This window comes from Artemia franciscana, chromosome 8, assembly GCF_032884065.1.
Source record: "Artemia franciscana chromosome 8, ASM3288406v1, whole genome shotgun sequence".
In the NCBI taxonomy this organism is placed as follows: Eukaryota; Metazoa; Arthropoda; class Branchiopoda; order Anostraca; family Artemiidae; genus Artemia; species Artemia franciscana.
In genome coordinates, this window is record NC_088870.1 from 27,841,504 (window position 1) to 28,129,861 (window position 288,358).

At 35.3% G+C, this 288,358-nt stretch overlaps 3 protein-coding genes and 1 long non-coding RNA gene across 7 annotated transcripts in view; 3 read left to right on the forward strand and 1 right to left on the reverse strand.

Moving 5' to 3' along the window:
• Window positions 1-1,849: 1,849 nt before the first annotated feature.
• LOC136029821 (uncharacterized) lies at window positions 1,850-13,710 on the forward strand. The gene is made up of 3 exons (XR_010618120.1): window positions 1,850-1,976; window positions 9,818-9,977; window positions 13,392-13,710. It is a non-coding gene; the product is annotated as an uncharacterized LOC136029821 (long non-coding RNA).
• Window positions 13,711-47,111: 33,401 nt separating this feature from the next.
• On the forward strand, window positions 47,112-74,112 carry LOC136030239 (U-scoloptoxin(11)-Sm5a-like). Of its 2 annotated transcripts, none has more exons than XM_065709064.1 (4): window positions 47,112-47,227; window positions 63,818-64,151; window positions 71,181-71,399; window positions 73,667-74,112. In XM_065709064.1, the coding sequence occupies exons 2-4, from the start codon at window positions 63,822-63,824 to the stop codon at window positions 73,835-73,837; spliced, it is 720 nt and encodes a 239-aa protein (XP_065565136.1). In that variant the 5' UTR covers window positions 47,112-47,227; window positions 63,818-63,821; the 3' UTR covers window positions 73,838-74,112. The 2 variants fall into 2 exon arrangements, with proteins under 2 accessions (XP_065565136.1, XP_065565137.1); XM_065709065.1 differs by having other exon boundaries at window positions 47,136-47,227; window positions 63,821-64,151.
• Window positions 68,778-164,270, reverse strand: LOC136030237 (dnaJ homolog subfamily C member 16-like). Of its 3 annotated transcripts, none has more exons than XM_065709062.1 (13): window positions 164,066-164,270; window positions 145,356-145,422; window positions 139,212-139,420; window positions 135,815-136,101; window positions 132,003-132,183; window positions 129,644-129,845; window positions 125,123-125,333; window positions 122,938-123,173; window positions 108,288-108,460; window positions 100,564-100,809; window positions 92,134-92,368; window positions 81,953-82,099; window positions 68,778-68,979 (listed from the first exon to the last, which is right to left on the reverse strand). In XM_065709062.1, exons 1-13 carry the CDS (start codon window positions 164,212-164,214, stop codon window positions 68,896-68,898), a joined length of 2,427 nt encoding a protein of 808 aa, XP_065565134.1. In that variant the 5' UTR covers window positions 164,215-164,270; the 3' UTR covers window positions 68,778-68,895. The 3 variants fall into 3 exon arrangements, with proteins under 3 accessions (XP_065565134.1, XP_065565135.1, XP_065565133.1); XM_065709063.1 differs by lacking the exon at window positions 68,778-68,979 and adding an exon at window positions 73,715-73,833; XM_065709061.1 differs by lacking the exon at window positions 68,778-68,979 and adding an exon at window positions 78,501-79,265.
• Window positions 164,271-186,335: 22,065 nt separating this feature from the next.
• Window positions 186,336-288,358, forward strand: part of LOC136030240 (uncharacterized) — a 113,824-nt gene continuing 11,801 nt past the window's right edge. The window contains exons 1-13 of the mRNA XM_065709067.1: window positions 186,336-186,391; window positions 193,409-194,931; window positions 207,811-208,009; window positions 223,208-223,395; window positions 243,593-243,814; window positions 251,806-251,966; window positions 259,492-259,702; window positions 263,834-264,056; window positions 274,454-275,060; window positions 278,389-278,593; window positions 281,730-281,921; window positions 282,936-283,107; window positions 286,836-287,040. Of these exons, the coding sequence (XP_065565139.1) occupies window positions 193,425-194,931; window positions 207,811-208,009; window positions 223,208-223,395; window positions 243,593-243,814; window positions 251,806-251,966; window positions 259,492-259,702; window positions 263,834-264,056; window positions 274,454-275,060; window positions 278,389-278,593; window positions 281,730-281,921; window positions 282,936-283,107; window positions 286,836-287,040 (4,092 nt within the window). The 5' untranslated portion in view covers window positions 186,336-186,391; window positions 193,409-193,424. The remainder of the gene's footprint in view (window positions 186,392-193,408; window positions 194,932-207,810; window positions 208,010-223,207; window positions 223,396-243,592; window positions 243,815-251,805; window positions 251,967-259,491; window positions 259,703-263,833; window positions 264,057-274,453; window positions 275,061-278,388; window positions 278,594-281,729; window positions 281,922-282,935; window positions 283,108-286,835; window positions 287,041-288,358) is intronic.

Sequence of the window (288,358 nt, forward strand, 5' to 3'; positions counted from 1 at the left end):
GGTACGCTGAATATGATGGCGTGAATTTTGTTAAGATTCCTTGAATTTTAGGGGGTGTTTTCATCTATTTCAAAAATCAGGCAGGTTTTCTCAAAACTCGTAACTTTTGATGGGCAAATACTTAACTTGATTAATCCTAAATATTTGGGATCAGCATAATAAGCTGATTCTTTTGATGTATCTACGCATATTAAATTCCGTTTTTTTAGAGATTCGGTTACTATTTAGCCGAGTCGCTCCTTGCTTACAGTTCGTTACCACGAACTGAGCAAGCGTTTGATACTGTTGATAGAAGAGCTTTAGCTAAGATTTTATCCTTATATGGTATACCAGACAAATACATTAAAGTGATTAGTGCAATATACGAGAATAACACAGCCGTGGTTGAGGCAGGAAATGAGGTTAGTACCTGGTTTCTTATTGAATCAGGAGTTAAGCAGAATTGTATTCTATCCCCCTTTATATGGATCATTTTGATGAACATTGTCTTAAGGAGCAAAGGAAAGACAATGGGAAAAGACAGAATCCGAAGGTTAAAAAAAACTTTCATGGGCTCAGATCATGCTGATGATTTAAGCATCCTAGATGAAAGTGTGGGCAAAATGATAAAACTTTTAGAGATTTTGCGATTTCATGGTCCTAGCATAGGTTTGAAAATTAATGCTGAGAAGACTATGTCGCTGAAGCTAGGAATAACTGAAGATGAAAAGGTGACGTTGGGTAACGGGATGATTGATCACGTGGACAGCTTCACTTACCTTGGTATCATTATTAGAAAAGACTGTGGGAGCAGTAAAGATGTTAAAAGTAGAATAGCCAAGGTCCAGGGTGTTTTTTCACAGTTGAAAAAAAGTTTGAAAAAAAAGGAAGATAAGTGAATCTTATATATAAGTGAAGATAAGTGAGAAGATAATGTGCCGAAACCCTATAGGCAAGTGTGTATCCTCCTGATGAGCCCTTGTGTTGGGTTGTTGCCTCTGAATTATTTGTCTTTACTGTTTTTATTGTTTGGTAAATGACGACTTATACTTATTGATGACATGACTGCCTGTCCATGGATTAATCTTTATAGTTGATTGTGTATGTCTATGCTGTTTGACCTATGTGATTGTATGGATGAGTAGGGTTACGGCCTCATTCAAGTGCTGGTCTATATTAATCACTAATTTAGGAAAACAGTCTTCCTTTTCTCCTTCTGTCTTCCTTTTTTTTTTCTTTTTTTTTAATGTGTTTGGGCTGTTACATTGGTGATTTCTCTTTTCGTTATATATATATATATATATATATATATATATATATATATATATATATATATATATATATATATATATATATATATATATATCTATATATAGATATATATATATATATATATATATATATATATATATATATTTATATGTACGAAACTCTTTTCCCTTACTATTTTATGTTTCTTGTATTTAATTTATTGGGTGACAAGGCTGTGTCTTACTACAGTTTTTTTTTTCAATAAATAAATAATTTAATTGCCTAATGTTTATAGTAACAGTTTTTATTTTAATACCTTTCAACAGATTATTTAATATTAATGAAATTTATATATTTGGAATCATCAAAGTGAGCATATTTAATAGTGTAATTCTTGTGAAAATTACCTTTTTTAGAGTTTTCATTTCTATAGACAATGTCCCACATTATTTACCGTTAATTATCATGAATGCTTCCAAAACAAATTTATCAGGTTTATGAATTTGTCAACCAGCCGTAAGTAGGCAGTGGGTCATACAAAACTAGATTCATGTTTCCTGGACTGTAATAATGTGTTCTTTTGAGAAAAGGAAACAAACCTTAATCTGACAGTAACCTTCAACTCTTTATCTATAAACTGTTTTTCTGCTAGTGTACTGCAGAAGTATACTTTACTCCTAGTGTACTTACTCCTAGTGTATCTTCTAAATAATATTTAAGGCATTAAGCTGTTTTGAATTTACAAGGTAAGGTGTACTATTCCTCCCAAGACTGTTTTTTTGTTCAGTAGATTACTTCGCGTAGACTTTACAAAGAAATAATAAGATTATCAAGCCTAAAACAAAATGTACAGAACTTGCGACATAACTACAACTTGCAAGATAGCTATAAAATAGATTTTCAACAATTCTGTGAACTAAGAAATCCATTGAATAAGTTTAATCATTGACAAGATATGTTCTAAATCAATTTGATGTGAAACGATCTTATTGTGTCTCGACTATTTAGTAAAATCATAAGTTTAACAATGCACACGCTCAAGCCTTGCGCTAGCCAATTTATCAGAATAAAATATCAGCAGTAAAATTTGGCCAACGTTTTCTAACCAAGATTCACAAACCTATGGTAACAGATTCACCCTGAATACTCAAATGAAAAAAAAACAAGTTTGTTTTTCAATTGCAAGTAAGGAGGACATAAAACTTTAAAACGAACATAAATTATTACGTATATGAGGGAGGGGGTTTTCTCCTCCGCAATACCTCGCTCTTTACGCTTAAATTTGACTTTTTGTTCCAATCATTTAAGAATGACTCATGAAACAAAAGGCCCATTTAAATAGAATGAAAAGCTGTTTTAAGAGATCTAGAAAAATTTAGCATAAAAAGCGAGGTGTTGAGAAGGGAGTAACCCCTTCATATACGCAGAAATTTCTGTCTGCCTTAAGTTCTAATGTCTGTCCTTACTTGCAGTTGAATAAACTGTTGGTTTTATTTAATTTCAGATCTTTTATTTAACTATGCCGGGGAATCTGGCTTCCCCTCCTTGAAAAATTCCCTTACCAAACGTAAAATTCCTCCAAGGAAAGATCCTATTGCATACTCCCTTCGTCCAAAAAAGTCTCCCCAAAAAATCAATGCTAACTTCGCAATAACGAATACTGTATGTAAACAATGGGTAAAGTTCATAGCTTGGAGCCCTTCCCCCGGAGACTCTGGGGGTCAGGTTATCCTCAAAGACATAGTTTAGAGATTTTTTGAATATGCTAAACAAAAGGCTAATTCCAAATCTTGATCGGTCAACTTTGGGGAAAAAGGGACATGGGAAGAGGGCTAGCTGCCCTAATACGTTTTTTTCTGCTTGAAAGAGCGCTAGAACTTTTAAGTTCCGGTCTAATGAGCCTTTTTCCGATATCCTAGGACGATTGCTCTGATGTAATCCCCCTGGTAATAACAAACAGGCAAAAGTTTTGAATAAATGGGGCATAGTTAGTTCTCCTTACTGTGATATTTGTAATTAGTATGACGATGTTAGACATATCCTAATGAAGTGTAGGAAATACGATATACAAAGAAATGTATTTAGAAGTTTAATTTTAAAATATATTGGTGCATTTACAGTGGGAGCAATCCTTGGTCATGCACAGTCTTTTTTCAGTTTATCTTAATTGAGTCATGCAATAATTTTTTTCTATTTTCTTTTTGTTTTCTTGTTTCCTCTTGTTTCTTTTTTTCTTTCTTTTCATTTTTAAGCTGTGTTTTAAAATTTTATATACTTCTAGACATGTTATTTGACCATAGCAAATTGTTATATGTGCAATTATGTAATTTAAGTAAGAACACTATGTACAAGGTCTTAGTACAAGCCCATGATATTTTAAGTGTTGACCTGGCCTGATCCAAATGAGTATCTGTGTCGTATTCAAAGTGACGTGGCCCCTACTAGAGCCCAAGATATAGTAGAGGATCGCACGTATATGAGCGGTTGATTCGCTCAAACGTTTACTAAACAACAACAACAAACACTAAAAAACATTTGTTTAATGAGCAAGGTGTTGAGAAGGGGGTAGTTCCCCTTATATATTGAGTAATTTCAATTTTGTTTAAATTTCAAACTTGCTCCTTACTTTAGTGAAAAACCGCCTCTATTTCTTTAATTATATTTCCTGAAACTGTTAAGTTTTATGAATACAATACTTATGGTTACACAGAAAAAAGATTAATATTTCAATGGTCTCTGTTTGGATCTTGATGGGTAATCTAACAACTTGTGGTAAAGAACTGTAAGTAAGGGGTGACCCGGCTCAGTAATAACCAAAACTATAAAAAACAAAATTTTGATGCCAAGAGATATATTAAAACAATTGACTTATTATGCAAATTCCAAATATATAAGTTTCATTGAGTCTAATCTTATCCATCAAAAGCTAAAAGCCTGAAAGAATGTATTTGATTTTCAAAAAAAGGAGGGACGAACCCCCTAAAAGTCATAGAATTCTAATAATCAGATTCAGCGTATCAAAGAACCCTACTGTAGAGGTTTCAAACTCATATCTGAAAAAATGTGGAGTTTCATAATTTTTGCCAGAAGAAGGATCACGGATGCGTGTTTATTTATTCATTTTTTCCCCAGGGATGATTTTATCAACCCAGTGGACCTAGAACGTCGGGAGATGGCTCATTCTATTAGAAATAAAACGTTCTAGTGCCTTTTTCAAGTGACCAAAAAGTTTATTAGCAACTAGGTCCCCTTCCACGCCAATCTTTTCCAAAAATCGCCAATCCAAATTTTTAGATAGCTATTTTGTTTCGCATAGCTGAAAGGCCCACACTATGTCTTCGGAGAAACAATCTAACCCCTACAATACTTAGGAAAAGGTTTTTAAGTTGTGCCCACTGTTTGCATAGAATTGCTTACAAAGACTTCATAAAAATCCCAATCTATACGTTGAAAACTGGAATAATTCATAGAAATCATAAGCAATTTTTAGGGCCAACCCTACAAATCCAGACCAAACCGTAGAAATCATAGTCTTAATCTCTAATCTCTAAAAGAATAAAACCAATACATAGAAACCCCGACTAACTCATAAAATCAAGACCAAACTGTAGAAATTCAGGCCTTCCTCTTAAAATCTGGACAAATCAAAAATGGGGGAGGCCAAAAAGCCAGTTGAGAGGCATTGGGGCCCTTCAGGGGGAATCGGGGCCTTGAAGGGGGACCTAGGGTCCTGGAGGGGGACTCGCGGCCCTGGATGGGAATATGGGGACTCAAACTCATACGCAAGTCCAGGTAATAGAAATTCAAAGTGCTCAGGACCATTACACTACAAAAATGATACCTCTCCGGTTGTGATAATTACAATTTTTGGATTTCGAAACAAGTTTCATTAACCATCATTAGAATATGCCTATCCAGTAAGCATATCAAATCACCGTGGTAAGAATATTCTTGGAATGATGCCAAAACAGGTGCCCAGAAATAGATCACTGATAACACTTACCAAAAATCCAATTGAAAATTTAATTGTGAAAATAACTTGTAATGATATTGTGACACTAAACATCGGTTGGCCAGCGTCTCAGAAATAATACATTGATTGCCTAGAATGTACTCCTAAGGAAACAATATCATCAACGACTTGTTGGCTCAGTCGAGTGACGTGTTGTTATTTTACTATACGAAATCATGGGTCACAGGTTTGATACATACATCAGACATAAATTTCATAAGATCAATGGAAAAAGCTGCTTGGAAGCTGAAAAAAGTGTGTCGTTAGAAAAAAAAATGTCACCTTCTACATCAGTAGTTAATAATAATGCCATCTATGACTTTGGTTGTGCAGATTGCAGCATTGGTGGAATCGCCGTTACACCTTGTTGTTAATCTTAAACCACTACAGAAGAAATGAGTTGGGGATAAGGCCGTATTGGGACAGATAGTATTCGGAAGTGATAATACTGCTTATTAGACGTAATAAAAAACAAAAACAATAACGAACTTAAAATGTACCCAAAATAAAATTGACATTCTAATCAAACTTAAAACGAACAGAAATTACTCGACATATCAAGTGGGAAATTTCCCCCCTTGCAATCCAATCAGCTCGATTGTAATTCACTCTTTACTAAAAGCAATATAAATTTTAAGCGATTTGAAAGCGAGAGAGAAAAAAGGATTTTTGCCAAATAAAAACTCAAGGCCGTATACAGAGTAAAGTGGTTGTTGGCTGGCTCCAGCTCATCCCACCACCTCATCCCTCAAAGGTTAAATTCTATTAGTAAAAGGCTACAAAATGCAAAAAAACTAATGTTGATGCATTTTGCTAAGTATTTTTTGCAAGCCCCCTTGAATGAAACACCCAAAACAATGCATCCGGAATGGTGAGTGCTATTATGGTTCTGCCCCCTCCCCATCCCCTAACTCAAAGGTTTAATTTTACTCAAAAAACAAAATAGCTACAAAAATGCATATAAATAAGTTTTGACAAGTTCTTTATAGTTTTATAAACACCCCCTCAAAATATCATAGCTTCCCCCTTAGAAATAATCCTAAATAATAGCCATACAAAACTAAACTGTTCATAGTGCATATTCTTTTCAATTAAATACCGTTTAGATTTTTTTTTGAAAGAAAGCGAAGCTAAAGAAAGCACCATTTCTTGTAAAAATTTTTTTGTTCTAGGATTTCATTTTTCTTTGTTGCGTTGTGGTTAATGTTAGAACAAATGAAAACTAAATTTAGCCTATGTTTATCTTCTATTCTTAATTAAATATATAATAATTAAGAACTGAAATTCCAAAAGAAATCAAGACCACATAAAAAAAATCAAGTTAAAAGAAATGGTTTTATGTCAATATTCCTCTTTAAGTTTATCCCTTTTACAAATATAGAGTAATGGTGCCTCAAGTACCTTTAGAAAATGAATAGTTTAATTTTTATAAGAAGCCCATTTATTCTTTGAAGAGAAGATTTCAATAAAAAATCTATTCGGTTCTTTTAAGTATTTTAAATAAATATATTTGGAATGAAGAAATATTATTGGAACTTTAGTGCATATCAGTCTGAGGGAACTAAATTGATATTAGAAAATGTAATCGCAAAAAGTTTTGGAACTTCCGCCACTCGACTTATTTTTCAAGCTTATAATAATAAATTGCTTAAAATATTTATAGCTTTCAGTAAAGTGCGAATAACAATCGCGCTGATTGAAGTGCAAGGGGAAAATTTTCCCACTTCATATATCTAGTAATTTCTGTTCGTTTTGAATTTGATCAGAATCTCAATTTTATTTTGGGTACATTCTAAGCTCATTTTTTTTTTTTTTTTACGTCTAATATCCTTTTCTTTTAGCAGTTTTATCTTGTATATTATTTTGACTGTTTTTACACTAATAATAAATGTTTTTAGAGAATTATAATTGGACTACAGGACAGACATCTTCCTCGTTCAATTGTTTAGTAATTTCTGTTCGTTTTGAGTTTCAATTGAATATTAATTTTATTTTTTGTAACTTACAAGTTCATTTTGGTTTCATTTTTATTAAGTTGTTTCCTTTAACTTTTAGTTGATAATTATTTATTATAATGTCAATTTTTTGTTTTTAATCTGCTGAAGACAAATTTTGCTCTTTACGTTTGATAAGAAAAACTTCTTTTTTTTATAATATACCGTGTTAAGGTGGACCAGCAACTAAGAAAAATTCAACTGGTAGACTTTAATTATAAGAATTACATTAAACTGAACTGTTGCCACTGGAGTTATCCAATTTTGCCGTAAATCGAGTTCTATATAAAGCAAAAGAAGCAGTTTTCTTTCTTTCAGAAGTGATAAATGGCAACTTGACTTCTTAGTATTTTATAGTGCCTGTAAGAAAATTTTTCGTTCGACGGAAGCCGAACTTTAAACAATAAATCATCTTCAAATGCAAAGAGATTCAGAATAAAATACATTCACGAAGCGAAGTTTAATATTATGCTTCCTAGGGCAAAGTGAGAGCCAAACTTCCTATCAGATAAGACCTTTTGATTCAAATCATTATTGTTGTAAGTCGAAGGCGATGTTGCCAGGCAACATAATTTTTCTATAATGGTACGAGCTGCTGCCGTTATTGCAAAAGAAATATAATCAAGGAGAATTAATGCAAATCGGAAGATAGAAAGCTTTGCTTTCTTTTACATTTTTGAATGCAGGGGAAATTCCGATGAAATGATCAATAATCTCTAAAAGATGCTCTACTGAGCATCTTTTTAACTTCTCGTTGAAAAACGCTCTAAAATGCTCTGAATCCAAGGATCTGAAAATTACTGATAATCTAATAATTATTACCGCCTTTCTTACAAAAAGTGGGATGCTGCCAATCAATTTACATGTACAATTGAACAGCACAAATCGGGGGCTATTAGGCTGGTAGGCAAGGCCATATCCAGGACTCTTTTCGAAGGGGGGATGTGTAACAAATAAAACCTTGAAAATACATCAAAATTTTGTTTATACTCATCTTTGTTACTTCTTTTACGTCGGAGAAACATTTCAGGGGGATTCAAACCCCTTACCCCCCCCCCCTCTGGGTACAGCCTTGTCGGTAGCCCATATCATATCTTGGTTACGCCTGGGCACGATATCAAAACGATCAGAAAATAAACTAAAAGTATTTTTTTTTAGCTCAAGGTGAGGACAATTCCTAGAACTTAAAAAAAGGAAATCATAACGTTAACAAGAAGGACTACCCTTCTTGACCCCTTGCATTTTCCTCTAAATTTTGAATTTTTGTACCAACTCTCTCTGTAGTCATTCTGAATTTTAGAACAACTACAAAACAAGGGTCATTGAATTGGAATAATAACCTTTTTTAAAGAATTAAAAAGTTAAGCGTAATATTACGCATTTTATCGAAAGATATATTTATTTTGAAAACTGTGCTTTAATTTTCAGAATACAGACGAAAAATACAGAATAAATCATTATACTAATAAAGAAAAATCTGTCTAATAGAACTAATTAAGAACTAATGAAAATAAACTGAATATTTGATATACTCTGATAGTGCTTCCTTAGGTTCTCAACTACTCATGATTTTATTTAACTTCGTTTTTTCAATATTATGAAATATGATTATGAAAAAATTTTGTTTTCAGTTAAGTACTAATGACAAAATAGGCTTTATAACTCTTGCAGTTAGGGGAGGGAGAGGAGGCAGTAGCCAAGTTCCAGTTTGTAGTATTTTTTTTTTCTTTTCAAGTTTGCAATGAATATTCACTCTAATTTTACTCCTTTAAGAATTTTTATTCAGCAATATTTGTAACTTTATAATAACACGATTATTTCTTTTAATTTCTAGTCGTTTTGGGTTTCATTTGATGGTAATTTCTGATCTTTTTAAGCCTGAATTATAATGAGACCTCATTTCTACTCTGGTCTAATTTTTCCTTGAACAGATTTTTTCCAGAATGTATTTTAAAATTAATTTTTGTTCATTTTTCTTCACCTCAGTTTTATTATTCATTAACATTGTGATTACTCAACCAGTTGTCCAGGTTTTCGCTTTAAGATTAAAAATCTTCGATTTTGATTTAAATGCTTAAGTCGCATAAGGTGATCTGAACGCTGGCTTTGACTGCATTCCATGTAATTATTGGGTATATTTTGCTCAAATTAAATCAAGGTTTGGAACATCTCTCGAACTAATATTTTGATTCAACAATTCGAAAAAATGCTCCTGGGAAGAATGTTTTAAACATTTCCGTGAACCAAAGTAGTCTAGAAGAAGGACAAAATGGTATAGAATGAACAAGAATGAATAGAGATATCACTCAGATCTCTCTATTTCTAAATCTTAAAAAAAATTTGTTTGTGACTTTTGAGTAAGTATTAGCTAGGTGTGGTGTTAAAAAAATATTATTCATACCAGCAAGAAGAAAACAAGCATATGGTTAGCTAAGTTTAAATAAATGTGAAGCAATCTGTTTATACTCATATCGTCCCGGACTATAATTATAATAAATGTTATGATGAATGAGAAAACTTATTAGCGATTTTAACCCAAGATGTGGCTTTAAATATGAAATTAGTGAAACTTTTGTTTTAGATGGAACAAATAAATTTGACTTCAAAAGGAGGAAGAACGTTTGAACCTTTGGAACCACCAACTCTGCATCCAGTAGTTATGATTGATCCAATAGAAGCACTGAACATTCTGCTAACAGCTGCTTTTGTTGCTTTGGTAATTGCTTGGACAATAATCTACAGTAAGTTTTTCATACTTGTGATTTCTGACGTGATTGTGATTTCTGATGGCATGGATAAATTTAGAGAAAAAGTTTTTTTTTATGATTAGTCGTTCAGGAATAAGGTTGAAATTGTCCCACCATGTTCACCGTGGAATTGCTTAAGAATCATAAAACAGCAGTAGTGAGAGGGTTTCAGATCCTATGAGCGCACCCGGGTACCAGCAGCAAACTGGCTGCTAGCTTCCCTAAGGGCCTTCTCAAAAACGCGGGTGCTATTTTTTACTTTTTACGCATATGTGGTTGATACGTTAAAGTTTAGCAGATGTTATTGTTTACTTGTGCAAATTTAAATGAAGATGACGTCAGTTTTATGCAAATTTAAATGTTTAAAATCCTGTGAGCCATGTAGGGAGAACTTTCAAGGCATTTCCCTGGATGCTAGTAAAGTGGGTAGCCCCCACATGTAAAAAATTATCTTAGTACCCTCTCAAGAACTAAGTCTAATGTTTACTTGTGTAAATTTAAATGTGAATGAAGTATTTCTGAGTATATATTTTTAGTATTGAATATGAGTGTTTCTACTCTGCTGGATGTTGAAGGTACTAAGTAAAATGAAACCAAGAGTGCCCAACGCTGCAATAGAACAGTCAGGTTTCAGCAAAAGTGAATGTAATGCATGTACATAGACTATATGATGGATTAAATTCATTGGGGAAATACATTGAAGACAATGATCTGATATCTAGCGGAACCAATAGGCGACGAGAGGGTATTTGAAGTAGAAATAACCTTCATTCTTTGGGTTTGCTGGTTAGTCTGTAATCAGCAGTGAGAGTGTCAGGACTAAAATATGAACGGATTTCAGAAGCAAAAAGTATTCGAAACCTTGTGACTTTGGAAAAATGTTGGAATCTAAATAATCAGTTTCAAAAGTTATCAGTACAAAAGAAAATATTCTCTCAAAGAATGCCTGACGATATCATGAAAGATGAGTCTCTACCTGTGGATTACAATTGCCTTGGCAATTGTAGATTACCTTGCTGGCAAAGCGCACTTTCTCAATTTATTGACAAACTAATCGAAACAAAAAAATTACATCGTCGATTTTCTTTTGAACACTACCTAAAGATTCATTTTTTAAAAGATGATTTAAGACTCTATTCAAACGATTTTTCAGTCTCTGTGTTTCGTAGCAACAACAAATAGATCGACAATCAAAAAGGTTTTTTTTATTTTTTTGAGAGGTGATTTCGAAGTGTGACGTCACTCGGTTACTCCTCCTCTCTCTCTCTCTCTCTCTGCACTATTGCTGATGACTATGACAAAAAGTGTAAAATGTTTCCCTGTAAATTGCATAGAGGATATGCATTGCAAATTAAAGACTTTAATTTCTGTCTTGAAGAGGTTTGTCACTCTCCCACTAGAGATTTTTTATGCTCCAACTGTCACTATAATAAATGTAATCAATGGGAATATATTTCCCCTGGTATAATTTGAAAAAAAACTACACGTGACTTCAGTTTATTTCTAAGAGACTGATATCATCGTGGAATAAATTGTTTTAGTACTAACAACCCGGTCTATGCTTTTATTTTTGGAAAAATAAGAGAGTATGGTTTATCCGTCATTGCTGTGAAGACAATGACTACTATGATTAGAAGCCAACTGATTTTTGTTTGGCTGTTACAGAAAGCGATTCTTCAAACAGTTGAATTTTATAATATGAATCAAAGTAGTATCACTTACTTTACATAGAGCTAAAATAAAAGTGAAGTTACTTTACATTATAGCAAATGTGACACTGACAGTAATAGTTGTCCCAATGATATACCATCACTAATTGCCATTAATGAACACCTAAACGTAGAATAAGAAATCTAAACGACGAAGACAAAGACTTTTATTTTACATACATTTTCATTAATAAGCAAATATACAAATATTATTACTTTATCTTAAAGCGGTTTATCTTCTCCTAAATACCTCGCTCTTTATACTAAATTGTTTTTAGAACCCCTCATATGCGTGATAATCTCTGTTCGTTTTAAGTTTTAATGCTACTCCTTACTTTCAATTGGAAAAACTTTTTCATGTTTATTTTTCCATTGTTTTTATATTAATCTAGAAAGTCTCGCACCCTCTTCATTGTTCTTCTCCTAAATACCTCGCTCTTTATACTAAATTGTTTTTAGAACCCCTCATATGCGTGATAATCTCTGTTCGTTTTAGGTTTTAATGCTAATCCTTACTTTCAATTGAAAAAACTTTCTCATGTTTATTTTTTCATTGTTTTTTATATTAATGTAGAAAATCTCGCACCCTCTTCATTGAATTTCTCTTCCCCCATGACATATTCCTCCAAGGAAAGATCCTCCCACATAACCCCCTCCCCTTAACCCCACCCCCAAACTAAAAAAAATCCCCTGAAAATGTCTTTACGCTTCCAAATAACCATTACTGTATGTAAACACTGGTCAATGTTTGTAACTTGCAGACCCTCCCCCAGGGTCTGTGGGGGAGTAAGTCATCCCCAAACACATAGTTATTATGGTTTTCGACTATGCAGAACAAAACGGTCATCTCAAAATTTTGATCCGTTGACTTTGGGTAAAAAAGAGCGCGGGAGGGGGCCTAGGTGCCTTCCAGTTTTGTTGGTCACTTCAAAAGGGCACTAGAACTTTTCATTTCCGTCAGAATGAGCCCTCTTGCGACATTCTAGGACTACTTGGTCGGTACGATGACCCCTGGAAAAAAAACAAAAAACAAAAAAACAAATAAACACGCACACGTGATTTTTTTATGACTTTTAGGGGGTGTTTCCCCTATTTTCCACAATGAGGCAAATTTTCTCAGGCTCGTAACTTTTGATGACAAAGACTTATATATTTAAAATCAGCATGAAAATCTGATTCTTTTGATGTATCTTTTAGCATCAAAATGCTGTTTTTTAGTTTCGTTTACTATTGAGCCGGGTCGCTTCTTATTACAGTTCGTTACCAAGACCTGTTTGATAATGTGTTTGCGGCTAGGCAAGTTTACTTGGTAGTAAATTTGTGATAAAAGAAGTCAGTATAAGAAATAAAATTCAAAGCCTTCGTCATTTGTAGAAATAAGAGGACAAAAGAACGGATTTGTTTGGACAGCCCTCTACTATATTTTCTTTGCGTCGGAACTTTTGCTTTTTGATTTTATTTTCCTGTTCATAATTCTGTCCAACCCCATTACGGACTAGGGACCAGTGCTTCAAAAAGACATTGCTTACATTCTCTGCCTTTTCCGTATGATGAATGCTTTACGATTTCAAGATATAAACAAGACAAATTAGAGCTTAAACCATCAGTTTTGTTGAATTAAACTTTTGTTAGTTACAGGACGAGAAGAAAAAGAAAATATTTACATGTTGTCACAAATATCTGGATGTTCTGATTTCAGATCTTGGGAAGGAAAAAACAGAAATAATGGAAGACTATGATGACTTCGATGTGACAGAAATAGCTAGCACCGCTACAACAAGTTCTCCCTTGCAATATGGGTCATATTCAAGAGGTTACCCACTCCATTCAAAACCAAGAGAAAAAAAGTTAATAGAATTGGCTTCACGTGTGCATAGATCGTTAGCGGAAGTGCCCTCTAAAACATAAATTGGTCTTTTTTCTTGTTTGAGGATACTAAACTATATTTTATTACAATGTTATTAATCTCTATTTTGCTTATTCAAAGATTGTCTTACAAAAAATAGCCTTTCTTGCAGAGCAAACATAATGCTAAACTTGGAATGGACGACACATATGACACATTCAGGAGGGTTTTTTAGTAGTGAGGCATAGGTGGGTCTTGAGGGAACCCTGACCATTTGAATCCCCGTCTCGACAATTTTTTAAAGTTTCTGCAAGATACAGGTTCTTGTTACGTAATCTCGCGAACAAGTTGTTTTGTTTTCAATAGGGCCTTTATAATCCCATAACAACAATGGTTTTTGTCTGGTGTAGGAATCGAACGTGATACCGATTATTCATTAGAATTATAAAGTCCTTTGTTTTTAATTGATTGACGCAAGTTAGACAAGGACAGGTTATGCTAGGTATTGAAGTGAGTGAAGTGTTGCGTAGCCATTATTGTCCAAATGATTTCACTAGGCAGTTAGACAACAAAGTTATTTGTCCTGTGTGCAGGTGCTGTTGATTATTAATTGGTACGTCTATCGAGCTATTATATAGGCTGTGATCGAAGGAGATAAAAGCAGTTTTCTTTCGCTTTGCACGTATAAAAATATACTTAAGAAAAAGACATTTCTTAGGTTTCAAAAAATTCTGTTTTGAGTGGTACATATATTGAACTATTATATAGGCTGTGATCAAAACAAACAAAAGTAGTTTGATTCCACCTTGCACGTAAGAAAATATACTTCACTATGGAGTATTTCTCAAGTTTCAAGCAATCATGTTTTAAGCGGTACGTATATTGAACTTTTATAAAGGCTGTGATCAAAAGAAATAGAACTGGTTTGCTTCCACCTTGCACACAAGAAAATAAACTGTAGAAAGAGAAATTTCTCTGGTTTCAAGTAATTATATTTAAATTGGTACGTATATTGATTTTTATACAGACTGTGATCGACCTAATGACAAAATATGTATGTAAGCTACAAGATGTCTTAAATGCATCATTGAAATATATTGAAGATTCATCATTACAGAAGAAATATAAAAGATAAAGACACAGACTTTCATTGTACATATAAGTTTTATTAATAAGCAAATTCCCAAATATTACGAATATTCATTACAATATTATTCATTACGTTAATAACACTTCATTTTTAGTGCACTGAAATCAATACTATACAGCTAGGAAAGAGTATTTTTCCACTATGAACTCATTAACTCGAGGACTTTCTGCATAAATACTGAGAAATTCCCCGTGAGTATACCTACGATATCAAATGTATAACACTGCATGAAAACACCAGCATTTTATCTATATATATAGATCCGTTGAGGGAGGGTGAGTTTTTAGATGTAAATTCAAGGGGACATAAGATATTTGACTTAGCTACATATTTGATTATTTTATTTGTGGGTATTATTTTCTAGAGATTTTCGACCAATGCCACTCTATGACTGCCTCGTTGCACTTTCTAGCAACCTTCTTTATCTCAAAAGCATTTTCAGACATTTTCTTAATGAAAATAATGTTTTAACTCATTGGATTGTGGATGCAGTGATGTTGCATATTTTATTCTTTTTTCAAGCATCAACATACTTCATGCCCTACTGTGGCAAAGTTTGGCTGCCGTGTGGCACCCTGTGGCACAAATTATTAGTCCTAAAATATTTTTAACCATTTTTCTACAAATATAACCCTTCAATCTCAGATTGATCATTTTTTTATTTGAACAGTGGATCTACCATTTCATTGTTAGATCGTGCTACGCCATTGCTATTCACGCCATCCTGGCACTCTTAGGCGGGACCGTGCAAACCTATGGTACACATTATCAATCCTAAATTTTTTTCAGACATTTTCTTACAAAAAAAAACTATAGACTGCATAAACTAAATCAACCGTTTAAACTTAAAGGAATATTCCCAGGGTTCCACCGACCCCAGTCCCAGTTTTGACACGGTTTCCGTGACTTTTGCCACCGGTTCCACAGCTAAGGTTCCGTCAGTTCCGGATACCCCACTTCTACCCCCTATTCTAGAGTTTTAACTCCAGAAATTCCACTCCAACTTCCTCCGGTTCCAGGATTTTATGCTGCTGCCCCCGTGGTAATATATGGCTTATCATAGACATTGGCTAGTTTATTGTCCGCTTTTCAACAGTATTATGTGTACATTGGAAGGATAAACACAAAAATATTGTTATAAAAGGCGGAGAAGAAATATTTCAAGGAATTGTGTGTACATGATAAAGTTATCGGAGCAATGAGTGTTGACGAAGAGAAATACTTGAACTGCGAGCCAAGCATTTATCTGGATCTTATTGAAAATGTATGACAGGGAAGGGTTAAAGTCCTTTGGAATGCCAAAGAATTTTCGTTATCGAAATGGTGGATATGCGAGAGTAACATTTCAATAGATGATAGTGCAATCTACGTCAAAATCATGCCGCAATAGACGTTGAAACTGCAAGTAAAATAAAAAAGGTATTTACAGACATTATCACCAACGAATATACAGAGGAATTTATGAAAAACAAAGCACCGGTAAGCCTTACTAGTACCATCGATAGATGAATCCAATAACATCAATGGTGAAATATATGATGAAGCTGCTAAAAGTTGTGTATGACCCGAAAATGGAATAAGTACCATGTCAAGAGAGAACATAATGAAGTATTTATGGAAAAGATTCAAAGCATTCATTGTCATATGATGATATTCTACATGCCATTACTTAAATAATAATGTTTCATCTCAGTACTTCGTTATTTTCATTATTGGTACGCTAACAAGTCCAACGCTTAGAATGTTCATAAAACACACAAAAAGTCAGAGACAAAGGCACACAGAGATCAGACACGCAGCCAGAGAGAGAAACAAAAATACACAAACACGCTAAGTAAGACAGATGCAATCAAACAGACACAGAAGGTAAACAGACGCTCAGACACACAGGCACAGAGAGATACAATAACACACATAAAAACACATAGTTAGACAAACAGGAATGCAAACAGACTCTGGGACAAGCAAAAAGACGCTCAGACACATAGCGACAGAGAGAGAAAAAACACACAGAGTCAGTCACACGAACACACAGACACACAGACAGACACACAGACAGGCAAACAGACGCTCAGACACACAGGCACAGAGAGAGAAAGAGAGAGAAAAAAACACACAGAGTAACTCACACAGGCATTCAAAAAGACACAGAAATAGGCAACAAGGCACAGAGAGGCGTACAAAAACATCCACACACAATCACACACAGAATCAGACACACGCAGAGAGAAAGAGACAAACACAGCGAGCATAGAGAAACAGTCAAAACACACACAAACACACAGAGTCAGTCACAATCACACGAACACATAAAGACAGACACAGAGACAAAAACACACAGATTTCGACACAAAGGCACAGAGCAAGTGAGAAAGACAAAAACACGGACAAACAAACAAGAGTCAGAAATATGAACACCCAGAGATAAGACACAGAGTCAAAAACACACAAAAACACACATGTCCAGACACACGAGCAGACACAGACAGACACAGAGATAGACACAGAGACAAAAACACATAGAATCAAACACGCAGGTACAGAGAGAGACAAAAATACACACAAACACACAGAGTCAGACACACAAACACACAGAGTCAGACACACAAACACACAAAGACAGAGACAGAGACAGGGTAACACACAGTCAAACAGACAGGCACAAAGGGAGACAAAAAACACTCACGCTAACACACAGAGTCACAAACAAGCACAAAAAGACAGACACAGAGACAGGAAAACACACAATCAAACACACTGTCACAGACAATGAAATGAGACTTGAATCGATATAACCAATAAATGTACCATCAACAGAGGCAATGATATCACTACATGAGTCAACTTGACCAGTAAAAGTACCACCTGCAACCAACCTATAATTAATTCTGGGTCCCTGTACCCAACCTACAGCAACACACCCAGGTACCCACAGCAAAACTACCACACTTTAGGCACCCGCATCCAACCTGCAGCTTCCCTGGGTACGTACATAGTTGCTCTCAAGCTAGGTTACACTTAGCTTAGCGAGCTATGCTGATAGAAACTTATCAAGATAGCCTTCTTTCAAGCTAGGTTTATTTAGGTTTACTTGTTTCACATTCGTCTGACTTTGTGTGATTGTGTGTGTGTTTTTGTCTCCCCCCTCTCTCTCTTTCTCTTTCTCTGTGACTGTGTGTCTGACCGTCTGTTAGGCTGTCTCTGTGTGTCTTTGTGTCTGAGTATCTCTCGCTCTCTCTCGCTCGCTCTCTCTCTCTCTCTCTCTCTGTGTGTGTTCACGTTGGTCTGACAGTCTGTTTGCCTGTCTTTGTGTTTAGACTCCGGATAAAATCCTGCCCATCTCTCTTAGACTTTGGTAAAAACCCAGTTAAACTATCTCGGACTCCATTCAAATTCATTCCATTTTGGGGTCATATATAACTTTTAACAACCTCGCCATACATTTTATCATAAATATTATTGGTTTCACTTACTGTATCTATTGATAAACTATCGATGCTGCTAGTGACATTTACCAGTGCTTTTTGTTTTACCTTCATTACCTTCATATTCATTGGTGATATTGTCTGTCACTGCCCTTTTTATTTTACTTCTTTTGAATGCTAACACCAGAAAGATGGCAATAGGATCAATAAACGGGTAATGTGCTACAAGTAGCACAAGCCAGAAGTTGGGCTTCGTAATCAACCAAAAGTTTTATTTTGCCTTCTTTTTGAGCACTATCATTTCCAGAAATGTTACTCTCGCATATCCATCATTTTGATAATAGAAATTCTTGGGCACTACAAAGAAATTCAAACCCTCACTGTCATGACAACGCACGCATACAGTTCCAATAAGAACCCCATGAATGCTTACTTCATTGTTCAAATATTTCTCTTTGTCAGATTTCAAGGCTATTATAACTTTATCACGTACAGAAAAACTTAAACTAAATGCAAGTGTTTATCCTTCCAATGTACAAATTAAACTGAAACCAGGGCCTGTGGAGCCGTGGGGATTTTCCTTTAAGTTTAAATGGTCGACTTTAGTTTATACAGTATACAGGAATATATTTTCTAGAAAATGTCTAAATATACCTAAGAAAAAATAATGTGTGCAAGAGCGTGCCAGAGCCAGCCAGAGAGTAACAGGGTGGTGTGAACTGATATGATATACCACGATCTAACAATCAAATCGTAAGTCTCGTAATTCATATAAAAACAATGATCAACAGTGTTATTTTTGCAGAAAAAGGGTTGAAAAATGCTTTAGGAATGATACTATGTGTCAAAAGGTTTCACAGGACACTCGCACACTGCCACGCTTGGCTGTGAAGTGTGTTGATGCTTCAAAATCGAAGAACATATGCAAAATCAACGCATCCAAAAAGCAATCGAGTTAAAATATTATTTTTATCAAGAGAATGCCTGACAATGCTTTAGAAATCATTAGGGGTGCCAGAAGGTTTCACAGCACACCAACACACTGCCATGGTGGGCTTTGATTTGTGTTGATGCTTGAAAATCGTAGAAACAATGTAAAATCAACGCATCCAAAAAGCAATCAAGTTAAAATATTATTTGCATCTGGAGAATTTCTGAAAATGCTTTAGAAATGATTAGAGGTGCCAGAAGGTACCTCGGGCAGCCATAGAGTGGCAGAGGTTGGGAACTACCAGAAAATAATACCAGCAAAGAATGAACTAAATATGGAATTAAGCCCCATGTCTTGTGTCCCCTCGAATATTCGTCTGATAGCTCAACTCCCCTCTCAACGGGTTTAGATTTATCGGTTAAAAGCTATTTCATACAGTATTATATTTTTGATGTCGTGGGAATACTTACGGCAAATTTTTCAGCATTTATATAGACAATCCTCGATTGAATGAGTTTACAGTGGAAAATACGCTTTCTTAGTTGTTTATTTTTGATTTTAGTGCCCTATAATACAGTATATTCATACATGTTGTAAATTTCTTTATTAATAAAACTTATATGTACAATAAAATTCTTTGTCTTCATCTTCTAATTTCTTCTTCCACGATGAATCTTAAATATGTTTCACTGGCGCATTTAATATCTGCAGTTATTAGGTCAACCCCAGCCTAAATAAAAGTTCAAAATACGTACCACTTAAAACAGAATTATTTGAAACCGTAAAAATTTCCTATTTTACAGTATATTTTCTAACATGCAAAGTGGAAGCAAGCCGTTTTAAATTCATTCGGTCATAGTCTGTATCAAAGTTACAAAGTTATTTGAGCCCTGAGAAATGCCCCTTTCTACAGTATATTTTCTTACGTACAAAGTGGAAGCGGACCGATTTTATTTGTTACAATCACAGCCTATATAAAAGTTCAATATATGTACCTACCTCTTAAAACAGAATTATTGGAAACCTGTGAAATGTCCTTTTCCAAAATATATTTTCTTTTAGAGCAAAGTCGAAGCAAACCGCTTTTATTTTTTCGATCAAATGTTGTATAAGAATGCAATATATGTACCAATTAATAATCAATAACACCTGCACACGGGATATCTTTGCTGTCTAACTGCCTGGTGAAATTGTTTGCAGAATGATGTCTACGTAACACTTTACTGACTTCAATACCTAACCTATTTATTAACAAATCAGTTTATAACAAGGGACTTTAGAATGCCGATCAATAATCAATATCACATTTGATTCCTACGCCACACGGATTATAATGGCCCCCTCGGGACAAAAAGAAGTCACGCAAGACTACATAACAAGCACCTGAATCTTATAGAAACTTGACAAAAAGTTTTGGACCGGGATTGGAAGGGATAGCTACAGATCAGGACCCATCATTGCCACCCTACTCATGCTGGGTTAAATATCTGTATTTTACAATATTTTACGATATGTTATGGTATGAGAAGCTGAAATGCTGCACTATTTTACGATATCATATGACAATGTATAACTTAACATTCGTTCGCATTATTGTTTATTATTACAAACAATTTATTATGCATTATTATTAGTAGCATGGATATAATGGTAACTAGCTCAACCGTCATGTGATGCTGTAATTTTAAAGAAGTAAAGTCCCCCCCCCCGGAAAAAGGAAAGAATTCCCTGCAGAAGATTCCTCCAGAAAATTTTACCTCACAGAAAATCTTCCCTCCCTCTGTAAAATTCGCCATATATTAATAACAGACGTACTTTTAATCACAAAAATTGTCTGATAATTTTTCCCTAGAAAACATTCTTCTCCCACGAACCATTCTCCTCTCAGAAAATCTAGCCATGAAAAATGTTCACTGGAAAAGTACGAATTATGCTCTGGCTTCTAAAATGTATGTGAGTATTATAATTTTTGTGATAACCCTGCTTGTTTTGAGTGTAACTTTGCTTTTATTCTAATTCCTGTTCCTTGTGTTCGATTTATTTATTGATGGTGAGTTATGGTAGTTTTACGCTGGAAAATGTATTGAAAAATATTTTTGCTCATCTTTGGGTCAATGTAGCTCTTTACTTTTGTTTGAAAACCTCCTTTTGTGGAAAAAATTCTTAAATTTAATTTCGCTTCGTTTTTATTTGACGTAGTCTTTTTTCATGGGTTAAGAAAGGAATATTTTAAATCATTTCAGCTTTCTCTTTAAAAATCTATATTTTGGCTTACCATTTGTCAGTGGCGTAATTTCGTCAAACTCTGGCAGGCAGGTGAAAAAGAGACAATTGTCCCCAATCAAGTGAAAATGATTGTAAAAACTGAAAAACGAGCCATTTAGTACCATAAAGGTATTATACAGTACTATAAAAGTACTATAAAGGCGCATTATAATACTATGTAGGTAGATATAAACTAAAGAAAATTGATCCATTTCCGTTGATGCTTGAGTTATGCAGGCTTATCTTAGTTTTGACAAGATTTTTGATGAAAATAAATTTCATCTATGGGGCAAACTGGAGTCTGGGGGGATACACCGAGGTCTGGAAGGGGCAATTGCCCCCCTGATCCATGGCAAATTACACCCCTGCTGTTGGTATGCTTAAAAATTTCTATAACTTTTAATAATGAATACCCTTAAAGAAATCGGGATACATATAGTATAGCAAAAGTCATAGCATACTGCATTTATTGTGTGCTTTGATTTAGTTTTCTACTCCCCTAAACATTCTCTGTAAATTTCATATTGATACCCTTAATCTTATTATTATTATTAATAGTAGTAGTAGTTTGCAAGGTGTGTCTTTTGGCTATTTCAACACACCCCCCCCCATAACATGCCTTGAAAGTTACAACTTATTACGCTAAGCCGTGCCTATGATATTACTGATTGACAACCGGTATGCATATAGTGTGTTTTGATTCAGTTCAGCCTCTCCCCCAATTTTTTTAATTTTCACCTTAGTTGCCTCAGTCTTAGTAGCAGTCATAATATAAGTTGAAGCTGAAGTACCAGTAGTAGTAGTTTGGGTCGTAGTAGTATGTGGTGATAGTACTACTACTAATACTACTACTAAGCAGTTATAATAGTAGCATTACTAGCAGTAGGCTAGCAGTAGTAGTAGTGGTGGTAGTAATAGTAATAGAGGTAGTAGTAGTGTTAGCGTGCACATCTTGCCTTTGGTCAATGGGTCATTCTCCTCATTATCCCTTAAAAGTTCCAACTCATTACCCTAAGACTTACGGTATTGAGTAATTCTTGAGATACGCCCTTTTAATAGCCTACAAACACACAGCGTATTTGATTTAGTTCGACACTACCCCTCAAAATTCCCTGAAAACTCAATCTGAATGGCCTTGACCTTTTTCATAGGCAGCGCAATAGTGCTACCTAAATAAAGAGCGATTTGGGCAGAATATATACTTTCTTCTGAATAAGCTACTTCCTCTAGAGGGGGTTGTCGTAGAAATTTCAAAAAGGAGCTCATTCGATTGGAAATCAGAAGTTTTAATGCCGTTTTAGGAGTCAAAAGTAATCGGGAGGCAACTAGCTCCCTCCCACAAGCCTTCTTTTCCCCAAGTAAAATCCGATCGAAATTTTGAAACAACCATTTTGTTCTAATAGTCCAAAGATAACATAGCAGTGCCTCGACGGTTGACAAAAAACCCCAGAGCCTGGAGGCAAGGGTTGTAAGTTATGCCCCAGGGGCGCATAAGGCTTGTATGGAAGAACTATAAACTTTGAAGTAGGCTCACTTCGTAGAAACTTGAAATTTCTAGTTTTCTTTTTAAGAGTTGAAATTGATTAAAGGGCAGCTAGCGCCCCCCAACGCCTTATATTCCCTTAATGTATCCGACAGAAATGTTGAAATGGTCAATTTATTCAAAATAGTCAAAAGTTCATATAGCAATGCTCCCAGAGTGAACGCAGCCCTCTAGGGCATGAGGACAAGGGTTGTAACTTGTAACCCCCCCTCATCCCCCCAACACAAGCTCCCTTTTCCCAAAATGCATCGGATAAAAATTTCAAGATAGCCATTTTATTCTAAAAAGACCAAAGATCATACAGTAACGCCTCCAGGGTCCACAAAAACCCCAAGAGACTAGGGACAAGGGTTGTAAGTTATGACCCGGGGCATATAAGGTTTTTTCTTATTGAAATTGCAAACTCTTTATAAGATTCAAAAAGTGCCCTTTATAAGATTCAAAATTGATTGGAAGACAACCATCCCCCCCCCTTCCACCCATCATTTCCCAAAACATATCCGATCAAAATTTTTAGACAAATATTGTCTTCAGCATAGTTGAAAATTCCAGTAATAATGTCTTTGGGGATGCCAATCCTTCCCCCTACACCTAGCAGGCAGGGGCTAAAATTTTGTGGGCATTTTTCTCTTTTACTTTCCAAAATGACGAAGGGAATACAAGTGAACCTTTCAGAGAGTTTTGAAAGGAGTATTGAACTAAATTAAAGCACGTGATGTGTATATGGGTTGTCAAAAGGGCGTAACTCAGGAGTGATTGAGTATATTGATTTTGAACTTTCAGGGAATGATAAGGGGGATAGACCTAAGGAAACTATGTTAATAGAAAATGAACAAAAATGAATTTAGAAGACTTTTTCCGCAAAAAATAATGTTTTGAAAGAAAAAGTAAAGTTCTCGATTAAACCAGAAATGAGCACAAATAAAGTAAAATAGAATTTCAAGCGTAAAACTACAACAATTAACCATCAATAAATAAATGAAACCCAAAAGAACACATATTACAATAAATAACCGAGGCAAACTCAAAATGAGCCGGAAATAACATGAGTTCGGCTGACAACCACCATACCTTCTGAACACCAGGACATAATTGGCACTTTACTGAAAAGAAATTTTGATTGATAATTCAATCTACATATGCCATTATTTATTCTTTAAAGTCTTAATAATTTTTTATTTATTAAAGTTAAAAAATTTAAAATATTTAATATGTATTTTGTTTGAATAAAATATTTATTCTATATAAATTTCGAAATAGACTCGACTTTCCTCCATGTTTAACTCTTATTTCTCTCGATTAATTTCACTCATGCTTCATTTCCAGAGTAAATAACTGGTGAGGTTAAATTACAATCGTAAAATTGTGCTAAAACCATGTGCTACAATGTATGCAACAAAACTTCTGCTACGATTGCAAAATTTATGCTTAAAATTGACTTCAGTATTTCACAAGGTTTTGAACATCTTTTGGTAAGGCTTATCCCTTTTTCACATAAAAAGGGCACACCTCCTCAGTAGTTTACTAAGAAATCCATTGCACTTTTTCGTTGGAAACATTTCAGAGAGCCGACTCGCGGTAGCTGTCGCGGTGCTTCAGCTGCACTGTCACAGTAGGCCGTCAACAATAACAGACACAGAACTGGCAAATAATTCAATATATTGTTCACTTTTATTTACACCTCAATATATTCCAAACTCAAAAAATCTTATATCCTGACATTTTTCATCTAGATTTAATGAGAAAGCGGCATATTTCCAAACATTAAGTTACGATTAAAATATTTAACATAAAATACTAAGAAACATAAGAAAATTATAAGGTTTATTACAGTGAAATATTCAAAATGTGAAGATATGTAAATAAAATTTAATACCCTAGTTTTGACTCTTCTAGATTTCAACTTTCAAGTATTTTCTAATATTCTTCTAGTCTAGTATATTAAATACTAATTGATAGCATTTTTGGAACTTTATCCTTTAGGTAGATCCCGCCGTACCGAAGGGATGCCACAAAAGGAAACTGAGGATGGGCACTTGAGGGAATTATTTTCCCTTAAAACTTCAAATTAAAAACATCCCTGAATGTCACTTAATTTGTAAAAATTGACTATGTATGTCTAGTACATTGACCTTAAAATGTATAGTACATTGGACTATGACATACATTGACTAGGACATTGAACTATATAGGCTATGCATTGGGCTTAAAAGCTTAACATACAAGTTTAGAATTAAAAACATCTCTAGGAGTATCTCAATTTAAAAAATCATGTATGTTGAGGACAAAATCATGTCGAGCATTGAAATCTGAAGTTCAATATATGCCATATATTTCCCAGAGAACAAGATCTTTACTGTCCCATCGATAGCACCTAAGAGGGATATCAAACAAAATCGCATAACAAGGGTTATTCCTTCGGAATAATTTTTCTAAACGTGTTAGATTTTACAAATAAGGGTTTTAACCGAGAAAGCTTTAAATGACGTTGTCTAGGTAGGGTCCGACTTATTCTCCCCTGAAAAATTCACCAACAAAGATAAATTATCCACTTCATTCAAGAGATTAATGACATTTATGATATATCTGAAAATTTTTGGAATGTCATGAATGGGACTGTGTAAATTCTTGGTCTCTTATACTGATTTTCTACATTACTCTCGAAAAGGTATGAACTATCCTCCTATGGGTAAATTTCTTTCCTCAGCCTCTTGTCTTGATCTGTCTATCTTTTTCTATTATATTGCACATTATGTACGTTGATTGTCATCGAAAAATGTGAACTTTTGTACAATAGCTTTGCCATCTATTCTGCCTTGAGTTTCTTGTAGTGATTATCCTTCTCTTCTATGGCGTAAGTTTTAGAGTTTCAGCTCATTCTGTAAGAACCATATTTTTTTCTATGCATTTTCTGGAGATTATATTCCAGTCTTTGAATTTCTTATATCCTTATGAAGCTTCAGTTCGTCTTGATGGTGCTCGTCTATTTTTGTTTTGTCAATTCTTAAATCCAGTATATTTAAGTTCTAGGAATATGTAAAATTACAGTAATAACGATTCAAAATATCATACTCACAGTTAAAGGGTATATCGAATTCAGTGCTTTGCTCACTGTTAACCTCCGTTTTATTTTTGTAATAGCAATTACTTTACAATTATGTTCTCATTCAATTATGTTCTCATTCAGAAATCTCCAACTTTTTCAAACAGTTCGTGGAAACAAGCTGTGGCGACCCGGCTCAATAGTAACCGAAACTCTAAAACACAGAGTTCATATACCAATAGTAAATACGTTCTGAGACCATACTGGCTATGCATGATGTATGAAAACAAAGAAAGGGAATAAAAAATGAAAATAGAAAAAATAAATAGGTGAAAAAACGAGGATTTTATCAGCCAGTAGCTAAATATGAAAAGCAAGCAAATATTTCGACAAGGACCTCCGCCAAGTCGTCCTCAGTGCTAAAAAAAAAGAAAAAAAGAAGAAAACAACAGCAAAATCTAACCTTTATAAGTGAACTACACGAGAGGAAGAAAGACATTTTTTTTTTTTTTTTTTTTTTTTTTTTTTTTTTTTTTTTTTTTTTTTTAATAAGATTTGCGTGTTTTTTAACACAATTTAAAAAATCTAAAACAATATTGGTCAAATGCTCCCCGTAAGCTTGACGTAAATACGTTCTGAGACCATACTGGCTATGCATGACGTATGAAAACAAAGAAAGGGAATAAAAAATGAAATAGAAAAAACAAATAGGTGAAAAAACGAGGATTTTATCAGCCAGTAGCTAAATATGAAAAACAAGCAAATATTTCGACAAGGACCTCCGCCAAGTCGTCCTCAGTGCTAAAAAAAAAAAAGAAAACAAAGAAGAAAACAACAGCAAAATCTAACCTTTATAAGTGAACTACACGAGAGGAAGAAAGACACTTTTTTTTAAAAATAAGATTTGCGTGTTTTTTAACACAATTTAAAAAATCTAAAACAATATTGGTCAAATGCTCCCCGTAAGCTTGACGTAAATACGTTCTGAGACCATACTGGCTATGCATGACGTATGAAAACAAAGAAAGGGAATAAAAAATGAAAATAGAAAAAACAAATAGGTGAAAAAACGGGGATTTTACATGAATAAGGTCATCAACGCCTACCATACCTTTGTTAAAAAAACAAAGATTCGGCGAATGCATATCACAATGACGATATACAAGCCAGGGTAAAACGAACTAATCAAATTGAAAATTATAGCGATTATTATTAGGTTTCAGATTTTGACATGGATAAGGCCATCAATGCCTACGATACGTTTGACAATCAAAAACCTGGACTAAAAAAATCTTAGGAAGAAAAATTAGTTTTTGTCCCATCACCAGAAGAATAAAAAGAAACAAAGGATTGGCAAAGGATTGTCGTTCTTAGAGCTTGTGAGCAAGTCAAAATGAAAAGCAAAGACACGCGCGGTAAGAAAACCTGTGACACCAGACATGTGAGCGAGTCAAATAAAATGAACCTTTACGGCGAGAATCAAAACGTGTTAAAATTGTCCCCTCCAAACCGCCTCGCTCTTTACGCTTAAGTTTTTATTGTTTTAAAAAGTAGAGTTGTGAGAAATAGTCAAACTTTAGCGTCAAAATCGAGGCGTTGAGAAAGGGACAACCCCTTTAATATACAGAATAATATCTGTTCGTTTTAAGTTTTAATATCGCTCCTTACTTGCAGTTGATAAAAACTTTTTTTATTTAATAAGATAAAGAAGCTATACAAGTATAGTGTACATAGAAAATGGTGTAATCAGGTTTAAAATTTGAATGCAAATGAAAGAATCAAACAGTTCATGGTAACGAACTGTAGTAAGGAGCGACCCGGCTCAATAGTAACCAATTTACTTTTGATACCAATATTGATACCAATACCTACATCAAAAGAATCGCATTTTAATGCTGATTTTAAATATATAAGTTTCATCAAGTTTAGTCTTACCCATCAAAAGTTACGAGCCTGAGAAAATTTGCGTTATTTTAGACAATAGGGGGAAACGCCCCCTAGAAGTCATAGAATCTTAACGAAAATCACACCATCAGATTCAGCGTATCAGAGAACCCTACTGTAGAAGTTTCAAGCTCTTATCTACAGAAATGTGGAATTTTGTTTTTTTTGCCAGAAGGCAGATCACGGATGCGTGTTTATTTGTTTTTTTGTTTGTTTTTTTTTCCCAGGGGTGATCGTATCGACCCAGTTGTCCTAGAATGTTGCAAGAGGGCTCATTCTAACGGAAATGAAAATTTCTAGTGCCCTTTTTAAGTGACCAAAAAAATTGGAGGGCACCTAGGCCCCCTCCCACGCTAATTATTTTACCAAAGTCAACGGATCAAAATTCTGAGATAGCCATTTTATTCAGCGTAGTCGAAAAACCTTATAACTATGTCTTTGGGGACGACTTACTCCCCCACAGTCCCCATGGGAGGGGCAACAAGTTACAAACTTCGACCAATGCTTACATATAGTAATGGTTATTGGGAAGTGTACAGGCGTTTTCAGGAGGATTTTTTTGGTTGGGGGAGGGGTTGAGAAGAAGGGGATATGCTGGGGGAGCTTTCCATCGATAATTTGTCATGGGGGAAGAAAATCTCCATGAAGGGAGCGCAGGATTTACTAGCATTATTTAAAAACACAATGAAAAAATAAATATGAAAAAGTTCTTTCAGCTGGAAGTAAGGAACAGCATTAAAACTTAAAACAAACAGAAATTATTACCCATTTGAGGGGCTCACCTCCTCCTAATACCTCGCTCTTTACGTTAAAGTATTTTAAGTAATTTCAACTATTTATTCTACGGCTTTTGTGATTCTGGGGTCATTCTTAATGAATTGGGACAAAATTTCAGCTTTAGTGTAAAGAGCGAGGATCTGACAAGGGGGCGAACCCCCTCATATATGTAAAAAAAATATGAGAATACAGAAGTTCTTTACGTAAGCTAATTTATAAGTTACGTAAATCTTTTACTAATAAAAATATTCGTAAAAAATTAAAAGTTCTAGTTGCCTTTTTAATTGACCAAAAAATCGGAGGGCAACTAGGCTTCCTCCCCCGCTCTTTTTTTCTCAAAATCATTCGATCAAAATTATGAGAAAGCCATTTAGCCAAAAAAAAAAATACAAATTTCGTTTTAATTATTCCTCTGCGGAGAGCCAAAATCAAAACATGCATTGATTCAAAAACGTTCAGAAATTAAATAAAAAAAACAAGTTTTTTAACTGAAAGTAAGGAGCGACATTAAAACTTAAAACGAACAGAAATTACTTTGTATATGAAAGAGGCTGCTTCCTCATCAACGCCCCGCTCTTTACGCTAAAGTTTTTTACTGTTTTAAAAAGAAGAATTGAGAGATAGAGTCAAATGTTAGCGTAAGGAGCGGGGCGGTGATGAGGAAGCAGCCTCTTTCATATACGAAGTAATTTCTGTTCGTTTTAAGTTTTAATGTCGCTCCTTACTTTCAGTTAAAAAAACTTGTTTTTTTATTTAATCCACACAAAGGAACAGCCTTATGAGTGTGATGTATCTAAAAAAATGTTAACTCGTAATGCAACTTTGAATACTCAACGGAAAATTCACACGAAAGAGAAGCTATACAAGTGATGTATGTCAAAAAAAGGTAACAAAACTAATAAAGTTGTATATATTTTAAGCAATGATATGACAGCCCTATGAAAGAAATGATACAAGCTCAAACGTCGTGAACTGGTCCTACCTACATAAGATATATTTTTAAATGTAGGATGCCGTTTGAGACATCAAGGTACATTTTTCTGAAAACTGAAACCTAAGCTTCCTAAGACTTTTTGATGAAATTAAAAAAGTCAAATAAGTTTTAAGCAATGTTACGGTGGTACTATGAGGAAAATGATCCAAGTCCAATTTTTTTTTTAACAGATTCAAAAGTGTATAATTCATCCAAAAGATGAAATTTGCAAAGTCTTATACATTTTAGGTTTTGGTACGACAGCCCTATGAGGGGAATAATAAAAGCTTAAATTTTGTTAACCATTTTTCCGTAAGTTTTTAAAACTGTCCCAGTTTCCTTACTTCAGCGAAGTTCAATCAGGACTGATAAATAAAGCGAGGTAAAACAAGGTGATTCATTGAAATGGAAGAAGAATAATTGAAAACGCGTTTCTATTGCTAATTTTGCCTTTTCGGCAGCTAACCTCTAAGGTCTTTTTGTAACTGGCTCTGTGTTTATGTCTACTGGCTTTTTATAATATTTCATAAGATCATTTCTCATTGAATTTGTGTATTGGGCAAAAGCAGAATCAAAAGAGACATTGGCAATATTAGAATTTATAGTTTTGTTGATATTACCTTTATACTGTTGTAGGCGTGTCTCTAAATTGTGTTGAGTTCTACCCACTTAACATATGCAATAAACACATGGTATTTGATAGACCCCTCTTTGGCCAGCAACTGGGGTTTTGTCCTTACCAGAATTAAGGAAATTTATGATTTTGAAATTATCTAATATTAGTTGAACTGAAATTATATTTGAAATATTTAGGCAAAAAACACGCTAATATTATTAACCAACAAACATTCTTGCAATCTTACAGAATTGAAAAGCTTAATCCCAAATATTTAATATTCAGATCACACTTAAATACCGGGAAAGAAGAGCATTTTGGTTATACGTTATAATTAGAAACATCAATGCATATTACTAAAGACAAAAAACAAAAAAGATACACTATTTACTCTGAAAGAAAATCTTTCGAAAAACTTTGATTTGAAAATCCATTTTCTGTTGATTTTAGCCAGGTTGCTAGATAGGAAAGACATTTTCTTAGTCATGATTTTGACTTATAAAGGGAACGCCTTATTAAAAAATTGAAAAACATACGATATGAATCTTCGATGAATGGCCCTGTTTAGAATCCAAGATTCACTCTTAGACCAGCTGTTGTTTACCTATCCCCTAGAACACTTGAGGCAAAGAAATTCAAACTCTTAAAAAAGATAGAAAATGCTCTTTTTTCCAAAACAAGTTCCTGTGCCAGATTCTATTTCACAAATTTTTTTGCACAAATTTCAGACATCTTTTTCCAACCTAAATGAAGTTATGACTCGTCTTATTGATACCCATTCCAACAACTAAAAAAAGATTAATTCTCCGGCCAATATAAAACCAGATAATTTGTATGACCTAAAAACTATCTAATTTCTGCAAAGGCCCGTCCATTATTATTACTAATGCAGATAAAAGAAATTCTCTTGTTGTGATAGATGCAATAAATTACGATGAAAAATTTATTGACGTCTAAATGACAGATACACCCCAACACCTAGTTGGTGGGGGCGCTTCGCGACCCCCCCCCCCAATCCCCCCACACGCGTAAGTCGTTACGCGCCATTGTAATTGTGTCCCTGTGTCCCACCTGTGAATATAGATAGATATAAATGTTTTTAAGTACGTAAAACTTGCGATTATACAACATTCTTCGTTGTCCCATTGTCTGTGCGTATAAATAGATTGTCAGGTTTACCGACTCTTGAACATGCAACATATTATTGTCCATGGGAAAAACAATGAAAGTTCTTAAGCCGAACTGGCCAGACATGACAATAAACAATCGAGAGAGATAAAACTACAAAAAGAAAACTTCAAACGAGACGACGGCCAGTAGAATTAAAAGACTAAAACAACGCGGATATTTCGCCTGTATAAAACAAGGCGTCTTCAGCACAAGATAGAAAATTAAAAGAAAACTAATCTAAAAACAAATAAAAACCACCACCAAATATAATAAATACAATTGTCGCTACTTATCCACGTAGGGAAAAGCAGCTATGCGAGTTACTTCAATGAGAATCAAAGAGCAACTGAGAAAAATTTAGGAAAATTGAAACTTAGTTAATTATTCTATTTCGCAACAGAATAATTAACTAAGTTTCAGTTTTCATAAATACATATATATATATATATATATATATATATATATATATATATATATATATATATATATATATATATATATATATATATATATATATATATATATATATATATATATATATATATATATATATATATATATATATATAGCTATATATATAAAAATAAGTTGTCTGTGTGTGTGTGTCTGTCGAGTGACGTCATGTTTGTGTGTCGACTGACGTCATGTTTTCGACTGACGAAATTACAGACCGGGACATCGGGACACAAATGACGACCGGGACACCGGCACATAGGGAATATAAATGACGACCGGGACACTCAAAGAGAAAGCGACCGGGACACAAGGAATGTTCGATTAGCAATCACCATCAACAAAGCACCGGGACACAGGGAGTATAAATGACGACCAGGACATAAGTAAAAAAAAACTAAAAAAACTAAAAAAAAGGTAAAAACTACAAAAAAAAACTAAAAAAAAACAACTAAAAACTAATAAAAAAACTAAAAAAGCTAAAAAACTAAAAAACTAAAAAATAAAAAAAGGAAAAATAGTGAAAAATAAAGGAGAAAAACAAAACTAAAAAAATAAAATAAAAAAACTAAAAAGAAAAAAAACTAAAAAAACTAAAAAAAAGTAAAAAAAAAAAAAAAAATGGGGAAAAATACAAAAATTTATTTCCTCATATACCATTTCAAAAACGAATTTATATACAGACCGGGACACCGGGATACAAATGATGACCGGGACACAGGGAATATAAATGACGACCGGGACACAGGGACACAACTACAACGGGGACGCCGGGGGCACAGGGGGATATATAAATGACGACGGGGACACAGGGAATGTTCGATTAGAAATCACCATCAACAAAGCTCAAAGGCAATCATTAGAATCATGAGGTATAACTTAAAAAAAAGGTAAAAAACTAAAACCTAAAAAAAGACCAATTCAAAAACGAATGTATATACAGACCGGGACACCAGAACACAAATTACGACCGGGACACAAGGAATATAAATGACGCCCGGGACCCTCAAAGAGAAATCACAGACTGGGACACCGGGACACAAATGACGACCGGTTGTATATTCGCAAGTTTTACGTAGTTAAAAACATATATATATATATATATATATATATATATATATATATATATATATATATATATATATATATATATATATATATATATATATATATATATATATATATATATATATATATATATATATATATATATATATATATGTTTTTAACTACGTAAAACTTGCGAATATACAACATTCTTTGCTGTCCCATTGTCTGTGCATATAAATAGATTGTCAGGTTTACCGACTCTTGAACATGCAACATATAATGGTCCATGGGAAAACAATCCGTATTCAGATCTATACCTCATAATTCTAATGATTGCCCTTGAGCTTTGTTGATGGTGATTGCTAATCGACCATTCCCTGAGTCGCCATCGTCATTTATATATCCCCCTGTGCACCCCGGCGTCCCCTTTGTAGTTATGTCCCTGTGTCCCGGTCGTCGTCATTTATACTCCCTGTGTCCCGGTGCTTTGTTGATTGCTAATCGAACATTCCTTTTATCCCGGTCGCTTTCTCTTTGAGTGTCGTCATTTATTTAGATTGTCAGGTTTACCGACTCTTGAACATGCAACATATAATTGTCCATGGGAAAAACAATCCATATTCAGATCTATACCTCATGATTCTAATGATTGCCCTTGAGCTTTGTTGATGGTGATTGCTAATTGAACATTCCCTGTGTCCCGGTCGTCATTTATATTCTCAGTATCCCGGTCGTCATTTGTGTCCCAGTGTTCCCCTTTTATTTCTTTTTTATTGGTTTTGACCTTTTTTTAGGTTTTTTAGTTTTTTTCTTTTAGTTTTTTTTAAGTTTTTATCTTTTTAGTTTTTTATTTTTATTTATATTTTTTTAGTTTTCTTTTTCTCCTTTATTTTTCAGTTTTTTTCCTTTTTTTAGTTTTTTTTTCTTTTTTAGTTCTTTTAGTTTTTACCTTTTTTAGTTTTTTTTAGTTTTTTAGATGAAAATTTTTTTTAGTTTTTTTCCTTTTTTTCTTTTTAGTTTTTTATTGGTTTTTACCTTTTTTTTAGCTTTTTTAGTTTTTTTTTGTTTTTTCTTTTTACTTTTTTTTTAGTTTTTATCTTTTTTATTTTTTTTATTTTTATTCTTAATTTTATTAGTTTTCTTTTTCTCTTCTATTTTTCAGTTTTTTCCTTTTTTTTAATTTTTTTTTAGTTGACGTCACCTGATCCACAGATCCACAGATCCACAGATCCACAGACAACTTATTTTTATATATATAGATATATATATATCTATATATATAAAAATAAGTTGTCTGTGTGTGGATCTGTGGATCAGGTGACGTCATGTTTGTCCGCATATGACGTCTGAATTATTTCACACTAATACAAAAGAAGAAAAAAACTAAAAAAGGTAAAAACTACAAAAAAAACTAAAAAGAAAAAAAACTAAAAAAGCTAAAAAACTAAAAAAACTAAAAAAAGGTAAAAATCTAATAACTAAAAAAAAACTGAAAAAAATAAAAAAAGGCAAAAACTACAAAAAAAATAAAAACTAATAAAAAAACTAAAAAAGCTAAAAAACTAAAAAAACTAAAAAAAACTAAAAAAAGGTAAAAAACTAAAAAAAACTAAAAACTAAAAAAGAAAAAAACTAAAAAAAAGGAAAAAACTGAAAAATAAAAGAGAAAAAGAAAACTAAAAAAATATGAATAAATATATATAAAAATAAGTTGTTTGTGGGTTATGTCTGTCTGTCTGTCTGTCGAGTGACGTCGTGTTTGTCCGCATATGACGTCTGAATTATTTCACACTAATACAAAAGAAGAAGAAAAACTAAAAAAGGTAAAAACTACAAAAAAAAACTAAAAAGAAAAAAAACTAAAAAAGCTAAAAAACTAAAAAAAACTAAAAAAAAGGTAAAAAACTAAAAACTAAAAAAAACTGAAAAAACTAAAAAAAGGCAAAAACTAAAAAAAAACTAAAAACTAATAAAAAAACTAAAAAAGCTAAAAAACTAAAAAAACTAAAAAAACTAAAAAAAGGTAAAAAACAAAAAAAAAAAACTAAAAACTAAAAAAGAAAAAACTAAAAAAAAGGAAAAAACTGAAAAATAAGAGAAAAAGAAAACTAAAAAAATATTAATAAATATAAAAAATATAAATATAAATTAGCAATCAACAAAGCACCGAGACACAAATGACGACCGGGACACAGGGAGTATAAATGACGACCAGGACATAAGTAAAAAAAAAAACTAAAAAAAACTAAAAAAATGGTAAAAACTACAAAAAAACTACAAAAAAAACTAAAAAGAAAAAAAAACTAAAAAAGCTAAAAAACTAAAAAAAACTAAAAAAAGGTAAAAATCTAATAACTAAAAAAAAAACTGAAAAAAATAAAAAAAGGCAAAAACTACAAAAAAAATAAAAACTAATAAAAAAACTAAAAAAGCTAAAAAACTAAAAAAACTAAAAAAAACTAAAAAAAGGTAAAAAACTAAAAAAAACTAAAAAAAGGTAAAAAACTAAAAAAAACTAAAAACTAAAAAAGAAAAAAACTAAAAAAAAGGAAAAAACTGAAAAATAAAAGAGAAAAAGAAAACTAAAAAAATATGAATAAATATATATAAAAATAAGTTGTTTGTGGGTTATGTCTGTCTGTCTGTCTGTCGAGTGACGTCGTGTTTGTCCGCATATGACGTCTGAATTATTTCACACTAATACAAAAGAAGAAGAAAAACTAAAAAAGGTAAAAACTACAAAAAAAACTAAAAAGAAAAAAAACTAAAAAAGCTAAAAAACTAAAAAAAACTAAAAAAAGGTAAAAAACTAAAAACTAAAAAAAACTGAAAAAACTAAAAAAAGGCAAAAACTAAAAAAAAAACTAATAAAAAAACTAAAAAAGCTAAAAAACTAAAAAAACTAAAAAAACTAAAAAAAGGTAAAAAACAAAATAAAACTAAAACCTAAAAAAGAAAAAACTAAAAAAAAGGAAAAAACTGAAAAATAAGAGAAAAAGAAAACTAAAAAAATATTAATAAATATAAAAAATATAAATATAAATATAATATAAATTAGCAATCAACAAAGCACCGAGACACAAATGACGACCGGGACACAGGGAGTATAAATGACGACCAGGACATAAGTAAAAAAAAAAAACTAAAAAAACTAAAAAAATGGTAAAAACTACAAAAAAACTAAAAACTAATAAAAAAACTAAAAAATCTAAAAATCTAAATAAACTAAAAAAGAAAAAAAAGAAAAAAGGAAAAAATAAAGGAGAAAAACAAAACTAAAAAACGAATGTATATACAGACCGGGACACCGGGATACAAATGACGACCGGGACACAGGGAATATAAATGACGACCGGGACACAGGGACACAACTACAATGGGGACGCCGGGGGGCACAGGGGGATATAAATGACGACCGGGACACCGGGACACAAGGAATATAAATGACGCCCGGGACACTCAAAGAGAAATCACAGACTGGAACACCGGGACACAAATGACGACCGGGACACAGGGAATATAAATGACGACCGGGACACAGGGACATAACAACAAAGGGGACGCCGGGGTGCACAGGGGGATATATAAATGACGATGGCGACTCAGGGAATGGTCGATTAGCAATCACCATCAACAAAGCTCAAGGGCAATCATTAGAATCATGAGGTATAGATCTGAATACGGATTATTTTCCCATGGACCATTATATGTTGCATGTTCAAGAGTCGGTAAACCTGACAATCTATTTATATGCACAGACAATGGGACAGCAAAGAATGTTGTATATTCGCAAGTTTTACGTAGTTAAAAACATATATATATATATATATATATATATATATATATATATATATATATATATATATATATATATATATATATATATATATATATATATATATATATATATATATATATATATATATATATATATATATATATATATATATATATATATATATATATATATATATATATATATATATATATATATATATATATATATATATATATATCTATATTCACAGGTGGGACATAGGGACACAACTACAATGGCGCGTAACTAATATGGCGCGTAACGACTTACGCGCGCGGGGGGGCTTGGGGGGGGCGCGAACCGCCCCCACCAACTAGGTGTTGGGGTGGCGCGAAGCGCCACCCCAACAGCTAGTATATATAATTATACTAGCTGTTGGGGTGGCGCTTCGCGCCACCCCAACACCTAGTTGGTGGGGGCGCTTCGCGCCCCCCCCAAGCCCCCCCGCGCGCGTAAGTCGTTACGCGCCATAATAGTTACGCGCCATTGTAGTTGTGTCCCTATGTCCCACCTGTGAATATAGATATATATATATATATATATGGTTTTAACTACGTAAAACTTGCGAATATACAACATTCTTTGCTGTCCCATTGTCTTTGCATATAAATAGATTGTCAGGTTATCCCCCTGTTTCCCCCGGTGTCCCCGTTGTAGTTGTGTCCCTGTGTCCCGGTCGTCATTTATATTCCCTGTGTCCCGCGTCCCGGTCATCATTTGTATCCCGGTGTCCCGGTCTGTATATACATTCGTTTTTTAGTTTTGTTTTTCTCCTTTATTTTTTTCCTTTTTTTTTCTTTTTTAGCTTATTTAGATTTTTAGATTTTTTAGTTTTTTTTATTAGTTTTTAGTTTTTATTTCTTTTTAGTTTTTTTGTCCCGGTCGTCATTTATATCCCCCTGTTTCCCCCGGTGTCCCCGTTGTAGTTGTGTCCCTGTGTCCCGGTCGTTATTTATATTCCCTGTGTCCCGGTCGTCATTTGTATCCCGGTGTACCGGTCTGTATATACATTCGTTTTTTAGTTTTGTTTTTCTCCTTTATTTTTTTCCTTTTTTTTCTTTTTTAGTTTATTTAGATTTTTAGATTTTTTAGTTTTTTTATTAGTTTTTAGTTTTTTTTTCTTTTTAGTTTTTTTGTAGTTTTTACCTTCTTTTTAGTTTTGTTAATTTTTTTTTTTACTTGTGTCCTGGTCGTCATTTATACTCCCTGTGTCCCGGTGCTTTGTTGATTGCTAATCGAACATTCCTTTTGTCCTGGTCGCTTTCTCTTTGAGTGTCGTCATTTATTTTTTTCTTTTTTAGTTCTTTTAGTTTTTACCTTTTTTAGTTTTTTTTTAGTTTTTAGTTTTTTTAGTTTTTTACCTTTTTTTAGTTTTTTTAGTTTTTTAGCTTTTTTATTTTTTTTATTAGTTTTTAGTTTTTTTGTAGTTTTTGCCTTTTTTTTTAGTTTTTTGTCCTGGTCGCTTTCTCTTTGAGTGTCGTCATTTATTAGTTTTTTCCTTTTTTTTTTAGTTTTTTATTGGTTTTTACCTTTATTTTAGCTTATTTTTCAGTTTTTTCCTTTTTTTTAGTTTTTTTTTATTTTTTATTTTTTTTAGTTTTTTACCTTTTTTTAGTTTTTTTAGTTTTTTTAGTTTTTTAGCTTTTTTACTTTTTTTATTAGTTTTTAGTTTTTTTTGTAGTTTTTGCCTTTTTTTAGTTTTTTCAGTTTTTTTTTTAGTTTTTTATTGGTTTTTACCTTTATAGTTTTTTTAGTTTTTTAGCTTTTTTATTTTTTTTATTAGTTTTTAGTTTTTTTTTGTAGTTTTTGCCTTTTTTTAGTTTTTTCAGTTTTGACGTCACCTAATCCAGTTTTTTCAGGTGACGTCACCTGACACATCCATCCACACATCCATCCACACATCCACAGACAGACAACTTATTTTTATATATATAGATATATATATATATATATATATATATATATATATATATATATATATATATATATATATATATATATATATATATATATTCACAGGTGGGAAACAGGGACACAACTACAATGGTACGTAACTAATATGGCGCGTAACGACTTGCACGTGCTGCGGGGGGGGCTTGAGGGGGCGCGAAGCTCCCCACCAACTAGGTTATGGGGTGGCGCAAAGCGCCACCCCAAAAGCTAGTATATCTATATATATATAAATAAGTTGTCTGTCTGTCTGTGGATGGATCAGGTGACGTCACCTGAAAAAACTGGATCAGGTGACGTCAAAACTGAAAAAACTAAAAAAAGGCAAAAACTACAAAAAAAACTAAAAACTAATAAAAAAAATAAAAAAGCTAAAAAACTAAAAAAACTAAAAAAAGGCAAAAACTACAAAAAAAACTGAAAACTAATAAAAAAGCTAAAAAACTAAAAAAACTAAAAAAAGGCAAAAACTACAAAAAAAACTAAAAACTAATAAAAAAAATAAAAAAGCTAAAAAACTAAAAAAACTAAAAAAACTAAAAAAAGGTAAAAAACTAAAAAAACTAAAAACTAAAAAAACTAAAAAAAAAGGAAAAAACTGAAAAATAAGCTAAAATAAAGGTAAAAACCAATAAAAAACTAAAAAAAAAACTGAAAAAACTGAAAAAAGGCAAAAACTACAAAAAAAAACTAAAAACTAATAAAAAAAGTAAAAAAGCTAAAAAACTAAAAAAACTAAAAAAACTAAAAAAAGGTAAAAAACTAAAAAAAATAAAAAATAAAAAAAAACTAAAAAAAGGAAAAAACTGAAAAATAAGCTAAAATAAAGGTAAAAACCAATAAAAAACTAAAAAGAAAAAAAGGAAAAAACTAAAAAAAATTTTCATCTAAAAAACTAAAAAAAACTAAAAAAGGTAAAAACTAAAAGAACTAAAAAAGAAAAAAATAAATGACGAAACTCAAAGAGAAAGCGACCAGGACAAAAGGAATGTTCGATTAGCAATCAACAAAGCACCGGGACACAGGGAGTATAAATGACGACCAGGACATAAGTAAAAAAAAAACTATCTATATATATAAAAATAAGTTGTCTGTGGATCTGTGGATCGTGGATCAGGTGACGTCACCTGAAAAAACTGGATCAGGTGACGTCAAAACTGAAAAAACTAAAAAAAGGCAAAAACTACAAAAAAAAACTAAAAACTAATAAAAAAAATAAAAAAGCTAAAAAACTAAAAAAACTAAAAAAAGGCAAAAACTACAAAAAAAACTAAAAACTAATAAAAAAGCTAAAAAACTAAAAAAACTAAAAAAAAGGCAAAAACTACAAAAAAAAACTAAAAACTAATAAAAAAAATTAAAAAGCTAAAAAACTAAAAAAACTAAAAAAACTAAAAAAAGGTAAAAAACTAAAAAAACTAAAAACTAAAAAAAACTAAAAAAAAGGAAAAAACTGAAAAATAAGCTAAAATAAAGGTAAAAACCAATAAAAAACTAAAAAAAAAAACTGAAAAAACTAAAAAAAGGCAAAAACTACAAAAAAACTAAAAACTAATAAAAAAAGTAAAAAAGCTAAAAAACTAAAAAAACTAAAAAAAACTAAAAAAACTAAAAAAAGGTAAAAAACTAAAAAAAATAAAAAATAAAAAAAAATAAAAAAAAAGGAAAAAACTGAAAAATAAGCTAACATAAAGGTAAAAACCAATAAAAAACTAAAAAGAAAAAAAGGAAAAAACTAAAAAAAAATTTCATCTAAAAAACTAAAAAAAACTAAAAAAGGTAAAAACTAAAAGAACTAAAAAAGAAAAAAATAAATGACGACACTCAAAGAGAAAGCGACCAGGACAAAAGGAATGTTCGATTAGCAATCAACAAAGCACCGGGACACAGGGAGTATAAATGACGACCAGGACATAAGTAAAAAAAAAAATTAACAAAACTAAAAAGAAGGTAAAAACTACAAAAAAACTAAAAAGAAAAAAAACTAAAAACTAATAAAAAAACTAAAAAATCTAAAAATCTAAATAAACTAAAAAAGAAAAAAAAAGGAAAAAAATAAAGGAGAAAAACAAAACTAAAAAACGAATGTATATACAGACCGGTACACCGGGATACAAATGACGACCGGGACACAGGGAATATAAATGACGACCGGGACACAGGGACACAACTACAACGGGGACACCGGGGGAAACAGGATATATATATGGGGTGGCGATTTGCGCCACCCCATAACCTAGTTGGTGGGGAGATTCGCGCCCCCTAAGCCCCCCTGCGCGCGCAAGTCGTTACGCGCCATATTAGTTACGCACCATTTTTAGTTGTGTCCCTGTTTCCCACATATATCCTGTTATATATATATATATATATATATATATATATATATATATATATATATATATATATATATATATATATATATATATATATATATATATATATATATATATATTATATTTATATAAATATATATATATATATATATATATGTATATATATATATATACTAGCTGTTGGGGTGGCGCCTCGCGCCACCCCAACACCTAGTTGGTGGGGCGCTTCGCGCCCCCCAAGCCCCCCCGCACGCGTAAGTCGTTACGCGCCATATTAGTTACGCGCCATTGTAGTTGTGTCCCTGTGTCCCACCTGTGAATTGATATATATATATATATATATATATATATATATATATATATATATATATATATATATATATATATATATATATGTTTTTAACTACGTAAAACATGCGAATATACAACATTCTTCGCTGTCCCATTCTCTGTGCATATAAATAGATTGTCAGGTTTACTGACTCTTGAACATGCAACATATAATTGTCCATGGGAAAAACAATCCGTATTCAGATCTATACCTCATTATTCTAATGATGTGTCCCTGTGTCCCGGTCGTCATTTATATTCCCTGTGTCCCGGTCGTCATTTGTGTCCCGGTATCCCAGATTGTTATTTCTCTTTGAGTGTCCCGGTCGTCATTTATATTCCCTGTGTCCCGTTGTCCCGGTCGTCATTTGTGTCCCGGTCTGTAATTTCTATTCGAACAATCCCTGTGTCCCGGTCGTCATTTATATATCCCGCCTGTGCTCCCGGCGTCCCCGTTGTAGTTGTGTCCCTATATCCCGGTCGTCATTTATATTCCCTGTGTCCCGGTCGTAATTTGTGTCCGGGTGTCCCAGTCTGTAATTTCTCTTTGAGGTTCCCGGTCGTCATTTATATTCCCTGTGTCCCGGTCGTCATTTGTGTCCCGGTATGTAATTTCATCAGTTGACAAACATGACGTCAGTCGACAAACAACTTCATGACGCATACAGCTCAATCCTTATAATGACGTCAGTCGACACACAAACATGACGTCACTCGACACACACACACACAGACAACTTATTTTTATATATATAGATATATTTGTGTCCCGGTGTCCCGGTCTGTAATTTCGTCAGTCGACAAACAACTTCATGACGGAATAATCCTCAATCCTTATAATGACGTCAGTCGACAAACATGACATCAGTCGACACACAAACATGACGTCAGTCCACACACACACACAAACAACTTATCTATATATATAAAAATAAGTTGTCTGTGGATGGATGGATGGATGTGTCAGGTGACGTCACCTGAAAAAACTGGATCAGGTGACGTCAAAACTGAAAAAACTAAAAAAAGGCAAAAACTACAAAAAAAAACTAAAAACTAATAAAAAAAATAAAAAAGCTAAAAAACTAAAAAAACTATAAAGGTAAAAACCAATAAAAAACTAAAAAAAAAACTGAAAAAACTAAAAAAAGGCAAAAACTACAAAAAAAACTAAAAACTAATAAAAAAAGTAAAAAAGCTAAAAAACTAAAAAAACTAAAAAAAAACTAAAAAAAGGTAAAAATTAAAAAAAATAAAAAATAAAAAAAAACTAAAAAAAAGGAAAAAACTGAAAAATAAGCTAAAATAAAGGTAAAAACCAATAAAAAACTAAAAAAAAAAAAGGAAAAAACTAATAAATGACGACACTCAAAGAGAAAGCGACCAGGACAAAAGGAATGTTCGATTAGCAATCAACAAAGCACAGGGACACAGGGAGTATAAATGACGACCAGGACATAAGTAAAAAAAAAAACTATCTATATATATAAAAATAAGTTGTCAAACTAAAAAAAGGCAAAAACTACAAAAAAAACTAAAAACTAATAAAAAAGCTAAAAAACTAAAAAAACTAAAAAAAAGGCAAAAACTACAAAAAAAACTAAAAACTAATAAAAAAAATAAAAAAGCTAAAAAACTAAAAAAACTAAAAAAACTAAAAAAAGGTAAAAAACTAAAAAAACTAAAAACTAAAAAAAACTAAAAAAAAGGAAAAAACTGAAAAATAAGCTAAAATAAAGGTAAAAACCAATAAAAAACTAAAAAAAAAACTGAAAAAACTAAAAAAAGGCAAAAACTACAAAAAAACTAAAAACTAATAAAAAAAGTAAAAAAGCTAAAAAACTAAAAAAACTAAAAAAACTAAAAAAACTAAAAAAAGGTAAAAAACTAAAAAAAATAAAAAATAAAAAAAAACTAAAAAAAAAGGAAAAAACTGAAAAATAAGCTAACATAAAGGTAAAAACCAATAAAAACTAAAAAGAAAAAAAGGAAAAAACTAAAAAAAATTTTCATCTAAAAAACTAAAAAAAACTAAAAAAGGTAAAAACTAAAAGAACTAAAAAAGAAAAAAATAAATGACGACACTCAAAGAGAAAGCGACCAGGACAAAAGGAATGTTCGATTAGCAATCAACAAAGCACCGGGACATAGGGAGCATAAATGACGACCAGGACATAAGTAAAAAAAAAATTAACAAAACTAAAAAGAAGGTAAAAACTACAAAAAAACTAAAAAGAAAAAAAAACTAAAAACTAATAAAAAAACTAAAAAATCTAAAAATCTAAATAAACTAAAAAAGAAAAAAAAAGGAAAAAAATAAAGGAGAAAAACAAAACTAAAAAACGAATGTATATACAGACCGGTACACCGGGATACAAATGACGACCGGGACACAGGGAATATAAATGACGACCGGGACACAGGGACACAACTACAACGGGGACACCGGGGGAAACAGGGGGATATAAATGACGACCGGGACAAAAAAACTAAAAAGAAAAAAAAACTAAAAACTAATAAAAAAACTAAAAAATCTAAAAATCTAAATAAGCTAAAAAAGAAAAAAAAAGGAAAAAAATAAAGGAGAAAAACAAAACTAAAAAACGAATGTATATACAGACCGGGACACCGGGATACAAATGACGACCGGGACACAGGGAATATAAATGACGACCGGGACACAGGGACACAACTACAACGGGGACACCGGAGGAAACAGGGGGATGTAAATGACGACCGGGACACCGGGACAGGGAATGGTCGATTAGCAATCACTATCAACAAAGCTCAAGGGCAATCATTAGAATCATGAGGTATAGATCTGAATACAGATTGTTTTCCCATGGACCATTATATGTTGCATGTTCAAGAGTCGGTAAACCTGACAATCTATTTATATGCAAAGACAATGGGACAGCAAAGAATGTTGTATATTCGCAAGTTTTACGTAGTTAAAACCATATATATATATATCTATCTATATTCACAGGTGGGACATAGGGACACAACTACAATGGCGCGTAACTATTATGGCGCGTAACGACTTACGCGCGCGGGGGGGCTTGGGGGGGGGCGCGAAGCGCCCCCACCAACTAGGTGTTGGGGTGGCGCGAAGCGCCACCCCAACAGCTAGTTTTTATATATATATATAGATATAGATTATTGATGCACCAGTATCTGAGCAATTATTAGAAAATAAAATCAATGAAAATTACAATTCAATAGAAGTTTCAACAACAAGAATAGATTGCGATGTCATAGTTAAACTCTGGAGTTGAACTTAGTCTTAGTTAAAATTGCCGAAGGGAACGCCCCTCTCTGAGTTACTGGCTAATATTTATGTAGAACATATTGAAAATTGGGAGTTAAATTTGCATTTCTTGAAACATATCTTTTTGGGAAGTATTGTGGATGAAGTAATTTCAATTTGGAATTACGGGGAAAATGAACTCAGGATCTTTCTTAGATGACCTCAATTCATGTGATAAAAATTTACAATTTACCTAAGGAATTGAAATTGCAAATAAAATTTCATTCCTTGATGTGTTAATTATTCGTAGCATAGATAAACTCAATTTTACTTTTTACAGAAAATAAACACAAAACAATAGATATTTGCACTTTAAATCAAACCACCCACCACAAGTTTAAAGAACTATCGTAATCTCTCTTGTCGATCGTGCCCTAATCATTCATTCTGATTCCCACATCACAGCTGAAATAAACTTTATCAGGTACATACATTTTGGAAATGGGTACCCTATCTGATTTATCAATAATACATTTAAACCGTAGACTGAAAAGACACTCCCGTAAAATCAATGGTAGTATACCATGCGAAAATCTTAATAAGCCCTCGAAGATAATTCACCTCCCATACATCCCAAAAATCACTACAAATCTTAAAAATTTTTCACATAAGATAATATGTATGTAGTTTTTACCGATAATTTAAAAATCACAAATTTCCTACATTCTGGTCAAGATAAAAACACAGTTACTCGCAAAAAGGGGTCTATCAATTACCATGCGACTGTGGCAAATACTATGTAAGTAGAACTCCCCAAAATTCAGAGAAACCCCTGCAACAGCACAGAGATGATATCAACAAAGCTCTAAATTCTAATACTGCTAATGTTTATTTTTATTCGGCTTTAAGCAGATATGTTTTTAAAAATCCTAGCCACAAAATACTTTTTGAAGAACCTGCGCCTATTAGCAATGACCTGGGCATAGAGCAGGTAGTTCGAGAAGCAATTGAATCAGGCTTAAGATTAATAATCATATTTCCTTATATAGGGACTTAGGGAATTATTCAATAAATGCTCTTTACTCAAATTTAATTAAAATTGATCTTACAAAATATAGAAAAAAAAACAGTAGACATTAACACACAACCATTTGCAAAAAGACCTTTGAGGTTAGCTGCCTAAAAGGCGAGATTAGCAATAAAAATGTGTTTTTAATTGTTCTTCTTCTTTTTCAATGAGTTGCCTAGTTTCACCTCCCTTTTTTGATCAGTCCAGGTTGAACTTTCGCAGAAGTAAGGATACAGGGACTGTTTTAAAAACCTTCTATTTTAGTTTTATTGGTTGTATGTTGTTGTAAGTCTTTTTTATTTTATATATTCATGTTTTGCTGAGGACAGCCCTTGGACATAGAGCCGAAATATTCATTCAAATTAGAATTTCAATGTCTTACGGAAAGTATTGCCCATTGTTCATCTTGTTTTTGATGTTTTTAATGGAAAGGCAGTGTGATCTTCGTCACTATTTAAGCATAGCATACCTGATGTGAGGCAGCGCAACACTGTTGTAAAAACTGGCAATGTCAAAACAGTTGAAATGTCGTTTCTCCTGGGAGAGTGGAGCAGATTTGGCAAATATTTGTTGAGAAATCTCGAAGACCAGAAGAGTGCGAGAGTAGCAAATTGATGTGCCGACAAAGAGGCCTCAGTATGAGATACAGTTAAGTGTCTTACTAACGGAGATGCCGAGAAATGTAATCTCTGATGGGACACCAAGGTATGTAGTTGTTGATCATCAGAGTTAAAAAAAAAGAATAGACTTAGACTTTTGAATGAAATTCGAGGCCAAGATCACGGCATTCATCAGATAGAAGGAAAAACATTCTTGAAACACACTCGAAGATTGACTTAAGTTGTAATCTGAAAAAAAATCTTTACTCTATTTACGAGACCTTATTTACGAGAGTCCAATGACTAAAATGATATAACATTCGCGGTTGCAGGTTTCAAACCAATTAAGTGTTTCGGGCTATTTTGGACCCCATAAACAAACTGATGAAGAGAAGGAATAAGTGGATTAAATACAAAGAGCAAATCGCTTTTTGCTATGTCAACACTAGCACATATAATTTAAAACTGCTTGAACTTAAACACTATTAATAAATTTTTGATACCATCCCATATACAGTAATCTCTCTGATGGAATGAAAAATTATCCGTGACGTAGAGAAAAACATAACGTCCACTACAATTATTAACCTGGAAACTTGCTGTACTTATAATTTACTCTCGAATCAAAGCCAGGGATCTATGAAAAGAAAACAAATATGCAGGCTACTGTCTCGAATGAAAGGCTACTTCTAAATAAGAAAAAAGGTCTCAACGGGGCGACTTTTATAGAAAATTACCCGAAACATTTTCCTCCCAGTTTCCTGTCAATTCCAGGGGAAGTTTCCACCACCTACAAAATGATTTTTGATTGGACGAAACGGTGTTAGAATGCCACTTATCACAAAATCCAAGAAAATGTCTACGCATTGAGACAAAAAACCATAAGCTCTCGTATAGAAGGATACAGTTTTATCGTAGGTCACTTCTTTCCTGCAAGTGGTAGAGAGACAAGATGCTAGATTCGGATGTATAGAGTGAAACAAGTGTGAAATCCATATCAGGAAGTAAGTGTTTTATTCCAGGGGAAAGTTCTGTGAAAAGCTAGCTGGTCAGTAAAGAGTCTAGAAGCCTTTAGACCTAAGAAAGCCTGAAAAGGTTTTATATTAGCTTTAATTTGGTGTTTATAAGTTTATATCCGCTGTTGCACCAAAAGCTTTACCCGTAAAAAATGATTTGCATACCTATGTGTAGCAGGATACAAAATAAAAAGCTAGCTGTGTAGTAAAGTCTTAAAGCCGCTAGCTCTATGGAGGTTAGAAAAAGTTTTAATTAGCTTTAAGTTGTTGTTTAAAATTAAACAAGTTTATATCCACCGCTTCACCAAAAGCTTTATCCATAAATAATCATTTTCATCTCTATATGTAGTAGCACACACGCTTTGACAAATTTGTCAGAGAGCATCTATCTTGGGTCAGGAAGGGAAGGGGGTCTCTGCAGCTGCTGCAATTCTTATCCTCTTCCAATTTGGAGAAAACCAGGTAATGGCTCCAGATAGGTCTTGGTCGTTGTTAGTAAGGTTGCGTTAGCCAACAGAAAACCTCTTCCAACAAAGAATTGGTAGGCAGGTTGATTATTTCTTCGTTTGGCATCCGTCGGGTCCTAAGCAGTCAGGTCCGAATTTTGTAATGTCTGATGTCGTATTTTTGGAAGCCTAGGTTTCTGACTTACAAATGGTACCATAAAAACCAAATTTTATCCCATATATTTTTCGATGTGAAAGTAAAAATGTTTGAGAACTATAATTTATTCAAGAAATAGTCAACGAGTATGAGAAAACAAAAGAAATTTGAATCTCCATTTTATCTCCCCCCTCCCCATTTTTCAATGTTATATGCTACTTGGTATTTGTACATATCACCCAAATAACATTCTGTGTAGAAAAATTTCCTTTGTATGTAAAATAATTTAAATAAAGAAGTTAGATCTCAAACTCAACGTACTTTTTGCGATATAAGGAGAACACAACTCTCAATATACGCTTTTCTAATAATATTTATATCCGCAGTTTCGTGGGGTATGATTATCTGCTCCCTTTGATTTGCACCAGCATTGGCAGCTGAAGTATGATAGCCTGTCATCAATTTTCATATTTTTCCATGAATTTTCCACTTTTATATGCGTAGTGAAGCATCCGAAGACAGTTCCGTTATGAAACCCAAGGGCAGGAGAGGCAAGAGAGGTCGATGAGGAGAGTGACTTTTTTAAAATTTATTACAGAATAATTTTAAAAATTTCACAAGAAGTGCAAACCCATGTGATATTTTGCAGAAATACAGGCTTTTCGGACAAGAAAGTATTTTTTTTTTTCACCTCTGACTCTCCCTCCCAATCCGACAATATTTGCAAGCGTGGCTATCCTCCACCCTAAAAAAAAAATGCTTTCAAGGGGCATCTTTGGTACAACCTGAATGGTTTAAAACCAATTAAAGCTAGAGGCCAAGTTTGGAATGTACTCACGTGTGTAAATTCAATAGCTTTTTGGCCACAAGAAGTGGTAAGAACTTTTAGATAACTTTACATAAAAGCCTATCGAAGGTTTTGAATTGAAGATGGCAGTGAAGGACAAAACACGGTAGCTTCAAAGCAGGTATCTGATTTTACGCATTAAATATTTCATCCTTTGGTAAACCGGAAAAAAATTGTCATTGGTTTTTATTAATTCTATCATACCGTTATATACACTTCTCTATCAATTATTGAACAATAAACTTGAAGATAATACACAGGGGCATATCTCCAGCATTTTCATTGGGGGGGGGGAGGAGTGTCTCCACCCGAAGAGTCAAGGGGCATGGGGTTTATACTATTTTTTCTCAAGCTTATTGAGGCAAACTACTCCCCCCCCTGGCCTCCACCCCAAAATGATGACACTGATAATATATTCATTTAAATATAACGTTTACCGAACCATAGTTAGCTGTGTACATATATTTGATATGAAACACAAATTTGAACGAAAAATCAATCAACAAACTAAACTTAGGGAATTCCGATTTTGAACTCGACGTGAAAGACATAATTCTTAAGCAAAAATATTGAGGATTAAGAATAACCTGGCTAAAAAAAATTGAATCAACGTAGTCATGCAACCTTATGTGGTAGTGAGCGGTGAGGAGAGAGTGACTTTTATCAAAAATAAATAAAGCACTAAAGATAGGAATTTAAGGAATAAAATAAAAATAAAAATAATTTGTTTTTGATGCTAATTCAAATATGTGAAGTCCGTTAAGTTGGAAATTGTTCAGAAAAAGCGATAGCATAGTAAAATTCAGACAAGTCATTCATTTATCAACATTTTGGCATATTATCACAACAGCCATTAAGAGGGATATCAGTGAATATTTCTCTGAGGGAGGACCTGAAGCCATTTGCAACTAAGATAGCGAAAACTTTTATATAATACAGGAGAATTGAAGTGGATGCATTTTTGGATCCCACTGTGATATATATGTAGCCTTACAGACCCGAGCAAGTTTTTTTTTCTATATTGAGCATTAAAAGAAAAGGATTTGCGAAGGTTGAAATTAAAAGCTGTTTTTAAAAACAGTTTTCTGACATTTACATACAAATTTTATGACGATTTCACTCCAAAGAAGATATAATGTTTAGTTATTCATTGAGGACTAAATCTCACTTCAAGGGTTTGTGATTATGGCAACTAAAAGCTTTATAATGACATTTCTCTTTCGTGTGCTTCTTCCCTCCTCAATGCTAACATATTTTCCATAGAACAAACTTTTCCTGAAAAAAACTAAATCAAATTAAGTGAATATTGAACATAGTTAAAAACAATTTTAGTAGATCCCCTTTGTTACAAAACCTATCAATGAGAAAGCTCTTTGGGAGAGCTTTGGGGAAACAACAAATTTTTTTCAACTGAAACTAAGGTGTAACATGAAAACTTAAAACGAACAGAAATTATTACGTATATGAGGGGGTTGTTTTTAAAGACTAATTAAAGTTGCTTTTAGAAACCTCTATTTAAACAAACATAGGGTTTCAGGTGTTGCTCTTAGAGTATTGGGGCAGGACTCAAACTTTAGCGTAAAGAGCGAGGTGTTGAGGAGGAGAAGCCCTCTCATGTAAGTAATAATTTCTGATCGCTTTAATGTTGCTCCTTACTTTCAGCTGAAAAAACTTGTTTTTTTACTTAATTTTTGATCGTTTTTAAATAATTGTAGAAAATTCGGCTACATCTCCACGAAAAGATCCCTCCTCCCCACGAATTATTCTCTAGACAATTCGATCCTGGTGAAAATTTAACCCGAACACCCTTAACATCTCCCGCATTTCGTATAGAAATTCTGGCAAATTCCCCACTGTAGAACTTCTCTGAGTATTCACCCATGAAAACTTCCGTCCCAATGGAAAATTATCCCCGTGGAAAAATTCACTAGCAGAAAATTCCCACCCCCCAAAAGTGTATGGATACCTCCCAATAACAAATGTTGTACGTGAACAATGGACAAATTTTGTAACTTAACGACCCTTACCCAGGGTCTGTGGGGGTCATAATATCTCCAAAGGAATAGTTATTCGGCCTTTGAGCTATGCTGAACGAAGCCTCTATCTCAAAATTTTTATCGAACGATTTTGATAAAAAAAAAGGGTGTGGGAGGGGGCCTCCAATTTTTTGGCTACTTAAAAGGGCACTAGAACTTTTTAATTTCTGTTCAAATGAGCCTTCTCCCAATATTCTAGGACCACTGGGTCGATGCTCATCATCATCCTTGGGAAAAAAGGAAAAACAACACAAAAACAAACAAACACTCATCCGTGATCTTTCTTCGGGCAAAAAATACAAAATTCCATATTTTTGCAGATAGGAGTTTGAGACCTTTATAATCAGGTTTCCTGATACACTAAATCGGAAGGTGTGATTTTCATTAAGGTTCTATGACTTTTAGGGGGTGTTTTCCCCTTTTTTGAAAATCACGCAAGTTCTCTCGTTTGATGGAACTGATTGAAACTTATATATTTTAAATCAGCATAAAAGGCCGATTCCGATTATATATCTATTGGTATCAAAATTCTGTTTTTAGAGTTTCGATGACTATTGAGCCGTGTCGCTCCTTGCACTCTTTGTGTGTATTCCAGAGCTAGAGAAATTCCATAACTTCAAAGCTTACTTCACTGGATTCTAACATGATATTCCTGGACTTAGCCTTGTTGCATTTTTTAGAAAACTAAACTTAGAATTAGATAACATAGACCTCTAAGACGAAGCAATAGTCTTTGAATATGCTTTGTCTATAAGGCCTGTAAGTGTAAGCCAATCAAGGAAAGCAGAATTTATTGGTCGAGCTTCAAGTGTCACGTCTTCAGAATACACATCTACAAAATACAGCAAATCTTCAAAATGCTTTTGCTTCTATTAAGCTGTATCTGTCCTTGTCTGCATGCCCTATTCGGTACAGCCTTATCAGAAAAAACATTATGTCACATATTCCGGCATCACTAACCGATGCAGCTCAAAATTAGTTTCTAATTTAATGGGTCACCTCACCAAGATACTTATGAACAGCATTTCACAGCTGATTGGAGGAAGGAAATATAAGCAGGATCGAAAAGTCATAATTTACGCGCCAAGATTCTCTCTTCATCAATACATAAATGAAGTCCCTATTGTCTCCTCCTCCCAAACACTCCGAAAGTCTTAGCTCGATTTCGATTTCGCGTTCCTAAGATGTTGAACACATATCATTTTATTTTCATTGATACATAATTTATTTCAGTTTAACGACTTCTCTACCCCTATCCCCTAGTCGAAATTCACTGTTGACATGGTCACCTAGCATCTTGCTAGTACTCTCCACTCATCTAGAACTGTCTATTTCACCTTCCAATGACCCATTTCCGTTCTCACAATAATGCAGGTGCAGTATTTTGATAACACAGATGGACATAAATTCGTCTGATATAGCTTTATCTTTTCTCTCTAAACATAATTTGACATCCGCTTGCCATGCACTGAACATTTTCTGAAAGTTTTCACTTAATAAACTAAGGGATTTCTTAAATATTAAAGCTAGCTATTTTTACAACCTGGAAGCAAATAGTGTCTCTTCGCCTATCTCACTACATAACCACGCCTAAATTGTAAGTCCCGCTGAAGCTTACAGTGCAAAAAAGGTTACTTTGATCTAGCGTGAAGACAAAACTGTTTAACCCCTCCTTGCTTCTCTAGCGCTTTGTTTAAATTCCCAACGCTCACGCCAACCCTCTCCTTTTTCTTTTCTAACAGTATCCAAAAGCTTCAACTCCATCACCAAAACCACTCGCAAGATATTGCAGACATACTATGTCGATGACCCAGATGCATATAGCACCTTTCGATTTACCTCTGCCACCAAGTAGAAAATTGAAAATACACCCCCTCCCAATACCCCCTTAAAGTTTCAGCTCAATCCAATGGTGGACTTTGACGGCAGTCCATTGTGGTGGATTTGCCTAAAAAGTTTGGTTTGTTGATTTAATGGAGAATCGGTGAGACCATTGACTGACTTTGAGGACTTGGACTAGCTCTGTAGTGGGGGCTCTCAGAGGAGTGGGAGCATGCAAAGCTTGTGAAGGTAGCCAAGTCAATGGAATTACTTTGACGTCCCTGTTGAGACAAACCCAACACTGAGGTTTCTTCCTTTTCTATTATTAACTTATAGGTATACAACAAAGTACTTCTTACGGTAATAAAGAGCCAAGTTGATGCTTGAAACGAGCACAAAGCATTGCCTCAAAGATTAAGGAAAATAGTTCTGCAAAGTAGATCAAATAAACTGATTCGGGGTATTTGCCAATATATACAGAATTCTAAACAAAACTAGCTGTGTACTGGAAACACAAAACTTTTTACCGAAAACATTAAATGCTACTTCATAAGGATCTATACAGACCATTAAATCGGCCACCTTTAGTACCTTTCTAGAAAAAAAATTAACAAGCTCAGTTTTCAGTAAAGCGCTAGTTTTAAACTTCTACAGATATTGGAAGATATCGCGAGCCAGTGAGCTAGTTTTTTAGATAAATCTTATATAATCTACAAAGCAAAAACTTTGTTCGATTTAAATTCTAACATAGCATTTTACTTCTGTAAGAAAAACTTCGCTTTTTTTCATTATTTTTTATTCGTTTTTTTTTTTGTTAAATCTGCACAATAAACTAACTTTGTTTAACTTAGGTCATAAAACTAAATAAGTCAACATTATTTTTTCAAAGGAAATTAAATATTGGATTTACTTCGTATACATCTCTTACAAATTCTTGCACAAGATGAGTGTAAGTTTTACTATATAAGTAAAGAGTTTGAGGGATAAGCTGTCATCGGTATCTTTGAGAATTACCACGTAAGAAATCCAATTCTTTCATAAGAAAATACAAACTTCTTCAAAGTACGTTTTTTTTCACTTCCTAAGGGAGGTAGGAAAGAGAGAATTCGAAAGAAAGATTTTAAACTTTCAACCTAAGATATTCGACCACGGAGATTACATCAGTATCTTTGTTTTGCTTCCCAGCCTTCCCACTTTAAAAAGGACGGCAAAAACAGGTCCTATGGTACCTAACGAAGGAGATATTAAAACGAATTCAAAAGAGGCAGAACCTTTTAACTGAGTAGTTAAACATCTCTCTACGATCTTGCGGTAGCCTGCTAGCCCTAGGAAAAAAAAACAATCAAATTGAACTAACTATATAATTCTAAAAAAATAAAGCAACCGTTTTTATATACAGTTTATTACCACGATCAGTTTGTCGGTCTTTATCAGAATTACAGGTGTTTCAAGAAAAGGCGCGAAAATTCTTTTTTAGAGTTTTAGATCATAAAAATGGGTTGATTATCTTAAAATTTCCTTTCTCTGGCATTTTAACCCTCTCAGGCCAAGAAATGATATTTTGCGGCACAAAATGGCAGGAAATGCCACTTTGCTCTGGCATGATGTCTTTTTTTAATTAACAAGGGCGCTAGATATTCCGATTTCTTTTCAACGATTTCTTTCTCAACATTCTACGACCACTAGTTCAGAACGATTTCCCTTGGGATGGAAAAAATGGGAAAGAGGGAGATATACAAGAGCTTTCAATGTGAATAAGTAATTTTTCTTGTTTTTCAATATGGAGGACTGCAGTTTTCCTTTTTATAGTTGTTTGGCACGGGATTTCCAAGGGTGCACTTTTTATTTCGCTTCGACAGCATTTCAAGGTGTTTCATTTTTCAAGTTCTGCTTTCGAAATTTCCAAAAAATTGCACTCGAAACTTTCACTATTAAGATTAATCGAAATTTTGATTACCATATTTGAATCAGCTTCTAATGGAAAAATCTCTACCTAGATAGTTTGTTTTCTTCAACCCGTTTTTTAACAGTTGGTTTCTATTAGCCGTGGTTCGCTCTTTACTAGGTTGTGGCCAACACCGCAACCATAAAAAATTGGAAATTGCAGAATTTTTCACCCATACCTCAGCTGATGTGAGGTTTCATGTCAGCCATGGAGGCATATTTATTGAGCATTTCAACTATTTTAAACTAAATATCGATCTCAAACTTTAAGGCAAATGTTTTAGGGGGATGGTAGCAAAAATGGTACTCTAGAGGGGCTGGTTTTCCTCCAATAAAGCTTAACTCTTAAAAAGTCACTAGAAGTTTCAATTTTCAATCGAATGAGGCCCTCCTGAGATTCGACGACCACTCCTCACACCAAGTAGCCGAAAAAAAAAAACAAGCAAAAAAACAAAAGTGAAGGTAGATGAAAGTCCCTTCGCTCTTCACTTAGGCAGCATTGCTGTACTATCTGCATTTTACAAAAAAATTTCAACTAAAATGTTATTTAAGGTTATAATTTCTTACCCTCGTCAGAGCACTATAAAGAGTTTCCAGCAGTAAATTTGAGAGAATACCACAAGTTTTGTACTAAATCAATGATTTCTTTTACATATTTCTCGTTCAACCTTGCCTTTATTCTGCTTATTTGTATTTCTAAAGAACGCTTTAGAGCAAATGTTTCACCATTATATCTTTCTAAAAAGGAGCCTAATAGGTATTCCTAGGGCAACAATATTCCCTAATGAACAGCCCTGCTGAGCAATTGTGGAACCATTAATCTTATTACGTGTTATAAAGATATAATGGAACTTACTGCTGCAATAAGCACTATTTGTAGTCAGGTGAAAAAGATTAATTAGCTTCTTACGTTAAGAGTGAAAAATCAGAAATGACCTAAACGACCTATGTTTTTAAATGATGAGCCCTGGAAAAAAAAAGAGAAGATACGACAGTTATGCTACCCACGCTACAATGCCTTATTCTGAGGTTTTCTGGATGGGGAATATTAAACCGGTAGTAAAAACAAAGAGAGAAAAGATCTCAAGGTGAAGAACAAAACTAACGACACTAAGGCAAGTAGAAAGAAAAAACAAACTAAACAACGTGGAAAAAATGTCAACAAGGGCGCTAGATATTCCAATTTCTTTTCAACTCTTATTTCTTTTCAACGATTTTTTTGTTCAACAGTTTCAACTGTATAAAACAAGGCGTCTTCAGCACCAAATGTAGAAGAAACTAAATGAAAGAAATAAAGATAAAATCAAAAATAATTTATAAAACCTAAAATTAAAATAAATAAAATGTAAAACTAAGAAAAAATATCTTTTTGATGATAGAAACGTGAGATAAAAATCACAAGCGTTTTTTTTTGTTTTTTTTTTTAGAGCACATTACTTAGGTTTCCTTGGCAGTGTCCAGAAGTTTTGCATCCAAGCAATTATATTTGATCCGAGTATAAGTTTTAAATACAGTTTTAAAATACAATTTAATTTCTTCTATTATCCATAGTGTTAATAAAGCCTAAAATGCCATTAGCTTATATAAAACCATCGGCAATGTAAAAAATCATTTGAATAATTTTTTAAACAAATAAAATTAAGTTTTTAAATATAATTGTTTTTTTAAACAAACTACCGTACTTACAATGAAGTTGTGTTAATAACACAGCTTTTTCGTTTTCTAGCTTTAGAATTAAAAATAAAATCAATTTTTTTCTGTTGACACAAGTAAGATCTTGTGGAATTTATAATCTAAAGATGAAATGGATAGTATTTAAAAGGCATTACCAGTCAATAGATTAATTTCCCTTAAAAACACCCTTTAATATTATATCCCTGAATCCTCATTTACCATTCATGAATGTCTTTTCATACTGGAGCTCCTTTTTAATACTAGGAGCTAATAGCCCAAAGTTAAGCAGAAATTATTGGCTATAGAATAATAAATATTTATTTTGGGGGCTAGACGTATTCCCCCGGAACATTCCCCAACGGAAAATTCTTCCCGTGCGAAATTCCGCCCGAATAATCTCCCCAAGGGCATTTCCATTCCGCTTACATGCAAGGCTTAGTGGCCAAAGGGAAAACACGACAAAAACATCACGTTTTTTTTAATATTCTATCTATATTCTAAAATATGGGCAGGATATATGATTTAGAATATCCTATGGTGTTCATTTAGACGTTTTTCTTTTAATTCTTTTTTTCCTATTTTTTAGGGGGGGGGGCATTATAGCAGGGTAAGATAAAGGTTAAAAACGATGACTTAAAAATATGAAATTAGCGGGAACTATAAAGGTGTTGCCCTATGATGAGGTGCACCGAGATAACAGGCTGCGGGCGAAGAAATGCAAGTAATTACTTCACTTGGACTTGGTCCGGTACCAACAATTATAGTGCATGATAATAGTTCACCCTTTGCGACCGTGAACGCCTCCGTTGGGCATGCATCTGATGGTTTTCCTGTTTTCATGGATAGCTTCATTTGATTTCCAAACTTTTAGTGGAATTGTCTCAAATTTTAATTTGATCAACTTTTTGGTAAAAATATCTAACTGTAAGGATGGCAATATTTAGGAATAAGAAAGTCGAAAGGGGCTAAAATAAAGTTCAAAGGACTTTATAAAGTTGGAAGGAAATAAGAAAGTAAGTAAGGAAGCAAGTGCTTTAAAGGGCAAATTTTCTTTTTTTAACTTTAATTTATTTTAAATTATGCGTATTCAAACTCCAAATCAGAACCAAGCAAATTCAAAATTGACAAAGTCCTTGACAAACCATCGAAAACGAAATTCCTGGTAGCACTTTCCGATCCCCCCCCCCCATGAAACTTCCTGGTGAGGCTCATGATTCCTCACTCACAGAAAGCCTCAAAACCTAGAAAAACTATCCATCAGTCAGAATCCAGTGCAAAAGCTGTGTCGTTTACCAGGATATAATTTCCTCGAGGGGTGTCACTCATCATAGTCACCCTGAAGTGCTATTTGCAGTCACGGTTCCGGTTAGGTAAACTCATGAAAGGTCCACCCTGACGCCACTACGAAGCCAGGTAAGCAGGATCTTCTTTTCAGGATAGGGACGGAGGAAAGAGCTTATGACAGAGTAGAGACCCCAACTCATCTCACTGCACTACAACAGCTCCAAACTCTTACACTCAGCCTATCCTCATCATATATATATATATATATATATATATATATATATATATATATATATATATATATATATATATATATATATATATATATGATGAGGATAGGCTGAGTGTAAGAGTTTGGAGCTGTTGTAGTGCAGTGAGATGAGTTGGGGTCTCTGCCCCCCAACTAATCATATATATATATATATATATATATATATATATATATATATATATATATATATATATATATATATATATATATATATATATATATATATATATATATACATATATATATAAATTTTTTAAGCGAATAGCTGTGTAGGTGAGGAAATTGGGAGAAATTAGTACCCTGGGATCTTATGGTCTAAAAAACGAACTAGATAGGTCACAAGTCTTAGAAAATTCGTTTAGACCCTTATTTTTGAGAGAAGATATTCATGTGAGTGACTTCACATTTATACGTTTTATAATTTATATCATTTTACCCTCGGAGTGGTGCGTACCGTTTTTATTATCTATAAAGTATGCAAAATTAAGCAAGATAACAAATGAATCTGAACAGCTATAGAAAAAGGCATGGAACAAGACATAGCGACACTCCCATTGAATACTAGAAAAAACGTTGCACAACGAAATTTGTTGTTAGATGACAAAACAAAATTATAATAGAGTGAAGGAATTTATTATTTTAGCATGAGTGAGTCTGTAAGGGATAAATAAGAAGGAGAAAATTGAATTTGCCCCAGAATAACTTAATTCAATTGGAATTTCTGATTTTCCACCTTAGAATGAAGAAACATATTATATTAGCGTATGCAATGATACAGAGGAAAAGGGAAATGAATTCACTCATGATTTTCCTAACCACGCTGGAATGGAATGAAGTTATTTTAGTGTCTGTAAAGGGTAAACAGGAATAAAAACTGAATTCATGCCAGAAGAAAAAATCTGAATTACTTCACATTTGTGCACGTTCAAAGAGCAAAAATTACATCATTTTTTCTCCATGGGTGGTCGTTTCGTCATTAGTATTGTATCTATCACACATTCAAAATTACAAAAGATGAAAAAAACTCTGAACAGCTAAAGAAAAGGGCATGGAACAAGAAACAATAAAAATCACATTGCATTGAAAATGAAAATATCGTTCAACGAAATCTACAGTTAGAAGATAAAGTAAAATTTCAATGAAATAAAGGAACGTGTTAGTTTAGAGTGTATGGGTCTGTGAAGGCTATACAGGAAGAAGGGTCGTATTCCCCCTAGAGTGGTCATGTCGTTTTTAGTGCTTATGGTACTTACAAAATTCCACACGATGAAAAATGAAACTATACAGCTAAAGAAAAGGGTATGGAACAAGAAACTGCAAAAATTACAATGAATTACAAACGAAAATGTAACTTTTAAAGACTGACACGATAATCATGCTATTAACCAGTTTAGATATTTCAGAAATTACAGTGGAATAAGGAATGTGTACTTCTAGCGTGTCTTTAAAGGATAAACAGGAAGAAGAAATTTAAATTTATGCCAAAATTTCTTAATTCAACTGAAAATGCTCATTTGTCGCCCCGTGACTTAAAACTAAATAATTTAACGATAATTATGCATATGCGTAATTTAGATACTTCAGAGGGTATAGGCATTAGAATATTCCTTCTTGTTACTGAGTTATGCAACAGCACTATAAAACAGAAATATAGCGATTGGGGAAAAGCTGGGTTTTAAGATGACTTAAAACTAATAATAACGTGATGATTATGCTAATGCATTTATGATAATCAAATATATACAGGCCTTCTGCGTGCCAAGTGACGGGGCCCGTGCGAAGCCCCTGAAATTCCAAATATCGACAATCCTTTACTAAGAGAATTATGGATGACTCATAATACGTGTGTGGAGAAATATTCGTACCTTCTCGTTTCGGATTTTTCCTTTTACGTCCCATTGTACATTAAAATTGTACTAATATCCAAATATTAATACGTATTACTAAATATCCAACAGTTCTTGAAATAATGTTTTGAGCATTGAATGAGTATCCAAAAGTTCATGAAATAATATTTTCACATAAATCCACACAGAGGTCTTAAATGCGTCTTACTCTGACGAGAGCATTGAATGAACTGATATCCTGTATGTCTTGTACCATCCAGAATAACTGATACGTCATATTCACTAATTGATAATATTTTTTCACCTGAAAGTGCTGTTAGTACATATGTCATTCCTGATGATTCATTAATCTGTTTACTGCATATTTATGGCTGATTTTTTGCGATATTTCCCGTATAATGAAAAGAAGTCAACAAAGCGAAGAGTCTTTGGGGAAAAATTTTTGTTAAAATTAAAAGAAGCACTCGGTGATGTAGGGTGGAGTTCAGTAACTGATGAAATGGATCCGGATCAATCCTTAGATAAATTTTATAATATACTGACTGAGAAGCTTGCTAAATTTTGCCCGTAGAGAAATCTGAAAGGAAAGAGGCATACACCAAGAAAACCATGGGTAAATGCATCACTTTTGAGGTATATTAATGAAGAAAATCGCTTATATAAGATTAAAATGAAGTATCCCACTGAAATAAATATAATACGTTTTAAAAACTATAAGAATCTGTTAGTAAGGATTCTTAGAGAAAATGAAAGAGTGTATTGTGAAAATTCATTTAAAAATTCTGATTCTCCTCGAAAAACTTGGAATTTAATTAAGGATAAAATTGGAAAAAATAAAAAGTTATCACATCCTGAGATATTAATTAATATAAATGGTATAGAAGTTAGAGAACCGCAAGATGTTGCTAATATGTTTAGGGATTATTTTGCTGGTGTTGGTCAAGCAATTGTTTCAGCAGGCATAGATTTGTCCCCTTACAGGTCGCATAAAGAATACTTACCCCCCAATGAATGTACGAGCATATTCCTGGTCCCTGTTAGTTTTGATGAATTCCATAAGATTATCAAAATATAAAAAACGGTAATTCAGTGGAACATGATGAATTATCAGCAAATTTGTTAAAGAGTATTGCCGGAGTTATTTTTCAACCACTTATCCACATTTTCAATTTGAGTATCAATTCAGGTATATTTCCTAGTAGATGGAAAATTGCCCGAGTAATTCCGTTGTATAAACAAGGCGATAAATCTGATGTAAGTAATTATCGTCCAATTGCAATTTTATCGCCATTATCTGAAGTGTTTGAAAAAATTTTTAAAGAAAAGATTTCTAGCTATTTAGATAAAATAAATTTCTTTACCAAATATCAATTTGGATTTAGGGCAAACCGTTCGACAGAGCAAGTAGTTGCAGCTCTTTTTTTAGAAATAAATGATTGTCTGGATGATGATTTCCATGTGGCTACTGTTTTCTATGATATAAAAAAAGCATTTGACACTTTAAATCATGAAATTCTTCTTGACAAATTGATAAATTCCGGCATAAGAGGGACAGGATTGCAAATTATTAAATCATACCTATGCGGACGCAAAATCACAGTAAATATCGGTGGAAAAATGACTAATTTAAAAAGTCTTATTGATATTGGTGTCCCCCAAGGCTCAGTATTAGGTCCACTTTTATTTTTGATCTATATTAATGATCTTCCCCGAGGTTTGCATGAGAATATTAGCCATGCAGTTCTATTTGCAGATGATACAGCTATTACATTTAAAGCTAGGGATTCATCGACATTGATCGAAAATCTGATTGTAAGTGTTACCTCAGTTAATCGATGGTTTGTTTCTAATAATCTAGTACCGAATTTTAAGAAAACTAATTTTATGGTTTTTGGTCGTTCAAAACGTTCCACTCGAGAGATTTCTTGTCAGGAGCTACAGGTTGGTGATAAAAAAATTTTTAGGGTCCAATCATATCGTTATTTAGGAGTTTTTCTCGATCCCCTATTGTCATTTCATAATCATATTGAGTATTTAAGATTAAAACTTGCTCAAAATATTCGGTCGATGTACCGTTTGAAGAATGTTTTTCTTTTTACCGTTTTAAAAATAATTTACCACTCTCTAATTACTTCTTATTTGAATTACTGCTCACTTGTATATCTTAATACATTTTGGAAGCATATAAAACCCCTACAGGTACTACAAATAGGGCAATAAGAATGCTTGAAAATTTCTTACATCGACCTTCAAAACTTGAAAATGTGTCGGAAACTAAAACATTATTCCTGTTCTTAAATTTGTTGGATTTAAATGATATACAAATATTAAATACTTCCATATGGCATTTTCTAATCCAAAATTCTAAAAATCATTTCTATGACAAATCTCTGTTAATTTTACTTCCTCGTTCGGATTGTCGGAGGTCTAGGATGTACCGAATTCCTTTTGTAAGTTCTGAAAAGTCAAGGTTTTCGATTAGGTACCAAATACCCTTCATTGCTAATAATTATAAGCTGAATGATAAAATTCTGTTTGATCCATCCCAAAAATCTCAGTTAAATTTAAAAAGGCAAATAGTAAAGATTGTTTGCTAAAATTTTGATTATTCACCGTTGATGATGGAAAATTAAACATTTGATCTTCTTATTTGTATGTTTTGTTTTTGTGTCCCTGTGTCTGGGATGGCCTCCCACGCCCCTCCTGCCCGATATTTATTTATTTACTTATCTTTTATGAGTTTTTTTTCTATTTTGTTTATCTTTTACCGTATTATATTTTGAAATCATTATTACGATGAGATGTTGATGTTTTTTCTTATGTTTTTGCACTCTTCCAGTCTTACAAGCTCTGCTCTCTGTTGGGGCATAATATTGTTTGTGTATTTTTTGAGTTGAATAAAGAAAAAGTTGAGTTGAGTTAAATCCAAATGCGAGCTGCATGATCAACAAAAATGGAAAATTGCAGTGCCACTTCGGTTTTCCAATACAATACAATTCAGCTACATCTCTAGCGGATGGTGAAAAACCAATTAGCGTCGTTATGATCCTAGTTTACAACCTGGGAGGATGTAAAGAAGGAGGCTTTGAATAGATTGGGATGGGGAAGGAGCATGTGTAGCTGTGTTGGTCTAGGGCGGCTTGGTGCTGCGGTAGTTGTTATTAATAGTAGTAATACAAGTATATATTTAAAATTGGGTATGTGCATGTCTTTGTGTTTAATGTACACCTAAACTAATGGACCAAGCACTATGAATGCTATGCATACACTATATCTACATACACATATATGTATCATATCATGTAAATGTATCATATACTATAGTTAATAATATAAAAGGATACAGGCTGATCAGTTTTCACAAACAAAGTAGTCACACTAAGTTTCAAAATCTTGAAATTATGGCTGTAATTTTATAAGCTTAGCAAAATAACCGTCACCATTCTTTCCTAGACCTTACGGAACAAAAGCAAGCAGTAGGCAAAGCTAAGTTTATGATTTTAAAATTAGAGAATTCAGCATGAATTCGAGTTCCCAGCAAATTTAAGCCTAATCTTTTTTTTTCTTTTTTTTTTCATCTCAACGGCAGCACCCCTATCTATATCCATGGTTAAAATCATCTCAAAAGTGACACTTCTTGAGTTTTTCATAACATCAAAAGACACTTTTTGTCCGAGTGACATTGTTGACATAAAACTTTTGGAGAATATTATATACCCTGCTGCAAAGTCGATTCGTGCTGAGTAACTGAAAAATTTCATGCTAAAGGGTATGTGTTTACTCGTATTTAATTGTTCTGCCTTGTTTTCAGGATTTCTTGTTATACAACTTTAAATGAACATAAATTTTTACGAAAGCTTAGCGTATTCAGTTTTTTAAGCTCCTGTATATATTAGTGAGACTTGTAATAGCAAAAGACGTTAGCAAATTTAGTAGTGATTATATATAGGGTACCTTGCTTTTGGGAAACCAATTTACTTATTTGCAGAAAACGTAGTTGCAGAGATCCGCCAAGTACATTTTCGGTACTCTTATTTCCGAGACATTTGTAATAAAAATATAGCAGCTCCTGCATCTAGCCTGTATAACTTTTCAATCAACTTTTCGGTAACTATTTTGTCACATTTTCAGCTTTACCCCCACACTAAAATGCATAAAGCGAGATTTATTTTTTAAGTGCCTTATAAGAAAACGTTCCCCGACTTTGATAAAGAAAATAATTATGTAAAATTTTCTCTTTGTCTTTTTCAGCAGTATGTCAGGACATATATATCCCTTGCAGAGGAAATACAGGAAAATGAGTATTTATTTATACATCTTGCTGTCAATTTCTGATCATACTTTGGGAAGGTTTACTTCAGGTCATTCAAATTTTGAGCCAAATGAAATAAACGAAGTATTTGTCGAGGAAACCTTTGACAACCTTCCATTTTGTACTTCACGCTCTGCGTGTGCATTCCTACAGGCTAACGCCAGAGGCGTAAACCAGCAGCGGCTTTGTAAGTGCAGTAATGATGAGGAATGTCCTTTGACATGGGATACAAGCGATGGTAAATCCATCACACAGGGTTCTGATCAGTATAAGGTAAGGATGTGGGGGTAATACAAACTTTTCAATCATACTTCAAAGATTTTATCCCTTAAAATCAATATTGGTGTCTTATAAGATGTTAATGTTAGTGCGCAGTTCAGCATTGTCCTTTAAAAGTATATTTTTCTCCTTCTTTTTTTCACAAATAATTCATAGTGTCAGATCGATTAAGATTTGCCTTAATGTTCTATGACATTTCCTCGCAGCTCCTTTCATTCATTTCTCTCACGACCTCTCCTGGGGTGCAAACTGACCAGAAAAGCTTGATGGAACTCAGCATTCTAAGAAGATGTTACAATTCAGCTAGATTGTCCCTCTGTGCAATTCAAGCTTAAGGTTTATTGCCGATTATGGGCACTCGCTTTCCGTAGGGTATCCTACAAATCTACTGGCATTACTCCAGAGGATCCAAATGGGGACTCAGGAACAAGTTTTAGCAGCAATAGGATACTTATACGTCCTCTAAGTGACAGCTTTGATGGTGTGTCAAAAACTGATTTCTGCATGAACATCCTTTACCGGACAATCTATCTCTACTCGTACTGTCGTTTTCGAAGCCTATATGGCGAAAATTTTGGCACTTGATCAAAATTAAAAGGGTTTGATTATTTGAATGTCAGGTCATAGGTTTCAGCGGCCTGGCACCATGAAATTTGTCATAAAAAATCCGGTACAAGGTAGTTTCCATCACCCGCATTTTGAAGTAGATGTTCATCTGCCCAATTCTGAGCAACTTCTGAACCAGAAAAACTTATTTCGATAAGCGCCTGCTGGATCAATCGAAGAGAATGACAATCCTATTTAGCTAAGTTTGGAGGCTACGTAGGGTATATATGAACTTTTCAATCGAATGGTTTTTCTCTAACAGTCTGAATAGTTTCATCGTATACGCTAGGACATTGTCACGCAAAAGAATCACGCCTCGTCATATGACAAGCAATTGATCAGTTTTCTGCATTAAATTGTGAATCCGATTTAAAATATAATCTTGATAATGACCAGCTGTCACAGTTTTATTTGGTCACACAGCCTTGTACTAAACCCCACTTTACTGATCCCGTCAAGGACTCTATAAGGATTAGACTGTCTAAAGCAATACATATTTTTAAGCAATGCTCTTCGAGTTCAAAATGGAAGAAAAATCAAGAGGAAAAAGAAAAAAAGTTCACACACTTTAAGTTTAAGGACGGGATGTAGGGACGTCGAAGGGTGTAAAACGTCCTAAAAGATAAATTTTTTTGTTTCAGCTTTTCATTCCCATAAATACTAAAAAGGATACTTCGAAGCATCTTCTTATGAAAACTCGCCTTGAGTGGAAAGCCCAAACTTAACAAATCGTAAATATTTTTATGGAACTTAGTATCCACCAAGTGGCATACAGCGATCGCATTTTGCTGTCCAGATTTGACAATCTGAGGGGGGGATTGGAGGGACGGTTAAATCGGAAAAAATGGAAAAAATGAGGTATTTTTAACTTACGAACGGGTGATCGAGTCTTAATGAAAATTGATATTTAGAAGGATATTGTGTCTCAGAGCTCTTATTTTAAATCCCAAACGTATCTGCTGACATTGCAGGGAGTTGGGGGGGGGACCTAAAATCTTGGAAAACGCTTAGAGTGGAGGGATTGGGATGAAATTTGGTGGAAAAAATAAGCAAAAGTCCTAGATACGTGATTGACATAACTGGAAATGATCCGCTCTATTTGAGGGAGTTGGGGGGGGGTTAATTCTGAAAATTTAGAAAAAAAGAGGTATTTTTAGCTTACAAAATTAAAGAAATTTCATATTTAGAAGGACCTCGTAACTCAGATCTCTTATTTTAAATCCCGACCAGATCCAGCGTCATTGGGGGGAGGAGTTGGGGGGAACCGGATATCTCGGAAAACATTTAAAGCGGAGAGATCAGGATGAAACTTGGTGGGAAGAATAAAAACAAGTCCAAGACACGTGACTAACATAACCGAACCGGATCCTCTCCGGATCTGTTGACATTGGGGGGAGTTGGGGGAATCTAAAATCTTGGAAAACGCTTAGAGTGGAAGTATCGGGATAAAACTTGGTGGGGAAAAAAGCAGAAGTCCTAGATACGTGAGTGACATAACCGGAACGGATCCACTCTATTTGGGAGATTTGGGGGGATGGGGGTGGTTAATTCTAAAAAATTAGAAAAAATGAGGTACTTTTAACTTACGAAGGAGTGATCGGATCTAAATGAAATTTCATATTTACAAGGAACTCGTAACTCAGATTTCTTATTTTAAATCCCGACCGGTTCCAGCGTCATTGGGGGGGGGAGTAGGGAGGGGAACCGGAAATCTTGGAAAACACTTAAAGCGGAGAGATCAGGATGAAACTTGGTGGGAAGAATAAAAACAAGTCCAAGGTACTCGACTGACATAACCGGACCGGATCCGTTCCGGATCTGTTGACATTGGGGAGAGTTGGGGGGGCTTAAATTTTGGAAAACGCTTAGAGTGGAGGGATCGGGATGAAACTTGGCGGGAAAAATAAGCAGAAGTCCTAGATACGTGACTGACATAAACGGAATGGATCCACTCTATTTGGTGAAGTTGGGGGGGGGGGGGGGGGTAATTCTGAAAAAAATAGAAAAAATGAGGTATTTTTAACTTACGAAGGAGTGATCCGATCTTAATGAAATTTCACATTTAGAAGGACCTCGTAACTCAGATCTCTTATTTTAAATTGCGACCGGATCCAGCGTCATTGGGGGGGGGGGCGAGTTGGGGGGAACCGGAAATCTTAGAAAATACTTAACGCGGAGAGATCAGGGTGAAACTTGGTGGGAAGGATAAAAACACGTCCAAGATACGTGACTGACATAACCGGACCGGATCCACTCTCTTTGGTGGGGTTGGGGGGGAGTAATTCGGAAAAATTTGAAAAATAGAGGTATTTATGACTTACGAACGGATGATCAAATCTTAATGATTTTACATTTGATTGAATTTGATATTTAGATGGATCTTGTGCTTTATAGCTCTTATTTTAAATCCCGACCAGTTCCGGTTACATTAGGAGGAGTTGGAGGGGGAAACCAGAATTCTTGGAAAACGTGAAAATTGAGGTACCTTTATATTACGAATGGGCGATCGGATCTTAATGAAACTTGATACATAGTAGGATCTTATGTCTCAGATGCTCCATTTTCAATTTGAATTGGATCTGGGGACATGGGGAGTTGGAGGGGGAAACAGAAATCTTTGAAAACGCTTAGAGTGGAGAGATCGGGATGAAACTTGATGGGAAGAATAAGCACAAGTTATAGATACGTGATAGATATAATTGGAACGGATCTTTTCTCTTTGGAGGAGCTGGGGAGTGTTAATTTGGAAAAATTAGAAAAATTGAGGTATTTTTAACTTAAGAACGGGTGATCGGATCTTAATGAAATTTGATATTTAGAAGGAACTCATGTCTCAGAGCTCTTATTTCAAATCCTGACCAGATCTGTTGACATTAGGGCAGTTAGAGGGGGAAACTGAAAATCTCGGAAAACGCTAAGAGTGGAGAAATCGGGATGAAACTGGGTGGGTAGGATGAGCAAATGTTGTAGATACGTGGTTGACGCAACCGTACTGGATCCACTCTCTTTGGGGGAGTTCGGGGGTGGGGTTCAGTGCTTTGGCGAGTTTGGTGTTTCTGGACGTGCTAGGACGTTGAAAATTGGTAGGCGTGTCAGGGACCTGCACAAACTGACTTGATAAAGTTGTTTTCCCCGATTCGACCATCAGGGGGGCTGAAAGGAGAGGAAAAATTAGAAAAATCGAGATACTAATAACTTAAGAGTGGATGATTAATGAATTTTGATATGTAGAAGGACCTCGGGCCTCAGAGCTCTTATTTTAAATCCCGACCGGTATTAAGCCTCTGATTTTCCTTTTAAATCAATCTATTGATTCTTAGAATTTTGATAGAGCTCATACCATATGAGCTCTTGGCTTTTCCGGCCTCGTCAAAAGTGCCATGTGAGCTCTTAGCTCTTGTTAATAATTGCCATGAGCTTAATTTTTTCTAAAGTGTAGAAAACCAAAAAAAATCAAAAAAAATTGTTTTTCTAGTTGAGTTCCGGAAATTTCCCTGTAAGGGCTGGCTTTTTCCTCCTAAGTGCTGGATATTTTGTATATTTCATTTATTCATCCTTAAATATTCTCCTGTTATTGCTTGGTAAAATATCTTTGCTTTGCACTTGTTACTCTTACAAGCCACTTGAAACCTTAGCTACGACAATTATTTGTGACAGAACTGAAAAATTGTCAGATGAGACCATAATATTAATAAGGAACAATTTTTCTGTTTTTTTTACTGTGTTTTTTTTCAATTAGTTCTGAGTTCTTTATTAAATCCATAAATAAAAAATTGCTTCAAGACAATCTCCGCCATAAGGCTCCATGGCCGGGAAAGAACAGGGGAGAAAAAAATATCAACACAAATAAAAATTTAAACAAAATCCAAAAACAAAACTGAGTCACCCACCTTAATGATCCCCAAAAAATGAAAAGCTAGGCAGGGGGTAGCACATGATTTCACCAACTCAATTAAATATCCGACTCAATCCAGAGACATCAACTCTAAGGGAAAGCGGAATAGAAAATAAAGAGACAAAAAAAAAATATATTTACTAGCTAGAAAATCTCTAATATAATTTTTGAACATAAAAAACGAGTGGCAGCTTCATACGAACTCTGGGAGCGTGTTCCAGATCCTGTTGCAAGCTGTCAGAGGGCTGAAGTCAGACCCCACTGACGGTGTGTGAAGAACCAGTAAATTGTTGGAAGTGTGGAGATGATAAGTCGATTGATCTGAAACAAAAGATATATTATTACATAGGACAGCAGGAAGATGACCCTGCAACCGTAAAAAAACAACTGAAGAACAAGAAAGAAAATAGAGAGATTTAAAATCAAGCAAGGGTTTAAGTAAAAATCGGTTAGTTTCCTGAATAAGAGTCCTTACTTTATCATAAAGTTTTGAGAGTGGCTTCAGAGACGAGGGAAAAGTTGACATCCAAATAACAGAACAATATGAAACATAAAACTGAACTAGGCTGCAGGACAGGATTCTAAGAATCGACCCTGGAAATATGTATTTGAGCTTTCTAAGGATTCTGAGACTCCTGGAGACTTTCATTTTAATCAGGTCAATACGATGCTTCAACGAAAGATTTTCGTCAAGCAAGATGCCTAGGAATCGAACGTAACGATCCTTAGGTCCACTTAGAGAACCTCTTGGTACATTTATTTCATTTAAGTCAGGGCAAGCCCTTGAGACTCTGGAGAAAATGAGAAAACATGACTCTCCAACATTTAAGGCAAGATAATTTACATCAAACCACTGGATAACTCTTTCAAAAAAGGCTATCATCCTTGAACGAAGATTAGACTCAGTTCTACCAGTTGTGCCAAGAGCACTGTCATCAGCAAAAGCAATAAGTGCATCCGGTAAGAACAAACTCTTGTCACAGTTAGTGACAAATACTGGTTGACAAAGACGACAGAAAATGGTAGGTTTTTAATTTTTAACCGCATTAATAAGGTCATTGACGTAGATTAAAAAGAGTATCGGCCCAATGACAGATCCTTGTGGAACGCCAAACTCTATTCCAGAAGGATTAGAAAAGTCCGGAAGAACCGAGATGACTTGACCAGATAAATATAATAGAAACCATGAATAACCATTGCCTCTTATATCAAATATGGGACAGTTTCAAAAGAAGAATCTTGTGTGTTAATGAGTCAAACGCTTTTCGAACATCAAGAAAAAGAGCAGCAGGTATCAAACCAGAGTCAAGAGCTGAATTTAAATGATTCAAGAGAGTTGCACATGCATGCTCAGTTGAGTGCTTCACCCTAAGACCAAACTGAAAACCATGAAAACCTTTTTCAGAACTAAAAGGTCATTGATAGCCATGGTGTTACGGTGATCTACCAATTATACACGTAAGTATGAGACCAGATTAGATAAGAATTGAAAAGAGTGAGTTTAAAAGCCCATGAGCAGTGTCAACAAGGTTACTTTTTGTCATATCCAACAAGTGTTTTGGAGGGATGAATTTCTAAATGCTAATGAGGTTTGTTCATATGGCGGCTGCTCCAACAAGAGTGTTTGAAATTAAATGTTCTTCAAATAAGTTACTTGTGTCTTTATCAACAGGGGAAGTGGCTTCAAAGCATTTTCTTTCTTGCACAGAAATCGCAATTTCTTACAATATTCCCTATAATTCCAATATTAGGACTACCCACCAGCATGCGAACCGCCCACCTTTTCTTTATTAACCATCCCCCGAAGGTAGGCCCTCTTTATAATCAATACGTGCATGCCCATCTATCCACAATGGCAGCTTTTAAAGTTTTGGTCAGTACTAAATAGATATGGAGCTGTGCGATGACCCTCAGGCCTCTGCTGAGTAGGATCTTTGTTTTCGTTTGCAAAATAAAATGTTTTGTTATTTAATTTACGCCTGCTTTCAACATAATACTCAGAGTTATCCTGAAAATGAGAAGGGCCTCCATCCGAGCAAAACCTTACTATTCTATCTAAAGTTTTGAATAATAATGCTTCAAAAAGTATAATCACCCTCTCTCCATTCAAAAAAAAAATATTATCTCCGGACTAATATCTTGGGGTGGAGTGAGAGATGATTAAAAACAAACCAGGTCATAATTCTCAATTTTCATGAATGAAACTCTAATTTTACACTCAGAAATAAAAGAAGACATAGTCAGCTAATCAATATCTTCTTCATCTGCCAGTGAAAATTGATTATGCAGGATAAAGATTATAGTCACAGCTGTGACTAGAAACAGAATTAGGTTACAACCATTTCGTTCAATTTTCAAATGTTTAATGATTGACCAAATCAAATCAAGTTTTGTCAACAGGCATGACTATGTATAGCCATGCCTGTTGACATAGATAGACCATAGTCTAGCAAGGAGTTGATTCGACGGATGTTGATGCTAGACTGTTGGTTGTGAATAAATTACCTTTGTTAATTTTTCAGTTCTGTCGAAAAGCTACTCGATTGCAACAATGCAAAGCACGACAAATGGCTTACATCTCTATATCAACTGTTGATAAAGAGACAGAAACGTACAGAACAAGAACAGAAAAACTTCTTTGTCGCTGCTCTGAAAACTACTATTATCAATATCATGATATGAAAGTAATGGATGTGGATACTGAAACACGAGTGGAGGAGTTCCTTTATAAATGTTTACCGGTATGCAACACACAAAATTCTTTTGTTATATCTTGGCTTTTTCTTTCATTTTTTTTTCTTTCCTTGCATTAAGAATAGGTTTCTTCTATTTTCGAGGGGTTACCCACTTTCTGCCACCGACGAGCATTTTGGAACACACATGTGTCGCACAATCCTACCACGCATGAGACACTTTCACTACACTTGGCCCAGTTCCCACAAAGTTTGACACAGTCCCGTCACGCTTGGAAAATTTTGCTACGCTTGGCTTACGTCACCTGGTGTACAAGGTTTTTGAAAGTTGGTGACCCCTCGGCAATTTTTGGCCGAAGCTGTTGAAACTCAATATTAAGGTTTAATTTCTTTGATGTTTAATTAAGGTTTAATTTCACGATAAATACGACGCCTGCTTTATATTTGATTCGTTATTACAATAACAAAAACATAATTGATTACCGGTTACAAGTATAAATAGAAGACAAAAACAAATTAAAGCATTTAGCAAAGGAAAAGCAACAGGCTAAAGTTAATTGCTATTGACTAATAGCTATTAACAGAAGAGTGAGCCGGCTTAATAATGGTACTGACAAATAGATGTAAGAGCACTTACAGATGATTGTTACTCTGTTTATAGACTTAAAGCGGAAAAACTGGTTCTTTTTTCGTTTTTTAGCAAAAACAAATACGTATATTATATATATATATATATATATATATATATATATATATATATATATATATATATATATATATATATATATATATATATATATATATATATATATATATATATATATGCAGAAAATATACCCAAAAATTTCTGAAGTGCAAAGATTAGAAAATACATGACTGAGAGATATTTATAACAGGAATTAATACCCAACGTCAAGTGGTAACCAAGGGAAAGGAATTATTATACAATATAGGAAACCTGTATTTAAATTAAAATAATTATAAGAATTACTCTGTTAATTTATTACTCATTATTGTAATTATTAAATTAGAGGATATGCAAAATGTTTTCCAGAGGAATTGTTTAAGGACAGTCTTGGGTACTCGTTGGAATGATTATGCATCAAACAGTTCAAAGTCCACTTCAAGGGCTATAACGGAGGACAGGTTAAGATGGTCAGGTTTTAAGGAGGATAGGTTGCCAAATGATGCTCTTTTGCAATCTGTTTTAAGCCAAAAGATAAGCAGAACGCCCTCGAATGCTGGGGGGGGGGGCAGAGGTCATAAGATACTTAAAGAATATAGGAATTTTGCAGGGTGTGATGGTTTGAACAGATTGAGCTGACGAGGGAGTGTGTGCAACTGTGTTGGCTCCAAGTAGCTTGGCACTAAGATGAGTTATTAGCAGTAGTAGGCTGCGTAATGGCGATTCGGATACATAATTTGAAATACAAAATTATAATTCAAAGACATGCATAGGGTTCTTACCACGGTACCATTACAATGGTAAGAGTAGAGGGCATCCATTACATACAGGGTTGCAACTATGGAAAAGGTCCATACATCGCCATTAAATTTTTAAAAAAATGTGAAGTTTCATCACATTTCACACTTTAGGGGGATTGTGGAGCTCAGAAGTCCTTTATAATCTTTAGACTTTGGGCCTCAATATTATAGACTGGATGACCCCATGGCTGTAAAAACGAGAAATATCTGTTTCTAATGAAGTAAATATAAGTGGGGTCACAGAAAAAGGGAGGGGGAATAGATACTGAATATCACTCTAACTCGAGACACGTAATTGTAGTCAAGATTGGATTTGTCCATGAAAAGTGATTTGAATAAGAAAGAACGAGTGATTTGACAAGAAAAGAGAAAACTTCGATATACAGGAACTCAAATAAAAATTATACGGGCAAATTCAGCATGTCTGGAAACCTCTTCTCGGATTTTCCATGCCTTCTCTTAAATGATAAGCAATTTCCGAATAATAAAGGTAAAACATTTGAGAATTAAGATATCCATTCTCAAACAATGTAAAAATTTCTATTTCCACGTTACACGTTACCCTTTTTTTCAGGGGTGAGTGATTGATTTAAAATTTCAAAATCAGTCTTACAGCTAAGAAGAAATTGTTGTGTTTTCTTTTTTTTTTGCCTGGCCTACACGCTTGTTCTTCCTAAGGCACATTATTATTTTTTTTGCTTAAGAGACTCTGATGTGGCGTTTTACAATGATTTTGAGCACTACATTTAAAAAAGAATTACGCAAAAGTCTTGAATATTACCCTTTATTCTTCAATCAGGAATTTTCCTTGCTAAGTAGTCTCTTTTCAGCTTCCTGTTTGTGCATCAGAGCAAATCTGCAAGTCCATTACAGAAACCCACGAAGCATTTTTGGTAAAAAGACGATGCAACTGCCTCTCTGGATGTCCAACCATAGGCGGAAAAGAAGTTGAATCACAACATGTCGGGAAAGGAATGCTTCATCATGTCAAGTGTATCTAAAATACTTCTTTTCTATAATAACTGCGGTGATTTAAGCAAGGGGCTACGTACTAGGTCGTTTGAATGTGCAACGAAGGCATGGAAAAAGACTTAACAGAGGCTTAGAGGCGCAAGAGACAGGACAAAAGGCAAGACACATGTAAGCCTTAAACTGACAGTGCGCAGTCCCTTGAATTTAAGATTTGTACTTGGTTTTGTTTTCCGATTTGATTTATATGAATGAAAGTATTTTATTCATTATTTTTCGCTATGTTTGAATAAATGATTGAGCAGTTCGTTCAGTTGCTTTGATAAAAGAAAATAGTCTGAAATTCAAAAGTTTATGTCCACTTTTTGTACTATTTCAGAAGCTTATTTTGAGAATGCTAATTAAACAATTTTGGATATAGAAGAACATAATCTCTCAAGTATTCCCGCTTTTCCATCTCTGAGCTGCCGAGGGTCAGTCAACCTCGTCCATAAAAAGAAAGTGTACGTCACTTTTGGGCTCATTCTCACAAAGATACCCATTGAACACATATTCAGCTCTTATTAGAGTGTAAACAACCAATTGTTCAATAAAAAGGTGGATTTCTTCATTGATTTCTACTGTGATCTAACGACTGAGCTGAACTAGAGCTCTCCATTAAGTTCAACGAGAGATAGATGAGAGAATGCAAGCAGAAACACACTTTAATCAATCAAATTCAGCGCGAAGGCATAGCTTCACGTTAATATATGACTTTCTTCAAGCTCTCATTCTCGTGAAAGTAGGCCCTGTTACTCGTCAAAAAAAGAAGCATCGTAAGTGAATACATGATTATATCCTCATTGATAGTATTTTCTCCCGTGATGTTTGGGTTAAATTTGTTACACTGCTTATGCCAAGGGCGGCAAAATAGGAAGTATAGAAGTAAAAGAACTTTCAATCTGAATCCCTACTTTATTAACTTTTGTCAAGTCTGGGCTATAGCCTGAAAGAATTGCATGTATAAACGCCCTAAAAGTGATGCTAAGTTATTCAAGCCCCAATACACGATTGAGCAATGAAATGATCCTCTTTTTCAGGCCGCAGCTGGGGAATTCTATTGTTACGGTGAGGAAAGTATATTAAAAATAATTGTCGGATCATGAGCCCTCAAAATAAAGAAACCGCAATTGAAAATCCTCCAATGGGTCATATTTTTCAATTAAAAATCAAACACAACTAAGTATTTAATTTTAAAAATTTCGCTGGTTTGTATGAAAATCACCAAAATCAAAACACATGAAATACAAGAAGGAAAGGAGGATTAGAGATATGTAGTTTAAAATTTTGGGAGGAAAGATTTCTGCTGACATTTGATTTTGTCGCTCAACAGGTTTGCAGTTTTGAACTTCAATTGCCGTTCTTGTAGCTAGAAACTGATTTCAGGAATTAATTTTTGTCAACACATTCGTTTAATTGGAGAAAAATTATTTTATAAAGCTTTGAAAATGGACGTTTTTATTTCCAAATGCACTGAAGAGTTTTTCCCTAGTAATCAGAAGAAATTGACTTTTTTTTACGACCAATAATGACAGTACGGGATGGTCACACTATAGAAAGTCATCTATGAGCATTATCAAATAAACAAACAGTATTTTGTTTAAAATGTAAAGAGCAATGTTAAAGTAAATACGGTCAGAAATTATTCAGTTTATGAGGAGGCTGTCCGATCCTTTGTCATTGGGATACACAAGGAAATTTTTCAGGAGGGGAGTCCAAAGAAAGAATTTTCTGTGGAGAGAAAAGTTTCCTGGAGGTAATTTTTCGAAGAAATTTTACACGCGGGGAGGGAAGTGGATTTCCCGGCATGATTTGAAAAACGGTCAGGAATTACCTAAAAAAAATTCAACTAAAACTACGGAATAACATTAAAACTTAAAATGAACGGAAATAATTCCGCATATAAGGGTGCTGCTCCTTCTTAATCCCTAACTCTTTACCCTAATGTCTGACTTTTTGTTATAATTCTTTAAGAAATACTACACAAAAACAACAGCGGTACAATTTGAATCATGAGTGCTTTAAAAGAACTTCCAGACGTTAACGTAAAGAGCGAGGGCTGGGAATGGGGCAGCCATCCTCACACACTGAATTATTTCTGTTCGTTTAAAGTTTTAATGTTGCCCCTTACCTTCAGTTGAAAAACATTGTTAACTGTATACCAGAAGCGACGATGACCTCTGAGACTGGAAGGTACCTTTTCCAAGAGTTTCATATTTTTTGCTAGATAACGTTGCGGTCTGTTCGGGTTTAAGATTGCTATTTTATGGGGCAAAATGCTTGAATTCGGCAATTTTCCGTGAAAAGATCTCTTGGAACATAAAAAGAAGAATAGATCTTTAATTTTTTTTTTCCTAATACCCCCCTTCCAATAGTCTACAACCACTGATTCGAAACAATCATCACTTAGGAAAAAAACTTACATGCGTCACTATTTTCCTCTGGAAAAATACGAACATTCTCATTTTTTAGATAGTAGCTTCAGGATTCTCATACATGTTGATATTTGTTGCATTATTTTCATCAAGATTGCACCCCTCTAACTTTTGTTACTACTATTATAAGAACTTTCATATGCTTGCAGCTTTTGAACAACTTAAAAAATTAATAAATTTTGCATGATAAGAATCAGCATTAACAACGTATTTTTCTTACATACATTATAATATGTGCTTAGTTTTCCAGAGTTTTGGTTTCGGTTACCAAGGTCGCTCTTTACTTACAGTTTATTACTTCTGACTATTGTGTTCAAGTCTCTCATAAATGCAAGGAAGGCTACTACCGTTTCTTCAACGACAGTTTTTTACATTCAGGTTTAATATATGCACAGCAATTCGTGGAGAATGATAATCAACGCCGAAAAAGCCCACACCTACAAATATCCCTCATGAGGGAAGAGGTAGACGTCTAAAATATCAATAATGAATGTTAGGGTCTTCAATTTTTTTACGTTTTTCCATTAGTTCTTTGAAAAATCTACTTTATATGGATGCCACCCCAAACCTTCCCCTTTTGTGCAGTACGAATGTAATCTTGTATGTTACAATTATATGTATATGAGTTCAATTCTACATCCTCCCCCTCCTTCTTCTTTCCATATTCATTTGAAAGGTCACTGAAACTTAAAATTTTTTGACATACAAATTTACTTTTTGAAGCTTCAGGAAGCCCCTTAGCCCCAGAACGATCCATTGACCTTGCTCGAAAAAAGTTGATGATCAGTTTTGTCACTGTATATAATTTTTCGAAACTTCAAATGAATCAACTCAGTTAAATGAATAATTTCGCATTGGCCAGTTATTTTTATTGACTGCGTGTCTCTTTAGGAACGAATACATGACGACCCGACATTATGACATTTTTAACTGGAAAGCTCAATATATAGTTTATTTTTGAAAATTGTAAACTGATTCACTTTATCAAAATTTTAACTTGGTAGCACTTTGGCCCTCTTTGGGCCGAAATTGCTGTTTTGCGCCAAAAAAAAAGCAGAAAACGCCACTGTGCGGTACCGCAATCTTTTTTGTCACTTAAAAAGCGGACTAGATCTTCCGATTCTCATCTAATGAGGTCTCTTCTGACATTCTAGGAATAAACATTCAAAACAAAACAAAGCAAATTTGCATCCTTCTCAGAACCAAATCGGGGCTTAAAACTTCGGCAACAAGGTTTTCTAAAATACTGATATTGATGGTGTAGTTTTAATTGAGATATCTCCCCTTTTGTCGGTCTTTTACCCATTAAAAAGAAGAAGAAAATTTCTCAGGTTTGTAGCTTCTTACAGATAATTCAATATTTGATTCCGAGTTCTTGCTAGTGCTATAGCAAACCAAAACTTAAAAGTTCCTGAGTGTATCAGCTGTCAAATTGGCCAATACGCATGGCAATGTCAAATGGCTAATACTCGTATTACTTTATTATAGTTCAGGTTAGAAAAGGATCTTAAGCGCGCATTGCAAGGTCTTTGATTTTGTCTGTCGTGAGATTTTGTCGGAAGTACGGTTGTGGGTTGGTTATGTGCTTTTCTTTTCAACCTATCTTTAAAGATCTATTACAAAATGAACATAGAATACACTGCTTCAATGTAAACTCTCTAAAAGTTAAAATCAAGACTCAATAGATCAGTAATAAATAAGCGATCTTTGAAATTTGTTAAGAAACACTGAAGGCGTCAATGATTTAAAACTTACCAAGCACAGTCTTCAAAGACTGGATCTTGGAGCTAATTCAAACCTTCAAACAATTCAGAGAAAAAAGAATTATGAAAAATAATGTAACACTTCAAAAATAGTAGCAATTCAACTCATTAAACTCACCAACCTTCAAATCATTCAGAGAAACAGAATTATGAAAAAGAGGGTCACGAAACTAAATATAAATTCTGCCTGAAAATCATGGGCCCATTATTGCAGTTTTTCCAGAAACTACGAAGCATCCCTTCTGCGTGGCAAAAATAGTAATAAAATGAAAAGTGCGGAGGCGTGTGAAAAACTCTTCATCATACTTTAGGTAAGTGTGAAATAGTTCCTGGTATATTTTAAACGCCTGTCATTTATGACAGGGTTTAAAAAAGTAACGACGCCAACGTAAAAGTTCAAAAAGCTACGGAACTCCCATAGCAATGGAATGCAGCTGATAAGAAAAATAAATACGTGGTTAGGTACCAGCAAAACTGAAGTTTAATTCGATTTATTCGAACAACAACAAAAAACACAGCTGAGATCATATAGACTAGGAATTGACTAGGAAAAAATAGCACTAGTAGTAACAGGAAAAAACAGAAACATTAAACTGAAGGAACCTGGAAGGTAATGAAAATGTGAATACAGAACAGATTGATAAAAACAGGAGATTTGTCTCAAAACTTTTATGTGAAGCAATTTTATTATCTTAGTTATTGTGTATTACAAGAGGACATGATTGTCCTTGATTTTCAAAAAACTTTTACAAAAAGATCAATCCTTGACACAAAAATCGAAAAAAAAACTCCAAGGAAAAAACTTGTTTTAGCAGTATCAGGGCCAGTATTAAGCGACAAGGGTTTATATGTCCCTCACTTATCCATGCTGAAACAGGGCCCCGATCAAGCCCCAATATTTACAAGGATACAGTCTTAAATTTTAAGATACAAAATTCAAATAACTGACAATATGAAGAAAACACAAATTATACTAGTTTTCAAAGTCTTTCTCGGTTTTAAGTAGAAAAACCTTTAGGTGGAATTTTCCACACAGCCAAATGAAGCAGCAATTCCGAAGATTCTAGCAGTTCGGTAAACTACTTGTTGCCAAATTCTGGCCAATAGTTGACGTGGTATCGATGAGTTGTGCCTTCAAATAGCCTATCTAACCAATTTGATAGCCCGTCTAATAAACGTTCAACGAATATAAAGCTTGATGAGTCATCAACGAGCAGCGGCTCCTACATAAATAAGAAACAATAAATAGCTTTCATATATCTCGCTTTGAAAATTTTAGCCAACTTAAATAGCAAAAGAGAAAAACTTAGCCGCTAGAAAAAAAAGAAGAAAAAAGCTAGAAATTAGCAAGCAATTTTGTTAAAGTACTATTTGTATTAGAGGTAAGGTCTAATTTTTCTTCCAAACGACGGGCTTACAGGCTAATAAACAGAGGAGTGAGATTATTTACTATTTAGAAAACAGGTAGAGCCGGTAAAGTAGAAAACCTTCCTTCTATTTGCGAAACAAGACGTTGTTTTTTCATATTATTCTCCTTAAACTATTTCAAATGTTTAAAACATTCTTACAAATATTTACTCTACTTCCTTTCTAGAAAGCCAACATCTATGTTCATCAGGTTCCTACCAATCTCATCCGAGTGAGCATTCTATCCATCCCTCTCCTATTGATCAGTCAAATACTTGTGTACACAGGCATTTGGGCTGAGATACCTTTAACTCTGATTCATTTTAAGCTTTAACCTAGTGTAAATTATTCAGAGACATAAAAAAAAAAACTGATAATGACGGAGGATACCTTATAAGATCCAGTTTTTCTACTTTTCAAAATCATCAAACCCTCAGTAGAAGCATCCCTTAGGCTTTAGAAGCAATATTGCAGAAAATTTCTAATAAAAATGCTCATCAGAGTCAATGTACTACCATTGACAAGTAGAGATAGAAATGTCTTCCATATAATACTTATTTCCCTAAACTTTGTTGAGAAGAGAAGGTGGTAGAAACTTGGAATAGAACCCGAGATTGGTTGGGTTTCCCAGCCTAGGCATTTCCCTAAACTTTGTTGAGAAGAGATGGTCGTAGAAACTTGGGATAGAACTCGTTTGACTAGAAACTAATAGTTTTAGTACCCTCTTCAAGGACCAAAAGTGATCGAAGGAGAATCAGCTCCCTTCCATGCAGTTTTCTACCCATATGCATCCCCATTACCCCTTCAGAGGCATCGGACCACAATTTCCTATTAACTATTTTACTAAGAATAGTCAGATGACCCAACAGGTATGCCGCCACAGAGGAGATGATCCACGTACAGGGAAAAGGGGCCTAAATTATGCAATTATAAAAAAATATTCAATTTACGCAATAATCACAGATAAAGAGTTATTTGTAGAAAAAAGACATGCGTGTAGAAACTTGTCTATCTATCGGCTTGGAACCTTCAAAGATTGTTTCCTAGGCCAACAGAATTTTAAGTGACCCAAAAAGTCCCAACAAACTTTTCATTTCGTATCAGTTAGAAACTTAAGATACAGAATCTAAATAGATCCTAAAATACAAAAATTAGGCTGGTGACACGGTCTCCTTAAAAAAAAAGAGCCCCGCAAAAAGCTTTGTTTTTCCTGACGTGCTTGCAAGTTATATCCCAAGTCCTTGGGCCAATGACCAAAGACGCATGAGCGAAAAAAAGTTTTATTCAAAAAGTAGAAAAACACATTTGATTTATTCTGAACGACTTAAAACTTACATCCATATCCTCCGGGGCAAAGAAAATTAGTGTACAACAATAGTAGATTAAGGTTACGGACAATCTAAAAAAGGGACCCTAAAAGGGTCATTTTTCGATCGGCTTGAAACTCATATCGGTAATTCCCTGGGCAAAGGGGAGACAATGGACAAAATGAAGAAACAAAGAAAATTTTGGGATGCAATCAAAGGGCCAAAAAACTTGTATTTTTTTTTTTTGAGCGGCTTGAAACTTATACCCGCAAGCCACAAAGCCAACAGGAACCTAATGTATAAAAAAAAATGGTTAGAGACCAAGACACCAAATAAAGGGGACCAAACCCTTTTTTCGTTTTTTTTTCAGCTTGAAACTTATGTCTTAAATCTTTGGGCCGATTTCACAAAAAAGAATAAAAGATTAAAAGAACTAGTTTATCAAAATAGGGGCCCAATGCCCCGTTTCCAGCTATTTTGCCATTTCGAACCTAGCTTAAAACATCGATTTCAAATTCGACTTCAATTTGTTCGATTTCCAACTTCGATTTGCGCTATTTCGTGCTCATTTTACTTACAACAAAGCACAAATAGCTTTTATAAACTCTAGATTTTCAAGGGCTTGAGAGTAGGCAGAATCAGACTTATTTGTAGTTAAATTTACCCATATAAAACATTTGTGACAGTGCGTTTAGCTGTACTGTTCTAAAAAGATAATATTTTTGTCACTCTTCCTTCTAAATCTATTCCTATCAAAGGTATGGAGAAGAAACAATAAACTAAACAAAACTGTCATGTTAATTAATCTATTTTGTTTTCCGTAAAGAACAAATGACAACCTAGCTTTTAAGAAGTTTGATGGGGGGGCCACCCATGAGTGGGGTAATTTGTGTACTCTTTGAGCTTGCCTTCATAATTACTTAAAATTTTTGTTCATTTTAGGGTTGATATCTTAGATTTCTAATTTTCTAATTTCTACTCTTTATTGTGATAGAAAAAACTAATTGAAAAATTAATTTAAAAATAACGAGTCTTTCCCATTTGAGCGAAGTTATTGCTTACACAAAAAGGGAAACATATGAACCAAGGTTGTAATATTGGCTGTAACAAGGCAGTAATATTAAGGGTCGAGATAATTCATTATTGAACAGAATAATTTACTTCTTTTATTTAAAAGTATATGCAGGCTAACTTACAACATCATCAGGACTGGATAATCCTTGTTCTACATCGGAGCTTCGATCACTATCTGAACTTGAATCCTCAAACCCAAGGAAATCTTCACCGTTCTTTTTTTGGCCACGTGAGCGACCAATACGACGGCGCAGTCCGTTATTTTTAGCCTGAAATAGAGAGAACTAATCAACTGCTGCCATTAATTGAGTCTCACATTGCTTTTCTACTCTTTTTCCCCTCTGTCTGTTCTCTCTTTTTATTTTTCTATCTCCTCCCCCTTCTTTTCTTTCTCCTCTATCGTTCTTTTTCTTTTCTCTATCCACTCTCTTGTCTTATCAATTTCCCATCTCCTCTCTGTGCTATGTATTATTACGACTATATTATTAGTGGCCCTTTCATTATTTTTCCTTCACAGGCAGCACAGAATAGTGTTACCACCGCAGAACAATTGTTCATTTTTGCTATGATAAAAAAAATTAATACACTTCAAGATTCCATGGTAGAAATCTAACTTCTCAGTGCATTGTGGACATTTTTCATATTTGCCCATTTGCATCTATGATACCTGGATTCACTTTATTTTTCTCGCAATTTCCCTCCAGTTACTTCATTTGGGTGGGAAAAAAAATATTTAAATTCTGTGACATGTTAATCAATTGTTGTCTCTATGAGAAGATATTTGATTGTTGTCACCTTGACGAAGTTTTACATTTTCATCTTCCTATCCTCATCTCAAATCCTATTCCTAAAATTTTCCGAGTACATTTTAAACAAATTATAAACAAATTTACCGCACAAAATATCAAAGCCCTCTTCACGATAGTCAAGGTCACTTGTCAGTATAGGCTTTTTTTATAGTTCATCTTAATGAAGTGAATGTTTTCATAAAGTTTGGAGAGGGGTATCAAATTTTATTATGTAGTGGTTCGATATTTACAAGGGAGAGGCTTGAGAGAGTGACAAATTGAACTTAAATATTAAGGTCTCACGTGATATGCTGTTTTTAATGCATGTATAGAACTCCGATAGTATATTTTGAGAGGTATCGTAGAGTGTGCATTGACCTAGAGGTGTTTCGGCCACCCAAATACCGTTTGAGGTATATCCCGTTTGACCGCGTGAGAAGATTTACTGCATGGCGTGGTGGAAGTCTACTACGTGTGGTAATCAAGCGGTGCTCAAATATATACACCAGGTGGTACAGAGTGGGTGATCCCTTGATCTCCTTTTTGTTACAATATTTCCATTAATAAAACTTTGCTTCGCTTTGATGGATCCCCCTACACCCTGAAATTTCGACACACCATGAGCAAATTCAAGTACCTCATGCCTTATCAAGCAAAGCAACTGTTTTATCCACTTGTACATTTTACTAAGCTTTGCTATATATTTATACTATTTTAAACTATATTGTTTGCATGAAGTAAAAATATTGTATATTCACCAACTGAAAAATTACAGGTGAGAAAATAGTGCAATGTTTAAAAATATAAAAAGAGACGGAATTCAAAGCAGAGATAGCAGAGATTAGTTCCTTAATTAGTTATACTAATAATTCATTCATTTAGTTTCTATATACCCAGTCAATGACAAATGGAAATTTGACGTTTTTGTTGATAAGCAAGATAGGGTTTGTAATCATTTCCTGGAAAAAGTTTTTATTCGAGGTTTCAAATTTAAATCAAACAATTCCTGTAGTAAGGAGCGACCCGGCTCAAAAGTAACAGAAACTTTAAAACATGGAATTTTAATACCAATAGTTACATCAAAAGAATCGCATTTTAATACTGATTTTAAATATAAAATTTCATCAAGATTAGTTTTACCCATCAAAAGTTATGAGCCTGAGAAAATTTGCCTCATTTTCGAAAATAGGGGAAAACATCCCCTAAAGGTCATACAATCTTAATAAAAATCACACCATCAGATTCAGCGTATCAGAGAACCAAAGTGTCGAAGTTTCAAGCTCCTATCTACAATAATGTGGAATTTCGCATTTTTTTTTTTTTGCCAGAAGATAAATCACGGATGCGTGTTTGTTTGTTTTCTTTTTTTTTTTTTGTCCCAGGGGTGATCGTATCGACTCAGTGGTCCTAGAATGTCGCGAGAGGACTCATTATAACGGAAATTAAAAGTTCTAGTGCCCTTTTTAAGTGACCAAAAATTGGAGGGCCCCTAGGCCCCCTCCCACGCTCATGTTTTCCCCAAAGTCACCGGATCAAAATTCTGAGATAGCCATTTTGTTCACCATAGTCGAAAAACCTAATAACTATGTCTTTGGGGACGACTTACTCCCCCGCAGTCCCCGTGGGAGGGGCTGCAAGTTACAAACTTTGACCTGTGTTTATATATAGTAATGGTTCCTGGGAAGTGTACAGACGTTTTCAGGGGGATTTTTGAGTTTAGGGGAGAGAGTTGAGGGGGGTTATGCGGTAGGATATTTCCACGGAGGAACTTCTCATGGGGGAACAGAATTTTAATGAAGGAGGCGCAGAATTTTCTAGCATTATTTGAAAAAAATGAAAAAATAAATGTGAATAAGTTTTTTCTACTGAAAGTAAGGAGCAGCATCAGAACTTGAAACAAACAGAAATTATTACGCATATGAGGGGTTTACCTCCTCGTAATACCTCACTCTTTACGCAAAAGTATTTTTAGTAATTTCATTTATTTATTCTACGGCCTTTGTGATTCAAAGGTCATTCTTAAGGAATTGGGACACAATTTAAGCTTTAATGTAAAGAGCGAGGTATCGACGAGGGGTGAACCCCCTCATATAGCCTACGCATGAAAAAAATATGAATATAGAAGTTGGTTACGTAAGTTAATTCGTAAGTTACGTGTATTTTTTACTAATGAAAACGTTCGTAAAAAATTAAAAGTTCTAGTTGCCTTTTTAAGTAATCGAAAAATTGGAGGGCAACTAGGCCTCCTCCCTCTCTCCTTTTTTCTCAAAATCTTCCGATTAAAACTATGAGAAAGCCATTTGGCCAAAAAAATAAAAATTAATATGCAAATTTTGTTTTAATGTCTAACTATATCTATGTCTCTGTCTAGGTTCTATGTCTTTTGCCAAAAGGCAGATCACGGGTGCGTGTTTAGTTGTTTGTTTGTTTTTTTTCCCAAGGGTGATCGTATCGACCCAGTGGTCCTAAAATTTTGCGAGAGGGCTCATTCTAACGGAAATAAAAAGTCCTAGTGCCCGTTTCAAGTGACCAAAAAATTGGAGGGCACCTAGGCCCCCTCCCACGCTAATTATTTTTCCCAGTCACCGGATCAAAATTCTGAGATAGCCATTTCATTCAGCATAGTCAAAAAACTTAAAACTATGTCTTTGGGGACGACTTATTCCTCCACAGTCCCCGTGGCAGGGGCTACAAGTTACAAACTTTGACCAGTGCTTACATATAGTAATGGTTATTTGGAAGCGTATAGACGTTTTCAGGGGGATTTTTAGGTTGGGGGTGGGGTTGAGAAGAGGGGAATATGTTGGGGGAACTTTCCTTGGAGGAATTTGTCATGGGGGAAGAAAATTTTCATGAAGGAACGGAGGATTTTCTAGAATTATTAAAAAAAACAATGAAAAATAAATATGAAAAAAAAAATTCAACTGAAAGTAAGGAGAAGCATTAAAACTTAATATGAACAGAAATTATCACGCATATGATGTGCTCATCTCCTCCTAATACCTAGCTCTATACGCTAAAGTATTTTTAGTAATTTTAACTATATATTCTACGGCTTTTGTGGTTCAGGGGTCATTCTTAAGAAATTGGGGCAAAATTTAAGCTTTAATGTAAAGAGTGAGGTACTGACGAGGGGGTGAACCCCCTCATATACGTAATAAAAACATGAGAGTATAGAAGTTCGTTACGTAAGCTATTTTGTAAGTTACGTATATCTTTTACTAATAAAAACATTTGTAAAAAGATTAAAGTTCTATTTACCTTTTTAAGTAACCAAAAAAAGGAGGGCAACTAGGCCTCCTCCCCCGCTCCTTTTTTCTCAAAATTATTCGATCAAAACTATGAGAAAGCCATTTAGCCCCCCCCCCCCAAAAAAAAGGCAAATTTCGTTTTAATTATTTATCTGCGGAGAGCCAAAATCCAAACATGCATTGATTCAAAACGTTCAAAAATTAAATAAAAAAAAACAATTTTCTTGTAACGGAAAGTAAGGAGCGACATTAAAACTTAAAACGAACAGAAATTACTTCGTATATGAAAGGGGCTGCTTCCTCATCAACGCCCCACTCTTTACGCTAAAGTTTGACTCTGTCTCTTAACTGTATTTTTTAAAACAGTAAATTTCTTATAGTGGTTTAATTTATACACAACCTTGCTAATTGCAATACGATTTAGTTTACATAGCACTGGTCAGAAATTTTAGAGCTTTGGAAGAATAAATATGCACAATGCATTTTTCGCTCGTTATTATCCAGAATTTTGATTCTAAAGGGGGGGGGGTTAATTGGGAAAGTCTATAAGAAAAACCAACGTTACAAAAAAATACTACACAAAATCTATGGGTAATTAAAATATGAAGGGCACTTTCTTTAATTTCTAGAATCAGACGAATATTCCCCACTGAAATTCAATCCCTCCCGTAGACTCTTACCCAAAACATAATCGCAACTAAACGCTTTTTAGTTCTTATTTTTGTAAAAGGTGATGTAAATCTACATTATAAAACATAAAAAAGCTTAAACCAGAATGTTCCTCGATTAAATCAGCTTAACGAGGCATAAATGTTAATGACACAAAACCTTTTGAGGACTTGGAAACATTTGAATAAAAGAGAATCTTGTTCCTGAAACAAAAATTCACAGAATCGGAATAGTTTGCTATTTAAGACTCACATCACAATCATCTCTTTTCCTCTAAGCCAGAGAAAAATTGGATGTTTCAATCGACCTGGTGTGAATGAAATTTTTCGAACTATCGTACCCAAAACAAAGCAACACATTCTCGTGTAAGCAAATTTTAGAGAGCAATGAAATTGAAACGTCGAAGCTTTCGACAAAGCAACGCTATGGTTGAGGTGGGGAAGTAAAAACTGACAAATATTTGAAACTAATACAGTGTTAATATTAGAACCTAGTGATCTAATTGCCCTCTTATCTCTTTTGACTCTTAAAAATTGAACTAGAACTTCCACTATCCAATTAAGTGAGGCCTCTATGAAGTTTATACGAGCATCCCTTCCATAAGAACCACACATACCCCCAGGGCATAACTTAGAACAGCTTCCCCCGGGACCTGAAGGGGGGGGAGGGTTGTATCGACATTCGAGTCTTTATCTGACCTTTAAAATATTCTTAACAAAATGGCTACCTCAAAATATTTATCGGATGAGTTTAGGGAAAAAGACGTCGGTTCTAGTTGACCTTGAATCTCTTTTGACCAATAAAAAGTGAACTATAACTTTCAATTTCCAATCAAATGAGCCCTCTCTACAATTTATATGAGTATCCCTTTCATAAGAACCATACATAGCCTACCCAAAGGGCATAACTTACAACACCTGCTCCCAGGCCCTGGGGGACTGCGTCGACACCTAATTTTATGTTATCTGACTTTTGATCTACTTTTAACAAAATGGCAATCTCCAATTTTTATCGGATGCAATTGAAAAAAAAGGGGCGCGTAGGGGCTAGTTGTCCTTAATTTAAAAAATGGCTATCTCAAGGTACTTATAGGACGGGTGTGAGGAAAATAGAGTGCGGAGGGGGGGGGCTAGTTACCTCCGGTCTCTTATGAGTCTTAAAAAGTGAACTAGAACTTTCAATTTCCATTCAAATTAGCCCTCTCCAAAGTTTCATACGAGCAACCCTTACATAAGAATCATATAGCCTACACTCCCAGGAACTAACTTACAACGCCTGCCCCCAGGCCCTGGGGGTGTGTTTCGACACCAGGGTTTTTATTATCTAATTTTTAAAGTATATTAAAAAATTACTATCTCAAAATTTGTATTGAATGAGTTTGGGGAAAAGGGCGTGGGGCTGCTAGTTTCCCTCCGATCTCTTTTGACTCTTAAAAAGTGAACTAGCACTTTCAATTTCCAATCAAATGAGGCCTCTATGAAGTTTATACAAGCATCCCTTTCATAAGAACCATATATGCCCCCCAGGGCAGAAATGAGGGCATATATGCCCCCAGTTCCCAGGGGAACGCCTCCTCCCAGGCACTGGGGGGTTGTATCGACACCGGAGTTTTCTTATCTGACCTTTGAACTATTTTTAAAAAATGGCTATGTCAAAACCTTACCGAAAGGGTCGGGGAAAAACAGCGTGGGGGGGAGGCTAGTTGACCTTGGATCTCTTTTGACTCTCAAAGTGTGCCCCGACTGCATAACTTACAACACCTGTCCCTAGGCCCTGGACGATTGTATCGACACCGGAGTTTTTCTTATCTGACCTTTCAACTATTTTTAACAAAACGGATATCTCAAAATTTTTATCTGATGGGCTTGGAACAAAAAAGGCGTGAGTAGAGCTAGTTGACCTTGGATCTCTCTATACTCTTAAAAATTGAACTAGAACTTTCAATATCAAATCAATGAGCCCTCTCTGATGTTTATACAAGCATCCCTTCCATAAGAAACATATACGCCCACAGGGCATAACATACAACACCTGCCCCTAGGCGCTGAGGAATTATGTCAACCCCAAAGTTTTCATTATGTGATCTATGAACTATTTTTTTTTTAAATAGTTCAAAGTTCTTATCGGATGGGTTTCAGGAAAATAGGGCGTAGAGGCTAGTTGCCCTCAAATCTCTTTCGACTCTTAAAAAATTAACTAGAACTTTCAATTTCCAATCAAATGAGCCTTCTCCGAAGTTTATACTAGCGTCTCTTCCATAAGAACCATATATGCCCAGGGGATTGCGTCCATGTAAGAGTTTTTCTTATCTGACCTTTGAACTATTTTTTGAGAAATGGCTCTCTTAAAATTTTCATCGGATGGGTTTGGGGGAAAAAGGCGTTGGGGGCAAGTTACCCACGGATCTCTTTTGACTCTTAAAAGGTTAACTAGAACTTTCAATTTTCAATCAAATGTTCCCTCTCTGAAGTTTATACGAGCATCCCTTTCGTATGAACCATATACGCCCCCGAGGATATAACTTACAACATTTGCCCCCCAAGCCCTGAGGGGTTGTGTCTACAACGAAGTTTTTGTTATCTAATTTTTTTTAAATGGCTATCACAAAATTTGTAACGGAAAGGTTTGGGGAAGAAAGGGCGTGGGGGGGGGGGGGCTAGTTTCCCTCCGATCTCTTTTGACTCTTAAAAAGTGAACTAGAACTTTCAATTTTCAATCAAATGAGGCCTCTATGAAGTTTATACGAGCATCCTTTCCATAAGAACCATATATGCTCCCAGGGCATAACTTAGAACGCCTGCTCCCGAACCCTGGGGGGTTATATCGACACCGGAGTCTTTTTTATCTGACCTTTGAACTATGTTTGACAAAATGGTTATCTCAAAAGTTTTGGAGGATGGGTTTGGGGGGGAAAGGCGTGTGGGGCGTGTATTTGACCTTGGATCTCTTTTGACTCTTAAAAACTGAACCAGAAGTTTTAATTTCCAATCAAATGAGCCCTCTCTGAAGTTTATACGAGCTTTTCTTTTATACGAACCATATATGCCCCCAGGGCATAGCTTACAACGCCAGCCACCGGGCCCTGGGGTGTTGTGTCGACACCTGAATTTTTGTCTTCTGATCTATGAACTATTTTTAACAAAACGGTTGTCTTAAAATTTGTATCAGATGCATTTAAGGAAAAAGTGGCTTGGGGGGGGGGGGGCTAGTTACCTGCCAATCCATTTTGACTCCCTCTATAAGAACCATATATGCTCCCAAGACATAACTTACAACGCCTGCCCCCGGGCCTGGGAGGTTGTGTCGAACCCGAAGTTTTTGTTATATAATCTTTGAACTTTTTTTTTTTTTTTTTTTTTTTTTAATGACAATCTAAAAGTTCTTACCGGATGGGTTTGAGGAAAAAAGGGCAAGGAAGGGGGGATAGTTGTCCTCCGATCTCTTTTGACTCTCAAAAAGGGAACTAGAACTTTATATCTCAAATCAAATGAGCCCACTCTGAGGTTTATACGAGCAACCCTTCTGTAAGAACCATACATGCCGCCAGGGCATAACTTAAAACACCTGCCCACGGGCCCTGGGGGGTGGTTTAAACATAGGAGGTTTCGTTATGATCTTTTAACTATTGTTAACAAAATCACTATCTCAAAATTTTTACCATATGGGTTTGGGGAAAAAAGGTGTGGGAGGGGGGCTAGTTGATCTTGGATATGTTTTGACTCTTAAAACTGGCATTAGAACTTCCGGTTTCCAATAGAAAGACCCCCTCCAAGATCTATGCGACGATTTCTTCCGTAAGAAGTGCCTCAGATAAAACATAGATAAACAATAAAACATTGGAGTCGTAAAGCCTCCACCATAGGCAACGTTATAGCGTTGTCTCTGACATAAAAGATCCAAGCCCCTTTTCATCAAAGGCATCTGATCAAAACTTTGAGATAGCCATCAAATTCAGCATAGTTGAAAGCCCAGATAAATGTGCCTTTGGGTATGAGATGACCCTCCCAACATAGTCCCCGGGGAAAGGGCTGCCAGCACTAAGTTACTCAATTTGCCTATCGCTCGCAAAGAGTATTTGTTATTGAAAAATACATGGAATTTTTTTGGAGAAGAATTTTTGGCGGTGGGACGATTTCCATGAGGAGAGTTTTTGGCAGAGAGGAAAGTTTCCGGAGGCATTTTCAAGAAGAAATTTTACACGAGGGGGAGGATTTCCTGACATTGTTTAAAAAACGATAAAAAATTTAATTTAAAAAAAAACTTTTTTTCAACTGAAATTAAGGAGGAATATAAAACGAACAAAAATTATTCAGTATATGAAAGGGTATCCCCCCTCATCAATACTCCGATCTTTACCGTAAAAATTGACTCTTTGTCACAACTCCTTGAGAACGACTCCTGAACCATAAGGGCCGTTCAATTAGACTAAGAAGTTTTTTAGAGTACCAAAAAACTTCAGCGTAAAAAATGGGGTATTGAGGAGGGAGTAACCCCTTTCATATACGGAGTAAAATTCTATTAGTTTTAAGTTTTAATTTTATTCCTTATTTTAATTTGAAAACAAACTTTTTTTTTAAACGAAATGTACTTATTTTTTCATTGCTGAAAATAAAAAAAAAATGTTTTTTCGTTGTTGAAAATGAAAAGAAATGGAAAAACAATATTGAGAATAATCATTTCCTTCAATGAAGCTAGAAAATGAAAAAAAAAGTTGGAATTAAAAAATAGCTTTTTGTAGGCAAACCTCCCGGGTACTGATCTTTGCTTGGTGAAGTGAACAGTGTCTAGGGTATCCTCCCCTCCGCGGAAATGCAATCCTCCCATACCAAATTCACATAAGGAGAAATAATTGGGTGTTATTTTTTCTAGATTAGTTGTGTTAACATTGATTTAATTTTTTTACCTAGTATATTCGTGAATAGGTGCCACTGAACTAGACAAAGAAAAAACAAACCTACAATACTAAAACAGTCTAAAATACCAATGTTTTCAAAAAAACATATATACACATAAACATATATACATTAGTTACTCATTTAAAGACTTTAAAATATCTAAGAAAACGATTGCTTTTTCATCAAGTATGGAATTTTCATTATAGTCAACTCCCCCCCCCTCCACCCCAGGTGCGGTATCATATATAACTATAATTTGGTAGTATCTGTTATTTTTTCTTACAATTTTTGACTTGTGTGGAAATAGATAGACTAGAATAAATGAAACAGCTAAAAGAGAAATAATAATAAAACAGGCAAAAAATCAAGGTAAGCCCCATTCTAAAATGAGTTCTTATGGATTAGCCTGCGGTTTAATATGTGCTTAGAATTTAATAACTCTTTCCTTTTTTAGACGATTTTAACCAAAATGAAAGAAAAGCAAAGTTACTTCATATGCTTTACTTGGAATTTTCGAATTTTAGGTAGAATTCAACACTTTTAATGATTAGTAATTTTATATAAACTATTTTTTAAGAAGAAAATAAATGACAGTAAACAATAAAGGTGTTTTTTTTTATCAAACACAAATTATTTTCAGACTTTTATTCAGTAATTCATACGAATGATTTATCTAAAATGTTTAAATAACTGAACTTACTTCTGCGTATGCAGCCCTTTGTTGTCCCTCAAGATGTTTAGCATGATATATACAGAAATATTTCCTATGTCCATTCAAAGACAAAATAGTTCCAATGCAATTCCTTGGATTGATGGACTCAAGCTGCTGTGGGTCAGGATTTCCTTCCCCAAGAGGAAGAGCAAGAGAAAGAAGTTGCTTATACCAGTCCAGGCCTCTTTCTACGTACATCCATCCAAACATCAAAGTTTTATTCCTAAAAATGCAAACAAACATGGGAATACTACGAGCTGTTAAGTTACCAAAAGAAGAATTACAGTAAAAGGACAAAAGACATTGAATCCTTTTGATTTGAAAAAGTTTTAGCACGCTTGATTTTCAAAAATAAATAAATATTTATACAAGAACAAGAGCTACGACCCACAAAGTGTACGAAAAGTGCATAAAAAGAAATATCATTTTCATAGCAATCATGGATCTTTTTAATTTCATATAAGCTTCTGTACCTAACCGTTTCACTGATTTTTCTTTTCCTTGTCTTAAAAAAAAGTCTAGTTAGAGCAACAACAAAAATATATAGTTTCTGTAAAGACTACCTTTGTCGCAACCAGCGACTTTATGTTCTTTCAAGTTTCACGTGTGGACACACAGAAATAGAGAAGACTTCAATTAGTAATCTACATCCTGGGGTGTTGAACTGCCTGCCAAGTCATCTGACTCTCTTTGCCTGCCATCAAGGTCCGATGACAGCACACCTACCTAGTATAGTATGCAAGAAGTCCTAAGTTTGATCCCCCAGGATGGCATGCTTTCCGTAGCGCACTTCAACTGCACAGTCATTGTGAAATGCGTTAACAATTTCGTTAAAAGTTCTAAAAAAAAACTTCTTCAATTTTAAAAAGAAATAACCGATGAATATTTTGCATTTCAACATAGAGCAAATTTATCAAAATAAAAACTTCTAGGAGTTTTGGAATAAAGAAAAATATGAATTATATTTTCGTCCATCTATATCAAAGCTTATATCTCAAACACTAATCCAGCCTCACGTTACACATTATTAGGTACTTGATAAAGGCTTAAGATATACTCTTGTTATCTTTATTTAGTTTCCCAAATCAAAAAGATCGTAGTAATGAATTGTAAATAAGAGTCGACTCGTGCTACTAATAGCCGAAACTTAGAAAACGGAGTTTTGATAAAAAGAGGCTTCACAAAACTAAGTAATGTTGTGTATATTCATGTATCAGCTATTATGGAGGAGGGTCAGTGGATCTTTCTTTGGGTGGGAGAGAGAGGGAGGGTGGCTGAAAACTCAAGTAGAACATTTATATGGCCAAACTTTCTAAGCTTCTGTGATCCTTCAGATAACCAAACCTAAAGTAGAAAGAAGGTTTTGGGATGGTGGGAGTAGAGCTTAGTCCCAAATCTTCCTTCATTCCGAGGAGTATTTTTTGGGCCACCTCTGTAATACGGGTATTGATATTACACTTTAGTAATTTGAATATTTAAATATAACGTAAAGGATTTCTTTCATGTTTTTGTCTCGCAAAAGTGGGAGGGAGAATCATTGTAAAAGATTTTTCGAATAACTTCTCTAGAAGATCGTGGAAATGATGATCCTGGAATTCTATTTTGATGCTTCAAACCCTCCTCTCCCCATTCCTGAGAAAAATCTGAAGGGAAGGACTTTTACAGTGGATGATCATATTATTCTCGAGGTAATATTTTACGAATATATGATTTGAATGTAAGAACAGGGGTTGAAAGAGGATGTGATAGCCGCCCTCACTTTTAAGAAATAAGAGCCTTTAAGAGCCTTGAATCACACATTCGTAGTAACAAGCTGTAAATTAAAGAGTTGCCATTATCAATAGACAATGGCAACTCAAAAAATAGACATTCTTCATTTAAGAGCCTTGGATCAAACATTCGTAGTAACAAGTTGTAAATTAAAGTTACCATTGTCAATAGAAATCGAAACTCTAATAAGTGAAGTATTATTTACAACAGGGACAGTAACAAGATCTATTGTTTACGCAGGTTATATCTATGCAACGTTTATTGATTTTAAAATTGTTCATCAAAAATGATTAACAAATAAAAATCTAGTATACATATGTTAGGAAAAAAGCAGGTAATCTCCCCCCAAAAGAGATACAATCAAAATGAAAATATTATAATGAAATGTAATATACATGAGAACCCTAGAAAAGATGCATAAACAATTTATATTTCGTATTTTCACAGAAGGATGATCATACATGTGCTTTTTTCTTTTTTTGTCTTGGGTGACTGTATCAAACTAGTAAACATAGGTTATTCTAAGAGAGTTCACGCAAATGCAAAACTCAAAGATCTAGTCCCCTTTTTGAATAACATATCACACGACCAAAAAATACCGAATTCTAGAATTGGGACCCGTAAAACAGCAATTTGGCCCAAACAATGCTAAAATGCTTTCGCCCACTGATTAGGCGTTCGTATTATAATCAATTTCTTGCAGCTTTTAAAAAGTAAAACAGTCAGTGAATATATATATATATATATATATATATATATATATATATATATATATATATATATATATATATATATATCTGGTGTTGTGCTGAAGACGGCCCTTGGACATAGGGCCTATATATTCACTGAATTGAATTCCATTGTCTTGAGAAAATTTCCCAATTGTTTCTAGGTTGTGTTTGTTTGATATGGAAAGGCAGTGTGGTATTCGTCGCTATGTATGGTAGTTTCAAGAGATACTGTGAAATAGTCTCTTCTGAAAAAAAAGGTCTCTCTTTCTTTCTCTTTCCATCTCCCTCTCTCTATGTCTCTCCTGTCCTATCTCTCTTAGACCTGGTATCAGTTGTTAAGGTTGATATCCGTATTAACTCATCTATCTATATCATTAACTCATCAAATTATCCCTCTATTCTTTCTTCTTTAATTGTATGGTTTGATTGTGCAGTGATGTTGTTTTCCTTCATCGCGTGTTCTCGTGTTTACCTGGCATTTGGCTTTGCAACGGAATTTTAGTCTTTATTTTTGTATTTAATTTTTTTTTTCTTTAATACATTCAATTCAACTTCAGTTTATCGCGGGGTAAACCGTTCATCTTGAAAAGAAGATCTAGTACACAATCTGATCTTTACGTAGGATACAAAAAAAAAGAGCAAAACACTCAAAGAGAAATAGGAAAACACTACAGAAGCATAAATCAAATATAATAGCCCCGCCAGTAATAAACTCAATATATGTTCGAAACTTATTACCCTCTATATTAATAAGTAGTAAGGTTTAAAAACAACACTGATGTCGAGGTCAATATTTTTAATTATAGAGACATTCGAGTACTAAATTACAAAAAGAAAAGTATTGCGAAACGAGCCTTCACAGAAATCCAATTGAAAGTTATTAAAAGTTATTAAGCTAACAAGTTAGGTGGCCTACTAGATAACAAAAAATTAAATAAAATAATAAATATCCATAGCCGGGCACTGCGAGCCAAACAAATTTTTTTTTTTTTTTCTATTCTACCATGCGATAATACCAATGTGAAAATAAATGCAAATAAAGAAAAGCAAGAGAGTATCAAACACTCATCATATAAAAGTGTATTTCTTGCTCACTAACAAAAGGAAAAAAATGGAGTACAACAAGAAAAAAAACTACGAATAAACAAAACACACGAAAAAAAACTTGCACATTGAATAGAACTTGTACAGGGACTGTCCTTGCAGTATTCATGAGAACTGGGGTATTTCGAGGACCCATGGGACGTAATGGCACACTTATTAATTAGGGGCTCAGGAGACCAATATTTTTAACAGAACTCGGATTTTTTTTTTAAATTCAAAAACAAAAATAAGAATACATTCGACTTCCAACCTCCTGTGTAGGAGCAAAAATGAGAGATTTTGGATCGTTAAAGCAATCTTGACACACCAGGAGCTACCAACTCAATTGGGTTTAACAACTCCAGAAAGTTTCTTGAACAGAGACGGGACAAAGTAGTTACTAATCCCTTTCAAAGTTCCGTAAAACTTCTTGTCCATAATCTTGAAATCCTATCCACACAATACAAGCCAAGCTGAATCATAGAAACAACTTTCTGTGACACAGTCTATATTCATTACCATCCTGTCCCAGAGATTCAAATATTCTCAACACATTCATAACCGGCAAATTTATCAATCCCAACTTAGGTTTCAAAGACTGTCAAAATCCCGCGATGTCGAAGTGATAGCGATTGTCGCTTGATTTTTTTTATTTTTTTCAACTTGAAAAGAAGCAGCAGCGTTCCTTGGTAGTCTTACATAAGCGGTAACCGTATATTTACTTTGAAGGAGTTTGTAGAAGAGCATTCATTTTTGCCGAAAAACTATAATAGGCTGCTTCACGCAGACACTCAACCTCTGTGGCGTACTTAATCATGAAAACAGGGATGCTAGAAATAGGTCCAGTTTTTATTTTCTGAATCAGTCCAAGCATATGCTTTAGACGCATCCATCGAAGCTGTCCTAGGCTCAGATTATGCAGATAACTGATATATTATAGATGAAAATGTTGGCAAAATGAATGAATTTTCAGAAGTTTAGTGAGTTCAGGGTGCATAAATACGTTTGGAATTGGCGTTAGGGAGAATAAGTCACTAAAGCTTGAAATAAATAAACGTGAAGAGGCGATGTTGGGTAACAAGAAAATCGATCAAGTGGAGAGCTTCACTTATGTAGTTAATATTATTTGTAAAGACAGTAAGTGAAGATGTAAAAAGTGAAGGTGTTAAAATTGGAAGAGCCAAGACCCAGGGTGTTTTTTTACAGTTGAAAAAAGTCTGGAAAAATTGAAAGATAAGTCTGCGAACCAAGATTAGAATATTAGAAGCTACAGTGACAATAGTAATCAAGCATGATTCTGAAGCTTGAGCGCTCGGGAAAAACAGAGGAGGATTTGCTACATAATTTCCAGAGAAATTGCCGACAGATTGCTCTAGGTACCCAAATGACTGAAAGTAAGCTGTACGAAAAATGTGGTTCAATCCTGCTTTCTAGGGTTAACAAGAGAAAGGTTGAGATGGCTGGAACAGATTCTGTGGATGAAAGATTGCCATAGATCGGCCTTGCTAACCAACCGCCTAGGGCCAAAGGAATGAGGCGGGAGGATGTCACAAAGAAAGATTTAAAATAAATGGTAACTTCTTGGTAGGGTGTAAAGGGGGGGGGGCTTTAATTATATTGGGAAGGGGAAGGAGCGTGAGTAGCTGCGTTGGCCTCAGGCGGCTTGGTGCTGTAGTGAGTTGTTAGTAGTTGTATTAGTATTAGACTCAGTGTCTTAAAGACAAGCATCCGAAGCAATATCCTTTCCCACAGCAGCTTCTTCCCCTTCACAATATCAGTCAGCTCAAAACAGCCATCAGAAAATTTAAAAAAGCGCCATCCCTCAAGGTGCTTGAGAGAGAAGAAAATCAACGACTTCTACCCCGAAAAGTCGAAAGCGTGTTATATTTGTCATAGTCAAAACCACGAGGCGAAATGCTGTCAGAGGAGTCAAAGAAATCAAAGGAGACAGAATATGTTACGCCCCAACCCCGAGAATATAGGATCCTCGTGGGGAATGCAACCTAGTACTACACTTAAGCCACAGTCAAAAGAGAGTACGGCAGTTGAGGGCATTAAGGCGCTCTTTCCATCAGCGGGAGTAAACATGATGCTGCGAAGTGTAACAAGTCAGCAAAGGAAGCGAAATGGAGAAAACATCTGATCTGAAAAAGGGAGTGGCGAAGAGCGGTAAAGCAAGCAAGCATGACGAGAAACAAAAATAAAAGTGGTTAAGTATGGTTTTGAAGCATACGCACTCCAGAAAACGGAAGAGGATTTGCTAGAGTTTTTCGAGAGGAATTGCCTACAGATTGTTTTGGATCCCGCATCCCCGAACGGGATGAAAAAATGTCGTAAGGAAAGATTTAAGGGAAATTGAACCTTCTTTAGAGGGTTTAAAGAAATAGGCTTTCAATATATTGGGAAGGAGAAAAGTGCCTAGCTGTGTTGTCTCAGGCGGCTTGGTGTTGCAGTTCATAGTAGTAGTAGTATTAGGCTCAGTGCGTTTAAAACAAGCATCCGATTCGATATCCTTTCTCATAACATGTTCTTCCCCTTCACAAAATCAGTCAGCTCCAAAAGTTCACGAGAGATTGGAGAAAAAAAAACAGAATTTTCTGCTCCCCTCTCCAATTTATACCGAAGGAAGTTCGGAACGGGCAAATACGCTAAATAATTTCAATGTTCAAATTCCATACTCATTTTCCGTTCATTATAAAGGATAACAGATTTATTCACAACACCGCTCGAGAGCTGAATCAAATGTAGTTTTTTCGCTACTAATCTATAACTAGTGAAAAGTTTTGGAAAGTTAAGGTTCCTGGGCTACCCTTTCGTAGCATTTTAAGGCTAAAAAAAAGTAGTTGAAAGGTTCAATAGCTATGACTCTGGGGATGAAATAAACCTCTACAGCCCTTGGGGCAGGGGCTGTAAGTTATCAAATCTATCCATTGTTTACACATGCGATTTGCTATTGGGAAGCTTTCAGGGAATGTTGAGGGAAGTTATGGACTAAAAAAAATATCATATGCATGCAGGTTGTCAAAAGGGCGCATCAATAGCATCTCAGGAATGGCTTTGGGTATTAAGTGGAAACTTTCATGGTGTACGGCTCAACATAAGGCAATTTGTGGCAGCTACTACTGCTACAACTACTACTTTAACCACTAGTACTACTAGCAATATTTCCACAGCGACAACCAGTACGGCTAAGGGTGGTAAAGTAAGAATCTCAGGAAATGTTCTAGGGGGAGTTGAACTAAATCAAAACGCACTAAGTGCATGAAGGTTGTCAAAAGGTACATCACTAATATCTTGGGAACGGTTTAGAGTCTTAATTTGAAACTTACAGGGTATGTTGATGGGGATATTCAACTATTTAAAAGGCACTATCTGTATACTAATACTAATACTACTGAAACTACGGGAATTCAGACGATAAATTCAGGGAATATTTAGGGGGATGTTGAACAAAATCGAAACACGTTATATGCGTGCCGGTTCCTAAAAGGGCGTATTATCAATATCTCAGAAACGGCAGAGAGTAGTAAGTTGAAACATTCAAGAAACTGCCCTGAACCTTTCAATTCAACATCGCCCTAATCATTCTCTGAAAGTTTTACCTTAATAGCCTTAGCAATATTAGTAAAGTAATCAAGTAGAACTACGAAAAAAGGTCAATCCTCAACATTTGAGAAATAGAAAAGTATTTGGCACCAAAGTGTTCAGAAAATTTGCTTAACAATATCTTCGAAATCTCTCGAAATCACCCATACAGAAATACCCCTTTTTCAGGGAAAAGAGAGAAAAGGGAGGAAAAAATGTCTAATCTACAGCATGGTTTAAACACTAATTCACAGTATAATTTGAAACACAAAATGGAGGTATATGTGCAATGTACCAGCTTGCAAAAGTATGTAAAATATTACTTGCAAATTCCGATATTGCTACTTTGAAACACCGATTTCAGACATACGTGTTGATGCAAAATGGCACATCTTCATACAAATTGTGAGATAATGTTTCATCAAAAAATAGGAGTTGAGGATTATTGATGTTGATAGTACATGAAATAAAGGTAAATGTAACGTGAATCAGCTTCCAAAAGAAAGTTAAATGTAACTCGCAAGTTTTGAAATGGCTACTTTGAAACAGTGATTTCGGAAAAAATTATTGATGGAAAATGGCATATATTTATATGAAATGATTTTAATGTTCACAGTATGCTAGATTGATGGCTTATATAAAAAACGAAATGATTTACAAAAAAACTAACTTGATGTAAACATCAGTTCATCTTTTATATAAAGATATGCCAACGTGAATTTAAATCTCTGATGAAAATTCATCACTCAACTTTGAAATGGGGAGGGTTTAAAAACATATTAAAATAGTAGAAATCATAGGGCATAGGGATAGTCACAATAAGTTTGAGATTTAGAGAGGGTTTGAAGAACCCATGTGCACATCCTTGATACGACATGTGCGAAGGAGTGTTTCCAGGGTGGGGACAACATTTCGTGGGATACAACTTTAATTAAAACAGAGAATAGGTAAATTAGATAGAAAATGTTCAACAGCTCTTGGACATAGGGCCAAAATATTCACTGAACTGATTTCCACTGTCTTGAGAAAATTTCCCTATTGTTCGTAAGTCGTACTTGTTTACTACCATGCGAGAAGCATTTCCGAGGATCAAAAGCCAAACTGTTTTAATTTTAGAAGGTGCAAGAAATTGATTATAATACGAACATCTAATCAGTGGGTGAAAGCACTGAGAGTACTGCCACCCAATATGTTAAACGAAGCAAAATTAAAGATATGGTTTGTACAAAAGAAATTTAATAGAGCTTACTTTCTATATGGCCAAACAATTCGATGAAACACAGGTAGAATTTTTGCTTTAGTTTCTTTATCAAGCAATAGAACAATAGTTCTACAGCCCGGTTTCAGTAGCCGAACCATCCCATTATATGTTTCTCCACGCAATTCATGCATCTTTAGCTGTAGTGTTGCAGTGCTCGCAGTGCTAGCACAGCTATTTGAAGACGGCGATGTAGCTTTAGATCTTTTAGCTTGGATAGTCTCCTCTTCTAGGCTTCTGCAAAAAAAAAGAAAGAAAACCTGGAATTATATCTCAATAGCAAACAAACAAACTACTGTAGCAGCACTACACTTTAAAGATCAGTTATCAAAGAGTTCTACAACTCTGATTTTCTCTGAGATTTTGGAGTTTCTAAAGGATATTAAAGTTACCTTGTGACTCCATTACATTTTCACCTGAAAAAGTCAATGAAAATAAGCTGGCTTATTAATGTAGATCTGCTGTTCAGAAGAGAGCGAGAGTGAGTAGGAAGAGCCGTATTGGTACCAGCCGGCCTCCATGCCTTAAACTGCTGGGGACAGGTAGCTCAAGTACTCGCACTTCCCACAAACCAAACAGAAGGGAGGAGAAGATGACATAGAAGGATATACCCTCATACAAATTCTGGAATTGGAACCTCGTGATGAAAACATTTTGTCGGGCCTGTTCTCCAACGGGAAGAAGAGGTCGTAACGGACAAGTGAAGTCCTTCGACCAAAGTATTAGAAAAAGAAGAAGACATGTTAACATAGACTATTATGCAGAGTTTCTTCCCGATCAGAAGCCAGATTAATTAAGACCACAAAAAAACGGAGAAAATCCAAAAATGAGAAACAATACTGATTCGATATTAATGTAGTAGCCACTAGGTTAAAAAATAACAAGGATTGTTTAGTACTTACTTATATATTTGACAGAGCAGAATGTACTTAAGTACATGTTATTAATAGCTTTTCTAACCTGGCTTCAAGCACAATTATTCATTATTTGCCGTCCTGAGTTTATTTTGCAAGTTTTGTTTTAATTCTTATTTCAATGAATATTTCAACGAACGTTCAAAGTTAACAGTCAATGAAGTGCTTTAATATTATAGTTTAAATAAAGTGTAGAGACAGAATTAATTGATGTGGCTTCTATCTAGGAAGTACTAGTAGTAGTAGAACAATTTTACTGAAAATAATCATTTTTATATAATAGCACAACAAAAGCGGAGCTTGCAAGGATGTGCTAAAACAAAAAACATAAAAAGAAAAAGAGTATGGAGCATGAGACCATTTACCGAAACAAACATAAAAATAAACAACGAAACACTACAATATAAAGGACTGTATGAAATTGGACTGTTGAAGGTAATAAATTTGCTGGAAATAATTATAATTTTGTTCTACAATAAATTTAACAATTAAATTCGGTTTAATTAATAAAAGTTAAATACAGTATAAACCCACTAATCATCTTATACGTGTGACTACTTTAATTTTTGTTTTATTTTTTTTTAAACTTGCTCGGTTGGCTGTTTTAAACAAAACTCCGTGAAATGGCAAATACAAAAAAGGGGGCAGGTTAGGGAGGGAAATATTAGACAAAAATACAAATCCCAACAAAGATCAGCATGTTTATGTTTCAGATTTAGATTTTTTCATTACTAAATAATCTTTTACTAGTATATGTAATATAATTTCAAGAAACAGTTTTATTGATGACACTAAATAAACTATCACTTTTAATACCTATCTTAATATATATCTTTTATTAAGCTGACTTTCCAACGATCCATTTTTTTAAATGTTTTCAGGTACTTGGATTCAGGTAATTTGCCTGCTGGATTATCAAAGCCAAGAAGAAAAAAGAGTTCTTCCAAGGCTTTTATAAAATTAGTTGAAGCGTACTCAAATCTTTTTCTAACTGTTCCACTTGTTTATGAAAGCTATCAGTTGGAACCCACACAAGAAAATGACAGCAAAGCAAAACGATGGAGGCTTAAAAGTCCTCCAAGATTCAATAGGAAGTCTATTCCAAAAACCAGCAGGAAAGCTTTCTGAAAGTGAAAGAACTAAGCTCTGACTTACAATAAATAATATCAGCAAATAATAATTTACTATGGCCTTTCTTTCTTTTTTAGTTTTGATTAATTATTTAATTTATTGTAGTCCTGAAAGGTAACAGTATTTCCTAACCAACAAACGGGAAAGGGAGAAAAGGAAGATAAATGACCCTTGATTAGACTAAGATTAAATTTTAATCAGTGTAGATGCGTTGACTCAATCAAGAAACATTGTCTCATACATTTTTTTTTCACTTGTCTCTTTGTACAGAACAGATAGTCGTAGGAAATTTTAGAAGGACTTATTCGATATTCCTTCGGGTGCCCTCAACACCACAAGGAATTGGATTACAATTCTAGGTACCCATTTTAATCGTAAAGTTTGAAAAAAAGAAAAATGTCCATTGGAGGGCACAAAGTGGGCAACTACAAGGGTAAAAACTCCGTATTACGCAGATAACTCGCGTAAGATGGTGGCTTCATAGATACATCTTAATAGAAATTAAATACTAAAAAAAAAAACTCAAATGAACATAAAGAACGACATTAGAACTTAAAACAAACATAAATTATTATATAAAACAGTTTAACCGCTACATATCTGGAAGCATATTAGATAGCAAAAAAAACAATTGCCTTTTTTAAATACTTGAAAGGAAAATTTGTCTAATAAAAAAACATGTAAATATGTCAGACCTTTCACTCCCGAAGCAGGGAGGGGGCTGGCTGCCGTCCAACATTTTTGGTCGCTTAAAAAAGGCATTAGAACTTTTGATTTGCGACCAAATGAACCCCCTATCGATCTTATATAATAACTGGTTCGATCCGATCAACCATGAAAAAAAACACGCATTCGTGATCTTGCTTCTGGCAAAAATACAAAATTCCACATTTGTGCATATAAGAACTTTAAAACTCTACAGTAAGGTGCTCCGACATGCTGAATCTAATGGTACGATTCTCATTAAAATCATTCGATTTTCCGAGGGTGCTTCTCCCCTTTTTCAAAAATTAGGCAAATTTTCTCATGGTCGTAACTTTGTATGAGTAATATTAAACTTGATGAATTTTATATATTTAGAATAAGCATCAAAATTTGATTCTTTTGATGTATCCATTGTTCTCAAGACTCTGTTTCTTAGAGTCCTGGTTACTATTGAACCACATCGCTTTCACTTACATTTCGTTACCAATAGACTGTTGGATGAATTCGTATATTTGTCTTTCGATGTGTATTTCGTTATCCAAGGCTTGTTTTTGAGAGTTTCGGTTTCTATCGATAAGGGTCGTTTACCGTTGATTACCATGAGCGGATCGAAAATAATATGGAGAAAATTTAATAACATTGTAAAATTTTTACAAATGTTCAGTCTTAATACACAAGGTGGATATGCAGGATCATTCAGTTTAACATAAATACATGAGGGTCAAAACCAAGGTAGGACAAGTTAGTCCGGGAGCTATTTGGTTGTTTTGTGTTTGTTTTTTAATAAGCATATATTTCGGGGATGATGCCTGGCACGGGGATACCATAGGGAGCTTATAGTAGGCGCGCCACTTTGACTGGGTAAAGAATTTAAAGCGCCAAAACCCTACAGGCAAGTGTGTATTCTCCTGACGAGCTCTTGTGTTGGGTTGTCGCTTTTGAATTATTTGTTTAATTTATAGTTTTAAATATCCGGTATATGACGACTTATACTTACTTACGACACGACTGTCTGTCCATGGACTATTCTTTGCGGTTGATTGTGTATGGTAATGCTGTTTGACCTATGTAATTGGATGGATGAGTAGGGTTAAGGCCTCGTTCAAGTACTTATCTATATTAATTACTAAAGTATGAAAACAGTATTCCTTTCTCCTTCTTGTTTTTATTATTATTATTTATTATTCGTTATTTATTATATTTTATATATATATATTATTATATATTATTATTTAATATTTATTATTTTTTATAGTTTACATTTTTTGTGTTTGGTTTTGTGGTGTGTGTTTGTTTCTGTGTTTGTGCTGTTGCATTGGTGATTTCTTTTTTCACTATAGAATATATATTTCAGGAGTCATTCTTGAAAAATTGGGACAAAAAGTAAAACTTCAGCGTGGAGAGCTAAGGATTAAGGAGGGGGCCGCCTCTTCATATGCGGAATAGTTTTTTTCGATATTTTTAATGTTAGTCCTTACTTTCAGCTGAAAAAAACTTGTTTTTTATTTGATTACTTTTGTTTTTTCAAATAATGCCGGGATATCCCCATCCTCCCCCCCTCGGTAAAGAATTCCACCCACAAAAAATTTCTCCATGGGGAAATCCTCCCTTGTAAAATCCCCACAGACAATTCCATCCTTGTTAAAAATTCCCCCAGAAAATGTCCTGTGAATCCCCCTTGAAGAATTCTCCTCACTTTCATTTGAATAAAAACTTGTTTTTTATGCAATGTCTGGTCGTTATTTAATCATAACTGAAATGCCTCCCCCCCCCCGTGGAATATTTCCCACGAAAATCAAGACCTCCCCCCTCCCGTAATGAAAAGTCTGACCTGCAAAAATTTGCCCATGGATAATTTTTCTTGCAGAATTCCCATCCCCCACGGAAAAATCCCCCAAACAATTCCCTTCCCTAAGAATATTTCTCCCGAACAATTCCCCGCAGCATCTCCACACCTAAAGTTGAGCAATCAAAGAGGAAGTGGGACAAATAAAAAAAAAACAATCGTGCATGAATTCTGGCCGAATTCCTCCGTCTAAGATTTTCCCTGCGGAAACTTTCCTCCCCATGTATAATTCTCCTTGAAAAGTATAACACCACAAAATATTCCCTTGAAAAATGTCGGTATATTTCCCAATGACAAATATTGTATGTAAACAATAGGAAAATTTCACAACTAACACCCCTTTTCCTAGGGACCGTGAGGGGTCATTTCATCCCCAGAGGCATAGTTATTTGACCTTTCAACTGTGCTGAACAGAATGGCTGTCTCACCATTTTGATCAGATGTCTTTGGAGAAAATGGAGGTTGGAGGGGGGCCAATTACTCTTCAACCCTTTTGGTTACTTAAACAGGGCACTAATATTTTTTAATTACCGTTTGAATGAGTCTTCTTCCCAATCTTTTAAGACCACTGGTTTGATACGGTCAGCCCTGGAGAAAAAAAATGCATACGTGACCATTCTTCCGGCAAAAAAATACAAAATTCCATATTTTTTTAGATAAGACCTTGAAATCTCTAAAATAGGGTTCCCCAATATTCTGAATGTGATGATGTGATTTTCAGTAAGATTCTTTGACATTTTGCTAGCGCTTCCAACTATTTTCGAAAATCAGGCCAATTTTCTCAGACTCGTAGTTTTACTTTTTGCACTTGCTACGCAAATTTATGCTTGTAACCGCTTCTAATTCTTAATGTTTACTTTTTTCACAGAAACGTTTGGCGAACGCAAATACAATTTCAATAGCACTATAAGCTTATTTCCTGAACGGTAAAAAACAATTCAATCAAGTTATAACGACCAAATCCAGCCAGTTTTCTAAACAAGTCTAAACTAACAACAATCACAAATCCTTCAATAAAACTGCTGACGAGGACTTTGACTTTTTTTTCGTTTTGTCAAATTCCTCAGTGTCTTCTTACTTTACCCAATATTTCAGAACCATAAATATTTTTTAATTATTATAAAAATATTAGAAATGATTTTTAAAATTAAAGTTCAATAGCTTTCAAAGCTTCAATTAAAAATAATGAACTCTATCTATTTTTTACAAAGCTGGTCCACCCTGGTAACAGAAAACAAGCAAGAAAAATAGATTTAGGGTAACTGATCATTACCTACATTCGTTTATGATAAAATTTTGAACGAATAATCAAAAGATATACAAAAAGCTGCCTTGGAAACACCAACAACTTGTTATCCTGCGCATTAGACTTTCTAAGACTACAAAAAAGAGGGTTGTAGCAAGCCGAATACTAATTAGCAGATATGCTAATTTTGTTCCTTTTTTTCTCTCTCTTCCTTTCTTTTTATGCTAAAGCATGGTTAAAGAACTTTGGCATAATTAGTGACAGTTAGTCATTAGCCATGGGATTAAATTTAGACACGGACTTTAATTTAGACACGGAAAATCGTTCATGGGAATGGTTTGGTGGAAATCGGTCATTTCATATTAAAAGGATGTTCAGATTACAAGGGATGTATGAATCGGCAAACCGAGTTTTACTTGTTTTTTAAGCAAAAAAAACAAGATTTTTCAAATAAGAGTAAAACGTGGCAATTGAAGCTTATAACAAACAGAAAGTGTTCCGTATTGGAGGTTTTAAATTCCTTTCGCCGATACAAATAAAGAAGGATACTAAACAATAAGACAAATAAGTTCAAACTTTCTTTAGAAAAATCAAAACTTGCATTTCTCAAAAAGCTAAAACCTTTACAAATAATATAAGCCTACTGATGACATGAGATCCTCCAATAAAAGAAAAATCCTACTCTTATCCTTCATCGATATGCCCCCAAAAGAGACCATTCCGATTAAACGTAAACGTTTACATATTTCAAGGAGTTCCTTTTATGAAGTAACGTATGGCTTTGTTAGAGCACAAGATACAGTATACCTTCTTGTATTTGGTAATTTGTGTTTTTCCCCGTTACAATCTCTATTGTCCCTGATTAGTCTATAAAGTCAACTTACTAATAATAACATCTTGCATTAATAGCCAGCTCTTTAGTCATATTGTTAATATACTTTAGAGTCTTCTTTATACCTTTTTCTAAATCATACAAAAAACTTCCGGTTTTTCGTAGCTGTAACCTAGTAAAGAACAATTAGACTGTCAAATAAGCTTAAGCCTTAGTTTCCTCTGATATTTTTATTCCACGAAAATGTTTTAGTCTCAATATTCTCTGATGTTTGTACGTCATCATCAGTTTCTTCAGCTCGCATCATTTTGATGCGAGCCAAAGTGTCTCTTCCAGTATTCGATCCTGTGTTCGTCCCTGTCTTTGTTGTTGCATTCCTCAGCTCTTTCTTTCCCTTATCTTTTTCTGTTTTTGTTCCTGCGTTTGAAGATGTGTGTGTTCTTCTTTTCTTAGTATCAATAGGCTTCGACAATAGTAGGATGTCGAACTAACTGTTGGCTGCTGTGTCATAAAAAGTAGAGTTAATAGTTAAGTTACGTAATTCATTAATATCCTGCGCTCGATGACACTTGACCTATGATGACGTCGTATATTCACTTGCAGTACCAGGGAAGGCACAACCCCGTGATTGGCTCTTGTCATATTATTCTGACGCCATGACATAATTTATAGATATTTGTATTAAAGAAAAAATGCAAGATGGGCTCTAAGCCCCCTAGTGAGGATTCTAGACCACAAGAACTCCATTGGCTATCTTAAGGGTTTTCACTTCCCGGCATTTTGACCCTCTTTAAAGATCTGTGCTAAAAAAAAAAAAATAATATGGTTTTCTATGAAAAATTGCATTTCTACTTTAATCCAATCACTTTTCTTGAAAGGGGCGCAAGAACTTCTGATTTCCAATTGAATGAGCCCTCTCCCAAGGTTCTACGACCGTCCCATCTATATAAAGTAGCCAGAGGGGGGAGGACATGGAGGCCACATCATTTTCTTACTAAGTGCGGACTCAGTAAACACATTCTGATAAATAATAACACTTACACCAGATATGCCATGACATATGCAACAGCCATGATAAAAACGATTGTAGCAATGACAGAAACAGCGGCCAAGAGGTCTTCCTTTCGTATTCTATCTTTGATCGATTCCAATAGTATTAATATTCGATTGTAAATCCGTTGCAATAGTCCAGCGGCATTCTCATCGACCAGTTCCTGAAATTTAAACAAATAAAGCAACTTAAGCAAGGGTGCTGAACTACTTTTCATGTTGTCAACATCTAAACCATCGAATTATATTTCATTTTCACTTTCTTGATGGTCTGAGGTACCTGTTGGTTTGAATTAATTACATTTTTGCAAAGACTGATTTTTGGATACACAGTCGTGACTAAATGAATATAAAATATGGACATAGAAAACATCGTTTGGAATGCGGTGTTTAATTTTGTTTCGAGAGCAATGCTAGCCGCAATAAAACATCAACCGATTATTAACCGCGCTGCAGAGTTTTTCTCCAGAGATAGTATACCGAGTACGAAAGAATTGATCCTACTAAAATCTGTGACCCTTTCCGTAAAGCATTTAAGAATGAAGACGATACCTTGGATATCGTAAAAAAAATCCAAATCGTCTAAAGAAAAGCGTCAACTACCTGCTTTCGTAATTTTTAGCTTACCGAGGTCCCTGAATGTGGAGAAGAAATAGGTACATGCGTAACAACTAAAGTAAATGATTTGTGTCAGCGTTTTGAAGGCTCATGAAACGGCTCAATAAAGGCGTGCTTATATTTTTCAATCAAACCAGTTTCCCAACCAAATTTAATTCCCCCACAAAGCTGTCTAGCTCTGTAGTGGTTACAAACCCTCCGTCACTGAAAACCCCATTGGAGCACAAAGCGTTTACAGAATTGCGTGTGGTAAATCCCTTGATATTTCTAAGGTTAAGCTCAGACAAGGCAAGAGCTAAGAGCTCGTATGGCACTTGTGACAAGGCAAGAAGAGCTAAGGGCTCATATGGTATGAGCTCTAACAAAATTCTAAGAATCCATAGATTGATTTAAAAGGAAAATCAGAGGCTTAATGCCGGTCAAGATTTAAAATAAGAGCTGTGAGTCACGATGTCCTTCTAAATATCCAAATTCATTAAGATCCGATCACCCACTCGTAAGTTATAAATACCGAATTTTTCCTCTCCCTTTAGCCCCCCTGATGGTCGAATCTGGCAAAAACGGCTTTATCAAGTCAATTTGTGCATGTCCCCGACACGCCCACGAATTTTCATCGTCCTAGCACGTCCAGAAGCACCAAACTCGCCAAATCACTGAACCCAACCCCCCAGCTCCCCCAAAGAGAGCGAATCCAGTTTGGTTACATCAATCACGTATCAAGGACATTTGCTTATTCTATCTACCAAGCTTCATCCCGATTCCTCCACTCCAAGTGTTTTTCAAGATTTCCCCCTCCAACTCCCCCCAATGTCAAAAGATATGTTCGGGATTTGAAATAAGAGCTCCGAGACATGAATTCCTTCTAAATATCAAATTTCATTAAGATCTGATCACCTATTCGTAAGATAAAAATACCCCAATTTTCACGTTTTCCAAGAATTCCGGTTTCCCCCTCGTCACAGCATCAGGTCAGAATTTAAAATTAGAGCTTTAAAGCACAATATCCTTCTAAATATCAAGTTTCATTAAGATCTGGTCACCCTTTCGTAAGTTAAAAATACCTCAATTTTCAAAATTACCCCCCCCCCTCCCAACTCCACCAAAGAGAGCAGATCCGGTCCGATTATGTCAGTCACGTATCTTAGACAGGTTTTTATTCTTCCCATCCAGTTTCAACCTGATCTCTCCGCGTTAAGTATTTTATAAGATTTCCGGTCCCTCCAACTGCCCCCCCAATGACGCTGGATCCGTTAAAGATTTAAAATAAGAGATCTGAGTTACGAGGTCCTTCTAAATATGAAGTTTCATGAAGATGCGATCTCTCCTTCGTAAGTTAAAATAAGTAATTTTTTCTAATTTTTCAGAATTAACCCCCCCCCCCCAATAGAGCGGATCCGTTCCAATTATGTAAATCACGTATATAAGACTTCTGCTTATTTTTTCCACCAAGTTTCATCCCGATCCCTTCAATCTAAGCGTTTTCCATTATTTTAGGTTCTTCCACCCCAAACTCCCCCAAATTTCACCAGATCCAGTCGTGATTTAAAATAAGACTTTTGAGACACGATATCCTTCTAAATATCAAATTTCATTGAGATCCGATCACCCGTTTGTAAGTTAAAAATACCTCATTTTTTCTAATTTTTCACAATTAACCCCCGCCCCCAACTACACCAAAGAGAGCAAATCCATTCTGGTTATGTTAATCATGTATTTAGCACTCGTGCTTATTTTTCCTACCAAGTTTCATCCCGATCCCTCCACTCTAAGTGTTTTCCAAGATTTTCGGTTTCCCCCTCCCAACTCCTCCCCCCCAATGTCACCAGATCCAGTCGGGATTTAAAATAAGAGCTCTGAAACACGATATACTTCTATATATCAAATTTAATTGAGACCCGATAAACCGTTCGTAAGTTAAAAATACGTCATTTTTTCTAATTTTTCAGAATTAACCCCCCCCCCAGATACCCCAAAGAGAGCAGATCCGTTCCGGTTATGTCAATCATGTATCTAGGACTTGTGCTGATTTTTCCCACCAAGTTTCATCCCGATCCCTCCACTCTAAGTGTTTTCCAAGATTTTAGGTTTCCCCCTCCTAACTCCCCCCAACGTCACCAGATTCGGTCGGGGTTTAAAATAACAGCTCTGAGACACGATATCCTTCCAAACATCAAGTTTCATTAAGATCTGATCAACCGTTCGTAAGTTAAAAATACTTCAATTTTTCTATTTTTTTCGAATAAACGACTAATATCGAATAAACGGTTAATACCAAGTGCCATAAAAAAATAGATGGTAGGTATCCGTTACGCAGAAGGCTACTGCAAGTAAATTGGCGCATACGTCAATACGCCCTCATACGTCGGTATAGTTAATCCCGAGTCTCTTAGTGCGGAGGATGTACAAAAATTAATAGCCAGTTGTAAGAAATCTGAAAAATGAGGGAAATACGCGCCTTAAAGCTGTGTTTTCCAAGTAGAGATGTTCTTTGATACTGCCGCAAAAATGCCGATTAAAATTGACTTTGAACACTTGAGAATCCAAGAATATTTTTATCTTCCGAAACGTTGCTTCAATTGTCATGAAATCAGCCATATGTCAACACAGTATAAAAATGCCAAGAAATGTGGCAATTGCGCTCAAAATTACCACATTGCGACGAATGAAAGCCCGTTTCAGAACCCGATCCGCTGATTGAACTTTCAAAGCCCCAAACAAACGTGCTACCATGCTAACTGCCCGTTGAACAAGACTTTGAAGCCGAAAAACTAATCTGTTCAAAATGGTTGAGTCCTATACTAAAAGGCGCGTCGTGCCATGGAACCTGAATGTTAATTTCAGTGCAAAAGTCGCCGTGGTAGAATAACTTTGCCTTACTAAAGAAATCATATGGATACAGGAACATTTTCTCTCTGCTAATAATACGAAACTACTCGATATAATGGCCTTAACATGTGCTCCACTTTGTATAAACAAAAAGGCCCAGAAAACAAGGGCACCTCTCAGGTGGACTTGCTACAATAATAGATAGACATACTGACTCTGACGTTGATACTGGCCTGCTTTTCAATCAATTGCTATCGAATCAGTTGTTACTGGCTAAAGTGTCTAAAAGAAATTGTTATTCTAGTTTAATGGCCCTTGCTTTTCAGCAGTTGTTTTGGAATAATCACCAGATAATTACAGAATTAGCTCTAAGGGAGAGACGATAGGAGGGTGGAGGTAGAAATTGATATATAATCCTTAGGCATCCAAGAATTTTGTTGTTGTTTTTTTTTTTGGGGGGGGGGTTGAAACAGGCACGGTCACTTGAATCAGAATCTAATTCTGAAAGAGAGGAGCTAGATTTACAAGCAAATCCTGTTGAAGACAGTCTTAATGACTGTGAAGTGATTGAATGTTCCGCTCTTATGATCCAGTGCTTAGTTAATCAAGGTCATGCAAGTGCTAGAAACCTCATTTTTAATTGTATTCAGTACTTTTATAAATAAATAAACATATCATATATATTATATGAGGAATGTGGCTGAACACGGCTATTCAAATGTTCAAGGTTGTTAGGGTAACATTTATTTAGGTTTAAATATAGAAAAAAAATGAATAATATGATTTTACTCCCAAATAATGCTAGTGCTGAGGTATTACCGTAGGCACAAGATTACTAGAGGGATAAACTAGACAGTCAATTAAATTGATAAACTAGATGAAGGGGCATTAGCCTTTTTAATCCCAGGAAAATCAGAATCATTAATAAATTTCATTAAAAGTTGGTGATGCTTAAAAGGAAATGGTCAATTGGTCTTATAGCTGTAATCCTGTTTGTAACCCTTTCAATCTTTAACACTTCAGAAAAACGATGTAATTTTATTTTAGCTAATATTTCACCATTTTAAAATTATAACTAGAACTACGTCGCATGGGTAACGTGAGGTGCTGCCGCAACTTTTGTTTGGTTTCATAGCTTAAAGTGTTGCGAGAGCAACACTTTGGGGTTTTTTCCTCGCTTCGATTAAATGCTGAAGTTGTTAATCTGCAAGGATATTAACATAAATACTAGGTATACCAACTCATTGCAAAAGTTGCAAACCCCTCATTGCAACTATCGAAAGTTGCGAAACCCTCATCGCTGAAGATGATTGTAGCCCAGCAGCCGATTATTACTTACAAGTCCCCTACATGTCTTACCACTTGAACCAAATTGGTATTACCTTTAAATACACCGGAAAAAAATAATATGACCAACTAGCAAAAGTTGCGAACCCCTCATTGCCGAAGATGATTATGAGCTAACAGCCGACTGTTGTTTAAAACTCCCCTATGTCTCACAATCGGTATCGGCCTATTTTTGGTTTCAGTGTGTACCTTACTACTGAAGTTGTCCACCCTTTAAACTTACAAACTGGTATCTCTCATGAAGAAAATTTTTTATTAAAAATGGATGATACATACTTTGATCGGCTCATCAAGAGCTATCAACTGCCGTAGAAAAAAAAAATCTATCTGTCTTAGTTCAGAAGTTAACTTTTTTGCCGCAGGTCAAGTTTCTAACGTCATCACTTAGAAAGGAGCAAAGAATAAACTCCAATTTCTTTAGCAATGAGAGAACTTTTAAAGTTTAAGAGGAGCATCCGATACCATTTCTCTACCGCAATCCCAAGTGCGAAAAACCGAATGATAAACTCAGCTGAAATCACGAACAGAAATGGGTAAACAATAAATTGCAGCCCTTTCGGTCCCCACTTTTTTGTTTCTGTAAATTTTTCTATTAAACACTCAAAGAAGATATATTGGCTTTGGGGCCGGGTAACTGCCGCATATATTCAACACCAAAGAGGTTAAATCCTTACCACTTACTAGGAATAAGCTGACATCAGGGTGCTAGGAACGAAAAAAAAAAAAAAAAAAAAAAAAAAAAAAAAAAAAAACCGACAAAACCATAGTGCTACTCTTGCAACACAATTACCGGTACTATAATATACTTTATCGTTCTGATAATAAAAGACCTTAGTCAGCCAGACCGCCTTTTAAACCGGGAAACACAGCTACACATAAAACAAAATCTTGTTCAATCCTTTTTCTGCTAGCCTCTTCGCGCTTTTGCGTTCTTAAATTGTAAGCCGTCATAAAATATCTCAATAAAATATGTAAAATACCAGTGAAAAACGTAAAATACCGTTAAAATAGGTAAAATACAGAGATTAAGCAAAATGCGTAAATTACTTAAAATACCAATTTTATGGGGATCTGTAAAATTACGGTAAAATACGTAAAATACCCAATTTTAACGCGACCAATTTTACCAGTTACAACACTAGCCCAAAGGGTCGAATTCAAATTTCAAAGTCATAAAAAACAATTAGAACAAAAAAAAATCATTGAAAAAAAGAAAACGTAAAAACTGGCAAACAATACCAAAACAACAATAACATAATGAAAAATCATTTCTTAGTCAAAGTAATTAAAATGCACTGTCGGATTAAGTTAAAAAGGAAATAAACAGGTAAAACTAAAAGACTTTGATAATGTACATCTTTGAAGAAAAATTAAAGGAACATGCAAAACAAGGGGGGGGACAAAACAAAAGAACAAAACACAAAACTTGGGTAACGCTAGTACTAAAAAAAAAGGAAAACTGGCGGAATATTTTGTCTATTTTTTGTGAAGGGGACAAAGAATTTCATATCTGGAGATAAAGTAACAAGTGGAGGGGGGGCAAGCTAGGAACGAGTAAAGAAACCGACCGAGGCGGGTGAAATATTTTTTCATATCAGGAGGTAAAGTAACCAGTGGAGGCGGGGGGGAGCAAACTAGGAACGAATAAAAAAACAGACTGAGACGGGTGAAATATTGTTGGGGAGTGTCTTTTGAGAAGATATTTTCCATGCGAGGGTTTGCTGTTTAATTTTTTGCAAATCCCAGACACAACGTAATTCTCCAGTGCTAAAGTGTTTCCGATCTGGATTTTTTTTACTTTTTTTTTTTTAGAAGGAGAAAAAGAGGCTATGGAATCTTTGCTTCTTTAAAAATTATTTTAAGTTATAATTAAAATTATAATAAGTATTAGTAATATAATAAGAGCAGCTGAGGGTATTAAGTTGAAACTTTCAGGGCTACTAATATTACTACTTTTACTACTGCTATCGAACTAAATCAAAAGGGTTGAAGTGCATCCAGGTTGTCAAAGTAGCATACATACAATGTCTTAGGAATTGTATTGGTTATTAAGTTTTATTTTTCAGGGAAATATGACGCTGTGTAAAGCTAAATCAAAAGATACTGTGTGCATCCAAAGTGTAAAAAAGGCGTAAAAAGCTAGTAGCACCTAGGGATGTTATGCTGGAAAGCCCCAAAAATCATGCAGATTTTCAGCCCTGCAGATTTTCAACATAAAGATCTGAATATTTTCCCCCGTGCCCGTCAAAACAAAGCACTATAGAACAAATATTGTTACGAATTGTTTTAAAATTTCGTCCAACATGTATACAAAAAATTCAAAATCCGGATTCTTAAGGAGAAAAACCGAAAAGATTTAAAATATTCTTTATTTAATCAATCAAAAAGACTATTTCAATTAAAACAAGTAGAAATTAATTTGAAAAAATATTTTCCATAAAAAAAATCAAAGAAAAGTAAAGAGCTATGTTACACTAAGGATGAGCAAGAATACTGTCAAATAATTTTTCGGGGGTAAAACTAGCATAAACGACCATCAATAAATAAATGAAGCTCACAACGAAAAAAAAAACGATATATAACCAATTCAAACTCAAAACAAGCAGAAACTACGAGGAGTAGGGCTTACACCCCCATGCCTTCTACGGACCAGGACATAATTAGCAATTTAATGGAAACAAAATACACTTTAAATGTTTTCTCTTTTTTTAATTTTAAAAAATCCAAAATTTTAAGACATTTAGGAATGGATATCAGTATACATATTTAACTGACAAACCGCATTCATTTGCTTTTTCAGCAAAATTAGTTATGATGGTGATTTTTTTGTGATATGAGAAACAAAAACAAAAAACTTGTTTTCATAAGGAAAAGTCAATAAATATAGGATTGTTTTGGATAAATTGTTTTCAGCAAAGTCCAAATTATGTTATGGCCTTCAAAAGGCATGGGGTGCATCAGCAAGACTACTCTTAGTTTCTGTGCATTTGGATTTTTAAATACCTGTTTCTCTGTCATTGGAACTTGAAACATTAACATTATAACAATCAAATGTGGGATTGGCTCCCAACAAGCATTAAAAAGTACGTTTACATATGTCCAGTTCCAATGTTTTAAGAAGAGGACGAATCATGGTTTCCCTTTGAGGGGAATGGAATAAAGAACGGACACTAGCCCATAGTAGCCAAAATTTGAAAATATGTTTTGATTTCTTTTCTTTACAAGTTTTAGAAACAAACGTCAAATGAAGAAGAATCGCGATTTGACGCTGAGTCAGGAATGGTAACTATTATTCCAATTAATCTTCATGGCAAAAATTCGTTGCGAAGGCAAATTTGTGAGAATTAAAAAAAAAATTGCCTGAAACCAAAAAAAAAATTATTTATCAAAATGGAAGCTACGCCGTTAGAATCACTATGGCCGAAGGAGAATCCCAGCCCCCCATCTTGAGCAACATAGAAAATCAGTTTTTCTAATTATATCCTAGTCGGATTAGCAAGAGGCTCAGATTGGCAATAACCTACAATTGATGTGCGGCAATTTTTGCTCACTTTCGGTTTAATCGATATTGCATATTCTTCTGTTTTTTACGTTAATACACGTTAGCCTAAAGAACTACCTTCACAATCGTTCATACCTTACAAACATGTAGGGGCCGAGGCAAAAAACTTAAAAATTACCATGACGACTTTCTGATTTACCAAAAACTTGTTCTTTTCGGCTTTTATCAAAACTGAATTATGCTTGATGGTTATGACTCTTCTCTGAATCTATATATATATATATATATATATATATATATATATATATATATATATATATATATATATATATATATATATATATATATCATGAAAAGAGAAATCACCAATGCAACAGCACAAACACAAAAAAAAGAAAAAAAAAGAGAGACAGAAGGAGAAAAGGAAGACTGTTTTCCTAAATTAGTGATTAATATAGACCAGCACTTGAATGAGGCCTTAACCCTACTCATCCATACAATCACATAGGTCAAACAGCATAGCCACACACAATCAACCATAAAGAATAATCCATGGACAGGCAGTCATGTCGTCAATAAGTATAAGTCGTCATTTACCAAACAATAGAAAAAATAATATAGACAAATAATTAAGAGGCAACACCCAACATAAGGGCTCATCAGGAGAATACACTGGCCTATATAGGGTTTCGCCACTCTAAATTCTCTACCCAGCACAGTGTTGTGGCTACCACAGAATATCCATGGCATCCCCGCGTCAGGTATCACCCCCAAAATATATGCCTATGAAAGAAAAAAAAACAGCAAATGTAAAACAACCAAGTAAAACCAAAACAAGCTTATCCTGTTAATATATCCCTCCCTTTATCAACAACAGGTAAACTAAATATTATAAATTTTACCAAATCACAAATATTAACACATTGCAAAAAACCTGAATGAACTAAACAATTATAGAATTCATCTTTACCATGTGGCTAATTTTTAAGAAAATCCGCTCAATTAGAAACACAATTCAAAATAAATGGCGCTGCGACAACATTTCTCGAACCTCCGAAATTAGTTGAAAATTTCTTTAAGTATTTCTAGATAATTCTTTTGATATTTATTTAAAAGTTCGTTATAATGAAAACTAAATTTTTTAAATTGCCAAGTTAACTTATTTGCAGAAAAACCTCTAGATATCAATTTTTGGCTTAAGATTTTACATCTATTTTTAAAATCAATATAATTACTACAAATCCTTGCATAACGAAGTAACTGTGAGAAAAACGCTGAATATGTGATATGTGAGTGTATATTACTTTCAGGGAATGGGAAACTAATCACTTCAAAATCAAAATCATCCGTTTTATTATACATTTTAAAACTTAATTTATTATTATCACAAATATTAATATTTAAATCTAAGAAATGATCTTCATGACCAGCGCCATGACTAGGCTCAAGAATAAGCTCTAATGGATATATATTTTTAGAAATATCAATGAAATCCTTACAATTTAAGACCAAAATATCATCTAAATATCTTTTATTATTTGACAAAGCATGTTTTAAATTAATTGGATTATTCTTATCCATCATATATTTATATTCTAGTTGACTTAAAAACAAGTCAGCTATAAATGGGCTGGCATTCCCCCCCATGGGAATTCCCACAATTTGCTTGTACAAATCACCCCCAAATCTTATATAAGTATTGTATAAAACAAATTCCAATAACTCAAAAATCATATCCAAGCTGTAACATCTCAAGTTAACTGTAGTATTAAAGCAATTTGTCCATACAGCTTTTTAATTATAAATGTCTATTTTTAAGAACCTTTTACTAGATAAGAGGAAAGATTTCTTGATAACAGTTTTTAAATTATCAAACACTACATTAAGTGATAAATTAGTATACATTGTCGCAAAATCGAAAGACTCAATTCTTTTAGCTGAAACCATTGTTAAAGAATCTATCACCTGCAGTGAATTATTAACACTCCAATATGGATTAAAATTCGAAAATTTTTTTAATACCAGAACAATAGGTTTTAAGTTTATTTACAATTTCCTTTAAAATAATAAAGAAAGGTCAGTAGCAGCAATGCGGGTTGGACATTTAGCTGCTCCAGCAATAAACCGTGGTTTAGGGGGATTCTTATGAAATTTTACAGTCCAATATAGGAAAGGGAACTTTTTATCATTGTCATTTATTTTAATATTAAAATTTTTAAAAAGTATTTCTTCAGTCTTTTCAATTATATTCTTATCCTCTATATTTACCTTTTCGTAAACATTAGTTGTGCATAACTCCCTTTTTAAGATATCACAATACAGCTTCTGACAAATTATGGCAAAATTATTATTAGCTTTATCAATTGGCACAATTACAAATTCATTCTTTAGATTAGCAATTGCTTGTTTAATCTTCGCATTATAAAATAATGATTTAGTGTTACTATTTTTTAAGTTAGAATGTATTTTATTTCTTATTCTACTAATAATTAAATTCTTCCAACTTTGAAAATTCTCTTTATTTTTATTCTCTTTCTTGCACCACTTATCAATAAATAAATCAAAATCATTTTCCAAGCCATCAAGAACACTCGATGGTTTCAGATGATGAGAAAGACGGAAATTAGCCCCTTTATTCATTATAATTTGAAGATCATCTTACTTTATTATTGACAAGTCCCCTGTTATAACATGTTTGTAAGTAGGATTTACAAATGGGCCAAGTTGCTTACAATTACAAACCGGTTTCCAATTTATATCACTATCTAGTCTTTTTAGTATTAAATTATAATTAAAAATAATTTGCCCAATAGTTTTTGAAAATTTATAAGTTAAAACTGGACTATCATTATAATTCAGATTACTAGGAAGGGCCTGTTTCACATGCCGCTGATTTAAAATTTCTGGTAAATTAATGTCTTCAATCTGCTTACAAGTAAAATTAATAGGTAAATATAATCTGTTATCCTTATTACTAATCTTATCGAACTTTTTCTTTTTTAAAATAAATTTCGTTTTAGTTAGAATGCAAATTGTATCACATATTACTTTAAAATTATAATCAAGAGCTGTATTATTCTCAACAATCCAGAAAAGTTTGATTAAATTCCTCTTGGATAAATTATTTAGACATTTTATTACAGAAATCATACCCCTAGATTCAAGTAGCTGGCATAGATCTATAGAAAGCATATGTACATCTAATTCATTTTTTCTATTATTTTTCCTATGTCCTCTCGATCGTTTTTTACGTTTAGTAGGACAAGTAAAAGAAGGATGGTCCATAAAACCATCAATACATTTAATAACAACATGAGACATGTCACCATATTTTGCTACACGATCATTTAGCCCAAAAGGATAAGCTGTACCAAAAGTATGGATCCAGAAATCCTCCTGTTTACGTAGTCTATTATTCTTCTCTTCTTTATTTAAATTTTCTAATTCTAAATTTTCTAAAATTGTGACAGTTATATCTAATATGGAACATTTACCATTATTACAATGTTGAACTAGATAGTTATTAGTTTTTTCATTATTAACTGTTGTCTTATGTCCAGAAAATCTTTTATATATATTATTAGTTGTTTCCCCCACATATTGTAGGCAGCATTTATTACATTCTAATAGGTAAATTACATTGGTTGTTCTACAATTAGCATTACCACGTAACTTGCATGCAAAATTTTTATTATACAATGTACTCTTAACAGAAGTCCGTGGGACAAAATGATCTTGGCAAAGAAAACAACGACTTTTACACTTACTAACTTTCAAAAAATCGTTCCGAGTTCCGAGGCTAATATTTGTGTTTTGTTGCATAAAAAGTTATTGAAAATAAATCCAAAACAAACCAACATCCAAATCAAAATCCAACAATCAAAGTCCAAAAAACATGCCAAGGTCAATAGGTCAATAAATACATAAACAAAAACATGAAAGAACATGAAATTTGCATAAGTGCCATCTCACCAATAATTAACAATATCAGGTTAAAAACCTGGACCAGGGTAAAGGTCTGTCGGGGAGAAAACTAAAAAAATTTTCTCCACCAGCACTGGATCCAGCCTGGAATAATATTATGAAAAGAGAAATCACCAATGCAACAGCACAAACACAAAAAAAAGAAAAAAAAAGAGAGACAGAAGGAGAAAAGGAAGACTGTTTTCCTAAATTAGTGATTAATATAGACCAGCACTTGAATGAGGCCTTAACCCTACTCATCCATACAATGACATAGGTCAAACAGCATATATATATATATATATATATATATATATATATATATATATATATATATATATATATATATATATATATATATATATATATATATATATATATATATATATATACATATATATATATATATATATATATATATATATATATATATATATATATACCATTTAAAAAAAAGCCAAAATTCAAAAACAGCTGCCATCCTTTGAATGAATGAGCTTACCTCAATATAGCGTAGTGCATAGAGCAAGAAAAGTTGCTAAAGGAGAGCAAAGATCAAATATTTAGCAAACCATGAGAAAGACCTTAAAAGCAGAAAAAAATGCATGGGGCATGAAATACACACTAAATGTACATACAATTTACAGACACAGAGAATCATTAATAAAAAGGGAAATATGAGAAATGAGGAGCAGTAGGGCGTGCCTCTACAGTTCAGAAAAGATGCACAGGGTCTTTCTTCAGGCAGAAAAACCTAGCCATAGAGCAACAGGACAATTTGTTATATATACATATATATATATATATATATATATATATATATATATATATATATATATATATATATATATATATATATATATATATATATATATATATATATATATATATATATATATATATATATATATATATATATATGTATATATATATATATATATATATATATATATATATATACATATATATATATATATATATATATATATATATATATATATATATATATATATATATATATATATATATATATATATATGTATATATATATATATATATATATATATATATATATATATATATATATATATATATCATGAAAAGAGAAATCACCAATGCAACAGCACAAAAAAAAAAAAAAAATAAAAAAATAAAAAAAGAGAGACAGAAGGAGAAAAGGAAGACTGTTTTCCTAAATTAGTGACTAATATAGACCAGCACTTGAATGAGGCATTAACCCTACTCATCCATACAATCACATAGGTCAAACAGCATAGCCACACACAATCAACCATAAAGAATAATCCACGGACAGGCAGTCATGTCGTCAATAAGTATAAGTCGTCATTTACCAAACAATAAAAGAAATAATATAGACAAATAATTCAGAGGCAACACCCAACATAAGGGCTCATCAGGAGAATACACTGGCCTATATAGGGTTTCGCCACTCTAAATTCTCTACCCAGCACATATCCTTCAGTAATGCTGAAATATCCTTAAAATTTAGCACTAATCTGCTTTTAGAATATAAACTTAACTCTCTTTTTTCAATAAGAAAAAGAGCCTGGCCATTTTTTCAGGCATAATGCAGTCTGCCTAATTTTTGAGCAAATTCCTGTATGATGCAGCTTTAAGGAAGTTCTTTTTTGTTAATATAGGCCCACACTCAGAACTTAAACAATACAAAACCCAAATATGGGGATTTTCCTCTCCTAAAATGTAGAAATTAATTTTTATGACTAAAACCATATTTTGTAAAATTTTTACATTGAGATAGTAGACATGCACATCCACAGATACTACAACAACAAGGACAGCCTAATATATATATATATATATATATATATATATCTATATATATCTATATATATATATATATATATATATATATATATATATAAATCAGCCAAAAACAATTTCTGCGGTTTCTTTGCTGTTTCAAGAAGAATAAGCGTAAAAGAATTGATTATATTGCAAAAACAAATTTACTTTTATGTGACTAGAAGATGGTTGTCTAGTCTGATGACCCAGAAAGACTTTTAAAAAGTCACTTGAAAGTTCAATATGGAATTACTAAGTTTTTTTTTCTCGTATTTTCCACATACAATGATGCGCCAAGATTTGACGAGATTGGTGTTTTAGCCAAGCTTTTGCTATGGATGCATCAACAACGTGCATTACCCTTAAGGATCAGCAATATAACCCCAGGATCAGTCAAAAGTACCACTTCAGAATAGCATTGCCTGATATACCGTGGGTGCAGCAAATTTAAAACTCTAAGTCTTGCAAAGCGAAATACAAATGCTAAAATTTAACTAACAAAGCTTACAGAGCAATTAAAACAGACCCAATCTTATGTAGGACCTAAAATTAAATCTTTACCTTCATCGTAGTTTCGTTTGGTAAATTACCATCATCCGAGAAAAGTCGCTTTAATGCAGCAGTGAGTTCATACTGGCTCGAATTCCAAGGAGGTAAAATATCCTCTGCAAATCCATCATTTTCACTTTCTTCATCTCTTTTCCATGTACCAGGAATCCATAGAAAACTGACAGATGATAGGTTACGTCTCCAAATGATCACGAGTCGACGATCTGGATTCTTCACCATGCTCTCATCTAAAATTCAAAATAGAAAACATGGAGCATTCCAACTAAAAAGATTACAAACTCCAGAAGCCATCTATCGTGAAAAAAAAAACGTTCATCATTTAAAATGCATGGGCATGATTACAACGACTAACTTACCAACGTCATCGAGCAATATCTCCAAAGAGGGGGAGCAGCTCACAAAACGTTTACTGCAAATACACTCCCACCTATTACATACGTCATCAAACCGATTTCGCAGAGAAAATAACATGTAGATGTTGAAATACAAGCACACTGATTTATATACAGTTTGTAAATCAAGAAATAAGAACGTGTAAAGTTTTAACAATTCTGAACAAAGAGTACAATAGACTAGTGAAAGCTATAATAAAGCAACGTAATCTATTTAGCATCAGAATCTGGAGATAACTCCAGAATTAAATCTATAAAAAAGCTTCTATCATTTAGAAAATAATGGGTTACTTAAGTCACTAAAACACTTAGGACTAAAACACTTAGGACCCCAACCACTCATGTACGTCTCTGAAATTCTTTTTTTTTAAATAAAACATTAAACCATCCTAAACATGGATATTTGGGCCTAAATGTAGTTATTTTAAGAATCACAAATTGCAAGTATTCACTCGTATTATTGCTGTTTAGACGAATGTTTGTACTCCTCCCTCTTTGCAGAAATGCATGTATAACAGACATGGTAAAGAAACTTCTGGTCTTCTCAAAAGTTTAAGTTATGTGCGCTTATAATGACATCTGTATTTGAGGTGACCGTCGTATCATAATTTAGATACTGAACTAGGTAATGTATGAGAAGTTAAAAACATCTGACTAGTTTAAGCATAACTACGAGGGGTGTATTTTAATTCTATATTGCTTGCTTTAATGGCTGTAGATATGTGCGTACGTATAAACTATTTGAAAGCATGAATTGATAAGCTCGTCAAAACAACAAAAAAACGGGTGTAATACATGAAAACTAGAGTAGATTGTTTTGAAAATCGTTAATTTTTAAAAATTATGACTGGCTAGTGGTAGATAGTTTGATTGGTTGTAGATAGGCAATATCTTATATTTAGTTGGTTGTCTTAATACCCTGCACTTTATTCTTGTCAGTTTTTACACCAACTTGGTGGCTTGGCTTAGGTTTTGGGCTTGTTTTGGCAGCGCCTGAACCAATAACCAACAAATGAACACTGTCAGCGTGCACTAGTTCATCAATGGAAATTTCCGACACGACATTTGAGGTAACAAATAACAAATTAAACAAGTATGGTGTGGAAATAGAATACAACGTAGTACGAGATGACTCCTGATCGCTTGTCAGTATATAATAATACAGCCCAGCTCCATCACGAATTGAATGTATTGACGTTTTGTACTAATTGTTTTTTCAACTGATAATTTAGATTACAGAAAGATGAATTTTTATTTCCAAAGTTTCTTATGGTCCTGGCTCAGAACCTATAATGTAACTTTTAGTTTCACTTTCGACTGTGGAATAAACGAACAACTTTTTATCTCTAGCCAAAGTTATTGGTTACTGTTACATCCTAGCCGAGTGGTTAGCACACTAGATTTACAATTTTTTGCCTGTGAGGACAAGGGTTCGAGTCTTGGTGTCGCTGGTTATTTCGTTTAGAACGGGGGTCAGTGGCGCGGCTCTGCCAGCCCAGTCAGAGTCAACCTATTTCTAAATGGTTGTCTAGAGAAATATGAGGAAGATAAACAGGAAGGGTGTGCGAAAGCTCAGGATGGCTGGTCTCAATCCTGTCATTCCACTTACTTGCTAAAGCATCATGAAATAAAGATCAGAAACCGCCGGCAGGGACTATAAAGTCCAATGTCGTATTATTTACCTTTTTTGATCTTTATTATTGTGCATACCGTTTTTTCTGCTGGCAATAAAGAGCCATAATATATAAAATAGCTCAGTACTAGCTAAGGATAGTGATGTTTACCAGCTTCAATTAACGCTTGCACAAATGCTTGCTGTCCTTTCTTCGAAACATAGACAAACCCCACCCTGTCCTTTCCAGGTCCTCTATACACTTTTGCGTATTTACGAAGGGATTCTTGAGCATCTTCATCTTCTTCTTCTGCAACAAGCATAACGCATAGACGTCTACGCACTCGAGATGAGTCGAGAGGACAAAGCTCATCCAAAATTTTCTGAAAAAAATAAATTGAAATTATTAAATGAAATTAATTATTGCGATAGACCAGTATATCAAAATGTTGAGCATAAAATGAAATACTCCAAGAAACACAAACTTCAAGCAGTGAAAACTTAACAGAATTGAATTTGTCTCCACTATTACGTTTATATGGATTTTACATATTAGAATTTATAACCATAGAGCCAAAGAATTTATCTTATTTTGCGATTTCTGAATAAGGCGTGACTGTTCTGTATATACTCAATGACAACAGCGATTGAATTCTTGACAGTTCACCCAAGCCTAATAAGTGTCTTCTTACAAACATCTTCTTGGCATTCACCATCTTGATCAGCTAAATAATAAACTCAGCATATGTTTTGTGGTTCAATAGTTTTAAACCATTTCAAAGCAAGTCGAGGCCGTCACGGGAGGAGAGGAAAGGGATGTGCATCAAGTTTTTCATTCCTTTTTTGCTGTTACATTGAAAGATAATACGTAGATTAATGGAATTTAAAAAGCCCAAACCTGGAGCCCTTTTTCTCTGGTGTGCAGCAGGAGCAAAATAATATTTTCCTGCATTGTAGAATACGGTCAATACATTAGGATATAAAATCAAAATGTGTTTAAAAATCCATTTTTTTTTTCATCCCAAATAAAAAAAAAAGTATGCACATGGTTATCATTCCTTATAACAAACAAAAATATCTTGATAGATATTGGATGAGGTTGTTTGAAGCTTTTCAAGAGGAAAGCTTATAACATGAACTATAGAGAGCAAAGGCACCTTCCTCAATGAGGCAAATAGTTAAAGCCGAAATTCTGGATGGCAACCACCATAAAATTGCACGAATTTTGAATTTACACGGAAAAATTTAGTTAGCATTATCATCATAAAACGAAACAAAAACTAAATGATTATATGCTACTACTACTATTAACAACTCACTGCAGCGACAAGCCACCTGAGCGCAAGCTAATTTGTGTTTAGCCTTTGATAAGAGACCTATATCAAGGGTTCTAAGCTTAATAATTGCTATTAAAATTGGACAAAGGCAAGCTTTGAAAGCCAAAAGCTATAAAAGTATAAATTAGATAAAAGAATTGACACAGACAAGGTTTTAACCAACTGAAAACTCTATCTAGTTTTTTCGACAATCAGTAAACACACATTCTTTCTCTAGAGCCTAACAGGGGCAATATATAAATTTCGATAGCTGTCTTCTCCCGCCCAAATAATGATATTTATTTTGGATCTTGAAAATGGTATTATACCATCCAATGTACTCCGGACTTTATTTGGAAAACATTACTACAAGTATTTTAAACTAAAAATGGAAGTATGTGAGTTTTAGAAGGCAGCTTCTGAAACCTTGTATCAAAGAAACTCAACTTAGTTTGTATACATTTATTCTGTATATTCCCAGAATAAAATATACTAGAATAATTTATACATGTACTTGAAATTCCGAAGTTACCCTGAATCCACCTTCAAAGGTGGGATGGGATCCCGCCTTCAAAGGTGGGATGGATACGAAAAAAAAAAACATTTTTCCCACAAACATAATTGTAAATTCTATTGTTAAATTTTGGAATTGAAAATGTATGCAATGTCGCATATGCCAGACATCAGCTCTAAAAATACGATATCAATTTGGATCCACTTAAACAATGGGTAAAAACAAATTGAGGGAAACAAATTCGGTTTTGGATTCTCCATGTCCCAATAAAGATTATAACACCATTATCATCATCACTTAACTTATAATCCATCACAAAAACTGGGCAGAAAGCCCAAAAAAGACAGAGTAAAAAAAGAGACAGCAGAAATAAAAACACACTTTGACAACTACAAAAAAGGGACAAACAGAAAAGACCAAAGATGGGATGACTTCTGGCATTCAGTAGTGAAATCACAAATGCGCTTTTCAATAACTCCAGCTGGGTTTACCAAATGATACTTTCTTTGCAGAACAGAGTTACATGTCCAAGTTGGAAGTTCCAATAAATACTTTGCAAATTTAAACTAAAGGAGAGGAACTTGCTTTCTTTTTCCACAATTAAGGAAAGACCAAACAGGAGCAAGGGCAAGTAAGTGAAGAACTGTTAGGCTATTATAAAAGTAAGAACGGTGAACTCTACTTAGATACGTGTTTGAAGCCAGGGAGGCATACGCAGCCCAGATCTTACTGGCATAATTTTTAATTGCCAGGTTTACAGTTTCTTTCAGGTTTGATCCAATAGGCATGCCCAGGTAAGTAAGGCTGCCAGCAAAAGAAACCTCAGAGCCGGACAGACTTATTGAATTTCTATTCCCTTTATAGTTGAATGGTAGAACAACTGTTTTATCGGTATTAAAAGCTCAAAACAATGTGTTTGTACTCTTCTTGGAGAAATTCAAACGTTGAAGAGAATCCTTGAAAAGTGCAGGAAAGGTTTAGTAGGTCATCTACAAACGTAACTAATGAAAGATCAACTCCTTTGAAGACGAAAGTACAGTTCAGCTTATCCTGAGCACCAGTAACACAATTGTTAAACAAAACTGGAGCTAAAACGCTAAAACACTAATCAGCTAAAACGCTTTACACTCGCATCACAGATAAAAAAAAAAAATCCTATACAGCAATGGTAAAATAAAAGTAGCTTACTTTAGCTCCTCTCGCCTTGAATGGGAGAATTAATAAATACAGAAATAAAAGCAATCACAGATACCCAAGATGTTACTGTGATAAAGACGGTTATTGGGTGGCACCGCCTTAACATTCTAAAATTTATACCTAAATAATAACGAAGACCTCATTGTTTTCCCATGGTACAAAATAAAACGAGTCAACTAGGAATCTTGTGAAAACAGTGGATTACACAATTAGCATTTCTGCTGTAGCCTATAAACAACAACCGTCGTCAGCAAAATATAATTTAAAACAAATAAAACCTTCCTTAAAAAAAAAAAAAACCATCGATAAAAAGATTTTAAACTAAATCATATGATAAATTTTGAAGGAGTCTCAGCGTTCTCAACACAAACAGATTCAGCAAAGACTGCCAAAAAAAAAGGTTATTCATTGATGCTATTCAAATAGATTAAATATTGGAACCATTTCTTATTGCAATGTTTATACTTGCGCCTTAATATTACATTTGTCACTTTTTTATAGTACAATAACGGCAGTGAAAGCTCTTGAATGGAATTCACTGGAATTCCATCTCTTGTTATTTTGTGTAATAAAAAGCAAATGTAATAATCAAAAAAAAATTGTTGAGATATTCCTATAGTAGATCTTAATTCTTACATGCTCATTACCCGTAGTTCAAGCATCTTCAGATTTTTTTCCATTATGCTTGGTCCTAAAAAACTGTCTTTTTCATCTTATGTCTCTCCGTGCAAGAAAAAGTACCCCTGATCCAAACGTCATTTCGACTTTTTTGTTGCAGCATAAGTCATTGATTTCTATTGTACGATAAAACAGAACATATTCTATAATACGATGTTATAAATTATTAGGCATATGAAAACCCAAAGGATTTAAAAAGCCTGCCCCCCTCCTCAGTTTTATTTCCTTGATTCACTCAACTTGAACATATAATAGCTTCAAGTTTTCAATGTTTGTCATCATTTCAGCAGTTTTGTAACATAGGTGAGTAGAACACAGAAGGATACGCGGCAGTAACTCAGGAAGGTAGGGGACGGGTTGAAAAGAAGCTCGAAGACCAGTATATGCAAATGTGTTTTATGTCCAGTTATCCAGACTTTATATACTTATAGGTATCATTCAGAAGGATTTAGTAATGACCTTCGTCATTTCTGCTGGTTTGGACACGTTTTGAGTCGACCCAGCGAAGGCCTTACTAAAAAGATACTTCTCGTTGAATCTTATCAAAATGGTGCAGACGAAAAGGAGGGTAATTAAAAAATTAGCAGTCACTCATTAGGCAAGATCTGGAGCCTGCTAGAGGTTTCCACATATTTGACCACAAATGGGGCAAGTGCTGGCTAAAGCTCACTAAAGAATTGGCACAACACCGGCTATCATGGGAGAATATTATTCAGAGGCTTTATTCGAGTGCCGGATAAGGCAGAAACACAAGGTCTTGCTGCAAGTACAAGTGCAATTAAGTATTTGCTAACTTCCCTGGGGCCGAGGAACTCAAGCAATCGTAAGAAGATCGATGTCCTTCCCGTCGACCCTTATGAGAATACTTCAATGTGGAAATAAAACGCTTCTCGTTCACTAAGGCTTTTGGGTGTTGCAAAGTTGACGGAACTAGCGAGAAAGTACATTTCCAACGTCAAAACGAGCAATAAAATGAGAAATGCCCTACCTGAGAAGATATCCTTGGTAATAAGAGATACTTATTTGCTTCCAATACATCAGTCATTACTGAAAATGGCAAATCCGGCATACTTAATTTCGCTGCAGGAGTGTCGACTTCTTCTCGGAATACGAACATTGAGTCCATAGTACTTGGGATATTATAACGATCTTGAATCTGCGTTGTCTCTCCTTCAATCAATCTTGCATACCTGAAAGAGGTAAACACATTCAGGACAATTTAGTCCATCTCCACAACACTGGATTCAATTCGCTAAGCTTATTTAGCTGATATAGCAAATGTAAAAGAAGTTTTTCTTATCATACATTTCTTGTTACACTGTCATGTGATTTATGTTCTAAATGAATGTCTTGTTTATGCCTTCCTGGAATTACTGCCCAAAGTAAGGGTGGGGGGATGTACAGGGGTTTAAATTAGGATTTTGGGTATTGTCCATTACTCTCCATTACTCCATTACTCTTGTATACCTGAATATATGAAACCTAAATAAATTAAATCTATTAATATTAATGATAATGACAACATACAGGCTTAAAAGACACGTCCCATCAAAACTATTTCAATCATACAATAATATTAAAATGTTCTCAAAAATTTGCAAAATAACTCTCAATAAGAGAACTGATATAGACGTCATATAGACAAGCACGCTTAAAACAAAGGGTTTGGGTGTTAGCGTTAGCGAGGTTCCGGGCACGCTAAATTTTGTGCTGTGAACTTCAGCGACAGCTGGAACCTAGTAAAGAACGAATCACGGTCCAGAGTAACCATAAATTCTGAGGTTACTTCTTTACTATATTCAACTATGAAAAAGCCGAAGGTTTTTTCATGTGTTTGAAACATGATTAAAATCCCGATAAAAGAAACCACAGTGCCTACTCTAAATTTTAGGGTGCATTAGTGTGTAACCGCGTAGGACAGTATAAACATTGTTCTACGGCTCATTTTCCGAACGTCTGAAATTGAAAGTGAATTACGGCAAATTGTATACATTTCGGATCCCAAAGATGAATTTGTTGGATTTTTGTTTGACAAATATAGAATTTTGGTGCTAGATACCTCTAAGCTGTGCTACATTTATTTTAGCTCAAAACAATACCAGCGAAATTACTCATCTTTGGGATTCAGAATATATACAGTTCGCAATATTTCCCTTTTAATTTCATAGGTTTTGAAAACAAACTGTGCAACGATATCCTTATAGACCAATTGTTGGCTTACGGGCAAAAATTGACCTGTCCTACAGGGTTACGAGCTAGAATTTTACAGGGGCCAAACCTTCTGAGGGGGGAGGGGAGGGGAATAAGCCTAGAACCGTTTTAACATGACTTGTTACAATAAAATGTATTACTATCGCCTAGTTATATTGATTACTGAAGTTACAGATACCTTAGAATTTATATTTACTCTTCGATTCGTTTAGATTAAAATCTCAGTTTCTAGTTTAGACACTCTCACTGGAATGTTTCGAGGGGCGGGGGTAACTTCATTGAAGTAGTAAACTGGTCAATAGTATAACTTCCCAACCTCCAACTACAGATCAGCCTTGTGTACAATACTATTATTTTTATCTAAAAGCATCCTACTACCCCCTAGAAACATCCTAAAACCCTTGTAGATATAGGAATTTCCTTTTAAATGAGCCCTCAAACCTCTCTCTACGATGTTTCAGCGCCGCACTAGCAGTGAAAGGAAAAGAAGAAAAAATAAGAGACAAGTAACTGCGTCCTACGTGACAAATTCATTTTCATTGCAGATCAAGATGGGGGATTTGATTCTCCAATATTTGGTTTCCGGCTATGATGGTTCTTTTGGTGTTTTTATTTATTCCGAACTGACACTATTTTTGTGGAGTTTCAGACTTTTTTTTTGAAATTCCTAAAAATCTGTTTCCACAATGGATTTGTAGCTCATCATTGAGATTAACTGAAATAATAGTTACCATCCCGAATCAGGATCAAATTGTGATTCTTCCTCACTTTACAGTTTTTTTTCAACACGAATTTTTTAATTTTCGGTTACTATGGGCTAGGGTTCATTCTTTACTAGGTTGCCCGTATGAGGGCAACCATGACTACAGATTTTACGTTTTAGGCTATAATTTATGACAACTGAGGATACACATTGTAATACTTGACGAAAAGAAATTGAAATATCTGAAGAATGTGGGTGGAGAGGTTTTATTATTCATCTCCGAAATTACCTGACGTTTTCCCGAAAATTCGCCGAATTTTTTAGAGTAATCGTCAAGTCAAAAAAAAATCAGAGTGGAAGCACTTTAATCGATTGTGAGAGAATATATACACGAACAAACATTAAATCCTATAATTGTTTAAAATAAACATACCCAAAAGCTGCAAAACGTCGATACTGGTAAGCAAGTGCTAGGTAACGCAGACGCAAAACTTCAGCTTTTCCTGTGATAAGAACTCTAACCCGATTGTCCCTCCATCCATTTAAAAAGTCTTCATAATTGCTATCATCCACTCGAGGAATTAGCTGAGTACCAAACTTCTCTCGAATAAACCCTTAAAAGGAAATAAATTAACTGCAATTTGTTGCTAAGACGCCACATAAAGAATTTGTATTCACCAGCTTAATATTGTTAGGATATTCAGACTTCGAGCAATATAATGTTCATTCCATTTTTAAAAATCATTATTACCATTATTATTTATTAGAAAACCCACCATGCAAAAAAAGAAGAAGACGAGCATAAAAAAGAAAACGCAAAAGCAAAAAATGTAAACAAAAAAGAAAGAGCTGAAAACACAGCAAACATTTTGATAAAATCCAGGGTCAGGACCAAAACAAACTTCAATAATCAAATAGACAAACATTAAAAAAAAAATCTTAGTTAAATTTCTGGATTAGTAGCATAGATCAAGGATTGTTCAGGTTCTTTACTCAAATATTACATACAGATAAGTTTTTGTATGGATAAGGTTCAACTTGACACAAAAGGGCCTAAAATTTTGTCTCTCCAATCAGCTTGAATATGGTCTTCATAAATTTTTTAGCCAGGTAGACAAAATTGCAGAGGATAAATTTGAAACTAAGTTTATGTCTCTGATTAAATTTTCTTTATAGATTTATCAGGCATACACACAGGACAAAACGAATCTAAGAAACAAAACGTTTCAGAAAAGTCAGTTGTGTTAATTCATGAAACAACAAAATGTGCCAAACATGGTTTTCCCCTTATCAGAACTAAACTGTTAGGGTGTGTAGAATAGATCAAGGGGATCTTAACGAGGGCGATACTTTTTTGGACGAAAACTGTAGTTATATCAATTCTTAAAGTGACAGAATTTTTTATACTGATATACTTCAAAATTTCAGGCTATGCACCTCGATTAAAATGTCAGGACCAAGTGGACCTCACTTAAGCCAAAATGTATATACATATATATATACGGGTCCCGGCGGTGGAGCCGCCGGGACCCCGCATGGCATGCGGCAGGCTTCTATATATGGATTCTCATTGTCTCTTGTGTTCTAACTGCAGACAGTGCTGGATCCCGGCGGCTTCGCTGCCGGGCCCCATCATGGCACGCACGGGCTTCTATATATGGATTCTCATTGTCCCTTGTGTTCTAACCAAAGACAGTGCTGGGTCCCGGCGGCTTTACCACCAGGCCCCGCGGGCCCCAGCATGGCACGCAGCAGGCTTCTATATATGGATTCTCATTGTCCCTTGTGTTCTGGGTCCCGGCAACGCTATGTAATTTTTGGATCGAATTGATGACGTAAATTGGACATTCCTAATCTGGCCTTTTCTCTTTGAGCCGCAAGCCTGGTTTTGCGTTGCTCTGGTGTTCCCTTTTTTTTATCTTTTATCACAGTTTTTTTCCTTTTTTTAGTTTGTTTTTATTTTATTTTTTTGTTTATTTTTTTACGTCATATTTTAGTTTTTTTCTTTTTTAGTTTTTAGTCTGGCCCTTTCTCTTTGAGCCGCAAGCCTCGTTTTGCGTCGCTCCAGTGTTTCGCCCTGGGTTCAATTTTTGGTAACATATTAGGATAATTTCTTTTTGACATTAGTTGACACTTAGACAAATATTCTTTGAGCAGCAAGCGTTCTAAACTTCAACAATTTCTACTAAACTTCAAACTTTTGGTTTTCTGTTTTAAGGTTTTCGAATTGCTTTAATCCATTGTCATCCATTTAAACTTTATTTTAAATATGTTTTCTGCATTGAGTTTTTTCTACCCAACAAAAAAAAAAATCATGAAAATCATATTCAAGCTGATTAGAGAGACAAAATTTAAGGTCCTGTTAAATATGCATCAACATTTTTTAGCAAGAAAGGGCTAAAAACGTTCAAAGTCAAGTAACTAGGATGAGCAAAATTATTACTAAAGAGTCCTAGTTGATGGAGAAACAACAGGCCCATTTCTGGGCGAGACAAATTTTTTCAATTTTTCATGGGTGCATAAGGGTTCACTTGACCCAATAGCTTAGAGATGTAAGTTTCAAGATAAAAAAAAATTGATCCTGTCTTGGACGAACCCATATTTTGCACATGAAAATGTTTTAACACCCTTATTCCTTTCCTTATAGATAATAAGCTGTTTGAAGTCTCACCACCTTTGCTAAATGCTCCCTGAAAGATTTAAATCGGTCCCCGTAGTGATTCCAAGATATTGCAGACTAACTATTTTGATAAATTAGCGGAGAATAGTCAAGTAACCTGATTTACCTCACTATTTACTGGACCTAAGTGAGGTTTTACTGGAGCTAGTAGTGAAAAAGTGTTAGGCAAATCAGAGTTAGAGTTAGTAAAAAAAGTTAGCAACAAATCACACATTTGTTGCCCCCCCCCCCCATTCTCTCTCTAGACAAAAATATGAATTTCCCCTTGCCTCCTTCTTTTCCCCTCCCCCAATACTCCGAAGTTTCAACTCGGCCTCCACGAAGCGTTTCTTATGCGGATATGCCATTTTGAAAACCGGGATAGATGGTATCTTTTGACTTACTTCACTCCTCTGACTTGACTCACTCCTCCCCACAAGTCTAAATTCAAAGTCTACTTGACCCCCCCCCCCCCGACCTTTTAATATTTAAGCTTGATTCCCAAGTTGTTCCTGAGATGATACACTTACACTATTTTGATAACCTGGGTATACATGGTTTCTTTTGGTCTACATTGCTGCTTCGCTAAGAATAGATTCTAGCCCAACAGGGACTCAGTAGTAATAACTTTAAACGGACTGGACACCAAAATCTGTTTACCTTTCCCCTCGTACAACCTCCTTCCAATTCAAGATTCGGGGTCCACTCCCCCCCCCCGGCCCCCTGAAAGTTCTAAGTTAATTCTAACACCTTTCGCAGAATTTCGACAGACTAGCTTAAGAGGCCAAAGAAGAAAGCTTCCACCACAGTTGAAAACAAAATAATTCCTTATTTTTTCAAACTCAATTATTTTAAAACGACCTTAATCTGCTCCTATTTTAACGCGCTTTAGTTGTATTGAGTTAGGTTATGCATAATATTTTTATATAGCTTAAATTCTACTTTGTAGAATTTCTACCGAAGGACACTACAGATTGTGTCGGACCTGTCCACTACTAGTCATTCAAGTTGATTAGAATAGTGTACAGAGCTTTATGATAATAGGAGCATTTTCAAAGCAAAAACAGCAAGTAAAATTCGCAAAATTGGTAAAATAAGGTAAAATAAGGGAATATGAAAATGAAAATATGTGAAAATGTGAAAAAATGAAAATGTGAGAAAAGTTTTCGGTCCCATTCTTATCTTCGGCAGTGTCTATTGGCTTTATGTTGACTTAGTTATTCATTCTATTTTCTGTTCGTTGTTTTATATTTTATTTATTCATTCATGGTAATTCCAGTTCATTTTCAATTTAAGTTCGTGGTAATTTCTGTTCGTTTTAAATTTTAATTAGCGTAGATAATCGCTTGCAAGCAAGTTAAAATAATCACTTGTAGATGGCGTAGTTATGGGTCTACTGTCGAAGTGTAATAGTTGGCAGTCTCCGAAAGGACATTTTCTAGTCAGTTCTAGTTTTTCCTCACTAACTGGCACTAAAAAGATGAATTTATTTAAAAGATCATGTATGTTTTTATTCGAAACAAGAACGACTCTTGTCAATTAAAGCAAAGAAACATGACTGAAAAAGAAACGATCTTTTGACTTACGGATTATATTAATAACGCTCAAAGTCTCATCTCGATACTGGTAAATTCTTCCATCCATAAGGAGTACCAGATGGGGCAGACTATCTGTCCGAGCACCAAAGTTTCTAGCTAGTTTTGGCTCTCTTCCAGCGTGAACAGTAGACATGCTAATTCCAACAGGATTCATTTCTTCTCCCAACCTTTTCCACATTGGAGCAGCACGAACACACCCCATGCACCAATCGGAATATGTCAAAATCAGTTGAGGGGTTCGAGCACTTGCTGGTAAAACATTCTTTTCATAGCCTCTGTAAAATTCCTTTCATTAAAGATTATTTTGAAAACAGAGAAATCAAACCCTACATTCGGAAGGGAAGATTACATTTACTAAATCTCTGGTTAAATAGGCTTCAAACTCTATAATTATACAAAAAAAATCATAGAAGCCCAGTACCTTTTTTCTGATTTACTTTAAAATTTAAGAATGGCGATTGTTACTTCTTGCTTCAGCGAACAGAGTTTTTTAATTGATATTTTGTAAGAGCTGCGCCAGGAAACAACTGGTTTCAGAGCCAACATTATGGCATTACCTACAGTAAAGAGTCATGTGCCTTGTCTCTGTCATTTTTTCCCTACTCGGCACCTATAGCCTCTATGATATCGAATGAAAATTCTTAGGTATTTATTTGTTCAAGATAGTCGAAAGGTCCAATAAATGGGACTCTTGAGGTGTCAGGAGGCCCACAGCGCATAAGCCAAGAGCCGTAAATTATGGACACTGCCAGGTCATTGCAGCCAATTTCTTTCTATAGTGGAAAAGGGAGGCATATTTGATTTCGGTTGTCCGATCCACTCGAAACCATCAGAAACAGTTTCCTGGTCCAAGAGAAACAAAGACTTTGTTGAGAGAGGGGGTTTTAATGGATCCGGAATTATGCCGAAGCCCTTCTTATTCAAGATCAGTTTAAAACTTACAACCGCAATTCCTGGAGACAAGAGAAATAAAAAAAAAAAAAAAAAAAAAATGTTTTGGAGCAGAAACCACCATATGGGGTCCAAAAAAGACGAGAAACTTTTTTTCACTGATTGACTCGAAACATATCCTTAAATTCTTTCCCAGAGAAGACACAAATGCAGAAGAAAAAAGAGACAAAAATATAGATTCTCTAATATATCTAATAAAATATAGGTTTGTAACTTCCATCGGTAAGTTTCTCGGCCAACAGGACCGTAATACAAAATAAAGACACTGAAGAAAAAAGTTTGCCTGAAAAGGGTTGAATAGTTTTTTTTTTTTGAACAGCTTATAACTTAACAATCTATTAAGCTGTTGTCAAAGTGAGCCCTAATATACAAAAACAATTTAGTTCGGAGGAGTGGGCTCCAAAAATTTCTATAATTTTCCTATAATTCGGTCAAGATTGTTTTTTTTCTGATGAGCCAAAGATTTTCAAACATCACTGCCGAGGGAAAGGGACCGATGATTTTTAATGAAGAGAGGGGGGTATTAAGCCAATCATAAATAGGTTAAAAACATGGTTGTTTGTAATCAATTTTAAACTTACAGCCATAAGTTTTCGGGCCAAGAGGAACATAGTAAGAAAATTAGTTTGCGGGCATGGTCATCCAGAGATTCGGCTTGAAACTGGGCAAAAAAAAATGCTTCTGATTTTGGCACTATTAGCCCCTTCGAGACTAGATCCCAATCCTAGTGAAATAGCGATGTAACTCGATAATACTATGTACCCACATTATTAGAATAACTTATTCGGATTATCTCTAGTATGGTTTGGAAAATTGAGTTGAAGGTTTTAGAAATTGCTCAGGGGAAGGAAGAGAACCACAAAGTTTGACTTGGGGGAAAAGTACACGCGTAAATCGAAAGACATTATTTTTTATCTAGATCATCGAAATGGTATACCTGCAAAATGTAAGGAGCGGCTGGGGGGGGGGGGGTCGAGTTGAAACTTTCGAAGTACTGGGAGAGGGGACAAAGGGAGTTCAATTTTTTCAGGCGGAAGGGATGAGAGACCAGTACATTTTTGTCTCCGACCTGGTTAAAAGTTCTTGCACTATAAGTCGAAGTGGAACTTCGAATCAATTATCGGCAAAATAGTAAGTTTAATCAAAAGACAGTAAGTGCTATCTTGATAAATCAAGTTGTCGGAAATAAACAAACAAACATAAATTAAACTGAATAATCGTATCAGATGTAGACATATCAGACTCTGGCGGGGATGAATGGATCAATCCTAAATCGAATAGAAATTAAAATAAATAATCAAGTGAAAATTAAAAGAACACAAATTACCACAAATAAGAGTAAAGCAACAACTCTCCCCTAAAACCTCTGGAGGTCAGTGTCATTGGCGGTTTATCGAAAACGATGTGTGTTTTGAGCTGTGCGGTTTATGAATTTTCACAAGAATAACACACTTACAAACTAATATCACAAGGCTAATCAAGGTTTATAAAACCAACACCTTCTTCTTACTGGCGACAAAGGATGAGATCAGACTGCAGGTGAGTACCAGGGTTAATTTTGTTGTTTTTCCAATTTTCCTATCTTTTATTCTGATTTTTCTTCTTGTTTACTTCTGTTTTTTGTGTGCCTGTTCCAGATATAATTTTCGCACAGGCGAAAGTGTTATCAATGATTATTTCTTACTGTGCTTTGTCTTACTATATGGATTGAGGAAGGTAAAGGTATTTTAACAGTATTTAAGTAGATATTAAAAATTACTAGTTATCTGAAATAGTATAAAATGCCCAAGTACAAATTTTTCATATTGTATTTATTAATGTTGCCCCCCCCCCTCATAGAAAAAGACGTCGTTTAACCAGAAGCTGATCACCATATCTCTCAATGCCCTTAATTTTTGGGCAAACTATTGGATTTGCAATTTATTTCGGTTTCGGTCGAATCTCTGTGGAAAGAATACTATTCAGGTTAAAATAGATTTATGATACAATTAAGCGGGTGATGAAGGTTAATATTAGACCGGATTACAAATTTTCTTTTAAAATTCAGACTAATATTGGATGTTTTAGTTTGATTGTTTCCCCTGACTTAAACCTTTTATTGAATTTTTGATATATTTCCTCATTTGATACCAAATCCACTGAAACTCTTAAATTCCTATAAAGACAAAAGAAAAACGAATAAAGAAAAAAGGTATTTATATACATAGTAGTTTTAAATTCAAAAAAATCTGCAAAATGGTAAGTTTTGTTTCGGTCGTTAGTAATTACTTATCTCTTTAACGCAATTTCTGTCAAATTACTCATTCCTTTTATATCAAAAATATTCGGGAATATTTTAGGATCCGTGAACTATGACCGCAAAAATCCCCCTCCCTTTTCAACGTCAAACTTGCATGCAAATAAAATAATAATAAAAGAGAAACAGATGTCTTACTTAAGCGTAATTGTTTGCTCATGAAACAGTCCAGAATCAGGCATATGAAATTGGAAACGAAACCCTTTACCAAATACAGATGACAGGTCGTCAAAAGGGTCGAATGTCGAGTAGGCATACGCCTCTGGCCTCGGTGGTCTGAAATTTGGCGTGTCTTCTGAAATTCCACGATTATCGTACAATTTCCGTCGTTCTGGATCTCTTAAAAGCTACAAAAAAAATTAGTTTGGTCACATCTATCGTTTGATATTGCCATTTCATTCAGAAAGGCTACACTCCTTAGCATTAAAAAACCAAGTCAAGAAGACTAAATGTCATAATAGCACTTGAAAAGACGGATTTCCGCCCAGCCAAATTTCTTGTGCTCCTTCCGTTAACTTTTTACACTGAATTCAAAAATATTATCAAAATTTTTACATTCCCATACATTTTACGAAATAATTTTTGTGTCTATTTTTAAAAATTCGAATATTTAAGGTTTTTACAAAATTATTGATTATAAAAGCTGTCCATCGCAGTTTTAAATGCTGAACTTAAATACTTACAACATATTTACTGTATTTTTGCACCCATAATTTTTACATAGTTATCTTGAGTAGGCATAGTTTTACAGAAGCATTTTTGGCGAAATTTTGGGTGTTCTGGAAAAAATAAAGCTTAAAAAAACTATTTACAAAAAAGCCTATATGTAATAGAACATTTCTGAGGACGTTTTTAGATTCAGTCCAGGAATTTCTATTAGGATTAATTTGTTTTTCAGAAAGAACAAAAAACTAACTTGTCCCTAAGGATAATTTGCAAACAGGAGTTTGGCCACTGTCTCCTTTCCGCTCCCGTAATCGTAAAACTGTAAAGCCAATTGCGTGAGTTGGGTTTTATTGAAAACTATACGCATCTTGAACAGCCCTTGGAAAGAATTAATAACAGTAAGCAGAATGTTTGATATAAAATGATACTAGCTACTGAAAATTTAGCAATTCACGATTTTACTGCACTTTTGTTTTTACTTTTATTTTCCAATGTTGAAACTATAAAAAAGAATATTTGTAACATAGTTGTAACGTTTCAAGATTTAATTTCTGTTTGTTTTTGGGTTTCATTTATTCTTTAATAGTAGGCCTAATTTCTGGCCGTTTCAAGTTTGAATTATTTTGAAAATTTATTTATACAGATATTACATTTAATATGGTTCTTTATTTTTCTTTAAAAATCGTATTTGTTTCAGAAAGCTTTTTAAGTTAATTTATGTTCGTTTTTTATTACCAAAGTTTTGTTTTACTGGTTGACATAATGAATATTTCTCCTGGTTTTTACGTCTCCGGTGTAAGAATTGAAATATCTTATTCTAATTTTGTAGTTCTAATCAGTATCTTTAAATTTATTTCAGCATTATCTGAAAGTTTCTACCAATGTCATTAACTGTTCCTGGGATATTGCAGATACACCCTTCTGACAACCAAGATCCACACAGTAGCCTATCTTTTGATTAAGCTCAAAATCCCCCTCAGCATTCTCTGAAGTATTATCCTAATACGCTTAGCCTTTTATGACACACTCAGGATAAAAAATTTCCCCTCTTTCCCAGTGATAAATACTGTATGCAACAATAGGCAAATTTTATAATTTACACCCTATTCTCCAGGAGCTGTGGAGACCATTACATTCCCTGAGGCATATTTACTAGATATACTGACTTATTTGAACAAAGCGGGCACTTAATAATTTTGACCAGTGCTGCGGAGGTCTAACATGCAAAAGCCCTCCATGCACTGTTCAACATGCTCTGAAAGTTTCAGTTTAATGATCTCAGCCGTTCCTGAGATGCTGTTCTTTTACAAAAGAACTGATCTGTTCTTTTACAAAACGGCATCCACATCGTGTGCTTTGGTTTCGTCCAAAATCCCCCTAAACACTCCCTGAAAGTAGTCAGAAGTAGATACAGTAGCAGTGGCAAGCAATCATAATTACAAATTGCTGCAGTCTGATGTAGTCACAACCGCAAACGCAACCAGTCACATCCGTAGTCGCAGCAGTATTAGAAGTAGTAGCCCTGAAAGTTTCAAGTTAATTCCTTTACCAGTTCCCAAGATATTTCAGATACGCCTTTCCAATAACTTTGAAGCAGAATGTTTCTTTTGATATAGCTCAACCTGTCCCTCAACATTTCCCACAATTTCACACCCAGGATCAAGAATTCCCTCCTTTCTCAATTATAAATCCTGCATGGCAAAACTGACAAACCGCGTAATGTACATTCATTTCCCTGGGAGCTATTGGGCATGACTTTCCCAGAGGCAAAGCTATAAGATCTTGTGACTATTTTGAATAAAATGGCTTTTAAAGATTTCTATTAGTGTTATGCTGCACCTAAAAGGTCAGGAGGTTGGTTGCCTTCTGTTCATTTTCAAATATCCCTCTCAACATGGTTTTAAAGTTTCAAATTAATACCCTTAGCCATTCCTTAGCTATTAATGTTGTGTCCTTTAGACAACCCTCCTACACATTGTTTGTTTTGATTTTATTTTACATCACCTCAATATTTTCTAAAAGTTTTACCTCAATACCCCTTGCCTTTTTGGAGATTCAAGATCAGATAAAATCCCTTTCCCCAGAAACTAACCTTGTATATAAACAGAACACACCTAGAATCGAACATCCCCCATTTTCCAAATAACAAATCCTGCATGTCAAAAAGGACACATAGGATAATTTACAATCATTACCGAGGGGATTGTGGGGATCATTGCATCCTTGGAGCCATAGTTACTAGACTTTTGAGCGTGTTTTATTGTCTTCGGTATCCACCTCAAAACCTGTAGGTGGTTATGTCATACCCATTCACATAACTAATTGACCTTTAGACTATTTTGAACAAGGTTGCTATTTCAAAACGTTAATGAATGCTTCAGGGGGAGGCCACTAAAAAATACATGGGAGGGGGCTGACAGTCCTTCAACCACTTTTCAACATCCCCCTCAACATGCCCTGAAATTTTCAATTCAATACCCAAAGCCGTTCTTAAAATATTGCAGTTCCTCCTTTTTGGTAAACTGGATGCACGCAGGGCCTTTTTATTTAGTTTAACATACCCCTCAACATCCTCCAGGGTTTCACCTTAATACTCATAGCCTTTTCGGGTACACCCAAAATCCAACCTTCCCCATTTCTTAATGATAAGTCCTGCCTGTAAACAAAGAGCAAATTCCATAATTTACAATCCTTGCTCCGGAGCTTGGGGGGTGGCATCCCTGAAGTGATAGTTATTATACATTTTGACAAGTTTAAAAAGAAATACAATTACAAAATTTCGATCAGTTTTTAGCAGGGGTGGCTCTTACAAAGGACAAAGAGGTGAAGTTGCCCTCCAATCTCCCTTCATCCTTTCTTCAACATACCTTGAAAGTTTCGACATAATACCCTCATCCGTTCCTTAGATGGGCCCTAGTGCTGGTATTCTCTTTTCACAAACAGCAAGCAAATAGTGTGTTTTGATTGTGTTCAGCATCCCTCTCAACATTTTCATAGAGTTTCATCTTAATGCCATAAGCCTTTTAGGAGACCCAGGATCAAACATCCTCTTTTCCAATATAAATACTAATATATTAACAATGGGATATTGCATAGCTTACAGCCCTTGCCCCGGGGGCTGGAGGGTCTAAACCCTGGAGGCATAGTTATTTGACCTTTTGACTATTTTCAACAAAATGGCTATCTCAAAATTTTGATTAAATCCATCTCGCGAAAATAGAAGGTGGATGGGGTTGTTTGCCCTCCAATCACTTTTGACTTTTAAAAGGGGAATTAGTACTTTCGACCGATCAAATGATCCTCTACCAAAGTTTTTCCACCAAAGGTGTGGCCGAACAAGATTCGGAGAGGACTCATTCGATTGCAAATTGAAAGTTCTAGTGTGCTTTTTAAGAGTCAAAAGTGATCGCAGGGTAGCAAGCCCCCCCCCCCACACGTAATATTTTCCCTAGGTGCATCTGATCGAAATTTTGAGACGCCCATTTTGTTTAAACTAGAAGGGGTGGTCGTATAAACTTTGGAGAAGGCTCATTCGATTGGAAATCGAGAGTTCTAGTTCCGTTTTTAAGAATCAAATGTGATCAAAATTAGCCCCCCCCATACAGACACCCCCCCCCCAAGGGCATCTTATAAAAATTTTGACACGGCCATTTTGTTCGAAACAGCTTGAACACCAATTAACCATAACTCCAGGGTTGCCACAAGCTCCTAGCGCAAGAACTGTTAGTTACGGAAGTTGACCATTGTTAACACATAAGTTTTTATGAAAAGGGTGGTCGCATAACCTTCAAAGGAGGCTCATTCAATCGGAAATCGAACGTTCCAGTGCACACCTTAAGATTCAAAAGGGCTCAGGCGGTAACCACCCCCACCTAAGCCCTTTTTTCCCAAAATAGATCCAATCAGAACTTTGAGATAGCTATTTTACCCAGTAGTCCAGAGGTCAAATAACTATACCTCCGGGGTTGACACCCCCCAGCCCTCGATACAAGGGCTGTACGTTATGCAAGTTTTATTATTTTTAACAGTTAAGAATTTTTATTAAGAAAAGAGGGCATGTTTGATCCTGGGTCTACTAAATCCTAAGATTACTAAGGTGAAACTTTAAGGAAATGTTGAAAGGAATCAAAACGCACTTTGTCCTTGCTGGCTGTGAAAAGGGAATATCAGCAATATCTAAGGAAATGCTGATGGCATTAGGTTGGAACTTTGAATGTATAATGAGGAAGAGTTGGAGAGATTGAAGGGCAAACAGCCCCCTTCTTTGCCTTTTTTTATGTACCCCCTCCGGTACTTGTATGATATACCCACTACGACTCAAGAAGTGAAGTTAGGTTAATCTAAATAAAATATACCTAAGTATGATTAAAATATTATACCTTAGAAACAAATTGGGGCTATATATTTGAAAATTGGGGGCTGGGGGGTAAAGTACAGCGGGTCTGCATGCAAAATCAGTTTACATGCAGTTACTTGTGATACTGCCCAAATACTTTAACCCCAACCCCCTTAATGTGTAAATATATCACCCAAATTATATACTTCCTAAATATTATGTCACTTCTCTTTGTCTTTTCTCACACTAAGTTGAAAGAAACTAGCAAAAGGAACCGATTTGCAGGTGGTCAACGCATGAACAACTTCAGCGGTAGGGGATACACCATACAAGACCCCCCCCCCCCTCTTCTCAACAATGGTAAAAAATTTGTGATTTTCATTTTGTTCAAACTAGTCAAGAGGGTAAGAGCTATACCTCCAGGGATGTCATGCCTCCCATAGCCTCAGGGCAAGGATTGTAAATTATGCAATCTATCCATTGTTTACACGTAGGATTTATCATCAGGAAAAGGGAAAGTTTTGATTCTGGGTGCATCTGAAAAGTTTTTAATTCTTATATTCTGGTAGCAGACAAAATGAAGATACACAAAAACAAATCAGAGTTAATATCCTCCAGGAAAATTCGGTTGTCCACTTATAAAAGAGGTACCTGCTATATCCTCAATAGAACTTCTTTTTATTAATGAGATTTGTTCATCTTACATTTGATAGTCAAAATTACAGTAGTTGCGGTAAAATCTTAGAATTTCTACTTGCTTACTATCTCTTCATTATCCTGACCATGGGAAATCTGTATTCAGTATTGTTCTTAAATAGCCAATAAAAATGGATGAGCAAGGTTATACCCAATTTATTTATCATTTCCATCCTTTAGCTGCATCATTTCTAATAAGATCCTGTCTTAGTTTCAGCTCCTATACAGTTACTCTGTATTTTGAACTACCCATTTGGGTATCAACCGCCTTTTTCTCCCTATTACTGCCACTAAATTTAATAGAGCAATGATAGAAAGAAATAAAATCAAATGAGACTTAAGTTACTAGACAGCTTGATTCCATTGGAATTAGTATCTTTGAGGATTAATCCCTGTCAGTATTGGCTAACATCCAGTTTTACACTTGATAAGCAGAAGTTTGACCATTAAAAAATGTTTTAAAATTTTCAGCAGACTCCTTGGGACTCCATATTCTATTGTAAAACAGATGAAGCCACTAAGAAGAAAATAAAAAAAAGTTTTAGCTAGCTGCAGATTTAGAACAAAAAAGTCCACCAACTTACTTCATAGGCCCGATTAATTTCAACAAACTCTTCCTGCGCTGAAGGATTATTACTTTTATCAGGATGCCTAGAAAACAAAATTATGACTGAGTAATAAAAATGATGCTTTACATCTTGTTAGAAATCCACTGCTATATCAGACCATTCCATGAGTAATAATAAGCAATGCATCCCTTGGTGTAAAATAAATAAAAAAATATTCTTGTCTAGTTAGAGTCAAGTTTTCGAGTTGTCTGATTAAAATTGACTCTCAAAAACACGTTTCTCCTAGTTTCCCTTTTAAGCTCTAAATCAACCCCAAATAGTTATGCACTTTATGGGGCAATATGATTTTTTTTTACTTTCAGTTGTGATTGCATTTTGCTGTTTCTATTTTCTTTTTACTTCTCTAAATTATTGGTCTATATTTTTCATCAACGACACTTTACAAATTTAGGCACGTTCCAAAGTGCGCGTTATGTTTAATTCTTGTCATTGTTGGTGCTCCAGAATAATTAATAATTGATATGTTTTTAATTTATGTTGCTGCAGAATATACATTGCAACTTATACTGTTCATGAGATAACTGACACGTCTAAAAAACCAAAAATGCAAGAAAATTATGAGCTTTCTTGGACAAATGAAAATTTTTCTCTTACATATGTGAATACTCAGCTACTGTTATTAAAAACACAACTAAATACATCGAAACTTAGAATTTTTCTTAAATATTAAAAAGACCTGCATGGAGTAGCAATAGTGCCAAACAGAGGTTTTTTTCTGATTCTAACATTGCTGTTCTGCTCAAATGTAACTTTGAAAAGATTATCTAGAGCCTAGCAAATTGTTTTGAAGTTCCTTACTCCATCCTATTCCATTGTGTAACCATCATAGACAGCGCAATAGCGCTGCCTACGTAAGGAACGATGCTGGCACATTTTTTTTTTGGGGGGGGGGTAGATATATTAGCTGATCGTTTACTCCTCTCTCTAGGGAACCAACAGGCATTGAGAATGTATACAAAGTAGAAACTTGCAATTGTTAGTTTAGTCTATAGTCGGCAGTGGGAGTGTCAAAAACAAAAGTGTTTGAATCTAAATGCTCAATTTCAAATGTTAACCGTGCAAAAGAAAATATTCCTTGAAAAAAAATGCTTGATATTATAATGGAAAATGATTATCCAACTTTGGATTATTGTATGAGGTTTTTACGTTGTGGGCCAAATGCATTTATTCAATTTATTGACGTGCTAATTGAAACAAAACTGAATGATATTTTTGATTTGCTTTTGAACACTACCTGAAAACATTCAAGTTTCCATGATGATTTTCCCAATAGGTTTCAAATTGATTTTATGAGATTAATGCTAAATTCTTCGTCAATGGTTTGGCAAAGGTACACTCTTAATGTAGAGTGCCAGTTCGGACTATAATCATATCTTGAGTAACAGATAAGTCAAAAACAATGAGACCGTGACTTCTTGCGAACATTATAACGGTATTTACAAATAGTTGTGAATGTCAATCCTGGGATTGCATGGTCGATTCATACAGGGTCCTATAGGATTTATCAAAGGATAAATTGTGAAGAAGAATTGCATTTACTTTACAAACAAGAGAGGAAAGTCCAAAAATTTGGGTATTGTGGTACAGGGGTAATCATTAGAGAAAAAATTTGTCACCAAGCCTTCATCGGAAAAGTCAAAGGGTCTTACTTTAATCTCATACAGCGTCCTCTGTCTTAGGACGCCATATGTATTTTTAAGAGTACAATCGACAAGAGCAACTTCACACTTTCCATCGTATAATTTGATGGCGGGGGAGTTTTGTGCAAAAATCGTTCGTTTTATTCAAATCATAGTAGAAGGGATCGTAGACATTGGACATAAACGCCACATTGAAATCTTTGGGCATTGTGTTCATCTTCAACAGAAATCCACGAACCAAAATCAGATTTGTATCCTAGCCAGTGAAAAAGCAACTGTCTCTTGCCCCTACGAGTACAAGTTTTTAATACATTCTCAATCTGATAAATTCTAGATTTTTTTCACTTTTTGTGATTCATAATCATAAAAACCACCAAGAATCTCATCATCTTTTATGTCAAGTAGACGATGCGTTATGGATGCGGTGTCTAAGATTCAGGACACTTTAAAAGTTCAGTGGATCTAAAGTAGTTCCCCTTTTCAAAAACCTTAGTAGTTCGATTGATTCGAATAATATCACCAACATTGAATTTCTTCTTTTTCACTTCCCTGCTCCCTTCACTGGAATTGGAATACTGTTTAAGAAAAGTGTCAAGAATATTGCCATCTGTTCGATGAACTTCAATAGGTCTAGAGTTGGAAAGGGATCGATGAGGAAATTGATTATAAATCAACATGATTTTATGCAAATCATGAATAAAAGCAGCAGTATTTTTCAATGTGCGGTATCTTGAAATTAAAAGTCAAATAGTTCTTATCAATCATTAAGCCAATGCTATCTTTAATGGACAATGACAATGATAGAGCATTGTATTATATTTCATTAGAAACTTCTCTATATGTGGATTAACAAATTCACTACCCCGATCCGTTTGAATCTTCTTATAGCAATCCTGTCGAGGAAGGTTTCAAGAGCTTTAGCAACTTCATCACCTCTCTGTGACCGCAGTGGAATGGCATATGCATAGCGAATAAAAACACTGACTGCAAGTAGAATGTACTTGTGTGGCTCACTGTGACGCCGTTGAATCCAATCTAGAGTCAACAGATCGGCTTGTAATATTTACAATGAGAATAACCCTTTAGTTTTTCAACAATAACCACCACGATCTCTATAATTACGATGTAGTGTGTAACTAGATTCATTCTGTAAATACTGTGCTGCTACCTTCTTTTCAAGTCCAGTGAGTTAATCAAGTGATGTGGGTGAACTTAAATTTCCCACTTCGTCATTTTTCTTCTAAACATGCTTCAAAACTTCATCCATTTTGAACGAAAACACGCAGTTGTGCCCACTACCCTTTGGCGTACCAACAGGTGAGGGTGATGCAGTGATATTAAGACCCCTCTGAGTCCCCTCGATATCGCCAAGTCATTGTCACTTGGCGTGCTAGTATTTTCCGAAAATGATTTAAAAACATCTCTTGATATTTGAAAAAATTCCTTTAATAGTTTTAAAATATGGTTATTGCCAATAAAACTTTCAGGGAAGTTTGACGAGTTTAAAAATTTGTGCAAATGACTATCAAATATGATAACAAATCAATTAGAATGTAGGTCCTGCAATGGATTGTAACTTGATTCCCACTACCATCAATTTGAACATGTTCACTTTCAGTTAGATAGGTAAAGAGTTTTTACACTGCTCACGATAGGAATGAGACATTAGGTCTGCAACATTCATCGAAACTTTAGATACATCTTCTTCTTTTGGTGGTGGCGTTGAATTTTAAGACTTTCCTTTTTGTGACCAATGAAATTTACAGCGTGTGGTCTCTCACGGTAGGGTTTAGCTTTGTCGAGTCGTCGAAGAACAGTTTGAAGCAAAATTGATTTCTCACTGCGGCAATTGTCCCATTTTTAATGAATATACTGAGATTGTCCTCGAAATGCTCCTTTGGAGAAAGGGCGAGTTTTATTAGAGTCAATTTGTAGGTTTGGCCATCGAGAGAAAACTGTTTACAAGTCCAGCAATGATCGGTAGTAAAAGTGCAAAGAAGCTACCACCCGCTTGAAGAAGTCGTTTCCTTTTAAAATCGTTTCCTTTGTTTTTGGCTGCTGCTGCTAGGGCATGTACAAATAACGATGTTGCTTTGTCTGTTGCTTAACTACTTCCGGCAGTTGAACATTACCTTCAGTTGGATTTAGACAAAGATCTGATGCGAGATTTATGAATTTTCTGTCAACACCGTGTTCGATCATGGCCTTCCTGAGTCGCGGTTTTAAATTAACTAGGACAGTGAATAAATGCTGGATTTCATGTAGTTTCTTCAGTGTCATGATGGCAACTAACGACCTTTTTTACTGTTTACTGGCAGATATACGATAATTTCATTGTCAAAAATATCAATGACAACACGTAAATCCTTGGGTGTGTTCTGATTAAGGCCCAGTATAATGTAACCATAGGGTTTATTTTTAGCATGATTGTATGCCAAGAATAGGAATTTCAAGAATAGGATATATTCGTCTGTTTAAAGTTTTGAGGGAGCCTGAATCACGAACAACCTTGTAGATGATATAGTAAGTACAATTCAAAGCAAGTATCCTCAAACATTTGCTCTGATGAAAGATATTGTGTAGAATTAGGGCTACAGAAATCTGTTCATGATGAGATCGGACAGTGAACTATTGTAAAAACATCTCCTGAGACCATTCTTCAATGGATAAGCTAAACCATCCTTAATCAACCAAGAGTTTGGTTCAAGTATATTAAAAGGTGAAGTCCCTGTATAAATTTCATGTCTGGCGCAATATTCTTTATTTATCGTAGGATTCTTGCAAGACACTGTACCAAGAGTAAATTATTTTTGGATTTTAGCATTTTATTAAGATTTTGAATTATTTTTGTTAAAACTGTTGGTCCACAAAGAAACGATCTGAATGGAGTTTTCAATTGGTACATAGTCCCTCAATGTCAAAATACAACTAATTATAGAACGCATCTGTCCATTGAATAAATAATAATAATTCCCTATGTTTGAGAACAATAAATTTAAAGAATAATACATTTTTTTTATTTTAAAATCAAAGGCACTACAGAAATTGTTTAAAAAAGCACTTATCACGTTTATAATAATACTTAGAAAAGGGCCCCCCACCCCACGGAATGGCGCAGCCACCACTGGCGGAAGCCGGCCAAAGGCCAGATCCCCCCAGGCCGGCCACGGGCGCGGGGCAAAATAAATAATTAAAAAGAATTTTTAAACAAAGCTACTTACAAAAAACAATGATATAAAACAACTCTACCTTACTAAAGAACATAAAAACACTGCTGAAATGGGAGAAAAAAGAACCCCCTCCTACCTACAAAAACGGATCCCTCCCACCTGTGAAAATGGATCCATGCCGCCACCCATTGAATTTTTTCCAGACCAAGATGACGTCTATATTCTAGACATACATTTCGGTCTGAAGTTAGATAATGTCCATGGGGTAGCACCTTCACACCATCCGCCCACACAGGCTTTATCCAATACAGATGATATGGCATTTTTTTCACTCTAACTGTGTAGTTTTTAAATTGTATGGAGCAAATTGTCATGACTTTTCCTCTTGGAATGAGATTACTTTCCACGGTTTTTATAAACATTCATGTCGAAATTCTCTTTCGTATAGCGTCGAGGCACCCCCTTCCAGACTTTTTTGATTTCCTCATTGTGTGTTTGTACACAGTACACCTTTGGACCTGCAAGCACACCATGGAAAATCCAGTCGCTCCCCGTCTGGGAATTTAATAACAATAATTATTTGGGGCCTGACGTTTCAGTAGCTCCGGGTAAATGGACTCTTCCCAATTGGTAAAGCCCATTCGAAAGCTATTGTGCATACCTTTTTCCAAATCATCTAGCAAATTTTCGGTTTTAAATTTTAGCAAAAGTGAATCGGTATCCCCATAATATACTTGAACTTGTCCCCCCCCCCCCGTCGGCCATTGGCGCCTACACACATTGTAAAAGAATGACAACATGAGTTTTTTTCAGGTTTCTATAATTGCGCTACCAGCAGCAATAATTTCATCACAACCATATTGGAGTCTATGATGGTAAATGATGTGAAGCTTGGATCGGCAACGATTCGAGCACATTGTTTTGGGCCGGTTAAAACGTCACAATGATTTCTACTGCGCACTTTCACACATTTTACCGAAACCTGATTTTAAAATGAGTTTAAAGATTTCGCTTCTGGACGTTTACTGAGAAAAGTGTTAATAAACATTTCTAAACATGACTTTAGCTCGAATTGACGGGCTCTATGTATATTTGTGCCCTTGAAACCGTTGGTTAGCATACATCTCAAAAGAACGTGATCTAAAACGGTATTCTCTTTTGGATGAAGCTCGGCAATAAGTTTTTTTTCTGAAGGTGTCCAGTGCACACCCCCATCCTCTACCAAAGAAATATTATATGGACTCAAAGTCCTTAGTCCGAACCATGAAGTTCCACTGACATTTCACCATCAATTTCAGAAAACCATAATTGGGTTTTCCCAATTATGGAAAACCCAATATGGTTGGGTAAACCCAACCATAATGGTTTTAAAACCATAATTCCTTAAAAGTGGCAATGTCAGGGAAATTTGGAGCACAAGTATTGTTAAGCCATTTATAATTACTACAAGGCAAAGAGTAGTAAGACATTGCCGACGGATAAAGGGAGTTCATATCCAGAAAAACTGCATCCGACTTTGTCTTTACACCGGTGTCTTGTCCAGTCGGGTCAGTTTCAAGGATACCATCTCCATGGAAAACATACCCTCCCTTCCTTGATCTCATTACAAATAGATGCTGATCCACGTCAGTGATCAAGTCTGTTTTCTCTTTACTGATTTTAAGAATTAAATCCATCACCAGATTAGGAGTGGAAATATAATAATCCCAATCCAACGCAAATTCCTAAACCCAAATTCCAAATACGGAATAATTGTCTTTGTTTTAAATTCGATCCCGCTACTTACTTTCAGTTGAAAAGAATATTCTCATATTTTATTTCTGGTCTTTTTTCAAATACCGGGAAACTAACCTTCCCCACAATGGAAAATTTTCAACCCTGTGAAAATTGCTCCACGGAAATTTCCTCCTGTGCGGAACCCCCTTCCCCGGACAATTCCCCTATCGCTGAAGATTCCTCCCAGAGAACTTTTTTGTGGACCATTCCACCTGGAAAAGTCTCCTTAATCTATTTTCATTAGAGAAAAGAATTTTTTTCCATTTTTAAATCATTTTTTCAAATCATGTCGGAAATCTTGTCTCTGTGAAAAATTTTCCCTGCAAATTCGTCACCCCTGAAAACATTCTCCTGCGGAAATTCTACCACGAATAATTTCTCCCATAGAAATTCCCCCTTCGAATATCTTCCCGGGACAATTTCCCCAGAACATCTCCACAAGTAAAATTAAGTCAGCAAAGAGAAGGTAAGTCAAATAAAAATAATTTCGTATAGGAATTCTGGCAAATTCCCTCATGTAAAATTATCTCTTGAAAGTTCATCCCCGGAAACCTCCCTTTCAATGAAAAATTCTGGAGAAGTACTCCAAACGAACAAAACTCCACCTACCAGAGAAATGACTATTTACTTCTTAATAAAAATACCCTGTGCAACCAATAGGCAAATTGCATTACAAACAGCCCTTTTACCAGAGGCTGTCGGGGTCATGTTATCCCCAAAGGCAATATTATTTGACCTTTCAAATATGCTGAACAAAATGGCTATCTCAGAAATTCCACCAGATGACTTCGGAAAAAAGAGCGTTGAAGGGGCTAGTTGCCCTCCAATATTTTATGTCACTTCATATGGGCACTAAAGCTTTAAATTTCCGTCCGAAGAAGCTCTCTCCCTATCTTCTAGGACAATTGGTTCGATATGATCACCCTGGCCGAAAAAAAAACAAATAAACATGCATCCATGATCTATTTTTTGGCAAAAAAACACCAATTTCCATATTTTGCAGATGGGAGCTTGAAACCTCTGCGGTTCGATTCTCTGATATACTGAATCTGAGGGCCTGATTTTCATTAAAATTCTTTGACTTTTCGGAGGTGTTCAAAATTTTCAGCCTTGTAGCTCTGGACAATTAATAGTGAGCTTAGTCAACTTCATATGTTTGGAATCACCATAAAAACTTACTTTTTGTGCATTCATTGTTATTAAAATTCCATTTTCTAGAGCTTCGGTTACAATTGGGTCGAGCCGCTTCTAATTCCCTGTTCGTTACAACGAACCGTTCGAACCATTCAAATGACTTTTTATACCAGAACCATCTATACACTCGAAATATCAATACTGAATGACTTATCATAGGCAGCGCAATAGCGCTTCCTAAGTAAAGAGCGATGTGGGCACAATGTATTTTTTTTTTTTTTTTAGACCAAGGCACTTGGTATCAAAGGAGTTTTTATAGAAATTTCGAAAAGGTCTCATCCAATTGGAAATTGAAGGGGCTAGCGCCCGCTTAATAGTGAAAAGTGATACAAGGGCAAATGTACCCCCACGCCCATCATTTCCCCAAACACTTTCAATCGGAATTTTGAGATAGCGATTTTGATCAACGTAGTTAAGAGGTCCAGAAACTATGTATTTGAGGATTACTAGCCCCCGCCCTCAGGGCAAGGGTTTTAAGTTGTGCCCTGGGGGCATATAAGGTTTGTATAGAAAGCGTGGTCGTATAAACTTCGGAGATGAGTAGTATGACCATTAGAACAACAGAGTATACAACCATATATGGTCTTAGCATGCAATACTCCCATACGAATCTGATTAGCATAACCGTATTAGCAAAAAAATTAGCATAGCCGGTTACTGTCTATGTAACATACATAATTTGGGTGATTGACCTATTTGAATGACCATACTACAAGAGATAATTAATTAGCATAATCCAGCCAGCATCTCATTTTTATGGCACTTGGTATAGCGATCATAGAGAGATCACAAATTTTGTTGGTTGGTCTGTCAGTCCTGATTTTGCTAGTTTAGGCACTTCCAGGTAAGCTAGGACGATGAAATTTGACAAACGTGTCAGGAACTAGACCAAATTCAATTACTAATTGTCGTTTCTCTGATTCGACCATCTGGGGGGGGGGGCAGTTAAATCGGAAAAATTGGAAAAAATGAGGTATTTTCAACTTAAGAACAGGTGATCGGTAAAATATAAATTATCGGTAATTCTGAAAAATATGAAAAAATGAGGTATTTTTAACATACAAAGGAGTGATCGGATCTAAATGAAATTTCATATTTAGAAGGAGTTCGTAACTCAGATACCTTGTTTTAAATCCCGGCCGGATCCAGTGTCATTGAGGGGAGTTGGGGGGAACCGGAAATCTTGGATAAGGCTTAGAGTGGAGAGATCAGAATGAAACTTGGTGGGAAGAATAGGCACAAGGCTTAAGATACGTGACTGACATAACCGGACCCGATCCGCTCTCTTTGGGGGAGTTGGGGGAAGGTTCATTTGGAAAAATTAGAAAAAAATAAGCATTTGTAATTTACGTACAGGTTATCAGATCTTAATGAAATTAGATATTTAAAAGGATCTTGTGCTTCACAGCTCTCATTTTGAATCCCGACCAGATCCGGTGACATTGGGGGGAGTTGGGGGGGGGCGGAATTCTTGGAAAACATGAAAATTGAAGTATCTTTATCTTATGAACAGGTAATCGCATCTTAACGAAACTTGATATATAGAAGGATCTTATATCTCAGATGCTCCATTTTCAATTCGAATCCAATCCCAGGACAAAGGGGGTTGAAGGGGGAAACAGAAATATTGGAAACCGGAAATCTTGGGAAACGCTTAGAGTGGAGAGATCGGGAAGAAACTTGATGGGAAAAATAAGCACAAGTCACAGATACGTGAGTGACATAATTAGAATGGATCCGTTCCCTTTGGGGGAGCTGGGGGGGGTGTTAATTTGGAAAAATTGTATTTTTAACTAAGAACAGGTGACCAGATCTTAACGAAATTTAATATTTAGAAGGAACTCATGTCTCAGAGCTCTTATTTCAAATTCCGACCAGATCTGTTGACATTGGGGGGAGTTGCAAGGGGGAAACCGGAAATCTCGGAAAACGCCTAGAGTGGAGAAATCTCACAATTTAAATTGTGAGATAGTGAATTTGCTCAAAATAGTCCAAAGAACATATAGCAATGCCTTAGATGGGTCTCATCTGATCCACCTGATGGTTTGTCCTATAAACTTCAGATTCGGCTCATCTGATTTTAAATTGGATGTTATAATGTCTTTTTTAAAAGTCACAGTGATTTGAGAGCAACCAGCCCCCCCCCCCCCTCCAAGCTCATCATTCTCCTGGACACCTTTTATCAAAATTTAGAGATAAAAATTTTGTTCATCGTACTTGGAGGGTCTGGAATTTATGTCTGTAAGGAAGACACCCCTCCCCCCCTATAGCTCTCAGGGCAAAGGTTGTAAGTTATGCCCTGTGGGCATGGGACTAATTTGACTTGTAATTAGAAGTTCTAGTGCTCTTTTTAAGAGTCAAAGTGATCAAAGTGCAGCTACCTACCCTTCCCCCCCCCACACACACACACAAACAAGTCGCGTTTTCCCGAGATACATCCAATAGAAATTTTAAGACAGTCATTTTGCTCAAAATAGTCCAAAGATCATACAGCCAGGCTTTTGGGGTTGATACAAACCACCAGAGCCATTGGACAGGGTTGTAAGTTACACCCCTGGGACATTTAAGGTTCTTATGGAAGGGATGGTTGTATAAACTTAAGAAGTGGCTCATTTGGATTAAATTGGAAGTCCTAGTTCCGTTTTAAGAGTCAATAGTGATAGAAGTCAACTAGCCCCCCCCCCCCCCGAAAAAAATACCCCTCTTTTCAGCAAGCGTATCTGATTGAATTTATGCGATGGCAATTTTGTTCAAAATAGTCCAAAAAACATACAACAATACCTCCAGGGTTGTCTTTACCCCCAAGAGCCCTGGGGAAAGGGGTTTTAAATTATGCCCTGGGGGCATGTAAGGGTTTTATGGAATGCATGTAAAGATATGCATGTTTGACTTCTACTTTCCCAAAATAAGAAATGCATTAAGATTAGTCTTTCTTTGAATGTTGAGGGGAGTGTTGAACAAAATCATAACATATTATGTGTATATGGATTGTCAAAAGGGTGTAACTCAGGAATGACCAAGTATATCAACTCGGTATTTTCAGGAAATAATAAGGGAGATGATCAATTAACCAAAAAGGCAATATTTGCATACTACTATTACTACAAATACTACTGCTTCTACTGCTACCACAAGTACTATTACTACTATTACTTTTATCACTACAACTACTACTTTTGTACTGAAAAAAATTCAATGTTTTCACTTTTATAACTTTAATAAATCAGACATTATAAACATTTTAAGGAATAAATATCATCATATGTATATTAAGCTGACAATGCACATTCATTTTGTATGTTTTTCAGTAAAGTGCAAATCATTTTCTGGCCTATGGAAGCCATAGGGGTTTTGAGCCCTGCTCATGTTGATTTTTGCTCGTTTTGAGTTTGACTTGGTTATTTATTGTAATTTCTGTTCGTTTTTGGTTTTATTTATTTATTGATGCTGATTTGTGTTAGTTTTACTCTTGATAGATTATTTGATTCTATTTCAGCTCATTTTTGGTTCAATGAAGTTCTTTACTTTTCTTTGAAAAACTTATTTTGTGGAAAAAGTTTTTTTAATTAATCAACAACGAATAAACAAGTTGATAGGGAAATTTTTCCGTAAGACGGTGGGTTTTCAAACTTAAAATATATATTTTGACCCTATATCTATGGCTGTCCTCAGCACATCACAAATGAAAATATAAAAGAGAAACTTAAATTAAAATACAACCATTAAAACCAAAGAAAAAGTTAAAATACCCCTAGCATCCTTACTTTAACAAAGTTCAACTGTCTAGTTGGTAATCTCTGAAAGCTCTTATGAAAATCTGGAACCTAAAACTGTAGCAATATTTTTTGGCAGCAGTCTACCAAACAAATAAAAAAAAATCTTAGAATACTGTTGTGTCACAACTATATTGGCAGTTTGCCATCAAAATGTGTCAACTGTGTGGCAGTATTTGGTGCAATTCTCCTGACTTTTAGAGCCATACTGTTAGTTTTTGTATGACGTAATTCTAGGACAGCCTTTGACTGATTGGGTCTTTGCTTGGCTAAAATACATTTATGATCAAATGACCCTTAAAAGAAAGCAGAGCAATAAAACAAGGTCAACTAATCGAGCTAGCATGATGGGAAAAAATTTTATTCACAACTACCCAATTTAGTTTTTAGCTAATGTTTAATGAATATTAATGTAGGCTCATCAAGAAGTTGCATAAAATCATGCTAAGGCAAGTGTAAGGCACAACTGTTATTAGCTACATCAACCTAAGTATGCAGGAGACAATTAGACAAAAAACAGATGATAAGCTATATTACTTTAATTTGGATACATTGTAAACTGTAATTAATTAATAGGAACAACAGATCAGAATTTTCTAATAGAAGTCCAGGAAAGAACAGTTCTTACACATGCTCTAGGCTACCTGCTTGACAAATACTGAAAACCAGTTCAAGGGAATTTTCATTTGATTAATCTTGCTGCTTTGGGAGTTCCTGTGCTGTCACCTACCTAGACAGGCCGGCAGAGAAAATTTAAGTAACATTACACTCCCTATTACAAGCAAATGGATCAGTTTGGTAAAAAAAATTATTGTTCTTATTTGTTTTCAATTTTTATTTATTTTTTTCTGGCTTATTATTTAGTTAGCTTTGTCAAGTGGAATACAATTGATCAAGATATTCTTTACTCTGAATAGCCCAATTAAATTTTGAAATGCATCCCAGGATTGGATATCAGTTTTATTTATTGAACTCTAAAGGGTACCATAGTTTGATTATTACAACCAGTTTTATTTCTTTAGTAGTTCACTCATTAAACTGTTTTTAGTGTAATTCTAAGACATTTGAAGTACTACATATGGGGAGAAAAGGAACGGGAGAGGACTCATCTTAAAAAAGGGTTAAGCCCACCCCAATGGTCTGGAGAGGAAATACATTTCTAAAGATTTAGGCCAGCCTTAATAATCCATTTGTGTAATGCTCTATTTCACCAAGTCAAAGGAATGATAAACCAGCAGAAAATGCTGCATCATCTGAGAGATGATCTTCAGACCTAATATCATAACATAAGGGAGAAACCTTGACTGTAAGGAATTCTTGCATTCCTGTTAGCTTTTGGATATTCAATATCTCTTCTATAATTACAAGACAAAGGTCACCCAGAGCATGTAATTTATAGTCTAATGGTTTTCCCAAAAGGCAAAACAGAGTGTTGAATAAGGAATTTTGTTGAGTTAGAAAAAAATCCTTTTTGTATTTTATATTATAAACTCATAATTGAGAGTCAGCTTAAACTTACATACTGAATAGCCAGGTTTAAACTTAGCTATACTTAAATATAAAACTATATATCTCGTCCCAGTAGTGGGCATAAAATTCTAGTTTACAGAATTTTAGATATCTTAGAAAGTAGTTGAGCTAGGTCAACGAAACTCTCACGAGTACATCCAGAGCCTTAATGATCCTTGGGGAAGAAACTTTGAGGCACCTGTCTCTACCATTTCTCCTTTCAGAGGGTCCTGATCTTTGATGATCTTTAACAATCTTTGTGTTACAAAACTGTAACCTTCAAAATAGGTATTCTACTCAAATGAGGTACAAGAAAAGTGATTTCAGCCTTGTATCTTTGCCCAATCCTTATTTATAAGTTCTTGAATATCTGTAAATCTGTTTCCTAAATTTAAAAAAAAACTGATGTTGCTTAGAATTCACAAACTAAAACCAATGAAGGAAAGATTGAGAACTTAAAATTAATTTAAAACACTTTTATGTCAGAATTCAGATGGGTAGTAGGCCTTTCATGTGTACAGTCTTCTAAGCCCAAAAAATAAAAAGGGCAGATATAGTAACTTAGCAATACCTTTCCAGGGCACACTTTTGATGATCACACAGAAATATGATTCATGTCTCTTAATCAAGCCCCCTCCCCTCCTAAATTCCTCAACTTAAATTGTGTTTAGCAACATGTTAGAAAATCCAATTATTGGTTGCAACGAGTTCTAAGAGCTAAGACATCAAGATAGGCTTCAAAGCAGCAAATGTCAAAAAAATATTTTTGATTTGGATGACTTCTTGTGGTCAAGTTTTGTGTTTCAGGTTTCACCAATAGTAACAGGCCTATAGTGGTAAGATCAACCAAATCAAACTGTACATGGAAGCTTTATTACCCTAATTTCTGGATGGAAGAGGACCATGAACATGGCAATCTGGGAGCCATTTCTAAACAAATCGGTGAAAAAGTAAAGCTGTATGCATGACTTCAAAGAAATTGTTTCAACACTAGTGTTTATATGATGTTAAATGAAAACAAAGTTTTTTTTCTAACAGAAAATAAGCAGCAACATTAAAACTTAAAACAAACAGACATTATTCTGTATATCCAGGAAGGGTGCCCCTTCCTCAACCCTTGCTCTTCATGCTCGAAAGTGTTGAAGCTTTTTAAAACACACTTCTCATTCAAAATCAAAAGCCCTTGTGTTTGAGTAGTCTTTCCCAAGGAACCAGGACAAAAAGTCAATCTTTAGCATAAAGAGCAAGGATTGAGGAAGGGGTAGCCCTCCTCATGTACAAAATAATGTATGTTTGTTTTAAGTTTTAATATTTCTCCTTACTTTCAGTTCAAAAAACTTGTTTTTCTATAATTTCTGACCATTTTTAAATTATGCAAGGAAATCCCCTTCTCATTTACAATTTGTTACCATACTACAGAATGTTTTATACACACTAAAAATTTCTAAAGTACTGAAAATGAATGAATTTGTAAATATTTATGTAGTTACTATGTATTGTGTCTGAACTAACATTTCGTAGATGTCCTTGTCAGAGGAAATTTCCTATATAAGTTAGGCTAAGACTCTGGTAGAATTTTGATAACTTCGAAGACCACACTGCCTTTCCATGACGAAAGTAAAACAGTTCAAAATAGGGATGATACCTTTTTATTGACAGTGAATAGATATAAAATTATTTAACTGGATATTTCGAACACATATACAGTGTTCATCATCAGCAGTAAAACTCTGAGTTTTACTGCTGATGATGAACACTGTATATGTGTTCAAAATATCCAGTTAAATAATTTTATATCTATTCACTGTCAATAAAAAGGTATCATCCCTATTTTGAACTGTTTTACTTTTGGTAGAATTTTCTTCAGATCATCAAAAATGTCTTTTTATTTTATCTATTATTGCATTTAGTGTCTGACTAATTCACCATTCCCAAGTATATTTTTCAAACATAACTAAATATCTTAGAAGGAGTGTCCTGGTCAAAACCAAAGGAAAATCACTTTCAAATCTGATTTTCAATAAAAAATTGTTTTGTTTATTTGTTGTTTAATCCCAAGGAAAAACACTCAAATTTGATTAACAACAAATTTTATTTTGGTTGTTTATGCATTATGTAGTGTCTGGGACCCCCTCCCCCTGTATATTCTTCAAACATAGTTCAATTCTTTGGAAAAGTGTCCTGGGGATAAACAAACTCTGAAATTTGATTGTCAATAAAATTTTCAAATAAATTTTTTTCTGGAAAAGTTATTACCTGAAATTATGGATAGAAGAGTGTCATGTAAAACAGCACTCCATGAGCAAATCCAAACAAATCAATGGATAAATAAAGCAATATACAGGGCTTCAAGGAAAATGTATTTCAGAATTGGTGCTAATATGCTGCACATTTTAAAAAAGTACAAATGCTAAAAATGAATAAATTTATATGTATGAATATTATTGCTATGTATTGTGTATACATTAGTGGATCCTTATCTTATTGAAATTCTCCTATTTGGGTTAGGATAAAACCTATGGCTGAATATTACAATTGGTTTATGACAACTTATGCTTACTGACAGCACAACTGCCTGTCCATGGATTATTCTTTGCAGTTGAATGTGTATGGCTATGTTGTCAACCTATGTAATTGGATAGGTGAAAGGGGTTAAGGTCTCATTCAAGTACTTAACTATCTTAACTACTAAAGTAGGAAAACTGCCTTCCTTTCTCTTGGTGTTGTTCGATTGATGATTTCTTTTTTCATTATAAGCAAACTATAGGAATTCCTATAGGGGGTAATGCCAGTCCATTTATATAGGACTTATTGTTAAGCCAACTAGAGAATGAGCATATGATAAACAAAAATAACTGAAGCAACATAAAATATTACCTTTCAAATAATAAAAGATATTTGGATGGTCTTTTGGTGATAAATAGCACTATTCCAATTGTTCAAAAATTCAAAGATTCTATTGATTCCAATATTCCCAAGCAATCATCTTATATGATGGCTCCTCAGAGGAATAAACACTTGCCAATGTGGGTTTCAGTGCAGGTACATATGCTTTTGGTTGGGGGGGGGGGCAAAACCTTCAAAACAGCAGATATAAAGTAGCCCTTTTTTATTTAGTAACTAAATAAATGCAAAAAGCAAATATATCAGAAAATACAGATTAACTTTAATCTGTAGTATTGTAGCAGATGGGAGGAAGAAGACTGAAGCCTCAAAAAGTATGTTTTAGGCTCAGGTTATGTTCATAGTGGTTTAGAACCAGTGATTAATCTATTATATCCCACTGAAAGGGAAATTTTAGGGTTAACAGTGCTAACAGGGTAAAATGTTAGTTCTTCCATTGCAAAAATGTCAATTTTAATGAAAATGATAGTTTCCAAAATTGATCCATTAAAAGCTGTACTTTATCCTGAAAAGGGGGGATAAATGCCCTAATATCAAGGATAATTCTATTTTGTTGTGGAAAGCACTCTCTTTACAGAAAAAAAAACAGTATGATTGCTAATTACTTAAGAGGGTAAAATGTTAGACAGAAAATGGGTTAGGCTAATAATTGGGCAGTGACTTGACCTGATAATTGCATGCTGTAAAATCCTAAAAAAGGCTTCAAACATGTATCTAGATTCTTAATAAATGTCCTACTTTTGTCAGAAATCCTAAGAAACCATGGGGAAATAAAACATTTCACAAAATTTCAGGGGGCCTGGGCCCAAAGCCCCCCCCCCCCTGAGTATGTGCCAGTTTTAGTGCATCAAATTCTTCACCCTGACAAGTGATGCACCTACCATAAGAAATTTATGGTGTTGCCTTCTGTAGTGTCACTTGAGAAATATATACAAAATTAAAAATATCAAAAAATATACACTTTCAAACATGAGGGCCAGAATGGACCTAATTGTCCTTTATCCAGCCCTGGATTCTACAATAGAGCAAACATGAACAAAATCATAAAGATGACTTTTTATACCTTATTCTGTTATATATCAAACATGAATAAATTGATACAGATGGCTTTTTGGTTGTCTTAATATATTGTAAAACTTAATGTAGGAAATTTAAACACATATTTTAAACAAAAGTATATATTGGTTTTCTAATACATGTATATGTTTTTGGTTCCCTGCTTCCCCTACCCTCAGAAATGGGGAAGGGGGGGGGGTCTCTAAGCCTTTCCCTTGAGACAGACTCCATTTATTTTCAATTCTGATTATTTTTGGTTTTCCCTGCAAAATTGATGCCCTCTCCTACCATGCTCTTTAACAAAAGTGGCAATGTTATCATTATGGTATGGCAAGTCATCTGCAAGATGTTTTACAATTTTCTTTTTTCTTGCTATCTCAGAAAGGGTTTAGGTTAGGAAAATGAAACTTTCAGGGATGAATCTACAGACTAAAACATGTCCCAGGAAGATATTTTGAAGCAACTACCTCTACTTCATCTCCCTTTAGAGGGCCCTGACCTTTGATGACCTTTAAAAATATGTGTGTTATAAAAGTGAAACCTTGCAAAATAGATCTTCTGCTTAATTAAGTACAACAAAATTGTTTTCAGCTTCATAACTTTGCTCAATTCCATTTTGTAAGGTTTTAAAGATATGCTAACATATTTCCTAAATTTTGAAAAAAAAAAAAAAAAAAACATTGATACAGCTCAAAATTCTACTCAAATAACAGGAATTGCATTTTCAGAACTAAAGGCAGAGAAAAAGTAACCAAAGTTTAAGTAACCAAAAATTAAGGTTTTACTAAAAAAAAGGTTACTAAAAAAAGTAACCAAAAATTATTGTCAAAATGTCAATAGGTATAGACCTATCATGTAGGCAACTTTCAGGGCCCTCTAGAGGGAGAAGGAGTACAGGTAGTTGCTTCAAAATACCTTCTGGGGACATACTTTAGTCTGTAGATTCATCCCTGAAAGTTTCATTTTCCTAACCTGAACTCTTTCTGAGATAGCAAGGAGTCAATTAACTAGAATTTTACCATTAAAAATGTTGATTATGACAAAATAATACAACAGTGAGATAAAACAAAAACTATATACTTCTGCTTATGTTTTGTCTATTCCTATAGCTAGTTTTAAGTAAATAGATGGAAAACCAAAAAAATTTACCTATATGACTTTATTTTTGTTTTTTCCTTAAGAGAATGAGGTAGCCTATAAAATATTATTGGTAGCATATGACTTTATTTATGTTTGCTATATAACAGAATGAGGTGGAAAGTCATATTTATGTCTTTATGTAAGTTTGCTCCTTATGAAAATGAGGTATAAATAATCATCAGTATGACTTTATTTGTTTGCTCTATAATAGAATAAGGTATAGTCATCTGTGTGACTTTTCTTCTTATTCTGTATAATTAGAGAAATCATTATTGTCTAAGGTTCAATTTAATGCTGATTTGCTTACAGTAGCCTAATAACTGACAATATTCTATTGTTTGGATATAAAGAAAAAATTTCAATAGCATCAAAAGTAGGTGACCTTCAATTCTGCAAGAAGATTCCCCCAATAAAGGAAACGCTTAGCACTAAGTAACATGAAAGTAGTACTATTATATAGCACCTATGATTTTGATCAGCTTTTTTACTCAACAAGTCCTTACCATTCTTTAGCTAGCAGTTTATAGGCCTTTCTGATCTCTTGTAGTGTAGCTCCACGTTTAACCCCTAAAGTGCCATAAGGGTCAAAATGTGAAGAAACACTTTCAAAACAAAAACTAAGTAGCAAAATCAGCAGGAATTTCATCTTCATGTTCCAAATTTTTTAAAAGTGGCTGAATAATTTTTAAGAATTATATTGTACTTCTTCCCAAGGAGAATGTCGATTCTGTCTTTGTTTAAAGCTGAAATTTCGGAAGGGTAACTTACCTTCCGAGAAGTTATAATGTCGGTGGATTCCAGGATAAGAATTTGAGAGAAAGTTTCCAAAAACAGTTGAAAACTAGGACAGAACTGGAGAGTATAAAATTTGACATTACAGAATATGGATGGAATAATTTTAGAAAAATAATTTGGGGAGTTGCTGATGGCCTCTTAGAGAGAATTAAGAACACAGCTAGGCATCTTAGTGAAAAAGGTTTATGTTCAATGGAGGGGAGAAGGGAGCTTGAACGAGGATTATATAAGTGACAGATCACATAAAAACAAGAGAACTGTTAAGGAAGTGGAGAAAACATTAAAATATAAGCTAAGGAGGTGCTAAGTGGAGGCCATGGGTAAAATGTTTGAAGATCTTGGAGATGTGTTAAGGCGACATAATAGTAAAATATTGAACTGGCAAGTAAATAAATTGAAGGGTAATAATAATGGTAAAACAACGTACTAGCATGTTAATAAATTGAGAAGGGGCAGTCAAGCTGGGCTTGTCACAGATGAAGATAGGAACGGGACCAAAATTAATGCTTATGAAAGAGTTAAAGAGAGATGGGTAGAACATTTTGAGAATGTGCTAAGCCGAGATAGAGTTGCAGGAAAAGATATAGAGGAAATAAAAAAATTGTGCTACCTCAGATGTGAAGGAAGATTTGCTTTGTGAAGAAGATTTAGCAAAAGTTCTAATGAGATTAAAAAAATTATAAGGCTCCAGGTGGTGATTGTGTGGTAAATGAGTATTTTGTATATGGTGGCTCTAAAGTTAGAACTAACCTACTGAATATTTTGAATAAGATTTATGAAAAAGGAAAGTAGCTAGCGATTTTAGGAAAACCATAATTGAATCACTGTATAAGAAAGGTAATAAGAATGAGTGTGGTAATTATCGGAGCATTAGCCTACTCTCCGCAGGTAGCAAATTGCTTAGTAATATGAGACTTTTTAGATATAAAGATACTGTAGACAACGTTATAAGAAAAGAACTGTGTATTTTTAGAAAGGGTAGAAGATGTATCAACCAAGTCTTCCCTCTAATGTTAATAGTTGAGATGCCTGAGTTATAAAACATTGTTGGTCCTCAGTTTTATAGATTATGAATAAGTGTTCGATTCTGTTGATGCAAGAGCTTTAGCGAAAGTCTTATCCTTGTATGGTATACCAGAAAAATACATTAAAGTGACTGATGCTATGTACGATTAAAGTAGGAAATTAGGTTAGCAGCTGGTTTCGTATTAAATCAGGAATCAAGCAGGGCTGAGTTCTCTTCCCCTTATATATGGATCATTTGATGGACCTTGTCTTAAAGAGCACAGGAAATACAATAAGAGAGCATGGAATCAAGTAAGGAGGAAAACTTTCCCGGACTTAGAATATGCTGATGATTTAAGCATCATCGATAAAAGTGTGAGCAAAATCAATGAACACTTAGATAATTTGCGGATTTAGTATGCTAGGGTAGGTTTGAAAATTAATCTTTAAAAGACTAAGTCACTAAGGCTAAGAGTGAGTGAAGATGAAAAGGTGACGTTAGGTAATGAACGGATTGATCAGGTGGACAGCTTCACTTTCCTTGGTAGTGTTATTAGTAAGGACAGTGGGAGCAGTGATGATGTTAAAAGAAGAACAGCCATGGCTCAGGGTGTTTTTCACAGTTAAACAAGTTTGGAAAAATAGGAAGTCTGTAAACCAAGATTGGAATAAAGGAAGCTATAGTTATGACAGCGGTTAAATACAGTTCCGAAGCATGAGCACTCCCAAAAGCGGATGAAGATTTTCGAGTTGTTTTTTTTTCAAAGGAGTTGCTTAGGGGTTTGTTATGGGTACCCAGCTAGCTGCCCGAATTTAAAAAGTAGGCTGTGCGAAAAATATGCTTTAGTTCCACTTTTTAGGGCTATAGTAAGAGAAAGGCTGAGATGGCTAGGGCATTGTCTACGAACGAATGATGACATATTGCAAAAGATTGTCTTTTTTGGCCAAAAGTCTAAGGCTAAACGGAAAGCAGGTCATCCACGGTTAAGTTGAGGGGCTTCATAAAGGGAGATTTAAGGGAAATGGGAACTTCCTGAGAGGGTGCAAAGAGGGAGACTTTGAATAGATTGGGATTGAGGAGAGGTGTCTGTAGCAGTGTTGTCCTCAGGCTGCTTGGTGTCGTGGTGAATGGTTAATAGTACAAGAAGTTCTATCCTTGGCCATTTGTCATTTGTATTTCTCTCATAACTCTGTAGGAGATGAAGACGAGCAAGATGTCAATATGATCCCAAACAGTGCACGAATCTGACTTGGAGTTGACGTTTCGCATCAGTCATTGATGCAATTATCCCAGTGTTGGTCGTTCTCCAATAGATTCAGAGCTTGGCATGCGCTATAATAAGTGTCACGTATAGCTCCATTTACAGTTCTCAAATGCTCAAAGGATGTCGGGCCGGGTACATTAACCAAAAGCAGGCGGAGAAAGAAGTATTCATCTTGATTGAGGTGCACGAATCTGACTTGGAGTTGACGTTTCGCATCAGTCATTGATGCAATTATCCAAGTGTTGGTCGTTCTCCAATAGATTCAGAGCTTGGCATGCACTATAATAAGTGTCACGTATAGCTCCATATACAGTTCTCAAATGCTCAAAGGATGTCGGGCCGGGTACATTAACCAAAAGCAGGCGGAGAAAGAAGTATTCATCGTGATTGAGGTGAATGGTGTAGATTCCTCCTATCGTGGTTTTTTTGAAGATGTTAGGTTGGCCGTCGACTTACTCAACCCGTTTTCGACGTTCAAATGATTTTTTTTATTAGCATTCCACGTGTAATACGTAGACACTTCAGAATACAGCAGTTTTTTTTTTTAAAGAATCATTTTGGCATAACACGAAGAAAGCAGTTAATGTTGTATCCGGTGGATTCAGGGCTCTTTGTTGCACGTTGGATTCCGAAGCGGAAATCACATCGTCAATTTCATTACAAGCAATTTTATTAAATAGCCATAGTAGTATATGTGCTTGTGGCAATCCTCGCTTTTGCCATTCCACTGAGTACAACCATCATCGCTCTGGCCCAAACACTTTAAGTTTTACTATGAAATTCAGCAGTGATTTCAACTTTTGCCGGAAGACACGGGCCGTAATGTCATGCCTATGAACCGGTAATTGTCCAGGAAGTAAAAGTTGCTGTATCTCGTCCCAAGATGGATTACATGTAAATGTAATAAATAAATCTGGGAGACCATAGAGACGAATATACGCAATTGCACCTTGGGCATACTCATGCATATGACGCGGACTACCAGCATATGGTGAAAGTAAATGCGTTGCATACATATCAACGATGTATTGGTGAAACAATCAACGGCATTTTGAAATATAATTAACTTCATTCTGACGAATCATTATTCTCTAGCCATAACATTTCATTGTGCTGCATTTCTTATTCATTTCTTTGTTAGTGGCTGGATTTATCAATTTAATATTAATGTGATAGCCGTCAGCTCCATCCCCAAAAATGATAGGATATTGTAGGGCATCGTAGCATCAATGAGTTTCATTAATTCTTGACAACTGATTGTTTCGCCTATAAAGAATAATATCTCGATTTAAGAACTTATCACCGACCATGGCGGTTGCCACTTCGTTGATAGTTGGAGTATTGTATCTGTTGGAGTATACAGTTGGAGTATACAGTTGGAGTATACAGTAGGCGTTGTCAGCGGAAATAACAATTTTATGCGTATCAGTAGGTATCACATCGATTGCTGTTTTGGAGAGACGCACTAAATTATTGTTATTGTAGAAAAGATATTGCAACTGGGGAACGATAGTCCTTTCAACGCCGGGAGAAATTCTGCAACGTGCATTCGATTCAGTATTGCCATCACTGATGAAGTACAGTTGCAAATATTTGTGACACTCACCTGAGAATGGTAGAAGGGAGCCTCCTCTATGATAAATTTGCCTATTTACTTTGAAAGTAGGCATACAATTACCTTGATCTTCCTTTTGGGCACCGAACGACGTCATTTGGAAACATGAGTTATAGATCCTGATGTTTGATTAAAAACGATTCGATTCAGACGTATTTCCAGTAAGCAAAGTATTCAATGGCTCTGGCGGTGCACCCAGTTGATGAAGTTTAACTGTTCCTGAGGTGCAACACATTCCCATTGTTTCGCCATTAAGTTTCACTGCCTTACAATAGGGACAGATTTCACACATAGTCCCGATTTTAACATCTTGCCTCAAGCTATAATCATCGGAAGGGCAGTACTTGAATGCCAGGCGATTACATACGCGTTGCTTTTGTAATACATCGACAAGCATTCTTTTTTTACTAACTCTGTCAGCCACAAACCTGGTTTCAGGTTGCTCCGGTGGTTCCTCGACACGCCATCGTTGACGTAAAGCTACAAGCTTGGTTTCACGTTGCTCTGATGATTACTCGACAATCCTTCTTTTTTTACTATCTCTGTCAGCTGCAAGCCTGTTTTCACATTGCTCTGGTGTTTCCTCGATATATAAATGACCACCGGGACACTCAAAGAAAAATTACAAACCGGGACACCGGGACACAAATGACGACAGGGACGACGGGACACAGGGACACAACTGCAACGGGGGAGCCGGGGGCACAGGGGGATTTATAGATGACGACGGGGACACAGGGAATATTCGATTAGCAATCACCATCAACAAGGCTCAAGGGTATTCATTAGAAAAATGCGGTATAGATCTGAATACGGATTGTTTTTTTCCCATAGATAATTATATGTTGCATGTTCATTTTTATATGTATATATATATATATATATATATATATATATATATATATATATATATATATATATATATATATATATATATATATATATATATATATATATAAATATAAATATATATATATATATATATATATATATATATATATATATATATATATATATATATATATATATATATATATATATATATATATATATATATATATATATATATATATATATATATATATATATATATATATATATATATATGGTAGGGGCACTTCGCGCCACCACCCCCCAAGCCCCCCTGCGCGCGTAAGTCGTTACGCGCCATATTAGTTACGCGCCATTGTAGTTGTGTCCCTGTGTCCCACCTGTGAATATAGATATATATATATATATATATATATATATATATATATATATATATATATATATATATATATATATATATATATATATATATATATATATGTTTTTAACTACGTAAAACTTGCGAATATACAACATTCTTTGCTGTCCCATTGTCTGTACATATAAATAGATTGTCAGGTTTACCGAATCTTGAACATGCAACATATAATTGTCCATGGGAAAAACAATCCGTATTCAGATCTATACCTCATTATTCTAATGATTGCCCTTGAGCTTTGTTGATGGTGATTGCTAATCAAACATTCCCTGTGTCCCCATCGTCATTTATATATCCCCCCTATACCCCCGGCGTCCCCGTTGTAGTTGTGTCCCTGTGTCCCAGTCGTCATTTATAGTTGACAAACATGACGTCAGTCGACACACAAACATGACGTAAGTCGACACACACGTCCCAGTCGTCATTTGTGTCCCAGTGTCCCAGTCTGTAATTTCTGTTTGAGTGTCCCGGTCATCATTTATATTCCCTGTGTCCCGGTCTGTATATACATTCGTTTTTGAATTGGTATATGATGAAATAAATTTTTTTTTATTTCTTTCTTTTTAGTTTTTTTTTGGCTTTTACCTTTTTTTAGCTTTTTTAGTTTTTTTCTTTTTTCTTTTTAGTTTTTTTTGTAGTTTTTACCTTTTTTAGTTTTTTTAATTTTTTTTTAGTTTTCTATTTCTCCTTTATTTTTAAGTTTTTTTTCCTTTTTTTAGTTTTTTTTCTTTTTCAGTTTTTACTTTTCTTAGGTTTTTTTAAGTTTTTTTTATTAGTTTTTAGTTTTTTTTTCATGATTCTAATGATTGCCCTTGAGCTTTGTTGATGGTGATTGCTAATCGAACATTCCCTGTGTCCCTTTCGTCATTTATATATCCCCCTGTGCCCCCCGGCGTCCCCGTTGTTGTTGTTTCCCTGTGTCCCGGTCGTCATTTGTGTCCCGGTCGTCATTTTTGTCCCGGTCGTCATTTGTATTCCGGTGTCCCGGTCTGTAATTTCTCTTTGAGTGTCCTGGTCGTCATTTATATTCCCTGTGTCCCGGTCGTCATTTGTGTCCCGGTGCTTTGTTGATGGTGATTGCTAATCGAACATTCCTTGTGTCCCAGTCGCTTTCTCTTTGAGTGTCCCGGTCGTCATTTATATTCCCTATGTCCCGGTTTCCCGGTCGTCATTTGTGTCCCGATGTCCCGGTGTGTAATTTTGTCAATCAACAAACATGACATCAGTCGACACACAAACTTGACGTCACTCGACACACAGACAACTTATTTTTATATATATAGATGTCCCGGTGTCCCGGTGTGTAATTTCGTCAATCAACAAACATGACGTCAGTCGAAACACAAACATGACGTCACTCGACAAACACACACACACATACACACACAGACAACTTATATATATATATATATATATATATATATATATATATATATATATATATATATATATATATATATATATATATATATAAAATATATATATATGTGTGTGTGTCTGTGTGTATAGTAATTACAAAAGAAAAAATAATTACAAAATGTTTTGTTTTCAAAGAGCTCGTGGTAACGAACTGTAAGAAAGGAGCGACGCGGTTCAATAGTAATCGAAACTTAAAAAAAATGGAATTTTGATACCGGCAGATATATCGAATAATTTAGCTTATCATCCTGATTCCGAAAATATAAGTTTTATTAAGTGTAGTGTTAGACATCAAACTCTACGAGCCTGATAAAATTTGCTGATTTTCAAAAAAGAAGGGAAACATCCCCTAAAAGTTGAATGTTCTTAATGAAAACAACGCCATTAGAATCAGCGTATGAGAGAACCTTGTTTCAGAGCTTTCAGCCTGCTATCTGCGAAACTTCGAATTTTCTAAATTATTTTCTGAGAAAGATCACGGACAGGTTGATTTTTCTTTTTCATGTTTGTTGGTTTTTCCATGGGGTGACCGTATAGACTCGGTGGGCCTATAATATAGGGAGAGGACTCATTCGAACGAAAATTAATAGTTCTAGTTCTCTTTTTATGTGACCAAAAAGATTAGAGGGCAGTTTGGCCGCCTCCCCGCCCCTTCGTCCCAAAATCGTCCGGTCAAACATGAAGTCTCATTTGGTTCAAGTTGCCATGAATAATGAGCCAGGAGTTATGCTATGTTAAGCTTCTTATAGGAACTCAACCCAAGAACTTTTAACACCTAAAAAATTTAAGGTTGGTAAGAAACATAACATTTTTAGCCCCCCCCCCCAACACAAAAATGTCTTATTTCTCCCTCCCCTTCCTGTAACTTTCAACTGAATCCCCATTGCTGTTATCAAGATCTTGCAGGTATTCAGATTTTACAGCTGGAATATGTATAGACCGTAGCCTATTTAGATTTATCGCTATCGCTTACTCGATTAAAAAGTTAAGTTACATTCGACATAAAAAACAATGTTACATGAAAGCCACTTCGTTCTTTGCGTAGGCAGCGCTATTTTGCAGCCAGTGATTTGTGAGGGGGCTTTGAAAAGTCGGACCCAGGGTTTTTTGGTGTAGTGAGTCCAGTGATCGAGCTGATCTTGACGGGAGGGGGGATATACTACTTGAACATCAATATAAGAATCATTTTGTTTTATTTTGCACTAAACTATATCCTTAATAAGAGGGGGAGAAAACTTAGACATTTTACATATAAGATCATATCTTTCAAGGCCTCATATACTTCCTTCCACTCAGAACAATCGCCTTATCTTTTCTTAAAGACTTAAAATTGTATGTCGTAATCTCGCCTCTTATAGCATTTGGCCCTTTAGTAAGCATCTGCTTTGTTGTTTCAAAAGTTTCACATAATCTTGTAATTTCTTTACGGAGCTTTTGCACTAATTTAATCGTCATTGTTTTGGTTCAGATCGTGCTAATTGAAATTCAGCACCAAGCGAAAAAAAAACGTGAAACTTTTACAAAATAACTCAGTGTTTTCACTTTTATTAATGTAGTTATTTTCGGTATGTTTATTCATATATATAAAATGAGGGATTTTACTTCAATGTGAAGCTTTCTTTTTCTGTATTCAAAATTAATGATTAATGATGTAAAATTATTAAACAAAAATGATCCTCTGATATAAATGCGCGTTTTCATTCCACAGCTTACAAATCCTAAATAACATTTAACCTTGTTTCTCTTATGTTATATTTTAAGTACATTCAAGTAATGAACCTGAAAACTATGTAGTAAAATGCCCACCCTTTGAGTTTTCGGACATGGAAGTCTAGATGTAAGCTATGTTCAATATAACTTATTGCAATTCGTTGCAATAAGCTACAGACACAAAATGCAATTTTTCTTGAATGAAAACTTGTTGCTGTTGCATTTAGAAACTGTTTTAGAAACTTCATCTCGGCATGCTATTAAATAAAAAAACAAGTTTTTTCAAATAAAAATAAAGAGTAACATTAAAACTCGAAATCAACAGAAATTATGAAAACTAATCATACTCGAGTTTTTTTAGATAGTTTTAATTGTGTAGTAGAATTTAAGGATTTCATGGGTGGTTAAAAGACTTCAAACCCAGAAACATATTTATTTGGCCTTTCAACTTCTGAAACAAAATGGCTTTATCAAAATTTTGACCGAATGCCCTTTGGGAAAGTGGTGCGTGGGCTAATTGTCCATTGATCCCTTTGGACTCTTAAAAAAGAGCTAAAAGTTACTATTTCTGATCAAATAAGCCCCCTCAAAAGTTAATATGACCAACCCTTCCACAAAAAAACTTATGATCTAATAGTGGGCAACTTACATAGGTTTACAATCCTTTCTTTGGGGGCTATAGAGGATTTCTCACCCCCTAAGTTATAGCAATTTGAATTTAGGACTATTTTGAAAAAAATGGCTATTTCAACATTTTTATAAGATGCAATTGGGGGGAAAGAGCACAAGGGGTGGGGCTTGTTACTTTTTGATCATTTTCGATTCTTAAAAAGGACATTTTTTTAAAAAGGACATTGAACTTCCTCCAAAGTTTATACGATCACATCTTCCATAGAAGCTTTATATGTTAACGATGGACTGCTAGTATAATTTACAGCACTTTCCCCAAGGGCTGGGGGGAGGTTCAAACCCAAAACCATAGCTATTTAACATATGGACGATTTTGAACAAAATGGCTAACTCAAAATGTTAATCCAAAGCATGTAGAAAAAATAGGCGTGGGGGTTTGCCTACCGTATGATGACTCTTGACTTTTAAAAATGGAGCTCAAACTTTCAATTTAAATCGAATGAGGCTTTTCCGAAGTCTATACGATTACCCCTTCAGTAAAAACCTTATATACGAACAATGGACAGCTTGCACAACTTACAGCCCTTGTCTTGGGGGAAGTGGGAGGTTTTGTCAACCTCCGAGAAATAATTATTTTAATTAATTCACCTCATGACTATTTTGGACATAATAGCCATCTCAAAATTTTTATGGATGCCGCTGGAGAAAAGAAGGCGTTGAAAGGGGAGGCTTGATGCCCTCCAATCACGTTTGACTCTTAAGAAAGGCACTAGAAGTTATTATTTCCAATTGAATGAGCCCCCTCCGAAGTTTATAACACCTCTCCTTGCATATGAAGTGCCCCTGGGAAAAAATTGCAGCCTTATGGTCTTGGAATTGTTGGTCGGGAGACTAGTTGCCATCATATCACTTTTGAATCTTAAAAAGGACTTCAAAAGAACTTTCAATTTCTAATCATTTGAGTCCCCTCCGAGGTGTATACGAAAACCTTTTCCGTAAAAACTTGGGTACTCTGGGGGGTTGTGCCGACCTCGGTTTTTTTTTATCTGATCTTTGAACTATTTTTTAGCGAAATAGCTATCTGTAAAAAAAATAGATGCTCTCTAGGAAAAAGTGCGTGGAGGCTAGTTGCACTCTCATCACTTTTGACTCTGAAGAAGGGCACTACAACTCCCAATTTCCAATCAAATGAACTCCCTCCAAAGTTTATGCGGCCACTCCGCCCATATGAAGTGCTACTGTGAAAAAATTAATAAATAATAAACAAGTAATAAAACATTGAAGCCTTATGGCCTCGACTATAGGCAAAAGCTATAGCGTTGCCTCTAAAAAAAGGGAACTAGAACTTTCAATAGTAATTATTTGACCCCATTTTGAAGTCTATATGGCCACCTCTTCCAAAGAAACCTTATAAGCCCCCCTGGACATAAGTTACAACCGTTCCCCTGGGCTAGGGAGTACGTTGAACCCGAGTTGTTTGTCATCTGATTGTTGGACTATTTTAATCTTAATGGCTATTAAATAAAAAAACAAGTTTTTTCAACTGAAAGTAAGGAGCGACATTAAAACTTAAAACGAACAGAAATTACTTCGTATATGAAAGGGGCTGCTTCCTCATCAACGCCCCGCTCTTTACGCTAAAGTTTGACTCTTTCTCTCAACTCTTCTTTTTAAAACAGTATAAAACTTTAGCTTAAAGAGTAGGGCGTTGATGAGGAAGCAGCCCCTTTCATATACGAAGTATTTTCTGTTCGTTTTAAGTTTTAATGTCGCTCCTTACTTTCAGTTGAAAAAACTTGTTTTTTTTATTTAATTTCTGAACGTTTTTGAATCAATGCATGTTTTGAATTTGGCTCTCCGCAGAGAAATAATTAAAACGAAATTTGTATTTTTTTTTTTTTTTTTTTTTTTTTTTTTTTTTGGCTAAATGGCTTTCTCATAATTTTGATCGAATGATTTGGAAAAAAAAGAGCGAGGGAGGAAGCCTAGTTGCCCTCCAATTTTTTGGTTGATAAAAAAGGCAACTAGAACTTTTAATTTTTTACGAATCTTTTTATTAGTAAAAGATATACGTAACTTATAAACTAGCTTACGTAAAGAATTTTTTATTCTCATGTTTTTATTACACATATGAGAGGGTTCGCCCCCTCGTCAGTACCTCTCTCTTTACACTAAATCTTAAATTTTGGCCCAATTCATTAAGAATGACCCCTGAATCACAAAAGCCGTAGAATAAACAGTTGACATTACTAAAAATACTTTAGCGTAAAGAGCGAGGTATTAGGAGGAGGTGAGCCCCTCATATGGGTAAAAATTTCTGTTTGTTTTAAGTTTTAATGCTGCTCCTTACTTCCAGCTGAAAAAAACTTTTTCATATTTATTTTTTCATTTTTTTTTTAAATAATGCTAGTAAATCCTGCGCTCCCTTCATGGAAATTTTCTTCCTCCATGACAAATTCCTCGATGGAAAGTTCCCCCAGTATATCCCCCTCTTTTCAACCCTTCCCCCCAACCAAAAAATCCTCCTGAAAACACCTGTACACTTCCCAATAACCATTACTATATGTAAGCACTGGTCAAAGTTTGTAACTTGTAGCCCCTCCCACGGGGACTGATGAGGCGTAAGTCGTCCCCAAAGACATAGTTATAAGGTTTTTCGACTACGCTGAATAAAATGGCTATCTCAGAATTTTGATCCGTTGACTTTGGGAAAATAATTAGCGTGGGAGGGGGCCTAGGTGCCCTCCAATTTTTTTGGTCACTTAAAAATGGCACTAGAACTTTTCATTTCCGTTAGAATGAGCCCTCTGGCAACATTCTAGGACAACTGGGTCGATACGATCACCCCTGGGAAAAGGAAAAAAAAAAAACAAAAAAAAAAAAAAAAAAAACAAATAAACACGCATCCGTGATCTGCCTTCTGGCAAAAAATACAAAATTCCACATTTTTGTAGATAGGAGTTTGAAACTTCTACAGTATGGTTCTCTGACACGCAGAATCTGATGGTGTAATTTTCGTTAAGATTCTATGACTTTTAGGGGGTGTTTATTTTCTAAAAAACACAAATTTTCTCAGGCTCGTAACTTTTGGTGCGTCAGACTAAACTTGATGAAACTTATATATTTAAAATCAGAATTAAAATGCGATTCTTTTGATGTAGCTATTGGTATCAAAATTTCATTTTTTAGAGTTTTGGTTTCTATTGAGCCGGGTCGCTCCTTACTACAGTTCGTTACCACGAACTGTTTGAATATCACAATTTTGATCGGATGTATTTGGGAAAAGGGGGATAGATGCCCACCAATCACTTTTGAAGAGTGTTAAAAAGTTAACTAGAACTTTCAATTTCCAATCAAATGAATCATCGATGAAGTCTATACTACCACCCCTTACACAAAACCTTATATCACCCAGGGGCACAACTTACAACAATTGCCCCTGGATTCTTGAGGCTTGTTTTGACCTGGAGTTTTCGCTGTCACCCTTTCGTAAGTTACAAATACCTCATTTTTCTAAATTACCCCCCCCCCAAATCCACCAAAGAGAGCAGATCAGGTCAGGCTATGTCAGTCACGTATCTTAGACAGGTTTTTATTCTTCCTATCCAGTTTCATCCTGATCTCTCCGCTTTAAGTATTTTCCAAGATTTCCGATCCCCCCCCAACTGCCCTCCTCCAATGACGCTGGATCCGGTTGAGATTTAAAATAAGAGATCTGAGTTACAAGGTCCTTCTAAATATGAAGTTTCATGAAGATCCGATTACTCCTTCGGAAGTTAAAAATACGTCATTTTTTCTAATTTTTCAGAATTACCCCCCCCCCTCCAATAGAGCGGATATGTTCCAATTATTTAAATCATGTAAATCAAACTTCTGCTTATTTTTCCCACCAAGTTTCACACCGATCCCTCCAATCTAAGTGTTTTCCATGATTTTAGGTTCGCCCACGCGAAACTCCCCCCAATGTCACCAGATCCGGTCGAGATTTAAAATAAGAGCTTTGAGGCACGATATTCATCTGAATATTAAATTTCATTGAGATCCGATCACCCGTTTGTAAGTTAAAAATATCTCATTTTTTTCTAATTTTTCAGAATTAACCCCCCCCCCCCAAACTACCCCAAAGAGAGCGGATCCGTTCCAGTTATGTCAATCATGTATCTAGAACTTCTGCTTATTTTTCCCACCACTTTTCATCCCGATCCCTCCACTCTAAGTGTTTTCCAAGATTTTAGGTTTCCCCCTCCCAACTCCCCCCCAATGTCACCAGATCCGGTCGGGATTTAAAGTAACAGCTCTGAAACATAACATCCTTCCAAACATCAAATTCCATTAAGATCTGATAAGCCGTTCGTAAGTCAAAAATACTTACTTTTTTCTATTTTTTTCGAATTAACGGGCCCCCCACTCTCTCCCCAGATGGTCAAATCGGGAAAACGATTATTTCTAATTTAATTTTGTCTGGTCCCTTGCACGCCTGCCAAATTTCATCATCCTAGCTTACCTGGAAGTGCCTAAAGTAGCAAAACTGGGACCGACAGACCGACAGAATTTGCGATTGCTATATGTCACTTGGTTAATACCAAGTGCCATAAAAACTTTATTTGCTCCTGGGGAATAATTTGCAATACTTGACAACGAGTTCTGGGGAGCTGTGTTATCCCTTGAATTTTTGTTATATGATCTTTGGTCTGTTTTGAGCAAAATGTCTGTATAAAAATCCAATTGGATATTTTGAGGGCATTTGGGAAAAAGAGGGTTGGGAGGGGGGTCACCATTGGATCACTTTTGACTCTTAAATACGGAAATTGAAACCTTCAATTTCTAATCATTTAAGTCCCCTCCAAAGATGTACGACAACTTCTTCCATAAAAAAAACTCTATATGCCCCCGGGACTTAAGTTAAAGCGCTTCCCCTGGGATCCTGGGGGCGTATGTTGACCCCGAAGTTTTGTTATCTGATCGTTGGACTATTTCAAACAAACTGGCTGTCTCAAAATTTTGATCGGATGCATTTTGGGAAAGAGAAAAAGTGATCGGAGATAACCTCCGATCACTTTTTTATTCATAAAAAGATCAAATGAGTCACCTTTGAAGTTTACATGACTACCCCTTACATAAAACCTTATATGCTCCCGGGGCATAACTTAAAACGCTTTCCTCCAGGATCTGGGGGGCTGTGTCGAGTTTTTGTTATCTGATGTTTTAACCATTTTTACAAAAAGCGTTATCTCAAAATTTTGTGGGGTGGGATGGGTTTGGGAAAAAGGGCGTGGGGGGCTGCTGCCCTTGGACGTCTTTTGACCCTTAACGATTGAACTAGAACTTTTAATTTCCGATCAATTGAGCCCTGTGAAGTTTATACGAGCATCCCTCCCTAAGAACCGTATATGCCCACGGGGCATAACTTACAATGCCTGCCCTTTGGCCCTGGGTGATTTTTTCGACACCTGATTTTTTTTTTATTTGACCTTTGAACTATCTTTAACATAATGGTTATCTCAATGGCGATCCATTTGGAAAAAAGAGCGTGGGGAGGGGGCTAGTTTCCATCAGACAACTCTTGACTCATAAAAAAGGGCACTACAATTTCCTATTTTCAATCGAATGAGCCCCCTCCAAAGGCTAACCCTATAGCATTGCCTCCGATAGTAGGTATAACTTTTTTTGCAACTTATCCCGTGTCCATAAGGTTTATTGGAATTGAGTTTTGTAATGCTTAGCGTTCAATAGCCAATTGCAACTATTAAATTGCATTCAAAGGCACTTATTGAAATCTATCACAATTAATTATTAGTCATAGCGCTTCAGAGCTCAGTAAGTTGCAACTTATCCTTTAAAGATAAAAAAAATGCAAATTTTTCTATCAGTATAAGCAAACAGTATTTTTGGTTAGCTTCTTTGGATCCATGGCTTCGTAAGACTTTTTGTTTATAAGAAATCCATTTGAGGCTCAACTCACGTTCAATAGAGCAAAACTTTTACGCTTATTCAAATTGTCAAAACGTTTTATGGGAAAAAGCTCTGTTGAGTGGGGAATTACTTTCAAGTCCAAACTGGATTGGCTGAATTGACCGATACAGCCCCAGGCTCCATGCAAAACTTAAAGAAAATACTAAAATCCCGCAATTTTTAATTTATAATATGCACAAAAATCTATAAATCATCTCTCCAAGGGTGTTCCATTTTAATCAACATTTTATCTTGGCAGGCTCTGGAAAACAACACTGGAGATTATTTAGAGAGTTGAAGGGGCGGTGGTATTGCACTTATTTGTGAATTTTCTGTCATTCGAATATAATTGATGATTAATCTTAATTTACGTTTGATATAGGATTTTATACCTTCTTGCATTGGATTTTAGTATCACTCTTTTTTTCTCTGAAATTTCTCTCCGAAAGCCTTTTTTTATTTATTGAGGGAAGACAAAAATACAGTAGTAGCTTTTGGATGAATCAAAAGAATAAATTTTTTTTATGTCATTTCAAAACAAAACCGTATGAAAATGAAGGAAGAAAGAGGATAACTTATGCATTTAAATGCGAGATGATTCTAATTTCGAACAGTTCGTGTTAACGAATTGTATGTAATGACCGGCTTGGGCCAATAATAACGAAAACTCTAAAATAATGGATTTTAATAATAATCAACACATCAAAACAAAATGGCTTGTTATGTTGATCCTGAATAAATAAACCTCCTTAAGTTTGACGGTCTCCATCAAAACCTATTAACCTGAAAAAATTTGCTTCGTTTTACAAAATACCTCCCATTACAGATACCTCCCTTTGACGGTCAGGATGCAAGCAGTGTCCTTTAATTAAGTTCAACATACCACTCAACATTCTCTGAAAGTTTTATTTTAATACATTAACTTTCCCGGGTATTTTTCAAATATGCCATTTTTACAACCTGAATGCACATAGTGTCTTTCGATTTAGTGCAATATCCCCCTCAAAAATTCCTTGGGATTGTTGATTTAATATCACTACCAGTTACTTTCATATTGTAGATGTACTCTTTTGACAACCTGGATGCAAGTAGTGTTTTTTTTTATTTAGTTCAGTTTTATACTCCTTAGTAGTTCTTGATATATTACAGATGAACCCTTTTGAGTACCTGGATACATAGCGACTTTTGATCTAGTTTGACATTTCTCTCAACCTTATCTAGTATTCTGAACATAATAACCTTAGCCATTCCTGAAATACTTCACGTCAGCTCTTTTGACAACTTCGATACACTTCAACTCTTTTGGTATGGTTCAATAGTATTTGTCGTGGTAGTAGTAGTAGTAGTGGTAGCAGTAGAAGTAGTAGAAGTAGCAGTAGTAGTAGTAGTAGCAGCAGTGGTAATAGCAGTCACAGTCACAATCGGAGCAGTAGGAGTAGTAGCAGTGTGTGTGTGTGTGTATGTGCATATATATATATATATATATATATATATATATATATATATATATATATATATATATATATATATATATATATATATATATATATATATATATATATATATATATATATATATATATATATATATATATATATATATATATATATATATATATATATATATATATATATATATATATATATATATATATGGGCTTCGCGCCACCCCAACACCTAGTTGGTGGAGGTGCTTCGCGCCCCCCAAGCCCCCACGCGCGCGTAAGTCGTTACGCGCCATATTAGTTACATGCCATTGTAGTTGTGTCCCTGTGTCCCACCTGTGAATATAGATAAAAGAGAAAAGATTTCTCTTTTTGTTATAGATATATATATGTTTTAAACTACGTAAAACTTGCGAATATACAACATTCTTCGATGTCCCATTGTCTGTGCATATAAATAGATTGTCAGGTTTACCGACTCTTGAACATGCAACATAAAATTTTCCATGGGAAAAACAATCCGTATTCAGATCTATACCTCATTATTCTAATGATTGCCCTTGAGCTTTGTTGATGGTGATTGCTAATCGAACATTCCCTGTGTCCCCGTTGTCATTTATATATCCCCCTGTGCCCCCGGCATCCCCGTTGTAGTTGTGACCCTGTGTCCCGGTCGTCATTTATATTCCCAGTATCCCGGTCGTCATTTGTGTCCCAGTGTCCCAGTTTGTAATTTCTCTTTGAGCGTCCCGGTCGTCATTTATATTCCCTGTGTCCCGGTCGTCATTTGTGTCCCGGTGTCCCGGTCTGTAATTTATCTTTGAGTGTCCCGGTCGTCATTTATATCTCCCGGTCGTTGTTTGTGTCCCAGTGTCCCAGTCTGTAATTTCTCTTTGAGTGTCCTGGTCGTCATTTATATTCCCTGTGTCCCGACTTTTAGTTTTCTTTTTCTCCTTTATTTTTCAGTTTTTTTCCTTTTTTTCTTTTTTTTTCTTTTTCAGTTTTTAGTTTTTTTTATTAGTTTTTAGTTTTTTTTTCTTTTTAGTTTTTTTTGTAGTTTTTACCTTTTTTTAGTTTTTGTTTGTTTTTTTTTTCTTTTTTAGTTTTTACTTTTTTACCTTTTTTTTAGTTTTTTTTAATTTTTTAGCTTTTTTAGTTTTTTTAGCATGTTCTTTTTAGTTTTTTTTTGTAGTTTTTAGATTTTTTAGTTTTTTTTTCTTCTTTTGTATTAATGCTAAAGCCAAGGTTCGAACCTGGAACCTCTCGGACCTAGAACCTGGAACATAACGCTTTACCAACTCAGCTACTTCGGCTTGAAAAAAATTCGTTTTGAGCAGCTTCCTCGGCTGTTGCCATTGTAGGTTCTTCAGTCATTTTACAATTAGAAATTTCTCTTTCAACGATCTTCTTACAATTAAAAATTTGTCTTTTAACGATTTTCTTAAATACCTGTGTCCTGGTCGTCACTTATATTCCCTGTGTCCCGGTCGTCATTTGTGTCCCGGTATCCCCGTCTGTAATTTCTCTTTGAGTGTCCCAGTCGTCATTTATATTCCCTCTGTCCCGGTCGTCATTTGTGTCCCGGTGTGTAATTTCTCTTTGAGTGTTTTTTCTTTTTAGTTTTTTGCCTTTTTTCTTTTTTCAGTTTTGTATTTCTTCTTTATTTTTCAGCGTCACTGTGAAATACATATCGCCGAACCTTTGTTTTTTTAACTAAAATCTGGTAGGCATTGATGACCTTATCCAAGTCAAAATCCCAAACCCAATCATCATCGCTATCTTATATTCCCTGTGTCCCGGTCGTCATTTGTGTCCCGGTATCCCCGTCTGTAATTTCTCTTTGAGTGTCCCAGTCATCATTTATATTCCCTCTGTCCCGGTCGTCATTTGTGTCCCGGTGTGTAATTTCTCTTTGAGTGTTTTTTCTTTTTAGTTTTTTGCCTTTTTTCTTTTTTCAGTTTTGTATTTCTTCTTTATTTTTCAGCGTCACTGTGAAATACATATCGCCGAACCTTTGTTTTTTTAACTAAAATCTGGTAGGCATTGATGACCTTATCCAAGTCAAAATCCCAAACCCAATCATCATCGCTATCATTTTCAGTTTTGATATGTTTTGACTCTCGCTGTCCAGGTGGATTTTCATCTAACTGCGCGGTTTTGCGTTCTTTAGCCGCAAGCCTGTTTTCTTGCTGTTCTTGTGATTCCTCGGCACGCTTTCTTTTCTTACTTTCTCTATCAGCCGCAAGTTTTTTGGCATAGACTCTTTGAGCAACTTCCTCGGCTGTTGCCATTGTAGGTTCTTCAGTCATTTTACAATTAAACATTTTTCCGTCCACGATCTTCTTACAATTAAAAATTTATCTTTGAACGATTTTCTTAAATACTTTTAATGACGTCATCGTCATAACAAACATGACGACAACTAACTTCATGACGACATTATGACATGACGTCACTCGACAGATATAACACACAGATAACTTATTTTTATAAATATACTAGCTGTTGGGGTGGCGCTTTGCGCCATCCCAACACCTAGTTGGTGGGAGCGCTTCGCGCCCCTCCCCCAATCCCCCCTGTGCGCGTAAGTCGTTACGCGCCATATTAGTTAAGCGCCATTGTAGTTGTGTCCCTGTGTCCCACCTGTGTATATAGATAGATATATATGTATTTTTAACTACGTAAAACATGCGAATATACAACATTCTTGGCTGTCCCATTGTCTGTGCATATAAATACATTGTCAGGTTTACCGACTCTTGAACATGCAACATATAATTAACCATGGGAAAAACAATCTGTATTCAGATCTATACCTCGTTATTCTAATGATTGCCCTTGAGCTTTGTTGATGGTGATTGCTAATCGAACATTCCCTGTGTCCCCGTCGTCATTTATATATCCCCTGTGCCCCCCAGCGTCCCCGTTGTTGTTGTTTCCCTGTGTCCCGGTCGTCATTTGTGTCCCGGTGTCCCAGTCTGTAATTTCTCTTTGAGTGTCGCGGTCGTCATTTATATTCCCTGTGTCCCGGTGTCCCGGTCGTCATTTGTGTTCCGGTGTCCCGGTCTGTAATTTTTCTTTGAGTGTCCTGGTCGTCATTTATATTCCCTTTGTCCCGGTCGTCATTTGTGTCCCGGTGCTTTGTTGATGGTGATTGCTAATCGAACATTCCTTGTGTCCCGGTCGCTTTCTCTTTGAGTGTCCCGGTCGTCATTTATATTCCCTACTAGCTGTTGGGGTGGCGCTTCGCGCCACCCCAACACCTAGTTGGTGGGGCGTTTCGCACCCCCCAAAGCCCCCCCGCACGCGTAAGTCGTTACGCGCCATATTAGTCACGCGCGAATATACAACATTCTTCGCTGTCCCATTGTCTGTTTGGAAGGATAGCGGGTCTCAGAGCTCTTATTTTAAATCCCGACCGGATCAGGTGACGTTGGGGGGAGTTGGGTTGGGGAAACGTAAAATCTTGGAAAACACTTAGAGTGGAGGAATCGGGATGAAACTTGGTAGGAAAAATAAGCACTAGATACGTGATTGACATAACCGAAACGGATCCGCTCTCTTTGGGGGAGTTGAGGGGGAAGGGTTAATTCTGAAAAATTAGATGAAATGAGGTATTTTGAACTTATGAAGGAGTGATCGGATATCATTTAAATTTGATGTTTCGAAGGATATTGCGTCTCAGAGCCATTATTTTAAATCCCGACAGGATCCGGTGACATTGGGGGAGTTGGGAGGGGACCTACAATCTTGGAAATCGCTTAGAGTGGAGGGATCGGGATGAAACATGGTAGGAAAAAGAAGTCCTAGATACCTGATTGACATAACCGGAACAAATCCACTCTCTATTGCGGAGTTGGGGGAGGGGAGGGTTAATTCTGAAAAATCAGAAAAATGAGGTATTTTTAACTTACGAATGAGTGATCGGATCTTAGTAAAATTTGATGTATAGAAGGATATCGTGTCTCAGAGCTCTTATTTTAAATCCCGACTGGATCCAGTTTCATTGGGGGGGGGGACGGAAATCTGGGAAAACGCTTAAAGTGGAGAGATCAGGATGAAACTTGGTGAGAAGAATAAGCACATGTCCATGATATGTGACTGACATAACGGGACCGGATCCGCTCTCTTTGGTGGAGTTGGGGGGGGGGGGAGAGTAATTCGGAAAAAATTAGAAAAATGATGTATTTGTAACTTACGAACAGGTGATCAGATCTTAATGAAATTTTATATTTAGAAGGATCTTGTGCTTTAGAACTCCTGACCAGATCCAGTGACATTGGGGGATTTGGAGGGGGAAACCAGAAATCTTGGAAATCGGAAATCTTGGAAAACGCTTAGAGTGGAGAGATCGGGATGAAACATGATGGGAAGAATAAGCACAAGTTATAGATACGAGATTGACATAAATGGAACGGATCCTTTCTCTTTGGGGGAGATGGGGGCTGTTAATTTGGGAAATTAGAAAAATTGAGATATTTTAAACTTAAGAGGGGGTAACTGGATCTTAGTGAAATTTGATATTTAGAAGGAACTCATGTCTCAGAGCTCTTATTTCAAATCCCGCCAGATCTATTGACATTGGGGGGAGTAGGAGGAGGAAACTAGAAATCTTGGAAATTCTACAAATAAATGTCGTAGATTCGTGATTGACGTAACCAGACTGGACCTGCTCTCTTTGGAGGAGTTGGGGGTTGGGGTTTAGTGCTTTGGCGAGTTTGGTGCTTCTGGACCTGCTAGGACGATGAAAATTGGTAGGCGTGTCAGGGAGCTGTACAAATTGACTTGATAAAGTCGTTTTCCCCGATTAGACCATCTGGGGGGCTGAAGGGAGAGGAATAATTACAAAAATTGAAGTATATTTAACTTACGAGTCGGTGATCGGATCTTAATGAATTTTGATATTTAGAAAGACCTCGTGACTCAGAGCTCTTATTTTAAATCCCGACCGGCATTAAGCCTCTGATTTTCCTTTTAAAACAATCTGTTGATTCTTAGAATTTTGCTAGAGCTCATACCATATGAACTCTTGGCTCTTCCGACCTCGTCACAAGTGCCATATGAGCTGTTACCTCTTGTTTTTTGTTAATATTGTACACAGTTAATGTAAATGTACCGCAGCTCGAAAAAGAAATTATTTTTCAGTTATTATCTGAACCTATTATCAAAATTATCTCTGCCTTGGAATTTCATTGGAGTAGTAATCACAGTTATAAAAGTAAGTTAAAGGTAAAAAATGTAATTTGAACTATTTAAACCTCAAGCAACTATGCTTTTTGGAATATAATTTACACATATCATATTTTAACCGTGCCAAATGGATAAAGTAGGCCTACTGTCCATTGGTTTTTAATATATCCACGATTGATAATTCAGATGGTGCATCTAATTTAGAATCGTAAGAAATGCATTTTGTCTTTGGACGGAGAATATTGCAAGCTCAAAAATATAAGAAGAAAAAACCAGCATTTGACCTAGGATTTTAAAAAAATGCCTTTTTTATAATCATTTTAGTGGTAAATATTTCAGTTGTACTGGCTGTACTGTTATATTTTTTTTTTTTTCTGATTTAGAGTACATATTTTGAAAATGCAACTGGTTTTGGCGTAATGTAAATAACCCGCCTTGCCAAACTTGTTATACGAATCTGGCAGCTAAGTTAAAATTAGTCAGTTTGCTGCTAGCTATATCAACCAGTACATTCTTAAGCAGGATTAAGATTGGAGTACTAATAGGATATGCATTGTAAATTTCCTAGGAAAGGTATTTGTTCACATCTCAAGAAGAATCAAGAGATTCTTTGAGTGTGTTTACTTCTTATATGAGCGTTTATATTGCCACATTTATACAAACTTTCTGGTTTTATTTGTGCATTATTTATATTAGCCTGGTGACAAGCTTTCTTTTGACTAAATGGTTACGTCGCTGCCCAAAAGGCATCCACATTTATTTTTGAAGATGTTGTCAAGCGTACAAAATGTTTTCGGAAGAAGTGGCGTCAGGGCTATTCTTTCCCGATTTCTATTTATTCACATTTCCTGAGCCCCTATAGGGGTTCCACTGGAAACCTTCGCATAAATATCTTCCAGGTAACCGTGCAAGGAGGGGCCTTGAGATCGTGATTCCCACCCCTTCCCCTGTCAGTATCGAGATTTGTTTTTATAGTTTTATATTTCTACGTATAGTTTCCCCATTTTTTATTCTTCAAAATTGGCATATCGACATCCAATTCCGGAACGCAATTACCGGCGTTACAAGTGACCCTGAAAAATTTTCACTGCTTATCTAGAAAGATATAAACACAAGAGGAGGGACCTGAACCCGCCCACCCCTCCTCCCAATGTCTAAAAGAAGGTAAAGATAAAGGATGCGGCAAAAGACCCTTAAGGTCCGAACCGGCGGTGCTGATCTCCGTCTCAAGGCCCATAAGCCAGGAAGTGCAATGGGGGACGAGGGCCAGCCATCCTGTGCTTTTGCACACCCTTCCTGTTTACCTTCCCAAGATTTCTCCCGGTACATATTTAGAGCTGGATCGACTCTTGTTGAGCTTACAGTCACACCACTGATCCCCGTCCCAAACCAAATAATTGGGTACACTAGAATACAAACCCTCGCCCTCCCAGACAAAGGATCCTAAATGCAGCACACCAATCCACTCGATTAGGACGGCATACTCTGCTAGGACGGCCCCAAGGTGTAAAATGGAACGAACTAATTTGTACTAAACGATAATCCTATTAGTATCTTTAACCAAAGCATTCATGGCGGGAGGGGTAGGGGAGGTGGCTTGATCTCGTCAGGATTTCTCCCTTGGTTTCAATAACTCTAAGCATTTTTTTCTTTTTTACATTTTGGAAGAAATACACTCCCCCACTTCAAATTTGTCTTATGGATTAACCTTCTTTACCGTTATGGATGCACATTGTGATCATTCCAGAGGGAAGGGTGCAAAATTCCGGCACAAACCAAATATTCCTTGCTGAGAAGCAATTCCTGCATACTCACCCGATCAGGGGGCATTTCGGATGGGTATACAACTGTAGAAATCCTTTATCTCTCCCCCTTTGTGTAGAAACATTTTTGTTATTGCTAGCCTATTTAATCCCAGGAATGATTATTCTAGTGCTGTCTTAGTTTAAAAATTGTTTTGCTTTATTTACTTCGGTACACCAATCATTACTTGAACATCGATTTTCACGCTTCGGCTAACGAAGGCGGCAACATAAGATTTTTTATTAATAAAATGAGAGATATTTCCAAATATAGATTTGTTAGTGTGATATCATAAAAGAGGGTAAACATAAGTTTTCAAAACAGCATAAAGTCTAACTGTCTTTTTCCATTGAACTGAACTTAGGAAAGAAAAATATTACAGAAAATGTCCCATTTCAAGAAAAAAAAATATTTTCTTTCTTTAAAAAGACCAATCTTGGTGGAAATTCCATTTCCAAACAAGCTGCAGTAACAGAAAAATTTAGTTCATTTTTACGATAGGAACTCTATCTGATATATTTTTATATTTGGCAGAACACAAAAGACTGATTAAATTGGAAGCCCGCTTCTTATTGGGTGCTAATGCTATTTACCTGTCATTTATTAACTATTTGTGTTCGATTTTGCTTTTGAACTCTATGTGACACGTTTTCATTGTCTAAGGCATTGAAGATTTAATGGGCGACAGGCCTATAATGACATGTCTCAACTTCGGCAAACACAATTTCGTCCTTAGTTTGGTTTGATTTTGCTTTTCGTTGAGAGAGAAAGAGAGGGGAAAGCTGGGCATTATGAGAGCAGCCCAAGCCGATCTAAAATTTTCATTTGAATAGAGGGAGTAGCGTGCTTTGGAGATTTCAACATGTACCTTAACACGTTTGGAAGAATTTCTGTATTCCAGGGGGTGCTTGATGGAATCTGGCTCCAGGCTCCTGGAATCTGTTCAATCAGGTTTAGAACTTGATCCTTCTTTTTTTTAAAAAAGTAGTTTTTTCAGGTGAATTTCCTGAAGTGCTCAATTGAATGAATGTAGCATTTATGCTTGAGGTTTTAACGCTATTATTTATGAAAAGCGCAACTTTTCAAATGATTATTAATAAGTTACTAATTAACCGCTCATCTACTGATTGTACTATTTTTCATTCATGCTTACTTGGCATCATGGAGCTCACCCATGAGTAACTTTAACCGCTTAGGCAAATTAAATTATGGATCTGTAGGCATCTGAACTGGAGTTATTGCACAGTGCAATGTGCTAAACCGTTAACTAGAATGTTGAGGGGTCTTCTCGGAATGTATGGCAACGTTACAATAAAACCCTAATGACGTAAGGTGTGGTCAGTATGACATCACAGGAGCATTGATCGTGTGCAAAGTTGCGCTCTCAAGACTGATTAGTTTTTTATGAATAATTTTAGTACGGAAGATTAGTATGCTTAGCACGTTCACGATATAGGAGTCGATATTAAGCTATTTTTGCTTCCTGATTTTGATTAGATTTCTTAATAAGTATTTTCAAACACACGTACAGAGCGAAATAAAAAAACAAACAAGATTACCTTTAACTGGAGGGACGTTGCCATCATTCTTAATGTTCAAGTTGCTGCTCACACTTAACTAAAACAACACATTTGAAATATTTCCGTTGAAAACTTTATTTTGAAAGTTGATATGTGGTTTGTAGTTATTAATTTTTTTCAAATCTTTCCAAAAACGCGAAATATTCAGAGGAAAAAGAAATTACAATATTAAAACTGCGAAGAAGCAAAAAAAGTCATACAAATTAGACTGAAGAAGCCATCCCCACACTTCTAGTCCTTAAAGACTAGAGTGTTATTTGTGCTTTGCTGAAAAAAAAATATATATTTTCCATTGTTTTTCATTATCATAATGCCCAACAAATCAAAATGATTTTTTTATTCTATTTCATTCAGAATTATAGAAAACTATTGCAAAGCTTATAAAACATCAATTGACAATTTTAGAGTAGTCTGTTTAACTTGGCAATGCAGTTTTTTGAATTTGTGAATCAATTCCAGGATTGACTTTCTGAATATTTGAAAGAAATGGATTTAAGAGGAAGAAACTTTTGTCAGGCACAAAAAGAAAAAGAAATGTAGCATATAATTTTTTGCGAGGCTCGGATTAGATTTCTCTTCCCCCAACAAAAGTTGAAATTCACCCCCCCCCCCTCTACAAAAAAGTATCTGAATTTTTAACTCGATCCCTTAGCCGTGAGACAAAACAGGTTACCCAACACTTACCAAAACAGTAACAGGAAGTATTTATTTGCGAAGAGAAAAGACCCCCCCCCTTCTTAGTTGAATTCTTCATCTGTCTGCAAGCGTCAATTAGCCTAATATAATTTTTTTAAATCTCAAAATGCCAGTGTGATTCAAAAGGAATATGCTATCAATATTTTCTTTTTGAGGACGGACAAACCCAAATGTTTGATTCGAATTTACCTAAAAGCTTGGAAATCACTGCAATATTCATATCATTATCAGCTTGCGGTCTTTGAATTAACACGAATTTCATTGTGGAGGAGGAGGATTTCATTGAGGAGGAGCAACCCCCCTTCATACACGTAATAATGTCTGTTCGTTTTCAATTTTAATATTGGTCCTTACTTTCAATTGAAAAACTGATTTATTTTTGATTTAATCAAACAGTTCGTGGTAACGAACTGTAGTAAGGAGCGACCCAGCTCAATAGTAACCAAAACTCTAAAAAACGGAATTTTGTTAGCAATAGCTACATCAAAAGAATTGCATTTTAATGCTGATTTTAAATATATAAGTTTAATCAAGTTTAGATTTACCCATCAAAAGTTACGAGCCTGAGAAAATTTGTTTCTGTTTTTTACTGTTTTAAAAAGTAGAGTTGAGAGAAAGTGTCAAACTTTAGCGTAAAGAGTGGGGCGTTGAGGAGGGACCAGCCCCTTTTATATACGAAGTAATTTCTGTTCGTTTTAAGTTTTAATGTCGCTCCTTACTTTCAGTTAAAAAAACTAATTTTTTTTTATTTAATTTGACATTAAAGATTTAGACTTGTATTCTCTTTTTAGTTGATTTTTTATGTTTAGTTAAATCTAAAATTCATGATCCATCAAATACATTCCAATCACCTGCAGTGAATTTGGCTGAACTTTTCTTGGCCTTGTCTATTTCCAATTTAAAGTTAACAAAGCGTGCATGTGTAGGCTTTAAGTTTTTTCTAGGAGTTGGGCCAGCCTGCAGAAGTAATCCAGAGGGGGATGAAGGTTAGAAGATGATTTTTTATCCAAAAATGCAATAATTTTGGATATTACAAATGCTACAATTTTTATATTTGTTTAGTCTTCTATTGGAGGTAGGGTGTCCGTATCTTCTTACTTCATCCCCACAATTGCCGCTGTAGTTTTCACAAAGGAGGTATCAGTGCTACCCATGCAAAGAAGTGTCTTTCTTTGTTTTTCAATTTAGGGGTTCAAAACCTCCATCGTATAGTTTTCATCCATTTGGATTCCAAGGATGCATTTTTATGGCACTTGGTATTAACCAAGTGACATATAGCAGTCGCCAATTCTGTCGGTCTGTCTGTCTGTCTGTCTGTCGGTCTGTCGGTCTGTCGGTCTGTCCCGGTTTTGCTACTTTAGGCACTTCCAGGTAAGCTAGGACGATGAAATTTGGCAAGCGTATCAGGGACCGCACCAGATTAAATTAGAAATAGTCGTTTTCCCGATTTGACCATCTGGGGGGGAGTGAGGGCCCGGTTAATTCGCAAAAAATAGAAAAAATGAAGTATTTTTAACTTATCAGCGGGTATTTGGATCTTAATGAAATTTCATGTTTGGAATGATATTGTGTCTTAGAGCTCTTATTTTAAATCCCGACCGGATCTGATGACATTGGGGGGAGTCGGAGGGGGAAAACCTAAAGTCCCGGTTTTGCTACTTTAGGCACTTCCAGGTAAGCTAGGACGATGAAATTTGGCAAGCGTATCAGGGACCGGACCAGATTAAACTAGAAATAGTCGTTTTCCCGATTTGACCATCTGGGGGGGGGAGTAGGGGCCGGTTAATTCGGAAAACTAGAAAAAATGAAGTATTTTTAACTTATGAGCGGGTGATTGGATCTTAATGAAATTTGATGTTTGGAATGATATTGTGTCTCAGAGCTATTATTTTAAATCCCGACTGGGTCTGATGACATTGGGGGGAGTTGGAGGGGGGAAACCTAAAATCTTGGAAAACACTTAGAGTAGAGGGATCGGGATGAAACTTGATGGGAAAAATAAGCGCAAGTCCTAGATACATGATTGACATAATCGGAACTTATTTGTTCCCTTTGGGGTAGTTGGGGGGGGGGGAGTAAGTCTTAAAAATTTGAAAAATGAGGTATTTTCAACTTGCGAACGGGTGATCGGATCTCAATGAAATTTGATGTTTAGAAGGATATCGTGTCTTAGAGCTCTTATTTTAAATCCCGACCAGATCTTGTGATGGGGGCGGGGAGTTGGGAGGGGGAACCTAAAACTTGGAAAACACTTAGAGTGGAGGGATCGGGATGAAACATGGTGGGAAAAATAAACACAAGTCCTAGATAGATGATTAACATAAACGGAACGGATCCGCTCTCTTTTGGGTAGTTGGGGGGGGGGGGGTTAATTCTGAAAAATTAGAAAAAATGAGGTATTTTTAACTTACGAACGGGTGATTGGATCTCCATGAAATTTGATTTTTAGAAGGATATCGTGGCTCAAAGCTCTTATTTTAAATCCTGACCGGATCTGGTGACATTGGGGGAAGTTTGGGGTGGGGAGACCTAAAATGATGGGAAACGCTTAGATTGGAGGGATTGGGATGAAACTTGGTTGGAAAAATAAGCAAAAGTCTTGCATACGTAATTTACATAATTGGAACGGATCCGCTCAATTGCGGGGGGGGGGGTAATTCTGAAAAATAAGAAAAATAACGTATTTTTAACTTACGAAGGAGTGATCGGATCTTCATGAAACTTCATATTTAGAAGGACCTCGTAACTCTGATATCTTATTTTAAATCTCAACCGGATCAAACGTAATTGGGGGGGGCAGTTGGGGGGGACCGGAAATCTTAGAAAATACTTAAAGCGGTGAGATCAGGATGAAACTGGATGGGAAGAATAGAAACCTGTCTAAGATACGTGACTGACATAACTGGACCGGATCTGCTCTCTTTGGTGGAATTGGGAGGGGGGAGGTAATTTTGAAAATTGAGGCATTTGTAACTTACGAAAGGGTGACCAGATCTTAATGAAATTTGATATTTAGAAGGATCTTGTGCTATAAAGTTTAACTTTAGGTTCTGACCTTCTCACAAGTGCCAAATGAGCTCTTGGCTCTTGGCTCTTCCGACCTCGTACCATATGAGCTCTCGGCTCTTCCGACCTCGTCCAAATGAGCTCTTGGCTCTTCCGACCTCGTACCATATGAGCTCTCGGCTCTTCCGACCTCGTCACAAGTGCCATATGAGCTCTTAGCTCTTGTTATTTCTATCGACCGCTGTTTTCGAGTTTTCAATTTTTTTTTTCGCATAATGTTGTTTTAATTATTACTCTCTACTTCTAAGTTTAATGCGGATAATAGTTGCTATTCCTAAAATTGTGCCAAATGGCGATTCGTTTTGCACATAAAATTTTTTAAAGAATGTTGAATATTTTTTTTTTAATTTTTATTATCTTTGCTCTTTCTTAAGTTGTGGATATGACCTGCAATAATTGGAGTTATTTCAGATCCTCTTTTTTCTAGGAGATGTAGCTCAACTATGAAGCAGGGGACAACTATAGAAGATAACGAAAACACAAAATGTGAAGTTCATAATAATGTACCAATGAGATCTTTCCTTTACAATAGTAGACACACTGCCGAATTTCTGCCGAAAAAGAATCTTCTTCTGGAAACCGGCGACAACTTGAGAAAGAAGAAAACCAATAACAAAAGCCTGGTAGCACCTTCTAATTTATCACGAAAAAGTAGCAGCAGGCAATCCAAACTAAGAAAGAAAGAAGCGAAAAAGAAAAATGAAAAAGCAAAGAAAAAAAGCTCTGGTGTCCTTATCAAAGAAGAGACCGTGAAAAACGAAAGCTTGGAAAAGGACAAAGAAACTGGGAAAGTTGAGCCTAATAAAGCGACCAATCCAGGTGTAAAAATTATTGAACGTCATGACAAGTCGATAACCATTCATCCAGGCTACCCGATAAGAAGATCAGTGCGTAGAAGTATAAGACGTCGGGGTTCAGTTCGGAAGCCAAAAGTTGACGACCCTAAAACCGCGAAAAGTGAAAGCCAGGATAGGCTATTAACCTGTAAGCCTAATTTATCTGACCTTTCTGAGCGTGATGAAAGTGTATACGATAGTATGAAAAGCCTAGTGAAGCAAGCAATAAGGAATTTCGAGCGACTTGACTCAGCGGCAAAGGAGGAGCGAAATTTCAGTCAGTATCGAGCGAAGTCGGTTTCTCTGGTTCAATGTAATCGACCTAACGCTCAAAATAGGCTGTCAATGCCCACAGTTGTGAAGCCGCAGAATGTTGAAAATAGACCGGTTTTAATATTAAACCCGACGGGTAGTCACGAAAATGAATCATCTGATTATGAAAGATGGAATTCAGAAAACGATTATTCAAATACTGGAGATACCGGTTATGCCAACTGTGGTCCATCGGAAGGTCTAAAGGAGGCTAAACCAAAAAACATAAAACCAAATTCGTCTTTTCTCTGGAGTGGAAAAAGTAGGCAGATTTATCAAGATATTTATTTGTCCTTTGGTGATAAGCCCCCTTATGATGAAATAGGAAATGGGAATGCTCCTTCAACAGATCTTTCAAATTATGATGATATTAAATCAGTTCCATCTGTTGGATACGACGACGTCAAATCGCTATCTGTTCGGTATGATGACATAAGAGTCTCCTCTATGCGTAACTATGCTGATCTGAAACCTCATTATGATGGTGCTACCTATTCAAATGTCAGTGAAACGCTCTCAGTGTGCTATGACGATATCAATCAAATGCGACGAAGATCTTGTCCTTATGATGATCTAAGGCCTCCGAGTTCGAACGGTTATGTCGAGCCGTCGACTGTGAGCAATCCTGATTCAATAGCTACGATAGTTCCAACTATCATAAATGAAAACCAAGTAGACAGTATTAGTTATTTTTATGACGATATATGTGGAACTCAAAGAACATACGAAAAAATTAGGAATTTTTCAGAAAGCGCAGATAAGACATGTGATGAAATAGCCTCAAAAGGCATAGATACTCAAGGTAAGCGGTTCATTGTTGAACATCAGGGTAAGTTTGTAACTAGAATCAGTTATCTCCGGGCTCGATGCTGATATGCGCAGCATGCTTAGCCATACATACAAGGCCGTATTCAGAGGATGGGGGCAGGGGTGTTTGGCCTCCCCCCAAAAATATTGGCCCGGCTCATAAAAACGTAACGAAAATGAACATCAACAAATGTTTATGCGCTATTCAAATTTTTGTGTAACCTTCCTCCCCCTCCCCCAGAAAAAACCTACATGCGACTGCAGAGATACCTATTAATCAATTAAAAAACGCAATTTAGACAAGGGGGTACTATAAACTTCAGTTGCATAAGCCCCCTAAGCAAGCGTTTCTGAAATAGTTTAAATGATTTGGAAATATTTATTTTTAAGAAATTAGGAAGCCAAAATTAAGTTTAAAGAAAATTGTCGATCAGTTTTGGGGAGGGGATTTGAACCATGAAAATATCCCTACTTAACCAATACATTTTGAGGAACAAATATATACACATAATTTTACAAATGTAGGGAGAATAGGCCTCGGAATTTTTATTATTATTAATATTAAGAACAAAACAACCGTGTTAGATTGGATTACATAAAAAAAACTAGTTTTTCTAACTCAAAGTAAGGAGCGACATTAAAACTTAAAACGAACAGAAATTACTCCGTATATGAAATGGGTTGTCCCCTCCGCAATCCCTCCCTCTTTATGCTAAAGCTTTTAATTGTTTTAAAAAGCAGAATTGTGGTAAAGAGTCAAACTTTAGCGTAAAGAGCGAAGGATTGCGGAGGGGACAACCCATTTCATATACGGAGTAATTTATGTTCGTTTTAAGTTTTAATGTCGCTCCTTACTTTCAGTTAGAAAAACTAGTTTTTTTTATGTAATTTCTGAACGTTTTTGAATTAATCCATGTTTGATTTTGGCTCTCCACACATAAATTATTAAAATGAAATTTACATTTTAATTCCTTTTTTGGCTAAATGGCTTTCCCTTAGTTCTGATCAGACGATTTTGAGAAATATGGGATGGGGAAGGAGGCCTAGTTGCCATGCAATTTTTCGGTTACACAAAAAGGCAACTATAAATTTTAATTTTTAACATATTTTTTCATTAGTAAAAAATATACGTAACTTAAGAATTAACTTACGTAACAAACTTTAATATTCTTAAATTTTTATTATGTATATGAGGGGGTTTGTACCCTCGTTAATGCCTCGCTCTTTACACTAAATCGTAAGTTTTGTGCCAATTCTTTAAGAATGATCCCTGAAACAGAAAGGCCGTAGAATAAATAGTTGAAATTACTAAAAATACTATAGCATAAAGAGCGAGGTATTTATCTCCTCCTAAATACCTCGCTCTTTATGCTAAAGTATTTTTAGAACCCCTCATATGCGTAATAATCTCTGTTCGTTTTAAGTTTCAATGGTACTCCTTACTTTCAATTGAAAGAATTTTTCCATGTTTATTTTTTCATTGTTTTTTTTATAGTAATTTTAGGAAATCCTGCGCCCTTTTCATTGAATTTCTGTTCCCCCATGACATATTTCTCCAAGGAAAGATCCTCCCACATGGTCCCCTCCCCTCAACCCCACCCCCAAAACCAAAAAAAATCCCCTGAAAACGACTGTACATTTCCCGTTAACCATTATTATATGTAAACACTGGTCGAAGTTTGTAACTTGCAGCCCCTCCCCCAGGGACTGTGGGGGAGTAAGTCACTCCCAAAAACATAGTTATTAAGGTTTTTGACTATGCGGAACAAAATGGCTATCTCAAAACTTTGATCTGTTGACTTTGGAGAAAAAATGAGCGTGGGAGGGGTCCTAGGTGCCCTCCAATTTTTTGGTCGCTTAAAAAGGGCACTAGAACTTTTCATTTCCGTTAGAATGAGCCCTCATGCAAAATTCTAGGACCACTTGGTTGATACGATGACCCCTGGGGAAAAAAAATTAAATAAAAAAAAATAAATAAACACGCAACCGTGATTTGTCTTCTGGCAAAAAATACGAAATTCCACATTTTTGTAGATAGGAGCTTGAAAATTTTGCTATAGGGTTCTCTGATGCGCTGAATGCGATGATGTGATTTTCGTTAATTCCGTGACTTTTAGGGGATGTTTTCCCCTATTTTCTAAAATAAGACAAATTTTCTTAGGCTCGTAACTTTTGATTACAAAGACCAAATTTATATAAAAGACCAAAACTTATATATTTAAAATCAGCATGAAAATCTGATTCTTTTGATGTATATTTTAGCATCAAAATTCTGTTATTTAGAGTTTCGTTTACTATTGAGCCGGGTCGCTCCTTACTACAGTTCGTTACCACGAACTGTTTGAAAAGAAAATAATTCGGTATTTCGGGGCTTCGGACATTATTACTCCTTTGCGGAAGTTAGGCTCAAGATTGGAAAAGGATTATATTTTTTCTCTGGGCCCCTTCCACCTCTTAGTTCGTTTATTTTCCCGTTAGTTTTCACCTGTTTTCGCTTTATAGTTGTGTTATCTCTTAGCAGTTCTTACGTTAGTTGAGTTATGGTTGTGGTATATATGTTTTATCGCTCGTATAGTTGTGTTATTTTCAAATTATACTCCATAATAGAGAGGCTCCGAACACCCAGCACTGTATATTAAGCTCTGAATTTGACGTTTTTTTCTAACGTGACCAGATTCGTCCTGCGCCCTGCGGCCTTTTCATTGAATTTTTCTTCCCCCATGACATATTTTTCCAAGGAAAGATCCTCCCACATAGCCCCCTCCCCTCAACCCTACCCCCAAAACCAAAAAAATCCCCCTGAAAACGTCTGTACACTTCCCAATAACCATTATTATATGTAAACACTGGTCGAAGTTTGTAACTTGCAGCCCCTCCCCCAGGGACTGTGAGGAAGTAAGTCATCCCCAAAGACATAGTTATTATGGTTTTAGACAATGCTGAACAAAATGGCAATCTCAAAATTTTGATCCGTTGACTTTGGGAAAAAATGAGCGTGGGAGGGGGCCTAGATGCCCTCCAATTTTTTTGGTCACTTAAAAAGGGCACTAGAACTTTTCATTTCCGTTAGAATGAGCCCTCTTGCAACATTCTAGGACCACTTGGTCGATGCGATGACCCCTGAGGAAAAAAAACAACAAAAAACAAAAACAAACAAATAAACACGCACCCGTGATTTGTCTTCTGGCAAAATATACAAAATTTCACATTTTTGTAAATAGGAGCTTGAAACTTCTATAGTAGGGTTCTCTGATACGCTGAATCTGATGGTGTCATTTTCGTTAAGATCCTACGACTTTTAGGGGGTGTTTCCCCCTATTTTCCTAAATAAGGCAAATTTTCTCAGGCTCGTAACTTTTGATGGGTGAGACTAAACTTGATGAAACTTATATATTTAAAATCAGCATTAAAATGCAATTCTTTTGATGTAGCTATTGATATCAAAATTCAATTTTAGAGTTTTGGTTACTATTGAGCCTGATCGCTCCTTACTACAGTTCGTTACCACGAACTGTTTGATTCATTCTCCTTAACGGCGTCATTCAAGAGCGTCACTGTATATGTTATTTTAGACCTATAAAGGTCATCATCTGCTGACTGTATATCTAGAACTGGCACGTACGCAGGGGGGCCTTCGGAAACGCCACCCCCCCGAAATTTGGTGAAATGTTTAATTTCCCCATGTTTTCTTGGAATTTCTGGCAAAAGTAGGACATTTATTAAGAATCTAGATACATGTGTGCAGTCTTTTTTGGGGGATTTTGCAGCATGCAATTATCCGGTCAAGTCACTGCCCAATTATTAACCCATTTTCTGTCTAACTTTTTACCCTCTTTGAAGTAATTAGCAATTGTGCTGTTATTTTTTTTTTGTAAAGAGAGTTTGTTTTCCATAGCAAAATGGAATTATCCTTGATATTAGGGCGTTTATCCCCCCTTTTCAGGATAAAGTACAGCTTTTAAAGGATCAATTTTGGAAACTATCATTTTTCATTAAAATCTACGTTTTTTAAATAGAAGAACTACCCCCCAAAGCACCCATATTGCACTATTAACCCTAAAATTTCCCTTTCAGTGAGATATAATAGATTAATCACTGGTTCCAAATCGCTATGAACATAACCTGAGCCTAAAACGTACTTTTGAGGCTTCAGTCTTCTTCCCCCCATCCGCTACATTACTACAGATTAAAGTTAATCTGTATTTTCCGATATACGTGCTTTTTGCATTACTAAATAAAAAAAGTGCTACTTTATATCTGCTGTTTCGAAGGTTTTGCCCCCCCCCCAAAAAAAAAAAATCCTGCGTACGTGCCTGATCTAAGAACAGGTTAAACACTGCAGAATCCATGTCCTTGTCAGCTGAAGATTTATGAATAAACGCGAAAATCACTGAGGCATTTAAATCAAAGCTTAGAGCCGTTTTTGAAGATGAGGGGCTGAAATCCTTCTAGTTGCTGTTTTAGACCAGGAGTAATCGATATTTTTTTCGATAGACCTTTACCCTGTTTATCAGAATTTAATGTTTGTGGTACGAAACGGCAGAAAATGCCACTATGGTGTGGCCTAATCTCTCTTGTCATGGTCATCCCCTTAGGACCAACCTAGTAAAGGACGAATCCTGGCGTATAGTAACCGAACACGTAAAAACACATTTAAAAAAAGCTGTCAAGGAAGTAGGAATCATTATTTGAAGCTGATTTGGGAATGTTAGCTATGATTTCGATTAATCTTAATAGTAATTACTCCGTATATGAAATGGGTTGTCCCCTCTGCAATCCCTCGCTCTTTACGCTAAAGCTTTTAATTGTTTTAAAAATTAGAATTGTGGCAAAGAGTCAAACTTTAGCGTAAAGAGCGAGGGATTGCGGAGGGGACAACCCATTTCATATACGGAGTAATTTCTGTGCGTTTTAAGTTTTAATGTCGCTCCTTACTTTCAGTTAAAAAAAAACTAGTTTTTTTTTATTTAATTTCTGAACGTTTTTGAATTAATACATGTTTGATTTTGGCTCTCCGCACATAAATTATTAAAATGAAATTTGTATATTAATTCTTTTTTGGCTAAATGACTTTCTCTTAGTTTTGATCAGACGATTATGAGAAATAAGGGGTGCGGAAGGAGGCCTAGTTGCCCTCAAATTTTTCGGTTACTTAAAAAGGCAACTAGAACTTTTAATTTTTAACGAATGTTTTTATTAGTAAAAAATATACGTAACTTAAGAATTAACTTACGTAACAAACTTTTATATTCTTATATTTTTATTATGTATACGAGGGGGTTTATACCCTCATTAATACCTCGCTTTTTACACTCAATCGTAAGTTTTGTCCCAATTCTTTAAGAATGACCCCTGAATCAGAAAGGCCGTGGAATAAATAGTTGAAATTACTAAAAATGCTTTAGCATAAAGAGCGAGGCATTTATCTCCTCCTAAATACCTCGCTCTTTATGCTAAAGTATTTTTAGAACCCCCTCATATGCGTAATAATCTCTGTTCGTTTTAAGTTTCAATGCTACTCCTTACTTTCAATTGAAAAAACGTTTTCATGTTTATTTTTTCATTTTTTTATAGTAATGCTAGAAAATCCTGCGCCCTTTTCATTGAATTTTTCTTCCCCTATAATATATTCCTCCAAGGAAAGATCCTCCCATGTAGGCCCCTCCCTCAACCCCACCCCCAAACCAAAAAATCCTTCTGAAAACGTCTGTACACTTCCCAATAACCATTACTGTATGCAAACACTGGTCAAAGTTTGTAACTTGCAGCCCCTCCCCCATGGATTGTGTGGGAGTAAGTCATTCCTAAAGACATAGTTATTGTGGTTTTCGACTATGCGGAACAAAATGGCTATCTCAAAATTTTGATCCGTTGACTTTGGAAAAAATGAGCATGGGAGGGGGCCTAGGTGCCCTCCAATTTTTTTGGTCACTTAAAAAGGGCACTCGAACTTTTCATTTCCGTTAGAATGAGCCCTCTTGCGACATTCTAGGACCACTTGGTTGATACGATGACCCCTGGGGAAAAGAAAAAAAAAACAACAAAAAACAAACAAACAAATAAACACGCACCTGTGATTTGTATTCTGGCAAAACATACAAAATTCCACATTTTTGTAGATAGGAGCTTGATTTTTGCTACAGGGTTTTCTGATACACCGAATGCGATGGTTTGATTTTCGTTAAGATTCTATGACTTTTAGGGGGTGTTTTTGCCTATTTTTCAAAATACGGCAAATTTTCTCAGGCTCGTAACTTTTGATGACAAAAACTAAATTTGATGAAACTTATATATTTTGAATCAGTATGAAAATCTAATTCTTTTGATGCATCGTTTAGCATCAAAATACCGTTTTTTAGAGTTTCGTTTACTATTGAGCCGGGTCGCTCCTTACTACAGTTCGTTGCCACGAACTGTTTGAAAATTCATTGTGAGAACAAGCTTATAGGGATTTTGAAAAATTGCCTAAAACCCAAGGCCATATTCAGGATTTTTGTTCAGTGGGGGGAGGGGTTTCAAAAACACTTCAAAAATACATCCAGAATTTGTTGATATATATATTACATAGTTACGAGTCGGTTAATTTTTTTGTGGGGGTTAGAGGGAGTTAAACCTGGTAACACACCTGGTAGGCTAAGGCCTTGCTAAAACACCACAAAAATGGCGTCGAACCAAAATGAAAATTGCGTCGTCAAAATCCCCATAGCAAAACACCTCCTGTACGAAAATTACAGTCCCCTCTTGAGTAACAAGGAAAATCACGTAGTCGCATGTGAAGTAGTGATATGTCTCTTTTTTTTTAATTTTCACCCTCGCTGGAACATCGTAGGGAGATGTTTTGAGACCTCATTTGAAAGGATTAATTACTAAATCTTATTAAATTACTATATCTACAGTAGTGACGCCATGATGGTTTTAATCGGGCAGATAGAGGGTAAACTATTAGAGCTACTAGTCCCTTAAGACTTTATTTCGCGCACCTATGCAATAACATAGCACACGTGTATAGTACACCTACGTATTAGGGAATATTTTCTAAGAGATGCAGATGTTAATTACGTCTTAGTGAGTGTTTTCCAAGAGATGCAGGTGCATGTTACATAGTAGGGTTTTAATTGTTTAAAAAAGCTCTCAGGATCCCGCCAAATCAGGTTTTCCCTGGCGGCTATGTAATAGTACGTGTTAGAGTCCATTAGTCAAGCGGGAGATTTTTAGTAAGACATTTTTCTTCAAGACGTTTCAAGACAGTTCAAGACATTTTTCAATTCGTTTCAAGACATTTTTAAAGACATTTTTCTTCAGGACGCTTCAAGACATTTCAAGACATTTTTAAGATATTTTTTATTCAAGACGTTTCAGGACATTTCAAGACGTTTTTAAGACATTTTTCTTCGAGATGTTTTTCAAGACATTTCAAGACGTTTTTAAAGACATTTTTCTTCAATTTTTTTTCAAGACGTTTCAAAACATTTCCAGACGTTTTTTAAAACATTTTGCTTCAAGAAATTATTCTTCATGATTTCTTTATTTCTTGCGTAATAGGGCATATTTACCAGTGTTAAGGATGACGCATTCACATATAGCTTGCTTCTTCAGGGCCCGTGAGGAATACCCACTTGTAACTGAAGGGGACACGCACGTGGCGTGTTAAGTAATGACGATGTACAAGTGGGTTCTTACATGATACTTTAAGAGATTTCATTTTCTTTCAAGGCGCTTTATCAGGGAACCTTTATTTGTAATGATTTTTTGTCCGCAAAAGGATTTGAAAGGGATTCCCCCTCAACAGAACTGTGTCGTGGACATTAAGACCAACAAGCCATTTCATTAGTATGATTCAGGAAATAGATTTTATGAAATAAACTATTTGCACGCAAGGCGAAATCCCTGTCCCGCTTTCTAGAATGATTAAGCTATTGATTACGTGTTTTCTATAACTGTAATAATTGAGATGTAAAGGGGAAAATTGATTACTAGAGTTTGGTTATATTTGAAGTGCACCTGCTTGCTAAGTAATGCTTTAGAATGGTATTATAAACCCAGACAGAGCGATTCTTCACTTCTTAGCATGATCCTAGTATTTTTGGGGGTCCTTCTTAGAGAATTTTTAGAGGTGTTTTCTTAGAGTTTGACATAACTTACTTAAGAAAATAGGAAAATACTCCTTCTTATGGAATGTTTGGAAATGTTTTCTTGGAGAATTATCTAAGTTTGCTCGAAACATAGGAAAATGGGGGCACAAGACATGTGACTTAATTTTATGCTTTGTTCATTTTCTTTTGGTATAATTTTCTCACAGTTCCCAGCCCGTGACACTCAATGGCTGACACTCGGCACCTTCTAATAGGCATTATCGTGCTTATGGCATTTTTTGGGCATTCCTGCAAAATGTTCGTTTACCCTAGAATCGATCGTTTAAACTTAATAAAAAATGCCCATTTGCGTTTCTTCTGATTACTCCTAGCCATTGTGGCCAGAGTGCCATAATGTAACAGCCCCCGATGACACCCTCAGGAGCTGAGGGTGTCTAATACTAGGAATAGAGCTGGATCTTTGTCACCTCTTTCTGACCATTCCCCTTTCTTTGGTTGATAGCTCTTGTTTTCGACCCACGCAAATCTTTTTTTATTTCAAAGTGACGCGTTTCAAGTTTTATGTTTTGCATTTCTTTCTTTTTATAGTTTTTTTTTCATGTTCTTCCCAAGATTTCTAGTATTTGGGGTGCAAAACATGTATCCGATCTATTTAGATTACCAGCTTCGCATATCGAAAATCTTCAACCAAAGACACTAACACAAAAATTGGCAGTTTTATTGATTTTGTCAGCTTTTGAAAGAGTTCAGTTATTGGCCAATTCATCACTTAGTAATACGATTCTTAATAACGATGGAAATTTTTTATGGCACTTGGTATTAACCAAGTGACATATAGCAGTCACCAATTCTGTCGGTCTGTCGGTCTGTCGGTCTGTCTGTCTGTCGGTCCCGGTTTTGCTACTTTAGGCACTTCCAGGTAAGCTAGGACGATGAAATTTGGCAGGCGTATCAGGGACCGGACCAGATTAAATTAGAAATAGTCGTTTTCTCGATTTGACCATCTGGGGGGGGGGGGGGAGTGGGGGCCCGGTTAATTCGCAAAAAATAGAAAAAATAAAGTATTTTTAACTTATCAGCGGGTATTTGGATCTTAATGAAATTTGATGTTTGGAATGATATTGTGTCTTAGAGCTCTTATTTTAAATCCCGACCGGATCTGATGACATTGGGGGGAGTTGGAGGGGGAAAACCTAAAGTCCCGGTTTTGCTACTTTAGGCACTTCCAGGTAAGCTAGGACGATGAAATTTGGCAAGCGTATCAGGGACCGGACCAGATTAAATTAGAAATAGTCGTTTTCCCGATTTGACTATCTGGGGGGGGGGAGTAGGGGCCGGTTAATTCGGAAAAATATAAAAAATGAAGTATTTTTAACTTATGAGTGGGTGATTGGATCTTAATGAAATTTGATGTTTGGAATGATATTGTGTCTCAGAGCTCTTATTTTAAATCCCGACTGGGTCTGATGACATTGGGGGGAGTTGGAGGGGGGAAACCTAAAATCTTGGAAAACACTTAGAGTAGAGGGATCGGGATGAAACTTGATGGGAAAAATAAGCGCAAGTCCCAGATACATGATTGACATAATCGGAACTTATTTGTTCTCTTTGGGGTAGTTGGGGGGGGAGTAAGTCTTAAAAATTAGAAAAATGAGGTATTTTCAACTTACGAACGGGTGATCGGATCTCAATGAAATTTGATGTTTAGAAGGATATCGTGTCTTAGAGCTCTTATTTTAAATCCCGACCAGTTCTGGTGATGGGGGCGGGGAGTTGGGAGGGGGAACCTAAAACTTGGAAAACACTTAGAGTGGAGGGATCGGGATGAAACATGGTGGGAAAAATAAACACAAGTCCTACATAGATGATTGACATAAACGGAACGGATCCGCTCTCTTTTGGGTAGTTGGGGGGGGGGTTAATTCTGAAAAATTAGAAAAAATGAGGTATTTTTAACTTACGAACGGGTGATTGGATCTCCATGAAATTTGATTTTTAGAAGGATATCGTGGCTCAAAGCTCTTATTTTAAATCCTGACCGGATCTGGTGACATTGGGGGAAGTTTGGGGTGGGGAGACCTAAAATGATGGGAAACGCTTAGATTGGAGGGATTGGGATGAAACTTGGTTGGAAAAATAAGCAAAAGTCTTGCATACGTAATTTACATAATTGGAACGGATCCGCTCAATTGCGGGGGGGGGGGGGTAATTCTGAAAAATAAGAAAAATAACGTATTTTTAACTTACGAAGGAGTGATCGAATCTTCATGAAACTTCATATTTAGAAGGACCTCGTAACTCTGATATCTTATTTTAAATCTCAACCGGATCAAACGTAATTGGGGGGGGGGGCAGTTGGGGGGACCGGAAATCTTAGAAAATACTTAAAGCGGTGTGATCAGGATGAAACTGGATGGGAAGAATAGAAACCTGTCTAAGATACGTGACTGACATAACTGGACCGGATCTGCTCTCTTTGGTGGAATTGGGAGGGGGGAGGTAATTTTGAAAATTGAGGTATTTGTAACTTACGAAAGGGTGACCAGATCTTAATGAAATTTGATATTTAGAAGGATCTTGTGCTATAAAGTTTAACTTTAGGTTCTGACCTTCTAACAAGTGCCAAATGAGCTCTTGGCTCTTCCGACCTCGTACCATATGAGCTCTCGGCTCTTCCGACCTCGTCCAAATGAGCTCTTGGCTCTTGGCTCTTCCGACCTCGTACCATATGAGCTCTCGGCTCTTCCGACCTCGTCACAAGTGCCATATGAGCTCTTAGCTCTTGTTTATTTTCAAATCAATATGTTGTTAAACAACGAAACCATGCAACCACAAATCAAGGGTTAAATTTCAGCCTTTTCCAGAATCTTCCCTGTGTCCGGTGGTGCATCTAGCTAGTTGTATTAGAATGACGTCATATCCAAATAGACGACGCATTTTTTCCTACATACTGCAAGCCTCACACTGCTGCATCCAAGTTATCTATTTCTAGATGTATCAAAGAAGTGTCATTTCTTGCAGGCTTTGATCTCAGTGATGTGCTCATAGGTCTCAGTATGGTGCTCATATGACAAGGTCTGCCTCAACGTCCCACCTTAAAGCAGGAGTAGTTGATGTAGATTGAATTGTAAGATATGCAGGCTGGAAAAATGCCAAAATGTTCGCAAGGTTCTACGATAAACGAATGAAAAGTGGACAACAGTTACCTGTTTTTGGAATTGATTCATTGTATTTGCTATATTTGAAATATCTTACTATAAATGAATTTTCATACAATATGCTCTTAAAACTAGTTGGGCTATTATAGATTAGTAGTGCTGGTTTAGCTCATATTGAACTTTAAAATCTCAGTTTAACTCGAAAGCGTAGCTAAGGTGCTCCGCTTCGGAGTGGAATTAATAAATTAATTTTCGTTTAATTTATCAGTTAATTTGAGGAAAGAGGCTAAAATATACGAAATAGGATAGGTGACAACACTGAGACAAATAAAAGAGTCTAAAATATCTTATCAAAAGAAACCGTATAATCTGAAGAGAGAATGTTCAGATTATGAATATGGCAAAGTATTCCAATTTGTGTATATTTTTGATATTCCGAGGGAGAGGAGTGGGGGGGCGGGTGGTTAAAAGCGTGTTTACAATCCTTTTAGACATGAAAATCCTTGTCTTTTTCATTCAGAAAAATTAAGGTATTTTCTTATAGTTTACAGTCATACCTGCACGATTGGAGTGGAAGGAAAGTAGGAGAGTCACTCCGCGACTGTCCTGTAATTTTTTGGAATTACAATCATCCTACAATATTTCTCGATTAATCTAGTAGGAAAGAGAAATAGCTCGGTTTAGTTAATCCAGAGCTATTCAAAAAGTCAAAACAGAGTAAACAATGTATTCATAAATGTTTTCGAAGTTCTTGTTTTCATATTGTTGATGGTAAAGACGGTCTGTAAAAAACGTGATTTCACATTTCTCACGTGAAGAATGTTTACTGATGCATGTTTGTTTATTGTTATACCTTTAAAGTTGTAGGCCTTGAAGATCGGCTGAGAACTCTTTCGATCGGAAGTTTAGTCCCCTTTTCAGGCAAAGAAGAATTAAAACTAGATTAATGTGCCAATTTCTGCCATTTAGTGCCGCAAAACGAAAATTTTAGCTCGAAAATGCCGACTTGCTATAATCTAAAAACCATTTATATAGCCTCCAATTATAAACCGTTTATGCAGTAAAAATGACCGTTCCATAGTATTGAAGTATTGGAATGAAAAGTTGATAAAGTTTTTTTCAGAGGAAAATAAAGAGCTATAGTATAACTAAAAAAGAACATAGATTATTATATATGTATGAGGGGGTTTGCTACCGTTCACAACCGTTCGCTCTTTACGCTAAAGTGAGAATTTTTTGTTTTAGTGCTTCAAGAATCTGTATACCCTTGCTTTTATTAAAATATTGCAACGCAAGAGCAGTGTATAAGTCTAGGTTATTTTTGTATCCTACGATTTGAGAATGAAAGAGTTCACTTATAGATGTAATTGTTTTATACAATAACATTTTTAGTCTGATTTTTATGAAAGGTAATCGGTAAATACATCACTTTCAAGTGCTAACGTCGTACATTATTTGCATTCAAACAATATTCGAAGGCACTAGTCCAAATTTTGCATAAAAATAGGGGGTAGAGGGGATGGCAGTCCCTCTTAATTCTTGTATAATTTCTGTCAGTCTGAATTTTAATTATTCGTAACTTTTTTTGAGAATATATATATATGTATATTTTTATTGTTATAGAAGACATTGATGAACTGTTTTCCTATCAGTTACCCAAGCCTGTAAAAATATTGCCAGAATCCCCGGCACCTAGCATAACATGCTCTAGGTCGGGAAACGAAAGAAGAAGTGAAACAAGCGATGAATGGATGGATTTTAGCGATGTCGAGACAGATGAAGGAGTTTCAAGTGACCTAGGTTCAAACCAAAAAGGAAAATTGTAAGTGTATACCATTTCTCTTATGTAATCTTAGACGTTCATGCTGCTCGACGCGCAGATAACCCATAAAACTAAATACCTAGACCAGGAGTTCCCAACCGACTTCGGGCCATGCCCCATCAAGATGATTCTAAAATCCTGATGCCTCCTTCGTGGTATTTAAATTTGTTATTCAAAGTTTCACGTGTATTCGCCTGAAGGAAGCTTAAAAGACCATTAACTTGGTATATGTTTTTGGGGTGTCCTCTCGGCTTCTTTCATATTAACGGAAAATATTATCTGATCACAACATTTTTATAAGATCCACTGCAACTGAAACCTTGTGTAAGTGAACACTTATTTAATGAACCCTCGTGCATCTTACCCAAGGTGCATCTGAACCTCCCTGTTACTGTACCGTTTTTCTGAGCCCTCATTGAACTGAACCCTCGTGTACTTGAATCTTCGTGCAACTGAGCCCTCATGCAGCTCAACTCCCATTTAAGTGAGAACTCGTGCAACTGAACCCTGTAAAACTTAACCCTCTTGCAACTCAACCCTCATTCAACTCAACCTCCGTGTAATCCAATCCTTGTACGAATCAACACCATTTGTTTCAACTCCCTTTCAACTTTCAACCTCCGTTTAACCCAAATTTGTCTGACTCAATCCCATTTAGATCAACCATTTTCAGCCTCCTCAACTCAATAACATAACTGCATAATGACAAAAGCTGACAAAAACTGACTCGGATGAAAGGGGTTTTATTTCTTGGTTAATTATATTGTGTGTCTTCTTTTATTCCCCTTCGATCTAAACTCTTCGCCCATTAAAAAAAAAAACAAAAAAAAAAAAAAAAAAAAAAAAAAACAACAATTTATCCTTCTGTCCTATATATTTGAAAATTAGCAGAGCTTTTCATATCGAGGACCCGAACAAACTTGAAGGTCATGATTGCAGCAATAGCTGTACCCTAGTACGGAGAAAGCTCATAGTGGGCAAAATTTTAAGGACACGTCGACAAAACACTATCTCATAAGAAAAACTTGCCGTTAATTCAGAGATGACATGATAACTATTATTTAAATTAATAGTAAAATATTTTTCGGAAAACAAATGTATAGGAACTTTTAAAAAGAGCCGGAAAAAATGACATATCTCATCTTTTCTTTTTTATTTTTCCAGCATTGTTAAGTCACTGGAATATCGCACAGAGCTGTTTAATGTTATTTGAAATATAGCATTCACATTTACGCACTTTTTATAATTTCCTTATGACCATACTATCATTAAGTGCCTTATGGCAACCAATATCAATTTTAGTGTGATTTCTGAGGTGTAAAGGCTTGAAACCATAAAAGGTCTACTACTGAAATTTCCATAATCAAAAATCCTCTTATTGGTGTTTAAAACCCAAATTCCCCACTTGAATGCTCCCACGCCTAGTCACCTGTCAGCTGTAATTGGAAAGCAAAAAAAAAATGGTGCAAAAAACTACCAAATGAAAAAATTCCTCCGAATACAAAGCTGATTCGTTAATGATAGAAGCCATTTATTTTCATTGCAATACTAAAATTGCTTACCAAACAAATTCTTGGAAACTTCGAAAAAGTGTTTGATACCCAAAATTTGTTTTTCTTTCTCTTTTCGACCAGAACTAGCCTATCACTGAAGATCGTAGGGACACTGAAATGGATAACCTTCTGAGGTTCTCAGGATTAGTATTTTATTCCTCTCCCCATAAAGGTGTGATTTGATATTACATAGCATACTTCACCCGAAATTTCCAAATAAAAAGATGATTAATTCTCTATCCCAACCTTCTTACAAGCATAACAAATGCTACCACCACAATATTCTTTTAGATTTTTGTTTTTGTAAAGCTTTGGTTTCTTCTCAATACCTCTCAATCTTCCTTCACGTTCTTTCTGACTTTTATGTATTTCTAAACTAGAGACTACATCTTATTAAAATCCAAGTCCGACCAGAGCGACCTATTCCTAATTTTAGGAAGCCCAAGATCAACGGCCCTCCTTCCTCCCCCATTAGAAAAATCATAATGTTTGACCAAGCACAGGGAAAGAAATCAAAATATAGCCATTTATATGGGATTTGGATAAAATCCTACTGGAATGGAGGAAATATTAATTTTTCCATGTGCGAAAAGATACAAACACAAGCAGCATCTTGAAAAAGAAGAGTTTTCATTGGCTACCAGTGACAGAAATTAAATTTAAATCTCCAAACGAAGTAAGAAGCATATTTTGAACTTCTAATCAGTCTACTAGTTCAAGCATATTCTTAGGCCTTGGGTTGAGTTAAGCGAAACATGGCTTAATTTAAATATGGGTGAGTTACATAGGGATTAAGTCAAAAGAGGTTCGATTTAAATGGGGGTTCAGTTGAAAAAAGACTTACTTAGATTTGGTTGATTTGCACGGGAGCTTTGTCAAATGAGGGTTCAGCTAAATGCGGTTGAGTTGTACGTGGGCTTAGTTGCACAGGGCGTGGTCAAACGGGAGTTCAGTTGCGTGGCGGTTCAGTCAAATGGGGTTGATTGACATATGAGTTGAGTTGATCAGGGGTCTATTTGCATGAGGGTTCAGTAAAATAAGGCTGAATGGCATGTAAGTTCAGTTACATGGGCTCAGTTCTTATAAAATGTAGAACGCCATTTATACACCGCTATCAAATTTTGTGTGATGTATAAATGCATTTGAATGTGACGCCATTCACATAAAAAATGTTTCTTTTAAGATAAAGGCTCTAAAGTAAAGTCAGCCGAAGGGTGCACATCCCACCTATGAAACACCAAAATATTATTATGCTCCACCGGTGGGGCATGTGCCCCACGTTGGGAATCACGTACCTAGACCCTTAATTCGCTCACAACTGACGATATTCGACCCAGCACTTGATAAACTAACACAAAACCATTTTGGACAACGAGCACGGGGCACTAAGAACAAATAAAGTATTACAGGACAGCTAAAAAAAAAAAACTCGATAATGGCAACTCAGCACCAGGAATGGCACTTACAAACCAACCAGGCAAGTGTAAAGGGCATCCCCTCTCTTATAATTCTTATTTATAAGAATTATTTTTCTATCTCTCTTATTTCTCTTATATCTGATTTCTCTTATCTTATTTCTCTCTTTATCTTTCTTATATTATTTACCTATCTCTCTTATTTATAATTCACCGCTGTTTATGGCATCCCCTCTCTTGTTTGTATTTCCTCTTACTTTTAAGCCTCGATTCGCCTTGAGATATTTTTTATGGTGATGTTAATGTTATGACAAACTAAAAAATACACAGCCCAAAATAAATATTGCTCTCAGTAAAGCGTAAATCGCACTTTGGCCTTTGGAGAATATAAGGGATAGTAGTCTTATTGTTGTTGGTATTGATTTCGGCTCAGCGTGGTCAATTTACGAAAACATAGGAAGATGTGGGGTAGGCAAAATCTATTTCTCAAAATCTAGAGGGGTTAATTTTTTCATAGAAAATACCAAATCCGACATTTTCAATTGAAATATAGAAACAAAAATGTTCTATAAAAATCAGGAGGAACTCTAGAAGGAAATCTGCCCTGTGCACCTTCCCTAATTGACTTCTTTATCCGTTTCAAGATTCATCTGTTTATCCATACTAGTAGCTAACAGCTTTATGTGTGATGTGACTTTTAATTTCAAATCATGTTCGTTTTAAATTTGAAGCACCAGGGAACCAGCTTCGAAAATTCTTCCCGCAGAAATCAAATTTTGAATTTACGATCTTGTTTTTGGGAGTTGCTTAGTTCAAAATTAGCCTCAACATACAATGAAACTTTCAACTTAATAATCCAAGTCGTCCCTAAGATATTGCTGAGAAACCCTTTCGTCAATCTGCATGCTCATATTATGTTTTTATTTAGCTCAACATCTTCTTAGCTTCAGGTAGCTTCAGCAGTAGCAATAGTTGTAGTAGAAGTAGTAGTTGTAGCAACAGTATGCACATAGAAGATTTTTGCTCTTTCAACATCCCCCTGAACATACGCAGAAAGATTCAACTTACTTCCGTACACACATCCTGGGGCATTGCTCATTCGTCCTTTTGGTATCCTACATATACATAGTGTGTTTTGCTTTAGTTCAACACTGTCTCAACATTCTGTTATTCAATGCCTACTCCATATACATGCAGCTTTGGTAGCAATATTAGTAGTAGCAGTAGTAATAATAGTAGCAGGGGTAGCATCAGTAGCAACATGCACACAATCCCTTTTTGTCAGTTATGTACCTCCCTCATCAAGCCCTATAAGTTTCAACTTAATTCAATCAGCCGTTGCATTGATGTTGGCGATATGCCCTTTTGATAACCTGTATACCCATAGTGTTTTTTAATTTTGTTCAACTTCCTCATTAACATTTTGTTAAATTTGTAAAATAGTAGGCCGCACATATTGCCGTTTGATCAGTTGATCTTCCCCCGAAGTATTCTCCAAAAGTTCCAACTTAATACCCTAGGCCATTCCTGAGATACGCCCTTTTTACAATCTACACGCCCATAGTGTGTTTTAATTTAGTGCAACTGTCCCCTCAATATTATCATGAATTTTCACCTTCATACCCTTAGCCTTAGTAGTACTAGCATTATAGTATTGGTAGCAGTAGTAATAGTAGTAGTAGTAGTAGTAGTAGTAGTAGTAGTAGTAGTAGTAGTAGTAGTAGTAGTAGTAGTAGTAGTAGTAGTAGTAGTAGTAGTAGTAGTAGTAGTAGTAGTAGTAGTAGCAGTAGCGTTGCAGTAGTAGTAACAGTTACGGCAGTACCAGTAGTAGTATGCAAGTATGGCATTTTCGTCAGTTGAACATCCCCTTTATGATACCCTAGAAGTCTCAGCTTGATATTGTACGCCGTTCGTAAGATATTTCTGATTTTGATTTAGTTCAATTTTCCCCTTAACTTTTCACAAACTTTCACCTCAATATCCTCAGCCATAGTAGTAGTCGCTACAGAAGCAGTAGTTATAGTAGCAATAGCGATATTAGTAGTAACAGTAGTAGTAGTAAAATAAGCAGTAGCGTGCAGATATTACTAATTCGGTTAATCATTAAGGTCTCCTTGTTGTTGTCATTAATGTCTTCTTGGTACAGTATATTTACGAAGTTTCATTTCAACAGGAGAAATAAATCTCATGACCCTTTTTGGAAATCTGCCCTGTGCACCTTCCCTAATTGACTTCTTTATCCGTTTCAAGATTCATCTGTTTATCCATACTAGTAGCTAACAGCTTTATGTGTGATGTGACTTTTAATTTCAAATCATGTTCGTTTTAAATTTGAAGCACCAGGGAACCAGCTTCGAAAATTCTCCCCGCAGAAATCAAATTTTAAATTTACGATCTTGTTTTTGGGAGTAGCTTAGTTCAAAATTAGCCTCAACATACCCTGAAACTTTCAACTTAATAATCCAAGTCGTCCCTAAGATATTGCTGAGAAACCCTTTCGTCAATCTGCATGCGCATATTATGTTTTTATTTAGCTCAACATCTTCTTAGCTTCAGGTAGCTTCAGCAGTAGCAATAGTTGTAGTAGAAGTAGTAGTTGTAGCAACAGTATGCACATAGAAGATTTTTGCTCTTTCAACATCCCCCTGAACATACGCAGAAAGATTCAACTTACTTCCGTACACACATCCTGGGGCATTGCTCATTCGTCCTTTTGGTATCCTACATATACATAGTGTGTTTTGCTTTAGTTCAACACTGTCTCAACATTCTGTTATTCAATGCCTACTCCATATACATGCAGCTTTGGTAGCAATATTAGTAGTAGCAGTAGTAATAATAGTAGCAGGGGTAGCATCAGTAGCAACATGCACACAATCCCTTTTTGTCAGTTATGTACCTCCCTCATCAAGCCCTATAAGTTTCAACTTAATTCAATCAGCCGTTGCATTGATGTTGGCGATATGCCCTTTTGATAACCTGTATACCCATAGTGTTTTTTAATTTTGTTCAACTTCCTCATTAACATTTTGTTAAATTTGTAAAATAGTAGGCCGCACATATTGCCGTTTGATCAGTTGATCTTCCCCCGAAGTATTCTCCAAAAGTTCCAACTTAATACCCTAGGCCATTCCTGAGATACGCCCTTTTTACAATCTACACGCCCATAGTGTGTTTTAATTTAGTGCAACTGTCCCCTCAATATTATCATGAATTTTCACCTTCATACCCTTAGCCTTAGTAGTACTAGCATTATAGTATTGGTAGCAGTAGTAATAGTAGTAGTAGTAGTAGTAGTAGTAGTAGTAGTAGTAGTAGTAGTAGTAGTAGTAGTAGTAGCAGTAGCGTTGCAGTAGTAGTAGTAGTAGTAGCAGTAGCGTTGCAGTAGTAGTAACAGTTACGGCAGTACCAGTAGTAGTATGCAAGTATGGCATTTTCGTCAGTTGAACATCCCCTTTATGATACCCTAGAAGTCTCAGCTTGATATTGTACGCCGTTCGTAAGATATTTCTGATTTTGATTTAGTTCAATTTTCCCCTTAACTTTTCACAAACTTTCACCTCAATATCCTCAGCCATAGTAGTAGTCGCTACAGAAGCAGTAGTTATAGTAGCAATAGCGATATTAGTAGTAGCAGTAGTAGTAGTAAAATAAGCAGTAGCGTGCAGATATTACTAATTCGGTTAATCATTAAGGTCTCCTTGTTGTTGTCATTAAGGTCTTCTTGGTACAGTATATTTACGAAGTTTCATTTCAACAGGAGAAATAAATCTCATGACCCTTTTTGGGTGTCACGAAGCGATACAACCATTTTTTCGAAAAGCATGTTCTGCTCTTGTTTTAGCCTCGTGTTTAACCTGTCCCCAGTATAATTCTAACCGGGTTAGACAAGACCAATTTAGGCCTGTTTTGTACGTCACAAACCAATATAACAAATTGTTTTCGATACTTTTTGTCTTCCTGCATTTCCTGTATTTATAGCAATAGGAGAAAACAAGATTTGTTATCTCCGTTTCCAAGCGTCACATGTCGATATAACCAAACATCAAAGTTGTCTTCAATGAGATCTCTCTGGCCCTGTAATTTTCCAGCATATTAGAAGAAAAAACTTCCAAGCGTCACAAATAGATGCAACCAACATTAGTTTTAAATGTTTGTCTCCATAGACAGTATTTCCTTTCTTTGAATATAATTCTGTCTCAAGCACTGTTTTTTTTTGTTTTGTTTTTTTTTTTTTTTTTTTTTTAGTAATCAGGACATAGGACTGTGAGTCCGGGTTTTATTTAGTTTTGCAGCGTTATTAAGTTAATATTACCACAGCTTTAACTTATGTCTTTTTTTTTGCAGCGGTGGAGAATTTTAAAGCTTCCAAAGAAGCAAATGTAATCTAAAACATATTAAAGAACAAGTCCCACACACGTGAAATACTATTGCAGGTGGTAGACTATACGAGAGACACAAATATATTCCGGGTATTTTATCCCGTTACAATCTTATTTTTTCAAGATAGTTCGTTGTTAATAAGGTTTTCTTGGCCTTATTTACATGTAAGTTTGAAGTTGATGAATTGCGGCTGCAAATTTCAAATTGATCAAGGATAATAAATTTTCTGGCCCATTCAGGGGCCCCAATCCACTCCCAACAAAATTTTTAGTTGTCTAAGCAATATAATAATCTTTGAAGGCGTCAAGCTAATAAAAAAAAAAAAAAAAATACCCTTTCTTAGGCCTAGTTTTCAGGAAGGTGATCGTGCCTCCCAAATGATATTCTTATTTTACATTGAGGTCAACTTCTTCCATGGAATTATAATTTTGAATATCTGTCCGTACAAAAAAGAAAAGTTTGTTGGCATAAGGACCAATATTTTTGTATTTAATGTTATAAATTGTGATCCCTCGTAGAATGAAAAGACAAAATTAAGGCACTGTTTTCATAAGGCTTATTGATACTGAAAGAGAGTCGTTATCTCAAATACTTGTCATTGCGACATTTGGCCCAACTTGAGCTAACATTGTATTCAGTGGTGGTGGGTGTTTACCCTCCCCCCCCCCTTTCCAAAAAATACCCTCCGGGAAAATACCCCCCGGTAAACACCATCAGAAAATACCCCCCGTAGAAAACACCCGCCCCGTGGACAATATCCCTCCGGAAAATAACCCCTGTGGAAAATATCCCCACGTGGAAAATAAGGCTTTCCAAATTAGAGAATTTTATTTGGTAGGCATTTTGGTATTTGTGTATTATACGCCACTCACTCAAAATTACGCTGTGTAAAACTCAAGAACAAATTGGTTTCTTCGTTAGTTTCTTTCAGCTTAGCCTGAGACAAGAAAAAGACCAGTGCAGAATAGATAAGAATATATATAATTTGGGCTATATATTTGCACCTAAAAGGGAGGGTATAGTATTTGGACAGTTTGAAGTCAGAAAACAATTCTTACTTCATGATATATAGAATAATTATACCTAACACATTTTGCATGCATACCCGTTATGCTTTACCCCCTCCCCCGCCCCTAATGTGCAAATATATGGTTTAAATTGTTCCTTTAAGTAACGAAGAACTCGATTTGTTCTCGAGTTTTACACTTCGTAAACTTGAGTGAGTGGCGTATAATACACAAGTCCCGGAATTTTTATTGGAGAGAGAACCGGATATCTCGATATTATTTAAAAACGATCGGAAATTTAATTTAAAAAAAAGTTTTTTTAACTGAAAGTAAGGAGCAACATCAAAACCTAAAACGAACAAAAATTATTACGTATATAAAAAGGGTTGCCTCCTCCTTCAGACCTCGCTCTTAAGGTAAAGTGTTTTTTTTTTTTTTAATTTAAAAACAAAGCTTCTTAATCTAATTAAAATGTCATTGTGTTTCAGGAATTGTTCTTAAAGAATTAGGACAAAAAGTCAAAACTTTAGCGTAAAGAGCAAGGTCTTGTGGAAGGGACAAATCCTTTCATTCTACTGTCCCTAGTCCTGTTTGTCATCTCCATCGTGAGAATTCTCTCCCTTTGTTTTTTAGTAAAATGCCACTTTAAGAGGGTTATTTAGTTCCGTTATTCAGAACATCACCGTACAGTTTATAATATCAATTTATTGATATTACAATTATGGTCTGTTCTCAAAACAAATGACCAGAACCGAACAAAACAAGTGCTTTTTTGTATGAGAGGGAAAAGCAACCATTAAAATGTACTAAAGTTAATTTTCTGCTAAAGTTAAATTAAGGTTAAACTTCGCCTTTATTTACAATCTATTAGAATATAACGAATAGCGTTTGATTTAATTAAAGGGAAGTTTTGAGCTGAAAGTTGTGTTGTATCCAAGTTAAACTTTATTGTAGAAAGCAGAGGGCTGAGACGACTAGCAGTGCCCTTACATTTACGTTATTGTCTCTTTGTTTTAAGTTTTGACTTGGCTGTTTTTTTTTCTATAAGGAAAATTATTTTTCAACGAGTTTGGATTAAATTATTTCTCAATTCCAAGTATTTAATGAAAACTTGATACCGCGTTTCTTGAAAACTAAGATTTAATTGTTTTCGATTCTTTCCTAAATGGTCTTCCTGGAATTTTATAAAAGCTTTTGAGGAGTGTATTCGAGTTAAAGTGCATGATCAACGGAACACGAACATGAAGTCACCAATAGAAAGAGAAATAATGGGTTTGGGCCTTTTCAACATTTGTAGCAGTTTTGACCTAGTTGTTTTTATGGTAGAATAAAACGTGGTTAGGATTGGTTTGGTATACAAAAACAGAAACCGGTTAGTGCTTAGCCTAGCCTTAAAGTGAAATTTCATTGAGAAAATCTTTATCTTCAGGGCAGACGATATAAAATCATGACGGCAGAATAATAATTAATAGCTATGAGATTAGCTTACTATCAACAACCCGTCCGTTAATTTGTTAAAAGAAAGAAAATAATCATTTGTTTTGAAAATGTTAAAAATATTTGTTTTATTAATTTTGACAGGAAAGTGGTCATAGGCGGAATTCCTCAAATTCTAACTAGTAGAACAGTTCAAGTAATCTCAGAGATTTTGAACTTAAAAAAAAAAAAAACAGTTTGTTTTTACCATCCCTTCTTCCAGAACTACCGTTACCAATCTTCTAATAATAGCTTCAAAAGTAGATACAGCCCCGTAGGTTGCAGATTCACCTACTGCAAAATGGGTTGCCAAAGTGGGAATCGTGAATCATAATAGCCTAAATTTAAGAGGAAACTGGTCTTTAAAAATATTAAATAAAAAAACTAGTTTTTTTCCACCGATAGTAAGGAGCAGCATTAAAACTTAAAACAAACAGAAATTATTAAGTATATGAGGGGTTCGCCCCCTCGTCAATACCTCACTTTTTCCGCTAAAGTTTGAATTTTGTTCTAGTTCTTTAAGAATGACCCCTGATTCGCAAAGGCCTTTTAATGAGAATAAATTGCTCTTTTGAAAGCACTAAAAATACTTTAGCGTATAGAGCGAGGTATTGACAAGGGGGCGAACCCCCTCACATACGTAATAATTTATGTTTGTTCTAAGTTTTAATGTTACTCCTTACTTTCAGTTGAAAAAACTTGTTTTTTTAATTTAATTTCTGATCGTTTTCAATAATACTGGGAAAACCGGTGCCTGCTTCATGGAAAATTCTTTTCCCCCGTGAGAAATTCATCCATGGAAAGAATCTCCCACGTATCCCCCTCCCCCAGACAACCCTACCACTTACCGGAAAAATCCCCCCTAAAAACGTTTGTAAACTCCCTAATAACCAATACTATATGGAAACAATTGGCGAAGCTCATAACTTGCAGTTCTTTCCCCGAGGACTGTTGGGGATTAAGTCGTCCTCAGAGACATAGCTATTAGATTTTTCGACGATGCTGAAAAAATGGATATCTCAACATTTTGATACGTTGACTTTGGGAAAAAAATGAGCGTGGGTGGGAGCCTAGTTACCCTCTGATTTTTGGTCACCTAAGAAGGGCGGTAAAAATTTTAACTTCAATTTGAATGAAGCCTCCTGCGACATTCTAGGACCACTGAATCGATACGGTCACCTCCGATAAAAAAAAATAACACGCATCCGTTATCTTTCTTCTGGCAAAAAAACGATTCATTTTTTTGCAGATAGGAGCTTTAAACCTTTTTTCTGATACGCTGAATATGACGGTGGGATTTCCATTACGATTCTATGACTTTTAGGGGGTATTTCCCACTATTTTCTAAAATGAGGCAAATTTTCTGAGGCTCTTATTCTTTGATGGGTAAGATTAAAGTTGATTAAACTTATATATTTAAAATCAGCATTAAAATGCGATTCTTTTGATGTAACTATTGGTATAAAAATTCCGTTTTTGTTCGTTACCTCGAACTGTTTGGTTAAACCCACTGGAATATAACCCACATTGAAAACGAGATATATGTATTTGAAAACTGGCCAAAGTTTCCATATAGGTTATGCATACAGTAAAAGATTAAAACTTTTGTCAATTTTTCAAATATTTGCATTACGTATTTTAATAAATATAAAACAGTTCGTGGTAACGAACTGTAGTAAGGAGCTACCCGGCTCAATAGTAACCAAAACTCTAAAAAATGGAGTTTTGTTAGCAATAGCTACATCAAAAGAATCGCATTTTAATGCTGATTTTAAATACATAGTTTAATCGAGTTTAGTCTTACCCATCAAAAGTTACGAGCCTGAGAAAATTTGTCTTATTTTAGAAAACAAACACCCCCTAAAAGTCATAGAATCTTAACGAAAATCACACCATCAGATTCAGCGTGTCAAAGAACCATACTGTAGTAGTTTCAAGCTCCTATCTACAAAAATATGGAATTTTGTATTTTTTGCCAGAAGGCATATCACGGATGCGTGTTTATTTGTTTGTTTGTTTTTTGTGTTTTTTTTTGTTTTTTGTTTTTTCCCAGTGGTGATCGTATCGACCCTGTGGTCCTATAATGTTGAAAGAGGGCTCATTCTAACGGAAACAAAAAGTTCTAGTGCCCTTTTTAAGTGACCAAAAAAATTGGAGGGCACCTAGGCCCCCTCCCACGCTAATCATTTTCCCAAAGTCATCGGATCAAAATTCTGAGATAGCCATTTATTCAGCATAGTCCAAAAACCTTGTAACTATGTCTTTGAGAACGACTTAATCCCCCACAGTCCCCGTGGGAGGGGCTGCAAGTTACAAACTTTGACCTGTGCTTACCTATACTATTGGCTATTGGGAAGTGTACAGACGTTTTCACAGGGATTTCTTTTGTTGGGGGGGGGGGAGTTGTTAAGAAGAGGGGGATATGTTGGGGGAACTTTCCATGGAGTAATTTGTCATGGGGGAAGAAAATTCCCATGAAGGGAGCGCAGGATTTTCTAGCATTATTAAAAAAACAATAAAAAAATAAATATGAAAAAGTTTTTTCATCTGAAAGTAAGGAGCAGCGTTAAAACGAAAAAAATTACTACGCATATGAGGGGATTCGTCCCCTCCTCAATACCTCACTCTTTAAGCTAAAATATTTTTAGTAATTTCAACTATCTATTCTACGACCTTTGTGATTCAGGGGTCATTCTTAAGGAATTGGGACAAAACTTAAGCTTTGTTGTAAAGAGCGAGGTACTGCCGAGGGGATAAACCCCCTCATATACGTAATAAAACATACGAATACAAAAGTTCGTTACGTAAGCTAATTCGTAAGTTACGTATATCTTTTACTAATAAAAACGTTTGTAAAAAATTAAATGTTCTAGTTGCCTTTTTAAGTAACCAAAAAACTGCGGGGGTGGCGACTAGGCCTCCTCCACCGCTCCTTTTTTCCCAAAATCATTCGATCAAAACTATGAGAAAGCCATTTAGCCAAAAAAATAAATATGCAAATTTCGTTTTAATTATTCATCTGCGGAGAGCCAAAATCAAAACATGCATTAATTCAAAACGTTCTGAAATTAAATAAAAAAAAAACAAGTTTTTTTAACTGAAAGTAAGAAGCGACATTAAAACTTAAAACGAAAAAAAATTATTGCGTATATAAAAAGGGTTGCCTCCTCCTTCAGACCTCGCTCTTTAAGGTAAAGTGTTTTTTTTTGTAATTTAAAACAAAGCTTCTTATTCTAATTAAAATGTCATTGTATAATTGGAATGGATCCGCCCTATTAGGGGGGGGGGGGTAATTTTGAAAAATTTGAAAAAATGACGTATTTTTAACTTACGAAGAAGTGATCGGATCTTCATGAAACTTCATATTTAGAAGGACCTCGTAACTCAGATCTCTTATTTTAAATCTCAAACGGATCTAGCGTAATAGGGGGGCAGTTGGGGGGACTGGAAATCTTAGAAAATACTTAAAGCGGTGAGATCAGGATGAAACTGGATGGGAAGAATAAAAACCTGTCTAAGATACGTGACCGACAAAACCGGACCGGATCTTCTCTCTTTGGTGGAGCTGGGGGGGGGGGGGTAATTTTGAAAATTGAGGTATTTGTAACTTACGAAAGGGTGACCAGAGCTTAATGAAACTTGATATTTAGAAGGATCTTGGGCTTTAAAGCTCTAATTTTAAATTCCGACCAGAATCTGTGACATTGGGGGGAGTTGGAGGGGGAAACCGGAATTCTTGGAAAACGTGAAAATTGTGGTATTTTAATCTTACGAATAGGCGATTGGATCTTAATGAAATTTGATATTTAGAAGGAATTCATGTCTCAGAGCTCTTATTTCAAATCCCGACCAGATCTTTTGACATTGGGGGGAGTTGGAGGGGGAAACCTTGGAAAACACTTGGAGTGGAGGAATCGGATGAAGCTTGGTGGATAGAATAAGCAAATGTCCTTGATACGTGATTGTCGGAACCGTACTGGATTTGCTCTGTTTGGGGGAGTTGGGGGGAGGGTTCAGTGATTTGGCGAGTTTGGTGCTTCTGGACGTGCTAGGACGAGGAAAATTGGTAGGCGTGTCAGGGAGCGGCACAAATTGACTTGACAAAGTCGTTTTCCCAGATTCGACCATCTGGGGGACTAAAGGGAGAGGACAAATTAGAAAAAATTAGGTATTGATAACTTACGAGTGGTTGATCGGATCTCAATGAATTTTGATATTTAGAAGGACATCGTGACTCAGAGCTCTTATTCTATTCCTGACCAGCATTAAGCCTCTTATTTTCCTTTTAAATCCATCTATTGATTCATAGAATTTTGTTAGAGCTCATACCATATGAGTTCTTGGCTCTTAGCTCTTCTTGCCTCGTCACAAGTGCCATATGAGCTGTTAGCTCTTGTTTTACAAGGAATGGTCGCAAAGGATGCATGTTTATTTCTGTGTGCGTTTGTTTGTTGTTTTTTTTTCTCAGGAGTGATTGTATCGAGCCATTGGTTCTAGAATAGCGGAAAAACACTTGTTATAAAGAAAACTTAATGTTCCACTAACCTTTTTGATATCCAGAAAAGATTGCGCCGTAACAAAGTAGTAATTTTTGCTGTTTTTGCGGCCTAAAACAAAAATTTTTGCCTAAAGGATGGATTCAAATTCTAGTATAAACAACCCATTGGAATTTATCAAAAAGCATATATTGAGGTTTTCATTTTCAGAGACAGGAATGCCTTATGCTGGCGCATTCATAGAAGATCGTCATTCCAAATCTTTGGCGGGTTTATCTATGGCATTCACTTGACACCTTAATTCTTATTTCGATGGTTTTTATACATTAAGTTTCTCTCAGAATGGTCGGAAGGTCCAATAAATATGCTTTTGTTTTCGGTTACATTTCTTCATCCTTTCTGTTCCTTAAAAGTTTGACCTATTGCTTGACTTCATTTTCTGCCTATCTCATGACTTGATTTTGCTGTTCGATTTTCCTAAAAAAAATATTTGATTTTTATTTTTAATTCATGAACGGAAAAAGGGAATTTTTAAAGCAATTTTAAGCAAAGTCGAGTTTCAAAATGCTTTTACACCAACCTTAACACTTATTTTAATAATATAAGAAGGTAAGAATGCTGATGTAGTAGTTTGTTTACAAGGGGATTCATCCATCAAGATTACCCAACTATCCCCTACTATATTTATTAGTTGATAATTACTTAAGCTGTTTTATTCCAAAAATCATGTGAAAAATGGGCAGCAATTAAACAAAATGCCTTTCTTGAAGAACAAAATTTGACATACCTAAGGAATAGTGGAGTTAGGCTGATGATTTTTTTGCTTGACTTATCACTGAGTATTGCATCACATATCTTTATTTTATAGTGTACGTGACAAAACGAGGAATACTAGAAGAGGCAGCAGAAATTTTCAGAGCAAAGCTGGAAGATCATGGAAAAAAGCCTTTCGAGAATTCTTTAAGCGCTCGTCTACCAAAGCCCCATCAACTGGATTGTCTGTTAGAAGACAGCCGTCCACTAGCAGTGCTGCCAGCTCTTATTCAACTTTTAGAGGTTAGTTTCAATTATGTTCCGGTTACTAAACAAAGGTTGGATAATATTTCGTTCCTTATGTTTTAAAAAGGGGGCTTATAGATTCGCTTGTCTAATAATCGGTATTTGAAAATCTTATGACAGACCATTTGGATTCAGTATGACATGCAAGATGTGCATAGCGATGAATACAGTGTTTTGGAATAGGGAGGGGGGACGAGGTGATTGATACTGGTCTTTTGCTCAGCAGGTTCGTATAAATGTAAGTCAAGATTGCCCTAAAGTAAATCTATACCCAACCCAGAAGGGGATCTGCACAGTGGATCTGTTACTGAGTGTGCATTGGTATATTAAGACAATGGGACTTTTTTAATGCTGAGTTTTTCATTTTCATGTTTGCAAAAATTCTTTAAAATTACTTGATAAAGACAGAATCTTTGCAAGACATAATCTTCAGACGGCATAAAATTTGCTCGTGAAAAGTATCCATAACATGAAAAACTATTAGTCTTGCTTAGATATTAAACAAAGACAACTTTTTTTCAATTGGAAGTGAAGAACGACATTAAAACTTAAAATAAACAAAACTATTCCTTATATGAGGTAAGCTACTCCCTCCCCAATTTCTGATATTTACGCTGTAGTTGGAATTTTCGCCTTCAACGCTTTAGGAAGAATTTTTCAAACACATGGGTAAATGAAATGGAATAAAAACTATTTTTCTCAATGTCCGAAGAATGGATGAGGTAATTGATATGCATTTGCTTTCAACTCGTACAATTTTTGTACTCACTCTTTTAAATAAAGTACTATTTAACTTTAGCACAGAAAGGCCAGAGTTGAAGAGGGATCAGGTCCCTAATGTAAGGAATTATTTCTGTTTATTTTAAATTTCAATGTTCCTCTTTATTTCCATATAAAAAAAAACTTGTATTTTTATTTAATTTACGTTGCCCTAAATGTAAGGAGGGTGACTACCCCCTCAGACCGTCTTAAATCAAAGTTTTGATTTTGCACAAAAATACTTCGAGAAAAGAAAAGCTCATTTTGCGTCTTTGTCTTTTCGAAATAAAAATATAATGTTTTTTCGAAATAAAATATAATTTTCCAAAATAGACATTAGTCTCCACAATAAAATGAAAGATTTTCTACCCTCAGCACCCACACTCTACGCTTTATCATAAATTCATCTATATTTGTATGTATTCTTTTTAACAAAGGGAGATCAGAGGTTAAATCTGTGTTCAAGTGAGTACTTATTCACTTCATCTAAAGCGTCTTTCCTAGAAAGTGTGAAAACATGGGGTTAAGATATTATTTTGGCGATTAGGTTCTCCTCTTCAAAAAGAGAATCCATTTGCAAACACTCTAAAACATAACGTGTAACTATGCGATATTGTATAGCCATCAGTTATATTGGATAAATGGTTTATTTTTATGGACTGTGTTTGTGTTTAGAGAAGAATGGCTTACTTCTGAAACTAGGAGTCTATATAGATATCCTTTCAATGGTTCTCAGAATTTTTTCTTGATAATAAATTGGCCCCTTTCGGGCCAAAAAGGATGTTTTATATGTCAAAATGCTTGAATGTGGCACTTTCCTGAGGTGTGATCTTCTTTGTTAATATTTGTTACTGCGAACTGTTTGATCCTGCGCTCTCTTAAATTTGAGAATTTTACGATTCCCCTCTTCAGCCCTCCTTCTTTACCAATTCAAACTTAATATTCATATAACAGTGTTTCGGGAATGATCGTGTACTAAAGAATAATAAATTGTATTCAAATATTTATTAGGGGTGGTATGTAATATCAAGAACGAATTATGCGGCCACATATATCACGTTCTTTCTAAAGTTTCTTTTACTGATAACTCCTAATACGTTCAGAATATGTTAATAAGTTTTGATGACGTTAAGCGTAATAATTGTTAAACATTAGGAATCAACAGAAAAATTCAAGTCATTTAATGTACAGGCTGTTTTCAAAGTTCTGCTCCTTATAGTTTTTCTTTCACAAGCCTATTATATGCCTAAGAAGGAAAGAAATACGAAAAGAAAAAAACTTTGACGCGAGGATAGAAAACGATAATGGCAATAAAACCCAGATAATACCTATAGTTTACCTTGTTTTTTTTTTTGCTTTTCTCCTCTGAGCCTACCGTACCTTAATCGATTTTGGATGTTTAGAAAACTTTTGATATCACTTCGCCTTTCTAGAACTCATTGCCATAAAGGAATGCCTATTTGATTACTAGAACAGATATACTTGTTTTGAAAAATATACTTGTTTCACTTGGCGCTGCCGATGCACTATCAAAAGCATTTTAGGTCAGCGCTATAATGTAGCGTTTAGGGTATTTAGATTAAGCCCTGCTTTTAAAATTCTTTATGCTTATAAAAGTCATAATAGTTACCATCATTATCATATTATAACAGATTCAAGTAATATAACTCAGGAATGCTCCTTATGTTTGGAACATACAGCCTACCTGCGTAACCCTCCTAGTCTTCCTGTTTTCAAGCTAAGGTGAAAGTAGTTCCCTTTACCTAAAGAGAAATTTTTGTGAGTAACCCGCTCTATGTAGTTATTTTACTTAAATTAATATTCTCCCGTTTTCTTTTCCTTTTTATTTCAATTTTTTGTACGAGTGATTATAATTAAATACTGTAGCCTAATATTTGTCCTTTCAAGTTTCACTACCTTGGTTGGCATGAGAAATGCACATTGTGTTTTATTTTATTTATGAATTTGTTGTTGGTGTAATAGAATGGAGCTTCCAGAATTTTCTCCTCTATGCTCCATTATTTATGAATTAATTCTGCCACCTTTTTATTTCTTAAGTGAAAATAAAAATAGATGGCTCTAAAATACGATGTAGAGATAAAACAGCAGGTGATGTATAGGATCATTATAGAATTTGGGATCCATTTTCACGAGGGTGAGCTCGTGTTCGCCTCCCATCCTCGTGAACACAATTATTTGTTCAATAAAAATGTGGATTTTTCCATGCAGTTCTACTCAGGTCGAAAGGCAGAGTTGAACTAAGGCTCTTTAACAATTTCAACAAGAGATGGATTAGAGCAGGATAAAAGCAAAAACATACTTTCATTGCAAAAATCAAATACGAAAACACAAATACGCATCAATAATGGTTAGTTCAGACGCATTGGGGCGCCATTTTCAGGGGTGCCAATTCACAAAAATTTAAGCAGGGCAAGGATTATTTTTGTTATTTTTCTTTTAATGGATATACAAAAATTCAAAATCTAGTAAGGGCTAAAAACCATGGGTAATAAAATCTATGGTAATGAAAGTATGGCGTTACTTGTATATAATCTAATAGTATAGAAGATGGAAGGTATGATTTAACCAAAATAGTTTATGAAGTAGAAGGAGATGCTTTGGGGATGAAAGTTGGAAAAAAACACCTTGGAATATTTCTGAAAATCCATTAAAGATTGACATAAGAAAGAAGTGTTTTGTAAAAGAAGTACCCGAATGGTAAATCTTTTGAGAATAAAAAGGGAGGAAAAGAGAACATTAAAGTGTCAATTGAGTAAACGGGAAACAAAGGCTTCAGATAAAACAGTGGAGAATGTAGAATATAGAGGCAGACAGCCTAACTGTAAAATAATGCGTTTCCTTGCTAAGAAATCAGTGGGAAGTAGCCAGTCCAGACTTTTCCAGTTAGTTATAGGAACAGTGTTAGATTAGTGATACAGAGAACCTCAAGAAGACATGAATAGAACAGCTTTGAGAGTACCAATAAATTTTACTAAAGTTGCAGGAAATAAAGAAGAAAATAATGTCTGAGTTTTTGATACTCTAGAAGTGAAAGAAGATTTATTTAATAAGAATTTGGAGATGGCATTGAAAAGAAAACTACTAAGGCTGTGGATTCTGATAGTATGGTAAATGAGTTTTTGGAAATATGATGGCTACGGAGCAAGAGACAAGATACTGACAATTTCCGATCTGATCTTAGATAAATTGGAAGTGCCTTGTGATTTTAGGAAAATTTTAATTAGCTTATTTTGTAAAAAGAAAGTGATTAGAACTAATATATTGATCAAAGAGGGCTTGGTTTTATTAGGAAGAAGAGTGCATTGATGATGCTTATTATACATATAGATGGTGTAGACTAAGTTTAAAGACCTCAACAATGTGGTTTTGGGAAAGGGAGGTTTTGGGAATGTATCCTAATTTTAGGATACATTGTTCAGGGCAAAAAAGTAGTTTTTCCATGTTTCATCCTAGCGATTCATAATTCATTCTAGGAAATTTAAAACTTAATCCCAAGATGATACTTTCCTTTAAACAATAAAAAACCATTGAATCATTCGTGTGTGATAAATATTATATCCGCAAATGGTTATTTTATTTTCTGAGTATTTTTAAATTGATCCTCTACATGTTTAAACAGAGGAAGTTCAACAAGAGCATCTAGAAAACTAAAATGGCAACGGCACTGTGTGTTCTTTTTTGCTGTTGAAATAAGATAGAAAGAATAAAACAGATATTTCAGATGTCTTTCCCAAAAGCAGGTCGTTCCCGAATAGGGTAAAACGATGTAATAAGGAAAAATTTAAGGAGAATGAGAGCCTCTTGGGAGGATGAAAAAAGGAAGGTTCTGAAAAGATTGGGATGGATGAGGAGCGTGCATAGGTATGTTGGCATCAAGCGACTTGGTGCTGCAGTGAGTTGTTGGTAGTAGTAGTAGTAAATATCTTCTGGAACTATCTAAGGATGATTTTAGGTGCTCGTTGAAACGACCATACATCAAACAATAAGTTTTGCGAAAAATATGGTTCAAAGGCGTTGTATAAGTTGACAACGAAAAGAAGCTGAAGAACACCAAGTCTGGTTTTAGAGATAGGTTTTTAAGGATACTGTCACTGTTTTCAACGTGAAATACAAGTTTTCTAAGGTAAAATACCACTACTACTAATAATGATAATAACACACCGCAGCACCAAGGTGCCTCAGGCTAACACAGCTATGCACACTCCTCTTCCAGCCTAGTCTATTCAAAGCCTCTCTCTTTACACCCTTCCAGGAAGTTCTCATTTTCTTTAAATCTTTCTTTATGACATCCTCCCACCCCAACTGTTGACGATATTCTTTCAGTTTAGCCCTAGACGGTGGGCCGAAAATTACTATCTTTGGCAATCTGCCATCTTTCATCTGCAGAACGTGCCCTAGCCATTTCAACCTTTCCCTCATTATAGCCCTAGAATCCGTAATTGAACTACACTTTTCATACAGCCTACTGTTTGAAATACGGTGAGTCAGCCGGGTACCCAGAATAATCCGTAGGCAATTTCTCTGGAAAACATCTAGCAAATCTTCATCCGGTTTTCGGAGCGCCCATGCTTCAGAGCCATATTTGACTACTGTCATCATTGTAGCTTTTAATATTCTAATCTTAATTTGCAGACTTATCTTCCTTGCAGCTTTTGTTAACTGTGAAAAAACACCCTCAGCCTTGGCTATTCTGCTTTTAACATCTTCACTGCTCTCACCGTCTTTATTGATAATTTTAATTAAAAGCAGTAACCACCGAACGTTATGAATAACATAGTGTTCTATGGATTTTTTGTTGACCAAAATTAAATAATTTTTCGAGTTCATTTGCAATACATTTGCAGAATTGTCAGCAAATGAACTAGGACAACTTCTGTAATCATTTTGAGACGATCTGATTTGTTTATTGCGGTTCATGCTAAGTACTTCTAATATCTCCTTGTTGATCATTGGTTCTTCAGTATTGTGCTATTTATAATATTCTATGTTCACCACCTTTAATGGAAACCATTTTTAGTCAGTTCCCTTTCTCAAAGGGAACGTTTTACGCTTATGTTTTATAACGCTTATAAGCGTTGTTTACGCTTATCTTGGCCATGTTGTATTTTCAAGATCTCCTGTAAGGTTGTTAGTAAAATCACATTAAAAATTGCCATTATATCTTGAAAGTTTTCAAGTTTAAAATAACGACCTCATTCTTAAAACATTTTTGACAAAATCCTCAGAGGTGCCGGGGAGCTCCACACTGAGGTGAGGGGAAGTCCTCCCCCCATGTATTTTACAATTGTGCTGTCTATCTGTATCTTTCAGATCCTTGACAGTTTTATCAATAGCCTTTATCTCCCATCTCCTCAATTCAAACATTAATTCAGTCTCTGTATCCCTTACTTCCTTTTTATTTTCAACGGGTCTATCGCTCAGGAACTTCTTATGCATAACGCTTCTCTATTCTGCCAAGGTTTGAGCTTTCTTACTAATATTCCAAGTTGTTGTTCTACTTATCCTCATCAGAGCATCGTCTGCTAATTCACAAATTTTTTGATAAAACCATTCCTTCCATCTTCTAAATGATCAAATCCTAAACTCACTGATTTCATGTTTAGCTGGTCTTGGAATGTTTTCCACCAATCTTCAAACTCGCTCCTAACTTTCTATAGACAAAATTTTTCTCTTAGTTTAATTTTTTTTACATGCATATTGGTCATATTTGGAGGAGTAATATTGTCTGTTAAGTTTTGCTACGAATAAAATTTAATGTTTATTAATAGTAGAAGTCTGGTACTAGAAATTGCGTTTTCAGATGTTGGAGAATCTCAAGTAGTTGTCAAAAGATGTCGTCAGTTCCTCAATGTCGCCCAATATATTATATCCCATTAATCAGCAAGTGCAGATTTGTTATCAGCCAGTCAAAAGAGTTAGGCCTGCACCAACATTTATGCGTACAAGGGGGTAAAGGATTTTCGGATGGGGGTTTTCAAGCTCTGTGCTTACGGCCCTACAGTCATGTAAATTTGAAATTTCTGCTTGACTGTGACCCTTAAAAGGATTACCTTTGCCTCATTTCATGTCATCGATCTTGGGTTATGAGTTTCCAAAGCTCCTAACAAATTCAGTTCAAAAACATTTATATTCGTTAGTCAAAATGTTAATACCGTAGCTTTCTTCTTGGTCCTAACGTTACCATAATATTACAGACCTTTAAATCAAATGTGTTAGTTCCTCGAAATATAATTTAAAGAACTAACACATTAGATAATTACTAAATAACAACAATCATTATTTTATATGTTATTTAGGCATACCAGTGTTTGTATTTATGGATTTATTGTGTGCCACTAATATCATCTAGCTGTGAATGAGAGTTAATTTATGTATGTTTTCATTTTGCCCCTCTAATTTTATTTTTAATAAGCTAAGACACTTTGAAGCTATCCCATTTTTTACGAACGGAAGGGGGCAAGAGTGAAGGCTACGCCATCTCAAGCAATGTACTTGTTAGTTTGGGCTATTATCACGTTACTTAATGGCAACTACATAAAAAAAAACTAGTTTTTTTTAACTGAAAGTAAGGAGCGACATTAAAACTTAAAACGAACAGAAATTACTCCGTATATGAAATGGATAGTCCCCTCCGCAATCCCTCGCTCTTTACGCTAAAGCTTTTAATTGTTTTAATAAGCAGAATTGTGGCAAAGAGTCAAACGTTAGCGTAAAGAGCGAGAGATTGCGGAGGGGACAATCCATTTCATATACGGAGTAATTTCTGTTCGTTTTAAGTTTTAATGTCGCTCCTTACTTTCAGTTAAAAAAACTAGTTTTTTTTTATGTAATTTCTGAACGTTTTTGAATTAATGCATGTTTGATTTTGACTCTCCACACGTAAACTATTCAAATGAAATTTGCATATTAATTCCTTTTTTGGCTAAATGGCTTTCTCTTAGTTTTAATCATACGATTTTGAGAAATATGGGATGGGGAAGGAGGCCTAGTTGCCATGCAATTTTTCGGTTACATAAAAAGGCAACTATTAATTTTAATTTTAACGAATTTTTTTATTAGCAAAAAATATACGTAACTTTAGAATTAACATACGTAACAAACTTTTATATTCTTTAATTTTTATTATGTATATGAGGGGGTTTGTACCCTCGTTAATACCTCCTTCTTTACACTAAATCGTAAGTTTTGTCCCAATTCTTTAAGAATGACCCCTGAATCAGAAAGGCCGTAGAATAAATAGTTGAAATTACTAAAAATACTTTAGCATAAAGAGCAAGGTATTCATCTCCTCCTAAATACCTCGCTCTTTATGCTAAAGTATTTTTAGAACCCCTCATATGCGTAATAATCTCTGTTTGTTTTAAGTTTCAATGCTACTTCTTCCTTTCATTTGAAAAAACGTTTTCATGTTTATTTTTCATTGTTTTCTTATAGTAATGCTAGAGAATCCTGCGCCCTTTTCATTGAATTTTTCTTCCCCCATGACAGCCGGGTCGCTCCTTACTACAGTTCCTTACCATGAACTGTTTGATTATATGTCATAAATAAGAATTTGATGAGTGAGACCAGTGGAAGGGAGAGAGAGGTAATATTCACTAGGTGACATCAACAAATTATTCTTTGAAGCATAAGTGTTTGGAAAAATAGGTGTCACCCGGAAATGCGATATACTTGCCCAATTTGCGGTGATCTTGATGGGCTGAACCATTTTCTTTTCAGGTGTCAGGGGCTAAATGAGCTAAGAGGGAGCTTTCTTGGTGTGGGTGGTCGCGAGCCCCTTCTTGGAACTTTGAAGTCGACGTCGAAAATAAATATAGTAGCAGTGGGAAATTTTGTCCAGAAGGGTCTTATTATTCGAAAGTCGATTGTTACATAATTTAGTTTGTTTGTTGTTGTATACGTATTTATACGGCCTAAAAATGGCTTTAAATACAGTCATTCATTCTTTCATTTATTTTCTAGTATAAGTACTTTTCGGCTTATTCTCTAGGCTGGAACCGTAGCATTTCTGTGAAAATTATTTTTTTTTCCAATTTTCCCTAGTAATTTACTAGTGGTTAAGCAGGGGGGGGGGATTTGCTCCGTTCTTCTCGATGACTTCTCTGTTATTTTGATTGAACTTTTGTATCTTTAGAAAAGGGATGACATGCGAGTCAAAAATTTTATATTGGGTCAGGAAAAGACAATTCTTTATACAATTCTTTTGATAAAACAAAAGAAAATTAAAAATTCTTTTCATAGTCAGTCACCTACATCTAAATAGGCTATTATCTTCTCCCTAAAATTTTAATTTACTAAAAAAAAGAATATTGACTACCTTATATAAAGCATCTTCGCTGTCTTTCATTCCCGCATCCCAAGGCAAGAATCTGTTTAAACAAAAAACAAATTAGGTGGAAGAAAATAAACGCTATTGAGGTAGCGTTTTTCTGCCTCAATTGAGGTCCAAAAGAAAGGAAATACTTCCCGAAAAAGGACAAAAACAAAGTAACTAATTGTCGTGGGGATACATTATGTAAGAAAATAAGTTATAAGGAAATTTAAATAAGGACGTAAAGATTTGTGGCTAATCATTTTTCTGGGCATGTTTCTTTCTTGGATTTCAATACACATTGTTTTTTTTTTCGATTAAAATGGTTTCTTGTAAATCTTATTATCTATCATCTCGAACAGACAACCTTGCTACAGAAAATGTGACAGCTTAGGCTTTAGCCCACAGGTTCACGTGTTTCCTGAAAGTGAATATGCGTGTAAAAATACCCGTTAATCAGCAATGGGAATTATTACTTCTTTTGGTATGTTGCTTCTGTTGGATTATAGCATGCCCATATAAGGACGTAGGTTGGTTTTTCAGTGCCTAGAGACGATTTCAGTTTTGCCCCTCTACCTGTTAACAGGGTAAGTGAGCCTATCGTACATGAAATGCATGGTAGATATATTACCTAATATCTGTGCCCCAACAAATCCAGCGTCTGAGGACACATGTACCTCCAGATAAGCCACTGTACCTATATACTTCTACTGCTGTGTCTGGAAGGCATTACGTTTTTTTGTTTTCTTTTTTTGAGACTTACATCCCACACTTTAAGCTGAAAACGGGACTGATTGATCTGAATCGTTTTTATGTTGAAATTAATCATTTTTACGCAACTCTTAGAAAGGTGATATCAGCTTCGCCTCTCACAGATACAATCTGTATTGGCTTTACTCTAATTAGGTTTTCAAGTCTTTTATGACTTCGAACAAATTTTTCATTTTGATCGGACCGGTTTTGATTTCGGTTACGCCTTTGTCCGAAATGCTTAGGATTTTGTTTGTTTTTGTCTTTGTTTGTTTGTGTTTATCTTAAAATTGCTGGCTTACTTTCCCGCTTTAAGGAATACTTTGGAAACAAAGTATGAGAGTCTCAGGATTCCATGTTATCTCCCACATTGTCTATCTGATTCACCTATTTTTGCATTTTTTAAACTTGTGTAGCCTACCCCCTCAAAATAAATGCCTGTGTACTTGCTTTATATATATTGTTTATTTAGTTTATTTTTTATAAACTGTTAATTGTTTGCTGTCATAAAGTCCTATAATTTTTTTTTTTTGCAACCAAATGCTGTTTGATTTACAAAAACATTGAAATTTTTGCTTATTGAGTGGCCGACACTTGGTATTCACTATTTGGATACAGAGAAAAACTAGCTTATAACGGAACAGTTTATTGAGCAGTATGGTTTTAAACGAAAGTCATTCGTCAATGTTTCGTGGGGAAAGGTGAGGGATACGTCAGAGGGTTTTTCTCTCCTAGGGAACCCGTTGATGGAAGCGGTGACCTTCAAGTTTCAAAATATAATTTTCCTCACAGGGCTGTTTAAAAGGTTTTGGAAAACTCGGCACCCCTTCTCAAAGATCCAAATTTTAGAGTAGTCTGTAAATAATGTGGAAGTGTCTCGGACAACTAAGTATTTTTTTTAATATTTGCCTCCAAATTTTAGGGTGCAAATTTTTTGCACCCTAAAAAAAGATAAAAGTTTCCTAGCTGCCCTGGCAGGGTACACAAGAAGTGATTAAGTGATAACAATGCCCCATTTCAATCTTTAGTTATTCTGTCTAAAAATAAAGTATAGTTCGTATTCTCTTTTTTACTATGTTTCAGGTCATTTAAAAACTCGAAAAAAATACGAACAGTACAAAAAGGAGGTAATTTATACAATATTATAGGGAACTATTGAGAAAATTGTTTACATGCCTAACTCCCAGCTGCCTTTACAAAACCATATCTAGGATTCAATTTGCACCTAATTGTCATTGTCTCAAGGGGGAAGCGCTTGCTTCATCTAAGATATAATGCTACTCACTAAAGTCCTAGAAAAACGAGAAAATATTAATGGACATATGGGATTGCCCACCTCCACTTAGATTTTGAAATACCTTATTTTCTAACTATTTTCATTGAAAAAAAAAAAAAAAAAACAGGAGCTAAGAGCTCATATGGCACTTGTGACGAGGCCGGAAGAGCCAAGAGCCAAGAGCTCATATGGCATGAGCTCTAGAAAAATTATAAGAATTAATAGATTGATTTTAAAATAATATCAGAGGCTTAATGCCGGTTGGGATTTAAAATAAGAGATCTGAGTCACGAGGTCCTTCTAAATATCAAAATTCATTAAGATCCAATCATCCACTCCTAAGTTAAAAAAGCCTCATTTTTTTCTAATTTCTCCTCTCCCTTCAGCCCCCCAGATGGTTGAATTGAGGAAAACGACCTTATGAAGTCAATATGTGCAGCTCCCTGACACGCCTACCAATTTTCATCGTCCTAGCACGTCCAGAAGCACCAAACTCGCCAAAGCCCTGAACCCCGAACTATAACTCCCCCAAAAAGAGCAGATCCAGTCCGGTTACGTCAATCACGTATCTATGACATTTGTTTATTCTATCCACCAAGTTTCATCCCGATCTCTCCACTCTAAGCATTTTCCAAGATTTCCGGTTTCCCCCTCCATCTTCCCCCGATGTCAACAGATCTGGTCAGGACTTGAAATAAGAGCTCTGAGACATGAGTTCCTTCTAAATATCAAATTTTATTAAGATCCGGGCACCCATTCTTAAGGTAAAAATACCTCAATTTTTCTAATTTTTCTAAATTAACACCCCCCAACTCCCCCAAAGAAAACGGATCCGTTCCAATTATGTCAATCACGTATCTATAACTTGTGCTTAATCTTCCCATCAAGTTTCATCCCGATCTCTCTACTCCAAGCGTTTTCCAAAATTTCCGGTTTCCAAGATTTCTGTTTCCCCCCTCCAGACCCCTACGTCCCCGGATCCGAATTGAAAATGGAGCATCTAAGAAGCAAGATCCTTCTATATATCAAGTTTACTTAGGATCCAATCACCTATTGGTAAGATAAAGATACCTCAATTTTCACGTTTTCCAAGATTTCCAGTTTCTCCCTCCAACTTCCCCAATGTCACTGGATCTGGTCGGGATTTAAAACAAGAGCTCTGAAGCACAAGGTCCTTCTAAATGTTAAACTTCATTAAGATCTGATCACCCGTTCGTAAGCTACAAACACCTTATTTTTTCTAAATTTTCCGAATTACCCCCCCCCCTCCAGCTCCCCCAAAGAGAGCGGATCCGGTCCGGTTATGTCAATCACGTACCTCAGACTTGTGCTTATTCTTCCCACCAAGTTTCATCCTGATCTGTCCACTCTAAGCCATTTCCAAGATTTCCGACCCCCCCCCCCCATTAACTCCCCTCAATGACACTGGATCTGGTTGGGATTTAGAATAAGAGATATGAGTTACTGAAATGTCATTAAGATCTGATCACTCCTTCGTAACTTAAAAATACCTCATTTTTTCTAATTTTTCAGAATTAACCATCCCCCCAATTCCCCCATAGAGAGCGGATCCGTTCCGGTTGTATCAGTCATGTATCCAGGACTTTTACTTATTTTTCCCACCAAGTTTCATGTCTATCCACTCTAAGCGTTTTCTAATATTTTAGGTTTCCCCCTCCAACTCACCCCCATGTCACCGGATCCAATCGGGATTTTAAATAATAGCTCTGAGACACGATATCCTTCCAAATATCAAATTTCATTGAGATCCGATCAGCCGTTCGTAAGTTAAAAATACCTCATTTTTTCTATTTTTTCTGAATTAACTGTCCCCCTCCCAGATGGTCGAATTAGGGAAACGACAATTTCTAATTTCATCTGGTCTGGTTCCTGATACGCCTGCCAAATTTCTCGTCCTAGCTTATATTGAAGTGTCTAAACTAGCAAAACCGGGAGTGACAGACACACCGACAGACCGACAGAACTTGCGATCGCTATATGTCACTTGGTAGATACCAAGTGCCATAAAAACTAAAAAAGAACAGAATTGCCTCTCTAAATTTGAAAATACATTTTTATCTCTACATATTTTTGTGAATTGATGCCCCTGGGGTGTAACCTTTGATAAATGACTTTCACAAGCATAGGATTAATTTTTTCTTTGAACTTCTGAAGTTATCTAAATACTCTTTAGAACCTTTCCACTTTGTCTGGATATTATTGATTAAACGATTAAACGGATTAGTTTTAAGCTAATTATTTTGAAGCCATTAATTTGACTAAATCCAGTAGTGAATTAATAAGACAACTTTGTTCTTCAGATCGGCAAACCCGCATTTAAGGCTCACTGCCAAATAACAAAAATCAAGCTGGCTTTAGTTCGTTTTTAGACCTTGACCAATCTAGTTACTGCAGTGCCTGAATGGATACTATTTCGTTAGAAGGGTTATATTTCAGTCTTCTTTTACAATGCATACTTTATCAGAATACACGGCTTGTGTTGTAGTCTTTCGTTAAAGGTGTCAAAAAATTGTGCTTTGAGTGTGACCTTAAAAATTACAGTATAGTAGACACGGAATTTGGCTTAAAATGGATAATGATGGAACTCGAAGAGTAAATTTGGCTTTTAAGTTTTGAAACTACATTCCAATTATGTTATTACACATAAATAACAGGTCTTTTGCATGTGAGCTGTGAAATTACGATTGTGGATAAAATGAGTGCCAAATTTTGTACATAAGGTTTTTTCAAAAGTGCTCATTGCAACAATGCACAATGAATCGAAAATACAACGTGACAGACCCCTAGTAGCTTCTAAGCCAACTAAGGGGGCAGTGGAAATCGGAAACCAACAGTTGGTGTTTCCTCACAGACCACCAAGGAAAAAATCTTCAAGATCAAATGTTTCAGATCTGGGTAGGCGTTTAAGCATAAGCAGATAAACGACCTTGATTTTTTGGCGCATGATATGTTTTTAAATTTGATTGTGAAAGTCACCTAAAGGTCGATCAACCCGGTCTTTATTTTAATTATTAATGTACTTAACTTTAGCAGATTACTGTCAAATTCAGATTAGCAATCAAGGCATGTCAAAAGAAACTTCCGATAAAAATAGCATAAGTTTCGTGCAAAATTCCCTTTCTGACCTAGACCTAGCTACAATAATAGCTATAGAATACTGCCATTCAATTCCCCAGTCAATATTCCATAAAAAATGTTCCCGACCGTAACAACTGCGCCCCAGTCCCTCTCTCTCCAGGCCTGGATTTTTTTTCTTCAAACTGACTCATGAGCCAACTGACAGTAATCCTGCAAGAAAACTATCATGGTTGCATCAGTAGCTGCAATCTAATAAAGAATGAACCACATAGCATAGTAACCAAAATTTGAAAAAAGTGTTTTGAAAAAAAACTGCATAATGAGAATAAATTGCCAGTTGCCACTAATTCGGAAATGGCAACTGTTATTTCGGTTAGTCTTAAAAGCAAGGTGAATTAAACAGAAACCCAACACCCCAAAAATGGCGTCAGATTGAAATGAAAAGTGCATAATTCGAATCAGCATGGTCGAAAACCTTGTCAAGAAGAATTAGAGTCCTCCACCTTGAACAGCAAGGAGAGTCACTTTTTTGCATTGGTAGCGCTGATGTGTCTACTTTTTTACCTGGGCTATCGGATTACCATAACATCATGGATATATTTTATGGATCGTTTAAAAGCTATTGCGTATATCTACGTGCTTTTTATAAATTCTATCATCTGCGTGCGCCACGTGGTACTACAAATGACACTTTTGGTCTCATTTCTCAAGTGGTGCTGCTATCGGGCTACCAGAACACCCTATTAATAGCTCATATAAAAGCTATTGTTCACATCTACGTGCTTTCTATTTTATTTAATCTCCCCCATTAGGCTCCATGGCCGGGAAAGAACAGGGGAGAAAAATACCAACATAAAAAATATAAACAAAATTCAACAAATCCAGTCACCCACCTTATTAATCCCCAAAAATGACAAGCTAGGCAGGGGGTAGCGCATAGTTTCCCCAACTCAATAAGCATCCAACTCAATCCAGAGACATCAACTCCAAGGGAAACCGGAAAAAAAAACTTATTTAGTAGCTGCCATATCTCAATTTGAAAGGCTGGGACTAGTGGGCTACCAAAAATCGTAGAGACATGTTTAATGGCTCATTTAAAAGCTATTGCTCATGTCTACGTGATTTATATCGATCAGGCCACCTGTAAGTGCCATGTGGCACTAAAAACAGAATTTTTGGTACCGTTTCTCAAGTGGAAAAGCTTAGAATAATAAAACGAGTATCATTGTAATATTTATGGTTCAAAACCCTTGACTGAAGGTTTGCAATCACCCCTTCCGTATACCCTCCATCCGTGCCTCCTTAATAAGTTTCAGGTTACTGCACATGCAACATACAGCAACATTAGTAAGAAAAAAAAACTTACTTACTAGCTGTCATGTCTCAATTGGGGAGGCTGGGGCCAGTGGGCTACCAAAACATTGTAGAGAGATGTTTAGTGGCTCATTTAAAAGCTATTTCTCATATCTACTTGATCTATATCGGTTAGGCCACCTGTAAGTGCCATGTGGCACTAAAAGCAGAATTTTTGGTACTATTTCTCAAGTGGAAAAGCTTAGAATAATAAAACTGGTGCCAGTTTAAAATTTATGGTCCAAAACCCTTCACTGGAGGCTTACAATCACCCCTCCCGTATACCCTCCCTCCATGCCTCATTAATATTTTTCAGGCTACTGAACATGCAACATACTGCAACATTAGCAGGCTACCCACACCTTCCCAGAGAGATGCTTAATGGCTCATTTTAAAGCTATTGCTCATATCTACGTGCTTTTTATAATTTCCTCCATCGGCAAGTGCCCCATGACACCACAAATGACACTTTTGGTGTCATTTCTCAAGTGGTGGTGCTAATGGGCTACCAGAACATCGTAGAGAGATGTTTAATGGCTCATATCTACCTGCTTTCTAAAATTCCACCTTCTGCTAGTGCCAAATGGTACTAACAATGGCACTTTCCCTCCAATGCCCATTCTCTTCACTGGATTTAACCGTTGATGGGGCCAGAAACGGTAACATAATAGTAGCGACCATTATATTTGGAAAGAGTGTCGATAAGAGAACGGAATAATGCCCTTTTTGCCTTTATTATGTTTTCTTCTCAGTAGTCTTCATGCAGGATTACCGAAATAAGAGGAGGAGGGGAAGAAATAGTGGGAAAAAACAACATCAATAAATCTCTGGTTATAGTCTAGGCTGACGTTCAACCATGAGCGATAGGGGCTGTGACGCAATCGTAATGTTAGCGAAAATTGTATTTGGAAAGAGTGTCAAATGGGGAATCACATGGTATTACATTGTAGCTGTTATTTTTAGCTACTTCTGAAAAGGATTCGTGCACAAAAAAAGAAAACAAGAGAAAAAAACAAAAACAACTGGCTACCGCGAAATATCACCTAATTGTAAAAGTATCATAGCTTATTAAAAAAGCTTTTTATTTTAGTCCTATTGTCTAAGAAGTAATTTAGTAAAACCAAAGAAAAAAAGAAAAGGATAAAGATATTAAAATTTCGACGAGTAGGTTACTGATTTATAATTCTTGGAAGGCTAGTTAAGAAAAAAAAAGTACCTATATATACCTACCAACATATAAAAATAAATGAAAGTCGTTCGTTTCCATTGGTAAAATTAGCTTTTTTTTCTGTCAAACATTTATGCACCAATCGATACAGAATAAAAACTGGGACGGAAATATTCCATTTCTTTTAGCGGTGACCAATACTGTCAAAGTTATAAGCATTTGAAGGTTTTACTATCTGGTGGTATTCTATTTTTCAAGCTTTTTTGTAACGGTAGATAGGAAATTTAAAACTGAAAAGTAAATATGGCTCTCACTTTCTGTGGTTGACCAGAATTTCTAGGGTTACAAGCAAATCACATCCTCGATTTATTTTTGGGGGGCTTACAAAAAAATAACTAACAAATGAATCAAAAATTTGTTTATATGCATTTATGCAACGTTTTTACGAGTCGGACAAAAATTTCGGGGGGGGGGGGCACAAAGCCCCTAACCCCCGGGACACGGCCTTGGTTATAAGCCTTTGAAACTTTTGGAAAATGGTACTTGCATGATATAGCCCATAGCTAATATTCTTCTAATATGTTTCTCTGATGCTCAATCCTAATTAAATATACCAAAGTAAGATAAAATATAACACTATAGAAACAAATTTGGGCTATATATTTGCACTTTAGGGGGGGGGGGTAAAGTATAGCGGGTGTGCATGCCTAATGTGTTAGGTACAATTATTCTGCATATTATGTTGTAAGAATTGTTTTCTAGCTTCACACCGTCCAAATACTTTACCCCCCCCCTGCTTAATGTGCAAATACATAGCCCAAATTCTATATTTTCCGCCTATTCTGTCACTTCTCTTTGTCTTGTCTCACGCTAAGCTCAAAGAAACTAATGAAAAAAACCGGTTCTATAATGCGCCAATGAATGAGCAACTTGAACGGTAGGGGGTTTATCATACAAGTACCTGGAAAAAAATTATATCATGCCCTCGAGGCCGTATCCAGGGGGGTTTGACCCCCTGCCCCCGAAATGTTTATCGACTACGTGACAAAAATGAATATAAACGAATTGTTGATACTTTTTGAAGTGTTTTTTTCCCCTCCGCAATCCCTCGCTCTTTACGCTAAAGTTTGACTCTTTGCCACAATTCTGCTTTTTAAAACAATTAAAAGCTTCACACTGTTTTGTGAAGAGTTAACAAGGGCTTGTTTCGTTTGGGGATTGGCATTGTTTAGGAGGGGGCAGCTTTAAAATAATACAACAAAAATTAGCAGAATATACAGAAAATTTAACAGTTATGTGAAATTCTTCTGTAATCAGGGTAGGGGGGGGAGTGGATCTAAAGCCCTTCCCTGTGTATATGCATGCCATAAAGCCACTAGTTCTATGAGACCTTTGCTGAAGCATCTGTTTATGATCATAAGCTTTATCAGTATCTGGAGTCAAATGACCTTTTAGGTGACCGCCAATATAGATTACGCAGGAAACTCTCAACGCTTGACAGCGGCCCAGCACCAGGAGTGAATAATTTCTAGCAAAAGCATACGACGTCAGGCTATTGCCATTCGACATCACTAAATCTTTCAGCAGGATGGGTCTTCTTATTAAAGAAACTCTACGCGTAGTGTGTCCGCGGACGTTCGTTAAAAATGACCGAGAGCTTTCTTTCTGATCGCTCACTGTGGGCTGTCCTCAACGGGTTCAATTTCCCGCGAATATGCAATCATGGTAGGTGTACCCCAGAGTAATATTTAGGGACCTACGGTTTCCCTTATGTGCATGGATGTCATGGAAGACAACCTTGCAAGTCCTCTACATCATTTGGACGACGACACAGTGATACCCATAGCCGTCTCGAAGTACGAAACTCAAACCCAAGCCTTCCTATCCCTTCAGACGGAACTTTTGAAAATTGAAAAGTAGTCCAATTCATGGATGGTAAATTTTAATGCATCGAAAACAAAGAAGCTGCTGATCCCCCGATGGAAAGTGCCACGCATATACCCCAATTTCATCTTCACAAACGAAGCCATAAAGAGGGTCAACGACCTTCGTCTCCTGGGTTTCAACTTCTCCATTGATTTTTCTTCGAAAATCCACCTTGATCGGGTGAGAAATCTCTGCGCAGGAAGGTTGAGGATCAGTCTTCGCTGCAAAAGCCTTTTTCTGTCCAGCTTGTCCTTCCCATTTTACAAGTCTTACATATGACCCATCATGGATGCCCTTTGAATGCTGGTACTCCAAAAAAGTTGTTGGTACAACTTCAGAAGATTCAGAATAGGGCTAATAAGTAAGTTCAGTGGTTATCGATGACTCTTGCCAGTCTATTAGTGAAATGTTTAATGTAACGTCAATGGCTATTTTCTACAAGTACCTGAATTCACCTCCTTCTGTAGAGCTATTTGGTATCCCATCTTCCTAGAGCAGACACGCAGCTTGGCCTAATTATCTTAAGGTTGACTTGCCTAGAATAGAGTAATTGAGGAACAGCTTCGTTCCAAATTGTACTTTGATTGGGAACGATCTGCCCGGAGACTTTCCCTAAAAGTTTCTCTATCGACCTTCAAAAGGAGATTCGGACATTTCCAACTTCATGATTGAACGATGTAAATAGCTAGCGGTATATTACAGAGTTAAAAGTACCCGATGCTACGAATTTAGGAATAAATAAAATATCTGGAATTCAAATCTAATTACAACAACGATACATCTCAGTTTCCGATATTTTGGAATTTTTCCTCTATATCAACATTACATTGTGGAACACAAACATCTTCTTTATTTGCTGTTACTATTGGCCTTTTTATTATCAAATATGAGCCATCGTTCTCATTTCCCTGGTTCTTCATTCACTGATATATTTTTGCTTTGTCTCACCAATAACAAACTATGAAGTGAGTGTTTTCCAATGCTTGAAAAGGGTATTCACATGACCGTAGCTAGGAATTTGGGGCTGAACGGCCAGTTAGTGGCTTGGGTGGAAAATGTGTTTTTCTGGGGTATTAACTTCTGAGCAGAGCAAATAATTTAACAAATCCAATTACTGAATCGGGTTTATTGTAAACACTTATAAAAAATACATGAAAAAAGTCAATTTTGAATTACTAGAATTGGATTTTTAATTCCATAGTTTTTTCGAAATTTATTAGACGCCATAGTAAATTCAGGGCTTTACACTTCTTCCTTAGCATCTAATCCTTCGAGTTGAAATCGCCTCCCATTCCTTCCCTGTGGACCCCTGTATGATGCTAAAAGTATAATTTCGGCAATTATTTACACATCAATTAATATATATTATGATTATTGGTTATTGTCCCTAATTGAAGCAATATGCAAGCAAATTTGCTCAAAAAATGAAGCAATGTATGATCAAATTTGCCCTAAGAATGAAGCGACATGTAATCCAAAAATCTTGGCTCGAAATAAATTTTCTTATGTTTCTTCTGTAATACCCTTACAGTGACAATTTCCTCGTCATCCAAAATCTACGTTGGAAGAGCAGCTTCTCCGGAACCACCACCATCTTCCCCTGATTCCTCATATGAAAGTGACTATGCTAGTGTTACATATGCATATGAACCTTTTTATGGCTATAGTACCATATACACAAATGTCGTTCCCTTTAAATGTGTATGCAAAGATGGCGAATCAGAGGCACAGGAAATCAGTTGCTGGATCGAAGGTTTGTTATATTTATTTACCTTACTGAGGTTCAGAGAGATACCTTCTAAGATTATGTATTTTTGCATTAGTCTTGTAACTTTTACAGTGTTTATTGGTTCCTAAATTTGGCTTCCACAAGTCAGGTAAAAGAGTTTTCCACTTCTGTTGTAAATTCTGTTTCCATTTATTTTCGGTTTGTAGCCTTATTCAGTCCACCATGTCCCAGAAGTCTTGAGTGGCCCGTATCTGATTAAATACACAATTTTGTAGTTGTCCCGGGAAGAATGGTCCCAAAACGTCTTTGTTTGTATCTATTTTCTTTTCACTACGAATGATCATATCAAACTAGTTGGCGTAGAAGGTTGGAAAAGGTCTCATTTTAACACAAATTCAACCAGGCCCCCTTTAAAAATACAAAAGAGATTGCGCTATAGCGAAGTGCTCTTTTTGCTCGACCTAAAAGCTATCAAGCAGAAACTCTGAGGTAGCAAATAGGTTTAGAACTACCGACAAGCATCTTATACAACTTCCCTGTTATCGTTGCCCCCTCCCTAGATGTAACCTAGTAAAGAGGGAACCCCAGTCCATGGTAACTGGAATTTAAAAAACATGTGTTGAAAAAATGTCATTTAATGTTCGTTTAGTAATAGAAACTAACATTTTGGTATATCTTAATTGTAAAAGTTTATAACGAAAACCAATTTATCAGAATTTCTAGAAATGGCCTGAAACCCTTTTAAATTGGGTTCGATGCCTCGTAGACACTGCCTCAGGGTTGAAAAGAAATGCGTCATTAGAATCACCATCGTCGAAAGGTGGGACATCGTAGAGAGTGTTGAAGGACTCATTTGCAAGTTAATTACAGACAGGGAGGGCTTGAAGCACTCAGGCCAGAGGGGGATGATATCCCTCATTCAGCAACTTCTATATCATTTTATTTCATTGTATTTTATTGCTACCTGAAAGATCAAAGACAGCACCTCGGAATTGAAACAAGAAATGCGCCATTTGAATCATATTGGTCGAGAACCTTTCTTCGGAGCCTATTAGCCCCTCATTATAGTAACCTAGGAAAAATCATATTTTAGCCTGTGTAGCACTAGTGTGTTCCTTTTTTCTACCTTTTCTTTTTCTCTACCGCTAGGAGACACTGGAACGCCATCGAGAGCTGTTTAAGGGCTCATTTGAAAGTTAGTTACGGACAGGGATTGCTCGAAGCACCCAGCACAAGGGAAGGGATTGGTTTATCTCATTTAAGCGACTTTTAAATCATATTATACGTTTATATCATATTTTACCTATAACTTCATAGTTCACAATATTTTTATCATTTCAATTTGGGACTGGTGCCTGCTAGCTTGACCGTTTGCATGGAGTTTTCCGCTCGAAAATAGAATAATGGCTTGGAGAAACAAAGCCTTGTTGGATCAGGTTTTGATAGTCCTCTCTTACATAGATTATAAAATTCCACTTCAGCTTTTACACTAGAGGCTTCAGCTCAAGTACAAGCGAAAATAATCGTTTTTAGCCTTAGGCAAAAATTATAAACGGGATTCCAAAATATAATGTCATTTCCACAAGATTGTTTCCATTAAGGGGTTTAAACCCCTTCCCGAAATGTTTTGTTCGACTCGTAGAAAAGCAACAGAGATGAATTTAAACAAATTTTGATGCGATTTTTAAAGTTTTTGTCCCCCCCCCCTGAAAAAAACGTTTTGTTAATACCTCTTCCCTCCCCCTGAAAAAATTCTTGATACGACCCTGTCTATCCATCCATCCGTAAATCTACAGTTTCCATGAAACTTACGCATATTGGACCCTCACCACTTTTTTTCATTAAACTGAAATTGGAAAAGAGGAAAAACAATACAAAAAAGAAGTAATCCAACTTTAGAATTTTCAATTCTAATTCTTCTGGATTCGACTTTACGATTCCTTGGTTTACAGTTAACCAATACACTTGGTTAACCATACACTTTTGTTAACCAAATCTTATGCACTAAGCCAATCAGCGAATGCTGAAGAAACATAAAATTTTATTTTACTTTGGGAGTAGGTTCGGAGACACAAATTCGAGTACACATGAGTGAGAATCTGGAAAGTGAATATCCCATAGTCATACTCGTTAAGTCGTATTTCATCATCAAATGCAGTAAAAGTGGGACATGAGTTTACATCTGACATAAGCCCAATCAACTTGCAATTCCATAGTTATTCTGGCTATTCAAGAAGAGAGAACAAATAGCGTCATCGTCATAAACATGCGTGAAAACACACAAAGTAGATTAGTCAGCAAATGCTATTCCTAGTTTTGAGAACATTGAAAAACGATACTGGTAAAATTCTGAAGGCAATGCTGTTTCATCTGCTTTTCATTTTAGAAACAAAATTTCTTGAAATAAAATTTGGCTTCCGAGCTGAACATTAAACGAAGCATACTTGTCTTCTCTTTTTCTGCATTCGACTCTTAATTCGGGTTCGATCCTTGCTGCTATATTTTTTATGCACGAAAAGCTTTCGATTCTTTGACCTACAACCTTCTATTATCTAAATATTCTCGCTAGGGTATAAACGGAAATGTTAAATGCTGGTATCGATTTGTACATATCAATTGTATATTTTAGATTGATTCGAAAGGCTCAATTTATTTATTATTTTCAAGAACTTTTAAAATGCAGAAAGGATATTCGGAAAACTTGGCGCGTCATCAGCTCCGTCCTTAAACATATGTCTCTGCCTTCTTGCATGCCTCTAAGTTTGGTGGTTGATAACAAAGTTGTTCAGTTTGAATTTAATGGTCAAGAAGCATTTAACTTATATATTTTTAATGTTGGAAAACAGCTGCTACTTCTGCATGCTCCTTTCCTTTTGAACCTGATCCTAAATTGTATGGTGGTCTAACTTGCTATAAGTCAATTTCCGGGTAAATTTATAGCAAACAGTATTACTGGCTTTTGTATAAAGTGAATATACCACTCGATGCCTTTTTTTATGCTCTTTACCAATATAATAATCGCTTCTACCGGAAATTCAGATGTAAGCACTTTTTGACCTCTTAAAAATGACCTAAATATGGGGTATAAAAAAGGCTTATAACATTGGTCTGAAACTTTGTAACATTGGACTCAAACTTACCGTTTCATTATAAATCCATTTTTTTAATGTTTTATTATCCACAAGCACCGATTTTCCACGATTAAATTGGATAAATAAATTTTATCAATGTTATGGCGTTTTCTTCTTCCTTGTCGCCGAAATTTCAATTAAAGCATGCGTTTTCGGTCGTTTTTTTTTTACAAAATAATAGGATATTTGAAACGCAAATCTGTAATAGTTTAGAAACAAATTTGGGCTATATATTTGCACATCAGGGGGGTGGGGGTAAAGCATAGCATATATTAAATACGTAAACCAACCATTGCTGTATTTAATATAGTTAAGTTTATAGCAAACAGTAGAACTGGCGTTCGTAATAGCCGGCTTTCATATTTTCGACCAAAAACGCATGCTTTTATTAAAAATTCGATGTCAAGGAAGAAGAAAATGCCATTACATTGATACAATTTATTTATCCAATTTAATCGTGAAAAATCAGTGCTTGTGGATAATATAACATTAAAAAAAATGGATTTATAATGAAACGATAAGTTTGAGTCCAATGTTTTAAAGTCTGAGACCAATGTTTTAAGCCTTTTTTATACCCCATATTTAGGTCATTTTTAAGAGATCAAAAAGTGCTTAAATCTGAATTTCCGGTAGAAGCGATTATTATATTTGTGAAGATCATAAAAAAGGCATCGAGTGGTATATTCACTTTATACGAAAGCCAGTAATACTGTTTGCTATAAATTAACCAATTTCCCTAGAGCCAGTTTTTAAGGTTGATATTGATAGTCTTGTTAATGGATAAAAGGTTCAGCGTCTGCTGGTTCTGATTGTATACCAGCCAAAGTAGTCGAATTCATTCTTCATCCAACTATTTCTCCATTGTCGAGACTTGCTAATCTATCTTTCGAGAACTGAATAGCATGGGTATAGCCTGCATGTTTGGGGTAATTTGATTTGGTTCAATGCTCACCGCAGCCTTCCCTGCAAGCTTCGTCTTAATATATTTAACCTTTATTACACCACAATTCAAACTTGCCCCCTTTTTCCAATAACAAAAACTATATGTAAACGATAGGTGAATTGCCTAACTTTCATCCCTTGCCAGAATGGATGTGGGGGATTGGCTGGTCGTTCCTAGAGGCACAGTTAATGCGCCTTTCAACTATGCTGAACAAAATGGCTATATAAAAATTTTCAATTGATGTCCTTGAGGGAATAAAGTGCGCGAGGGAGGGGGCTGCTTGTCCTCCAATCACTTTTGACTCTTGACAATGGTAAGACTTTTAATTTCCAATCGATTGAGCCCCCTTCAAAGTTTATACGACAACTTCCATATGAGGTGCCTTGGCAAAAAAAAGAAAGAAATATATAATTTATAGAGCCCACTTCGCTAATAGGCAACACTATTGCATTGCCTATGAAAAATATATAAAAGCCTGCCGCATACTGGGTGCCGGGGCCTGGCCTCGAAATTGGCTACACAGTTTTTTTCCTTACACATGACATATTGACGTTTCTGGCAAAAAAAAAAAAAAACAATCTAAAAAGGCCAGAACTTTAAAGAAGAATTCGTATTTTTCCCATGATGGCAAGTATCGAACTTATCGTGACGCTATGACATCAAGAAGAGCCTCACGCTGTTTGCGATTAGAAGACAAGTGACAATGAGCAGCAACATATACAAGGCTGCCGCGTAGTCGTGGTGGGGCCTGGCCGATGACATCAAGAAGAGGTTCACGTTATTTCCGGATAGAAAACAAGGGACAATGGAAATAAATATTTACAAGCCTGGAACGTAGCCGTGCCGGGGCCCGGCCTCGAAATCGACTACATAGTTGTTTTTTTCTTAAAACTGGCATATTAAATTTTTTTGCTGCAGGTGATTTAAATAGGACAGAACTTTAAGCAAGAATTTGTATTTTCCCAGGTTGGCTGTATCGAGCCATAACATCAAGAAGAGGCTGCGGTTGGAAGGCAAGCGACAACGAGAGTCAACTCTCGGGTCCAGTTTAAAACGTCTGAATTCGTCAGTCAATATGATAGTTATCTTTTAAGTTTAACATTCCAAGTTGCAATTTTCATACTATTTAAGTCATTTAAATTATTATGGCCTCAGGGAAAGCAATGGGAAATTTGACAGCAGCTCTTTAAAACACTACATATATCAGCAAAGCATCTCAAGATGACACCATTGAGTGTTGTCATAGTATAATAAAAAGAAAAGTAACTGTAGATGAGGAAAAAATTGCTCTCTCTCTTTTGGCAGAAGAGACAACAGATGTAAGCACTGTAGACCAGGCTAGTTTGTTTATGCGGTACCTGGACGCCAAGAAGTCTCTGTTTTGTATCGACCTCTTCTACCACAGTCGAAGCCCTTGGAGTACTGAATCTATCCATATTGACAAAATTCAACTTGGATATTCAATTTTTTAGGGGACAAGGGTTGAACGAAGACATCTATGTAGGACGCCATCAAATCAAGATCTCCACATGGACAAATCAGCACATGGGCGTACTTAGCTTCTTGTCTAGGGAGGGCAGCCGATTCTGTGATGAAAGGCGGGGGGAGCTGAAGTTATATTGGCAGTTCGCAAAACCTTAAATTGCCAGCAAATTCCATCATACCTATGAAATCTTTATTAATAAGTAATCACCAAAAATCATAAATCATCAATAAGCTTCAGCATTAATCTTCTTGGATTAGAGCTAAAAAATTTCCAAGGCATTATGGATAATTGCTCTATGTTTGACTTTTATTCTGTCATTCCAGCTGTTTATTTCCAGATTTGTCAACCATCTACCTTTCATCAACTGCTTTTTTAGCCATCTACCTTTTTTCAACTGCTTTCTCAGCCATATCTAGTGTAAATTTGATTTTCTAGGGGGGCAGCTGCCACCCTGCCTCCCCTCTCCGTACGCCCATGAACCAGCATTTTTTTTATAAGAGATACTGCCTACAGCTCCGGCACGGATTATACTAGAATTCTCTCATGGAACAGGAAAAGCATATGGCCTACTTGCAAAAAATGGCATAAAAACGTTTCAAAATATCTTTTTATCTAATTACTTTGTAGCTATTTTTTTAAGGTATACCTGGATGACAGTTCTAATTGACAACATGGCTAAATATGCCATTTGGAATGGGCCCCGAAATTTATTTTATAACCCCTAACGTTGATTTACACTTAGTTTCCAATTTCAGTTATCTCGATTAGGTTTTTTAAGTAAATGTAGGTTATTTTAAGGCTTTATTTCTGCTCGTATTAGGTGTCAATGTGGCTATTTACTTTTCTTTAAGAAACTTCTAATGCTAACCAGATAATTTTTGCGTAATCCAATTGATGAAAGTGTCTTTAATTTATTCTGGTTTATTTTTGTTTAGTGTCTTTTTGTCTCTTTTTTTTTTGTCTTTTGTCTCTCGTGAAGTCTACTTCAAAAGGTTAGATTTTTTTTTCACTGAGGATGACTTGGCGAAGGTCCCTCTCTAAATATTTTCTTATTTTCTCTTCATGTTGTTCTACTGGCTGACACTACCCTTGTTTTTCTCTGTTTTTTTCATTTATTATATTTTCTCTTATTTGTTTCATAGGTCAGGTATAGCCAATGTGGTCTCTTAGAATGCATTTAGGTATTATAGACATAAAAACAAATTTTCTAAAAAGTAATATGCTTCCGAAATATTATTTTTTTTATCCCTTCTCCGCTGGAAAATTTCTGAAAGTGGCCGTGTCCATTGATCGAATCTAGACTATTGAACATCAGACCCTTGGGCTTTCTCGGGACATTTTTTATTTGGTGACAACCCTTGCCCATTTTCTCTTGTTGCCCATTCCTTTCGTGACAATTCTTTATCTTAGGACGAAAAACGTTAGTTGGGAATATGTTTTTTAACAGCATAAAAAACAAATTTTCTTAAAAGCCATATTCTTCCGAAACATCATTTTTTATCCCTTTCCCACAGGAAAACATCCTGAAGGTGGCCATGCCCACTGACTCGAATCTAGACTATTGGACATCAGACCTTTTAGCTTACTCGGGACATTTTTTTTATTGGGTGGCAACCCTAAGCGAAGCTAACCAATTTGAAAGACCGTCTGGTGAAAGTTGTCCTAGCATCGACTGAATAGGCAAAATATTTGAAAATTGATTACGATTCCGTTGTCCTAATCTACTTGTCTCAAGGAAATCAGCTTCTGTCAAAAGTCCCTACAATTTTGTATTTCATTTCCATATTTTACGTCAGATTCGCAGATTTGTTATGCAAATAAACCGAGTAGCTTTGGTCGCTGCGAGCAGATTTTAGTGTTTGTTAAATTCTCTATAAACAAAACTCTCAAAATACGACAAGTTCAGCTTATTTCGTCAGCTTATTTCTTTTGTGTCGTAATTTAGCCACTGACCACAAAGAGGTTTTAAGACTGTTGAGATTGAAAAGTCCGAGGAAAAGTAATAAACCGAATTGGGATTATTAATTTTATCTGTGTTAGGATTCGGTATAGCTTGCAAAAATAGTGTTCATTTCATGGAGCTAATGGCTTATAAAGTAGGTCTAAATAAGATAGTAGAACTCGTTGGTTTTTGTTTTTTTTTGAAGCCACGAGGGTAATAATTTGAATCTTCCGTTAAAATCCTTATCCGGAAGTACTCTCTACTTGCAGATTCGTATTCGAAGTGCAGTTATGTCACCAACTTGCGAATATCGCCCTCTTGATAGTTGGTAATATAGAACTTTGATCAATAGGCAGTTATGTTTAATTTCAGTTTGACTACAAAATCCAGCAGCATGTGTTAAAGTGAAAGTGGAGATTCATCTGACCGTAAATAAGCTGAGAAGACAGCTAGTTAAAAAAAAACTCAGTACATACGAATCTAAAACGTAAAGGCCGTCATTTTTATTTCTAGGTGAATCAGAGACAGAAAGAATTCCTGAAGAGTCTAGCAATCATTATGAAACACTGTATGAAGTCATTAATAAGAGTCTTTCGCCTGTTCCTGATCATGTCATTGATGATTTTGAAGATCCATTCGAGTCAGAAGATGATGCTAACAAAGATATTTCTCAGGTAGCGTCTTAAGATAATGTTGCAATTTAGTAACCTCCTCGGGTGTCCTTCTTGAGGTATTACCCACTATTGGCTATCCGGCCTGCTGCTCAGAGTGCCATTCGTTTCCTCTGCTTGTGCTATACTCAACCCTGGGCCTAGACGCACTTCCTCTACGTAGTACCTCGTCACGCCACACCTAGCACCCTTCCACCACACTTGACACGCCTCACATGGTGTACATTATTTTTTGAAAGTGGGCAGTCCCTTGGTCTATATCATTAACTCAGTTATTTCTTGTTCAACCCAAGGCATTGTAACAACTATTGGTAACAAGTTTTACCAAGGAACGTGTTTCCGTGTGCAAACAGAAACTTATGGTTAGAACCTTAAGTTTCTGTTTGCACACGGAAACAAAAAAAATTGTTTTTTTATTTATTTAATTGCTTCAATGGAACTATTGAAACAATTAAATAAAAAAAAAACAATTTTTTTCAACTGAAAGTAACGAGCAACATAGTTTGCCCCCTAGTCAATGTCTCGCTCTTTATGCTGAAGTTTTTTTAAGTGCTTTCAAACGAGCTATTTATTCTTATGAAACACTTTGTTTTTCAGGGGACATTCTTAAAGAATTGGAACAAAATTCAAATTTTAGCGTAAAGAACGAGGTATTGACGACGGGCTAACCCCCTCATATGCGTAATAGTTTCTGTTCGTTTACGTTTTAATGTTGTTCTTTACTTTCGGTTGAAAAAACTCATTTTTTATTTAATTTCTGATCGTATTTTATATTGCTGGGAAATCCGGCACCCCCTTCATGGAAAATTTCCTTCCTCCAAGGAAAGATGCTCCCATGGAAACTTCTCCCCTCGACCCCCTCACCAGAAAAATTCCTCTGGAAACGTCTGTATGCTTCACAATAACCATTACTATATGTAAACACTGTGCAAAGTTCACAACTTACATCCCTTCCCATAGGGACTGTGATGGATTAAGTCATCCTCAAAGACATAGATATTAGATTTTTTGACTATGCCGAACAAAATGGGTATATCAAAATTTTGATCAGGTGACTTTGGGCAAAAATGAGTATGGGAGGGGGCCTAGTTGCCCTCCAGTTGCCTTGGTCACTTAAAAAAGGCACTATAACTTTTTATTTCCGTTCGAATGAGGCCTCTCGCGATATTCTAGGACTACTGGGTCGATACGATCACCCCTGGGGAGAAGAAAAAAAAAATATAAATAAACACTCGTCCGTGGTGGCAAAAAAAATACAAATTCTACATTTTTGCTTACAGGAACTTCAAACCTCTACAGTTGGGTTCTCTGATACGCTGAATCTGAAGGTGTAATTTTCATTAAAATTCTATGACTATTAGGGGATTTATCCCGCTTTTTTCGAATATAAGGCAAATATTCTCAGGCTTGTAACTTCTGATGGGTAAGACTAAACTTGATGAAATTTATATATTTGAAATCAGTAAAAAATTTGATTTTTTTATGTATCCACTGATATCAAAACTCTGTTTTCTAGAGTTTCATATGTTCTTGAGCCGGGTCGCTTCTTACTTAGAGTTTGTTACCACGAATTGTTTGAAAAAGAATGTGTGCAATAAATTTATTGCATTTTAATCATTGTGGCTGTTAACTTAAAACTTTTGAATTGGTAGTTTTATTCACTTTTTCTAAAATAAATCCTTATACAAAAAGATGTGTTCACAAAAATCTTAGAGAGATGCATTTCTCTTAAGTTACAATCAGCTGACTATCGGTTGACTGTCTTAAAGACAAAGGGCTCGTTAGCGAATTTTTCCAGGGGACTAGCAAGAATCGAGAGCTATTAAAGATGTGTGGTTAGACTGCGAAATTTGATTGAAAGGCAATGAAACTTTACGTCCCCTATGTCGACAATGTCTTCAATCAAAGCGAGTAGCACCGGAGGGAATTCCCTATGCTGCCCGATTTCTCAATCAATATTTCATTAGAGCTGAATCCAAGCGTTTCCATAGCAAGTATGGTAGAAAACTCTTAGGGATTTTCCTTTCCCGAACTCTTTAAATAAAAATTCTCCTCTTTTTAATGAAAAACAAAAAGAACAACAAATATTCACACTTTCTAATGATGTAAGTTTCTTTAAAACTGATTATCTCCACCTCCGGCGCAAAATGGTTGAAGTCAAATAGTTTTTTTGTTTATTATTCTTTTTGTTTAAATTTTTTTTTGGGAAAGAAAGTGTCTAGCTTTCGGCTGTTATTCGGATCTCTTATCCAAGCTCTACAAGTTATGAGAAAACCGCCAAATTAATTCTAAATAGTTTGACCACGCAAACTAAATAAGTATTTAATGGACGAGATAGGATGATTCTTTAAAGTGCCATAGAGTCCCCTTAAGTGGTTGGTTTGACCGAAAATTAGTTATATCAAGTTAAATTGAATGGCTTTAATTCTAATGAGGGTTGAGTTATACAGGGGTTGAGTGAGTTATACAAGGGTCGAGTTGTTTGGGGTTGAGTTGAATGGGGTTGAGTTACCCTCACACCAAAACTTATTGCTAGTATTTTTTTTATAATTTTCCCATCAATTAGAAATGTCGCTCAAGGTATGAGACTACATTGAATTTCTCCGCTGCAAATGCTCTATGCTTAATGAGCTGAATCACGGATTATAGGGACGGCCATACACATTAACCGAAGAAGTATTTTCAAATGTTCTCATTTTACTATGCTATTCAAGAGGAAACGGAGTAAATTTGTTCATTTTCTTTTTAATTTCCGAGTTAATTTTGTCACACGAAAGAAATTTATAATGTTTATTCGTTTTTTTACCTTGTATAAAAATTTCAAAATGAAGTTGAGATCAACTGAACTACGTTACTCGTTTCTCGAATATGAAAAGTTTATTACAAATTGGAGAAAATTTGTCACGTGAAGATGCTTAGGCCTATTTAGTAGCCAAGGAAACGAAAAGGTTACCACCCGCAGTTAACAATTTCTTCTTGGAATGAAGCACTAACAAACAAAAAAAAAAAAAAAAAAAAAAAAAAAAAAAAAAAAAAAAAAAAAAAAAAAAAAAAAAAATTAAAGACAGATTTACAAGACTCAACGGTTTCAACTCTCTGGTAAATTGAACAAAAAACTTAAAAATAATGTTAATTTAATTCATAAAATCTTAATGCTAATAAACTAGACTTTTCAATCAAGCATTTTTACATAAATAGGAAAAGTTGATTAATATTTCTTTCTTTTCTTCACATTTAGACTTGGGGCGGTTAATCAAGCGGAACTTTTTACGTTTTTCGAATGATCTAAATGTCTGATTTCCTATCAGTTTTGCGCTATTTTCAAGAATCATGTAAATATTAATTTTTGCCTTTTACTGCACTTCTTGGGAATGTTAAAATCGTTGGCTAAAAAATGAAATCTGTTTTTGATGGTTTAATAATTGATGGTTAGCGACTAGCCCAACATTAGGAGATTTATTTTGTATTCGCTATTCCATCAACAGCTAAGTTTTACAAACTAGTTTTCTTTTACCCTCAAGTTCATTTTGTATTTATGATCTGATGCAAATACGTTTGGTGTTTGCAATGAAAAAAACCTCCTTAAATTTGGATAAATTGACTATATAAAAATAAATGCATAAATATATAAAATAATATATAAAAATATAAATATATAAAAATAATACATAAAATGTATTAGCGATAGAATATTAATTTAGAGTAAACAATTGCTTTCTGGACGAGCCCTCATTAATATTTTAAAGAAAGTATTGGGACGTAGCAAAATAAAGCTTTTGTGATCAACTCCTGAATCTCTTTGGAAGTTCTATTTCTACCTACGGTTCTTTCCCCTCAATACTAACGAGAATTTGTCTGGAAACTGGCTGTGATAAAAGTCGAGGACGGACAGATATGCCATTTCAGCTCAAACCTCGGTCTTTCCGAGAGATGAACACAGGCCCTGAATGGTCAGCTAAACGACAAAAAAAGACGATGACTGGGTCTCTCTAGGTACTTCGTTGATCTAAAAATCAAACAGTTCGTGGTAACAAACTGTAGTAAGGAGCGACGTGTAGTAAGGAGGCTCAATAGTAACCGAAACTCTAAAAAACGGAATTTTAATGCCAATAGTTATATCAAAAGAATCACATTTTTATACTGATTTTAAATATATAAGTTTCATCAAGTTTAGTCTTACCCATCGAAAGCTACGAGCCTGAGGAAATTTGCCTTATTTTAAAAAATAGGGGGAACACCCACTAAAAGCAAGCTCCTATCTACAAAAATGTGGAATTTTGTAATTTTTGCCAGAAGACAGATAACGGATGCGTGTTTATTTTTTTTTTTTTCAGGGGTGATCGTATCGACCCAGTGTTGCTACAATGTCGCAATAGGGCTCATTTCAACGAAGATTAAAGTTATAATGCCCTTTTTAAGTGACCAACAAATTGAAAGGTACCTAGGCCCCCCCCTCACTCATTTTTTCCCCAAAGTCATCGGATCAAAATTCTGAGATAGCCATTTTGTTCAGCATAGTCAAAAACCTAATAATTGTGTCCTTCAGGACGACTTAATTCCCCAAAGTCGCCGGGGGAGGGGCTGCAAGTTACAAACTTTGACCATTGTTTACAGATAGTAATTGTTATTGGGAAGTGTACAGACGTTTTCAGGGGGCCGCTTTCGTGTTGAAGGTGGGAGGTGGTTCAGGGGAGGGCGTTACGTGGAAGGATCATTCCATGGAGGAATTTATCATGAGGAAAGAGAACTTCCATGAAGGGACTGCAGGATTTTCTAGCATTATTTAAGAAAAACACTGAGAAAATAAATAAATAAAAAATTTCAGCTGGAAGTAAGGAGCAGCATTAAAACCTAAAAATAACAGAAATTATTACGTAAATTAGGGGGTTCATCTCCTCCACAATACCTCGCTCTTTACGCTAAAGTATTTTTAAAAAATTCAACCATTTATTCTACGGCCTTTGGGATTGAGGGGTCATTATTAAAGAATAAGGACAAAATTCAAGCTTTAGCGTAAAGAGTGAGGTATTGACTAGGGGGCGAACCTCCTCATATACGTAATAAAATATACAAATATAACGAAAGTAAAACAGTTCAAAATAGGGATGATACCTTTTTATTGACAGTGAAAATCCCTATTTTGGACTGTTTTACTTTCGTCATGGAAAGGCAGTGTGGTCTTCGAAGTTATCTATACAAATATAGAAGTTCGTTACGTAAGTTAATTCGTAAGTTACGTATATTTATTACTAATAAAAATGTTCGTAAAAAAAAAGTTCTATTTGCCTTTTTAAGTAACCAAAAACTGGAGGGCAACTAGACCTCCTCCCCACCCCCTTTTTTGTATCGAAATCTTCCAATCAAAGCTATGAAAAAGCCATTTAGCCGAAAAAAAATTAATATGCAAATTTCGTTTTAATTCGTTTAAAAAAAAGTAGAGTTGTGAGAAAGAGTTAAACTTTAGCGTAAAGAGCCAGGCGTTGAGGAGGGAACAACCCTTTCATATACGGAATAATTTCTGTTCATTTTAAGTTTTACTGTCGCTTCTTACTTGCAGTTAGAAAAAAACTTGTTTTTTTATTTAGTAATACTAAGGCTTGGGACATATCTTATCCTTAAAAAGATTTGAAGCATCATTGGAATGATTCCATCAGTAAGCAAAATAGGAATATCTATCCTAATTTTCTCCACGTTTTTTGCTTCTCGTAATTACCGAAGTCTCATAGCAGGCTACACTTATTTTTGAACTTGGGGGCACAGCTCACAACTGAAGAAAGGTGATAAATCAGCATTAAACTTTTGAGCCCCCATGAACTCAGTAATGTGTCAAGTATAGAGGTCGTCACTGCTGGTCTTCTCAAAGCAGTGTCCTTTTGAACCCTACTGCTTTCATTCTTTCTTTTTTTCATCCAAAATGAATATACTGTGCTGCTAATTTGACTAAGGAAATGAAGAAATTTGACCAAATAATCTACTCAAATTTATAATAGACATCTTAGAAAACCTTAAATGCTAATGTTGATAGAAACTGAACACAGTTTGTGGAATGCTTACAGAGCTTATCTTGTTTTAGGATGGTCATACTGCCATCTTGATGGTTTCATGATTAACTTTGAATAGTTTAGAATCATATACTAAATAATTCCCAAGCGATTACGAATTGAAAGAGATAAATATGAATATACGAGTAAATGGTTGTTAGGAAGGGTTTGAGGAAGGCACAGGCCCAGAGACACGACCTTGAGCCCTCCAATAATACGAATTGAAAATTCTTGCATGACTCTGATTTTCAGCAAGAAATGGTAGGTCTACCATTTGTGATTTGCTCCGGCTATTTGGAATGATATCCCAGCTGGCATTAGGGAGGCGGAACATATTGGGTTGTTTAAAGTAAATTTAAAAAAATATTTATTGGAAGTGGGGAGATAATTCTTTTTTTTTCTTTTTCTTCTTTTTTTTTTAATTATTGTTAGCCTTTATTTATTTATATTCTGGTATTAAGGAGTAATTGAGTGAGAGTGTTGTCCTTCTTTAGTTTCCGTTTTTTTTTAGTTTCTGTTTTTTTTTTTTTCTTATTAAATTAGGTTGAGAATCAGAGGATTGCAGCCGTCCAACATCAGGCTCTTTGAGCCTTCCCCAGGGCGGTTGTGTGTATTTATAGTTTTTTGTAATTAGTAGTTAATAAAGAGAGTTCTTCTTAAAAATTGAAAATTCTTGCATGACTCTGATTTTCAGCAAGAAATGGTAGGTCTACCATTTGTGATTTGCTTAATGACTTTGGGCTTTCGAGTCGTAAAATATAATGTCAGCCAGAGATTTACTACAATCAAGAAAAAAATTCGTAAATACCAACTTCAGTGAAATCAAGCATCATTTTTGAAGTATGAGTTTTGATGTTATTCGATTAAAGATTTGTATATTGCAGTACTAGCCTAAAATCTGTAATTAATAAATTTATAAGTAAGCTCACAAGAGATAACCGGAGAGACTAGTACCAAAAGGTTGGTTTTTTGACGGTAAGCTTTAACTAGGGGCTGCACGGGCTTCATATCTGCAATCAACAGCCTGAGAAAATCTTAATTACTAAATTTTGAGGAAACCGAATTACTATCGTTAAAATATATACTTAGTGTGCTCTGCCAATTCAATGTCATTTCTAGATGACAATATTAGCCTTAGTTTTGTGATAAAAATAGATAATTGAGCCGAAAATGCACTTTTGTTTTTTCAAATCCCTCACCCCTCACACTGGAAAAGCTCCTTTGTATACACACCCCTTTCCCCCAAAAAAATCATCCCTGAACATACCTATGATTATAATAATATCGCTTGACTAATCTTTGTGAATAAATTAATCGGAATTCCCTTGATTTTTAATTCAATTGAAAATTGCTGTAGGGTACTACTTACGGCGTAGTGATATTAAATCCTGTTCGAAACTCTAAATCCCTGAAGTTTATGTTTTCATGAGTTTTGTAAGTTGTTTTTTTTTGCAAAGATACGAATAACATTGACTTTTTCTTTCAAGGACAGTATTTCACAGAAGTCAAGAGATTCGGGGAATGCATCCACCTATGGAATATCAAAAATTACAGAGGCTACAAACAAGAAAATGAAGAATTTCAAACACCATTTAACCACAAGAAAAAATGGCTTCCGTTCTGAAATATCGAACACTTTCAGTCGAATAAGGAAATCTAACACTGTTAGTTCTATAGATCTTTCAGAGATTTTTAAACGTAAGTATTGTGAAAACATTGGATGGCTAAGATAATTGTTCGCATCGCCGAACCAATCGTGTGTTTGGACGTTGTTTCACAGAAAGCATCCGATTAACAAGAGCTAAGAGCTCACATGGCACTTGTGACGAGGCAAGAAGAGCTAAGAGCCAAGAGATCATATGGTATGAGCTCTAGCAAAATTCTATGAATCAATAGATTGATTTAAAAGGAAAATAAGAGGCTTAATGCCGGTCAGGATTTAAAATAAGAGCTCTGAGTCACGATGTCCTTCTAAATATCAAAATTCATTAAGATCCGATCACTCGTATGTTATAAATAACTAATTTTTTCAAATTTTTCCTCTCCCTTTAGCCCCCCAGATGGTCGAATCTGGGAAAACGATTTTATTGTGCAGCTCCGTGACACGTCTACCAATTTTCATTGTCCTAGCACGTCCAGAAGCACCAAACTCGCCAAATCACTGAACCCCTCCCCCAAACTCCCCCAAAGAGAGCGAATCCAGTACGATTCCGTCAATCACGTATCAAGGACATTTGCTTATTCTATCCACCAAGATTCATCCCGATTCCTCCACTCCAAGGGTTTTCCAAGATTTCCCCCTCCAACTCCCCCCAATGTCAAAAGATCTGGTCGGGATTTGAAATAAGAGCTCTGAGACATGAATTCCTTCTAAATATCAAATTTCGTTAAGATCCGATCACCTATTCGTAAAATAAAAATACCCCAATTTTCACGTTTTCCAAGAATCCTGGTTTCCTCCTGGAACTCCCTCCAATGTCACAGGATCTGGTCGGAATTTAAAATTAGAGCTTTAAAGCGCAAGACCATTTTAAATATCAAATTTCTTTAAGATCTGGTTACCCTTTCGTAAGTTACAAATACCTCAATTTTCAAAATTACCCCCCACCCCACCCCCCAACTCCACCAAAAAGAGCAGATCCGGTCCGATTATGTCAGTCACGTGTTTTAGACAGGTTTTTATTCTTCCCATCCAGTTTCATCCTGATCTCGCCGCTTTAAGTATTTTCTAAGATTTCCGGTTCCCCTCAACTGCCCCCCCCCATTTACGCTGGGTCCAATGAGATTTAAAATAAGGGATCTGAGTCACGAGGTCCTTCTAAATATGAAGTTTCATGCAGATCTGATCACTCCTCCGTAAGTTAAAAATACGTCATTTTTTCTAATTTTTCAGAATTAACTCCTCCCCCAATAGAGCGGATTCGTTCCAATCATGTAAATCACGTATCTAAGACTTTTGCTTATTTTTTCCACCAAGTTCCATCCCTATCCCTCCAATCTAAGCGTTTTCCATGATTTTAGGTTCCCCCACCCCAAACTTTCCCCAATATCACCAGATCCGGTCGGGACTTAAAATAAGAGCTCTGAGACACGATATCCTTCTAAATATCAAATTTAATTGAGATCCGATAACCCGTTCGTAAGTTAAAAATACCTCATTTTTTCTAATTTTTCAGAATTATCCCCCCCAACTACCCCAAAGAGAGTAGATCCGTTCTGGTTATGTCAATCATGTATCTAGGACTTGTGCTTATTTTTCCCACCAAGTTTCATCCCGATCCCTCCACTCTAAGTGTTTTCCAAGTTTTAGGTTCCCCCTCCTAACTCCCCCCCAATATCACCAGATCCGGTCGGGATTTAAAATAAGAGCTCTGAGACACGATATCCTTCTAAATATCAAAATTCATTGAGATCCGATCACCCGTTCGTAAGTTAAAAATACCTCATTTTTTCTATTTTTCAGAATTAACCCCCCCCCCCCCCAACTACCCCAAAGAGAGCGGATTTATTTCAGTTATGTCAATCATGTATCTAGGACTTGTGCTTATTTTTCCCACCAAGTTTCATCCCGATCCCTCCACTCTAAGTGTTTTCCAATATTTTAGGTTTCCCCCTCCCAACCCCCCCCCCCCCATGTCACCAGATCCGGCTGGGATTTAAAATAACAGCTCTTAGACATGATATCCTTCCAAACATCAAATTTCATTAAGATCTGATCAACCGTTCGTAAGCTAAACATACTTCAATTTGTATACTTTTTCCGAATTAATGGGCCCCCCACTCCCCCCAGATGGTCAAATCGGGAAAACGACTATTTCTAATTTAATCTGGTCGGTTCCTGATATGCCTGCCAAATTTCGTCGTCCTAGCTTACCTGGAAGTGCCTAAAGTAGCAAAACCGGGACCGACAGACCGACAGAATTTGTCGGTCTGTCTCCAACATTTCGGTCTCCAACATTTCTCACCTTTTAGCTTATTTAGAAAAACTGTGATATACTCTTTCATATTAGGCACGATTGTATTTTTCTCCCATTGAAGATAATTTCCTCTCAACGGCACGAGAGCTCCGGAGGATGGACTGCACATAGAATGCCATTAATGTATCTCTGGTATGAAGAATACACCTGTGAGCAAAAACAAATAAAATGTACTATTTTTAGTACCTTTTAATATACATGCTAAAAAAAAAGGTTAAAAACCTTTAAAACCAAAAAATGCAAAATTTTGTGCGGGTGATCAACTTGATGGGGATTGTGAAACTATGTAATAGTATAAAACCTCATTGATTTTACTCTCGAATTTATGCCAAATCGGTGCAGACAATATTGAAAGAGTTATTGGATCGAATCAATTCTAGACACGTAAAAGCAAAGAACAATTGTTTAGAACTTTTTTTTAGAACTAAATGGGTATTTGGGCTTTGCTTGTTTTCTAAGCTACACAGCAAGGAAGCCCCCACAATGATATAGAAGGGGGAGGGGGGGTTGCCAAAAGGTACATATAACAATATAGAGATTTTATCACTGGGAGTCTACACTTGAAAACTGTTTAGCTACAGAAAAGTCTGTGAAAGTCCAACAGGGAAAAAAAAAAATGAAAATTCAAAAAATGAATGAAAATCAATATTTTCATTTCTTCAAAAAATGAAAATATTGGCTATATCCCAGATGGGGAATCTGACCTTTAAATCTTAGGGCAATCCGATTGATTTGAGTTTAATGGTGAAAAACCCTTTAACCTTATTGGAATATAATTTATGAATAGTAGAATCACTTAGTTTTATGTGGCTTACTTGATAGCAAGGTTTGTGGCACCTTAGGCTGATATGCAACTTCTTTTAGCAATTAGACGATTAACCTATAAGCTTAATAAGTGGTTAACTAGCAAAACAAAGAACCAATTCTCTAGGGACAACATGGTTTAAAAAAATAAGGAAGGAAAAACGACTTTACGCTTACGAATACCCCGGGATAGGCGTTTGGAATCGTCACAACTACTGCTACTACTAACAACTAACTACAGAAAAAAGCTGCCTAGGGCCATCACAACTACGCACGCTCCTCCTCAATCCGAATCTTTCCAAAGTCCCCCTCTTTACTCCCTCCCAAGAAGTTCCCCTTTCCCTTAAATCTTTCCTTACGGCATCCTCTCATCCCCTTGGGGGGCTACCTGCTTTTCATTTTGCCCTAGATGGTTAACTGACAAGGACGATCTTTGGCAGTTTGTCGGCCTTCTTCTGCAGAATGTTTCCAACTCAGCCATCTCAATCTTATTTTCATTCTAGTCCTATAAAGCGGGCTTGAACGACATTTCTCGTAGAGCTTACTGTTTGAGACACTGTCTGTCAGTCGGCTACCCAAAACAATTTGTAGGCAATTTCTGTGGAAAACATTTAGCAAATGCACCTCTGTCATCTAGCCGTCACAATAGTCGGGAGTTTACATTGATGTGCTTACATAATTCAGGCTCTATAGGGATGGGTCACCATCATGCACTTGCATAGGTGATCTAGGGTATTTTGAGCCATATTCCCCTCCCCCAAACGTCCTGATTTTCTCAGACGGTGACGGTACAGACTAGTGAAAATAGTTTCTTGAAGTTTTTGTGTAATTTGAACCACTATGTAGCTTATCAGAGTCAATTCAAAAATATCTTGATTTTCGCAGTATTTGTCTTAATTTCCTTTTATTTCAAACTTTTGACGAGTTTCTCCCTCACCAAATCAGTTCCTGCCTTTGTACTCCGTCTTATCCCCTTTTTAAGTCGAATTTTATGTTATGTGTTTTAACAGTGCAGTTCAACGTTTTTTCGTAATTGAAACTTTTGCAGGAAACTTAAATATGGACCCTGAAGGATTGATTGACAAGCAAAGAGTTAGCAGTGATCTGAATAGCAGTGAGTCATGTGTTGCTGATATCTCAAAAGGCGGTGATGAACAGAAAAAAGGAACGTGGAAGTTTTCAAATTTTAAAAAGAAAAGTGAAAAGAAAGATACATTGAAATCAACTTTCTATCTTTCAGTGACTGAGGATATTGATAAGAACGACTCAGGGTAAGTAGCTATATTCTTCTCTATTTTGCCGTTTTTTCTTCCTTCATTTTTAAGTTGGTAAAAAAAAACTAAACATTCTCCATTTCCATCGTATACCATTGCTTTGTCTTTCAGGTCTGTTTGATTTTTTAAAGGCTGGCTCTCCATATAATGAATTAAAAAAAAAAATGAAAACAGAGAGCTGCATTGGAATTTCAAATGAGCATGAATTATCTTCTATGTGAGGGAGGCTGTCTACCTTCACAATCTACCTCTCTATGCTAAAGTTCAGCAAATGCATAATTTAATATGTTTCAGATTCAATTGGCTATTGCAATTGTCTCATTTACCAACTGCCTTTCAAGATATTTGAACTGTTTAGAGTAAATGCAAATAAGTAAGCCCCATCATTCTTCAGTGGACATCATCAGAGCCAATGCACTTGTGGTGACTTGAAAAAATTGCCTCCCTTGAATAATTTTTTTCAGAAATTATGTAGTTTATAGAAGGGGTCGTCGTAGAAACTTGGACTGGGATCATTTAATTGAAAATAGAAAGTTTTAGTGCCCTTTTTAAGGTCAAAAGGGATCTTAGGGTAACCCGTTACCCCCCGTGCCATTTTTTATCCCTTGACATTTCCCATGGTATCAGATCAAAACTTTCAAATACTTTCTTTTTAGAATATATGAAACTTCCTATAAGTGTGCCTCCAGGGGTAACACGACCCAAACAGTCCTAAGGGAAAGGGCCATTCGTATTGCCTACTGCCTATAAATAGATTTTATACAGGAAGAAAGGCAGACATGTTTTGTCTTTGCATCTCAATCGGCTTGAAAATTTCGGGGATTGTACCCTGACCCAGTGTACCATATATTTTCTTTGCAGGGAAAGGGTGTTAGGGGACCCGGAAATGGGCCAAAATTTCGTTGTCTATGGTCACTTTACAGTTGTAAATCCTTAGTTCAAGAGAACTCTAATTTCCACCAATGTCGCCGAAAATGGGGCCAAAAAAGGGCCAAAAACCTTGGTTTTCCTTCTTATCGGGGATAAGGGGAAATTTAAATCTTTGTCCTGAGACCGTCCGACAGTTTCCATTAAAATATTATACCTTTGTTAGGGTTGTTTTCCCCCTATTTTCTAATATTATGCAATTTCCTTATAGCAATAACTTTTGACGAGTGAACTTGAAATGAATAATTTTGTATGTCTAAAATCATCATGAAAAACAAATAACTTTAGTGTACATATTGTAATCAAAAAGTTTTTTAGAGTTTAATTCACTATTAACAAGCGTCGCTCTTTGCTTACAGATCGTTACCAAAAGTTGTTTGATAACGATTGGTTGTTCGTTTTTCATTTTAATGTACTTTGCCTTGCTGAAATCAAACTCCTAATAGTGTATTGTTTTGTTTTTTTTTCGTTTATTCATTAAAGTTATTGTTGTCTACTGTTTAAGGCTAAATTAATTTTCCGATAATGGATACAATACTTGCCTAAAGTAGCCAATTAACAGATCTTGTGAGCAAAAGTACAGTTCTTTCATTTTCAGTAAAACAACTACTGATTTGAAAGAGAAATTAACCTCATCTTGGTTGAAAATTATAATTCCCTAATTTCCCTAAAAGGTAAAGGATAAAGGTAAAGGATACGGCATTAGACTTTACAGTCCGTACCGGCGGTGCTGATCTCCGTTTCTTGGCCCTTCAGCCAGGAAGTGCAATGGGGGGTTGGGGGCCAGCCATCCTGTGCTTTCGCACACCCTTCCTGTTTACCTTCCCCAGATTTCTCCAGGTACCCATTTAGAGCTGGGTCGAATTTCAAGAGTGCCACTATAACAGAAAAACGATATTATGTTTACACCATGGTTTTGCAAAATTTGAGTGTCATTCTTTTATTAAACTCCACTTCTTCTATCTTTAATATTAATTTTGCTTTTTCTCTTGTCAAATCAGATTTCCTTATCAGGTCCTTCAAGTTGGCATAATCGCTAAATATTTTTTTTTTTGCAGGCTATAAGGAATTTTGACAATGAGAAAAACATTCCATTAAGATTTTTTTTCTTAAAGTGTTTTTCCTTTTGTTATAAGCCGCCCTCTTTGGGGCCATCGAAATCCAAGATCCGCCCTAGGGATTTTTTTGATCACTTGCTAAATAATTGCCAAAGGGACTTCTTGTACAACAGTTGAAAAACTGTGCAATTTTACGGAAAATTGTGCCAAAATGTCATGGCAGAATATTTGAAATTAGACTATCATGTATAACAGAATTTAGTTATAGATCCCAGAATATTAGTTTATATTAAGTTACAAAATAATAAGTTACAATTTGTACAGCTTGGGAAACCCTTTATCCGGTATATTTGAGCTTATCATAACCTCGATGTAGTTTTTTAAGTGTTTTTTTTTCCAATGTTTGGTAATGTAGAAAAATAAATGACTGTTTTTTTCTGGAATACAAGAGAAATAATAGAAGAATTAGAAGCGCAATATCCAGACAATTTATCAAATCGAAACATCAGATTCTATTTATATTTTTGTCAGTGGCGGTTGCTTAAAACAAATATGTGCCTTGTACATTTATTTAAAAAAGAACATGTTTGCTTACCTTACAAGTCTTAGAACAGTGAAATTTTAGCTCTAGTATAAAGTACGGATCAGAAAAAAAATGTAAATTTCTTAAAAGCTTGATCATTTGACGCCAGATTCATTTACCCCTATGCAACCGGAAGCTGTAACCCAATAGCCATACATCCATTAATGTAGTTTTAATTCTAGTTCCATTGTTCTGTTTCTCATTCTTTATTGTTTTCTGCTAAAAAACTGCTTTTCTTGGTGCTAGAGTATTTCCATTTTCAATGTCTTCAGCATCTGTTCTTTATAATCAACCTGTCATCAATTATTCACTTGTTGATTATCTTCGTCTTTCCTTGACATTGTAAATACCATTCAAGGGCTAGCCCGCATTGAAGCAGTTTTGTTTTATACTGCCAATTAAATATAAAAACACATTTTTAACTGAAAGTAAGGAGCAGCATTACAACTTAAAACGCTCAAAATTTATTACGTATATGAAGGGGGTCGTCCCCTTGTCAATAGCTGGCTCTTTATGCTAAAGTTGGAAATTTGTTCGAATTCTGTACGAATGACTCATGAATCCCAAAGGCCATTTAGTTAGAATAAATATCTCTTTTAAAAGTACTAAAACAAACTTTAGTGTAAAGAGCGAGGTATTGACGGGGGGGGGGAGACCCTCCTCATATGGGTAATAATTTCTGTTCGTTTAAATTTTAATGTTGCTCCTTACTTTCAGTTAAAAAACTTGAATTTGATCGTTTTTTAAATAATGCTGGGAAATCGGGCCCCCTGTATGGAAATTTCCTTCCCCCATGAAAAATTCTCCATGGAAAGATCCTCCTACGTAGCTCCCCGACCCTCTCCACCAGAAAAATCCCCCCTAAAACATTTGTATATATCCTAATAACAAATACTATATGTAAACGATAGGCAAAGTATATAACTAGCAGCCCGTTCCCTGGGACTGGGGGGGGGTCAAGTCATCCTCAAAGACCTAGTTATTAGATTTACCGACTATGCTGAACAAAATAGCTATCTCAAAATTTTGATGGGGTGACTTTGGGGGAAAATGAGTGTGTGAGGGGGCTAGCTCCCCTCCAATATTTTTGGTCACTTAAAAAAGGCACTAGAACTATTGACTTCTGATTAAATGAGCCCTTTTCTCGGTCTTCTACGATCACTGGTTCGATATGATCACCCCTAAAAAAAAAAAAAATAAATAAACACGGATCCGTGATCTTTCTTCTTGCAAAGAATGCAAAATTCCATATTTTTGTTCATAGGAGCTTGGAACCTCTACAGAAGGGTTCCCTGGTATGCTGAATCTGATGGACTGATATTCATTAAGATCACTTGACGTTTTGGGGGTGTTTCGCCCTTTTTCAAAAATTGGGTAAATTTTCTCAGGCTTGTTTTGATGGGTACCATTAAATTTGATGAACTTTACATATATTGAATAAGCATTAAAATTTGTTTCTTTTGATGTATTGATGTATTCTTTTGATGAGCCGCATCGCTCGTTACTAACAGATCGTGGTAACGAACTCTAAGTAAGGAGTGACGCGACTCAATAGTAACCGAAACTGTAAGAAAACGGTATTTTGATAACGATAGGTACATCAAAAGAATCAGTTTATTATTCTGATTTCAAATATATAAGTTTCATTAAGTTCAGTATTACGCATCAAAAGCTAAGAGCCTGAGAAAAGTTGCCTGATTTTCCACAAAGGGGGGAACACCCCTTAAAAGTCAAAGAACCTTAATGAAAATCCCATTATCAGATTCAGTGCATCAGAGAACCTTATGTCAGAGGTTTCAACCCCGTATTTTCAAAAATGTGGAATTTTCTACTATTTGCACGATCGTATCGACCCAGTGGTCCTAGAATATCGAAAGAGGCCTCATTAGAGCGGAAATTAAAAGTTATAGTGCCCTTTTTGAATGACCAAAAAGATTGGAGGGCAACTACGCCCCCCGGCCCTTTGTTTTGCAAAACTGTCCGATCAAAATTCTAAGATAGCCATTTTGTTCATTATCGTTGAAAGGCCTTATAACTATGCATTTGAATATAACATGCCCCCCCCCCCTAAAGTCCCAGTGGAAAGGTCTTTAATCTATAAAATGTGAACATTGTTTACGCATAATATTTGTTGTTGGGAAGTATGCATACATTTTCGGATGGGGGGGGGGGGTGTATTTATGCTGGGGGTTTCCCCACAGGGGAATTTTCATGGGAAGAGAAGTTTCCAGGGGGTGAACTTGTCAGGGGATATTTCACACTGGAGGAATTTTCCAGAACTCCTGTACAAAATTATTTTTATATGTCTTGCTTTCTCTTTTCCGTCTCAATTTTACGCGTGGAGTTATTACGGCTTGGAGATATTTCCGTATGGAGGGGATTTCTCCGTGGAGGTGAGGCCAGATTTCCTGGCGTTATTTAAATTTAAAATACGATCAGAAATTCAAGAAAAAACAAGTTTTTCAACTGAAAGTAAAGAACAAAATTAAAACGAACAGAAATCCTCACGTATATGAAGGGGATTGCCCCTCCTCAACATCTCGTTCTTTATGTTAAACTTTGAATTTTGTCCCAATTATTTAAAACCGATTCCTGAAACAATTAGAAGCTTTTTCAGAATTACTAAAAAACTTTATCGTAAAGAACGAGGTGTTGAGGAGAGGACAAGCCCATCATATATGTAATAATTTCTGCTCGTTTTAACTTTCAATGCTGCTCCAACTTGCTTTATTATTTAATAAATAAAGATATTGTTTCTTTTCCAGCTTTTTCCTCATTTTCTCGACTACATATACTGTCTTCTTCGTAGGTTCTGGTATTGGTTTTCTACAATTCTAGTTCATTTGTTTGTAAGATTGGCAACTTAAGAATAATTTTTCATTCTGATCTCTTTTTCTGGTCACAGTAACCTTATAAAAACCAGATGTTTTCAATTATTACCCCAATTTCAAGGAATGTGTAGGTTCTAATCCATTTTAAATCGGGCTGATAACAGTGGAGATTTTATAGTTCCTCTCAGCTCTACTCTGCATCAACATATATATATATATATATATATATATATATATATATATATATATATATATATATATATATATATATATATATATATATATATATATATATATATATATTATTTTGATGCAGAAACTTTTCTTTTGCGCCCCAGAATGGCAGCAAATGTCACTTTATTGCCGAACATTCTTATTGCTACTTAAAAAGAACACTAAGCACCTTAAATTTCCATTTGAATGAGCCTTCTCCTGATAATCTAGTGCGATTAGCTGGATACAATAACCCTTGAAAAAAAAAACAAAAACAAGCATGCATCCTACTCCATCCTGCTCGGGAAAAATACACAATCTTACATTTTTGTAAATAGGGGCTTGACACCTCCACTCTAGGGATGTTGTGCTGAGTTTTAGTGATATTTTTTTTCGTCATCGTCACTTGCGCTTTTGAGTTATTTTCCTTGTTTGAGAACAGGGCAAGTTTTCCCTGGTTCATCTGTGAGCAAGGAGTGATTCGGTCAATAGTATCCGAAACCCTAAGAAGGGTATTTTGATAGCATTTGTTACATCAACAGAATCGGGTTTTTCACTAAGATGAATGTTACCCATCAAAATCTATGACCCTGAGAAAATTTGACTGAATTTTGGGAAAGGAGGAAAACAAACCCAATGAAAATCACACCATTAGATTCATCATATCAGATATCCCTACTGTAGAGGTTTCAAGCTCCTATCTACAAAAATGTGGACTTTAGCATTTATTTTCTAGAAGAAAGATCACGGATGTGTGTTTGCTTGTCCTTTTTTGTTTTTTTCCCCGAAGGATAATCGTGTTAAGATTTTGCCCAAAAGAGGAATAAGCTGCTATCAATTGAAAATTCCGAAATATTCATTCGCTTCAAAAGTATCAAAAAGTATCAAAAGTATATTTAGTTTCCCAGTTGCAATGGAATTAATGCCACACGGTGGCACATTTGTACCTGAAAAATCACTTAGCTCATAGAAGATCTAAGGTTAATATGAACATTTATCTTAACGCTCGATTTAGGTAAGTTGATTCCCTTGATTTTTCTCGGAATTATGTTTAGTGATGCATAATTGCGCATCGCCTATTATAAAGGAAGGGTGGTGGGTCATTTTGTGTGGGGGGATACGAAAAGAGCGCTTTAACACGCCGAATATCCTTGTGAATAAACAATAATACCCCCTTCCGTCCACCCGAAATTTTGCCGTAAAAGTATTGCTAAGGACTTACAACAAACTTACTACTCATCAAAAATTTTGACTAAATGTTCATTTTGTCAAATTTTTAATAACAATCCAAAATTTAATTCTTAAGCAGAAAAACTGGAAAGGCTTAAGTGAAAAAAACTGAGGAAAACTGATAACAGTATACTGTAGTTAGTATATAGAATTTATTAGCAAGTAATCTGAGGCTCATAGGACAGGTACCCCACATCATATCTTGGTTAGGCCTGGGTATGATTTGAAAAAATATTAGAAATTAAAAAAAAGATAACAGGTTCTTTCGTTACTGAAAGTAATTAACAACATTGCAACTTAAAAATAACAGAAATTATTCCGTGTTTGAGGGGGGCTTCCTCCTCTCGAATCCCTTACTGTTCACGCTAAAAATTAAATTTTGTCACAATTCTTTAAGAACGACTCCGAAACACAAGGGCCGTTGAGACGGAATAAGAAGCTTTTTAAAGCACTAATTAATTTTAGCGTAATGAGCAAGGGATGGAGGAAGGGGCAGCCCCTCTCATGCAGGGAGTAATTTTGTTAGTTTAGTTTTGATGTTGCTCCTTACTTTCAGTTGAAAAATCTTTTTTTATTTAATCGCCATAAAAAGCTAATCTTTTGATGTATATCAAAGTGAGTTGTTATCAAAGTGAGCATGTAACTAAATCTCCGTTTCACTCAACCCGGTTCAAATCAACCCTCCTTAAACTCAAATCCCGTTTAATCAATCCCCGATCAACTCAACCCTAATCGAAGTCAACCCCATTTAACTCAACCTCCACTCAACTCAAAATACGTTCAATTCAATCCCATGTAACTCAATCCCTATACAGCCCAACTCCCATTCAATACAAACTCATTCGTTAATTTTTTTTGTCGTTGAATATATCTAGTGGAAACAAGCTTATAAAATAAATTAGTACCATTAGGCTCTTTGTTTTATGCTCTTACCAAATATTATCGTATATTATTATATGGTTGTTTTCCTGACAATGGACTCCCTGCCCCTCCCCCTGATGGCCCCAGATATCCCGCTGTTTTGCATCCTCTTGATACGTCATGTCTTCTTTATTGACTGCTTTTCACACATCTTTGAAACTGTGAAAAGCTTTCATCAAAAGAATTCAATACAATTTTGGCTTAACATACTATTTTAAATGATTTAAAAATATGGATAACAGTGGAAGGTAACATGATAATCTGATCAACAGAAAGGTTGTGCAATTATGAAATAAAGATCTCATTGTTTTAGTGTTATCTCTTAGGTTTATGTATATATATATATATATATATATATATATATATATATATATATATATATATATATATATATATATATATATATATATATATATATATATATCCAGGGGCTGTATCTTGGATTATCAGGGGTTGGAGGGGCATTATTAGAAAAGCAATAATTATACTGAAAAAAATTATATTGGGTTTGAAAACATAAAATAAGGAATCTAATAGTACTTCTTTTATTTATTTTTTTTGTTAGCATTTTATCCTTTAGATGTTAACATATGATATGAATTTCATCTTGTCTTAGCCACGCATATAACTATTTACCGAACTGTTTGTGGGTCTAACTTGACCTAGCTTAACTTGTTGGAGAGGTTTAATTGAATTTGGGTTGAATGCATGGGGTTTTAGTTAAATGGGTTTGAGTCAAATGGAAGTTGTTGCATTGGGGTTGAGTAAAATGGGATCAAGTTAAATGAGGGTAGAACTGCACAGGCTTTGAGGTGAATGAGGGTTGAGTTGCTCGGGGGCTGAGTTAAAAGGGGGTTGAGTTTAATACAGGTTTTTTCAAACGAGAGTTGAGTTGAACGGCGTTTTAGTTTAACTCTTCACTTTGATAACAACACAAGCATCAGAAGAATTAACTTTTTATGGCGATTAAATAAAAAAAAAAGTTTTTTCAGTTACTATTAGCTCGAGTCGCTCCCTACTTACAGTAAGTTTCAACAAACAGTTCGGTAAACAGCTCTAGGCGTTGCTAACACACGATGAAATTCGTATCGTATATTAACAATGAACCTAAAATTGAACTGACTTCATAACCAGCTACCCTTGTCTCCGAATAATTTGATCACAATCCATTAATTTCAACTTAAATTTTAGACCCTGTACCTGAAATACTGAATTTCCACCCTTACAAAAGTCTGGTACGGCACTCAATGAAAAGGGGAAAGTTTAAACCACTCTTGACGTCGGCCACGTATATGGTTATCTGTCCTATCCAGTGCGTGTAATGCTTTGATCAGGGTGACATCTTTTTTTTTATGTGATCTTAATCAGTTTAATTGTCACTGTTCTTGCCGTAATTAATTTATCAGCATTAAACTAATATACTGCGATCCTTTTATAGTATAATAGAGTTTCCTTTTCGATTTATTAAGTCCGACAGGTTAACTATATTATTAAAGATTTGTATGCCATATGATGTATTTGCTTTCTTTTATTTTCAGACAAAGAGTTTCACAAGTTGTTGCATCTTGATTGTTGAAAGATTGGTTTGATAGCTGTTAGTTTTCTTTTCTCTGCTTATTGGGCATCTTTTATGCTAGTTTATAATTATTTGTAATATCCATAGTAAAAAAAAATTGTCTAAAAATAAGCAACATTACTGTTTTTATATCTTTGTTTGATTGTATGCGTTTATAAATACATGGTCATCTGTGTGCGGGGGGGGGGGGGTTACTTGGCCCCTTGGATTGGACAAAGATTGTTCATTGTTCAAAATAGACGTTGGTTTCAAAAATTATTCATGATATCTCTTTCATTAAAAATCTGAATTTGTAGTTGCCTAAGTTTATTTTTTGCATTAGAAAAGAAATCGAGAAATACCAAGGACATATGGAAACTTGAATAGCTGCGGGGCGGCTATAATTTGTTAGAACTTTAAGGGAACGCACATGCGTGTTATTATGCTTATTTCTTTAAGGGGTTCAGGTGCCATCAGGCTCCCTGACACTTTTGTCAGCTCACCTCTAGGTGGAGCAATAAAGTTGGGATAACATGAGAATCGCTTTAAATGCTGGAGGGGGAAGTCGAGGTCTAAAGAGACAATAATTTTTAGAACTAATTTCCGGTTAAAACGTTTAAAAGTGCATTCGTTGTTATATAAAGTCATTGATCGGCTCTTTCATTCTCAATAGTTCCGAGTTTAGTTCTCCTTTTAAGGTATAGATAAGTTACTGTACAGATGTTAGAAATTATTCTCATAAACCTTTTCTGTATAGTCTCTGTCTTATCAGAAATCTCTCATGAAAGACCAGGGTTCTCGTCCAGACAAGCATACATACTTGATTAAAAGGCCGATAAAAAGGATTGAATCTTTAAGAAGTGAATCAGGACGTCACAATTTGTTCAGATGACTATGGAAAAAAATGGTAGTGGTGCCTTGGCCGAGGGTAGTACAGAAAATTGCAGGCATTTCAAATGATTGTAACACAAAGTAGGTTGATGGAGTTAATGGACAAATAGTGAGAATGGTTTGTTAAAACAGGAAGGTGATTAATAAAACAGAAAGTTTTTGGCATGAATTCCTATTTTTTCTAGGTTTTTTAACAAAGAGGACAGCGATAGTCAGCGATCCAATGGAAGCAACAAGAGTCTTTGCAGCAACCCTTCAAAAAGTCCAGACTCTTCTGCCAAAACTTCAATAGGACAAAAAGGCCGTCGTCCATCATCAGCATATGATGTTGCCCGACCAAAAACCGCACCCCCTCCCCCTCCCACGAATAATGTACAAAAACCAAACTCAGATGATCGAAGTACAGTTCAAGATGTTGAAAAAAGTGTATTAGTTTTGAAGAAAGTAGAAAACAAAGAATCGCAACTTTTGAAAGCTTCCCCACCACCACCTCCTGTAAGAGAAGAGAGTATCTCAGCCTTGCCGCATCCTTGCACCAAGTCGGAGCTAAAAGATTTTTGTTTCGAGGATCCTCCTCATTACTCCCCTCCTCCCGTTCCAAGTACAGGTACAACGAAATTTGACGAAAATGACTTAGTTGTTTCCATAGAACAAGAATTAAAAGCCAGAGAGTCGGAAGAGGATGGTATTAACCATGAAAGCTCTTCAGATTACGAAGACGAAGATGACTATAAAAAAAGTCAATTTTCTTCTGAGCCACTGTACCAATTCTACACAGCTGGTATCCTTGACGTAAGTCTTTTATACAATGCTTAAATTTGTATTAATAGAGGTGTAATCTTAGTCAAAACATTATCAATCAAGATTTTTATTTCATCATAGAAAATACATTCTGTTCGTCGTAAAATAGGAGTAAGTAAGGAAGCTTATTAAATAAACAAGTAATATAGATTGTTGCCGTGCTTTCAGCAATACTTTTCCACTATTTTTAAATTAGTGGTAATTTTTTTACTAGTTTCAAAACTATTCTTTGAAATAATAATAAAGAAAAATTTGAAAAAGCAGATATAGCCTAATATTGTGTTGTTAATTCTACTTAGCTCAGCAGTATTATGTGCGTTTTAGACTGGGCGGGGGGATATATTGCCTAGAAAAAAAGATTGTTGAACTTGACCGTATTAAAACATTCAAATGCAGAAAAAAATGACTGAGATGATAAAAATTAGACATAAACAAGGTGACTATATTAGTGAAAAATTGAAAGGGAAAAAAAAATATCATTAGAACTCCACGATGACAACATTAAGTACCTTATTAAATATTTACGAAAATCCCTTAACGATGAAGTCAGTATTTTTTTTTAGCTTTAACTTACTGTCTTAAGCTACCCTGATTTATCTATTTATATAAAAATAAGTTGTCTGTGTGTGTGGGTATCTGTCGAGTGACGTCATGTTTGTGTGTCGACTGACGTCATGTTTTCGACTGACGAAATTACAGACCGGGACATCGGGACACAAATGACGACCGGGACACCGGCACATAGGGAATATAAATGACGACCGGGACACTCAAAGAGAAAGCGACCGGGACACAAGGAATGTTCGATTAGCAATCACCATCAACAAAGCACCGGACACAAATGACGACCGAGACACAGGGAGTATAAATGACGACCAGGACATAAGTAAAAAAACTAAAAAAACTAAAAAAAGGTAAAAACTACAAAAAAACTAAAAAGAAAAAAAAACTAAAAACTAATATAAAAACTAAAAAGCTAAAAAACTAAAAAAACTAAAAAAGAAAAAAAAAAGAAAAAAAAAAGAAAAAAAAAGAAAAAAAAGAAAAAAAAAGAAAAAAAAAGAAAAAAAAAGAAAAAAAAAGAAAAAAAAAGAAAAAAAAAAAAAAAAAAAAAAAAAAAAAAAAAAAAAAGAAAAAAAAAGAAAAAAAAAGAAAAAAAAAGAAAAAAAAGAAAAAAAAAGAAAAAAAAAGAAAAAAAAGAAAAAAAAGAAAAAAAAAGAAAAAAAAGAAAAAAAAGAAAAAAAAAGAAAAAAAAGAAAAAAAAAGAAAAAAAAAAGAAAAAAAAGAAAAAAAAAGAAAAAAAAAGAAAAAAAAAGAAAAAAAAGAAAAAAAAGAAAAAAAAGAAAAAAAAAAGAAAAAAAGAAAAAAAAATGAAAAATAAAGGAGAAAAAAAAACTAAAAAAAAAATAAATAAAAAAAACTAAAATGAAAAAAGGGGAAAAATACAAAAATTTATTTCATCATATACCATTTCAAAAACGAATGTATATACAGACCGGGACACCGGGATACAAATGACGACCGGGACACAGGGAATATAAATGACGACCGGGACACAGGGACAAAACTACAACGGGGACGCCGGGGGGCACAGGGGGATATATAAATGACGATGGGGACACAGGGAATGTTCGATTAGCAATTACCATCAACAAAGCTCAAGGGCAATCATTAGAATCATGAGGTATAACTAAAAAAACTAAAAAAAAGGTAAAAAACTAAAAACTAAAAAAAAGACCAATTCAAAAACGAATGTATATACAGACCGGGACACCGGGACACAAATGACGACCGGGACACCGGGATACAAGGAATATAAATGACGCCCGGGACACTCAAAGAGAAATCACATACTGGGACACCGGGACACAAATGACGACCGGGACACAGGGAATATAAATGACGACCGGGACACAGGGACACAACTACAACGGGGATGCCGGGGGGCACAGGGGGATATATAAATGACGACGGTGACACAGGGAATGTTCGATTAGCAATCACCCTCAACAAAACTCAAGGGCAATCATTAGAATCATGAGGTATAGATCTGAATACGGATTGTTTTTCCCATGGACAATTATATGTTGCATGTTCAAGAGTCGGTAAACCTGACAATCTATTAATATGCACAGACAATGGGACAGCAAAGAATGTTGTATATTCGCAAGTTTTAAGTATTTAAAAACATATATATATATATATATATATATATATATATATATATATATATATATATTCACAGGTGGGACACAACTACAATGGCGCGTAACTAATATGGCGCGTAACGACTTACGCGCGCGGAGGGGCTTGGGGGGGGGGCTACCCACCAACTAGCCCCCACCCACTAGGTGTTGGGGTGGCGCGAAGCGCCACCCCAACAGCTAGTAACAAACTAAAAATGGCTTTTGAGCTCAACTTTGGATCTTCAAACTGTTGGAGGGATTTTCAAGCAATAATTTTAACGAGAACAATGCGATATCATCATCAGAATTGTTCACTTACTGCAATAGTCTACTGACAAGGAAAAAAAAATATATGGTAGATAAAAACCGATGAAGCTTAATAGCCTTGATTAATTTGGTATGGTTATAATTTTGAAAGATTCGCCAATGGATGACCGCCGTTTGGACTGCCGAGAAAAAAAAAATCTTGTCGGTGGTTTCAACTGCAAAGACAATTTTCTCAGGTTGTTGATAACAGTGCCCTATATTTGCTTATTTTGATTCATCAATGTCTCTGTAAAAGCCGTGGCTATTTTCAAAAATTTCTAGAGTCTCTCGCTTTTTGTTTCGAATATCGAGTTTCATGGTTTGTGAAAGATAATAAAAATATGGTAGCCTAAAGCAGAGTAGTTGACGCCATCGTAAGTTTTCTTTTCTTCGAAGTTTTACTGACTTAGCAATTACAAAATTGATAGGAGAGTGGAACGTTTGGCTTTTTGGAGCTGTTACCGTGAACCTCCGAAATCTGGTTAATGTCGACATTCACTGGTGAATGTCCGAAAATTCCTTTTTCTCTGCACCACCTACTTAAATTTTTTTTTTTAATAATAAAAAAAAATATACATCGAGGATCCAACACTCACAAAGAGGATGTCAATACAAAAAGTAAGTCTTGTTATATCAAAACAAAAGAGTAGACATATTGTAAAAATTCGTCACGTCATTTACAGATATTTAACAGATTAGCAAAAAAGAAAGAAACGGTCTATATTTTACTGGCACCTTTTTAATAATTTTTTGAAGACTATTTAGGATTAGAAAACAGTACTGTTGTCAAGGAAATGTACTTCAATCTTTTCGTTGGTTTCTTTTAGAGGACTATTCTTGACGAAGAAGATTCCGAAGAAGATGACTATGAAGTAATTCATCCAGTAGAAGAAGGTACGGAAAAGACAACATCCTGTGAAGGTGAAAATTGTGGAAAACAACCGTCTGCTATGGAGTTAGCTGAACCATCTGCCGATGGTGGCCGAACTTTGTGGTGTCAACTCCCAGCCATAACAAAAAGTGGAATACTAAGTAAGACATATATCATTGTATTGTTCAGAAAGATTCTGCTTTACAAAGCATAAAAAACTTTATCTGATTTGTTTATTTATTCTTTTTTTTTGTCAGAATCGTTGACGAATTTATTGACCTTAATCCTGGACAAGTGAATTGGACTGTAAATTTTCTGAGTCACAAAGTTAAGCATATTAACAGATATCTTATCGTGGGCTTCTTGAAATTTGTCTAGCATGCTTAATAAAATATTATATTAGAAAGTTCAGGAATTCTTCAGTGTTTCTGAAGAATTGTGTTAATCGCTGAAAATAATGTTCGAGTCTGTCCTGACGTCCTGTTTTGTGAAGTTTCATTGTAACTTTCTAATTAGGAAAATGTAAAAAAGCAGGCAATTTTTTCTAATATTTCAACGAGAGCGTCAGACCCAAAGACTGCCTCCTCCTGCCTACGTGTCATTTTCGTAGTTTTTAAAATTAATTCGTTATGTTCGATAGTTTATAAATGTATTAAATTAGACGCTTTATACTTCTTGTAACTGAACAAATTTTGTAGAGCCTTTGGGATTAGAAATTATTAAAACAGAGACAAAATTAATTGATAGATAGATAGATAAGTTTATTTTAAAGCCAAATACACAGCAAGAACACAGTACAAAAACATAAACGAAAGACACAAATACCATAAATTTTGATCAGCGATCATCATAAACCGCTTAAATGAAACACTGCATTAACCTAATACTAATACTTAATACTTGAAACAAAGGTCCTTTAAAAGAACTCTTAAAACTCGGAAAAAGACATAAATAAAACATTACATTTACTTTGTACTGAATTGTTTTTTTTTTATTTATTTATTTATTATTATTTTTTCTTTTAAAAAAAATTTCCAGATGCCTTGCTACTCTACAAATAAACTGAGGTGACCTACTATTTAAGACACCTGGAAGTATCAACTCATTATTTCCAAATATCCCTTCCCTTATTATAGAGAGTCCCTTTTACCAGCTTAAGCAATGCACTAAATAATCCTCTTAAAATCTGCAAAGCGGGCAAGTATATCTGTCTCCATTGAACATCTTTCTTCAGAATATCTTTTAAATCTTGCACTAATTGGCAGGCAGTTATCCCTGAGCTGCATCCACAGCGTCAAAGATCTACCTGGTAAATTTAGCTTAAAGTAGAACTCCTGCCCATAGACCACCTTAACATCCTTATAAAACTTTAATGTTTCTGAATTTTTTCTCCTCACTCTATTTTTGAATCATTTTATTCTCTAGTACTATCTTAATCTCATTCTCCCAATTTGCATTTATATCCGTTGGTCCTCTACCTTCATTCCAAACAAAGGAAAACCCTGTTTTGTCTAAAATATATTTTATTTTTAGTGGCCATGATCTTTATCATAATATTCTGTATTATGAAAAAATACGAGTAGTTTTGCATTTTTTGAGAGGCAGCAACTTTTAATCAACTAATAAATTACAAACAAAACTAAACAAGAAAGAAACATCCAGGATATAGATTAACAAATACAAAAGGAATACAAAATAGTATTGTACATTTCTATGTTGTAGATCTCTTTGGTCATAGTCCGTTGGCTATGAACAAAGCGGTCTATAAAAAATTTAAAAGGAATTTGGAAAAAGGAAAAGGATTTGGACTGAAAACTCTTTCTGCTGTTCAACAGCGAAAACGATTTGCTTTTCTTTCCTTAAAGGACAAGGGACTAACATAAAACATACATCACAGATGAAAATGAAGAGTCAGACTTTATGCTTTGCCTTCTAATTGTTAGCTTTATGCTTTACCTTCTAATTGCTAGTTGTAGATTTTGAAAACTGACCGGTGTTATTAAGAGTTTTAACGTCATAGCGACCAGTTCGATACCAAAAAAAGTAACGAAAAAGCTAAGACGCAAGCAAACTAGCAAAAACTGTAGCAAACTAAGACCAAGATGTAAAAAATAGAGATTTGAAGCACTTCTGCGCTTTGCAATTAACCTGTTCGATAGTTGTTGATATGGGTGCTTAGAAGCGCAAATTCACTGATTTGTCGTTGTTTTCGTGGCCAGAGTAGAAAAAAACGCTTACCTGTAGTTCACCTGTTAGGTGCAGGTTGTTATGAATCGAAGTGGAAAATGCTCTAGGCGAGAAGTTGTCTGTGGACATTTACTTATAAATATATTAAGATGTATCCCAGCTTCAATTGTTAATCTGTAAAAGAGAAGAAGTGCGGCTTTTCGTCCAGTTAAAAACTTGTATTTACGCTCTATAGTAGTGTAAATAGCTCACTATTAATAGTAATGCTCTGTAAGAGTACTAGTAGTGTAAATAGTAAATCCTGTATGAACATTCTAAAATAGTTCCATTTACACTCTATCTGGTTAGCAAAAACAAACAAAACATGCAGGATTATCGCTTTTAGCTGAAAAAGATGTGCAAGATTTTGGCTTTTTGAATTTGGCCTTTGGATTTTTTAGCCCGTCACTGCAAATTTTCTCTGTGTTTGAATGAACAACACATCTTTTAAGATATCATATACACTCGTACTTGAGATATCTTCTCTTTCTTTTAAGATATCATATACCCTCGTACTTGAGGCTTTTCCAGCTCCATTGGAGATGGATCTTAGAACACGTTATCTTAGAAAGTTATTAGTAAAAATGTCCCAAGGACAAATTGGACAAAATTGGCTATGGAGCTATGTTTCTCTATTAATCAATTTTCTGTGTTTCTCTTTTATCTTCTGAGATTCTGGTACATAAATAAAACTCTTGGCAATTGATCTACAGCCTTATGGCTGTAATGGATCTACAACTTAGAACAAGTAAAGGTAGTCTACCTTGCTACTTCCACTTCTTCTGCCCACAAAAATACCGATTTCTTATCATCCAATTTCAACGGATTACATGATATGTATTTCAGTAATGAATCTACAGCACAAGTCAGTATCTGGGAGGGTAATGTCAAGCCCCTGGCAGCTAGGGAAGTGGGGCTTTGATGTTCCCAAGGATTTGTTCACACAAATTATTATACAACGTAAATAATACTCTTTGTTTTGTGAGAAGCCGATTTAGCAAAAAGACATTACTCTCTAGGCCCGTCTACTAATCTACGTCACAGAAAAATTTCAATTTATCTCTATTTTAGGTCAATTGTCCATTCAAGCAAAGAAAAAACAGGAGGCGATGTTTGAAGTCATAACATCAGAAGCATCCTACCTGAGGTCGCTGAATATCCTGGTTAAACATTTCATGAGCTGCCCTGAATTTAATTGTGATTCTTCCCAGTTGGTTCTTTCAAAAAGAGACAAACACCTCTTGTTCTCCGATCTTCTTCCGGGTAACTTATTTAAATCTAATAGGCTTAGTATTTTTCTCAAACATTCGTAGTAGGATTACATCATTCGCAACTATCCCAAGTAATCTTCTCTAGAATATAAATATGGATAGTTTCGTCGAATTGTATTGCCCCTATTTTGAACGGAAGAATAGGAAATTACAACTCCAGTAATTTATTTTTCTTTGGTTTTATTTAATATAACCACATATTTCAGAAAAAAATGAAAATTTGTTTACTAATACAGTTATTTGTTGTATTACTCAACTCCAGAGTTTGTTTCAAGCCGAAAAAAATAGAAAGTATAGGCTACTATCATAAATATTCTGCAAAATCATGCTGCTTGGTCCAGTTTTTTCATATGTTATTTGTCATAAACCAGTTTTGTCAAATATTGTCTTAATAGTTTTGTTATGCCATCATGTTTGATGAATAACGAACACTTTACGTGATGTTTGTGGCTAAATTTTTTATTGACCCTCTTTTTGCATAAAGGATTTGTGAAGGAGAGGGGGGGGGACTAAAATTCTAGACTTTAATGTAATTGTTGTGAGTTGTAAGAACTTCTATCTTTCTCAATAGGTTCCTGGTAATCTAGCGGCCCTTCCCTTGATTCCATCACTACTCATGTCTCTCATAGTCTTCAACAAGTTCCTTTAAGATGATTTTTTACAGTTTCGACGACCCGATCTTCTCTAGATCTGTTTGTATGACTGTTTCTGTTATTAATGCAACTTATTCTTGTTAAATTTTTATTATAAGCTTTGATAATGTGACTCAGTCGTTACAGATAATGTCAAATAGGCACTATTGCATGAAAACTATTTGTGTTTTAATTCTGCCTTTAATTCAGTGCTAATTGTCTTAATTTCAAGTAGAATATGTTTCGTAAGTATGTTCTTTGCATTGAAAGGCGTGGGGGATTTAACTGTGTAAAAGTTATTTGTTATATCTTGTTAGTCATTTAAATAATTAACTAGTATTCGTTTAAAATTAACATTTCACCTTCTTTTTCAGTTCTTCAATGTTCAGAACGGTTTTTGGCAGACTTAGAAAGAAGATGGCAGGAGAACATAGTTATTAGTGATATCTGTGATATAATTCTTAGTCATGCTGAAAAGCATTTTGATGTATATATTAAGTATTGCAGTCACCAACTGTATCAGGAAAGAACTCTAAAAGAACTAAAGTAAGTATACGTTACTATTTGATTTCTGATTCGGGTCATCCAAAAGTCACACAGACTAACGACAAGACATTGATGAATTTCTAAAAAATTACATTTGTTTTTAAAGGTGTTGACCTATTATAATTTCATGCAAGGTGAAATGTCTGTCAAACATATATAAAACTGTGTGGCCAATTTTGAAGCTTTCTGATGACTCGGAATTTTGTTGGACGTGCTACGCATTGGAGAATTCGAATATTCTTTCCTTTGTCGTTAGTCAAATGTAGTTGATCTAAGGAACGTAGGATTTTATCGATTTGCTGAGTATGTAGTGAAGTGTTCATATAATCTGAACAATCACGAGACTTACATGAATATCATGACCACAGCATAATATATACACAAACAGTAGCAAAAACTCCTATGCTCTCCATCAAAGATTTTTGAAGTACATCAATTTTGACCTCTCTTCATGACTCCGCCTCTTTGCGCACGCGCAATGACAAATGTTTAGCGCATTATGTCTGTTGGGATCTGACTGAATGCCAAGAAGCTACTGAAAAACTACGACTGTGGCGTAATGGGAACTTTCATTCGGCGCGCTATGATGTGTGTCATATTTTGAAAAGTTTTTCGCTATATATATATATTAAATAAAAAAAACAAGTTTTTTTAAATGAAAGTAAGGAGCGACATTAAAACGAACAGAGATTACTCCGTATATGAAAGGGGCTTTTCCTCCTCGACACCCCGCTCCTTACGCTAAAGTTTTTTGTTGTTTTAAAAAGTAGAGTTGCGAGAAAGAATCAAACTTTAGCGCAAGGAGTGGGGTGTCGAGGAGGAAAAGCCCCTTTCATATACGGAGTAATTTCTGTTCGTTTTAAGTTTTAATGTCGCTCCTTACTTTCATTTAAAAAAACTTGTTTTTTTATTTAATTTCTGAAAGTTTTTGAATTAATGCATGTCTGATTTTGGCTCTCCGTACGTAAATTATAAAAATGAAATTTGCATATTAATTCTTTTTTTGGCTAAATGGCTTTCTCTTAGTTTTGATCAGACGATTTTGAGAAATAAGGGGTGGGGAAGGAGGTCTAGTTGCCCTCCAATTTTTCGGTTACTTAAAAAGGCAACTAGATCTTTTATTTTTAACGAACGTTTTTATTAGTAAAAAAAATACGTAACTTAAGAATTAATTTACGTAACAAACTTTTATATTCTTATATTTTTTATTATATATATGAGGGGGTTGGTCCCCTCGTTAATACCTCGCTCTTCACACTAAATCTTGTTTTATCCCAATTCTTTAAGAATGACCCTTGAATCAGAAAGGCCGTAGAATAAATAGTTGAAATTATTTAAAAATAATTTAGCATAAAGAGCGAAGTATTTATCTCCTCCTAAATACCTCGCTCTTTATGGTAGAGTATTTTTAGAACCCCTCGTATGCGTAATAATATCTGTTCGTTTTAAGTTTTAATGCTTCTCCTTACTTTCAATTGAAAAAACTTTTTCATGTTTATATTTTCATTGTTTTTTTTTATAGTAATGCTAGAAAGTCTTGCGCCCTTTTCATTGAATTTCTCTTCCCCCATGAAATATTCATCCAAGGAAAGATCCTCCCATATAGCCCCCTCCCCTGAACCCCACACCCAAACCAAAAAAATCCCCCTGATAACGTCGGTACACTTCCCAGTAACCATTACTGTATGTAAACATTGGTCAAAGTTTGTAACTTGCAGCCCCTCCCCCAGGGACTGTGGGGGGGTAAGTCATCCCCAAAGACATAGTTATTATGGTTTTCAACTATGCGGAACAAAATGGCTATCTCAAAATTTTGATCCTTTGACTTTGGGGAAAAATTGAGCGTGGGAGGGGGCCTAGGTGCCCTCCAATTTTTTTGGTCACTTAAAAAGGGCACTAGAACTTTTCATTTCCGTTAGAATGAGCCCTTTTGCAACACTCTAGGACGACTTGGTCGATACTATGACCCCTGGGAAAAAGAAACAAAAAAAAACAAAAAACAAATAAACACGCACCCGTGATTTGTCTTCTGGCAAAAAATACGAAATTCCACATTTCTGTAGATTGGACCTTGAAATTTTTTCTATAGGGTTCTCTGATACGCTGAATGCGATGATGTAATTTTCGTTAAGATCCTATGACTTTTAGGGGGTGTTACCCCCTATTTTCCAAAATAAGGCAAATTTTCTCAGGCTCGTAACTTTTGATGACAGAGACTAAATTTGATGAAACTTATATATTTAAAATCAGCATAAAAATTCGATTCTTTTGATATATCTTTTAGCATCGAAATTCCGTTTTTTAGAGTTTCGTTTACTATTGAGCCGGGTCGCTCCTTACTACAGTTCGTTACCACGAACTGTTTGATAGCGCTATATACATAAGCTTTAAGCTTTTCTTTATATATATAGCGAAAAGCTATGAGCTTTTCCCTATATATGTATATATATATATATATATATATATATATATATATATATATATATATATATATATATATATATATATATATATATATATATGCGGTGATCATGACTCATTTGCGAAATGTTTTTTTTTTTTATCAAAAACAACATCTTAACGACTTTGGACTTTGCTGTATAATAGTTTGATGCTTTTTTCAGTAAAAGGAACAGCAATGTCTTGTTAGCTGATCAAAATGGCTTTTTTCTGCTTTTTATCATGTTGTAAGTCAAACTTTTTAGTTAAAATAATGGCTTGTTTTGAAATGAATTTACTATTTCAATACTTCTAAAAATTTTTAGAAATATTAAGTTAAAAGTCTTGACTTTATGTATGATTTGTTTGTGGAATGTTTCTCTGATACCACCTAGTTTATGCTCTCAGAAGAGATTCTTTTATGTTATTCAGCTCTTCATAATTGAGAACTAGTGGGATACTGCCAAATCAATCACGGTAAAAGTAAAGTTCTTGGACTAGTTTAAGAAAAGTTTAGTTCAGTTTAACAACAAGAACAGAAAGCTTGTAAATGTAGAGATAAGACCTTGTGTCAAGGATCTTTTTGAAAATATAACGCAGTGATTCTCTTACCCATAAGAAAGACCCTCGGATATTGATAGACTTCGTTTCTTTTTTTTGAATCAGAATTCTAGATCAGATATTCAAGATCACTCAAATGGATCTTGTAATCAAGGGAAAAGGATCGGTAAGTCCTTGTAATCTCAAGATCTACCAGAACAGGTTGCCGAAGGTCAATATAACTTTGGGGAAAGACAGAGCTATGGATCTACTTGCACCTTTATGGGTCTTAACCCAATCCAACCTCTCCTCGAGGATTGAGGCTTTTAATTTCTTGTCATGGGGACATCAACTAGAAAAGGCTGTTACATCTTAACAAGATGTACTAAAATCTGGTGTCCATGTGCCTTTTGGGTTTTCAGACACAATGGAACCCATTCTCGGGCGGGGGTGACACTAAATTCCAACTACTGCAAAATTTCGCAAACTCTGGTCTCCATAATATGCATTTTTATATCTTGATGGATACTACAATGTTTAGGTTGAACCAAACGTTTAGGGTTTTGAAGAGAAGACCTGATGATTTGGTATGGATAATCTCACAGGATTTCAAGCCCTCTAACACTAACAAAAAAAAAACTGGAAGCAGAGTTATTTGATAGTGTCTTTATCATTTTCAGCTTTTGTTTAGTTAATATTTTCCTTTAGTCATCAAGTTTCATAAAAAAGATGTGTATATTTATTTCTAGGGGATCCAACTTAGCGTTTACAGAGGTCCTTCGACGATTGGAGTCAAGTCCTGCATGTCAGAACCTTTCAATGCACTCATTTCTAATGTTACCAATGCAAAGGATAACAAGATTACCTCTTCTAGTTGACGCTATCTACCGGAGGATAGATTTTACTTGCCCACAATTCGAAATATGTAAAATGGCCCTTGCAACTTTAAACAAGGCAAGCCTAGTCCTCTTATTTCAATCAAATGTGCTTTTTATGTTTCCTAAATATGTTTATTTTGTAATTGTCTAAAGAGTAAAAGGTTTTTGGGGAGTCGGTCAGTGGAATGTCCTTCCACTTCTTGCAGGCTTGTAATACTTCGTAAGATTTGCCAAATAATGACTTGTCGATATCGCCGAGTTGAGGAGTTTAACGAAAAGACAACTTTTCCAAACACTTTGCCGACTAGATTTCATCAAATAAATATTATTAGCAGGATTCTTCACCAAAAAAAGTTCTCCTTGTGTTGCTATGTCGTTGCTCAAAAATGCGGACCGTTTTAAGAATAAAAAAAAAACGTGTCTTTTCAAATTAAAGCCACCTCATCTTCCCGCTTTTTAACAAAAAGTTATATAGTGCTTTACTGAAAGCATTTATATTTGCAAAATGTACTTAATGGGCAATTGCACTTGTTTTATGTACGAATTTGTTTTCAAACATTTGAACTGAAATTCTTATTTTTATCCCTTTTTTTTGCAAATTCGTATAAAAAAACGTTAATCATTGGGCTACTTCCCCCTCAAAACCGAATTTTTACGCTAAAGTGTAACTTTTACAGAAAACCCTTAGGGAAAAAGAGCTCATTTACTGTATTTGCCTTTCGTAAAATATTGCAAAAAATGTTTTCTTCATGCCAATGATCTTGTGTTTGATAATTCTTTCTTAAGCATTGCGGGCAAAAAGCCAAACTTTAGCTTAAAAAGTAGGGGGCTGAAGAGGAGGCAGTAAACATCATATGGGGAATTTACGTTTATTATGATTTATACTGTCGCTCTTTACTTTCATGTGAAAACCATTTTTTTTTTTCAATTTCTCTTTATTTTAGTACCAGCGTTATGCTAATTATGAGAGGGGCTGCTTCCCCCTCAAAACCGACATTTTACGCTAAAGCGTAACTTTTACGGAACTTTAATTTTTAAACTTTAATTTTCCAATTAAAGTACCGTCTATGCAATAGAAGGGAAGTGTTGCCCCATCAACACCCACACTGAGCATTGCATCCTGTTTACATTCATATATAGATTCTTCCGGATGTGGGGAGGTCAGATATTACACGTGTAATCATGTGAAGTACCTATCATAGAGAGTCTGCAAACACGGGTCTAAAACGAGGGATAAAAGTTGCCCATTTCCTTATAAAAGAATTCTGATTCCACTCTGATTGACAGTTTGCAACTCTTTGATACTGTATAGCCATTAGTTTATAGGATGAATTGTTTATATTAATGGTTCATCTTGCTGCGTGTAATTTTTAAGGATTATCTTTATGGCTCAT

Bases quoted from the DNA above. Each gene is read 5' to 3' on its own strand.
- LOC136030239 (XM_065709064.1), top strand. From the start codon at position 63,822: ATGTCAGGACATATATATCCCTTGCAGAGGAAATACAGGAAAATGAGT. The intron at 64,152-71,180 runs GTAAGGATGTGG...TTAATTTTTCAG, and splicing joins AGGGTTCTGATCAGTATAAG to TTCTGTCGAAAAGCTACTCG. The intron at 71,400-73,666 runs GTATGCAACACA...GTCTCTTTTCAG, and splicing joins TCCTTTATAAATGTTTACCG to CTTCCTGTTTGTGCATCAGA.
- LOC136030237 (XM_065709061.1), bottom strand. From the start codon at position 164,214: ATGAAGATGAAATTCCTGCTGATTTTGCTACTTAGTTTTTGTTTTGAA. The intron at 129,846-132,002 runs GTATGTTTATTT...TACCTCTTTCAG, and splicing joins CGACGTTTTGCAGCTTTTGG to GTATGCAAGATTGATTGAAG. The intron at 79,266-81,952 runs GTAAGTTAGCCT...TTATTTATGTAG, and splicing joins TATCCAGTCCTGATGATGTT to GAGCCGCTGCTCGTTGATGA.